General features: G+C 58.9%; 1 protein-coding gene across 6 annotated transcripts; it reads left to right on the top strand.

The window, feature by feature from the left end:
- The first annotated feature begins 52,833 nt into the window (after nt 1–52,833).
- ARHGEF10L (Rho guanine nucleotide exchange factor 10 like) lies at nt 52,834–217,675 on the top strand. Of its 6 annotated transcripts, none has more exons than XM_052636255.1 (28): nt 52,834–52,900; nt 94,769–94,844; nt 102,922–103,107; nt 103,783–103,822; nt 116,917–117,008; nt 118,660–118,743; nt 123,490–123,659; nt 132,144–132,252; nt 134,818–134,924; nt 137,407–137,484; nt 138,430–138,609; nt 138,906–139,022; nt 140,258–140,350; nt 141,117–141,290; nt 146,064–146,209; nt 148,305–148,319; nt 148,542–148,723; nt 152,071–152,186; nt 152,613–152,740; nt 154,196–154,296; nt 161,550–161,671; nt 166,867–166,953; nt 168,353–168,579; nt 170,506–170,660; nt 187,842–187,990; nt 206,388–206,562; nt 214,951–215,073; nt 216,444–217,675. In XM_052636255.1, exons 2-28 carry the CDS (start codon nt 94,811–94,813, stop codon nt 216,980–216,982), a joined length of 3,729 nt encoding a protein of 1,242 aa, XP_052492215.1. In that variant the 5' UTR covers nt 52,834–52,900; nt 94,769–94,810; the 3' UTR covers nt 216,983–217,675. The 6 variants fall into 6 exon arrangements, with proteins under 6 accessions (XP_052492215.1, XP_052492214.1, XP_052492217.1 ...); XM_052636254.1 differs by having other exon boundaries at nt 123,487–123,659; XM_052636257.1 differs by lacking the exon at nt 148,305–148,319.
- Nucleotides 217,676–278,719: the final 61,044 nt, after the last annotated feature.

Below are 278,719 nucleotides of genomic sequence, written 5' to 3'. Positions count from 1 at the left end.
TATGGCAGACATCAAAGAGGAACTAAAGAGCCTCTTGATGAAAGTGAAAGAGGAGAGTGAAAAAGCTGGCTTAAAGCTCAACATTCAGAAAACTAAGATCATGGCATCTGATCCCATCGCTTCATGGCAAATAGATGGGGAAACCGTGGAAACAGTGTCAGACTTTATTTTCTTGTTGTCCAAAATCACAGATGGTGATTACAGCCATGAAATTAAAAGACAACTTACTCCTTGGAAGGAAAGTTATGACCAACCTAGACAGCGTGTTGAAAAGCAGAGACGTTACTTTGCCAACAAAGGTCCGTCTACTCAAGGCTATGGTTTTTCCTGTGGTTATGTATGGATGTGAGAATTGGACTGTAAAGAAAGCTGAGTGCCAAAGAATTAATGCTTTTGAACTGTGGTATTGGAGAAGACTTTTGAGAGTCCCTTGGACTGCAAGGAAATCCAACCAGTCCATCCTAAAGGAGATCAGTCCTGGATGTTCATTGGAAGGACTGATGCTGAAGCTGAAGCTGCAATACTTTGGCCACCTGATGTGAAGAGCTGACTCATTGGAAAAGACCCTGATGCTGGGAGGGATTGGGGGCAGGAGGAGAAGGGGACGACGGAGGATGAGACGGTTGGATGGCATCACCGACTCGATGGATGTGAGTCTCAGTGAACTCCGGGAGTTGGTGATGGACAGAGAGGCCTGGCGTGCTGCAGTCCGTGGGGTTGCAGAGTCGGACAGGACTGAGCGCCTGAACTGAAAGGGTAGACATGTGGCGCTTAGCACTTGCTGTATAAAGGTTTTGCTGCTTCTGCAGAGTTTAACTTGGTTATTTAAGCCTCATAATGGTTCTATGAAGTCGATGGTCTTTTTATCCCGCTTTCCCAGATGAGGAAGCTGAGGCACCGAGGTTGGAGGCTTGACCAGGGAGAACGCCCCTCTGGCGCTTCCAGACGTTTCTGCTGCCCCAGAGGCAGGCCCTCGGGGCTCTGCCTGGGCTCCAGCTGCTCCGTGGCGTTTGGGGAACTGTCCCCGGGAAGAAGGGAAGTGGCGAAGGGCAGGGGCTGCTCTTGTGATTTTCTCTCCCCTTTGTGCTGCCTGTGGTTCAGTCCCGCAGACTGCCGCTGCAGCTGCTCTGCCCAGGCACCTGGCTGCTCAGGACGGGAGGGCGTGCGGGGGCCCGTCCCGCCGCCACAGCCACCGTGGGCTTCACCCCAGGGTGGCGTTTCTTTCCTCAGTTAGAAGTCTTAGACGGTGGCTATACACATACATAAAACATCACACTGACCATTTTAAGCATTCTGTTTTTTTAGAAATGTTTTGTTTCTCTGGGCCTCAACGAGCCGCTTGTGGGATATTGGTTTCCCGACCAGGGATGGAACCCAGGCCCTCCTCGGAAATGAGCGTGGGGAGTGCTAACCGTTAGACAGCTGAGGGGTCCCCGCGTTAACCATTTTGAAGTGTTCAGAGCAGCAGCGTCGAGTTCAGTCACATTGTTGAGTAACCTGCACCACCAGCCATCTCCCCAACTTTCGCGTCTTCCCAGACTGAAACTGCAAACCCGCGAAACAGTAACGCCCGCCTCGGGCCACCTTCCTTCTACATTCTGTCTCCGCGGCTTTGACTGCTCTAGGACACTCACGTAAGTGGACGTGATGGACAAAAAAAAAAAAGTCATTTTGAACTATGGAGAGGACGCAGAGATCACTGAAGCGAAGAGCGGGGAGAAGGACGTGCGATGAGCCGCCCCTCTGTACATGTGTGGCCGCTCACAGCAGCAGTTCCTGGGAGCCATCAGAGCGACCGCTGCGGTGAGTCGACTGCGCTTTAGAAGAAAGCAGCAGCGCTGCTGTGCTTCATGGCAGCGGCTCTAGCACGCTGAGGGCGATGCGAGGTCAAGGGGGCTCCTGTGGCTAAGACTCCGTGCTCCCACTGCAGGCGACTCAGTTTCGACTCCTGGTCGGGGAACTAAGGTCTGGCACGCCAAGCAGTGCAACCAAGAAAAGGTGGGGAATAAAAAGATCACGAACTTGGCACGGCCTGAGACCAGACTCGGTGGACCTAGTTGAAGACGTTTTCCAGACCTGTGAACGGGGAAACTCTTTCCTTCCAGTTTTATGGAGATGTAACTGACCTACATGGGCTCCCCTGAGAGCTCGGTTGGTGAAGAATCCGCCCGCAATGCAGGAGACCTCGGTTCAGTTCCTGAATTGGGAAGATCTGCTGGAGAGGGGAGAGGCTACCCACTCCAGTATTCTTGGGCTTCCCTTGTGACTCAGCTGATAAAGAATCTGCCTGCAATGAGGGAGGCCTGGGTTCGATCCCTGGGTTGAGAAGATCCCCTGGAGAAGGGCTACCCACTCCAGTATTCTGGCCTGGAGAATTCCATGGACTGTATAGTCCACGAAGCCGTAGAGTTGGACATGACTGAGCGACTTTCACTTCATTTCCCGATGGACATACAGCGCTGGGTAAGTTTAGGGTATACAGTATCATGATTTGACTCGCATCTGTGGGACTTACTTTAACCAACCAGCCGCAGACCCAGGGCCTCGCTTGGGCCTCTCCATGGTGGTGCTTTTCCACGGTTCTCCCGCGAAGCACTGCGAACCCCGTTTGTGGCACGGAAAGCCCCTGACTTCAAACTCAGAGACCCACAAGCTGTGTCTCTCCGCCACCCCGCCTCGCCTGCCCGGCCAGCTATTGACTCAGCCAGGCAAAGACATCTGACATCCAGGCCCACCTCTTGGCGGGTGCTGAGCCGATAGACACAACCAAGCCAAAAATCGGGAAGAAGAAGGATTTATTCCTCAGAGCAAATAAGAAGAACCCTGGGGATCTCTCCCAAGGCAGGGTCTCCCCAAACAGCAAATTTGGGGACGTTTTAAGCTAAGGGTAGATGCCGATGTGTGAGAGGGCTAGAGTAGAGAATTCAGCGCAGAATTGGGGCGAAGGTTGACAAGAGTCCGGGCTCAGCTGGTTGAACTCCGCATCGTCCCATCCTCTACCTGGTGGGGGCCTTAGCTCCCGCAGAACGTGCCCGTGTATCCTCACGTGGGGCCTCCCTGATGGTCCAGTGGTTAAGACTGCATCTTCCACTGCAGGGGGCATGCCTTTGATCCCTGGTTTGGGAAATAGCATCTAACAAGCTGCTAGGTAAGGTCAAAAAAAAAAAGACACGTTATTGTGTAAATCCCTTGAGGAACCGGGCCCGCCCCGAGGCTGCCCTACTGCTTCTGGCCGGCTCCTCCTTCATTTCTGCATTTTCTCCCTTAAGAGCTTTAATTACTGGGATGGGCTCCTGGGCTAGCACTGTGGAATTGCTTAGGCCAAGATGGGTTCTCTTGTGTCAAGAAAGCCTTTCCTGGCTCTCTTTGTCCATGGAACTCCGCTACCTTACCTTCTTACAGTAATGTCTTCCCTCTGAAGAGCTTTATTTTTTAAAAACTGAAAGACAGCCATTTTGGCTGGTTTTGTTGTGGTGATGACCTGTGAGAGTACATCAAGGAGCAGCGGCTAAACCTCAAATTCTCGTTGCTCCGGGGCTGGGCCCTCAGAAAGCAATTTAGTTCCTGCCCAGGAGGGACCTAAGTGCCAAACACAGATGGACCAGGGGCCCAGAACAAAGCTGGCAAACAAAGGGCAGCTGTTTTGAGAAATCATCATAATTAAAGCTACCATTTCCTGTGCTTTTTCTAGGAAATGTTGAGTACTTAGCACACATTATTTTATTGCAATAAGGCATTGTTCCTTCCGGGAGACAGAAGCTCAGAGAGGTGAACTGATTAAGGTAAGCTCACGTTTGGTAAAGAGGGATAACAATGGTAATGATGGTAATGATGGTGACTAGTATGGATCGAGCAGTTACTGGGTGCTGGGCTAAGTTTCATGTCCTGTATGTGTGTATGTCTGCGAAGCCCCTCAGTCGTGTCCGACTCTTTGCGACCCTATGGACTGTGGCCCACCAGGCTCCGCTGTCCATGGGATTCTCCAGGCAAGAACACTGGAGTGGGTTGCCATGCCCTCCTCCAGGGGATCTTTCCAACCCAGGGATCGAACCGGGGTCTCCCACTTTGCAGGCGGATTCTTTACCGTCTGAGCCGCCAGGGAAGCTGTATGTAGCATGCGTGTATCCGTTATGGGTATATGCGCGCATGCATGTGCCTGCTCAGTTATGTCTGAGCAATCCCATGGGATATGGCCCACCAGACTCCTCTGTCCCTGGAATTTCCATGCAAGAACACTGGAGTGGGTTGCCGTTTCCTTCTCCTGGAGCAGGGAGGGCCTCTCTCAAAGCAGCATCCGTGATCCTGGGCGGAGCTAGGACTTGACCCTAGGTCCTCCACACCACTGGCAGTTAACCTTTGGCTCACCCTGACCCCTGACCTCTTTGCTGAGTCTAAAGCCTTCCCTCTTCCCAGCCACTCTGTACTTGTATAACACTATCCATTTGTGTGTGTGTGTATATATATATTTAAATCTATCTATTTATTTGGCTGCCTCGGGTCTTAGCTGCTGCACTCAGGATCTCCCTTGCATCTTGCAAGATCTTTCCTTGTGGCCCAAGGACTCCCCAGTTGTGGTGGGCAGGCCTGAGAATGCAGGGGCTTCCGTAGTCGCGGCTGGCAGCTTAGGCTGCTGTGTGAGATCTTCGTTCCCTGACCAGGGATCGAACCCTCATCCCCAGATCGCGAGGGACCACTGAACCAGTGGGTACGTCCCAACACCGGCTGTTCGTTCTGGGCGGACCTGAGTTTGATCTCAGCCTGGAGCTGGGATGGGGGCCTTCGGGATTGGCTCCTCCCCCTGAGAACCGCGGGTCCTCCTGACTCCACCAGGGACGGCCCCTCCTTTCCCCGGGGGGAGAGACGCTCTCTGGACAAAGCCTGAGAGACGGGCCGGCTCCTCGCACGTATTTGTAGGTTTGGCCACAGTCTCCACGCGTTCGGTATGGTGGAAAAAACGGGCCCCATGTGTGGATTTCACACCTGATCCCTCTTTTCAAGAGCAGTTTCAGCATCTTTTGGAAACCGCTTTTTCTACCTTCCAGCTCATTCGTGCCAGCTGGGGGACTAACCCTTTGCTCTCCCATCCCTCTCTTCCTCTAATGGGATCCTTCCCTCCCTCCCTTGCTTTTCTCCTTAAGACTCTCTCCACCAAGGGGACGTTTACATGCAGTGGAACGCATCGGTGCTGAGGCACAGTCTGATCAGTTTAAAAAAATTTTTAATTGGAGGATAATTGCTTTACGGTGTTGTGCTGGCTTCCAGTGTGAACAGCATGAATCACCTATGTGTCGGTCACTGTCGTGTCCGGCTCCTCGTGGCCCATGGACTGTAGCCCACCAGGTTCCTCTGCCCATGAAATTCTCCAGGCAAGAGTACTGGAGTGGGAAGCCGTTCCCTTCTCCAGGGGGACTTCCCGACCCAGGGATCGAACCTGGGTCTCCTGCATGGCAGGTGGATTCTTGACTGAGCCCCCAGGGAGGCCCCCGACGGACCGTAAGTACACATGAATACCCCCTCTCGAGCCTCCCTCCCGCTGCCCGCTACCAGTCCGATCAGTTCTGACAGTTGCATATGACAGGTAGGTCTCACCCTTGTCAAGGCATGGACCGTGCCAGTCACTCCAGAAATTCCCTCTGTCCCTTCTCTCCCTCATGCACCTGGAGGAGGACTCTTGCCAGACGCCTGGCCAAACACCTGGGTGGCTCAGTGCCTGTTCTCCAGGGTCCTGGGGCGAGGGTCCCCCAGCGTTAACCTTCACCGAGCTGCCTGGATTCAGACTGGGGACCCAGGTAAGGGGAGAGAGGCTAACGAGAGATAGAGAAACAGCCCAGCAGAGGGCTTTCCTGCCAAGGGGAAGGTGCCTGGAGGAGGCCCAGAGCCCAACCCATCAGGAGTGCGTGTGCCTGCGTGTGTAAGACCTGGGCACGACGATGCACGCGGCTGAAGAGAAGAGGGACTGCCCCAGACAGGGTTCAAAGCTGTGAGGAGGACGTCCCTGGGGTCCAGTGGCTACGACTCCATGCTCCCAACGCAGGGGCCCAGGTTCCGTCCCCGGTCAGGGAACTAGACCCCAAATGCTGCCACGAGGCTGCTGGAGCAGGCAAAGAAATGAATGTCCGAAACGACGGTGGCGATGGGGAGAGACTATCGCAATATGCAGAGGGAATCCTCGACTCTGAATGCGCCACAGGTGGGGTGGGAGGGGAGGGGAGGTGGTTTCAGGAGTGGGTTTATAGCCAAGGAGCGGAGTGAGGCAGGCCAATCGGTTCTCTTTAACAGTGACCCCTACCAGGACGGGGAGGCTCCCCTGATCACTCAGGACATTTATTTGCGCCAGCCCAGGAGTATCTCCACAAATGGGAGAGCAGGCGGCCCTGTATGTAAACTGTTTGGGGGGCGGGAGTTGGGAGGTAGAGATGGGGGAGGGGACGGTGGAACGCAAAATTAAAACGTAAGCAGTGTTCGGAGTCAAGGCGAATATCTGAGAATTAACTTGATCTGAAGGGGAGCAGAATATCCTACCCCCAAATAGGCCATCTTGGCATATTGATTATTTTGAATGAAACTTACTTGAGAAACAGCCAGCGCAAGAAGGACACTCTGCCTGTCTTGGTTCCCTGAGAAAAGGAAATAAGTCTCCCAGGTGGAGTGTGCTCCCTCAGCGAGGAGGGTCAACGGTGGCATCTTATCACCGGAGGGAATCCAGGGCTGAGAAGGCGGTGTAAGGAAACCTTGTTGGGCTTCCCTGGTGGCTGAGCGGCAAAGAATCTGCCTGCAATGCAGGAGAGGCAGGTTCGATCCCTGGGTTGGGAAGATCCCCTGGAAGAGGGCACGGGGTCCCACCCCAGTGTTCTTGCCTGGAGAATCCCATGGACAGAAGAGCCCGGTGGGCTGCAGTCCACAGGGTCGCACAGACTCGGACACGCCTGAAGCAACTGAGCGCGCGCATAAGTGAACCTTGATGCTTCCTCACTGGTTTATCAGCCCAAGCCCAAGCTTCTGGGTCTTGTCCATCCTTCCCAAGCTGTTTCTTTGTCTAAAGGTATCGAGGCTTCCTGCTTCCGTCGCTGCTTTGAGTCTCATACTTTCCTGAGTTCCTGTACATAGGAAATTAAATTTGTCTTTCTCCTGTTCATCTGTCTTATGTCAATTTAATTATTAGACCAGCCAAAGAACCTAGGGGGGAAGAAAGGAAAAGTTTCCTTCCCTACACGTGCTTTCCTTCCCTACACGTGCTTTCCTTCCCTTCTTCCAAGGTACCACCTGTCGGAAGTATTCCTTTGACCGTTATTTATTGGACCGCGAGCCACGCACTGTTCTGGCACCAAGGATACAGCAGTGGCCGATGCAGAGACAGGCCCTGCCCTCGCGGGCTTCCGTGTGTCGTGGGGAGATGGACGGCGTGCAGGCCTTCCCTGGTGGCTGAGCGGTAAAGAATCTACCTGCAAAAGCCTGCCAATTGCAGGGCACATGGGTTTGATCCCTGGGTCAGGAAGATCCCCCCGGAGAAGGAAATGGCCACCCACCTCAGTATTCTTGCCTGGAAAATCCCATGGACAGAGGAGCCTGGCAGGCTACAGTCCACGGGGTCACAAAGAGTCGGATAAGACTTGATGACTAAACAAGAAGAGACAGTAAACAAGATACTGCCGTGACTTGTGACCTGACTGAGGGAAGGCTGCAGCTAGTGGGAGGGGAGGAAGAGTGCCGTGTGGAAGGTTTATAATTGCAGACGGGGCTGCGCAGGGACGATCTCGCTGGGAAGGAGACGTCCTGGCTATGGAGCTGGCCAGGAAACAGGAGGATGCCTGTGGGAAAACACTGGGAAAAGGGAACAGGAGGCACCAAGGTCCTGAGGTAGGTGCGTGCCTCCTGTGTTGAGCATCCACAGTCAAGAAGGCTGTGTTGTTGCAGGAAGGGGGACCCCCCTTCCAGGGCCCGAGAGGGGGTTCTCCTGCCAGGCTCCTCTGTCCATGCGATTCTCCAGGCAAGAAGACTGGAGTGGGTAGCTGTTCCCTTCTCCAGGGGATCTTCCCGACCCAGGGATCCAACCCGACTTCCTGCATTGCAGGTGGATTCTTACCCGTGTGAGCCTCCAGGGATGCCCGGGAGATGCAGGTAGGTCATCTAGGGCTCCGGCATGTACTCTGAACGGCAGGGCGGCTCCTGGAGAGCACTGAGCCGAAGACGGACATGCTTCTCTTATCTTTCAAGTGGATCCCTTTGCTGTGTTGAGGAAGGGCTGACAAAGGTCCATACAGTCAAAGCTATGGTTTTTCCAGCAGGATGTGAGAGTTGGACTGTGAAGAAAGCTGAGCACCGAAGAACTGATGCTTTTGAACCGTGGTGTTGGAGAAGACTCTTGAGAGGCCCTTGCACTGCAAGGAGATCCACCCAGTCCATCCTAAAGGAAATCAACCCTGACTATTCGTTGGAAGGACTGATGCTGAAGCTCCAATACTTGGCCACCTCTCCGAAGAACCGACTCATTAGAAAAGACCCTGATGCTGGGAAAGATTGAAGGCAGGAGGAGAGGAGGGCAACAGAGGATGAGATGGTTGGATGGCATCATCCATTGACTCAGTGGACATGAATCTGAGCAAACCCTGGGAGACAGTGAAGTGGAGGGAAGCCTGGCGTGCTGCAGTCCATGGGGCACAGAGTCAGAGGCACAAAGGACTACTCAGAGTCGAACACGACTGAGAGACAGAAGGGGGTCGGCAGGGAGATCAGTTAGGAGACCGAGGTGAAATCTAAGGAAGGGCCGCGCACAGGGAAGGTGGTGAGAGAGGGTCGCCTGGAGATGCCGTTGGAAGGTGACGCCATTTGCGCTCATTGACTGCAGGGTGCGGGTGAAGAACAAAAGGATGTCGGTGGAAACACGGAGTCCTTGTCATCAGCGGGGAGGGGAGCCCCGCCCGGTGGCAGCAGGTTGAGCTGGGGGGGTAAGGGGAGCAGATTGGAAGAGGGGCCCTCCTGGGAGCTCAGTTTGGGACCTGCTGGTGTGAGATGCTGTTGGGCACCAAGTGGAGAGTTTGAGCGGGCAGCTGGCTCTCAGAGTCCGGGGTTGGGGAGAGGCTCAGAGGTATAAACATGTGAGTCATAGCTTCGGCGTAGGCACACTATTTAAAGCCTTGAAATTACGTAGGAGCTTCAAAGGAATAAAACCTCGGATAATAGCATTGGAAAGCGTCTCAAAGTTCTGCCCATCTGATGCTCGAGTTTTACAAGGAAACAGTGGAGCCCAGAGAGGGGAGGTCCCTGGCCTCAGGCCACACAGAGAACTGATGGCGAAGCTAGGGATGAGGCCTTGGCTCCTTGATTGCTGAGCAGAGTCTCTTTCCCATACCCATCTGTCACGGCACTTTTTATGATGGAAAAGGTTCCAGGCCTCTAACCCTTTGCCGTTTCACTTCATGGCAGAGCTCAGGAGGTCATCAGAGAGCTGAGATGCTAAGATGACCCCTTACAGCCACCTGGCAGGTGGGGGACCAGGGACTTCCGACCCCTGGTCCAGCGCCCCTTGTTCCCCAGCCCCTTCTGTGCCCCCTCCTGCAGGAAGCCAGCTGTCTCTCGTGCCTGGACCATCCCTGGCTCTTCTCCGTCCTCTGCTCATCTCACCTCACACTGGGCTCCGGGTCTTTGTCCCTTTATGTCTGTTTAGTCTTGACGAAGGTTCTCTCCTTGGCCAAACTCTGCGCGGGTTCCTCTGAGCTGTCCCGTCGCGTGGGCTCTGACTTTGGGCTTGCCTCTGCTCTGTCCTGCTTTCTCAAGAATCCTGCCGAGTTAGTTCAGCCAGGATCTGCCCCTGATGTTTGGTCACCCCTGACATCTGACTGGGTGCCTCTCCTCCACCTCCTCCCGCTGATGTCAGATCGCCCTGACCCGCCTTCAGCAGGAATCCTGCCAGGTCTGTGTCATTCAGTGGTTTATAACAACACATATACATTAGGCTTTTCTCCTGCTCCTGGCACGGAGCTCTAAAACCCTCGTCATTTCTTATAAAAGAGCCATGGGGGCATCTTTTGTTATAATATTTACTTTTGTTACTTAGTTCCTGAAATATTCAATAGCTCCAGAGGAATAAACCCTGGAGAAGGGCATGGGAACCCACTCCAGTATTCCTGCCTGGGGAGTCCCATGGACAGAGGAGCCTGGTGGGCTGCAGTCTACGGGGTCGCAAGCGTCGGACACGGCTGAGTGACTAAACCACCACCAGCTAGATAAAGGAAATGGATATCTTTTGTTGCTCATAACGAGCTCCTTTCAACCCATACCTGACTTGATGTTAATAAGGTGGCTTTAGGAAAGCCCCTAAGGACGGGGGCTGGTTGCCAGGGACACCAACTAAGATTAGAAGGTTGGCACTTTCAACCCCACCTCTCAGCTCCCCTCCTGTGTACCGGAAGGGGAGCGGTTCAGGAGACTGAGTTCACTTCGCAATGGCCAGTGGTGGAATCAGGTATGTGTGTGTCATGACGCCTTCGTAAAAGCCCGAGAGGGTGAGGTTCAGAGCTTCTGGGCTGGTGAACGCAGGACGGTGCTGGGGTCGCAGTGCCCCTCCTCATATCTCGCTTTCTGCATCTCTTCCACTGGGCTATTCCTGATCGGTGTCCTTTTATAATAACTCATCCAGCTCCAGGAGCTGGTGATGGACAGGGAAGCCTGGCGTGCTGCGGTCCATGGGGTCGCAAAGAGTTGGACACGGCTGAGCATCTGAGTAACAACATAATAAATCGGGCGCCTGGTAAGGAACGCATTTCCCTGAGCTCCGTGAGCCATTCTAGCCAATTATAAAACCCAGGGCGGGGCTTGTGGCGATCTCTGATTTATGGTCTGTGGGTCAGAAGCACAGGCAGCAACCTGGACATCAGTTAGTGTCTGAAGTGTGTGTGAGTGGCTTCTTGGGTCTGAGCCCTTAACCGTGGGATCTGATGCAGATTCTAGGTGACCAGTGGCAGGGTGGAGTTGAACTGGCGGGCTTGAAGCTGGTGTGGGAGAATCGCGTGGTTTCGGATCCTGCCTCCCACTCCCAACACACACACCCCACATTTGGTGAGAGTGCAGAAGTGTTCAGAGTATTGTGTGTGTGGTTGGGGGGTGTAAGGGAAAACAACAGTGGGTTTTTTCTTTATAGTCCTGAATCCCCTCAAGCCCTGCTGCCCCCTCTTAGGAATTTTCTATCCTCAGACCCCACCCCCCGCTCCTTGGCTATACGCTCCCACTTCTGGTTGTATTCTGAGTTGAGAGTTGGGGGATTTCTTCCTCTTTTAGTCACTAAGTCGTGTCTAACACTTTCGTGACCCCGTGGACGGTAGCCCACCAGGCTCCTCTGTCCATGAGATTTCCCAGGCAAGAGTACTGGAGTGGGTTGCCATTTCTTTCTCCAGGGGATCTTCCCGGCCCAGGGACTGGGCCCAGATCTCTTGCATCGCCTGCACTGGCAAGCGGATGCTTTACCACTGAGCCACCCGGGAAGGCCTGTCTTGCAGTAGGCCCTGAATAAAATCTGCCCGTCTGTTCTGTAACAGGTGCTGTGCAAATGCTTTCTTTTACAGGAGGCGCCGTCTTGTAGGCAGGGTGTCTGTGACGATCTTGCAGGAATAACCCCCCAGGGGCGGGACCCTGGTGGTTGATCACGTTTGTAAACTGCACGAGGCCTGGCCCAGCACCGGGGATGTGTGAGTGGCCCCGAGAAGATTTGGAAGGTCGACCTGCCCAATCTGGTGGTCCACATTCATGGTTTTGGGCTGACATGTCTGTAGCCACTGGTGAAGGAGGACGTGTCCAGTAGCCTTCTCTGTCCCTCGGGCCAAGGCTTGGGTGTGAGATAGGCATTTGGGGGTATTTTTTTAAATTGGAGTATAACTAACGTATAATGCCGTGTTAGCTTCTAGTGTACAGCAGAGTAACTCAGTCACACATATTCTTCCTCACTGTGGTTCATAGCAGACGATGGACGCGGTTCCCTGTGCTCTGCGGCAGAACCCCTTTGCTTATCTACCGTGTGCGGTACTGTCGTGGGTTAGCAGCGTCTCTGCTTACCCCAAACTGCTCATTTATGCTCCCTCACCCTCCTTCCCCTCTGGCAATCGTAAGCCTGTTTGCTGTTTGTGAGTCTGTTTCTGTCTTGTGAATACATTCATTTCTGTCATGCTTTAGATCCCACACATGGGGAATAGCTCATGCTGTCCGTCTTTGTCTGTTTGACCGGCTTCACTTAGTGTGATAATCTCTAGGTCCATCCATGGGGCTGCAGATGGCATTTATTTCATTCTTCTTTATGTCTGAGTAGTATTCCTCATCTGGAGGAGGGCATGGCAACCCACTGCAGTGTTCCTGCCTGGAGAATACCAGGGACAGAGGAGCCTTGTGGGCTACAGTCCGTGGGGTCACAGAGTCGGACACGACTGAGCAACTAAGGGCATACTATATACACATTATATACTTCAGTTCAGTTCAGTTCAGTCGCTCAGTCGTGTCCGACTCTTTGCGACCCCATGAATCACAGCACGCCAGGCCTCCCTGTCCGTCACCAACTCCCGGAGTTCACTCAGACTTGCGTCCATAGAGTCAGTGATGCCATCCAGCCATCTCATCCTCTGTCGTCCCCTTCTCCTCCTGCCCCCAATCCCTCCCAGCATCAGAGTCTTTTCCAATGAGTCAACTCTTTGCATGAGGTGGCCAAAGTACTGGAGTTTCAGCTTCAGCATCATTCCCTTCAAAGAAATCCCAGGGCTGATCTCCTTCAGAATGGACTGGTTGGATCTCCTTGCAGTCCAAGGGACTCTCAAGAGTCTTCTCCAACACCACAGTTCAAAAGCATCAATTCTTCGGTGCTCAGCCTTCTTCACAGTCCAACTCTCACATCCATACATGACCACAGGGAAAACCATAGCCTTGACTAGACAGACCTTTGTTGGCAAAGTAATGTCTCTGCTTTTCAATACACTATCTAGGTTGGTCATAACTTTCCTTCCAAGGAATAAGTGTCTTTTAATTTCATGGCGGCAATCACCATCTGTAGTGATTTTGGAGCCCCCCAAAAATAAAGTCTAACACTGTTCCCATTGTTTCTCCATCTATTTCCCATGAATTGATGGGACCAGATGCCATGATCTTCGTTTTCTGAATGTTGAGCTTTAAGCCAACTTTTTCACTCTCCTCTTTCACTTTCACCAAAAGGCTTTTCAGTTCTTCTGCACTTTCTGCCATAAGGGTGGTGTCATCTGCATATCTGAGATTATTGATATTTCTCCTGGCAATCTTGATTCCAGCTTGTGCTTCTTCCAGCCCAGTGTTTTTCATGATGTACTCTGCATAGAAGTTAAATAAGCAGGGTGACAATATACAGCCTTGACGTACTCCCTTTCCTGTTTGGAACCAGTCTGTTGTTCCATGTCCAGTTCTGATTGTTGCTTCCTGACCTGCATATAGGTTTCTCAAGAGGCAGGTCAGGTGGTCTGGTATTCCCATCTCTTTCAGAATTTTCCACAGTTTATTGTGATCCACACAGTCAAAGGCTTTGGCATAGTCAATAAAGCAGAAATAGATGTTTTTCTGGAACTCTCTTGCTTTTTCCATGATCCAGCGGATGTTGGCAATTTGATCTCTGGTTCCTCTGCCTTTTCTAAATCCAGCTTGAACATCTGAAATTTCACGGTTCATGTATTGCTGAAGCCTGGCTTGGAGAATTTTGAGCATTACTTTACTAGCGTGTGAGATGAGTGCAATTGTGCGGTAGTTTGAGCATTCTTTGGCATTGCCTTTCTTTGGGATTGGAATGGAAACTGACCTTTTCCAGTCCTGTGGCCACTGCTGAGTTTTCCAACTTTGCTGGCATGTTGAGTGCAGCACTTTCACAGCGTCATCTTTCAGGATTTGAAAGAGCTCAACGGGAATGCCATCACCTCCACTAGCTTTGTTCGTAGTGATCCTAAGGCCCACTTGACTTCACATTCCAGGATGTCTGGCTCTAGGTGAGTGATCACACCATCATGATTATCCTGGTCGTGAAGATCATTTTTGTACAGTTCTTCTGTGTATTCTTCCCACCTCTTCTTAATATCTTCTGCTTCTGTTAGGTCCATACCATTTCTGTCCTTTATGGAGCCCATCTTTGCATGAAATGTTCCCTTGGTATCTCTAATTTCCTTGAAGAGATCTCTAGTCTTTCCCATTCTGTTGTTTTCCTCTTATTTCTTTGCATTGATCGCTGAGGAAGGCTTTCTTATCTCTTCTTCCTATTCTTTGGAATTCTGCATTCAGATGCTTATCTTTCCTTTTCTCCTTTGCTTTTCACCTCTCTTCTTTTCACAGCTATTTGTAAGACCTCCCCAGACAGCCATTTTGCTTTTTTGCATTTCTTTTCCATGGGGATGGTCTTGATCCCTGTCTCCTGTACAATGTCACGAACCTCATTCCATAGTTCATCAGGCACTCTATCTATCAGATCTAGGCCCTTAAATCTATTTCTCACTTCCGCTGTATAATCATAAGGGATTTGATTTAGGTCCTCCCTGAATGGTCTAGCGGTTTTCCCTACTTTCTTCAATTTAAGTCTGAATCTGGCGGTGAGGAGTTCATGATCTGAGCCACAGTCAGCTCACCTCTTCTTCATCTATCAATCAATGGGCATTTAGATTCCACGTCTTGGCTTCTAGCTGCTGTGCACGCTGAAGTCATGTATCTTTTTGAGTGAGAGCTTTTCCAGATACAGAGTGTAGGAACTTTCACCTCTCATTGTGAGTAAGCCCAGATCAGCTTCCCCTCTCAGCGCCTGGCCCTTTGCTAAAGAATTTTCCTCCCCACTTAGCGCCTGTGATTTGTCGTCTTCCTTGGGTCCGTGAGGAGCTCTCCCTCCCGTGCTTGGGCCACTGCGGGCGTTTTGCAGACACCGCGGGCACCTGGGCCGGCAGGGTTTGTCGTGGGGCGGTCCTGAGCATTGCAGGGCACTGAGCAGCGCCTCTGGGCTCGGCCCACTAGACGCCAACCGCACCTGCTCTCAGTTACAACCGCCGAACTCGTCTCCAGACTTCGCCAGCTGTTCCCTGAGAGTAAGATTGCGTCCTCCTCCACTTGAGAACCCCGGAGTCACTGGGAAGAATTGTTTTCAGCTGTGGGAGCAGGAAGGGGGCTGGTGTGGGGCCCCTCCGGGGGAGGTGACCAGAACCAGATGTATCGCTCTGATCGTCACACTGCAGCTCACTTGCTGGCCATGTGTTTTGTGTCTAGAGGGGGCCCCAGAGACTGCTTTCCCATTGTCTTAGAGGTGCTGGCAAATTCTGAGAATGACCAGACTCCTCCGCGCAGTGAAAGGTGATGACACGTGCGGGATGTCTTGATCAGTGAGAAGAAAGGGCCACTTCCTCAAAGGGAAGGGGAAGAAGGGGAGTCTGGGTTCTGATCCTGGCCCAGCTCTAAATGGCTGTGTGCCTTCAGGGCAGTCACTTCACGTCTCGGAGCTGCGAGGGTCAAGTGCACCCAGGGAGGAGAGGTGCCCAGAGGGGTGTATAGTCAGCATTGGTCTGCCCAGGAAAGGCAAATTCCCCGTTTTAACCCTGAACGATGCCTCGCGTGATGGCCGGGCTTCCTAATAGCTTTGTGATGTTGAACTCTGTAAAACCGGAACCAAATGTAAGGATCCTCTACCCAGTGTTAGGTGTGAGGGTAAGCGAACGGTCGGTACTTAACACAGTGCGAGCTGCAGCGGGGGCCAGGACATCGCCTCTTTCCAGGAAGAAGAATCGAAGAGCCGGAAGAGCGCCTGAGAGCGCATTCAGTGACTTCGTGGTTCGTGCTGAACTGACTCAGATGCTCTCGGAAAATTTGATGTTTTCTTAAAAACATCGGGGGAGATGAAGGAAACCCAGATGCACACGGCAGCTTTTAAAGCAAGGCTGGATAGCTAAGTTCCCTGTCCTTTGTTAGCAGCGTCGGCCCAGTGAACCCGCCTGGGCCCCTGCAGACCCCTAGTGAACAGGTCTATGTTACTAGGGTGGAATGGGGTTGGAAATCACACCCAGGTTTGCAGGAGGCACAGTGACCATGGAAAGACTGGAAGTTGCTTTGAACGGGACCAAAGAGAAAATAACAGGTTACTTCTCTCTTAACTTGACTAACAGCGACTGAGAAAAGTGAGCCAGACCCACTGAAGCATTGGTCACCCGGGGAGGCAATGGCAGCCCACTCCAGTGTTCTTGCCTGGAGAATTCCAGGAACAGGGAGCCGGGGGGCTACAGTCCATGGGGTCGCAGAGAGTTGGCCGCGACTGAAGCGACAGCACAGGGCTGATCGGTTTGAGGCTCTTTTCTTTTTGGGCTCGGACTGGACGGGGCAGTATCTGCTTCTGGGGAGTCCCGGATTTGAAGATCTGAAAGAGCCGGATCCTCCCTCCATGGCGTTCTTTCTCCCTCCTCCCCTCTGTCTTTCCTTTCAAATGGAATTTTATTTGTTTATTTGGCTGCTCCGTGTTTTAGCTGAGGCATGCGGGATTTTTAAGTTGTAGCATGTGGGATCCAGTTCCCTGACCAGGGATCGAACCTGGGCCCCCTGCCCTGGGAGTTGGGAGTCTCAGCCACTGGACCAGCAGGGAAATAGAATTAATGTACAATGTTGTGTTGGTTTCAGGTGTACATCAAAGCAATTCAGTTCTATATATGTATTTATATATATGCACTTTTCAGATTATTTTCCATTATAGGTTGCATTACCGGATATTGAATATAGTTCCTTTTGCTGTTCAATAACTCCTTGCTGTGTCTCTACTTTGGGTATGGACGTGTATCTGTCATCCCATACTCCTAGCCCCTCCCTCTTCGCCTCTCTTTTCCCCTTGGCTACCATGAGCTTCTCTTCTATGTCTGTGAGTCTGTTTCTGTTTGGTGCATAAGTTCATTTGTGTTAATTTTTAGATTCTACCTATGTGGTATCATATGGTATCCATCTTTCTCTGTCTGACTTACTTCGGTTAGTATGATAATCTCAGGGTTTATCCACGTTGCTGTAAATGGGAACATTTCATCCTTTTTATCACTAATCTTCTAACATATATATATACACACACACACATATATGTGCATGAGTGCGTGTGTGTGTGCATATATGTGTGTCTTAGTCTCTCAGTCGTGTCTGACTCTTCGCTTCTCTATGGACTGTAGCCCGCCAGGCTCCTCTGTCCACAGGATTCTCCAGGCAAGAATTCTGGAGTAGGTTGCTATGCCCTGCTCCAGGGGATCTTCCCAACCCAGGGATCGAACCGAGGCCTCCCGCCTCGCAGGCGGATCCTTTACCGTCTGCGCCGCAGGGAAGCCGTCACCGCAGCTTCTTAAACCGATCATCTGTAGACGGGCACTCGGTTGTTCCCACTTCTTGACTGCTGCAGAGAGTGCTGCTATGACCACTGGGGTGGGACCCCGCTATTTTAAGGACAGGGAGACCGATGGGAGACGAGGAAGGAGACAGAGGTCAGGGCCGCGGCAGTGGGTGTCGTGATGGAGGCCACGTTCCAGAGTTCCAGACCAGCTGCTGGGCTTGGTCCTTGGGGTGTCGCAGCGGACCCCCGTCCTTCACCTCCCGACACAATCTCCTCACCTTTAGGATGGGCGCGCTGCTGTGGCTGGCGCTTGCTGGAAGCCTGTGGGTGAGCTGCCCTGCCCAGCAATCCTGAGCAGCAAACGTCAGCATATCAGGAGCCCGCAAAACCATGGCACAAAGCCACGTGGCCCTCAAGACTCTGTCCAGACAGTTCCTCCTCTGGGCTCACCTGGTTTTGAAGGGGATAAGAAATGCAGCCAGGGATTGGCCATCCTCAGGGATTGCTCAGAGCAGCGGTTCTCAAATCTCAGCATCACTTGCGGTGGGTGGGGTGAGGGGGGGAAGCTTATTTGGTAATCTGCATTGCTAGCAAGTTTCCAGGTGACAAGGTGCTGCCAGCCCCCCCGGCTCATAGACCAGCACGTTCTCCAGATGGTTAACGGCCTCCTGCAAACTTGTGGCTTCAATTCTACCTGCTCGGCCCAGCTCCTGGCCCCCGCCCCCCACCTACTCTGGCCTGGGGTTCCTCTTCTGTCCTTACGTGTGGTTCTTCTCATCTTTCTGGACTCACTAATACCTTATCATTCTGTAAGGTAACAGCTCAGATAACATTTTCAGCTTTTTAAAAAAAATCATGGGCAGGATGGCCTATGCTAATTGCCCTGGCCAATTAAACCTAAATTGTTTTGGCCTCCTGAATCAGGCTACCCCATTGCTCTATGCAGATCACCTTCTTCAGGAAGCCCTCCAAGACTGCTCAGACCCAGCAGGTGTCTCTTCTGAGCTGTCTGCTTACCACTCTCATAAATGGGCCATTTCCTCTGAGGGGACTGTGGATCATGTCCACACTATCAGGGCAAGGAAGATGCATCCCCAGTCCACTTGGCGTTCTTTTCATTTCAACCAGCAGAGGGCGGCTCAGTACCACAATTCTACCCAGCTGGGTTCAGCCTTGGGGGTGAATAACCCAGACCTTCCTGTCCTCAGAAGGCCTTGAGGCAAAGGGCAGGCGCTGAGACGACCTGGTTATCTCATCTGTGGTTAAGTGCCGGGACCTGGGTCCGGACATTTCTTGGGCTTTCTGACTCACCCACTGACCCTCAGTGTTTCTCTGTAAATCAGCCACAATAATGCCCCATGGAAGTTTCTGAACACTGAATAGATTGGTCACATGACTTGTTTAGCCCAGAGCCTGAGTCAGGCTTAGCACGTGCATGGGTGACCGTGGGCTAGTGATTGCACCTCTCTGAACCTCAGTTTCCTCATCTGTAAAATGGGGATAATTCAAACTACCCCCTTGTGGACTACCGGCCCAGCTCCCTTTATCATTGTTATTGATGATGATGGTGGTCAAGCCTCGGTATTTACCTGTTCCGTTGTTGCTGCTTGTGGCTCCAGATTAAAGGCTGTCCCACCCACTTTCCTGGCTCCTCCTGCTTGCCCGGAGCCGTTTCTCCTGGTGGGGGCAAGATCAGCACCCCAGCTCTTCCTGGGAAGAGTCTACTGAGTTCCTGGTGTGAGCTGGGGCGCCAGTTGGCATCTGGAAACTTGGATTCCCTGAACGTGGCTGCAGCTCAGGGCAGCAGTGCGAGTCCGGGATGATCCAGGGTGCCCCCACACCCACCCCACAGAAACCGAGCCAGCCCTGAGCCCCTGAACAGGCCCTGCTCTCTGTGAGGGGCCGGGGGGCGGGAGCAGGCAGCTGGGGGGCGGTGGCCGGGTCAGCTCTGCAGCCAGCGTGAGAGGCAGGGGGAGCCTGGACCTCCGCTCTCTCTCTCTCCATCCACACGGTGGGGATGATACGTCCTGTCTTCTCCCTTCCTTTCAGGGCAGGCTGGCGGAGCGACATCCTTGTCCAGCTGTGGGGGAAAGCCCAGTCTAGAGCAGCTGACCTGGCTTTGCACCCTGGCGCCAGTGAGCTGTGTGGCGCTGAGCAAGCGGCTCCAACGCCCTGGGTCTGTTTCCTCACAGTGAGGCTGGGGGACTGAAAATGGCATGCATGTGTTGTGTGTGTTTGCTTTGTTCTCGCTGTTGTTATTATGTTAGAAGCCACATGGCCTCCTGTGCAATCTTCAGTTAAAGAGGACGAGGTCATGTTCCCCAGGCCAGCGCCTGGACCTCCAGCGGTGTCCACTGCCCTTCGTTTACAGGATTTCCCTGAATCCTCATAGCAACATCATCGTCCCGGTTTATGGATGAGAAGACTGAGGCTCCAGGAGGCGGAGTGACTTGCTGAAGATCCACATGTGCAGAACCAGCTGACCCCGGGGTGGGGGAGAGGGCCTGGGGCCCAGGCGCAGTTCCTCCCCGGGGGTGGGGGAGAGGGCCCAGTGCCTCCCCGGGGTGGGGGAGAGGGCCCGGGCCCGGGGCCGGGGTGCAGGGCCTCCCCGGGGGTAGGGGAGAGGGCCCAGTGCCTCCCCCGGGGGTGGGGGAGAGGGCCCGGGGCCGGGGTGCAGGGCCTCCCCGGGGGTAGGGGAGAGGGCCCAGTGCCTCCCAGGGGTGGGGGAGAGGGCCCAGTGCCTCCCCGAGGGTGTGGGAGAGGGCCCGGGGCCCGGGCGCAGGGCCTCCCCGGGGTGGGGGAGAGGGCCCGGGGCCCGGGCGCAGGGCCTCCCCGGGGTGGGGGAGAGGGCCCGGGGCCCGGGCGCAGGGCCTCCCCGGGGTGGGGGAGAGGGCCCGGGGCCCGGGCGCAGGGCCTCACGGGACTTGTCCAGCCCTGGATGCAGCCCCATCCTGCCTGTGCTGCTCAGTTCGTGCTCAGCACCCATGGGCGCCGTCCACCGGGCAGACCCCTCTGGTGAAACCTGGCCCCAGGGTTGTCCCTCTGGGCCACAGCAGCGGCCGACCACTGACTTCTGGGAGGAAAGCTCTGTAGCTGGTAATGATCCATAAATGCCCACCCCTGGCCTCTTGGGAACTGGTTCCCCTCAAGCCTTTGGCTTTGGTCCCCCCTCTGACTTGCTTTCTATTTCTGCAACGTCTTGAGTGTGCCCCAGCTGTTTGTGCTGTGAATTTCATTCCCAGGATGGCCTTGAGCTTGATAGAAGAGAGGCGCGGTAGGAATCTAATAAATGCATGGGTGGCCAGGCAAATAGATGTGATTGAGTTGTGCCGCTGAACCTCTTAGGAGGGGTCAGATCCTTAGAATACTGTTCGAGGGCCTGAGCTGGAAAGGGAGGAGGCACGAGTTCAGCACTTGACTTGAGCCGAGGTTAGAGACAAGACGGGCTTCCCTGTGGCTCAGAGGGTGAAGAATCCCCCTGCAACGCAGGAGACCTGGGTTCGATCCCTGGGTCAGGAAGATCCCCTGGAGAAGGGAATGGCAACCCACTCCAGTATTCTTGCCCGGAGAATCCCGTGGACAGAGGAGCCCGGTAGGCTACAAAGAGTCAGACATGGCTGAGAAACATTCAGTTTCACTCAGTTTAAAGACAGGTTGGCATAATGTTGAAGTACCAGGCCTGCATTCAAATCCTGGCCCAAGAGGGCCGCCATGCTTTGATTCCCTGTTGGTGTGGATCAAGTTTGCACTCCTTGTCTTACCCTATGCAGAGGGAGGGCACGTGGCTGCCGAGCCAGGGTCTCAGGGTCTTGCTCCTGCATGTCCTCTCTCTCGGACCTCTGCAATCTCCACCTGAGACCAGCGTGCGCTGGAGGCCGGGGCCGTGGAGAGCAGCCCGAGACAGGCTGCCCTAGACCGGAAGACGGCAGATGCAGGAGCGAGTCGAGTCTAGCTGAGATCAGGCTTGGTGCAGGAGCTCTGCTTCCCTGGCGGTCCAGTGGTTAAGACTCTGCTCCTCCAAAGCAGGGGACACAGGCTTGATTTCCAGTTGGGGAACCAGTATTCCACACGCTGTGCAGCATGGCCAAAAAACGACGACAAAACAAGCCACCTCCAAATCCTAGCAACTGAAAACAAGAAAGCCCGGCTTTTCGCTACTTGTTGATGGCCCATGGGCTGGGCCTTGGCGCATCTTGGCCGTGCAGAGACCTGGGCTGCTGAGGTCCCCGTTCTGAATGGTGCTGAGCCGGGCACGATGCCAGGACTCAGAGTCTCAGCTGGTGACAGAGCGCTCAGCCCAGAAGTGACACGCGGGGCGCCCACAGCTCAGGGGCCCCACCCACCCAGGGGTCAGGAAGTGATCCTTCTTAGCAGGAGAGAGCCGGAAATATTGGCTGAACCAAGGTCGTCAGTGGTAGCTATTGTTTCCTGCTCTTCAAGGCCAGGGAGTGGAAAACGGGAAACAATAGGAGAAGCGGTGCTAATAGCAGCTCTGTTTTCTGAGAGCCCGCTTCACGCCAGGCACTGTGAGAGGCCGAACGCGTGTCATCAAGCCCTCACTTCCACAGTGGAGCACGCGGCTCCAGGAGCCACACGGCCGGCCTGGGGCTCCAGGCTGGTGGCGGAGCCTGAGTCCAGACCCAGGGCTCTGAAGCTCACTGTCTTTCTAGCAGACTGTGTGGCCCCTTTTCAAAGTCCCCAGAGGTTGACCAAGGCGCATTTGAAAGAATGCCCAGAGGTTAGGCAAGGGCCAGACCAGGCTTCCATAAATAAGGCTGGCCAGGCAAGGCTGTCCCTGGGCTCCCACCAGTCGCATCGGAAACCCAGAAAGCCGCCTGTTTGTGCACTTTCATTCCCCTTGCCCCTTCCGGCTTCGCAACACACTGTCTCTCTGAGGAATTCCAGATGAGCCCGGTTCAGGACTTTCTTACCCTATTGGACTGGAGGCAGGCTCCTCCCCTTTGCAGAGCTGTTTTGTAACAACTGTCCTCAGTTACCACACTCCCCTGCTGTTCGCAGGTGGGTGTCAACTGCTTCATGAGAGTTTTCTTACGGAAACCTCTCTGCAGCCCTGTTATCAGCTCCATTTTACATAGGTGGGAACAGAGGCTCAGAGAGGTTAAGTGCCCCTCCGAGGTTGCCCAGCTGGTGAGGACTGCGGGCCCGGCGGCCTGGCCCCACAGCCTGTCTCTTCTCTGTTTTGGGGACTGTGCTGGGCCCTCGCTGCACTGCGTGGGGCTCTCCGGTTGGGCTTGAGGGCTCTGGAGCGTTGGGGTCAGTAGTTGTGGCGTCCTGGCTTAGCGGGCTCCAAGCCACGCGGGATCTCAGTTCCCTGACCGGGGACCACACCCACATCTGCACTAGAAGGCAGATTCTTAACCACTGGACCCCAGGGAAGCCTCCCGACACCCTCACTTTTAACCACTAAGAGGGCTTTAACGTCCCTGAACTCCTCTTCCCCCAAACACACGCAGCCCCCAAACCTTCATGGCAGAATGCAACCGTTTTGTGATGCTTACAGGCTCAGGGACTTGGACAGGTACAACAGGGAGAGCCCGTCTCTGCTCTGTGCTGTCTGGGGCCTCTGCTGAACGGCCTGAAGCCCGGGCTGACTCGAGAGCAGGCTGCTGGAATCGTCTGCTGGCAGCTGATCCCGGCTGAGACCGGGGTTGTTGACTCCCGACCTCGTTGTGCAGCTGGGGCTTCCTCACGTCATGGCAGACCTTTGGTCTCTGTCTCATGGGGTGGCTTCAGGGCTGAGTGGGAGCTAACAGGACGGAGGCACACGCCCTCGTCTGAGCTGGCAGAATCACTTCTGTGGCATTCTGCTGGCTGCACAAGGCTGCCCAGATTCAGGCACAGACCCTGTCTCTCCACGAGGGGAGTCAGAGCACTTGTGGGCATGTTTACAAGCTCCACGTGGAGGGCATCGATGCCTGGCCGTGGAAAGCTGGGACAGTGAGTGTGGAACCCTAATGGGGCAACGCAGACTCGGGTTAGCGCTGACCTCCAGCAGCCCATCACTGCCTCTTGGCCAAACAAAATAAACATTTTCCCCCTATTTATTTATTTAGGCTGTGCGGGATCTCAGTTGCCGCGCACAGGCGTTTCTAGTTGTGGCGCGAGTGCTTAGTTGCAGTATGTGAGGCCTTCGTCCCCTGAACGGGGATTGGACCCTGGCCGCTCCACTGGGAGCCCGGCGTCTCAGGCTGGCGGGGCTCTGGGGCGGCGGTCCGGGAGGACACGCTCCTGGTGGCCAGCAGGGGGCGCCCAGCAGCCCTTGGCGTCCCCAGGTTAGCGGAGGGCAGGAGAGGGCGCCTCTCTGGACGCTCTGTCCCCACTGCCCAGCGAGGAGCTCTGGCGGGACCCCAGCTGTGTCCACACCCCTCCCTACGGACCCCAGATAGGCTGTCGCTGGCGTTCCCTGCTTCTCACCAGCTGCGCCGGCTCCACGGACCCCCTGCGGCCGCAGTCCAGGCGGGGCTCCAGCACCGGCTTTGCAGCCTGGCGGGTCGCGAGCTGGGGCAAACCACACCCCTGGTCTGGACTTCGGGCTTCCCCAGAGGCGAGACCGAGGCGGCTGGGCTCCGTCACCCTCTGGTTTCCAGGTCTCCAAGGAGCACCTGCATTTCTTAGGGGAACGCTCCCCTCCCAAGACCCCTGCAAGCTCCTTGGGGACAGATGGTGTCGTCTTGGCTCTGGGCAAGGCATTATCCCGGGCTTCAGTCTTCTCATCTGGAAAATGGGGATGTCATCTGCCTCAGGGAGTCATCAGGAGGTGGACAGGTTTACAGAAGCCCTGGCACTTAGTAGGTGGTCACTGACAGCTTCCTGCCTCCTTGCATTCCTGCAAGAAGAGCCCAAGGAGGCAGATTCATGAGTCACGAGTCCCCTCGGGTCTCCTGGGGGCTCGGGGAGAGTGCGGATGTTTGAGTGCCGGCCGTCACAGTGGCTAGACACAGAGTTCCAGGAGCAGGCCTCCTGGGACTGCCTTCCAGTGGCTCCAAGGATCTGAGGGAGGTTGCTGAGAATACCTCTTGTTTTTACAAAATGACTTGCCCTCCCAGGCCTGTGCCCACGGCCCCCTGTGTGGCTATCATCTTGGATGGCAGGTGGGCATCAGGCCTAAGGCCCACAGGAGACACTGAGGTCCGGGGAAAAGACTGGGGACTTTCCTGGAAGCAGTAACAGCCAGCCTTCCTGGGAATGGGCACCCACGATACACGGAGAAGCTCATCCTCCAGCCTCGAAGGGCATCGCCGTTCGTGGAGGGTGAGGAAGCCCTCCCTGCCGTCACGGCTCTGCCAGATGGGAGCCTGAGTTGCTGGGGCTCCTGGAAATTCCTACCTGCTCTCCGCCCCCGCACTGCCCACCCCCGGAGGCTGGGCCTCGCTCGTCCTCGTCTCTCCTTCCTGCACCCCCAAGCTCTCCACGTCCCCAGGCAGGGCCGGGGCAGCCCCAAGGGTCTCAGCTTCTCTTCGTTGGCGGCTGACGTTTGCCTGCAGGGTGGAGCTAAGTGTCATGAGACTCTAGCTGAGAACCTCTCTTGGCAACAGAGGTCACTCATCTTTCTCGCCTTCCCTTCCTCCCAGGTTTGGGCTGTGACCCCGAGGCCTGTTTGCAGGTTTGAAGACACAGCGTCAGTTCTTTCTGTTTGGCTGTCCCGGCTCTCAGTTGCAGCGTGCAGGGTCTGGTTCCCTGACCAGGGGTCGCACCGGCCCCCGATGCTGGGAGCGCAGACTTGTAGCCACTGGACCGCCAGGGAAGTCTTGCGGCGTCAGCTTTTGGAAACACAGCCTGTGGCGGCCGTCCAGAACCAGAGTCTTCAGAGGCAGAGGGGAGAGTGAGGCCTTGGGGCGTGGAGTTGCCAGGAGGGGCCACTTTTCAGGGAATCGGCCGTTAAACTTCTCAGGACTTGGGGAGCCTTGCCTTGGGTGCCGCAGGCCTGAGGGCTGAGTGCCGTGTGGCACTGCGGGTGCCAAGTAGGCTGTGATGGCACCTGGGGGCACCCTGGCGGCTCAGCCCTTCCGTGGCCCCCTTGCCTTACCTGTCCGCTGTACCTGGGCAGCCCTTCAGTTTCCCTGCGCTGGGCCTCTTGCCTTGCCTGTCTCCTGCAGTAGAGAGGGGCTGGATCCTCCCTTCTGGGCCCAGACAGTTGAAGAGATGGCTCCAAATGGCAGTGCCACCAGCTTTCTGACCTGGCAGACTGCCCCCACCTGGATGCCACTGTCCAGACCCCAGCCTGGGATGGACCTCTGTTGGGCTGACATTTGCCAAGTCAGGCCCAGACTGAACAAAACAGAAGCTTCAACCCCAACTCTGCCTCATTCTCTCTGTGTGACCGCAGGCGAGACTCAGATCTTTCCGAACCTCAATGTTCTCATCTGCAAAACGGGAAGTACACTAACGATCCTAGACCAGGTCGTGGGGGTGAGCCCGGGTGGCACGGTGCTGGGGGCGGGGCAGGCGCTTACCAATCCAGCTGCTGGGTCCTGGCCCCTGCAGCTGCCTGAAGCTGACGCTTCCCCACTTGTGCCCTACCTGGAGCCTCCCGCCTTCTTGTCAGTTCAGGACAGTCAGTGTTGACGGGGCAGCTGAAAGCCTGAACTCCAAGGGGAGACGTTTAATCCATTATGCGCATTTGTGATGAACTGACCTGAGACTTTCAGTGAGTCTGTTTAACTGACAGGTAAGAATCATCTGGGGCTTCCCAGGTGGCAGAAGTGATGAGAAGCCACCTGCCAATGCAGGAAATGTAAGAAATGCGGGTTCAGTCCCCGGGTCGGGAAGATCCCCTGCAGAAGGGAATGGCCACCCACTCCAGTGTTCTTGCCTGGAGAATCCCATGAAGAGGGGCCTGGCGGGCTACGTCCACGGGGTTGCACAGAGTCGGGTGCGACTGAGCGGCTCACACACACACACACACACACACACACACACACACACACACTCATGCATACTCTTTCATATTCTTTTCTCTTATAGGCTATTACAAAATCTTGAGTATAGTCCCCTTTGGTATATAGTAGGTCCTTTTTGTTTAAATGTTTTATATACAGTAGTGTGTATATCCAGTGTTCTTGCCTGGAGAATCCCAGGGACAGGGGAGCTTGATGGGCTGCCGTGTGAGGTCGCACAGAGTTGGACAAGACTGAAGCGACTTAGCAGCAGCAGCAGCAGCAGCAGTGTGTATACATTAATCTCAAATTCCTAACCTATCCCTCCCTTTCCCTTTGGTAAACCTAAGCCCGTTTTCTGTTTCTGCGAGTCTACTTCCTTGTAAGTTCCTGTGTATCTTTCTTTATTTTAGATTCCATACGTAAGTGATGTACATAAGTGTCTTTTTCAGTCTGGCTTACTTCACTGAGTATGATAATCTCCAAGTCACTTTCTCAGATTTCTCACATTTATTTTTCATTCACTCAGTGTTACTTAAACCCCTGGGATGTGCCAGGCTGTAGGCTAACTGCTGAAGTGAAGTGAAGTCGCTCAGTCGTGTCTGACCCTTTGCGACCCCATGGACTGTAGCCTACCAGGCTTCTCCATCCATGGGGTTTTCCAGGCAAGAGTACTGGAGTGGCTTGCCATTGCCTTCTCCAGGGGATCTTCCTGACCCAGGGATTGAACCCAGGTCTCCCGCACTGCAGGAAGACGCTTTACCTTCTGAGCCACCAGACTGCTGAGGGTACTGGTAAACCAGACAGGTGGGCTCCCACGTTCATGAAGTTTCAGCAGAGTGGAGAGCGCAGACAAAACCTGAGCAAACACAGGGACATTACACGCTGCTGCTGCTGTTGCTGCTAGGTCGCTTCAGTCGTGTCCGACTCTGTGCGGCCCCACAGACGGCAGCCCACCAGGCTCCCCCGTCCCTGGGATTCTCCAGGCAAGAACACTGGGGAGTGGGCTGCCATTTCCTTCTCCAGTGCATGAAAATGAAAAGGGAAAGTGAAGTCCCTCAGTCATGTCTGACTCTTCGCGACCCCATGGACTGCAGCCCACCAGGCTCTCCATCCATGGGATTTTCCAGGCAAGAGCACTGGAGTGGGGTGCCATCGCCTTCTCCGACATTACACACTAATACTTACAAATTGCAAATGCCTTGGACGGAACAAACTCCTTTGCTTACTAAAGCTTAAATAATCCAAAGGTAAGTTTCAGCCTAGCCCATGGAAGGTTTTCCTGGGGCATTACAATAAAAATGGTGATAAGCACGACAGCGTCCATAGACATCAGTGGCTGGCTAAGGTTAAGCACGTCGGTGAGTGCTTTACATAAACGAGCTCACTCACTCCCTATGACGGCCCTCCTGGTCGAGTGTCATTATCCCCATTTTATAGATGAGCACACCGAGGTCGAGGGGTCGAGTGAGTTGCCCAAGGCCACACGGCTTGCTGAGGAAGCTGGATTCCAACTTGGGCTTGTTTGACCCATCGCTGTTGTAATTAGACTCCACCCGTGCGGGCTGGCCGGGCCTCATGCCACACTGTTAGTCTTGCTGGGCCTGCGCAGGGAGCTCTAACGCTGTGTGGCCGGAGGACTCGGAGAGTGACAGGCGAGAACTGACCCTGTCCCCTCCCTCGAGGACGAGCCGGGAGAGGGGACGGCAGGGCAGTGAGACCTGCGGTTGCTAATGTCCAGGCTCGGTCTAGAGACTTGTCTCTCTCTGGTTCTTGGCCCCACTGTGTGGCTTGTGGGATCTCAGTTCCCCGACCCGGGACTGAACACAGAGCGCCTGCATTGCGAGTGCGGAGGTTTGTAATTTTAATTTGAACTGCACTGGGCTTTGCTGCTGGGCGTGGGCATCCTCCAGCTGTGGGCAGAGGCTGCTCTCCAGCTGCAGAGCACAGGCTTCTCCCTGTGGTGGCGTCTCTTGTCGCAGAGCTCAGGGGTCTAGTGCCCGCGGGCTCCGCAGTTGTGGCCCACAGGCTTAGCTGCTCCGTGGCACGTGGGGTCTTCCTAGACCAGAGATGAAACCGTGTCCCTGGCATTTCCAGGCGGATTCTTAACCATGAGATCACCAGGGAAGCCCAGAGTTCAGTCTTAGCCCCTGGGTCACCGGGGACGCCCCAGAGGCTTGTCTCTCAACAAATGGGAGCAAATGACATCCGTTTCCGAGACGCACCATCCTTCCACCTGGAAAAGCCCACCTGGCCTCGAATCTGCTCGCAAAACCTGGGTGGAGACGATGGGGTCGGGAGAGGGAGCCCCGGCGGGGCATCCACGCAGCCCCGACGGCCAGCCTGTCTCGCGGCCTCGACCTTCCACCCTTTCAAGGCTGTGGGCAGGTGGTTTAGGAGGACGGGAAGCCAGTATGGAGGAACCCAGGCTCAGAACCTGGACTCTGCGCTTCTAGTCTGCTCTGCCCTCCACAGCACCAGCCCTCTTCTCCTCATGGATGAGAGCCTGGGCCGTGGAAATGAAAATAAACCTAGACTGAAATTCCAGCACCCGCCCTAGTTGTGTGACTTTCGGCAAGTTGGTTCACTTTTCTGAGCCTCAGTTTCCTCATCTTTCAAATGGGCATAATAAGCTCCGCCTCTCAAGCTGTTTGAGAGATTAAATGAGATGGTGTATGTCAGAGTATTTCACCCAGCTCCTGGTTGGCTATGTAGTCTTAGACAAGAAGCATAAAACTGAATCCTAGTCCGCTGGGAACATGGGGTGTTGGCATGTCCCCAACTGAGGCAAACAGTTAGCAGAACAGAGCACGGTCCACAAATGTTCTTTCTCTGATTTTGTTTTAACTCGTGAGTGCTTCTCAGGCAGCGCTGGTGGTAAAGAACGTGCCTGCCAACGCAGGAGATGTGTGAGTCTGGAGTTTGATCCCTGGATTGGGAAGATCTCCTGGAGCAGGAAATGGCAACCTGCCCCAGTGTTCTTGCCTGGAGAATCCCATGGACAGAGGAGCCTGGTGGGCTACAGTCCATAGGGTCGCAAAAAGTTGGACACGACTGAGCGGCTTAGCACACACGTGAATGCTTACCCCTGCGGGAGATGAGACTATCGTGTCTTCAACTCGGCTGTTGGAAACGTCCCAGAACCTGCGACATCACTTTGGACGTGCTCAGCAGAGGCACATTCATCCTCTGAGGGTGGGTCTGGTGTTTGGAATTAGCAAGGAATCTTTTGGACCCAAGACTGCTGACTTTGGGTGGAGATTTGAACTGGGAAATGCTGACAAGGGAAAACTAGAATTAAAATGCAGGGGGTGGGGGAAGGGGGAGGGTGGAGAAAGAATTTCTATCAGGGAGGGCTGTGGATTTAATTTAAGCAGTTTTAAAATAAATGTGTGGAGGATGGTTCTCTGATGGGTCAGGAAGAGATGCTTGGGTTATGTAGGCCTTTTTGGGGGATGACCTTGAGCAGAGGATGACGCCCCCCCAGAAGTAACTGTCCCCTGATATTTGACCAAGATCCTTTCATTTGCAGGTACAGAGCCCTGCGAGAGTGCACTTAGGCAAAAAAGGAACATATATTCTGAGAATTCAGGGGTGTCTTAGAAACCCAGAGAGCCTGGCCTTATGGGAGCTGCGACCAGGAACTGGACAGGGACTGGGAACCCAGGCAGCATCACCTGTCTCTACTCCTACGGTCTCTCTCTGTTTTGAGTCTGTGGTGAAATATGTGTAACATGGGGCTTCCCAGGAGGCTCAGGGGTGAGGAATCTCCCAGGAGGCTCAGGGGAGAGGAATCTCCCAGGAGGCTCAGGGGTAAGGAATTTGCCTGCTGACGCAGGAGCTGCAGACGACGTGGGTCCAACCCCTGGGTCGGGAAGATTCCCGGAGAAGAACATGGCAACCCACTCCAGTGTTCTTCCTGGGATAATCCCATGGACAGGGGAGCCTGGTGGAGTCCTTGGGTCATAACTGAGCGTGCACTCGAGCATGGGCAACATCAAGCCTGTTTGTGTGACCATTTTGAAGTGCACAATTTAATGGCCTCACCTGCGCTTGCAGCGTTGTGTGGCCGTGGCCACCGTCCATCTGCAGAACGATTTTCATCGCCCTTGATGCAAGCTCGGCACCTGTGAAGAGCAGCTCTCTGCCCTCCCCGTCCCCCGGGGACCGCCGTCCCACCTTCTGTGAATTGTCCTGTTCCCAGTCCTCCACGGAAGCGGCCCCATGATAACACGACCCTTTGTGTCTGGCTTATGTCACTTAGCACAACGCTATTGAAGTTCATCTACTTTGTAGGTGTGGCAGAATTTCACTCCTTTTTAAGGCTGAATAATACGCCAGTCTATGGATGGGCCACATTCTGTTTATTCATCCATCCATCTGTAGACATCTGGTGGTCTCGGCTTTTTGGCTGTTGAGAAAACACCCAGAGCATCGTCTCATCTCTGCTCCCCCTCTGTGTCTGGGACTGGGTTTCTCAGCGTCGCTGGGCGCGTGGCAGTAGAGACCGGGTTCCAAATTTCCGAGGCAGAGACTGTGAGTGTTGGGTGTGCGCGCCGTGGGGTTTCGTGGTGACAATGTGGAATCCATCCTCGGGAGCGGGGAATGGTTCTGAGAAAGGAAATGGGAGTTGTTGGGGGCTGGGCCAGAGCGCACACAGACGGAAATGTCCCCACTTTGATGAACCTATCTGGAATTTAAAAGTCGGAAGACTCAGAAAGATACTGCGGTAATTTCTGCATACGTGTGTGCTTTGTGTCAGCTGGCTTATTGTTTGTGGGGGCTCTCTGTAAGTCACCCTGGACGCTGGTTAGGCTGCCAGCTTCACCTGGCCTGGGGGCCTGCTTGCCTTGGAGGCCAGTTGGCTGCAGGTGTGGGAGGAGGGAGTCTCCCCCAGCTGCTCGGGGGCCGGTGGTCCCTTATCCAGCCCTGACTCCACTTCAGCACCCTCACTCATCCTTCAGCCCCTCGGTAGTGACTTGTACCTTTTCCAACTTCTGTTTTGTGAATAGGAGCCACTGACTAATTGACATGGGGCACATCTCTTAAAGGGTGGCTCAGCAGGAAATAACCCGCCTGCAGTGCAGAAGATGCGGGAGACGCGGGTTCGATCCCTGGGTTGGGAAGATCCCCTGGAGGCGGGCACGGCAACCCGCTCCACTCTTCTTGCCTGGAGAATCCCATGGACAGAGGAGCCTGGTGGGCTGCAGCCCATGGGGTCGCAAAGAGTCGGACACGACTGCAGTGAGTGCGCACACACTCGCACACGTCTCTTGACGTTGAGAAACCTCAGCTTCTTAGTGACACAGTGGCTGATGACCCTGTCTGCTCTCTTTAGCTGTTGCTGCAGGCGTCACGTGAAACTGATGGCCACAGGCAGGGGTGCTCCACCCGGCACTCGGTCCCCCGGGGGCACCTGGTAACATCTGGAGACACTTCTGGCTGACACACCTGGGGGAGTGGGTACCGCTGGCATCAGAGGAGCTGCTAAACGTTCTGCAGAGCGCAGGGCGGCCCCCACCCCAAGAGTTAGCTGGTCCAGCATGTTCGCCTCGCCACGGCTGAGCAACGCTGCTCTAGAGCCGTGAAGACTCATTCATGCAGCAAGCCTTTTAAAATATTTATCTTATTTACCTATTAGGCTGCACTGGGTCTCAGCTGTGGCACTCAGGAACTCTAGCTGTGGCATACACAGTCTTGGGCTTCCCTGGTGCCTGCAGTGCAGGAGACCCAGGATCGATCCCTGGGTCGGGAAGATGCCCTGGAGAAGGGCATGCACCCCACTCCAGTACTCTTGCCTGGAGAATCCCGTGGACAGAGGAGCCTGGCGGGCTACAGTCCATGGGGTTGCACAGAATCTGATACGACTGAGTGGCTAACACTTTCACTTGCATTTTGCAAATGAACACTCTTCATTGCGGCCTGTGGGATCCTGACTGGGGATGGAACCTGGGCCCCCTCGTTGGGAGCACAGAGTCTTAGCCACTGGACCACCAGGCAGTCCCTGCAAGCCTTTCTGAGCATCTTCGGTGCTGGGCTCTGATGGGGGGAGGAGGGAGGTTGGTGAGGCTGTAAGAACGGGAAGGACCCTGCCCCTCCCTACTGTGGGGCAGGGCAGAGGGTCTGGCAGGTAGCGGGCACTCAGATTCTGTTTTTAGCCTCAGTTGGTGGAACGCTTGGCATGGGGCTGTTTAGAGCCTGCACAGATGGCGGCGCAGACTAGGGGTAAAGGGCTCGGAGGGGGCAGGGGGCCTTTGGAACACTGGATCAGCTAATAAATCAGCTGCTGTGGGTGAGCACAGCCCATGTCGGCAAACAGGTGCTTCCAAGTGCGGCCCTGCAGCCTCGCCTAGCAGAGCGTTGCTTAGGCAACCGGTTACCATGTTGATGGCAGAAAGCAAACCTCCCTGAACTTCTTGAGGGACCAACAGTTTGGGAAAAAGAAGTGGAGGTGAATTCATTGAGCGTTTTTCTGGACTCATGGCTTTTCCTCAACTAATATTCAGCCCCTCCTCGGCCACTGGGCCTTGGAGATGGGCTGGGAGAGGAGCTGCCAGAGAGGCAGGGGAGGAAGTTCCAGAAGATGGGTGGCGGCTTGGGCTTTCAGACAGAAACACCCGGAGCAGCCCTGGCCTCTCCCATCCTCTTTCCACGACCCTTGGTGCTGCCACTTCTGGGGGACGAGGCCGCTCTGCTGGTGGTGAAGGCCATGCCCTCTGGGGTGGGGCTCCGGGGGTGAGGACACAGCCTCCTGCTGGGGCAGCCTCTCCCAGGCCAGCCTGAGGGAATGTGCTGGAATGGAGGCAAGGGGTGTGGAGGAGATGGTGCCTCCTGTCTCAAGACACCAGATCCAGAATCAGGCCTTCCCAGCCCCGGCCAGGCCCGCCAGCAGGGAGAGCCCTCCTCTTTTGCACGTCTGCGGCAGAAGGGCCTTAGCTTTGGCTCGCACTTTAAGTCCAATGATAATAAGGAAGCTCTAGCCGTGGAGGCTTCCCGCTGCCCCCAACACTGTCCTGGGGGCTTTCATTCTGCGTTAGTCCCCTTCCCGCCTTACAGCTGGCTCCCGCTGGACTCGAACCCAGGCCGGCTGACTCTGGTCCAGAGGTTGGCAGCCTCCCGGGAATCCAGTGAACCAGGCCTGCTTACCCTCTCCCATGGGGCAGGAGTTTTGATGCTTCTTGGGTTTGCTGAGCCTTTTGTGCCCCAAGCCTCTGTGCTCACCAGAGGCTTCTGCCTCTGTCCACCCATGATTCAAGATGTTCATCTAGGGACTTCCACAGGAAATTATTCATCGAGTGGATGAAACATTTAAGAGCAAAACCCAGGGTTTCTGTTCTCATCCTCTTCATCGTCTAAGGCGGGGATCGGCAGGCTTTCTCTGCAAGGCCAGGGAGCAACTGGTTTTGACTTTGCAGACCCTGCTCTCTCTGTCACCACTCCCAGTTTTGCCTTTGTCTCTCCAAAGCCTGCCCAATGTTTTGATGAGCCAATGTGCATGCCCCTGTTTCGATAAAACTTTATTTACACAAGCAGGTGAAGGGCCGGATTTGGCCCAAGGTAGATTGCCGGCCCCTGATCTAAGACCCTGGAGCCTTGACCGTCAGTGTCCTGCAGCAGAAGGTGGAGAAAGGTCCAGCTCAGGTGTGGAGTGAAGTGCAAGCTGTCCATGAACACATTACGGGCAGGGGCTGGTCTCCTTTGAGACCCCCTTCCTGGAATCTCGGACACGCAGTTGGGGCAGAGTGTTTGTGGTTCGGTGACCTTTCCCTCGATGACCAGATACTCATGCTGTTCATCAGCTCAGCAGACGTTTGACTAAAACCTGGAAAGTGACTGACACGGACAGTGAGAACGCAGCCGGGGCCAGCCTGAGCGTGCCGTCCTGCTTTCCGGAAAATTCATCCCCTGTTGGTCTCCATTTAGTCTATCAGCTTGCAGCCGGGACTCGAGAGCCTCCATTCCTACAGAGTTTCACGTAATTCTCACGGGCATGCTGTCATGTCGGGACTATTACAGCTGTTGCAATTGACCAAGGGCAAACAGGCTCGAGAGACGGGCATGCAGCTGGAGAGGGCAGGGATTCAAACCTGAGTGCTTCGACTTGAGAGTCACGTTCCTGCATGCGCCTGTGGCCTGTGCCCCTCTCCGGGCACGCACGCAACTGCCGGGGCCCGGCCCTTCTGCTCAGGCCCCCTCAGAGGCGGCCTCCGGCCTGCTCACGCCCCGCCTCCCTTCTCATCCTGGCAGCTTCCTGGTGCTCCCAGCTCTGCCCAGCCCTGCCCTGCCCTGCCTGGCCTGACTCAGTCTAGCTCTTCCTTGTGGGCTGCCAGGGGCCGCCTCCCGCCCGCCCGCCCGCCTGCCCGCCCGGCAGGTCTGGCAGGTGAGTGATTCACGCTCCTGGGCCCACTGCACACCCTGCGCGGGGAGCCAGCAGACGTGACCTCCAGGCTCCGGCCAGCCCAGCCAGCCTCTGCGACGGACGAGACCCTTCCCTGCTGCCGGGGACTGCGCCGTCACCTGCGCTCCCTTCTTCCTCGGTCGGAACTGGACTGCACAGAATCCAGGTCAGGCTTTCGGGCTGCAAGCATCTCGGCCTCTCGCTGAGTCGGAGCAGGATGCTCTGGAGGTCACTGGGTGTGTGTTTCGGTCTCTGCTGCTGTTGACACCCCTGGGCTCTAGGCTCGGGGACACCCCGCTCCCTGGCAGGTGGCAGTGGGGCTGGGAATGGCTGGTGCTGGATTCAGGGAGGAGGACTCTGCTGAGGGCCTCAGTGGACATGACTCACGTCCTCAGTGGACAGAGGAGCGCCTGCTCCTCTGTCTGTGCCCTCTCCCGCCTCGTCCCATCCTGGCCGCCTTAGCAGGGAGCAAGGCACTGCGCGTAGTTTCACGGGGGCGATTTCATGAGCTCGCAGTTGGAAGCCTTTTAAAGGTCACCCCGGCAGCCTGGCCCCGAGTCTCTGACAGGTGGCCATTCAGCCCCTGCTCAATGATCTCCGGCTTTGGAGAGCTCACTGTCTTTGGAGGCAGCCTTTCATCTGCGTACGCACTGTCCGCCGAGGGCTGGCATCACACTTGCTGGGTGTTTCCTTTGTGCCAAATGTTTTGCTGAGGGAGTTACATGGATGAGCTCATTTAGTCTTTCCAGCACCCCATGAGGTAAGTCTTATTATCATCATCCCTGTTCATAGCTGAGGAACCAGGCCCAGAGAGGTTAAGTAACTTACTCAAGATTTCCCAGCTTCAACAAAGGGAGCTGAGATTTGAAGCCAGACAAGCCTCGTTCTAGAGGCCAGCTGACTCCTCAGCTCCATTTCTTGGCCGTGGCCAGGCGATGAGGAGGCTTCCCAGGGCGGGAGTCACGCTGAGCAATCATGGGGAGGCTGAGGTTTGGCCTGGGGGCTTCAGACGACTGGGGTCTCTCTGGCTGACCTCTCAGGGGAGGGGTGAGGCTCAGAGTGGCGAGGTGACCTACTTGAAGCCTCAGAGACGGCGGAGAGTCAGACCCTCCCCCCGACTTCAACAGAGTGTACACCTCCCCAAGCCAGCCCAGAAGATCCTGGTATGTCCGGATGCTCAGGGCTGTCTGCGTGAGCCTGCCTCCCTGCGTAGTGGCCCTGAACCAGCGTCTCCTGAGGCTCATTCAGGGACCACCCTCCCTTCCATCCCCCTGAGCACTGAGCTCCCGGGCATCAATGCCACCCGCCCTCCCAGCTGGGTCTCCTCAGTCACTGGGACTGTAGGGGCTTCAGGGGGCGATCGGCCCTGCCCCATTCCTGTCCCCCCACCTGGGAGGTGAGGAGAGCCCCTGGTGCCTCCTTTCAGGGCTGGGACAGTCACACGGGGAAGAGGCCCCCAGGGTAACTCCTTTCTGTCCTCCCGCCTGGCCACAATAAGAATGGCAAGCAGTGCTGACTCCTGGGCCTGCCACCGCGGCTCCGTCTCCACCTATCTGCCACTTACCACGTGCTACGCTCTGGGTCAGGTAGCCCCCATGTCATAGCTTGCTCAGGTCTGAAAACCCCCATTTGACAGATGAGGACGCTGAGGCTCAGGGAGGGGAAGTCACTTGCCCAGGGTCGCACAGCTGACCATTGGCACGGAGATCAACAGCAGAAGGTGGAAAGCTCTCATCCTCCAAAGTTGCGTGCTGCGTTCACCGGGCAGCCAGGGCCAGGGTCCGGCGTGGTCGACTTCAGATTTCAAGCTTCTCCCACGTGGCACCTCTGGGCTGGGCTGTGCTGTGGCGGAGCTCGAGAGCCAAGAGTTCTGGCCGTGTTCTGCTTCTGAATAGTACAGGACCTGGGGCGAGCCACCCAGCCTCTGGGGGCCCGGGTCACCCCTCCCTGGGGACAGGAGCTGGTCACTTCTTTCCTGCAGATTCACTGAGGACTGCGGATTGAAGTCACGGCTGAGAAAGCCTTGCACACCTGGACACAGGGAGCTCCTTGGCGGCCCAGTGGTTAGGATTCGGGGCTTTCCCTGCCCCGGCCCCGGTTCAGTCCCTGCTCAAGGAGCTGAGGTCCCTCAAGCTGCACAGCACAGCCAGAAACAAACAAAAAACGAAGCAAGCAAATCTTGACCCAATACCCATGCAGAGAGTGAGTGTGAGGAGAGGTGACTCCCTCAGCTGCGTCTCCCAGCCCCACTGTGCCTGGGGCAGCCTCACCGCTGAGTTCCCACAGCTGCCTCGGGGTGTGGAGCACAGGCCGGCTCTGCGGCAGGGAAGCCGAGACTCAGGGCCGTAGAGCCGCAGGCCTGGCAGGCGGGGCAGCTGGGCTTTGTCCCCAGAAGCGAGCCCCCATCACTATGAGAGGCAGCTCCTGGGGAGGGGGTCTCCCGGGGTGCCTGGGCCTGCCCTTTGGTCTCAGGAGATCAGACTCGCAGAAGCGGTCCGGGCGCTTAGGGGGTGGGCCTGGGCGGGCAGGCGGGGGGAAGGGGGGCGAGTGAGATGGATCCCTGCTCAGGCCTCTCCCGTTGGGTCGGCCCTTCGGCAGAATGAGGGGGACCGCCCTCCCCCATCCTTCCTGCTCTCAGGGACAGAGGCGGCTCTTGTTCTAAGGGGACAGGAGAGGAGGGAGCTCTCCTGAGCCTTCCAACCTGCCCTGCAGGGAGCCCCAATCCCGCCTCCTGGCCTGGCTCAGCCCCTGCAGGGAGCTGGGAGGGGGCCGTGGGGTTGGGTTGCCTTCAGCCCACTTCCTCCCTCCCCACTTTTCCCATCCTCTGCTTCTCCTGAGCGGTGTCGTCATTACATCTGATAAGCAGCCCTCCGTTCTATCTGATAAGAGGGGTTCCAAGGCCCTGGCCTGTTTCAGACTGCTGGGGGGCGGGGCACCCCAGGCTCGAAGCCAGGAGGTGGCCGCTGCACCCACTCGACTCGTCAGGCCCGGAGCCGCCTTGAGCAAAGCCTTTACCCTCTCTGGGCCTCGGTTTCCCCTTCGGTGAAAGGAGGGGTTTGGCTTGGAACATCCCGCAGGGCCCTGCCAGCCGGAAAGGCTCTCACTTGCTTGAACGGGAGCCCTGAGGGGCCGTCCGAGCTTCCTGCCAGCTCTCCCCAGGACCCGCGTGGTCCAGGGAGCATGTGGACATGGGGACCGTTCGCTTCTGACACAAGGAGGACCCGAGTGCGTGTGTGCGCGCTAAGTCGCTCAGTTGTGTCCGACTCTTCGCGACCCCAGGGACTGCAGCACGCCAGGCCTGCTTGTCCAACACTATCTCCCGGAGCTTGCTCAAACTCATGTCCGTTGCGTCGGTGATGCCGTCCCGCCATCTCATCCTCTGCCGCCCCCTTCTCCTCTTGCCCCCGGTCCCTCCCAGCATCAGGGTCTTTTCCAGTGAGTCGGCTCTTGGCATCGGGTTGGTCATATGTGTACACGCAGCTGGTTCACCTTATGTGCAGCAGAAGCTAACCCGACAGTGTGAAGCTGTTACGTGTGCTGTGCCTCTTTGCTCAGTCGTGTCCGACTCCTTGTGGCCCCGTGGACGGCAGCCCACCAGGCTCCTCTGTCCATGGGATTCTCCAGGCAGGAGTACTGGAGTGGGGTGGCGTTTCCTCCTCCACGGGAGCTTCCTGACCCCGGGATCGAACCTGCATCTCTTGCGTCTCTTGCATTGGCAGGCGGGTTCCTTACCACTACCACCACCTGGGAAGCCCACCGAGGACCAGAGTGCACTCCGTCGAAACCCTCTCCCACTCTGTCCCACTGGACTTCTGGAATAAACCCAGGGTACCAATGTTTGTCTGACCACAGGGGAGGGGCTGCCTGAGGCTCTTTCCATCTTGTTGTTTGTAGAAAAAGTCTGTCCTTTGGGGTGAGAAATTGGGTTCACATCGCAGCGCCGTCCCTCCTGACGGTGTGGCCTGGGGTGAGCTGCACCGTCTCAGCTGTCGCATCTGAAGGGAAAGACGACGACACGGAGCTCACTGAGACCTCACGAGGGCTGTGAGTCCTCCCAGGCGGAGCACTTGACCCGAGGAGAGCAGGTGCTCGCTAAAAGGGCGCACCTGTTCCTGGCACCACAGCCGTCTGGTGCCTTGTGGCTGCAGAATGACAGGATGCCTCGGGGCGCTTCCGGGACCTCGATGCCGCATTCCCTGCAGACGAGCAGGTGTCTCCAGGTATGACAGCATGATGAGGCCCTCCTCCTGGTCTTCCTCTTCCTCCTTTTTTTTTTTTTTGTATTTGTTATTGGAGTAGAATTGTTTTGTGGCCTTTTCATAATGTCCATGGTGTTCTCACGGCAAGAACATTGCAGCGATTTGCCATCTCCACCTCCAGTAGACCGCGTTTTGTCAGAACTCTTCACTATGACCAGTCCGTCCGTGCACAGCATGGCTCGTAGCTTCGTTGAGTTATGCAAGCCCCTTCACTGCAACAGATCTGTGATCCATGAAGGGGTCATGAAAGGTAAGAGAAGCTATGGCAAACCCTGAGAGTGTATTAAAAAGCAGAAACCTCACTTTGCCAACGAAGGTCCGTAGAGTCGAATCTAGTTTTTTCCCAGTAGTCATGTACGGATGTGGGAGTTGGATCATAAAGAAGGCTGAGCACCAAAGAATTGATGCTTTTGAACTGTGGTGTTGACGAAGACTCTTGAGAGTCCCTTGGACTGCAAGGACATCCAACCAGTCCATCCTAAAGGAAGGCAACCCTGAGTGTTCACTGGAAGGACTGATGCTGAAGCTGACGCTCCAATACTTTGGCCACTTGATGTAAAGAGCTGACTCATTGGAAAAGACCCTGATGCTGAGAAAGACTGAAGGCAGGAGGAGAAGGGGACGACAGAGGATGAGATGGCTGGATGGCATCACCGACTCAACAGACATGAGTTTGAGCAAGCTCCAGGAGATGGTGGAGGACAGAGAGCCTGGCGTACTGAATCCAGGGAGTTGCAAAGAGTCTGACACGACTGAGCGACTGAACAACCACATAATTGTTTCTGGTGTTGTGCTTGTTTCTGCTGTGTGACGAAGTGAGTCAGCCACACGCACGCATAGATCCCCTGCCTCCCACCCTCCCCGCTCTAGGTCGTCACAGAGCACCAAGCTGAGCTCCCTGTGCTTACAGCAGCTCCCCACTAGCTGTCTGTTTCACACAGGTCAAGGCCACTTTCCAGTTCATCCCCCTCCCCTTCCCCATCGTGTTCCTCTTCCTCTTTCTTAAAGCTGCTCTGGAAACTACAAAACTGCGTAATAGTGGGGAGGGGGCAGCCTGCTGCACAGCGGCCTCAGCCCACGTGCGGCTGACTCAAAAGACTGATCAGAATTCACACGGTGTGAGGACCTGTGGGTCAGGGTGAGATCTCAGTTAACTAGAGAGCAAGCCACCTACAGCTCAAGGCTTCTGGAGGGGGCTCCTGCCTTCTGAAGGCAGCACCAGGGCAAGGGTTCGGGCCACCTTTGCTCAGATCCCAGGGTCTGGCCCAGCTCTGTTCCTCAGCTCAGCCCTGGAGCCACAGGGCAGGCAGCTTACCTCAGAGGGCACACTGCGTGGCGGTCCCTGATTCAGAGACTCGGGCTTGGGGATGGAGCGGGTGGAATTTCCTGGCCATTGGTGGCTTCTGGGAAAGGGGGAACGTGCCTGGTCAGTTCAGATAGTCGCTCAGTTGTGTCCGACTCTGCAACCCCATGGACTGCAGCAGGCCCGGCTTCCCTGGCTGTCATCTCAAAACTCATTACCGAAAAGATAGTTTTTCCCCCTTCCCCTAACGATCAGCATATTCTTCTCCACTTTCCTGGAATCCTGGCCAGGGGATTTTCCAGTTAGCAGAGAAACCACATCCACCTTCCTCCTGCTTCACGGAGGGGGTGAGCGGCTGGGAGTGGAAGAGTGACTGACCTCCAGCTCTTCTCCTCTGGCTCATCAGCTGCATTCAACCCTCCATCGTCCATCCACCCACCCACCCACCCATCCAAAGGCCGCTTCCTGAGGGTCTCTCTGTGCTGGACACTGCATTCTGGAGAACAGCATCCAGAACAGCACCCCACCCTTCGGGAGAGGATGGCACGGCAGGGGTGACAGGCGGCTTAGAGAATTCAGTGCCTGGGGAGCTATATGGCCTTATCTGTTCATCAGTTTCCCCAGCTGTTGCATGGGATGGCCGTAGTCCCTACCTCCTGGCATTACTGTGGCGCTCTGATGAGATAACACACGCAAAGAGCTGGCCCAGTGCCTGGCATGGAGTAAGATGCTCAGTAAGCGTTAACCGTGAGAACGATGCTCATGAGCGCGATGAAGGCAATGATGACTAAGCTCATGGGAAACAGTGCCTGGCACTCACGTGAGCAACTGTGCACATCCGTGAGCTGTTCTAGGCAGGCTGGCTTTCCTTGGTGGCAGCAGCAGGGAACAGGGGAAGGTAAGCAAGGGCAGGACCCAAGCCAGCTTCTCAGGGTGGGGCAGCCCATGAGTTAGTCATCTCAACAAAGCAGCCATAAACGCTGGCCGTGCCACCCGGTGGCGGGGGCTGGGGGTGAGTCTGAGGGCTTCTCCAGGAGCTGGAGCCAGTGCAATTGCCTGTCCGGTTGGTCCAGTTAGGAGTTGCTTGTGAAGCACCTTAGGCTGAAATCAGCCAGGAGCTGGAGACTGCCTTTGCAGGGCTGGGGCAGACTGTCTGGAAAGCTCCCAGAAGCTGAAAGGGGGCCGGGCAGCCAGGGCAGCAGAGGCGGGGATGAACCCCAGTGCTGCGGGCTCGGGGGGCGGGGTGCTGTGGATGCTGTCCCAGGGAGGGCAGCAGAGACAGGCGGGGATGAACCCCAGCGCTGCGGGCTCGGGGGGCGGGGTGCTGTGGATGCTGTCCCAGGGAGGGCAGCAGAGACAGGCGGGGATGAACCCCAGTGCTGCGGGCCCGGGCGGGGGGGCGGGGTGCTGTGGAAGCTGTCCCAGGGAGGGCAGCAAAGACAGGCGGGGATGAACCCCAGCGCTGCGGGCTCGGGGGGTGGGGTGCTGTGGATGCTGTCCCAGGGAGGGCAGCAGAGACAGGCGGGGATGAACCCCAGTGCTGCGGGCCCGGGCGGGGGGGCGGGGTGCTGTGGATGCTGTCTCAGGGAGGGCAGCAGAGATGGTCAGGAGGTCCTGGGGTTCCCCACGGGGCTGATGGGGGCTGAAGATGGCAGTCTCACTCACTGCTGTACCCCCAGCTCCCGGAACAGAGGCAGGAGGATCTTAGGCACCTAACTGGGGAGCAGAGTCGAATGCACGCTGTATGGTCAGGCCACCCAGGATGGTTGCTGTCTGGCTCTCCGAACATCCCTGGCTTGACCCGTCCCTGCTTCTCCTACCCCTACTCACATGGCTGACTTTCCTCTCACTAACAGAGCCTAATCTGTCCACGCCTACATACTTGTCCCCTGGCCCAGTTAGTGGCTGTCCTAATCTTCAGATCAGAACATCTCCACCATCACTGAACAAAGAAACTGAGGCTCAGAAAGGGGAAATGCCCCTGGCAAAGGGCATGCGGGGCGTGATCCTCTGCTGGTTTCTGGGTCACCGGTGAGCCATCCTGACATCAGTTCCCCACTAACTAGGAACCTTTCCCTCTCAATCCGCGGGGAGCGAGACTGCAGCAGGTACTGCCTGCCGTCAGCCGCACACAGCGGGGCGCTGCTCCAGGATCCTGCTTCAGACGTCTGAGATCGCCCATCTATTAAGCCACTAATGTTTGTCACTGACCCTGGGCTCTTTCTCTGGTCTTGAGGCTGGGCTGGTACAGGGCTTCCCAGCCTGTGGGGTGCAGCCCAACACGCGCCATGACTCTGTTGGATGGTCTGGTTTAACCGCCAAGCGGGTTTGCCCATAGGAAGCAGTGGTCCCGGAATCCACAGAAGTGGGTCAAACCCAAGCACCCTACTTACCAGCTCTGTGGGGCCGTGAACAAGGCATTGCCCTTTCTGAGCCTCAGTTTCTTCATCAGCAAGACAAGAATTGCAGTGTCAGCCTTGAGGGTGGCTAGAAGATGGTGAAGGGATTTAGAAGTGATGGCTGTCGTCCTCTTCCACGCATCTGGGGTGACATCCGGAGCTCTGAGTTAGGACCGTGGGACTGGGCTCGTGGGGATGGAGTGTCTGCCGAACCCCGCATTATGCAGTCTTGGGGAGGTGTGGTAGCTGCACTCGGATGGACCCAGAAGCCATCGCTTGCTTGCTGTGTGACCTTGGGTGGGTTGCCTACCTTGCTGTGCCTAAGTTCCTCGTGAAAAAAAGGGGACCTTGAAAGCAGCTATTCCAGAGCGTTCTTGCAAGAGTAATTGGGGTCATATGTGAAAGGCACAGGGCCTGGCATAGCTCGGTAAAGGGGGATTTCCTGCTCTGTGAAGGGAGCTAGCTTTATCACTGGTGGCGTTGGTGGGGGAGCGGGGTGAAGGGGCTTGGCGAGCGTGAATGTGAGGCACACGAGGGGCTCTGGTCTCCCCTGAGGGAGGGGCTGGGGTCCGCCCCTGCTGTGTCGGGAGTCCCAGCCCGCTGTGTCTCTGCTGGCAGAGCCGTCCTGTGAAGGCTCTGAGGTCCCAGATGTCTGCTTCCAGGCAAAACCCTGAGAAACGCAGTGGACTTCATCCCTTGGGGGACCTTAGCTCGAGCCCACAGGGAATGGGGCAAGGAGCAGATTTTGAATTTAAACCCCAGCTCCTCCACTCTGCCACGCTGCGACCCTGGGCGAGTCACTTAACCTCTCTGGGTCCATGTCCGTATTCACAGAACCGGACAAAGCCATCTTCCTTGCAGGGTTCCCTGGAGGCCGCGCACACCGTGGGTTCTCTGTAAAAGGGAGTGATTTGTGCAGGCTCCACAGAGGGCGAGGGAGTAGCTGCTGATGGACGCTGGGGCTGGTCCAAAAATCCAGTCTATGAGACTCCTGCCTGCAGCTTCTGTTGCGCTGCTAATGGGAGTTTATGTGAAGGACACAGCGGGATAAGGGCCCATTGTTCCGAGTGGGGATGGTTTTATGACTCTTAGAAAGCGTCTTTCATCTGGGAGACCAGGGAGCGTATGGAACCTCCCAGCCCTGGGCGGTGAGACTGGGGGATGCTGAAGGCCCTGGGGCCGGTGCCAGGCCACAGCCACGGTCAGGCCCTCCTGCTGGCACGGGCCGAGGCCTCCCTGGAGTGTCACCGTGCCCTCAGGCTGCCAGCTGCCACGCCTCCCTTTGCCCAGGCCCGGGACCATCTCTCCTGGAGACTTGCTGTCTGGCCCCTAGTCCGCAGCCCGGTCTGCAGAGGCTGGAGGCTCACAGGTCTGCAGGGTTCCCTCTGCTCCCTCCGTCAGCGGCCGGCGCCGCAGCCTCTTCATGCTTATGGCAGCTTCTAGAATAGGCCTTGGACTCTGTCTGCTGTCAGCTGACCGGCAACTCTCCCTGCCTGGGAGGCTCGCCTGGCCCCCAAGCCCTGGGCAGGGGCAGTAACCTGATGCCAGGAAGCAAAGACCTTGTCTCTCTGTCCTTTCCGACTCCTTGGCCAGGGGCCAAGCAGAGAAACCCAGCCTCCCCTTGGCTCAACAGACAGCCCTGCGCTCTGCCTACTTCTACCCTGCGGAGGCTGCAGACAGCACAGCGAGCGGATGACGCTGGCTGCCCAGCTTAGAGCTGCGGGCACACGGGGTCTATGGGGTCTGGACTGATGGGCGGAGGGTCTTTATGTGTTTGTAGGTGCCTTTGATGGCCTGGTCTGGCACTTCCCCCTTTGTCTTTTCCCTTTTGGCGATGAAGAAAGGCTAGAGCAGGATGTTTAGATATGCAGATTGTCCCAGAATCCCAGATCATCCTGCAGCAAGACAGTGGCCATAGGCAGTGGGCACCAGCCTCCTTTTATGACTGGACTAAAAATCCACTCAGGTAAGTGCAAGTGAAGTGTGTCTGTGGGGTCTCTGTAACGACCCCAGTTGCTGGGATGGATGTTGAAGACTAGGACAGAATATCAGTGTGCCTCAGTTTCCTCATCTGTAAACCGGGGATAAAAGTCCCTGCTTTATAGGGTTGCTGTGAGGGTGAAGGGAGTTAACACGTGTTCGCCGATTAAACAGCGGCCAGCAGAGAGTGCTAGGGAAGTCCGCTGTTACTGCTGCCGCTGCTTTTGCTAACGCTAGCTGATCTCTGTCTCCCTGTCTTTTCTCCAACTTCACTCTTTTTTTTTTTTTTTTTTGCCTTTGCTGTGGCGTTTCTGGTCTCCCCGAACCTCAGCTGGAACTTGGCTGAGGTTTGCTGCGGCGTGAACGCGGCCCTGGCTCTGCCCGGCTTTCAGGCTCAGCGCCCTGCGGTCATTGGACTGACTCTCTCTCAGCTCCGCAGTTAGGAATTCCTGGGTGAAGTGAGCTGATTGGCCCCGCTTTGGTCAGCTGTCGACCCTTTGACCCAATCAGGTGCTCCGGGAAGGAGCGGGGCGGGGGGTGGGGGTCGGGGGGAGGGCCTGTCCCCGCACGTGGCTGCGCATGTGTCCTGCCGCATTGAATCCAGCCTCTTCAGAGGCTGAGTTGTAAATTTTTATGTGAGTTGCAGATGTTTGGCAGGAATATCATGAAGTGGTGGTGTGTCTTTTTCACTGAATCACATCAGGAGCCTCATGATGTCCATATGTCCCCAGACTGGTCATGTTAACCCAATCAGACCACTGGGTGAGGAGGTGTCTGCCCAGTTTCTTTGCCGTAAAGTTGCCCTTTCCCTCTTTGCAGTTAATAACTATTTCATGGGAAAGTACTCTGGGTATGCAAATAGCATTCCTAGCTTTCAATTTATTCATTTACTTATTACATCAGTGTGGACTCTTGATTTCCTACTGTGTTTAGTAGAATATGAATCGTTACAATCATTACTTATTTCAATGCTTACATTGCCCTCGGTTTGGCTAGTGGAGGTCTGTCTTGTCAAAGCTATGGTTTTTCCTGTGGTCATGTATGGATGTGAGAGTTGGACTATGAAGAAGGCTGAGCGCCGAAGAATTGATGCTTTTGAACTGTGGTGTTGGAGAAGACTCTTGAGAGTCCCTTGGACTGCAAGGAGATCCAACCAGTCCATCCTAAAGGAGATCAGTCCTTTGGAAGGAATGATGCTAAAGCTGAAACTCCAGTACTTTGGCCACCTCATGCGAAGAGTTGACTCATTGGAAAAGACCCTGATGCTAGGAGGGATTGGGGGCAGGAGGAGAAGGGGATAACAGAGGATGAGATGGCTGGATGGCATCACCAACTCAATGGACATGAGTCTGAGTGAGCTCCGGGAGTTGGTGATGGACAGGGAGGCCTGGCGTGCTGCAGTCCATGGGGTCGCAGAGTCGGACACGACTGGGCGCCTGAACTGAACTGAGCTTGGCTAGTGGAGCCTCTTCTGAGTTGGTTTCTGTGTCCTTTTGCTGTGTTCCCATCACTTGTTGAGCAATTTATTACTTTCTGGCCCAACAATATGCTTCAGGCACAGCTTGTTCTTCCCCTGGAGTCAGTCATCTCTCCAAGGAGCTTTGGTCTCTTTCAGCAGAGAGTGCTATTTGGAATCCATGACCTGGCTGCAAAGTGTGTTCATTGCGACTGGGTATCCCTGCTCCCAGGCTCTTTCAGGGGACAGAGCTCTGATCTCACACCAAAATCTCCAATTCCAGTCTAACACCATAGAATTCATTCTACTTCTCTCCCTTTTCATATTTGTCATTCCTTTAAACAGGGTTTGAAGTTTGAACTCTTGACTACCACTACACTAGGCTGTCTCTCATCTCTCATCAAAAATATGATATATGATAAGTATGCTTATGATACTGTGGTATCAAATAGCATATGTATCTAATTCTGTCAGTGAGATGTTGAAAAATCTGTTAGACTGTGTTAGATCAATCCTTCAAAATCCTACAGGATTCAGTTCAGTTCAGTTCAGTCGTTCAGTCGTGTCCGACTCTTTGCAACTCCATGGACTACAGTATGCCAGGCCTCCCTGTCCTTCACCAACTCCTGGAGCTCACTCAAACTTATGTCCATCAAGTCCGTGATGCCATCCAGCCATCTCATCCTCTGTTGTCCCCTTATCCTCCTGCCCTCAATCTTTCCCAACATCAGGGTCTTTTCCAGTGAGTCAGTTCTTCACACCAGGTAGCCAAAGTATTGGAGTTTCAGCTTCAACATCAGTCCTTCCAATAAAAATTCAGGATTCCTTTAGGATGGACTGGTTGGATCTCCTTGCTATCCAAGGGACTCTCAAGAGTCTTCTCCAACAACGTAGTTCAAAAGCATCAATTCTTCTGTGCTCAGCTTTCTTTATAGCCCAACTCTCACATCCATACATGACCACTGGGAAAACCATAGCCTTGACTAGATGGACATTTGTTGGCAAGGTAATGTCTCTGCTTTCTAATATGCTGTCTAGGTTGGTCATAGCTTTTCTTCCAAGGAGCAAGGGTCTTAATTTCATGGCTGCAGTCACCATCTGCAGTGATTTTGGAGCCCAAGAAAATAAAGTCTGTCACTGTTTCCACTGTTTCCCCATCTATTTCCCATGAAGTGATGGGACCAGATGCCATGATCTTCGTTTTCTGAATGTTGAGCTTTAAGCCAACTTTCTCACTCTCCTCTTTCACTCTCATCAAGAGGCTTTTTAGTTCTTCACTTTCTGCCATAAGGGTGGTGTCATCTGCATAACTGAGGTTATCAATATTTCTCCCGGCAATCTTGATTCCAGCTTGTGCTTCATCCAGCCTGGCATTTTGCATGATGTACTCTGCATAGAAGTTAAATAAGCAGGGTGACAATATACAGCCTTGACATACTCCTTTCCTGATTTGGAACCCATCTGTTGTTCCATGTCCATTTCTAGTTGCTTCTTTACCTGCATACAGATTTTTCAGGAGGCAGGTCAGGTGGTCTGGTAGTCCCATCTCTTTAGGAATCCCCCCCGCCATCTCTTTAAGATAGAAAGGAACAAAAGGATTATTGTGCTTTTACAGGCACTGGGACTGATGGAAGGGGCTGAGGGTCCTATGGAGAGTGGGGGGCAGCACCCCGTGCTGTCTGTGTCCAGCCTTCTGGACGTGGGTGTCCATCACCCCCAGTGGTTGTTTTGGGAGAACTTTGAGACTACCTCCCTAAGAAAAAGAGCTATTCAAACTGTCCTCTTCCTTACACCAAGGGCCATAAAGTGGTAGCTCAGGAAAGTCATTTCCTTCACTACCTGAGCCCTTGGAACCACCTCCAGCTGCGGCTACGCCTTTGACTTCAGCGTGTGTGTGTGCTAAGTCACTTCAGTCATGTCCAACTCTTTGCGACCCCATGACTGTCGCCCACCAGACTCCTCTGTCCTTGGGATTCTCCAGGCAAGAATGCTGGAGTTGGTTGCCATGCCCTCCTCCAGGGGGTCTTCCCCACCCAGGGCACAAACTGGCATCTCTCACGTCTCCTGCACTGGCGCCACCTGGGAAGCCCCACCTCAGGTTCTTTCCCCACAAATGCGGGTCTTGCCTTGCAAGGAAACTAGAAGGCAGTGAGGGGACGGCTCAGTGCATCCCAGCTCCCTTCAAGATGCCTGTCCTACTCAACAGGGACAGCAGTGTTATGGAAAAAGGTTTCATTTTGGTAAGAGACCCCATTGTCCTCATTCATAATCAAAATGTGACCCAGCATCTCTTAGAGAAGAGTCTGTGAGTGGTTTGATGGCATGGGAAATAAGAACTAGCTGCTTCACGCACGCTTTCTCGTTTATACTGCCTGTGCAGGGGTGGCATCTAGGCTTGGGAAGCCCACTTTCCCATCCACCCATTTCTTTCCTGATCTGCTACAAGGCTGGGCTGATGGCACTCGGGCTGGGCTGGGAGGCAGAGGCAGGAGCCCCGGGTTCTCACCCTCGCTGTGTCGTCCGTTTGCTAAGCGACCGTGGCCAGGCCGCTGAGCTTCTCTGGCCAACAGAAGACAGCGCTGTGCCCTGGTCCTCCCCCCTCGCCCGCTTGGCAGTGGAGCCCAGGGAGAAGAGTGCCATCCCACCCAGATGTAGCATTCGTGATTATGCTTACACAATGGATCCTGCACCACCAGAATGCTCGGCGAGTGTGGAATTTTGGTTAATTGAATGTTCTGGGACATGGAAACAGTCCCAGAAATCCTTTTTGTTCCTTTTGTGGCTATTGAAAGCCACTCGCTCATCTATTTAGCAAATATTTGCCTCGTGCTTCCACTCCATCGGGCTCTGTCCCAGGTGCTGGGGACTCCAGCCTGAGAGAGGCAGCAGGGTCCCCGCCCCTGAGGGCTCACACGCCGGGGGGAGGCCATGGGGCAAATCCCGCACGAAACACTGCAGGAGGGCGAGGGGGAGGTGGTAGGGCGCGATGGGAGCCCGGGAGCCCCGTCTCGGGCTCTGGAGAGCAGATCCTTGAGAAGGTGTGGTCTTTTGGAGAGCATCCAAAAGCCAGTGTCTTGCGGGGCAGGGGGCGGGCGGGGGGATGCGGTGAGGAACAGTACCGGCATCCCAGGCAGGAGGAACGAAGGCAAAGGCCCAGGGAGATGCCTGCCCCTTCGCTCGTGCTCAGAGCCCGGTGTGGCAAGTTGGGCAGGTGGGAGAGAAGGGGTGCGCACGTGTCAGGGCGGGACGACGGAGACAGTGAGAGCGCAGAAGGACTGGCCTGTGCCTGCCCGGTGGCTCGGCTGGTAAAGCACCTGCCTGTGGCGCAGACCCGGGCTCGATCCCTGGGTCGGGAAGATCCCCTGGAGAAGGAAACGGCAACCCACTCCAGTGTTCTTGCCTGGAGAATCCCATGGACAGAGGAGCCTGGTGGGCTACAGTCCAGGGGGTCGCAACGAGTTGGGCGCATCTGAGCGACTACTTCTGGGGCCTGGCCTGGCCTAGAAGGGGAGGGCTGCGGGCTCATTTATTCTCGAGTATGTGTCTCCATGCTGTGATTGTCTTCTCATATAAGTAGAACATGGAGAGAAAATGAAATGAAAACACTAATTCACAGAGGGGTCAAGGTCAAAAGGGTGACACAGGGCTGGGAGGGACAGCGACAAGTGGAAAAACGCAGCTCTTTCTAAGGGGCCCCGGCCCTTCGGGGCCTACAGAGTGTGGCCCAGGGGGCCAGGCATCAACAGATCTTCAGATGTGTTAAGAGAAGCCAGCAATCCAGCAACTTATGGGAAACCTCTCAATTGTTAAATATTGGGAGCTGATTAACAACAATAACAGGATCACTGTGGGCAAAACAAAATGCTTCTGTAGGCTGCATCTGTTCTACGAGCTGGTAGATTGCAATGCTGGCTCCAGAGGGTTCTACTGATAAGGGTCTGAGGGTGCTCACTTGGTGTGCTTCTAACCTCTGCGGGGTTTTGGGGACACAATGGGAGACTGAGGTATGGCCTCCACCCCCAAGCTTGAATCATAGCTCCCTCCAAGACAGTTCAACTGCCCCGGAGACAGTTCAAGTCAGTACCTGCCCAGAATCAACTAACAGAAACAAAAGTGCTAGCGGAAGCAACTAACCAGAGGATGAAGTGCTGGAGAGCTCAGCGGGAGAGGTGGTTGGGGAACAGGGGCCATGTGGAGAGGCGTCCTGGAGATGCTGGGCCTTCTGTTAGATCTGGGAAGAGGGTAGGCTTCAGTGCAGCCAGACATGGGACAGCTATTCCAGACCAGAGGCTCAAGAGGGCTCAGGCCCAGGAGGGAAACAAGCCAGCCAGAGAGGGGGTTGGAATAGGTCTGAACGGTTGCGGATGCAGGTCCCGGGGCTTGTACTGGTTCTTTCTGTGCCAGCAGAATCCGAATGTCTAAATTCTGGTCCAGGGCTTAATGTCATGAGCTCTGAGGTCACCTGATAGACACCTGAAGATGTTCTTGCCCCTTTTCTCGCATTCCGGAAGCCTTCCTCTATTGTTTATTTGTCCCAGGAACGGACAATCCAGAAGTGCGGGGGCCTTGCCTGTTTCGCCCCACAATGTCTTCTGTGCACCTAGAAAGATGTCTGGAAACATAATAGTGTTAGTCGCTCAGTCGTGTCCAGCTCTTTGCAACCCTATGGACTGCAGCCTGCCAGGCTCCTCTGTCCATGGGATTCTCCAGGCAAGAATACTGGAGTCGGTAGCCATTCCCTTCTCCAGGGGATCTTACTGACCCAGGCTCTCCTGCATCTCAGGCGGATTCCTTACCATCTGACCTACTGAGGAAACCTGGAACATAGTAAGTGCTCAACAAATATTAACTGGCTACACACTCTGAGCCGTGTTGCCCTGGGCCTGGGGGTTAGGATGACTCTGTGAACAGCTCTTAAGACAAGCTCTATGGGGTTTATGTTCTCGTGTGGAGGCGGACAATAAACAAGAGACCCCAACAATGAGGAAGATGATTTCAGAGAGCGCAGACTGGTGTGGCCTGTCTCGCTTGACTGCAGAGGCCTGTTATCTGTGTCTCCTCCTTGTTGAGGGGGCAGGGCCGCGGTCTCTCTGGTTCCTTGTTTCATTCCTAGCCCCTAAGACTGCTGCTACTGCTACTGCTAAGTCACTTCAGTCATGTCTGACTCTGTGTGACCCCACCAGGCTCCCCCGTCCCTGGGATTCTCCAGGCAAGAACACTGGAGTGGGTTGCCATTTCCTTCTCCAATGCATGGAAGTGAAAAGTGAAAAGGAAGTCACTCAGTCATGTCCGACTCTTCGTGACCCCATAGACTGCAGCCCACCAGGCCCCTAAGACTGGTGCCTGCCAAACAGGGAGTAGTTAAAAGAAAAAAAATAGTGGTGTTTTTTTTTTTTTTTTCTGATTGTTTGAATGAATAAACACAGGCCAACACAGACTCCAGCCTGCATAACACCTGTGCCCTTTGGAGGCTGCAAAACTCATCATTATCAACCCGAGTAATTGCTGATAAGCCTGAGTGTGAATTTCTTTGCAAATAGGGAGGTAGCAGGGCAGTGTTTAACAACAGGAATAATCTTAATTAATGGCCTGATAGCTGTAATTAATTGCATCATATCCGGAGGTGTCTTTGGATTTCTGAGGGGGAGTAACTAGTGTTTGGCAGCTTTGGGAGCTGGAAGGGAGCGGTGTGCTAGGATCTCGGGTCTACCACTTCCTTGCTGGGTGGGCTTTGCCAAGTCACAGCTCCAAGCCGCGGTTTTCGCGTCAGGAAAATGGAGCCACATGGCAGGCTGGATGCTGAGCTCAGAGCCCTCACTGCCTGCCGCTGCCAGTGCTGTGGTCCTGAGGCTGTTACCAGAAACGTGTGCAGGGCTGGTCGGAGCCCGCAGGAGGCCCCTCTGCGGCTGAGACTGGATGGGGGCCGTCGCAGGTCTGCCTTTTCGTCTGGGGCCAGCCCAGGCATCCTCACCCTCGGGGGAGAGCCCGGGGCAGACTCCTGGGAGGAGGAGAAGCAAGAATGGGCGCGAGAGCCCTCCCGGGAGGCCTGGGAGGGCGAGGCGACGCGCGGTGGGCGGTGAGGGAGTGGGGCCCCGTGTGACCCGGGGGGCTCCGCGGGCGGGAGGGGTGCCGGCCGCGCGGCCGCGGGGGCGCTCCGGGCGGCGTGACCTCGCGGCGGCGGCGCGGGGCGGCGGCGGGGGCCGGGCGGGGCCGAGCGCGGGGGGCCGGGGCGGCGGGGGCCGGGGCGGCGGGCGCGGGGCGGCGGGGGGAGCCGGGGCGGCGGGGGCCGGGGCGGCGGGGCCGGGCGGCGGCGGGCGCGGGGCGGCGGCGGGACCTCGCGGCGGGACCTCGCGGCGGCGGCGGGGGGCGGCGGGGGGAGCGGGGCGGCGGGGAGCCGGGGCGGCGGGGGGCCGGGGCGGCGGCGGGGCCGGGGCGGCGGGGGCCGGGGCGGCGGGGGCCGGGCGGCGGCGGGGCCGGGGCGGCGGCGGGGCCGGGGCGGCGGCGGGCGCGGGGCGGGGGGGGGGAGCCGGGGCGGCGGCGGGGCCGGGGCGGCGGGGAGCCGGGGCGGCGGGGCCGGGCGGCGGGGGCCGGGCGGCGGCGGGGCCGGGGCGGCGGCGGGGCCGGGGCGGCGGCGGGGGGAGCGGGGCGGCGGGGAGCCGGGGCGGCGGGGGGCCGGGGCGGCGGCGGGGAGCCGGGGCGGCGGGGCCGGGCGGCGGGGGCCGGGGCGGCGGGCGCGGGGCGGCGGGCGCGGGGCGGCGGCGGGACCTCGCGGCGTGACCTCGCGGCGGCGGCGCGGGGCGGGGCCGGCCCGGCCATGGGCGCCCGCGGCCGCGGGGCAGCTGAGGCGCGGCCGCCGGCGCCGTTGTGAGCGGCGCGGACAACAAAGGCCGAGCGGTGAGTGAGCGCGGCGCGCGGCGGGCCACCCGGGCCTTCCGCCCCGCGTCCCCGGGGAGCCGCCCGCGCGTGGCCGGGCGCGTCCCCGCGCGGCTCCGTGCCTCTGGGGCGGCCCCGGGGGCCGCGGCTTCTGTCTGGGTGTGGGGGCCAGCCCTGGGTCCCGCGGTGCCGGCACCCCCCGAGCGGGCTCCCCCGCGGCCGGCTCTGGGCTCCCCGGGCGTCCGGCCCTCCTCACAGCCCCGGCGTGGCCTTTGTGCACCAGCGTGTGCGTGTGGGTGTGCGTGTGTCTGTGTGAGCGTGTGTCTGTGTGTGAGCGTGTGTGTCTGTGTGCCTGTGTGTTTCTGTGTGTGTTTTTTGTGTGTGTGTCTATGTGTGTGTGTGTGTCTGTGTTTGTGTGAGCATGTGTGTGTCTATGTGCCTGTGTGTTTTATGTGTGTGAGCGTGTCTCTGTGTGTCTGTGTGTGTCTGTGTGTGTCTGTGTGTGTGAGTGTGTGTGTCTATGTGCCTGTGTGTCTCTGTATGTGTCTATGTGTCTGTGTATGTTTTGTGTGTGTGTCTCTGTGTGTGTTTCTGTGTCTTTGTGTGTCTCTGTGTGTGTCTGTGTGAGCATGTGTGTCTGTACCTGTGTATGTCTCTGTATGTGTCTATGTGTCTGTGTATGGTTTTTTTTTTTGTGTGTGTGCATGTGTCTGTGTGTGTGTCTCTGTATGTGTCTGTGTGTCTGTTTTTTTGTGTGTCTCTGTGTGTGTCTCTGTGTGTGTCTCTGTGTCTCTGTGTGTGTCTGTTTGTGTGAGCGTGTCTGTGTACCTGTGTATGTCTCTGTATGTCTATGTGTCTATGTTTTGTGTGTGTGTCTCTGTGTCTCTGTATGTGTGTGTGTCTCTGTGTGTGTATGTGTCTCTGTGTGTGTGTCTCTGTGTGTGTGGCAGGCTCTGTGGGGACAGCTCGGGAATTCTCACTCGCACCCAGCGCTTCCCTCCCTCTGGTTCCCGCGGGCCTTTAGGTCCTGCTGTCCCTGTGGTTGGGCTCCCCGCGCACCGGGGGTCCCGGGATTGGGAGGGGTCAGGGAGCGCTCTTCTTGTTTCTGCTCCGGGCCGGCCTCTCCCACCCTGGAGCCCTGCCTGGAGGCGGAGCAGGGCGGCCTCCTGGAGGAGGAGAGTGTGGGAGGCAGGCGAGGACGTCGGGGCCGTGGGGAGGCCGCGGCCGGAGCGCAGTCAGGCCTGGCCTCCGCTGGAGGCAGAAGACGTGTGTCCGGGGTGGGAAGGCGAAGAGCAGCCTCCTGGGCCCCCGGGCTGGTCCTGACACGGAGGCGCCCCGGACGCAGCGGGGCCAGGGGGCAGTGCTTCCTCCCTGTCCCAGGCGGGGACGCTGGGCAGGGGGTCAGGAAGCCCCCGAGGCAGGGGCCTCGGGCCATGCGGGGCGCGGTGGTGGGGAGGGGTCCCTGGCGCTGAGACTGGCTCAGAGCCCTCGGCCCTGCCGGGGCTTCCGTCGGGGGCATCCCGCCCCTCTCTGGCTGCTGCCCTCCGCTGCTCCCCAGACGCCGGGACAGAGGGCAGGCCGCGCGGCTCGCTGAGCGCTCAGCCCTTCCCTGCGGGCCCTCTGTCTGTCCTCCCAGCACGGTGCCCCAGAGCGTCCGGGCTCTGGGGATGTAAGCCGTGCACGCTGTGACTGGGGTAAAACCTCTCTGAGGGGGCTCCAAACCCTTCCCGGGGCGCGCGAGGCCTCGGCGGGGCGGGGGCGCGTCTTTCTCACTCCGCTGCCCTCCGGCCTTCCCATCAGGGCTCCCGGCTCCTTGCTGTTCCCTCTCTCAGGAAAGCTGGTCCCGTTCTCCCCTCTTCACGTCTCTCTCAGGGTCCTCCTCCTCTCTGGGCAGCAGAATTGCTGTTGGTGGCGCTCGTAGAGCCCGCACTGTGGCCGAGTGGGTTTTTACCTGCCCTCCCCCCGCGGACCTGTAAGCCGGGGAGAGCAGCGTCCAGGTCTGTCCTGATCAGCAGGCCTGCCGCACAGGAGGTGCTCAGTAAACCGGTGCTGATCACAGGGATCACCAGGAACTGATGGTTCCTAAATTGTGCTGTTTCTCAGTTTAGCTTTGAAGGAGTGTGGGGATTCCACTTGGCGGACTTCCTGGGGCCCTGGTACCAGGTTCATTTAAGAGGAAGGCCCACTGGGTTCCCTGGTGGCCCAGAGGGTAAACAATCCGCCTGCAGTTCGGGAGACCGGGGTTTGATCCCTAGGTTGGGAAGATTCCCTGGAGAAGGGAAAGGCTGCCCACTCCAGCATTCTTGCCTGGAGAATCTCCACGGACAGAGGCTACAGTCCGTGGGGTCGCAGAGTCAGACAGGACTGAGCGACTAACACTTACTTAATAAACGGTAAACCGACAGATAAATGAATAGATCTTTATGGAGCCGGGTGTGTGCCAAGTGCTGGGCTAGCTGGTGCGCATGGGTCGTCTTTTAAACAGTGGGAAGGAGCAGAGTGGAAAGAATATAATCTTGGATTGGTTTTGAAAAGATAAAGTGGGTGATACACACCGCGTGTATGCGTATAACAGTAGCTTAGATTTACGTTGCTCTTCCCATGTACTCTCTCTCTCCGTTTCTGCAGCTGCTCCGATAGTTAGGCAGTGAAGCTGCTCACACCCATTTACGGGTGAGAAAGATGAAGCTCAGCGTTTAAGTGACTGCCGAAGGTCACAGTTAGTGAAGGACTCAAGCCGGGGTCTTCCTGACTGCCCAGGCCTTGCTCTCTTCTGCAAGCTTGTCTTTAGTTCCTCTGGATTCCCGTCTGCTGTCTTTGTCCTCAAGACCGGGAAAGACAGTCAGACTCGTAGACAGGGGAGGGGCCCAGAGTTCTCCTGCCGCCCCCATGGGCCGCCCGGGCCCAGCCCAGCTCCTTCCTTGCCTTGTGTCCCCAGAGAGTTCCTTGGTTTCTCTTTGCCTTGATGGAGGGCGTTAGTGTCACTTTCCACTGGAGGCCTAGTCTGATGAGCTCCCAGAGTGGCCTGTCCCCACGCAGCCTGTGCCTGGCCCTGGGTAGTCGTGTGCTGGACTCAGTTTGTACCGAAGTGCTAGAGCCGATAGCTAAATTTTAGCATTTTGTGAGCTGGGCTGTTAACTTGCAAGTTTATAGTATATAGTAAACTGGCTGTAGTGTATAAATTTATACTTAAATAAATTATCCTGAAATCAAGGGTAATAAATACTCAAACTATAGTACTTCCTCATTATTTCAGTTTCTATTATTTGTGTTTGTGGTTATCTGTATCTTTTGTATGTATATATGTTTCTCTCTCTATATATATATAGATATATATAAATATATAGATAGATATGTATCTATGTATATGAATATATATATATAAATATATACCTATGCAAATCTCCCTCAACTTACGATGGGTCCTGATAAACCCATAGTCCGTTGAAAATTGAAGTTGAAGGAATTCCCTGGTGATTCAGTGATTAGGAGTTAGTGCTTTCACTGCCAGGGCCCAGGTTCCATCCCTGGTCGGGGAACTAGGATCCTACAAGCCACATGGCATGGCCAAAAAATAAATAAAACATTAAAAGAGAAGATATCATAAGTCAAAAATGCATTTAATACACCTAACCTACATTATAGCTTCGCCTCACCTACCTTAAACAGGCTCAGAACACTCCCATTAGCCTATAGTTGGGCAAAAGCATCTAACACAAAGGCTGTTTTGTCATAGAGTGTTGACTGTCTCATGCAGTTGATCGAACACTGGACCGGAAGTGAAATGCAGAATGGCTGTCTGGGTGCAGAGTGGTGGTAAGCGTCTGGGCTGTTTACCCTGGAGACCGCAGGTCTGGCCGGGAGCGGGGGCGTGCTGCCCTGCCCCGCATCACGAGAGAGTGTTGTCCTGCACACACCGCCAGCCTGGGAAGAGGCCCAGGCTCAGAATTCCAAGTGCAGTTTCCACTGAACGCGTATTGCTTTCACACCGTCGTAAGACTGAAAAATTGTAAATGGGGCCTTCGTCGGTGGGGGCTGTAACATCTACCCAGCCGCTGCCGCCCGTCTCCTCCCAGCTCTGGGCTCAGTGGTTCGCCTTGTAGCTTGAAACTGGCCACCGTGAGAGAATCGGATGGAGCAGTAAAGAACCCACCGACCGAAGCAAGAGACGCAAGACACCTGGGTTCGATCTCGGGGTGGGCAAGGTCCCCCCGGTAGGGAATGGCAACCCACTCCAGTGCTCCTGCCTGGGGAATGTGGGCGGAGAGTTGGACACGACCGGGCGACGGAGCACGCGAGTGTTTACAGCACAGAAGCTGGGGACACTGGAAATCAAGCCGCCCCTCCTTCCCCCTCTGGAGAACCAGGGGTGAGACATCCACCTGCATGCCGTGCGGCTCTGGCAGGGGCTCCCCGGGCACAGCCCCTCCCTGGAGCTGGCATTCTGGCGTGGCGACACGCCATGGTCCTCACAGGAGCAGAGTGAGCGTGGCAGCTCACCCGGGGGCGGGGTCTGCCGGGATGGCAGGGCTACACTGAATAAGTGGCCCTCAGATGAGCTCTGTACTTCGGACACTGAGCACTTACCTTCCCAGGCACGTGGGATACAGATACGTTTCAGTTAATTGAGAACCTGCTTGGCCACTGATGGGAAAACCACACTCAAGACAGCCCAAGTATCTGGGAGGCCAAGCGGCTGGCGCGCCCGAGAGGCCGTGGCCACGCTGAATAGCTCGGGGCTGGTGAAGGCGTCATGGCTGGGACGCAGGTGGCTGGCGCTGCCTGGGGCTGGCTTTGGCAGCAGTGGGCAGGACGCATCCGTATGGAGTCAGGGGCAGAGCAGAATCAGACTGTCGAATGGGCAGGCTGTAGCTCTTGGGCAGTCTGAGCGCCCTGGCTGGGAGAGGGGTGTGTGCCCAGCTACATACAGGAGGGTGTGCAGAGTGCGGCAGAAGAGTGGGTGGGGAGAGGCAGGGGTCTGGGTGGAGGGAATAGCCAAGGCTGAGAAGCATGAGCTATCGGAAGCTTAGTGAGCTAGGACTCAGTGAGCTAGGAGTCTGCAGGGCTTGCTACAGAGTAGGGCAAGTCCTGAAACTTTCTCAAGTCTGAGCGCCCAGCACCATTGGGGTACCTGCAAAAGAACCCGCCACACCTCCCCTTCCAGGGGTGTCCTGCTCTGTGGGTCACCCGCTCCCCTCAAAGTCTTTAATTTGGAGGTAGTTTCTTGTTATTCCCTAAGCTTGCTGCTACCAAGCATCTGTGGCTGGTGGACTCTTAAAAAAAGATTTCCATTTTAATATCAGGCTAAAAAAAGATAGAATTGGGAAGGTGTGTCTGCTTCCTTGTGTTCACCCCAAAGATAAAAGGAAGGGTATTATTAGGTTATTATTATTATTATTAGTTAGGTTATTCAGTGCCTTTTTTTTCGGTTTCAACTTGTGGCATGAGGGATCTCATTCACTGTTCCCTGACCAGGGATTGAACCCAGGCCCGGGCACTGGGAGAGCAGGGTCTTAGCCGCTGGGCCGCCAGGGAAGGCCTGGCTAGTCAGAGCTTTTGATTACTCTGCTGCTCCTGCCCTTCATTTAGGCAGATAATCAGGAGCTTGGATTTTAAAGGCAACTCAGGCTTATATTTTATGGAAGACATTTTTCATGCATCGATTCATTCAACTCCCACACTGAGCTTGCCGGTGGGTACCATTACCCCATCTTATAGATGAGGGAGTGGGTTAGTTGCTCAATCATGTCCGACTCTTTGCAACCCCATGGACTGTAGCCCGCCAGGCTCCTCTGTCCATGGGGTTTTTCAGGCCAGAATACTGGAGTGGGTTGTCATTCCCTTCTCCAGGGGATCCTCCCAACCCAGGGATCGAATCCTGCATTGCAGGTGGATTCTTTACCATCTGAGGCCCACAGATGAGGAAACTGAGTCTTAGGAAGGTTGAATGACTTTCCCAAGGCCACAGCGTAAGGGGCAGGAGTCAGACCCGGTGGGCCCTGAGCTCTTCCTATAGTCCCGCTCTGTTCCGTCTCCCTTCTCGCTTTGAAGAAGGGAGGCGGCGGAGACTGACACATGTCTGCACTCTCACACACCCTGCCCTTCACTGGAAGGGGATGTGTGTCTTCTCACCCACATAGCTGTGTTCATCGCCCTGCGGTTTAGGGTCAAGGCCTGGAACAGAACTCGGTGCTCAGAGGGACCGCTAGGCCTGGCGTCTGGAAAAAGCAGATAATAACGACTGGTATTTTGGAGAGCGCTGATGGCCGTAGCTCTTACTGACGCGTGGCAGGCTTGGCGGTGGGCACAGGGCTCAGGGAGCTCGTTCCACCCTGACGAGTGGGCTGTGTCATCAGCTCCCCTTGCAGCTCCGGTAGGTTATCTCACCTGCCCAGAGGATTGGACGCAGCCCTGGCTCTCACCCCTGTACCCTGGAGCCATGCCACTCTTTTTGGGGCCTGGTCCAGCTGTGCCCCCAAGGACCCCTGGCAACGGGACGCACACACGGTGGGGACTCGGGGCAGGTGACAGGTCGCTCGACCAGAAGTACAGGTTGTGCCCACCCTGGGTCAGAGTCTGCGCCGAGCCACGGGCTTCACCTTTCCCTGACCTGCTGGCCGTAAGCAGCCCTTCTGCCAAGGGGTTCATCTTGCCACCAGCCTGCTAGGAGGGCGGCTTGGTCCAGGCCTCCCCGCTGCCTTCGTGCAGGGACAGCCCTGGTCCGGGGCAGGGTGGGTGGCTTGGGATGACCCCTGTGCACGGCTGCGCTTGGGGCTTGAGGCGGGATGGTGTTTCTGGGGCTGAGCCCCCTGCTCCCCGAGAGCCTGGCCCCCACAGGACCCCCCTCCAGCGGCTCCTGATCGGGCGCGTCTGCAAGTCCAGCCCTGAGCGGGAGGCAGGAGCCGGCTCCCGTTGCTGACCTCTCTGCACTGTTTGAAGTGGCAGGCTTGGCGTGAGCTTTAAAAATGTGGGCTTTTTATTCAATTTCCCTACGAAAACAATGGTTTAAATTAAGTAGAGGAATAACGGTCTCTGGAAATTGAAGAAGAATATTCCTGAACCCAGACATTACTCAGAACCTTTGAATTTCTTTTAAGTCAGGGTTTATTTTACTTTTAAATCATGCATGTATTATGTGACCATTGACGAAAACTTGGAGAGTTCAGGGAGAAGACGTTTAAAATCGCCCTTTGTTGCGCCACCTGAAGACAACCCCTCTCAGCACCGCGGTGTGCGGCCTTCATTTCTTCAGCGGTTCACCTGCTCAGTCGGCAGGTGCCCCTTCAGAACCCACAAAGGGCTGGGTCTGTGCCGGGCAGCGGTGCCCTGCTCCCCGCCAGGCCTCTTTCTCTGCCGCACCTGTATCGGCCCCTCTGTAGCGGTTTCCTCGTCCGTAAAGTGGGGTCACACAAGCATGCTGCTCAGGACCGTGCCTCGCCCCCACCTGAGCCTGGCAGGGTTGCCTGCCGTCGCCGCAGTGAGAGGACTTGCCCCTGTGCGTCCTCTGTGCTGGCGGAGGAGGCAAAAGCCCGAGAAATCGAACAAGGCAACAGACTGAACGGCGCGTCATGAAACTAGTGCCGCGAAGGGAGCAGTGTGATAGGGCGGGGGCAATGGGGGCGGGGGCAATGGGGGGCGGGGACAATAGGGGGCGGGGGCAATGGGGGCGGGGGTAACGGGGGCGGGGGCAATGGGGGCGGGGACAATAGGGGGCGGGGGCAATGGGGGCGGGGGTAACGGGGGCGGGGGCAATGGGGGGCGGGGACAATAGGGGGCGGGGATAACGGGGGCGGGGGCAATGGGGGCGGGGATAACGGGCGGGGATACTGGGGGGCGTGGATAATGGGGCGGGGATACTGGGGGGCGTGGATAATGGGGCGGGGATACTGGGGGCGTGGATAATGGGGCGGGGATAATGAGGGGCGGGGGTAATGGGGGCGAGGGTAATGGGGGCGGGGATAATGCGGGGTGTGGATAATGGGGCGGGGATACTGGGGGGCGTGGATAATGGGGCGGGGATAATGAGGGGCGGGGGTAATGGGGGCGGGGACAATAGGGGCGGGGATAATGCGGGCGGGGATACTGGGGGGCGGGGATAATGGGGGCGGGGATACTGGGGGCATGGATAATGGAGCGGGGATACTGGGGGGCGTGGATAATGGGGCGGGGATACTGGGGGGCGTGGATAATGGGGCGGGGATAATGGGGGCGGGGATAACGGGGGCGGGGATAATGCGGGGCGTGGATAATGGGGCAGGGATACTGGGGGGCATGGATAATGGGGCGGGGATAATGGGGGCGGGGATAATGGGGGGCGGGGATAATGGAGGCGGGAATAATAGAGGGCGGGGATAATAGGGGGCGGGGATAATGGGGGATGACGGGGGTGGGGATAATGCGGGGCGGGGATAATGGGGCGGGGATAATGGGGCGGGGACAATAGGGGCGGGGGCAATGGGGGCGGGGACAATAGGGGGCGGGGACAATAGGGGGCGGGGTAATGGGGGCGGGGACAATAGGGGGCGGGGTAATGGGGGCGGGGACAATAGGGGGCGGGGGTAATGGGGGCGGGGACAATAGGGGGCGGGGATAATGGGGGCGGGGATAATGGGGGCGGGGACAATAGGGGGCGGGGATAATGGCGGGGGCAATGGGGGCGGGGGTAATGGGGGCGGGGGCAATGGGGGCGGGGACAATAGGGGGCGGGGATAATGGGGCGGGGACAATAGGGGGCGGGGGTAATGCGGGGCGTGGATAATGGGGCGGGGATACTGGGGGGCATGGATAATGGGGCGGGGATAATGGGGGCGGGGACAATAGGGGGCGGGGATAATGGGGGCGGGGGCAATGGGGGCGGGGATACTGGGGGGCATGGATAATGGGGCAGGGATAATGGGGGCGGGGATAATCGGGGCGTGGATAATGGAGGCGGGGATAATGGGGGGCGGGGATAATGGAGGCGGGAATAATAGAGGGCGGGGATAATGGGGGATAACGGGGGCGGGGATAATACGGGGCGTGGATAATGGGGCGGGGATACTGGGGGGCGTGGATAATGGGGCGGGGATAATGAGGGGCGGGGATAATGGGGGCGTGGATAATGGAGGCGGGGATAATGGGGGGCGGGGATAATGGAGGCGGGGATAATAGAGGGCGGGGATAATGGGGGCGGGGATAATGGGGGCGGGGATAATGGGGGATAATGGGGGGCGGGGATAATGAGGGGGCGAGAAGGGGCTGCCTGTGGGACGAGTGGCGCAGAATCTGTCAGCCCGAGGAGGTCAGGGGGCCTCTCTGAGGGGAGGCATTTAAGCTGTCTTTTTAAAAAAATGTTTTATTTTCAAATTTTGGGCCATACCACGTGACAGGTGGGATGCTAGTCCCCGGGTCAGGGATTGAACCGTGCCCCCTGCATTGGGAGTTTGGAGTCTTAACCACTGGACCCCTGGGAAGTCCCCAAGCTGAGTCTTGAATGACAAGGGGACCCTTCCCCCAGCACAGAGCAGAGAGAAGTGTTCCAGGCAGGGGCGCAGCAGATGCAAAGGCCCCGAGGCCAGAATGATCAGGCTGGTTTGCAGCAGGCGAGGGGAGGGAGCAGTGTGAGAGGCCGTGGAGGGCCCTTCTGATCACAGATCATGGCAGGAGGTTGGGATGGTTAATCCAGGTGCAACAGGAAGCCGTTGGCAGTTTGTTTCCCTTTAGTTACCCGTGAATACTTTATTAATGAAATATGATCCCCAAGATTTCAGCTATTAACAGCGCTGGAAAGAATTTTACCTTTTTTCAGATAATTTATTCAGAAATAAACTGAGTGCCTATGACATGGAAGCACTGGGGTGGGTGCTGGGGGGTGAGGGCCTCAGCACGGATGGGAAAGGGGAAGCCCTGCCTGCAGGTGGTGGTGTGCCCCCAGCCGTCCCTCCAGCCCTCCATGGCCCGCTGGAGCCTCGTGGGCTCCGACGTACCTCGGGGAAGGGCCTTCTGGCTGCAGGAGGAGAACCGGCCCAGGGGCCGGGTGGACTCGGGCCCAGGAGAAGCGTGAGCGTGGCCGGGGTGTGAGTGGAGGCCACGGGTCTGGAGAGAAGTCGTTGCATTCAGGTTGCTTACCAGAAAAAGAGTCAGCTGGAATTTCTGGTGGGTTGGTCGTGGGGTGGTCGCCGCTTCCCTGGTGGCTCAGACAGTAAAGCGTCTGCCGCAGTGCGGGAGACCTGGGTTCGATCCCTGAGTCAGGAAGATTTCCTGGAGAAGGAAATGGCAACCCACTCCAGTATTCCTGCCTGGAAAATCCCATGGACGGAGGATCCTGGTAGGCTACAGTCCATGGGGTTGCAAAGAGTTGGACACAACTGAGCGACTTCATTTTCCTTGGTCATGAGGTGAGGGAAAGAGAGAAATCAAGAGGAGTCAAAACTTCTAGAATCTTCTTTTGAATGTCTAGGTGGATGGTGATGTGATTAAAAAAAGGTGGTTCAGAGGAGGCTGGAAGCATAGCTTTGGAGAATCCAAGAATCTAATTGGGTTCAGATTTGAGAAACTGGCTGAAAAGTCCAGGCGCAACGTGGGGGCCCCTTGCTTGGGTGTCAGTAGCATAGAGATGGTGCAGGTGGGACCATGCAGGGGTCAGGGGGATCCTGGAGGCTGGGAGGAGGCAGCTGGGCACTCCGGGAAGGGAGAGTGGGGTGTCCGGGAAGCTGGCATGACGCCTGGGACCTCCGCAGCGCAGAGCTGGTGGTCGCCAGGGCTGCAGGCTGTTGAGAGTGCAAGTCAGACCAGATGGAAGCACAGAGGCGGTGTGGGCCTGTATTGCAAGAGCACCTTGGGAAGACTGATGGGGCTGCAGTCTGAAGTGGGAGTGGCTGAGGGGCCAGGAGGGGACCAAGTGTCGAGATGCTGGCCAAGCAAAGAGGGGTTGGGAAAAGATGTCCCGGGGGAGGGAAGTGGGGAGACCCAAGGGAGTGGTTTGTGCTGGGGGCCAGGCCTGCTTCAAGAGGGGACAAAAACAAAAAAAGTTGTTTTTTAACTTTTTGGCTTCACCGTGAAGCACGTGGGATCTGAGTTCTCTGACCAGGTATCCTGGTCGTGCATTAGAGGTTGCAGGCTTAATCACTGGACTGCCAAGGACGTCCCCAGGAGCCTGTTCTTTAGGCAAATGAGAGAGGGTGGTCCCCGGTGTGACGAAGCAGGGGTGGTGGGCTGAGGCGCTGGGCCCTTGATGGGAGTTCAGTTCAGTCGCTCAGTCGTGTCTGAGTCTTTGCGACCCCGTGAACTGCAGCACGCCACGCCTCCCTGTTCATCACCAACTCCCGGAGTCTACCCAAACTCATGTCCATCGAGTCAGTGATGCCATCCAACCATCTCATCCTCTGTCGTCCCCTTCTCCTCCTTCCCCCAATCTTTCCCAGCATCAGGGTCTTTTCAAATGCGTCAGTTCTTCACATCACGTGGCCAGTGTATTGGAGCTTCAGCTTCAACATCAGTCCTTTCAATGAATATTCAGGACTGATCTCCTTCAGAATGGACTGGTTGGATCTCCTTGCAGTCCAAGTGACTCTCAAGAGTCTTCTCCAACACACAGTTCAAAAGCATCAATTCTTTGGTGCTCAGCTTCCTTTATAGTCCAACTCTCACATCTATACATGACTATTGGAAAAACCATAGTTTTGACTAGACGGACCTTTGTTGGCAAAGTAATGTCTCTGCTTTTCAATATGCTGTCTAGGTTGGTCATAGCTTTTCTTTCAAGGAGCAAGCATCTTTTAATTTCATGGTTGCAGTCACCATCTGCAGTGATTTTGGAGCCCAAGAGAAGAAAGTCTCTCACTGTTTCCATTGTTTCCCCATCTATTTGCCATGAAGTGATGGGACAGGATGCCATTATCTTAGTTTTCTGAATGTTGAGTTTTAAGTCAGCTTTTTCACTCTCCTCTTTCACTTTCATCAAGAGGCTCTTTAGTTCTTTGCTTTCTGCCATAAGGATGGTGTCATCTGCATATCTGAGGCTATTGATATTTCTCCTGGAAATCTTGATTCCAGCTTGTGCTTCCTCCAGCCCAGCGTTTCTCATGATGTCCTCTGCATATAAGTTAAATAAGCAGGGTGACAATATACAGCCTTGACTTACTCCTTTCCGTATTTGGAACCCGTCTGTTGTTCTATGTCCAGTTCTAACTGTTGCTTCCTGACCTGCATACAGATTTCTCAGGAGGCAGGTCAGGTGGTCTGGTATTCCCATCTCTTTCAGAAGTTACACAGTTTTCCATCCCAGCTCCTTGATGGGACAAGGGATGCTTTTAGGAAATGGGAGATGGGGTAGATCTGGATTGTACAGAAGGAAGGTTGGAGACAGTCCCAATGGACAGCCTCACGTTTCTCAATAAAACCTTGAGCGGAGGGTGGTGAGGTCAGGGCCCACCAGGACTGTGAGGGTGAGCATGGGCAGGGTGCGGGCCCCCCGGGAGAGGTCATTCTGTAGCCCATGAAGGAACGGGCAGAGATGCCTCTGACCCCCGTTGTGTGGCGAGAAGGGAGCAGAGAGGTCAGCGGCTGGTCTGAGATGGCTCAATGGGGCTGAGCCCATTCCCTGACTCCACGGGGTCCGTGTTCTCCAGGGCACTGGGCGCTGGGTCGCGGGACACGGGTGGCAGATGAGGGCAGCGTCTGAGCCGGTCGGGAGGGTGGTGTCCAGGCGCTCGGAGGACCCTGCGGCAGAAGCTCAGCGCCCCATCACGCCCCCCTCCCACTTGCCTTCCCCAGAGGTCAAGTGCAAGGAGCCCCCTTTTCCTGCCAGACCAAACTCCGCCCCCCGGGGGGACTGACTCCCCGAGCCCTCACCATGGGTGAGCTGCGGGTGCTGTTCCTGTGCTAACTCTGCAGGGCGGGGGGAGAGGCCCGAGAGGTGAGGTGCCCCGTGGCAGGGGGTGAGGGCACGCGGCCAGCGAGCCGGCCGCCTCCCCCCAGGGCTGCCCAGCTTGCAGCGGAGGACACCGGGCTCAGGGTCAGTTACCTTGTTGTCGTTTGCTTGTCCTCGCGTTCCTCCTGCCTGGCGTGTTTGTGTCCGACACTTACCAGGAGCCGGGTGCTGGGCTCGCAGCTAGAGATAAGCGGGATACGGTGGTCACATGTCTGGGGCGGGTGTGGGGACAGGAAGGTAACTGATGGGGGGGTGCGCCTGACCCTGCAGAGGTGCTCAGGGAACTACCCCGGGGTGGGGGTGACCCTGCAGAGGTGCTCAGGGAACTACCCCGGGGTCGGGGGGGGGGCTGGGCGGAGCAGGGAGTTGGTGAAGGAGAGGAGGTGGCCCCGGTGTGCTCAGGGGCTGGGTGAGCGCACTGTACCTCCCGCCTGGCAGAGGAGGTGTGGCCCAGGGCTCCGCCTGAGAACCCACCGGCTCACTAGGAGCTCACAGTTCAAGAGTTTCAGTCTGGGGAGGGACGTGATCAGTGTGCTCAGAACTTTCTGTCCTGGGTGGAGACTGCCTTGGGAGGGACAGGCGAGGCCAGGGAGGCCTTAGGGCTGTCGCAGGCTCTCTGACTCCTGGGTCATTGTTCGAACTCTGCTGCCTCCTCCGTGCTTCCCAAACTCTGCTCACTTCCCTTGACTAAAGAGGTTCCTGAGACGCAGAGAGGTTAAGCAACTTGCCTGAGGCCACACAGCATGGCAGGGCACCCAGGTACTGGTTCCTCAGCCGGAGTCTCAAGGGTGGAAGCAGGTGGTGAGTAACTTGCAGAGAGGGGCTCGCCGGAGTGCCACGGACCATCATCATCCGCAGGCCCCCTCGTGCCTTTAAGTGTTGCCCTTTGGCGTCTCAGAGGACGGGTGGTGCCCCTGGGGGGCCAGGGGAGGAGCTGGGTCACTGCTGGTAGCTGGGAACCTGCCTTCCCAGTAGCCGGAGCCATGTTTAAGCAGTTTCCTGGGGCATTGGCTTCCTCCCCAGTGAGTGATTGGAAAACTCTCGGGCTGGGCCAGGTCATGTGAGGCCTGCAGGGGCGGGGGCGGTCTCAGGGCGGAGGGGGCTGGGGGCCCCGGCTGTGTATTACTGATGCCAGGAAGAGGCCTCCTCCTGGGGGCGGGGAGACATGGGGAGGAGGTCCCAGGGCCCGGTCACTTGGGGCAGCTGTCTCGGCTCTCTGGAGTCTTGCTTTGCCCCACCTGTGAGGCAGGGATGGTACTAAACATGCTTCCAAGGGAGCGAACACATAAGCAGTGTTTGCTGAATGTGCCAGGCCGCACGCGTTGTCCTCTTTTGGCTCTCTGTGGCAATCTTTTCAGGTTTGTAGGGTTATTATCTCCATTTTACAGATGGGGCAGCTGAAGATCAGACAGGGTAAGTAATTTGCCCAAAGTCACACAGCTCATCAGTGACGGAACGTAAACCTTGGTGTGCCTGGCTCTGGAGCCTCCCCTTGAAGCCCCTCTGGGCCCTATCAGACTTCCTTGGCAAATCGCCTGATGGAGACCCGAGGGGCTTCTGCTTTCTGGCCACCCCACTTTGGGGGCACCCCAAATCTGGTCCAGCCCCTTGAGCTTTATCACAAGGCCTCGGAGCCCAGTGGCCCAAAGCCCCTTGGTTGTCATTTCAGGAGCTTCCCAGGTGGCTCTGCGGTGAAGAATCTGCCTGCCGATGCAGGAGACGCGGGTTCGATCCCTGGGTAGGGAAGATCCCCTGGAGAAGGGAATGACAACCCACTCCAGTATTCTTGCCTGGGATTCCGTGGACAGAGGAGCCTGGCAGGTACAGTCCACGGGGTCACAGAGAGTCGGACACGACTGCAGGACTAAACAGCAGCATCATTTCACAGCCACTTGGGGGCAGCATTTCAGAGAGTCTGACCCTCTGCTCTTTTCACTGCGCAGGGCCTCAGGAAGAGCCCTGGGCTGGGAGCCCAGCACCTGGGTTCTACTCCCACCCCTTCCTCAAACCAGCCAGGAGAGCTTGGGCAACATTTCGCCCTACCCCTGACTTCACCCTCAGCCTCAGTTTTCTCTTCTGCAAAACGGGCAGGTGGAGACTCTAGGGTCTCTTAATTTACAAGTGTGAGGTTTCTGGTTTCCGGGAGTCTGCAACAATCAGGCGTTTGCCACTTTCCTCCTACTTCCCATTCTCTGTCCCTTGAGGGGAAGGGGGGACTGGATTGAGAAAACCTCTCAGGGAGCCGTATAGTTAGATAGCGCTTATGGTGTGAGCACTGACGGGACACCGCTGTGTACCTGGCCCGGAGTGGGCCGCTTTATGTGTAACTGAGCGGCAGGCTCCCTGATACCGCGGAGCTGGGTGTTATTGGCTACGCTGCAGATATGAAAAGTGAGGTCTAAAGTTTGGCTGGCTTTCCCGAGGGCCACTCCATAGTTACCTGCATGCGAGGGCTGGACTTAAACGCCCAGGGGCAGCGGTGGGGGTCTGTGGGGGATCGTCTTGCCTCTTAGCCCATCATATGGAGCTTTGGGCAAAACCTGCCCTCTGGGTCCCACCCTGTCCACCCACCCTAGAGCAGTGGTGATGGGGGCCCGATCTGCAAACACTCGCTGGATGAGTCACAGTGGAGATATTGACGGGACCACGTCCGGGAGAGCAAAACCGTGCTTAGTCCACTGTTGGCCAGAGCTCAGCCTCACGGGCAGCCCGGCCCTGGAGTGCAGGCCGCGACCGTGTACAGAGCCCAGGGAGAGCTGGGGGGCGGTGGGGGCTGAGGGTGGGACAGTGGGGTTTAGGACTGGAAGGGCCTTCTGGGATTATCCAGTCCCCGCTCCTGATTTTACATACGGGACGTCTTAGCCTGGAGAAGGGCTGTGGCCTGCCCCGGGTCCCACAGCCAGTAGCGGCAGACCCAAGAGCCGCAGAGGAGTGGGAAGCTGGATTCGCCGCCGCGCCTCCTGGGCGAGCTCACAGGGGTGACTTCCTCCTCCCACTTCCCGCCCCCTGTCCCCCCATCCCCCGGCCTCCCATCAGAAGCCCTAGAGCAAGAACAATGACAGTAAATGAGGGATCTTTTTTTACTAAGGATTTCTGCTGCAATTTTCTTTTTTAAAATTGGAGTATAATTGCTTGGCAGTGCCGTGTTAGTTCCTGCCGAACGGTGAACCAGCTGTGTGCACACACATCTCCGTCTTCAGCCTGCCTCCCGCCGCCCCGTCCCACCCCCAGGCCACCCCAGGGCTCCGCGCTGAGCTCCCGCGTGGCGCAGCAGCCTCCCGCTGGCTGCCTCCCGCGTGGCAGTGCGCATGCTTCGGTCCCGCCTCCCCGTTCGCCGCCCCCTCCTCTCCCCTCACTGCGTCTGCGGTCTGTCCTCTGTCTTGCTGAGAGGAACCCTATAAGCACGCTGGGTGCCGTGGGGACCCTGGAGGCGGCTGCAGGCTCACCCCCTCACCCCCCAGCCCTGTGACTTTGGGCAAGGACTGTAATCCTCTCGGCCTCCAGCTTGCTTCATCTGTGTCACGATTTAAGCAGACTCTGGAGTCCTAGCGCTTTGATTTCTGCTCTGGTGCTTCGTGGTCTGACCACCGAACACGTTTTTTTTTTTGCAGTAAGACTCTATTAGCGTATTTCAGGACACAGGTGTTCCCCCAGAGCGCTTGTGCAGACGGAGAAACACTGATGTCGGTGGTTTCCCAGGACGGTTTAAACTCAGGCCCTGTGGACTGATGGCTCGGTTTGGGGAGCCTCCCTACTGAGCTTGATAATGAGACCCTCTCCAGTCTCCCTGGGATCCATACCAAACTGTTTCTGCTCCTTCCATTCTCTGAGGCCCCCTCCTCCCTGGAGCGCAAGGCGCTTTATCACCATCCATGGTGGAGACGGCAGGAGTCTTCTGAGTAAAGCCATGCTGTCTTCCAGGGGCCATGGGGCTGGCTGAGGTGCTCTGCTCACCCGGAGCAGACTCGGAGGAGGGGAGGCAGGTGGCCGGGCTGTGGGGAGGCTGGAGTGCGGGCCCCTGGCTGCCGGGCTGGCTCTGCCCCTCACTCGTTGCTGACCGTGGACAAGACGCAGGCCTCAGTCCCCACACCCGTGCGATATGCGGCTGCGTACAGCGCTTTGCTGGTCCCCTGCAGGGCTGATGCTCTGAGCAGTGGGCACACTTGTTGTTTGGTTTTTTTGACCATATGGCACGCAGGATAGCGCCCTGACCAGGGGTCGAAGCTGCGTCCCCTGCAGTGGAAGCACGGATTCTTAACCAGGGAAGTCCGTGGGAGTGGGCACAGTTGGTACCTTCCCTTGCTGGGTTCTTGGAATCATCCAAGATGCCCTGGTTTTCTTTTTTTGACCGCGCCATGTGGCTTGCAGAATCTTGCTTCCTGGATCAGGCATTGAACCTGGGCCCAGAGTCCTAACCACGAGGCCACCAGGGAACTCCTAAGATGAGCAGATGGGAACTTTTCTCTCTCAAGATGTTAGATGTGCCTGAAGGTGCCGGATGCAAGCAGGTGCCCTGAGCACCCTGGGGACCGGGAGTCAGTAATTCTCATACGTTCGTGCCGCCATCGCCCTGACAGCCTGCAAAGAGTGCCCATTCTTGAGCCTCACCCCAGGAGACTGTAAGCTTGTAGGCTGGGGTTGGACCTTAGAATCTACATTTTAAAAAGTCCTGCTTTCATTCAGGTTGTTCTGAAGTCAGTAGTCCAGGGGCCGCACTTTGAAAAGGGCTGTTTAGACTCTCTGAGTCGAAGAAGACAGGAGCCTGACAACCTGCCAGGTGTGGTGCTGGCTCCGTGTGACCCTTCCCTGGTCACAGCCTTCAGTCGCCAGCTACTCTGCTTCCCACTAGCTCGCATTTCCCAAGCCTGGCCGATTATCAGCATCTCCAGGAAGCTTTAGAACAAAATGTGAATTCTTGAGTCTAGCAAGAGAGTTCCAGAAAAACATCTATTTCTGGTTTATTGACTATGCCAAAGCCTTTGACTGTGTGGATCACAATAAACTGTGGAAAATTCTGAAAGAGATGGAACTACCAGACCACCTAACCTGCCTCTTGAGAAATCTGTATGCAGGTCAGGAAGCAACAGTTAGAACTGGACATGGAACAACAGACTGGTTCCAAATAGGAAAAGGAGTATGTCAAGGCTGTATATTGTCACCCTGCTTATATAACTTCTATGCAGAGTACATCATGAGAAATGCTGGACTGGAAGAAACAAGCTGAAATCAAGATTGCCGGGAGAAATATCAATCACCTCAGATATGCAGATGGCACCACCCTTATGGCAGAAAGTGAAGAGGAGCTAAAAAGCCTCTTGATGAAAGTGAAAGAGGAGAGTGGAAAAGTTGGCTTAAAGCTCAACATTCAGAAAACGAAAATCATGGCATCTGGTCCCATCACTTCATAGGAAATAGATGGGGAAACAGTGGAAACAGTGTCAGACTTTATTTTTTTGGGCTCCAAAATCACTGCAGATGGTGACTACAGCCATGAAATTAAAAGAGGCTTACTCCTTGGAAGATAAGTTATGACCAACTTAGATAGCATATTCAAAAGTAGAGACATTACTTTGTCAACAAAGGTCCGTCTAGTCAAGGCTATGGTTTTTCCAGTGGTCATGTATGGATGTGAGAGTTGGACTGTGAAAAAAGCTGAGCGTCGAAGAATTGATGCTTTTGAACTGTGGTGTTGGAGAAGACTCTTGAGAGTCCCTTGGACTGCAAGGAGATCCAACCAGTCCATTCTGAAGGAGATCAACCCTGGGATTTCTTTGGAAGGACTGATGCTAAAGCTGAAACTCCAGTACTTTGGCCACCTCATGCGAAGAGTTGACTCATTGGAAAAGACTCTGATGCTGGGAGGGATTGGGGGCAGGAGGAGAAGGGGATGACCGAGGATGAGATGGCTGGATGGCATCACGGACTCGATGGACGTGAGTCTGAGTGAACTCCAGGAGTTGGTGATGGACAGAGAGGCCTGGCATGCTGCGATTCATGGGGTCGCAAAGAGTCAGAGACGACTGAGCTACGGAACTGAACTGAACTGAACTGAACCCTTAGCGATTCTAACCCAGCAGATCTTGGCTGGGATCAGAGGTCACCGTGTCTAGAAAGCTCTCCAGGTCTTTTTTCCAGGTCTTGTCATTCTCTGATGCAGTGGTCTAGGCCCGGGGAGGCATTCAGGACGTAACTGTTAGGTCAGACGCGGCCTCGGACACCATGTCACGCGTGCCACAGCCTGGTGAAGGGGCAGAGCCATCGCATAGGGATGTTCAGCCAGATGGGAGACGTGTCTAGAAAACGACTGGGTCAGACTAACACCTGGGCAAAGCTGGCTGTTGCTGCTGTCCCGTCGCTCAGTCATGTCCGACTCTTTGTGACCCATGGGCTGCAGCACGCCAGGCTTCCCTGTCCTTCCCTATCTCCCTGAGCTTGTTCAAAGTTATGTCCATTGAGTCGATGATGCCATCCAACTGTCTCTGCCTCTGGCCTCCCTGGTAAATTCCAGATTGAAGCAGAGCCCTGAGACCAGAGGCCTTGGGTCACTACTTGTGGACCCCTATCATTTTTCATTCACTTGTTATTTTATCTACCCATCCATCCATGCATCCATCCATTCATCCATTCTTTACCCATCCACCCATCACTCTTGAATCTCTCCCATGTGCTGAGGGCTGCACTGGGCACCGGAAGGACAGATGTGGAAAGCACTGTGTCTGCCCTCAAGGAGCTCACTGTCTGGTGGGGGAGTCAGAAAACAAAGCAAATGATTCCAGTCTGGAGTGTTAGTCTCTCAGAGGGGTGAGTGGCTGGCTCCCCTAGTGGGCCTCTTGGAAGATTTCCCTGAAGTTGGCTTGTGTTAAGGTTCAGAATGTAGACGGGCAGGTCCGAGGCAGATGACACAGGGCACGGCTTCCAGGCCGAGAAAGGGTTGGGGGGAGGCAGGTCAGTCTCACGTCCGCAGGCGCCTCCCTCGGTCCCGGCCTCCCCTTCACAGGCCCACACTGGTCTCCGGGGCCTTTTGGAAATGGATCATCATCTGAGGGGCTTGGAGTCTTCAGAGCTGGCTGCTGCAGGCAGGGCCTCTCACTCATCTGTAGGGTCATGGGAGGGACCTTCCTTCCCCCACCAGCCTGGGCCTGGGGCCCTGGAGGGACTGGGGTCCATCACCTCTCCTGGCCCAGCTCCCTACCCCTCCCACTTCACGTCCCCACTTGGTTTGAGTTCTCAGGGCTGAGTGATTTGGGCAGGCCTGATGCCCTGGAAGATTTGGGTCATAAGCAGGTGAATATTAACCACGGAGTCTACTCCCAGGGAAAACCTGTTTGGGCTGGCTGCCTGGAGGACCGCCAGGCTCTGCGCCTCCCGCCCAGCTGAGGGGCGGGATGGGCGAGCACCCTCCAGTGGGGGAAAGGGCAGGCGCTCCGTTCCCCATGACCGCGTTCGCCTGGAGCTCCTGTCCCGTGGTCAGCAGCGGCGGTGTCTGGGGAGGAAACCGAGGCACAGCGAAGGCAGGAGGTCTGCCTCGGTCTGAACAGCCGGGGCGGGGGGGGCCTGGAGCTGGGCCGGGAGGGTCTCCCGGCAAAGCCCTGCTTTCCACACTGGGCCCCCAGCGGTTTCTCCACTCCCCCGGGGCCGCGCCACGGTGCTGAGGTTTGCTCTCTGACTCCGCTGAGCTGGGGCCTCAGGGTCTCCTTTTGCCAGGTGGGGGCAGGCTGGCGTGGGCTCCCTGGCAGGCAGGGCCGGGCCCAGGACACCCGGATGCAGTGATTCTGCAGGTAGAATCCCAGGGAGCTCTTCTTTGCAACGTACAGAGTTCTTCTGGGGCCTGGGCATGGCTGTGGGACTGACCGCCTGGCCAATCACCTAAGCCTTCTCTGGGGGGCCCTGTACAAGGGGGACACCCAGGCCCCCCATCCCTGTCCTCTGGGAGCTGACCTGCAAGCAGGAATGAGGACGTAGGGTGGGGGCTTCAGGAGCTGGTCTTGCTAGCTTTGTGAGCACGGGCAGTGCCTTCGTCTGGCTTAGCTTCCACAGCTCCCTCTGAAAGATGGAAACTATACCTCGTGCCTCATCAGGCCATTGTTGGGGTGGGGTGAGACTGTTCCCAAAGCTCCTGGTGTAAAGTCGGTGCTCAGCTGCGCACCCTCCTCAGGCCCTCAGGGGGTAGTCTTCTCAGGCTGAGAGTGACCCGCAGGTCTGAGAGGAGCTTCCTGGTGAGGCCCGCAGCCCCGGCGCGTGAGGTCACCCTGCAGGCATTGGGGATGGGGTGGAAGAGGGTCCGCTCCGCACTGGGACGGGGGGATGTGGGTCAAGCTTTGTCCAGGAGGGAGCAGGAGGCTGCCTTTGGCTTGGCCCTCCCCCACCAGCCCCGTGGGCAGTAGCAGCCCCAGACCCTTGGCCCTTCTCCCAGACCAGACAGTCAGAGCGTGGGAGAGGAAGTGACTTGTCCTGCGCTGGTGGGAGTTGGTGGCAGAGACAGCCCGACCCCTCGCCCAAGGCCTACGGGTCCTGACACTGCTCTGTCAGTTGCTGGGGCCGCGGCCCCCGGGCCTGCCCCAGAGCCGGTGGAGACCCGGATATTCCGGGCCGTGTGACTCACAGGCTGGCCCTGCCTCCGCCAGCATGCTTTGGGTATTCCTTTCTTTGCTTTTCCTTAATAAGGTTTCCCGCGGTGCTCACCCATGCTTTCTTGGGGCCTGGAGGGGCAGTGGCTTCACCCCGGGAAACGTGTTCTGGGGGGGCTGCTGGACGGCCTGGGCTCAAACCTGGGGAAGTTCGGAGGGTGGTGGGCTCTCTGCTCTCCAGCTGCCTGACTTGGGGCAGGTCGCTGTGCTTCTCTGAGCCCCCGCTTTCTGGCTTGGTTCAGTCCCACCCACATTCATTGAGCCGCTGCTGGCTGCTAGGTGTGGCGCTAGGCCTTTCGGGTAGAGCAGCAAGCAGACTCAGCCGCGGGGCTCTGGGAGCCTCGAGAGAGAGCGGCCCGTCCCATGGGGACCGGGCTGGTCCATCCGGAAGCGCGCGTGAAGCCCCGCACCCAGCTCCTGGTTTTACTAGAAGCTCCGCAGCCCAGTGAGTCTGAGTCTGAGTCCGTGCCAGTGAGAGCAGTCGCTGGGCTCCCCTGTCCGTTCCTGCCACTTGGATTTCACACTTGTGAGCAGGAAAGCGCAGGACCTAATTCTGGAGGGACAGCCTTGCTTGTCCCTGCACGTGGGCAGTGTGAGTCAGCGTCCTGGGGGTGAGCTGAACCTGCCGTGTTCCTGCGTGTGCCCTGACCTTGGCGAGGAGGACGTGCGACCCAGGTCACATCGCAGGCTGTTCACCCCCTGGCATGTAGTGGGCACCCAAGAAGTGTTGGCTGAGCTAAAGAGGGGGACCGTGGCAGCCTGGGACACCTCCTAGCAATTGACACTTGGAAGGAGGGTCGGCTTATGAGCGTCCATGCAGCCGGGAGGAGCCTTGTCCTGGGAAACTCCACAGGGCTGAATGAGGGCAGGTTCATCCCTTTCTAACGGGAGACCACCCTGGTGGCTCGGACTGTAAAGAGTCTGCCTGCAACGTGGGAGATCTGGGTTCGATCCCTGGGTTGGGAAGATCCCCCGGAGAAGGAAGTGGCAACCCGCTGCAGTATTCTGGTCTGGAAAATCCCATGGATGAGGAGCCTGCTCTGAGGGGGTCCTGCCTGATGTGTGGTGGTCCTCCCCCCAGCAGAGGGGAGGGTGCTGGCTGGTACCCAGCAGGCACAGTGGGGCCTGAGTCACGGCTGTCCCTGCCTGGGGGCCTGCTCTGGTGCTGGGCTGGGGGCTTAAGGGGTGAGGGTGAACCCCTGGTCTCTCGGGAAGCTGTCTGCCTTCAGCTCCCAGGTGGTTCCTGGCGAGAATGTCACGCAAGACCTACCGTGTTTGTGTCCCGCTGCCTTGGGAGGGGCCCGCTTATTGAGGCTCTGCTGGGGACAGCGTGGCTAGACCCCTCGCCGGGGCCTTGGCGGGAGCACTCTGTCCACTGGTCCCCCAGCTTCTCCTCTTGATGTGCTGCCCGTGGGGGCCCCGTCCCACCAGCGCCCCCCGAGTGGGGTCCTCCCGGTCCCACCCGCTCACCTGAGTGCTTCCCAGACAGCAGGGGAGCCCAGTGCAGGGTGCCTGCTCGAGGCTGAGGGACGAAGGTGTGACTGTCCCAGGGGTTCCAGGCACAGCCCTGCAACCAGGTGGCCTGGGGTCCAAGCCAGGCTCCCCCGTGTGTTGGCTGCGTGACCTTGAGCCCTTTTCTTACCCTCTCTGTGCCTCTGTTTCCCAATCTGTAGAATGGGAGTGCTAAAAGTTCCTCTCTCGAAAGGTTGTTATAAAGATTATCGTGATCACAGGACTGAAGGGCCTGGAGTCGCTCTGGGCCCTTAGCAGGAATGACTGCGTGTCAGGTGCTCCTTCTGGAACTCGCTCCTTGATGGCGCTGGGCCTAGTGCCTGGGCCCTGGATTCCACCCACTCAGCACTGCCTGCAGGGGTGAGCTCCTGGGCCAGGTCGCTGGGGAGAGGCGAGTCAGGGCCGCGGAGGGGCCCCTGACTCCCGCTGGAAGCCCCCTTCCGCCTCCCTCCCTCCCTCCTGCTCCCTGCTCCAGGGCGTGCAGAGATGAACTGTATGTGGTTTCCTTCACTGTTTCAAGGACCATCAACCCCCCGTCTGTGTTCAGGGCCACTCCCAGGAGTCCCCCAGGCCCCCAGGTCTCCCCCGCAGAAGCCCCCGTCTGCTTTCGACCGTGGGTGCCCAGTCGGTTCACCTTCCCCTGCTGGACCACGAGCTTCGAGTCTCGGGGCCGCATCCGTCTTTCTCACCACCGTGCCAGCCCAGCGGGGCTGCACCTGCACCCAGCTCGCTGAAGGTGCTTGATGAGTAAGCCGTGCACCTCAGCGAGGCTGGGGGTCGGGTGGGGGGCCTCGCCCCTGGCCTGGGACAGCGCTCCGTCTGGTGGTTTGTTCATTAAATCAGTGATGGCTGCGAGGTACCAGAAACAGTGCTGGGCGCTGAGCCCGGGAGGGGTAAGCCACGGTCCTCGCTCTGAAGAGGCTGCCCTCTCTCCCCACTTCCTGCCCACTGCCCACATCCTGTGTTCCGGATGCCACGCCAGGTGGTGGAGAAGCAGGCCGTGGTCTCTGCTCCGAGATCCACAAAACGGTGCAGGTCCTTTGCAGACTTGGAGCCTGGTATTATCTGCCATGGAAACTGGTGGTGGAGACTTTGGTCTCTGTGTCCCTGTGACTGATAGCAGTAAGGTGACCCAGAATTAACAGGCCAGGGTCTGCTCCGATCCTCAGAGGACTTGACCAGACGCCCCGTGACCAGGGGTTTCTGCCTTGGCCCCGTGGACGCCGGAGCCGGACGATTCTCTGTTGCGGGGCTGGGCTGTGCAGAGCATCCCTGGCCTCTGCCCTCTGCATGCCACTCGCTTCCCCTGCCCTCCCAGCTGTGCCAACGCAAATGCCTCGAGATGTTGCCACATGTCCCTGGGGGGCAAAGTCATCCCCATGGAGAGGCACTGCCTTAGCTGGATCCGTGAAACTGTAATTGTGTAAGCCAAATGGAATGGAAAATTTGAAATCCAATACTGCCTCCCTCCAAAAAAAGCAAAAGAGGAAAAAAAAAGCGCCCACAACATCCCGTATTCCTTGGGTTTGGCTTAAAATCCAAACATCCGTTGGGAGGTGGGAGGGCCCTTGGAAGCTGGAGCAGCTGTGAGCTTCGCCGCCTCTGGGGAAATGGGCGGGGCCATTGCCAGGGCCGGTCCTCCTGTTCTGAGCAGCTACAATGTAGGGCAGGCCATCCAGTGACCACGTGGAGTTCATGGGACCAGCATCAACCCTTGGAGAGTTGAATTGGAATGTTAGACTATTGCCCTCAGTCTCAGCTCAGTTCAGTTGCTCAGTCGTGTCTGATTCTTTGCGACCCCATGAATCGTAGCACGCCAGGCCTCCCTGTCCATCACCAACTCCTGGAGTTCACTCAGACTCACGTCCATCGAGTCCGTGATGCCATCCAGCCATCTCATCCTCTGTCGTCCCCTTCTCCTTCTGCCCCCAATCCCTCCCAGCATCAGAGTCTTTTCCAATGAGTCAACTCTTCGCATGAGGTAGCCGAAGTATTGGAGTTTCAGCTTTAGCGTCAGTCCTTCCAATGAACACCCAGGACTGGTCTCCTTCAGAATGGACTGGTTGGATTTCCTTGCAGTCCAAGGGACTCTCAAGAGTCTTCTCCAACGCCACAGTTCAAAAGCATCAATTCTTTGGCACTCAGCTTTTTTCACAGTCCAACTCTCACATCCATACATGACCACTGGAAAAACCATAGCCTTGACCAGACAGACTTTTGTTGGCAAAGTAATGTCTCTGCTTTTCAATATGCTATCTAGTTTGGTCATAACTTTCTTCCAAGGAGTAAGCATCTTTTAATTTCATGGCTGTAGTCACCATCTGCAGTGATTTTAGAGCCCCCCAAAATAAAGTCTGACACTGTTTCCACTGTTTCTCCATCTATTTCCTATGAAGTGATGGGACCAGATGCCATGATCTTCGTTTTCTGAAATGTTGAGCTTTAAGCCAACTTTTTCACTCTCCTCTTTCACTTTCATCAAGAGGCTTTTTAGCTCCTCTTCACTTTCTGCCATAAGGGTGGTGTCATCTGCATATCTGAGGTTATTGATATTTCTCCCGGCAGTCTTGATTCCAGCTTGTGCTTCCTCCAGCCCAGCATTTCTCATGATGTACTCTGCATATAAGTTAAATAAGCAGGGTGACAATATACAGCCTTGACATACTCTCTTTCCTATTTGGAACCAGTTTGTTGTTCCATGTCCAGTTCTGACTGTTGCTTCCTGACCTGCATATAGGTTTCTCAAGAGGCAGGTCAGGTGGTCTGGTATTCCCATCTCGTTCAGAATTTTCCACAGTTTATTGTGATCCACACAGTCAAAGGCTTTGGCATAGTCAGTAAAGCAGAAATAGATATTTTTCTGGAATTGTCTTGCTTTTTCGATGATCCAGCAGATGTTGGCAATTTGATTGCTGGTTCCTCTGCCTTTTCTAACGCCAGCTTGAACATCAGGAAGTTCATGGTTCATGTATTGCTGAAGACTGGCTTGGGAATTTTTGAGCATTACTTTCCTAGCATGTGAGATGAGTGCAATTGTGCGGTAGTTTGAGCGTTCTTTGGCATTGCCTTTCTTTGCGATTTGAACGAAAACTGACCTTTTCCAGTCCTGTGGCCACTGCTGAGTTTTCCAAATTTGCTGCATATTGAGTGCAGCACTTTCACAGCATCATCTTTCAGGATTTGAAATAGCTCAACTGGAATTCCATCACCTCCACTAGCTTTGTTCATAGTGATGCTTTCTAAGGCCCACTTGACTTCACTTTCCAAGATGTCTGGCTCTAGGTGAGTGATCACACCATCGTGATTATCTGGGTGGTGAAGATCTTTTTTGTTCAGTTCTTCTGTGTATTCTTGCCACCTCTTCTTAATATCTTCTGCTTCTGTTAGGTCCATACCATTTCTGTCCTTTATCGAGCCCATCTTTGCATGAAATGTTCCCTTGGTATCTCTAATTTTCTTGAAGAGATCTCTAGTCTTTCCCATTCTGTTGTTTTCCTCTATTTCTGTGCATTGATCACTGAGAAAGGTTTTCTTCTCTCTCCTTGCTATTCTTTGGAACTCTGCATTCAAATGGGTATATCTTTCCTTTTCTCCTTTGCTTTTTACTTCTCTTCTTTTCACAGGTATTTGTAAGGCCTCCCCAGACAGCCATTTTGCTTTTTTGCATTTCTTTTCCATGGGGATGGTCTTGATCCCTGTCTCCTGTACAATGTCACGAACCTCATTCCATAGTTCATCAGGCACTCTATCTATCAGATCTAGGCCCTTAAATCTATTTCTCACTTCCACTGTATAATCATAAGGGATTTGATTTAGGTCCTACCTGAATGGTCTAGTGGTTTTCCCTACTTTCTTCAATTTCAGTCTGAATTTGGCAATAAGGAGTTCATGATCTGAGGCACAGTCAGCTCCTGGTCTTGTTTTTGTTGACTGTATAGAGCTTCTCCATCTTTGGCTGCAAAGAATTATCAATCTGATTTCAGTGTTGACCATCTGGTGATGTCCATGTGTAGAGTCTTCTCTTGTGTTGTTGGAAGAGGGTGTTTGCTATGACCAGTGCATTTTCTTGGCAAAACTCTATTAGTCTTTGCCCTGCTTCATTCCGTATTCCAAGGCCAAATTTGCCTGTTACTCCAGTGTGAAAAGGCAAAATGATAGCATACTGAAAGAGGAACTCCCCAGGTTGGTAGGTGCCCAATATGCTACTGGAGATCAGTGGAGAAATAACTCCAGAAAGAATGAAGGGATGGAGACAAAGCAAAAACAATACCCAGCTGTGGATGGGGCTGGTGATAAAAGCAAGGTCTGATGCTGTAAAGAGCAATATTGCATAGGAACCTGGAATGTTAGGTCCATGAATCAAGGCAAATTGGAAGTGGTCAAACAAGAGATGGCAAGGGTGAACGTCGACATTCTAGGAATCAGTGAACTAAAATGGACTGGAATGGGTGAATTTAACTCAGATGACCTTTATATCTACGACTGCGGGCAGGAGTCCCTCAGAAGAAATGGAGTAGCCATCATGGTCAACAAAAGAGTCCGAAATGCAGTACTGGATGCAATCTCAAAAGTGACAGAATGATCTCTGTTCATTTCCAAGGCAAACCATTCAATATCATGGTAATCCAAGTCTATGCCCCAACCAGTAATGCTGAAGAAGCTGAAGTTGAACGGTTCTGTGAAGACCTACAAGACCTTTTAGAACTAACACCCAAAAAAGAAGTCCTTTTCATTACAGGGGCCTGGAGTGTGGTCTCAGTTAAGCCCTGGCGTTCTCCTCCACCCCGCAGCGCACACCCTGGTTTGTAACGACGGATTCATGTGCGTACGTGTCAGTGCGCACACCCTGGTTTGTAATGACGGATTCATGTGCGTACGTGTTGGTCTTTGCGACCCCATGGACTACATCCCGCCCGGCTCCTGTGTCCATGGGCTTTTTCAGGAAGAATACTGGAGTGGTTGCCATTTTCCTTCAGGGGATCTTTTCCACCCAGGGGTTGAACCTGCATCTCTTGGGTCTCCCGCTTTGCAGGCAGGTTCTTTGCTTGCTGCGCCATCAGGGAAGCCCACAGTGATGGATTTATGTGACTGTTAAGCATCTGCCTGCCTGTGGGGTTGTGGACTTCAGGGAGGCAGGAACCGAGTTCCCAGAACCTTCATGGCACCTGGCATGCGGTCGTGCTCGGTCAGTTTTTGTGGAATGATTAGGAGACACTGTTGGGTGGATCCAGGAGATAAAGCCTGGCTTTCCTGGGAATGTCCCTGGTGGTCCAGTGGTTAAGCATCCGCCTCCCAGCTCAGGGGTTGTTAGGGAACTAAGATCCCACCTGCCTCGGGGCAACTAAGTCACAACAAAGACCCAGCTAGGCTGAAAAAAGAAGCCTGGTTTCCAGCCCTGCCCTTGAGCGCTGTTAGGTCCCCAGAGGAGGGCACGGGGCCTGGAGAGAGGTCTCCTGTGTGGGGCACACACGTGGGAGGGGGGCCCTTCATCACTCACTTCCTAGTTTGCCTTCTCATGGGAAAGGAGATGCTGTCTCCGCCCCTGACGGAGACCTTGGCCACAGGACAGACCTCGGGTGAACCTGGCGAGGGGCTCAGCCTTGGCAGGGAGTGCACAGGCGTCTGTGCTGGCATCCACCGTCCATCCCCCAGCCCACCCCAGTGTGGCATTGTGGAGTGCCTGTTCGATCTGCTGGCTGCAAGCAGGGAGGAGAGCGCTGGATCCTGCCTTCCCAGGTCTGTCTCTTCCCACAGGTCAGTTGAGGAAGCTCCTGATATGGTGTCAAGTGACAGGCATGGGCAGCCGTGGCGGGGGGAGTCACTGTGAGCTTGTTGCCTGGAGGGGGCTTGCTCTCCCTGAGTTTAGCATTTGGGTTCAAGCAAGGAAAGCAGCCTGGTATCTGCGTCTCTCTGCAGGCTGGGGGCTTTGCATAAGGCCAGTGTCCAGGTGGCTGGACTGTCTCCCTGACACCGCACACTGGGTTTTGGTGGTCGCCGTGTTTTGCCCCAGCTGAGGAAACTCAGCGTCGCTGCTTCTTCCCTGGCTGCGACCTCTCTTTCTGGAATCTGGACCTTTTCTGTTTGGCTGTGCCTGGTGTTAGTCTCAGCACACAGGGTCTTCGCTGAAACACCCAGGATCTGCACTGCAACGCACAGCATCTAGGTCCCTGACTGGGGATCGAACCCGGGCCCCCCGGCCCTGGGAGCAGAGGCTTTCTTAACCACTGGGGCACCGGGGAAGCCCCTGAAGTCTTGACTTTCAGGGGGCAGGTCGCAGGTGAAACTCCGTGCAGCCGAGTGTTCGCCTCAGGCCGGGCCCAGCAGTCCCCGAGCCCGTCAGTGGGCAGCCCTGGCTCTCAGTGGGGTCACGGCCCAGTCAGACGCTGCGAGAGGGGCTGCCCCCTTCTCATCTGGCTCTCACCGGCCCAGGAAGGCTCCCGATGACAGTGATGGGGAGGGCCCGGGGACCACTCAGCTCTGCCTGGGACCCCTTCCTTGTAGATGGGGCTGCTGGCCAGTTAGAGGGAGGTGCTCATTCATTCACTCAACAAACATTTGTTGAGCACCTACTGAGTTCCAGGCTCTCCTCGAGGCATTTTATGTGAATTATTATCTCAGTTACTGTTAAAGTGTTAGTCGCTCAGTATTGTCCGACTCTGCGACCCCGTGGACTGTAGCCCGCCTGGCTCCTCCGTCCATGGGATTTTCCAGGCAGGAATCCTGCAGTGGGTGAGTGAGTGAGTGAGGTCGCTCAGTCGTGTCTGACTCTTTGCGACCCCGTGGACTGTAGCCCGCCTGGCTCCTCCGTCCATGGGATTTTCCAGGCAAGAATCCTGCAGTGGGTGAGTGAGTGAGTGAGGTCGCTCAGTCGTGTCCGACTCTTTGCGACCCCGTGGACTGTAGCCCGCCAGGCTCCTCTGTCCGTGGGATTTTCCAGGCAAGAATACTGCAGTGGGCTGCCATGCCCTCCTCCAGGGGATCTTCCCGACCCAGGGATGGAACCTGGGTCTCCTGCATTGCAGCGGGGTTCTTTGCTGCCTGAGCCACCAGGGATATCTCGTTCAATCCTTATGAAAGCCCTCTGCAGTGGGGATCTTTAGAGTTTTCCTGTGGGAGAGGAACCAGGGACAGACTGGTGGAGTAGCGTCTCTGTGTCATAGTGAGGAAGTGAAGGGCCGGCCACTGTCCTGCCGGGGACTTGCGGGTGGTTCAGTGGATCAGACTCCCACCGGGCAGTGGGCGGGCTCGGAGCTCGCGGCGCCCGTGGGGGTTCGCCCGTGGGGGTTCCGCGCCAAGGGCTGTGAGGAGGGGCACAGGCGTCCTCTGCGGGGCGGGCTACGGGCTACCGGCGGCGTCTGAGCTGCCCCGCCCCCTAGGGGTCCAGTCACAGGCCTGCTGAGCACCGCACGGCTGTGCTCAAAGCTGAAGACGAGAGGACTGGTGTTTGGGACGGTCCCCCCTGCCCCGGGGTCAGAGTCCGGGCTTTGACTCCCTCCCAGGACAGCAGGCTTCAGGGCCAATCCGTTTCACGGTTGAAACCACCTCCTTTCCCACAGAGCTCCTCCAGCCCAGCCTCCTCTGCTCTCTGCCCTGAGCCCCAGGCAGCCTCTGGGAGGCGAGACGTTCACTGCAGGGGTGTGTGGTGATGGATCCCTTGGTCTGTTGAGGAAGAGGCAGCCGCTACAGGGGACAGACGTGGCTGGACGTCTCCACCTGGGGCTTCATCACGGATCGGCCTCTGATGACCTTCTTGACCGTGGATGGATCTCTTTCCGTTCCTAAGCCTCAGTTTCTTCCTCTGTAAAATGGGCTGATTCCGTCCCTTGTGGGTGCCCTGGCCCCTTTAGAGCTTTTCTGTCCCTCCCTGGCAGGTGCGGAGGACAGGGAGCTCCTGGAACACACTCACGTCTTCCCTGCGGGAGGCTGTGGCACACAGTTAAAGGGGCGGCTTGAATCTCAGTGCTGCGCCTTGGGGCTGAGGCCTCTGGGTCCCCTGGAGCTCCACACGCGGCATTTTAGGAGAGCCCAGATGCTGCCCAGACAGCTTGCCTCGCCTTGCCGCCTTGCCGGGGTGGGCTGAGCTATTTTTTAGCTCCGGGTTCTACACGGGTTATTTCTTCCTGCCCAGAGCTCTCTCTGGGATAAAGTGACAGCCTCTTCGCTGAGGGAGGCAGAGCTTGGGGCAGAAGAGGAGGCTGGAGCCAGGGTGGACCCCTGTGGGCCGCGACCGGGAGGCTCCCTCCACGCGGGCAGACTGCCCGTGGGGGCTGTGTGACCCTTCGCGGGAGAGCCGGGCGTGTGCCAGGGTCCCTCACCTGCCCGCCAGAGCAGCCGAGGGCTGCAGCCATGGCCGCCTCAGGGTCCTGTCCCCTCTCCCAGCCACGTGCTCCGGACTCACCGGAGGAAGAACCTGGTCTTTGGGGAGCGAGTTGGTAACAGTGGTCCCGCCCACCGCACCCCTCCTCTGATCACCGCCTGGGCCTCTTCCCAGGTGGGTTTTGGGGAGCCGCCTCCTGCATGGCTTGGCCCTGAGTCTGTGCAGTTCTCAGGGAGGGGCCGTCCTGGCTGAGGCTGGGTTCCGCCGGGCCTGGCGTGCGGGCCCCTGGGCCTCGGCTGCCTCCTCCCTGCCCCTGAGGGTGGAGGTGGGGCAGGCCTCGGGGCTGGTGTGGACTGGCCTTCCCTCACTCACGAGAAAGTGTGTGTCGAGGTCTGCTGTGTGCCAGGCGCTGCTCCAGGGCTGTGGATGGAGCGGTGGGTGTAAACGATGACGTCCATGTTTTGGTCAGTGCAAGCAGCTGGATGTATAGACACCTGGAGGGTTAAATACCATGAAGACGAGGAGAGCAGAGGCCGAGGACACGGTGTGCTGTGGGCACGCGTGTGCTGTTGGAGAAGCGGGTGCTTGGAGGGCCTCTGACAGCGGCCTTGGAGTAGAGCCCCGACGCGGTGCAGGAGGTGCCCCTGGGTGTGACTGCGGAAGAGTGTTTCGGGCAGAGCAGCCAGCCGGGGCAGGGCTGCTGGTGGTCCAGTGGTTAGGGACCCACCTGCCAATGTAGGAGACACCGGTCTGCTCCCTGGACTGGGAAGATCCCACATGCCACGGAGCAAGGAAGCCTGGGCCCCACGATGATGGGCCTGTGCCCCGGAGCCCGGGACTACAGCTGCTGAGCCCGTACACCCTGGAGCGTGTGCTGCACAAGGGAAGCCTCCCCAGTGGGCAGCCCGCACACTGCAGGGCAGAGACGATCCAGGCAGTAGTGGGGACCCGGCACAGCCAGGAACAAGCAAGCAAAGCCGCCAGTGCAGACACCCTGAGGTAGGGCGCGCGAGAGCCTGCACGTGGCCCTGGTGACTCTGGAGGAGAAGCTGTGGAGAGAAGTAGGGTTTTAAGTCAGGGAGGGCGGGGAGGGACTCATCAGGTGGGGTCTTGTAGGCCAGGGTGAGGAGTCCGGTTTCCACTGTGAATGAAGTAGGCATTTGAGGGTTTGAGCGGAGGAGTGGCTCTGCTGCTGGTTGGGGACAGAGTGCGTCGGGTGAGGGGTGAAGGGGGAGCAGGAGGCCCGTCAGGGGCTGTGCTGATGGCCCTCAAGGTGATGGCACTTTGGAGGGGGTGGTGGAAGGGGGAGTGGCCAGGAGTGGTCAGATTCTGGACGCATCGGGAAGGCAGAGCTGCCGAGGTTGGCGGATGGGAGGCACGCAGGTGTGAGGGGCAGAGGAGCCAGGGCTGGGCCCGAGGGGTTCAGCCCGCGCCCCCGGCAGGCCGGGACTGCCGCCAGCTGAGCTGGGACGCTTGGGAGCAGGGAGGGCAGGTGTCGATCCTGGAACGCACCTGCTGAGCAGGCGCACTTCTGGGCAGAAGTCTGGAGCTCCTGGGGAGGTCAGGCTGGCAGTGTGACCATAGAGGTGGTGTTTAAAACCACAGAAATGGGATGTTCCTGGTGGTCCAGTGGCTAAGGCTCCAAGTGGCCCAGTATCTGGAGGTCCTTGGCGCTTTCTGCAGCTTGGACCGTCCATCCTTCACCACGTCCAGTTCCATTAGATTGGAGTCAGACAGACCCAGACTGGAGGCCTGGAGTCAGTCCCCTCTGCTTCCTGGTCCCACCTCGTGTTTCCTGGGCGACTTCGGGAAAGTTGCTTCCCCAGTCTGAACCTCAGCTTCCCCATCCATGAGAAAGACCTTTTGGTCTTCCCTGGTGGCTCAGCTGGTAAAGAATCCGTCCACAGTGAGGGAGACCTGCGTCTGATCCCTGGGTCCGGAGGATCCCCTGGAGAAGAGAAAGGCTGCCCACTCCAGTGTTCTGGCCTGGAGAATCCCATGGACTGTATAGTCCCTGGGGTCACAAAGACTCAGACACGACTGAGCGACTTTGGCTATTCACTTTTTCCAGCCTGGAAATGCTCTGCTGACGGTAGAGCCACGCTGGTACTACATTGCCCGCGAGGAGGGCTTTGGGTGGGGAAACTGAGGCGCAGAAAGGTGAAAGGGTGGTGCAGAGTCCATGCTTCCACGTGTGTGTGCGCGGGTCCATCGTGTGGGCCGCCCAGGAAGTGACCAGGGACGCAGAACGCTCCGATCGGCAGTTTTTCTCCTGGCCCTTTAGCCTGGGGCCTCCTGCCTGGACTGGCGTGCTGGGGACGAAGGGGTTAATGTGCTGGAGGCAGAGGTGGGGGGTGCCTGGAGGAGGAGGAAGGGGAGAAAGAAGGGGAGAAAGAAGGGGAGGGGCTGTTCTGGGGGCTGTGCTGGCTCTGGTTTCCTAGCAACAGCCCCCACGAGTCCCTGCCGCCAGGGGCCTGGTGCGATCCTCTGCCCGGTGGCCCCCTTTGGGTGGCTGTGGAGGGGAACTGCCCCCCACCGGTCCTGCCTGGGGATCCTGGACCCGGAGCGCGCCCAGGAGGTCAGTGCAGGGAGAGGGGACGCTCACCCGGGGCCAAGACAGGGCCTCCATTGTCCGAGGCTCAGCCACTGGCCAGCCTCACCCCTGCCCGCGGCAGGAAGCCCACTGAGCGGCCTGGCGCCCAGCTGGCAGGGAGCGGAGCTGGCGCTGCTGAGCCTCCAGCACTTGAGGCTCCCGTCCGTCACCCCTGCCCTCAGCCACAGTCCGTCTCCGTGACGCCCAGTCCGCGCTGCTCTCCCGTGACAGCCGCCCTGCGCCTCCCCGCGCGCAGCCCAGGGACTCGGCTCAGAGCATCTGTCTCTCTGCCCCCTTTTCCTCGCCTGTTGTGGGAGCCCAGTTGGGCAGGGAGTCTGGTGCACGGCAGAGCTCAGGAGACACCCCCACGACCACTTCCAAGGCGATCGCTGTTTGATCTCATGGGTGGCGAGGGTCCCGGAGGTCAGGCCGGGCGTTCTTGCGTTTGGGCAGCCTGGCCTCCATGGAGCGATCGGCAGGATGGGGCAGTGGGAGCCCCGGGAAGGGGCCTGAAGTCTGTGAAGGCCCCTCGGGCGCCGTCAGACGTCTCTCCTCCTGGACCGGCGTCTGACGGGCGACGAGAAGCAGAGGGTGAGTGCCTGCCTGGGTCTGGCCGGAAGGGCAAGCCGCAGGTTCAGTGTCTGGAGCTGGTCTCTGCGGCCTCAGCGGAGCGCGGTCCACGCGTCTCATCTCCCTCTGTCCGGGACGTGTCCTTGCTGTCGCCCCACCTGTGTTTTCTTGGCTAAGCCCCTGTCTCTCCAGAGGCCCCGTGAGCCAGCACCCTGCACGGTCTGCAGCTAGGGGAGCTGCGTGCGCCGTCCTCCCAGCCCTGGTCCTTCTGGGCAGAGGACCCCCGGGGGAGCGGAGGTCGCCTGCCGGGCCGTGGCCCTCTCCCGGGGCAGGGGCGCCCCAGCCCCCGGGCTCCTTGGTGAGGTGCCCTGGGTAGATGCAGGTCCTCGGCTCTGTTCAGTGAGTGCGTCTCCACGGTGGCCTGTTTGCAGGCCCCGCTGCAGCCCCTGAGAGGAAAGGAAGTGGCCAGCCTAGGCAGGGAGACAGTTCCGACGGGGCGGCAGGCGTCCCATGGTCACCTGTGCTCCTTGGAAACAGCCTTTCTCTGGCGGCACATGTGAGCTCCCAGTTCAGGACTGTGAGCCGGAGCGCAGGGCTGGGGGCTTTCTGGCCACACCATGTGGCACGTGGGGGCCTGGTTCTCTGACCCTCGGCCCCTGCCTTTGAAGCATGGAGTCTTACCTGCCGGACCACCAGGGCAGTGCCCCCTGCAACAGGCCTTCTCAGTGTCCTTTAGAAAATTACTGTGACCGTGCTGGTCTCCGCTGCCGTGTGCGGGCCTTCTCTGGCGTGGTGGACTGGGGCTCGTCGCGGCGGCCCCCAGGCGTCTCCTTGCCGTGGCTTCTCTTGCCGTGGTGCATGGACTCTGGGGCGTGTGGGCTCAAAAGCTGTGGCTGAGCTGGGCTTCGATGAGTGGGCTCAGGAGTCGTGGTCCAGGGGCAGTTGCCTCGAGGTATGTGGAATTTTCCTGGGCTGGGGATCAAACCCGTGTCTCCTGCCTTGGCAGGCGGACTCAACCCCTGGACCTCCAGGGAAGTACCCTCTCTCCCCGCAACACGCACAGGTATTTTTCTAAACCAAGCTTGGGAACCACTGCATAAGATGAGCCTGCGGAGGCCTTGCAGAGGAGCAGAGTCTGGGTTTTAAAGGTTGAGTAGGAGTTTGCTTGTTGGCTCTGAGAGATCTCACTGGAGGGAATAAACAGACCGAGCAAAGACCCAGAGACACAGAACAAGTGGGCTCAGGGATGAGCCTGAAGCTGGAGGCTCAGGCCAGGCCTGGGAGCTGCTGAGTTGGCGGGGAGTTGGCGGGTGGGGACGCGGTGGGGGGGGTGGTGGTAGGGCGGTGGGGTGGTAGTGGGGTGGGGGCGCGGTGGGGGTGGTGGTGGTGGGGCGGTGGGGTGGTGGGGGGGCGGTGGGGAGGGGGGAGCAGGGGGAGTTGGGTTTCATTTTGAGGCGACAGGGAAGAGCCTGAGGGTGTATATTTCGGGACAGTAACTGTGACGGCAGAGTAGGGGGTGGGCCAAGCTCACAGCTGACAAGGGCTGAAAGCAAGCATGGCCCCCGGAGGGTGTGGCTGCAGCAGGGCCCCCCACCCCTATCCCGGTCTCACCTCTGGTCCAGCACTTTCTTCCTGGCTTCCAGGAGATGGACCCGGTGCCTCTGAGGCCAGAGTTGGCGGGGAGGCCAGGCCAGAGCCTGGCCCTTGTTTGGCTCTGTAGGACGGGCTGGCGTCTCCCCTTCCTCTGGCGAGTCTGCAGCCCACCCTCCCCTCCCCAGCTGCACTCTCCCTCCAGCATCCAGCCTTCCCGGTCATCACCCTCCTGGCCTGATTTGTGGCGATCAGAGAGGCTTGCTTGTATGCTTCTCTCGGCCTCATTCGGGCGAGTGGACTGGAGTGGGAGGTGGGAGATGGTCCAGTGCTACAGGGCCCGCCTGCCGGTGCAGACGTTAGAGACCTGGGTTCTACCCTGGGTCGAGGAGAGCCCCTGGAGGAGTATTCTGGCCTGGAGAATCCCATGGACAGAGGAGCCTGGCGGGCTACAGTCCGTGGGGTCGCAGAGCTGGACACGACTGAGCGACTTAGCACGCATGGCCAGTTTCAAGAGCTAGTGAGCAGGGCCCAGTGCAGGCAGCCCGGAGGATGACTTCCTGCTGGGCCTCTGGGTTGGATGCACCTTGAACTCTAGAGGAAGGGCAGGCTGACAAGGCTTTGCTTAAATTAGGGCCTGGGAGACACCTGCTGTGGCAAGCAGGGCTGTTGAGGGTGGAGGCAAGTGTGAATGCGGCTGCTCTCGGGGTTCCGGTCGCTGAACCTGACCTGTTTGGTGGGCACACCCAGAGCTGGGCTGGCCTTTTGCTTCTCTCTCTGCCTGAATGAGCTTGAGAAGCGCTGCCTGGCAGCTTCTCTGGCGGTCCAACGGCTAAGACTCCAAGTTCCCAATGCAGGGCCCCAGGCTTGATCCCTGGTCAGGGAGCTGGATCCCACGTGCCGAAACTAAAGATCCTGGTGCTGCAACAGAGACCCGGTGCAGCCAATTAAAATATTAACAAACAAAAACAAATATTAACAAAGCACAGCCTGCTTCTGGCCATGCTGTGCGGCGCCGCCAGAAAGCGCCGTGTGCAGGGGGGTCTGCATGCCTGTCCAGTGCTGGCGGCCGTTTTGAGAGAGCGATGACCCCCAAGAGCAGAAAGTCTCCTCTGACCCCCCCACCCACGCGGAGGGCTGTGAACGGCACCATGGCGACGGTGGCCAGGTGCGCCGAGAGCTACACCCGCGCGCGCCGCAGCCCTGGGGTCAGGGGCGCAGGTCTCCGCGGGGCAGGCGGGGGGGAGAGGCTAGATTGTAACGGTGGCGAGTGGCGGAGCTGGGGCGTGACCTCTGATCCACCAACGGGTTCCACCCTTTCCGCGCCGCCTTGAGGCCACTGTCTGCTCCGACCTGTGATGTTATTTAGCCTTTCTGAAAATGAGAATGCTTGGGGCGTCCCTGGCAGCCCAGTGGTTAGCACTTTGGCTTCCACGGCGGGGGCTGGGGGCCTGATCCCTGGTCAGGGAGCTCAGAGCCGAGATGCTCACGGTCAAAACACCAAAACGTGAAAGAGAAGCAATATCGTAACAAATTCAATGGACTTTAAAAATGGTCCACATCAAAAAAATCTTTAAAAAATGAGAACGCTTATCTTCATCTTCCCTGCTTGTAATGCTCGCTGTAGAAGAGCTCCAAACTTCAGAAGAATGGACGGAGAGTGGGGAGGAAGCCTGCGGAGCCCTGCACCCTAGTGAGCACTGCTCACGCCCCTTGGTGCGCTTCCCCCTGCCCTCCCTCCCTGCGCTTTAGGGGAACCCCTGGATGTGGGCCATCCGAGCCGCTCTTGGTTTTCAGTCGACTTCCCTCCCCAGCCAGGCTGCCTCTTCTGCCAGAGACCGGCCGGCAGGAAGGTTCTGGGTTGCTTTTCAGAGAGAGGCTCGTTTTAAGGGCATCACAGCACATTTCTCCTGGCTCAGCCTCCCTCCCTGAAGCTTCCAGGCCACGCGCAGCTCAGGGGAGACCTTTAAGAAACTAAACAAGGGACTAGTCAAGCAACCCCACCTGCTTCTTCCGCACGCTCACACCCATGCCCCGCTCCTGGCCCTGCCAGCCTGTGGCGTCCTCTGGGCGGGGGCTGTCCTGCCCACTTTAACGGAGATGTAGCCCGAAGCCCTGGGGGGCCAAGGGGAGGCCTGAGGTCCCACCGCGCAGATGAGGTGGAACCCCGCCTGGAGATGGGTCTGACTTTGCCCAGGTTCCCGCTGCTTGAAGCCCTCGGGTTCCCCCCAAGCCTCCTCCAGGGTCTCTTGCGCTCCTGGGGTGTGGAATCCAGACACGTGGTCCCAGTCACTGGTTCCGTTTTGGTGGTGACATTAAGAACGGGCATCTTGGCACTGACCGAGCCTGCCAGGGCTCTGAGGCTGAGCTCGGGTGCTGCTGGGAGTCCCGTGGGCGAGGCACCAGGACCCCAACTTTATAGACGAGGACACTGAGGCTCAGCTCACCTGCCAGTGGGGAAGACACTTCCAGCCTGGGTCCCAAGGCAGAGCTTGGTCGTCACAGCCTGTGCCCTGGATGCTAATGACAGCTGAAGAATGGTGGGTCCCAAGGACCCTTCCAAGAGTGTTACCTGTATTTACCCTTAATTTTCTTGAGGACCCCACGAAGTCGGTCCTTTTTAATCCCCATTTTGCAGATGAATAAACTGAGGCCCAGAGGTGGTGTTAAATAGCTCATCCGAGTGTGATAGCCCCTGAGCAGTGGGGCCTAGGCGGTATCAGGTAGCTAGCCTTGAACTCTGTGCTGACTGCTGTGCCAGGAGGGTCTCTCACAGGGCCCCTGGCTGCTCTGAGCCTGCCCTTCTCACTCGCTCGCCCTGAGCTGTGGCACACACGCACAGAACGGTCGCCGTGGGCTCTGGGTGTGCCGGGGGCTTGGTGGCGTGTGTCCTTGCCTGGGGAAGAGAGAAGTGAAAACAGATGTCTGTTTGGCTACTCGAGTTAATCATTGCGCCTTGGGCTGTGTGCTAGGTCGCTTCAGTCGTGTCCGACTGTTTGCGACCTTATAGACGGTAGCCCGCCAGGCTCCTCTGCCCATGGACTTTCCCAGGCAAGAACACTGGAGTGGGTTGCCATTTCCTCCTCCAGGGCATCTTCCCGACCCGGGGATCGAACCCACGTCTCTTAAATCTTCCCCAATCCTTTGCTGAGAGTTTTCAGCGTGGGACTGAAAGACGCAGTCACGCACTTTGTGGAAAGCAGTTGGCTTTTAATCAGAATGGAAAGTGCAATGCTCTGACCCAGCCCATCCCGCCTAGGAGGGTGCCCCACAGGTTCACGCATCCATGGCTCAAGGCCAGGTGTGTGGAGAATGGTTCGTAGCATCAAAGCCTGGAAACAACCTCGGCGTCCGCTCTGGGATTATGTCAGTCGCGGGAGACACCGCCCCCAGCACTCTGCAGGTATTAAGATGCGAGACCGATGCCGATGCGCCTGCTGTTCCAAAGTGACCCTGGAGCTTCTCCAGCAGAAGCAGCGGTTGCTAGGCTTCCCGGGCGACGCATTGGTCGAGTCTGCCGTCCCCCTGCGGCGGTTGCGGGTTCAGTCCCTGGTTGGGGGGCTCCTGATAGGTCCCCACATACTGCACGTGGCCAAAAAGGAGGAGCTGCTGAGGGAAGTAAACCAGACAGGGAAAGACAAGTATGTCATGTCACTCATGTGAAGTCTTAAAAAACTGACACAAATGAATTTTTTAACAAAACAGATGTAGACAGCAAAGTTACAGTTATCAAAGGGGAAAGCGGGGGTGGACGGCTAGATCAGGGGTTTGAGATTGACGCGCTACTGTGTGTAAAAGGGGCTTGCCCGTGGCTCAGGGGCAAAGAGTCCGCCTGCTCGCAGAGGACAATGCAAGAGGCGCCAGTTCGATCCCCGGGTTGGGAAGATCCCCTGGAGGAGAAAATGGCTACCCGCTCCAGTACTCTTGCCTGGAGAATCCCATGGACAGAGGAGCCTGGTGGGTCACAGTCTGTGGATCGCCAAGAGCTGGACCCCACTGAATTGACCTACGTGTACGCACGTGTATTAAATACATAAACAGTCTGTATAGCACAGGGACCCATTCGATATTGTGCAGAAACCTATAATGGAAAGAATCTGGAAGCGAATAGATGTGTGTGTGTGCACACATGTGTGCCTGAGTCACTTTGCTGCACACCGGAGCATCGTGAATAGACCGTGTGTGTGCTAAGCCGCTTCAGTCGTGTCCGACTCTTTGCGACCCCGTGGACGGTAGCCCGCCAGGCTCCTCTGTCCGTGGGATTCTCCAGGCAAGAACACTGGAGTGGGTTGCCATTTCCTCCTCCAGGGCATCTTCCCGACCCGGGGATCGAGCCCACGTCTCTTAAGTCTCCTGCATTAGCAGGCGGGTTCTTTACCCCTAGTGACGCCGGAGAAGCCGTAAATAAACTAAACTTGAGTTTTGAAAAGAGTGGTTGTACCACAGGGAAGGTGCAGCGTGCTTCCTTCTGTATGAAGCAAGGCATCTGCACAGATGGACAGGCTGGTGCACACACGACATAGTTCCGGAAGGATTCACAGAAACGTGTAACGGCGGTCACTCCCAGGGAGTCTGAGAGACTGACTTCCATTGTACAGCCTCAGCCTCTGTGTTGTTTGGACTTTGAGAGACAGTGGACACGGTGGTTATATAATGAGCACACGCGGGGGTCCATGGACCGGATTCATGCCCTGGCTCTGCCGGTCACCAGCTGTGTGATCTTGGGCTGCTTCACTTATCCCCTCTGGGCCTCGTTTTTGTCCTAATTTGGATGAATAGATATTAATATTTGTAAAGCGCTCAGAATAAGGTCTGAGGTATAGTAGGCACTGCATAGATGTTTGCTATTATTAATCAGTTGCTATTTACGTGCATTCTATTTTTATTTAGAAAGCCAGCTATTGTAAACAGAGGCTTTAGGGTTGGAAAGGAAAACAGGCAGGCAGCCAGTCTGCAGCAGGCACTGATTAAAAAGGAGGGTTTGGAGCTTTCCCTCCAGGGTTGAGCCCCTCCTCCTCAGGGACTTCTAGACAAAGTGCCCCCAGCTCAGACTCAGGGGTGCAGAGAGGGAGTGGGGAGAGCTCGGGCGGGGCGCGCCTGGCAAGGTTGCTCCAGGGCCCAGGAAGCCCAGAGGAGGCTCTGGCGGCTCGGTGGCGGGCTCCTCCACTGTCAGGCCTGGAGATACTGCCCCCTGCTCCGAGCGCTTGGGGTCCTCCCCGATCTGGAGCCACCTGCGTCCACGAAGCCCTTTCCTTCCCTCACACCCACGTGCCCACCGGCCAAGCTCGGGGGCGGCGCAGGGGGAGACGAGAGAGAGAGTGGACGGCCTTCGGTGGGGCCCGTGGGGCGGGGGTGGCTCTGGGGCACCCATGGTGACTGGGCAGCCAGGCGCAGGAAGCGTCCGGCCCACGCCTGTGACCCTTCAGGCTGATCCGGTTCTGGAACGCGGGGGCTGAGCACGATCCTGGCATCCGAGGCTGGAGCTCCCCTGCCGGCCAGAGGGGCCACCTGTGAGCCCAGCTTGGCGGCGTGGGCTGGGCACAGGGAGGCCTGGGCCGGGTGGTGGGTGGCCGTCCTGCAGCTGCTGGTCTCTCTGCGGGTTAATGATTCACCGTGCTTGCGCCGTCCTGGGCTCCCGAAGCTGCTGGGAAATGGGCTGAGAGCGGCCGGCTGGCATGCACCCGTCGGTTGCGAGCCGGTGACCCCTCTCTGTGGCTGGAACTTTGGCCTTGAACGCCCTCTAATCAGATTCCTGGCCTTCTTTTCACAGGCGAGCGGCTGGACAGTGCTGGTCTGAGCTGGGCCCCGTCTGATGGCTTCCTCCCGTCCTCCGCAGGCTGCCGCAGGTACGGTCCTCTTGCCCGGCGTCCACCCGGGGCCTCTGACCCTGGGTGTGGATCTGGCCCCACGGGCGGTTAGCTGGATGCCTTGGGCCAGTGGCCTCTGCAACAGGGAAATGATAGGAAGTGGGCTCTGGGCAGGGGCTGGAGCCTCTTCGCCTGTCCACCTGAGGGCCCCTGGGGAGATGAGCAGAACCTGGGGCTGGCGTCGTCGGGGGTGAAACTAAGAACTGAGAGTAGGAGATAGGGCCGGGGGCTCTGCCCATCCACCCCCACCTGCTGAGGTTCCCGAGCCGGGCCGCCTGGCCGTGGTGGGGTGGCCAGAGTCGGCAAAAAAAAGGAAAAACACGCACTTATGCTGAAAAAAAAGTTTCATAGAAATTCAGTTTGATGTCCTGTGTTTTTACGTGGCGATCCTAACACTGGGGGCTTGGATGGTGCTGGTAGATCTGGGCCCCGGAGGAGCTGGGCTCGAGGCCGTCTGTCCCACTGGGCCCAGCCTCCCGTCCTCTCGTTCTTCCTGGGGGATGGCCGACGGCAGAATGGTAACGAGCAAGGGCTGCTTCTCGAGTCCAACCAGCCCAGTGGCTTGGTGTCTCTCTGGCTGTCTCATCGCCCACAAGCGTGGTGTTAATAACGACAGCCTCTCCCGTGATTGCAGGGTTTAGGTACAGGTGGGGCTCCAGCGTGTGCTAATCAATGGCTCACTGCCTGGGAAATGTCATCACTGGGGCATTGGCAGGACCGGCTGCCCGTGCCCCGCTCTGAACCCCGGGGCCGAGCCCAGGAGGAATCTCTTCCCCCTTGAACCTCCGTGTCCTTCTCCGCAGGGTAGGGGACCAGCATGCTGGGCCCGCCTCCTCCATAGCGTGGGCTGGCTTCCTGGGTCCCGGCCCCCTGGACTCACTGGGGGCTCACTGGGGTTGGCTCTGCGGGGAAGGGGAATGTCCAGGAACATCACAGGTGTGTGTGGCTCCGCCCAGTCCTGCCGTCTGTCTGTCTGGGTGGGGAGAGCGCAGTTCAGCTCTCAGTCACCCAGGGATGATGGGCTGTCTGACTTTCCTTCTGATAAGGTGCCACAGCTGGTTGCCTGGGTCTCAGGATCCTGGGAACAGAGTCTGGGGGAAAGGGCATTTCCTGATTCATGGTTCCAGGATGTCCCCACTCCCCGTCATCAGCAGCCTGCACCCTTTCTCCTCCACACCGAGGGGCCAGGCGTGCAAACTGAGAGCAGAATTACCTTATGATGAAATCAACTCAGTTTCATTAAGCAAGCGTTTGGTGGGTGTATCTGATGTTACAGGCTGACATCTGGTTGAAGCAGGCTCTTGGCCACTCTTTCCGATTCTCTGAGTGCTTCACACCATCTTCCCAAATAAATTCACCCCCCCCTTGCAGCCGTGTTCTTACCCCGTCGTCCTCAGTCGCGTCTCCGCTCTGACTGGGCCCCTCACTGTTGCTCTCTGCTCCTGCTGTGGCCCCGGCCGCCCCCCAGCCTGAGCCTTTCAGGCCCTTGCTCACCCTCTCGGGCCCCGTACAGGGGCAGCCTGGTGCCAGAGCTGTGCCCCAGGCCCTGGCGGGCTCAAGCCTCTCCTCTCTTTAGCACTGACTCAGTCTTCGGGGTTTTATGTTTTCCTCTGGTCAGACCTGCCTGCCTCGCCCTGCAGTGAACTCCTTGACATTGCGGGACTGTGTCTCACTTTTGTTTCAATCTTCTGGCCCAGGGGCTCCTGGGAACAGTTCACTGGATACTGTACAATCTATATGGTCTGACCAGTCCATCCTAAAGGAACTCAGTCCTAAATATTCATTGGAAGGACTGATGCTGAAGCTGAAACTCCAATACTTTGGCCATCTGATGCGAAGAACTGACTCACTAGAAAAGACCCTGATACTGGGAAATATTGAAGGCAGGAGGAGAAGGGGACGACAGAGGATGAGATGGCTGGATGGCATCACCGACTCGATGGACGTGAGTCTGAGTGAACTCCGGGAGTTGGTGATGGACAGGGAGGCCTGGCGTGCAGCAGTTCATGGGGTCGCAGAGAGTCGGACACGACTGAGCGGCTGAACTGAACTGAACTGAACTGAATGATTGCTGGGCTGACCGAAGCTATTTGCATTTTTTTTTTAATTTAGTGTTTACTTGGCTGTGTCGGGTCTTGTTGCGGCGCGCAGCCTCTCTGTCGTGCAGGCAGGAGCTTCGGTTGTGACGTGTGGACTCTCTCGTTGTGGCGACTGGCTCGGCCGCGTGGCGCACGGGCTTGGCTGCTCTGCAGCGCGTGGGAGCTTGGCTCCCTGACCGGCTCCCTGCACCTGCTGCATCGCAGTGTGGATCCTTAACCGCTGGGCCACGAGGGAAGTCCTGCTGTTTGTGCTCAGCTGGCTCGGTAAAGAACCCGCCTGCCAATGCAGGAGGCCCAGGAGATGCTGCTTCGACCTCTGCGGGGGGAAGATCCCCTGGAGGAGAACATGGCAACCCACTCCAGTATTCTCGCCCGGAGAATCCCTTGGACAGAGGAGCCTGGGGGGCCACAGTCTGTACGGTCACAAAAAGTCAGACACGACTTAGCAACTCAACCACAACAACAACAAAGAGAGAAAATAGAAAAGTAACCTAAGTCCCTGGACACAGCCTGGGGGCTGGGTCGCCTGGGGCTGGGCCTGGTCTGTGGATAGGGAGGCAGCCTCCATCCCACCTGGGGTCAGGGCCTGGGCTATATGACTCAAAGCAATAATAACAGTCATCACGATGACGACTGGGGCTTCCCCGACGGCTCAGTGAGTAAAGAGGCCGCCTGCAGTGCAGGAGACACAGGAGATGCGGGTTTGATCCCTGGGTTGGGCCGATCCCCTGGAGGAGGCAATGGCAACTCACTCCAGTACTCTTGCCTGGAGAATCCCCCGGCAGGGGAGCGTGGAGGCCTACAGTCCAGAGGGTCGCACAGACTCAGGCGCGACTGAGTGAACACAGCAACAGGGTAACGACGCGACAGTGCTGATGAGCAGAGCCGGGTCGTGAGAGGCGCTCGCGCTCAGCCTGCGAGCCCCGGGCTTCCGGGTCCTGAGAGGCGCTCGCGCTCAGCCTGCGAGCCCCAGGCTTCCGGGATGCCCTAGTGCGGGCCGGTCCATCCCTCCTCCCAGCGCTCTGTCAGGCAGTTACTCTTGCTGTTCGCATTAGACGGACCGGGAAACTGCAGCCTGAGGGTGAGATAACCGGCTCGCACCCAGCAGCCAGTATGTAGGAGAGCTGGGGTCCGAACCCAGGCTAGTCACTGCAGGGATGCAGGCTGCGTGCAAAGGGAATCCTTCCCACCATCCGCCCAGCGGACTCAAGTGGGCAGGACCGTGGGCCCTGAAGCCTCCTTGGTCAGGACAGGTCTGACTCTGGTAGCCCAGAAATAGTCATGGGCAGGGACTTCGTGGTCACTTATTCCAGTATTTTTAAAAATAACTTCCTGTATTTATTTGTTTTCGGCTCTGCTGGATGTTCCTGGCTGTGCGGGCTCTCCTCTAGTTAGTTGAGGCGAGCCGAGGCCTCTCCCAAGTTCTGGCCTGTGGGCTTCTCTCTCTCTCTTTAAAATTCTATTTATTCCGTATTCACGCCTGTGCTGGTCCTCCCGGCTGTGCGGGCTCTCCTCTAGCTGCGGGCACAGGCTCCTCCCCACAGCGGCCTCTCTTCTTGCGGAGCACAGGCCCCGTCGAGCTTCAGCAGCTGTAGGTGCAGAGGCTTCGTTGCCCTCTGGCATCTTCCCAGGCCAGCGGTCGAGCCCCTGGCCCCTGCATCGGCAGGCGGACTCTCAGCCACGGGACCACCTGGGTGTCCAGGCTTCTCGCCGCGGTGGCTTCCCGGGTCGTGGAGCGCCGGCTGCAGGGCGCCCAGCAGCACGTCAGCAGTGGCCGTGCAAGGGCTCAGTGACTGGGGCCCCCGGGCTCCCGAGCACGGGCTCAGTAGCTCCACGGCACGTGGGATCCTCCTGCACCAGAGACTGAACCCGTGTCTCCTGCACTGGCAGGCAGGTTCTTCGTCACTAAGCCACTGGGAAGCCATATTCCAGTATTTTTTAAATCGTTTATAATCGCAGCCCACAGACCTGCTGATAGGAGCGTACGTGTGTGTTCACCAAGTCCTTATTCCGTGCCTGTCTTGTGCTGGGCACAGTACCAGATGCTGGGAGTACACAGTGACTGAAACACCCGGCCTCAGGAGGCGTGCGCTCTGGTAGAGGAGACAGACAGAAAGATGGGGAAAAGAACATGCCACATGCTGATAAGGGCCGCAGAGATAAGGAAAGCAGGCAAGGCGCCTCAGGAGCCCTAGCTGTCACCGTGGGCAGTTCTGGTCCCCCGGAAGCCTCGGTGGGAGGTGACAGGTGGTAAACAGACCTGGAGGCCCCCAAGGGCGGGAGACGCTCCCTGGGGCAAGGGCAGCCTGGACCCCAGGACTGAGGTGCAAAAGCCCCGAGGCAGTAGCAGAGCGGCCGCTGGCGTGGCCCAGCAAGGAGGGCCACACGGCTGCAGGGGAGTGAGCAGGGGTGAGTGCTGGGAGGGTCTGCGCTACAGACTGTATGTATGTGTGTGCTGAGTGCATAAATCCAGAACGGAAGGGTCAACAGCAGCCTCCAAAGTAAAACCACGTGTGAGTTTATTAATAGTGTGGTGGTGGCTGAGCCGTCAGGTCAGGTCTGACTCTTGCTACGCGATGGGCTGCAGCCCACCAGGCTCCTCTGAGTGCAGTCCTCCGGGCAAGAGTCCTGGAGTAGGTTTGTCGTTTCCTTCTGCAGGGATCTTTCCAACCCAGGGATCGGACTCAGGTCTCTTGTGCTCAGGCGGGTCTCCCGCGTCGCAGGCGGATTCTTTACCGACAGCCACTAGGGAATTAGTGTTATAAAAATTTAAAAAAGATCTTCAGTAAGCAGCTCATAAAGCAAAAAGCTTCCTGGGAGCCCCCTAATTGATTTTATGACCCACCAGTGGGTTGAGAACCGTTTGAAGGTCACTAATCTGGCCTCTGGATCTCTTCCTGAATTCAGCATCACGGGGCCAAGAGTGCAGGGGCTCAGGAGAGACTTCCAGGAGGCCACTGGGCTGAGCGGAGGGTGGGAAGCAAGGCAGACCAGGGTTCAAACCTGGCTCCCCACTTTCAGCTGGTGACTGGGTGCTTCGCCTCACCTCGAGAAATCTCTGTGGCCTCGTGTAAAGCGGGGGTGGTTGGGAGGCTTCGGCAAGAGTCCCGTGGGCTCATCGCAGGCCCTGAGTGTCTGCTTGTCCGCCGCTGGGGGAGGAGCTCGTGCCCCTGGCCACGTCACCGCCCAGAGGAGTCCACCCCGACGGCCTGGGCCTTAGGGTCCCCCCAGCTCCCAGGAGCAGGGGCTGCATCCCCGCCTCCTTGGTCTTGTTTCGGTCATCACCCCCGGGAGTCAGGGAGGTGGGGTGAGCCCCGGCTTTCTGCTGTGCTCACACAGTGGAGGAAGGGGCTGCTGCTTTTTCTTCTTTAAGATTTTTTTTGATGTGGACCATTTTTCAAAATGTTTTTATTGAATTTGTCACAATATTGCTCCTACATTTTTATGTCCCCCTCCACCCCCCCGCTTTGGTCACACGGCACGTAGCATATTAGCTCCATGAGCAGGCATTGAGCCCACACCTCCTACATTGGAAGGCAAAGTCTTAGCCACTGGACCGCCAGGGAAGTCCCCGAAGGGGCTTCTTGAATTTCATATACTTGCACCTGAAACATTCTGCTCTGGAAATCCCCCCAGTCACTGTGGATTTTTGGGTTTTTCTGGTCAGAGAGACTCCCAGAATCTGATACGCCCATCTGTCCATCTGCTGGTCTGTCCACTTGCCTCTCTGCTCCATCCACCTCCCCACCCACTTGCTTATCAAGGCATCTATGAACAGCCCTGTCCTCAGGGATCTCGGGCTGGGAGGGGCCAGAAAGTACGATAGGTGTCATTGTGTAACATGGGGGCAGTGTGCCGAGAGCTGGGGCAGTGTGCCAAGAGCCACATATGCTCCAGCGCTTCTCCACTGGGGACAGTTTCGTCCCCCAGGGGACATTTGGCTGGCAGTGTCTGCAGACACTTTTGGTTGTCACAGCTGGAGGGCAGAGGCCAGAAAGGCTGGTACATCTCCTGTAGCGGCCCCAACACAGAGACCTCGCAGCCTGGGCTGAGAAACCCTGACCTACATCTTGGGTCACATTCACGGCAGCTTTATCAGGTAGGTGCCCTTTCATCCTCTGCCTTACAGGGGAAGAGACGAAGGTTCAGAGGGGTGAAAGGCACTCGGACAGGACCCGGCGGGCCCAAACCTCATGCCCTGAACTGTGTGACGGGTTGTGAGCGGGCTGCTCAGGGCAGCCCAGGGGTGATCAGCTTTAGACTTAACCTAGTCGCTCTGTCCTTGGGTTTTAGAGTGTGTTTGGACGAGGTAGCTTGTTCAGTCCCTAAGTCGTGTCTGAGGTTTGCACGAGCCAGGGAGATGGGCTAAATGAACACTTGAGGTTCTGTTTGGCGTCAGATTCCAGGAAAGAAGTCTTCCAGGGAAGAAGACTGGGAGGCCTCGGCCAGATGAAACGGGTGGGAAGGCGAGGGCTTGCGATGCCCTTGAGGATGGAGAGTCCATTTCTTCACCCGTTTAGTGAAAGTTTCTGAGTTATCTCTGTTAGTTGCTCAGTCGTGTCAGACTCTTTGTGACCCCGTGGACTGTGGCCCGCCAGGCTTCTCTGTCCGTGGAGTTGTCCAGGCAGGAATACTGGAGTGAGTTGCCATTTCCTTCTTCCAGGGATCTTCCCGACCCAGGGATCAAACCTGGGCCTCCCACACTGTGGGCAGATTCTTTGCCGTCTGAGCCACCTGGGAAGCCCCAGATTCCACTTGCTGACTAAGAAAAAGTGCACAGCTTAGAAACTGAGGACTGTGCTTTACTCGGAGGGCTTGCTGAGGACTGGGACCCTGCAGGATGCTCTCAGGCAGCTCTGAGGGTCTGCAGAGGGCAGGGAGGAGCCAGGGTGCGTGGCAGTGTCCGCAACGAAGCCCAGGGCGTGAGACCCTCAGAAGAGCACTGTTCAGGAAAACCAGGCCCCTCAGGCCGATGAATTCAGCACTCTTCAGTGTGTGAGAGACGCGAGAGGCTGGGCTCGTCGACATCACCTCTTCGGAGTGCGCTTCAGCTCTCTGCAGCCGCGTCCTGTTCTTTCCCCGGAATCCCCCCAGGGCGCCATCCGGGTGCCGCGCGTCTGATGCCCTGATGGCTGTCATACCCTTTGTTTACCCAGCTGGCTGGTGACGTTCATCTACTCACCCCAGGCCGGGACCTGTCCCCTTCAAGGGGGCAGAACAAATCGTCACACGTGTTACAGGAGCAGATGAACAAACCAGGAGGCAAAGACAGAGAGTGGATGTGGGCAGGGGGCCGTCCCCGCCTGAGTTGAGCTTTGAGGGACGACGAGGCAGACCTGGCCCCGAAGGGTGTCTCCCAGGAGGGAGAAGCAGGCTCTGAGGCCGGGAAGCCCTCCAGGCTGGGAGCGCGGCCCCCAGCCCCGCCGCAGCCGGTCTGTGTCCTGGCACCCCGAACTGGCTGTCTTCAGGCTCCAGACACTTCCAGACAGCTGCTCCCTGCCCTGTGCACGCAAAACACAGCTCAGGGTGCCGAGCAAGCCTGGCTGTGCTCATTTGCACGTATGCAAAATGCACAGATGGAAACACACATGTGAAAACACACCCAAAGGTGTGTGCCCGACCCCCCGCCCCAGGCAGATGCATTTACAAACTCCCGCTTGCTTACAAAATAGGGAAATGGAAAGCAAGAAAGTCAAAGGCTCCCTTGCATTCGAGCCCAGATGCACTCACCTCGGAAGCTTGTCCCTGCCCTCCGCCGACTGCCCGTCTGTTTAGAGTCCCAACCCACCCCCAGGCCGCTCAGGAGACAGGAGAGCCCCTTGCCCTCACGTGGGTTTGATCTCGTCCCTGGGACCTGCCCTCACTCGGACCCCAGCTGCTCCCCACTTGCAGCCGTCTCTCTGGACCAAACACAAACGCGGAGACCCTGCCACGGGCTAACTCCTCCTTCCTTCCAGGAGATCGACTGCTTCCCGGAGGCCCAGGCCCCTCCCCCGAGGCGGAAGAGGACCCTGGCGAGGCCTTTGAGTTTGACGACAGCGAGGATGATGAGGACACCAATGCCGGCCCGGCCGTCCCAGGCGCAGCGCAGGAGACAGAGGCAGACACACCCCTGAGCCACTTGGACTCCGCCCCCGTCGCTGGTAAGGTGCTCTGGGAGCCTGATGTCTTCACGGCTCAGGGTCTGCAGGACTCCAGGGGGCTCAGGGCCGCCTGGAGGCTTCCAGCTCCCCGTGATGCCGCCTCATGCTGTCCCCAGGACGCGGGGACCAAAGAGAGACCGCTGGGCGGAAGCTGCGTCCCGTCGCCTCCCTTGGGCCCTGGAGATTCCTAGCATGCCTGCAGCATCTGGTGCGCTCTCGCATGGCGAAAATGGAAGCGACTGGCCATTGGTCGTGCTTCGGGGACAGTTACTGCCCAGGGCTTGTTTCTCCCAAGCTCCCCCTCCCCGCAGCTCCTTCCAGGGAGTCACCCCAGCCGGAGCAGCCTCTCCCAGAGCCCTGTGGGCGGGAAGGCCCCGATAAGACCCGTGTGAAACCAGCCTCTGTCCTCAGGAGGGACTGGGGACTAAACCAGCAGGAACTTCCTGCAGGCTTGGGGGCAAGGAGCTCCTTGGGGAGCTGAGGGTGGGGGCAGGCAAGAGCTGGCAGGGGGACCAGTTCTGGTAGAATGTGGGCCGTGGCCACAGGGTGGGGTCTGGCAGGACAGGCAGGGGAGCTTAATGACAGTGTGGGGCTGGGGGAGGCCGGGGAGGGGGTGGGGTGTGCTGAGTCCCTTGGGCCGCCGGCCTCATGGATGCTCCTGTTCACCTCCCGCAGACCTAGAGCCCAAGCCAGAGCCCGCACGGCCTCAGACACAGTAAGTGAGCCTCCTTCCTTTGCTTTGGCAGCTGGGAAACGGGGAGAGACTGGGCGGGACGTGTGAGAAGGGGTGGAGCTGGAGCCACGGGGGCTCAGGGCAGTCCTTGGCTAAGGACCTACTGGGCCAGAAAGGAGAGGTCAGTCCTGAAACATGTTACTTTTTCCTTTATTTTCCCCACAAGCCTGTGAAATAGAAAGCAGGTCTTGCTCCACACCCTGGCTTTGTCCTTTGCCAGCTGTGTGGCTGGAAGGAGTCACAGAAACACTCCAAAGTCAGGTTGTGTGCGTCAGTCACTCAATTGTGTCCAGTTCTTTGGGACCCCCGTGGACCGCAGCCCGCCAGCCTCCTCTGTCCTTGGGGATTCTTGAGGCACGAATTCTGGAGTGGGGTGCCATTCCCTTCTCCAGGGGATTTTTCCCGACCCAGGGATTGAACCCGGGTCCCCTGCGCTGCAGGCAGATTCTTTACCATCTGAGACACCAGGGAAGCCCCCAGAGTCACACTGTTGGTAAGCAAGATGGAAGCAGTGAAGTGTCCCTTCCACTGGGCTGTAGCTGGGAATTAACAGGCCCGCTGGCGTGGTCTTTGCTGTCCTGTGTATTCTGCTCCCTTTCCTGTGACTCGTCGGGGACTCTGCCCCTCTCCGCCTGGGAGCCTGCCTGAGGCAGGGCAGCCTGATGGCTAGAAGTCTGGGTGTTACGTCATCCTCTGGGCCCAGCGCTGGCCACAGTCCTGGTGTCAGTCTCAGTCTTCCAGGCCTTGGTTTTCTCATCTGTAAAGTGGGCCATTGCCACCTCCACAGAAGAATGAAGACCTGCTGGGTCAGACAGCCGGAGACACTGCAGGCACCCAGTCGAGGCAGTTTTACCACTGTTTTGCCTGTGATCTGGGCAAGTTGGACGGTGCCTTTGGGGGTTGGGGGCCATGCAGCCCAAGGCCTCTACGAGCTCTGGTCACAGCTGCTCACTACCAGACTTTGGGGGCCTGGGGCTTTAGAGAGTCCTTTCCCCTGGCAGCTCAGATGGTGAAGAATCTGCCTGAAATGCGGGAGACCTGCGTTCAATCCCGGGGTCAGGAAGACTCCCTGGAGAAGGGAATGGCAACCCACTCCAGTATTCTTGCCTGGAGAATCCCATGCACAGAGGAGCCTAGTGGGCTACAATCCATGGGGTCTACAGTCCAGGGGGTCACAAAGTATGGGACATGACTGAGTGGTCATACTTCTAAGGAAAGCCTCAGTGGTTGATGGCCCCGGCATCTGGGACCTTGAGTTTAAATCCTGGTTGCTTGGGTTGGGAGGTAGGCACGATCTGAGCCTCCTTTTGTTTTCTGGGAGTGAGCTGAACCTGGGGAGCTGACCCTCAGGCAGGTGTTGCCAACCTGGAGGTGCAGGCTGTGGCCGGGAGCCCCTGGAGCCGAGGCAGTTCTGGATAAAAATTCAAGCCTAGGGCAGCTCGTTTGTGCTCATCTGCCTGTTGGAGTGGGTGGCCCCGGGAGGGTTTCTGCTGAGCCTGCCCCTACGTGACTAATTACATCCAGAAGTAGGGGCCAGGCGCTCCTCCCTGATTGGAGACCTGAAATGAATCAGTGCTTCTGCACTGGCCTGGCAGTCCCTTCCTGGGTGACCTCCCAGGGGTTGTGTCCCTCCAGGGTGAGCCAGGTATGCAGCCACCTGGAAACTCCATCTGGGCAGGGATACAGACACGCCCAGGTGGGACACAGGAGACGGGGTGCTGATGGGGAGGGGCTGGGGAAGGGAACGTGAATTCACCGGTGGAGAGAGGGAAGGGGTCTGTGTATACAAGGAAGCCACTGAGCGGGCACACGTGTGTGTGTGTGTGTGTGTGTGTGTGTGTGTGAAAGAGAGAGAGAAAAGCGGTGTGGGCAGCCAGCCAGGGCTCCCCTCCCAGGGGGCTGGCTCTTGGCTTTTCTCCGGACACCCTCACTCCCTGGTCTCTGGGTCAGGACACGGCTTTTCTCCGGCCACCCTCATTCCCTGGTCTCTGGGTCAGGACGCGGCAGCCCGGCCCGGCCCTGCCCACCTCCTCAGTGGGTCCTGGAGGCTTGGTGACGGTGGCCAGAGCAGGTGTCTGGCCGGCACTGGCCCCACCCAGGGGCCTGGTTGCAGTGGCCCCGGAGCTGGTGCAGTGCTCTGTCGAGACGGTTCAGCAGGTCACCGGGTTCTGGGCAGGAGCCCAGCCTCCGCTTTACCCACCGCCCGCCCTCCACCTGCTCCTGGAGTCAGCCTAGCCCCCGTGAGCACCAGCTCCCGGAGCTTCCAGTCCTCCCTGAGTGCTTCACCAGCCGGGTGGCTCTGCGCTGCCTGTGAAGGTCTCCGAGCCCCAGTTTCTGCCTCTGAAAGGTGGAAATGGCATCCTGAGGAATAAGAGGCTGGGAGGGGGAAGCACTCAATAGCCACACCGTGTTTGCTCCTGCCCCGCTCCCGACCAGCCTGGATGTTCCCAATGCCATGGGCCGGGGCGCAGAGGCCCTGTGCACCATGCCGCTGACTCCTGGCTGGGCCTGCAGCGCCAACGGCTGTGGTGGGGCCGGTGGTTAGAGACCCCGCCTGCCCGTGCAGGAGATGTAGGAGACACAGGTTCCACCCCCCGGTCGGGAAGACCCCCGGAGGAGGGCATGGCAACCCACTCCAGTGTTCCTGCAGGAGAATCCCATGGACAGGGGCCTGGCAGGCCACAGTCCATCGGGTAACAAAGAGCCAGACACAAGTAAGGGGACTTAGCATGCATGTGAGGAAGCATCGCTTTGAGATCCCTCACTGGGGCAAACACTCACGCCCCCGCGGAATGTTGACGTCACTGGGAGTCCTGAGACTTCCAGTCCAGCCCCTTCTCTGCAGCCCCGGAGACCGAGGGGCGGGCCTGCCCCCAGGCGCCCAGGGAGCCTCCTCCTCCAGAGTCTCTGAGCCGCTCCCAGCTGCCCTCCCCCCTTCCTGGTCTCCGTTCACTCAAGCTCCAGCTCCTTCTCGGGACGGTGAATGTCCACTCTGGTCTCCTCTGGGAGAAGGGCCAGGCCAGAATGCTTTCCTTCTCTTTGTTATCCGAGAGAAAGGGGAAAAAATTCTTGATTTTCTTCCTTTTTTAAAAAAATGTACCCCAACCTAGTCACTAAGCAAACATTGCTTTGAAAAAAACCAAACTCCTGAGCGGAGGACATTTCACCTCTTTTTTGCACTGCGTTTCCTCCACGGTCCCTGCCCCGAGGCTTGGAAATGGCCTTGGGCTCTGCCTGGCTGCCTGCCTGCCCTCTGGAGCCGCGGGGCTGCCTGACTCCTGAGCCCGTTAGAGTCACTGCCCGCATCCGGCCGGGCTGCTGCCTCAAGGTGAGGGAGGGAGGGAGGCAGGGCCACTCCTCACCTTCCGCATCCCAGGCGGGAGCTCCGAGTGTGAAGTGAGGCCTGGAATCCGGGGTTCCAGGGCCCGGGAGCTTGGTTCTGAGCCTCACGGAGCTGGCCTCAAGTCTCACCTGTTACTCGCCAGCTGTGTGTCACTGGGAAAGTTGTTTTCTGAAAGTTCTTTCTTAATCAATGAAACGGGGATGATAAATCAGTAACACGGGGATAATTCTGTGAGGTGTACATAAATCAACGTTTATTCGGTGCTGTATCCTCCTGGCACGTGTTGGCTGCTCCAGACGTATTTGCTGCTTCTGGGTCCTGGTCTGAATGTGATGTTAGGGAAACTCGCGGGGGTCTGCCTCTGAGGAGTCAGCAGCCCTGGGTCTGATCCATCTCCCTGACTGTCCTACAGAGGATCACAGCTGGGCCGGCTGGGCCTGTGTTACGAGGACGCCTGGGGCCGCCGGGGGCGTCCGGTGACCTGGGCAGGGCCGCTGGGTCCATCTCTGGCCTTGAGGCCCGAGGACATCCCGGTCCCTTCACCTGGAGGGGGGGCGTTGCCTGCTGGAGGCGGCCAGGCTGATGGGGAAGCAGAGTTGAGGGCATTGATGCCGCTGTGCTGTGCCAAGGCCCCTGGGGCGATTTCAGGGTGGTCCCCGCCTCAGTCCAGGGGTGAGGTGGCTGACTGCGTCCACCCTTCACAGTGCCCGGCGGGCTGCGGCCGCCTTCTCTCTCCACAGCGGGCCGTGCTGGCAGATGGCAGCAGCAGCAGCAGCTGATGACGATAGTAGTGGCGGTGGTGACGGTGTTCACTGCGTACGCGGCACCAAGCTCAACGCCCAGTCCCGTTTACGTCTCCCCTCTCTCGGAAGTGGCCAGTTTGCCACCCATTCACACGTGGGGAGAGCTGGGCTCTGCCCCCCGGGAGTCAGACAGACCTGGGCTGCAGATTGATTGTGCCTGTCCGTTCACCGGGGCTTCTCTGAGCAGAGGCCAGTGTTTGACCATCACACTGCCCGCAAGGGTGCACTGGCGACTCCGGGTCCTAGCTCAGGACCCCAGACCTTGGTTCTTGCTGGGGGATGTGGCCGGCTCCACATGGACAACCCCCTTCTGTGTGTGTTTACTGGGGGTTAAGAACTCTGCTTCCTGTGAGAGCTGACTTGACCTCTCTGAGCTCTTGGGAGAGTAGTTTTAAGCTGTCACTGGAATGACGCATAGACCCCATCTGGGGAGCCAGGCAGAGTGGCCTCGACTCTGCCTGTGTGCTTCTGTGTGGGGCCCTTCCCTTGAGACGGAAGCAGTTGGGCAGCCCTCCCCTCTGGCCCACACGGGGTCCTGTGGTGGTCACGGGCAGGGTCTCTCCTGCACGGTGGCTTCGAGGTGGGGGTGGGGGTATTTTGCTGGCTGCTTGGTCCTCACGGCTTGGCGCGGAGCCAGTCCAGGGCCGGGGCTGAAGGCATCCCCGGGAATGAACGAAGGTTCCGATGGGCAGAGGGGCAGGTAGGGTCTGCAGGGCGATTCTCAATGTCTGTGAAAAGGAGACCGAACTGCGGAGGCAGAATCTCTGAACCAGCGGGGCGAGGACGGGCCAGCGGGAAGGCAGGCCTCCAGCGGAGGTGCCGGCCTGGCCAGTGCCGTGGTGTCAGCTGCCTCCTGGAGCGCTGAGCTGCATGTCTGCCGTGCGCCATCTCACCTCCCGGTGGCGCAGCCCCAGGCAGTGGGGCCACTCCTTGTGCCCATTTTGCAGATCAGAGCTGAGGCTTAGAGCACGGAAGCAGTTTGCCCGAGATGTCACTGGTCAGTAGCGGGGCTGGAGCCGTCTGACTGCAGAGCCATCCGTAGTGGAGCTTGTGGGGTCGGCCTTTCTGGTGCACTTTGAACCCCGTGAACTCAGGGGTTGCTGGCTTCCTGTTTTCCTGGACGCAGCTGCCTCTCACCCCCGAGCCCTCTGGATTTGTTTGCTTTTCTTGCCGGGTTTCACTGCCATCCCCACGGCCCCCCGTGGCCTTGGCATTTCCTGTTGGCTCCGGCCTGGCTACAGGGACTCTTAGTGGCTCCCAGGGGCCCTATCCTGCCCCTTCCTGGCTTATCCAGACAAGATGGACTGTGTTGCCCATGGGCTGGCATCACCTGGGTGGGCCCAGCGGGATCGCGAGGATTCCCATGCGGGGGGCGGGGCAGGGTCAGAGAGGGATCGAAAGATGCTGCGCCTTGGCTTTGAAGACAAGGAGAGGCCACGAGGCAGGGCTGCTCCAGAGGCCAGAAGGAGACAGGGAGCAGATTCCCCCTAGAAGCCCCCAAGGAGCCGGCCCCGCCAGCACCTTGCTTCTGCCAGTGAAACGCTCTGTGGGCGCCTGACCTCTGCGGCAGCCAGATAATGCATCGGTGTTGTGTGAAGTCGCTAAGTTTGCGGTCATTTGTCACAGCCGCAGTAGGAGACCAGCGCGGCAGCCCTGGGAAGAGGGGCTGATCGTGGGTCCCCTTGTGCAGCCCCAGAGAGGCGCCCGCACGGCTCCGAGGAGCTTGAGCGGCCGGTGGTGGCGTTGGGTTCACAGCCAGGGGGTGGGGGGCGGGCAGGGGCTCTATCTGTTCCTCCTCCGGAGCCCCCTGCCCACCCAAGTCAGCCCTTCAGCTCCGTCCTCCACCCCTCCAGCCTGCCTCTCTGTACTGAGTGCCTGCCGCATGCCAGGCACTGTGGTGACTAAGGCTGCCCCCGGGGGGCTGATGGGCGGTGCCTGGGTGCGTTTATCACCTCTGGAGCCTCGTAATAATGGCCTGCACGTCTTCTGCACGTATTACTCACCAGGCCCTGTTCTAAGAGACTCGCCCCCCTCCATTAATCCTAAAGACACTCTGGTGGGGGCTCTGTCGTCCCCGTTTTATAGGCGCAGAGAACACACATCATCAGCCTGAGGTCACGGAGCCGGGAGGAGGCAGAGCCTGGGTGGCACCCCTTCAGCTTCCAGACCCTTCCAGCGTGGAGCTCTGCGCTCCCGCAGGGATCTGGTTTTGATCCCACCCGCCCTCCACATCCCGGGACCCGGTCATTGTCTGATCTGCCTAAGCTTCCGTGTGGTCCCTGTGAAGCGGAGGCTGGATGAGACGTGAGGACCAGACGCTGTCAGCGAGCTGCTCACCTCACTCAGCGTCTCCGAAGGGTGCGGGTGTGTCCGGGGCGGCTCCAGGCCACCGAGGGACCCTGTGCCGGCCAACATCCAGTGTTCCCTGGGATGTTTGCCTCCTCCCTTTCTTTCTCTTAATTTCTGTTTTTGGTGATAGTCGTGCATATTTATTATAGAAAAGTTGGGAAGTACAGAAAATGGCACACGAAGAGCAACCTTTAATGCTGCCACTGTGTTCCTGCTCAGCTTCTTTGCTTTGTCTATAAAGCGCGCGCACACACACACACACGCGCACACACACACACTCACACACAGTCACACACACGCGCACACACACTCACACACACGCACACACACACACGTTTTATGGGCCCACGGTTTTATTGCGCGTGCTGGTTCCCGGCTCACCTTTTGATCTAATTACAGAGGGTGAGCGTTTTCCCACGGGAAGCTGTCTTCAGCACCCCACAAGGCTCTTGGCTTGCTAGGGGAGCTCTGTCTCTCCAGGGTGTGACCTCAGAGTGGACATCAGGGAGGGTGTGTGGGTGCCCCCTTGGGCAGAGGCTGGGTCTGCGCAGTGGGACCAGGGTCGAGTGTTGAGGAGGTTCCCCGGGGGTCTTGGTGCTCACCCCCAGTGAGGGCTGTCTTATAGACACCACGTCGGGGGCCCCTCCTCCGACTTCCCTGGGGGTTCTGCCCCGCTCTGCTCATTCCATAAGTGGATGTGTGACCATGTGGGGGGGTGGCACGGGACAGGTGGGCCCAGGACCCTTCCGTATGTGAGGGGTGGCCGGGCTGCAGTGTGAAGAGATGAACGCGTGCAGGGACCCCGTGACCGGAGGGGGTGGAGGCGGGGAGGGGAGAGGGAAGTGGTGTCCTGGGTATTTGGGGGCCTTATCCTTGCCAGATCCTCTGCTGAAGTTTTACAGGCCTTCTTCACCTACTTCTTCTTGGAACCCTGAAAGGGAGGTACTGCCGCCCCATTTCACAGATGTGGAAACCGAGGCGCAGACTGGGGCTAACGGCTGGACGTGTATTATCACTCAACCCTCACGGCAGGAAGCAGGGCAGCTGTTCACCGTCTCGCGCGGCAGCTCCAGGACATTAAGCCACTGTCCTGGTCTGCAGCCATGTGGCGGAGCTGCAGTCTTATCCAGGGCTGATGGCTCTGGAACGTGTGTCTCTTCCCCCTTAAGTCTGTAATTCCCCAGTTCTCAACCCTGTCGGCACATCGGAGCAGCAGGGAGCTTTAAATATACGGATCCCTGGGCCCCTCTGGACCAACAGGACAGAATCTCGGAGGCGGGGCCCCGAGTCTGCATCTCAGAGGAGCTTCCCAGGGAACTGCAGTGGGAGCCTTCTGCCCAGGCGATTTCCAGGGGCCTCCTGGCTTTAATGTGCTACGCGGACGAGCAAATGGCCCGGGCTGACATCTGGCAGCAGGCTTCACCCGGGCCAGCTGGGTTTGCTTTTCTTCTGCGTCTCTTGGATTTCGGGACCGTGGGAGTGGTGCTGCTGGAGGGGCGTTTCTCCAGGGGGTGATGCTGGGAGTCGAGTGTCCGGCAAGCCCCGCCGCCCCAGCCCTCCCTGCCGTCTGCTGCAGACTGGGTTTGCTCGAGGCCTTATAAGGCTCATGTTATTCTGGTCCTTTCAATTCCCAAAGGTGGAATTCTTTCCTTTTTCATATTTTTCATACCTTGTCCTGAAAAGGGCTTCCCTGATAGCTCAGTTGGTAAAGAATCTGCCTGCAATGCAGGAGACTGCAGTTTGATGCCTGTGTCGGGAAGATCCCCTGGAGAAGGGAAAGGCTACCCACTCCAGTATTCCTGGGCTTCCCTTGTGGCTCAGCTAGTAAAGAATCTGCCCACAATGTGGGAGACCTGGGTTCGATCCCTGGGTTGGAAAGATCCCCTGGAGAAGGGAAAGGCTCCCCACTCCAGTATTCTGGCCTGGAGAGAAAAAGGCATCAGGAATAGTGTGTGTGTGTGTGTGTGTGTGTGTGTGTGTGTGTGCCCAGCCAGCCAGGATCCTCAGATTGTACTGATCTTGGGGGTCTTCTCCCTGACAACTCACTCTGTGTAGCCTCTGGGAAGGGACCTTGGGAATCTGCTGAGCAACTGGGCCCACCAACAGTGAGGCTGGGGTCACTGCCATTCTCGGAGTGGGGCTTCCTGCCTTTGAAATAGGCTGGGAGGGACTTTCCTGTGGTCCAGTGGGTAAGCCTGGTTAATGCAGGGGGCCTGGGTTCCATCCCTGGTCAGGGAACTAGAGCCCCATGCCACAACTAAAGATCTTCAATGCCCGGTGCCCCAATTAAGACCTGGTGCAGCCAGATAGATTTTAAAAATAATAAATAAATGCATAAAATAGGCTGGGGGCCAGGGGCATCCGTCATCACTGAGTGTCCCCTGAGTGAAGGGGCTGACGGAACGGGGTGGCCAGGACAAAGCAGGTCCCTGCTGTCACAGGACACTCACTCCCCTCGTCCCGGGCTTGTCCCCGGAGAGAGAGGAGGTGGGCTCAGAAGGTGCCTTGAGCTCCGCGGTGTCCTCCTAAGTCTGAACGCTGCCATCAGGGGCCTGGGAGACGGCTCTTACCCGTCCCGCCTCCTCCTTTCTGCCCAGCCCTCCTCCTCGGTTCCTCTCTGTGGACTTGGCTCCTCTCCTTGGCCTGCAGGTGACAGTGGCCTCACCTTGTAAGACGGTGTTGTCTTAGTAGCTGGCCTTTCTGCACCTGCAAGCCGAGAGGCATTAGATGTGCAGGAAGCTCAGATAAGGGCGAGATAATTGGCCTCTTATTGCTTCTTTATGGCTCTTTCATTATCTGAAACCTTTGGGGAGGCCCCAGGAGGAGTGTTTGCCCGCAGGGAGAATTAGATTTTCCTGCCAGGCAGCAGCGGGGAGGGGTGGCCCTGGGTGGGCGCAGGGTGGGTGGGGCATGGCCATGGCAGGCAGCCAGAAGGGCCAGGGCGGGTGGAGGCCCCCAGCCTCATCTCCTACCATGCCCACTTGCTTCCCTCGCCTGGGGGGGGTGTCTTCCCTCCCCCCGCCTGGTGTGGGGGCAGCAGAGCTGGGGTCCAGGACTTTGCAGGTAAATGGCAGCTCTGGCGCATGCTGGTCAGGTGATCTGGGGCAAGCTAACTGCCTATTCTGAACCTCGCTTTTCTCACCTGTAAGACGGTCGCAGTAGGACACGCACTTGTCCTCAGGCATTCTGCAGAGCCCTGGGTGCAGAGGAGATACTCCAGCATGCAGGGCAGGGGGGTGGTCTGTAGCCAAGCCTGGGAAGGCCTGTCCAGCCGCGGGCACCGGCCTCTTCCCTCCTTAGGGGCTCCTGGTCTCTCTGCTTCCCTGGGACAGTCAGGGTGGGCGTGAAGGTGACTGTCAGAGCCGCGCTTCTCCACCCAGGAAGCCAGGACTGGTGGCTTGGCAGCTGCTCAACAGAAGCCCGAGTCCAGACCAGCATCTCCAGTCGAGCCAGTGGCTCAGACCTACGCTGTCCTGTTCAGGGGCTACTAATCACATGTAGCTATTTAAATTACTTAAAATGAAATGAGATGAAAAAATAAGTTCACTGTGTTTGGTAATGTGCAAAACAGGCTCATATTTCCAACCCCACCGTGGCTTTTAGTATGTCATAAAATATTTCCAGATCCATTCTAAAGCCGTCTGCCTTCACCCGGAAATACCCACATCCGTTCTCGACGTCACCTTTCGAAATTACCCAGGGCCTTCTCCCGTGTCCTGTAGTGGAGACGCCTTGGTGCTGGTTGTTACGATTTCTCCGGGACGAAGACTTGAACTTGTGTCTCTGACTCTGTCTACGCTGAGTGCTCTTTCTCTCTTTCCGAAACAATGGGCGGGAGAGTAGTCGAGCAGACTCAGTGGCCTTGTGACAGCGAAGCAGCGCCGTCGGTGAAGGCCTGGTGGGAAGAACGCAGACTGCGGGCGGACAGCCCAGGCTGCAGGTCCCAGCTCCCTCGCATGAGCCGCGTGGAGCCATTAAGACATCAAGAGGCTCAGTTTCCCACCTTAGAGTGAGGACCACGCTGCCTGCCTCACATGCATTCCTGCGAAACGAGAGGCGCGGACATCGGTGACGCACAGCGCCTAGCGTGAGCTTCCAGGTCGCTTGTCGTCATGGTTACCACTCAGCACAAACTGTTTTTAAACTTCTTATTCTGCATCGGGGTAGAGCCCGTTAACAATGCTGCCATAGTTTCGGGTGAGCAGTGAAGGGACCCGCTCACACAGAAGTTCGTTCTCTAAGTCCGTAAGTCTTTCTGTCAAAATAAACTCTCAGGCCAAACTCTCATGTTGGGTTCAGCTGGAATGGTTTGGTTCCGTCTGAGCTTATCCAAGTGGCTGGACGCAGCACTGTGAGGCCGTCTCCAGGTTAAGAGGGTGGTGGTGATTCAGGACGGCTGTTAGGGACCAGGGCTCAGGTGGCTCCCTCCAGACCAGCCCTGGCCCATCTTGACCTTGACTTCCCGCTGACAGAAAGCGTTACCCCAGGGCTGACACGTGCCCCTCACCCCCTGGGGTGACTGCTCACTTCTGGCAGCAAAACTGGAGTTGAGATGCTTCTCCCATAGTGCTGGAGCTTAGGCCCGCGCCGTCCTGCTCGGGGGCCGCTAGCAACATGTGGCCGCTTAAAGTTAAGGAAAGCGAAATAAACGAACAGTTAAGCTCCCTCGTCACACGAGTTCCACAAGCCGCCTTCCGCGTGCTCCGCAGCCACGAGTGGCTCCCCGGCCAGCAGAGACGCGGCATGTCCCATCGTCACAGCCGTCTGCCCTGTCACCTGAGACGCAGTCCTGAGGGCCCAGCTTCGGGACCCAGCAAGCTGGCTCCACCGTCCGGCTCTGCCACTCGGGGGGCCCTGTGCTCCTGGGCAGGCTCCTCTGCCGACCCCTGCAGAGCAGGAAGCATGCCAGGATCTGCTGAGAGTCACTGGGAAGGCGAGGCCAAGGGCGGCCAGCGGGAGGGGTTCCACACCTGCCTCTCCCCTCCCCCTCCTGCCTCTCCCCTCCCCCTCCTGCCTCTCCCCTCCCCCTCCTGCCTCTCCCCCTCCTGCCTCTCCCCCTCCTGCCTCTCCCCCTCCTGCCTCTCCCCCTCCTGCCTCTCCCCCTCCTGCCTCTCCCCCTCCTGCCTCTCCCCCTCCTGCCTCTCCCCCTCCTGCCTCTCCCCCTCCCCCTCCTGCCTCTCCCCCTCCCCCTCCTGCCTCTCCCCCTCCCCTCCCCCTCCTACTCCTACCTTCTGGGTGGCAGATGTGGCTTTTTTTTTTTTTGAGCATGGGCTTTATTTTATTATTATAAAATACTTACTTTATTTACTTTTGGTGGTGTCAGGTCCTAACTGTGGCCCACAGGCTGTTTTTTGTGGCACAGGCCTCTCTCTAGTTGGGGTGGGCGGGCTCGGTGGTGGTGGCCCGTGGGCTTAGTGGCTCCTCGGCGTGAGGGATCTTAGTTCCCCGACCAGGGATCGAACCTGTGTGCCCTGCACTAGACGGTGGGTGCTTAATCCACTGAGCCACCAGGGAAGCCCCCTGAGCTTGGGCTTTTAAACAACCCAGGCAAACCCTGTCCACCTTGGGGTGGTTTCAGGTTTGCGGAGACGCTTCGAAGCAGGCAGAGCTGCAGATACCCCCCTCCCCCGCCTCCCCCATGGCTGACGTCCCCCACGACCACGGGCTACGCGTCAGAATCAAGAAACCAGTGTCAGCTCCTCACCCCTCCCCGGACTTGTGGCTGCACCGGAGCCTCACCCGTCCCTCTGCCTGCGCCGCTTGTCTGTCCCAGGACCCCACCAGGGCTCACATGGCCTTCCGCCGCCGTTCACCCTGCTCTGCTCTGTGACACTTTTTAGTTTTTCACGATCTTGAGAGAGTTGAGGCGTAAGGGGCAGGTGTTTTAGAGATGCCCCCAGCCAGGGTTTGTTTGGTGTTTTTCTCACGATTCACCTGGGGTCATGGGCTGGGGGCCGAGCCCCGCGGGCTGAGCACCCTGTCGTGTCATCTCCGGGGACGCGAGGCCTGTGCGGTGTCCCTGGGGGTGCTCAGCTGACCACTCGCCCACGCTGGACTCCGCTCTTCCTCACTGCGTTCCCTTGGCTTCTTTGCTCCAGGAAGCGCATTTCTGGTCCAGCCCATGCTCAAGCGTGTGTGGGGATGAAGCCCCTCTCTCTGTGTGCAGTCTTTTGAAACTTTGCAGGTCCTTGTCATTCAGATGCATCCCCACCCCCAGTCATAGCCTCCGTTTTGTATGTGGAGACTGGGGACACGGAGATTCCCCCTGGGTCTGCCCTGGATGAGGAGAGTCAGGGCGCCCTGGCCAGGAGCACATCTGATCCTTGTCAGTTATCACTGTGAATACATTTGACCTTTATGCTCTTGTAAAGCAGCAGTCAGCTTTGCAATGCCTTCTAAAGGTGAGGACGCCAGGAGGGGAAGGGGCTTGTCCGTGGCCGACCCAGCCCTGGCCTCCCCAGCCTTTCTGACTCCCGGCCTTGGGGGTGAGTGGCCCTGTCACCTGGTGAGGAGCTGCCCGAGGCTTCGAGGAGCCAGCTGTCCCGCCCTCCTGGCTCACCGCCCTGTTTCTCGGCCCGCAGGAGGCCAGCCGCCGTGAGCAATGGGGACGCCGTGGATGCAGCTTTCTCCGAGGCCCAGCGCTCCAGCTGGAGGCGGAAGAGTTCCCGTCGCAGTAAGTGCCCCTCCCCACCCTGCCCCCTAGGTCTCAGCCCCAGGAAGCTGGTGCCAGGAGAGGCCCCCTTCTCTAGGCCGAGGGAGCTGATGTGGGCTCACGCTCCCTGAGGGGCTGTCCTCGCTACGTGGCCTTGGTGGCAGCTGAGGCAGACGGGCCACTGCCCACCCATGAGACTCGCCCCTTTTGCCACCCTGGAGCCACGGTCCCAGAGTAGATCACACACCCAGCTATCCATCTGTCCCCCTCCCCCACAAGCTCCTGCAGGTCGATCTGGGCAGCGGGTGTTCCCCAGTGCACAAGACGAGGGGGTCCCTCTGACAGCAGTACCAGACACATGGGTGGGCGCTTACTGTGCAGAGGGCAGGTGCCAGGAGGAGGGTGGGAGCTGAGAGAGCCCACGAGGCCTGAGGCAGAGTGCAGAGAAGCAGGCGCCAAGGCCAGAGTGTCCAGGTCGAGGGCAAGGGGAAGCCTGGCACCAGGGAAGCAGTGAGCCATGGTGTGGTGGAGGGGAGAGTCTAGGGGTGAGCAGGGCCCGGTGAGGCTGCCATCTCCCCAGGTCCTCCCAGGGTGCGTGGGGAAGGCCTTGGAGGCCCTGCTTCCTGAAGGCGTCAGGGAGACAGCCACGTGGCCACGTCTGCATTTCAGCCGCATCTCTGATACTCTGGGAGAAGGTAGTGGGCTGGAGGCTGTCCAGGGGAGGCAGGTGACGTCTGGAGCTAGGGCCCTGGAGAGGCGGGCAGGTCTGAGGGCCCCTTGGGAGGCAGCGTCTGTGTTGGTGGGGAGGGGGCGGTGAGGGTCCTACAGGGCTTTGGGGGCCCTGCGACCACAGGAGGCCACGCAGAGGGAGGGACTTCAGAGTCCATCTGGCCCTCTGTCCCTGGAAGGCCTGTGGGGTGAGGACAGGCTCCCCGCAGGGGTGGGGGCTGGTTTTCCAAAGCCTGTCTCTGCAGGGCTGCATGTCCCTAAAGAGGGCAGAGACTGGGCACACAATTTTAGGGGGCAAGACCTCTGTAAATACTCTGTTTCGGGAGCTGCTAACATGGGCAGGGTGTGTGCTCTGCCCTGCTCACAGTCTACCCAGCAAAGTGTTAGCGGAGTATCATGCTCATTTGCTGATTTTTTTTTTAACCAGTCAGGACCCCACTGGCTGAGTTTTGGGGGACTGTCCTTAACCCTACTCTCCAAATCCCATCATCCCCTGCTCCCTGCCATCCCGTGTATTCAGGGTGGCTGCCTTGCCCTCCCCCACCGCTGGGTACCAGGTGACTCCTTTGGGGCAGTCCTGGGGGCCTGGGCGGCTGAAGAGGCTTCCGGGGCCCGGCCCGGGGCTGGGTCCGCTTAAGGCTCTCTGCAGGTGCCATCAGCCAGGTGCGCAGGCCTGCTGAAGCAGGCGGGGCTTCCGCGGCCTCTGGGAGGGCTCCTTGGAGGCCTGGGGGCGGGAAGAGGCAGCTGTCCCAGTCTTCCGAGAGCAGTGGCCGGCGGGGGCTCCCCAGGGGCCGGGCTGCAGGCTGCTGGCCCGTCCGGGCCGCGGGGACGCGGGCAGGCGGAGCGAGCTGCCGGCTGGCGCAGTCCTGATGTCAGTCTGGCGGCCGCCTCCCGCCGGGCGCCACAGCCTCATTCGTGCTCCCTCCCTGTCCTTCTCTCGCAGTCGAGCGGTTTACTTTCCCCGCCCTGGAAGAAGATGTAATTTACGACGACGTCCCCTGCGAGAACCTGGACTCCCAGCAGCCGGGTAAAGCCTCTTCTCTCTGGACAGAGTGGGGGACGGAGGGGGGAGGCGGGGCCTGGAGAGGGTCTCCTCTTGCACTTCCTCCCCGGCCCCACCCGGCGCATGGCCCCTCCTCCCTGTTTTTAAAACCTGCTGCAGTCAAACCGGGAAAGTGGGAGACGGCTGCGGGCTGGCCGGCCTGGGGCGGGGCTAGGGCTGCATGGGGCGGGGTTAGGGCTTCATGGACGGGGTTGGGGCTGCATGGGCGGGGCTAGGGCCTCAGGGGGCGGGGTTATGACTTCAAGGGGGTGGGGTTAGAGCCAAGGGGGCGGGGTTAGGGCTCCATGGGGGCGGTATAGAGCTTCCAGGGTAATATTGGGGCTTCAAGGGGCGGAGTTTGGGCTTCTCTGGCCGGGGGTTGCTGGGCTGTGGATACCCGACTGTGTCCGATTCTTTCCTAAGTCGTGTCCGACTCTTTTGCAACCCTTATAGACTGTAGCCGTCAGGCTCTTTTGTCCAGATTTTCTAGGACAGATTTTCCACTGAAATGGGTTGCCCTTCCTTCTCCGGGGGATTTTCCAGACCCAAGGATCGAACCTGTGGCTCCTGCCATATTTCCAGCATTACAGGCAGATTCTTTGAGCCACTGGGTTCTGTGGATCCCCAGGCAAGTCATTCACTTCTCCGGGCCTCCATTCCTCCTGAATATGGGTTAATAGTTCAGACATCCCAGGTCTATTGGAAATGACAGATTGTTAAAGCTGAATGCAGCAGGGAAGGCCTGGGAAAGCCTGGGTCCTGCTCTGGAGACAGGCCCCTGGTGGGCTGGGAAGGCAGGGAGATTGTGGCCACAGAGGGTGCGCAGGGCAGAGAAGGGTCAGTCCTGCTGGCACAGGCCTGCATGCTCATCCGGCTAGAGGGAGGACTATCCAGGGAGGAGGGGTGTTTAACATCCATTCACCATGAGAGCGTCTTTGCTTGAACACGCCGGCGGCTCTTCATGGTTTATCTCATGTAATTTGGTTTGAAACTTTGACTTAGGCCGTGTGTGTCTGTGTGTGCGTGTGTGCGTGCTTGCATGCTCAGTCAGTCTTTGAGACCTTATGGATTGTAAGCCGCCAGCTCCTCTGTCTGTGAATTTTCCAGCCAAGAATACTGGAGAGAGTTGCTATTTCTTACTCCAGGGGATCTTCCTGACTCAGGGCTCGAACCCACAGCTCTTGCATCTCCTTCACTGGCAGGTGGGTTCTTTGCCACTGCACCGCCTGGCAAGCCCCCTGACTTAGGGCATCACTTCCTATTCTCCAGTGGAGGGAGCGACAGAGGCAGGGCTGGGATTTGAGCCTGGGGCATTCGGACTCCAAGTCCAGTGTCTGTGCCTTCACTCCAGAGGATTTGGATGGCGTTTTATGACAGATGAAGCACAGTTGCTCCCCCTCTTCAATCACCCTGAGAGATTGGTTGGGTAGGGCCTGTGGCTCCAGTTGACAGTCACATCAGAGAGGGTTAAGCCACCAGCCCCAGATCAGAGAGCCAGAATTCGAGTAGACATCTGTTTGGTCCTGCTTTTTCTACGACACGATTCTGCCTGTCTTCAGTGGCTCCCCATCTCAAGCCCCTGCATTCGAGGAGCTCCTAGTCTGACGGGGCAACCGTAACCATGCTGGGGCAGCGTATGGTCCAACAGGAGAGCCACAGAGGCAACAGGACAAGGCCCAGGGTCCCCGGAGGCACACTCCTGACGCCCATCCCAGCACCCGGGAGGCTGGGCCTGTGACCCATGCATCCACTTAGCAAGCTCATCCCTGGAGGAGCCCGGAACCCTTTCCTGCTTGTAGCTGTCTCGGATCTGGAAGAGTGGGAAAGGATGGCTATAGGAAGGTCCCAGAGCCGGGAGAGCTGAGTGGCCTGAGGCCACTATTTGGCCCCTTTGGGCTGTTCTCCCTCCTGAGTCCAATCAAGCCAGCCATTACTTGGTCACGGCCTTTGCTGGGCACCCCTGTGTGGGGATATGGCATGTCCTGCAGTTTACTCTGAGATGGGCAGGAGCAGGTGGCCTAGAGCCAGCTCCAAGCCTGCAAACTCAGGACCGGGGTCCCTGCCCTGGGACACCCGCTCTCCCTCAAGGCTGTGGCCGGTCCTCAGCAGGTGCACCCCCAAGCAATGCTCTTATTGTGGGCGTCACACCTGCCGAGGCCCAGCACTGACCTGTGTGGCCTGTGGGCTCAGTGGGCCCTCCACGGGGAGGGTGTCCACTGGGGTGCAGACCACACAGGCCAGGGGACACACAGCCCTGGGTTCTTACCTGGGTGCTGCCATTGATTCGGGCACAGGGTTCTGTGCTTTGGGCGTCGGCTTCTTCACATGAAATCAGAATATCGTCTTGACCTTGTAGGACTTCGGGAAGGGTGGCACCACAGAACTTCTGCCTAACCTCTTGGGCCCCATTCGATGCATCTGTAAAACTGGGCAGTACTAGCTTCCTCCTGGGGTTGTCGTGAGGATACCACAAGGGGGTTGGTGTGGAGCCCTGAGCGGGTGGCGGTAAGTGCTTTGAAACAGAGGCCGTGATCTTGAGCGTTAGTGAAGCCCGAGGCACCGGCTGGGGCTGGAGGTGGGGAAGCAGACCTCTGTGAGGCCCCTGAAGACTCAGAGATTTGGTGACTGTGTCTCCACTGGAGATAGTGTTTCTCAGTGAGCCTGGGGATAGTGAGCGTGGCCTCTGTGGAAGGCAGCGTGGTGGATGGATGGAGCCCCCTTCCCGCTCACTGCCTGACTTGGGGCTCCATTGATCTCATTTGTCTGATAGAAAGAGGTGGTTGTTCCCGGCCCCAAGGGCCACTGGGAGGACCTGGCATGTAGTTGTAGGTGGCCGGGGCCAGAAGGAGGGCAGGTGGGTGCCTCGTGGTTCCTGCTCCGGGCCGCCCCAGGAACCGAGCTCTGCCCCTTGGCTCCTGGGTCGTGGAGCCTCTGCTGCAGTAACGGGACAGTCACCCCAGGAGAGGCCACAGCTTGGTCTCCAGCCGCTAGACTCCCTGGAGACATTGGGCACTATTATCTTTTGCTGAAAAAATAGCTCTGTGCTCCCTCCTGATCCTGGGACCAGAGTCTCCAGCTAAGCCCGGTGTGTCTGTTCTGCTCTTTGGCTGACAGTCTCTCCAGAGCCCTCACCCCCAGCTGCCCTGTGTGGAGAGGTGGAGGCTTGGGGTCAGTGCGGAGACACTCAAGCCCACCCAGAGCCCCCATGAGTCAGGACCAGCTGCTCTTTGCTGGGTGCCTGCCACGTACCAGGCTCTTTGCTAAGGGCTTTTCATCCCTGTTTTTTATTTCCTTCACCTTTCAGCTTATTATTATCCCCATTTTGCAGAGACAGCTCTGAAAACCAAAGTTCTCAGCTCTTCAGGATGTGCGGTTTCTGAGCAGATTTTTTTCTTTTTTAAATTTTAAACCCATTCCAGTGCTCTTTCTTCTGAGCTGACAGCAAGCATTCTCACCTTCGTGCAGTTTTGGGAGTCTGGTCTCACTTCTGCGTGGCCTGTGGTTTAGCTATTCTCCAGGCAACAGCCCAGGACGTGAACCCCGTCAGTGAAGTGGAGGCTAGGCTGGGACCCTGCGTTCTGGGCCCAGGAAAGTGGATTTCCCTTCTTGGAAGCAGCATCTCAAACCCGAGTTTACAGGGGCCACAGAGGGCCCTGATGGCGCCTGTCCCTCCAGGCCAAAGGACTCTGAGGTCTCTGTCCCCCAGTTTCCCGTGAGTCGGTGGAAGAGGGAACACTCCTGGATGATGGGCCAGGCGCGCCCCCTACTGGACCTTCATGGAGCCTCACCGGAAACTCAGATCTGGGGCGAGGGACCCGAGTCATTCAATGGTCCAGACCATCTTCACTGCCCGTGTCCCTCCCCCCAAGGGTGCTGGGGCCAGAGTTGAGGGCCTGAGTCAGGACTGGGTCCTAGGTCTTCTCTTTTCCACTAAAAAAATGCCAAAGAGGCCCAAAATGAGCACTCAGATCCTGGAAAGGTGATGCCAATAGTGGGAAGAAATTTGTTTTTTTAACTTTCATTTTCTACTGGAGCAGAGCTGATTAACAATGTTGCGTTAGTTTCAGGTGTGAAGCAAAGTGGTTCAGTTACACACGCGTGTGTACCTGTTCTTGACCACTTTCTGTTCCCGTTTAGCTTATTAAAAAGTGTGGAGCAGAGTTGTCTGTGCCATAGCGCTTCCCAGGTGACTCAGTGGTAAAGAATCTGTCTGCAGTACAGGAGACGCGGGTTCCATCGCTGGGTTGGGAAGACCCCTGGAGACGGAAAAGGCTACCCATTCCACTTTTCTTGCCTGGGAAATCCCATGGACAGAGGAGCCTGGCGGGCTACATAGTCCTTGGGGTCTCAAAGAGTCGGACACGACTCAGGGATGGAACGCGGACGTCTCTGCTGTGCAGTAGATCCGTGTTGGTCACCTGTTTTAAATGTAGCCGTGTGTACATGTTCCAGACTCCCAGTCTGTCTCTCCCGCCAGGAGGACTCTGGAGCCTGTTGTGTGCCAGGCGCATTTCTTGTGTTTTTCTGCATTTTTCACGCCCTTCTCACTCTGCGGGATGGATGTTGTGTCCTTGCCCCCGCTTATGGACCAGGAAGCAGAGCTAGAGGTCCACCCTGACTGCCCCTACCCCGCTGCCTGCACGCCCCCCCCCCACCCCCGAGTTCAGAAACTGGGTCTGCTGGACTTGGCCTCAGGACCTCCGCTCACCAGCCTCGTCTTTTGGCCAGCAGAGGCGGAGAGGAACCAGCCCTACGAGGATGTGCACCAGGACAGGGCGCCCCGGGAGCCGGAGGACCTAGGCTGGAGCTCCAGCGAGTTCGAGAGCTACAGCGAGGACTCAGGCGAGGAGGCCAAGCCAGAGGCAGAGCCCACCAAGCACCGAGTGTCCTTCCAGCCCAAGGTGAAGGGACGGGGCATCTGCCACCCCAGCCGCGGGCCCCCGAGGGCCGGGTGGTGAGGGCCGAGGCTGAGACTCGTAGCTGAGCCTCAGTGACTCCCAGGAAGGAGTTGGGGGGAGAGAGCAGTGGCGCGGGCATCCTGCGACAGGAAACGACCCACCCGTATTGCTGGCTGGCCACAGCGGCCGAACTGACAATGGGCGTGGCCAGTGCCTGTGCTGAGAATGGGCGTGGCCAGCGCCTGTGCTGAGAATGGGCGTGGCCAGCGCCTGCGGCAGACCCGGCAACTGATGAGGATGCTCACGAGCTCAGATCCGGCTTCAGAGTCCTCCTCATCGCCGCGCTTGGGCAGCCTGACTGATGGATGAGAGCTGACACGTGTATAGTGGAGAAGAGCCGCCTGCCAGTGCAGGAGACACAAGAGACGCGGGTTCCACCCCTGGGTCGGGAAGATCCCCTGGAGAAGGGCATGGCAACCCACTCCAGTGTTCTTGCCTGGAGAATCCCAGGGACAGAGGAGCCTGGCGGGCTACGGTCCATGGGGTCGCACAGAGTTGGACATGGCTGAAGCGAGTTAGCACGCACTTGGATCAATTCAACTCTGCTTCTCAGATCAGTCCTAGACCCCATAGCCCTCTGCCCTGGGGAGGTGACCAAGCGGGCTAAGACAGCCACCAGAGGACTTCTTTTCCAAAGCCTTTCAAAGTGCCAGCCATGAGCTGGTAGCTTCTGGTGTTTCCTTCTGAAACAGTTCATTCTGCTGACCTCACGGAAGCAGCTGCGCAAGCCAAGAGGGTGGACTGCCTGGCTCCTCCACTCCTGTGACAGCCGTGCCCACCCGATCTGTTCTGTGCTGCTGCTGTGCGGTCCCCAGGCCGTGTCTGACTCTGTGTGACCCCATGGACTGGCTGTAGCCTGCCAGGCTCCTCTGCTCTGTAGGAGCCACTGAAAGGCAGCCTGCATCCATGCTGAGATTTGGGATTTAATGGGAGCCACTTCGCGGAGACAGGCCTGCCTGACCGGAGGTGACTGGGTCCCTTGCAGCTTCCTTTTCGGAAAAGACCGGGGCAGGCAAGTGGGCTGAGGTGTTAGCGAGTCCTGCCCACAGGGAGGGCAGCGACCAAGGCAGGGTCCTCAGGCCTGGGCTGGATTATGAACGGCGTCCAACTCCATGTTCCAGAGGGCCTCCCGCCCCTTTCCCAGTTTGGGGATGCCCTGGGGGAGAGGGGTGCAGGCCAGAGCAGCACCCACACCTAGGAGTCTTCAGACAGACTTTACTCAGATGAAGAGGGCGCCCCAGTCCTCGGGAAGCCAGGGCCTGAGCAGGGGTCCCCTGGGCCCCTGTCTCCTCAGACAGACTTTACTGAGATGAAGAGGGCGCCCCCGTCCTCGGGAAGCCAGGCCTGAGCAGGGGTCCCCTGGGCCTCAGTCTCCTCAGACAGACTTTACTGAGATGAAGAGGGCGCCCCAGTCCTCGGGAAGCCAGGCCTGAGCAGGGGTCCCCTGGGCCGCGGTCTCCTCAGACAGGCTTTACTAAGATGAAGAGGGCGCCCCCGTCCTCGGGAAGCCAGGCCTGAGCAGGGGTCCCCTGGGCCGCGGTCTCCTCAGACAGGCTTTACTAAGGTGAAGAGGGTGCCCCCGTCCTCGGGAAGCCAGGCCTGAGCAGGGGTCCCCTGGGCCCCTGTCTCCTCAGACAGACTTTACTAAGGTGAAGAGGGCGCCCCCGTCCTCGGGAGGCCAGGCCTGAGCAGGGGTCCCCTGGGCCGCGGTCTCCTCAGACAGATTTTACTCAGATGAAGAGGGCGCCCCCGTCCTCGGGAAGCCAGGCCTGAGCAGGGGTCCCCTGGGCCCCTGTCTCCTCAGACAGATTTTACTAAGATGAAGAGGGCGCCCCCGTCCTCGGGAAGCCAGGCCTGAGCAGGGGTCCCCTGGGCCCCTGTCTCCTCAGACAGACTTTACTAAGATGAAGAGGGCGCCCCCGTCCTCGGGAAGCCAGGCCTGAGCAGGGGTCCCCTGGGCCCCTGTCTCCTCAGACAGATTTTACTAAGATGAAGAGGGCGCCCCCGTCCTCGGGAAGCCAGGCCTGAGCAGGGGTCCCCTGGGCCGCGGTCTCCTCAGACAGATTTTACTCAGATGAAGAGGGCGCCCCCGTCCTCGGGAAGCCAGGCCTGAGCAGGGGTCCCCTGGGCCCCTGTCTCCTCAGACAGACTTTACTCAGATGAAGAGGGCGCCCCCGTCCTCGGGAAGCCAGGCCTGAGCAGGGGTCCCCTGGGCTCCGGTCTCCTCAGACAGACTTGACTCAGATGAAGAGGGCGCCCCCGTCCTCGGGAAGCCAGGCCTGAGCAGGGGTCCCCTGGGCTCCGGTCTCCTCTTGGCTGGTCCCCACGGCAGAGCCACAGAAAGCGGCCTTGCCCTCTTGCAAGTTCAACCACCAGAGAAGGCGCCAGAGAAGGCGAGCATCTCTGGCGCCTCTTAGGGTGCGGGTGGGGGCTGGGGGCAGGAAGACCTGACCCAGGCTCCAGGAATCCGTGTGTTCTCGAGGAGATCCAAGTCCAAACGGTTTGTCAAAAATGAAGGAAAACAGGCCTTTTTGTGAACATGAGCCCGCGTTCCTCTGGCTGCCTGCCTGACGCAGGTCGGATTGGACGGGCCTGATCACAGGAGGCTTCCAAGGGAGGCGGCTGGGAGCCGGGGGGCAGGAGCCGGAGGAGAAAGGGGTCCCTGGTGGGAGGAACGGCCCAGGCGAGAGCTGGGGAACGGGCCCCTTCCTGCTTCTGCCCTTGCAAGGTGTGAAGCCACCGCGCCCCCAGGGGAGCCTCCTGAGAGGAGGGTGGGCCCTGTGTGCCCAGTGTGGCTGTGGAGAGTGCAGGCAGGTGGGACTCCAGGCCTGGGCCAGCCCTTGTCCTCAGCCTCTGGCTGTCCCTCCGAGTCCCCCGTGGCCGTGTTCCTGGCCCCCTGCCTTCTTGCTGGGGATCAAGGGGAAGCGTCGGGCCCTCTTCGTGCAGGAGGCTAGGGATGTGGAGTTTGGCCTCTCCCATGGGCATCGGGATCACGGTGGCCGGTGGTTGAACTTGCAGACGCTGGGGCCTCACTCCCAGCTCCAGGGCTGGATGGGGCCTGGCCACCTGCTTTTTAACAGCCCTGGGTCCCCAGAGGTGGCCGGGGCCCACAGAGCGCTCTGAGAAATGCTGGGAGAGCTCTCAGCTTGGCCTGGCCCCAGGTGGGCCCTGGGGGCCTGCCTGTGGACCCTTGTCCCACACACCCTCCAGCTCTTCCTCAGCACAGATGGCAGGGCAGCATTCTTGCAACTTCCCACAGCGAGGCCTTCTTCCCTGGCCTTGGGCCCGGCCCACCTGTTCCCTGAAGAGCAGGTCCCTGCGGATGGTGGAGGGCTTTTCCTCTGACAGCCACCTCTGCCCAAGAGACCCCCGAGCCCCTCCTGAGCTGCGGGGGCGCATCTGCCCCCACACCTCACACGGCAGCCACTGCATGTCTCCAGGGCCCTCTGCTCGCCTGCGTGCTGTGCGCTCTGGGGCCTCGGGCAGCAGAGATGGCCTGTGTTGAGTCCTGCCCTCGGGGCCTGGCGGGCCTGGCACCCTGTGCAGCTGTGAAAGGGCCAGGGCAGCCCCTCCTGCAGGGGTCTGGCCAGGCCAGCCCTCGGCGGGCGGACTGTTGCCGAAGAGAATGACTGAGGGACTGCAGCATGACTCCCAGAAGCCCCTGACCAGACCTAAGCGGAAGCCTGCTCGCGGTTCGCGAGGGCCACGGTCAGCGGGAGGTGCCTTTTCCAGCTGTGAAGTGAGCTGCACTGCACGCTGTTCTGACTGGGACTTCTTCATAATTAAGGTGGCCATGGTCTGGCCGTCAGAAGCCTGGGCAGCAGAGCGTGCTGGGAGCTCAGCTGGTCGACTCCCATCTGGCCGCTGCAATTGACCTAGTCCTTCTGACCCTCGGGGTCAGAGAGGCGGAGGTCTGGGGCCTTCATGACTGTGTCGCGTCAATCTTTTTTGCAGATAAAACAGGACTCCAGTTTTTTTGGAGTCTGAGTAACTCTCAGGACTTTCCCTGTCCCACTACTTCTTTGCATATCAATAGCGAACCTTCGCCCAGTGTGGTACAGCTTACGGAGCAGTTTCATTTATTGTTCCTGAGACCTCAGAGTGGTTGGTATCATTTGCTTTAAGAGTCTCATTAAAAAAAAAAGAGTCTCATTTTGTTAGGATCAGAGAACCTAAGCAACAGAAGCTCAGAGAGGTTAAATGATGTGGTGAAGGCCACGCAGCCCGTAAGTGGTAGAAGTCCAACTCAGCATCACATTGGGTTGGAAAGAAAATACCGTGTCCATTCATTCATCCATCCGTCCATCCGTCCATCCAACTGTCCATCCATTCAACAAATATTGGGCACTTAGTATTTGAAAGACGGTCCAATAATACCAGCTTCCATTCTTTTGAACACTCACTAAGCTCTAGGTTCTGTCTGCTTTGTCCGTTTAACCTTCTTAATGATACTATGAGCTGGTTCCTATGGCTGCTTTACCTGTGAGGAAGCTGTCACTCAGCGAGGCAGAGACTCTGCAGCTGTTAAGCGGGAGCAGATTTGAAAGCAGCCTCCCTGCCTCTCGCTCAAGCTTTGGGTCCCTCTGCTCCTGTGCTTTCCCCTAAGCTCCAGTCTTGCTCTTCTCTGCACTTTGCCAAATGCAACCCTTGCTCCTGCAGTTCACGCATCTGAGTGGCTGTCTGTTCGCGCATCTCTGTCCATCTCCCCAGGTAGTACGAAGCCAGTCAGCCCCCTGTCCTTCCATCCAGTCGCCCGCCCCCCTGCCCCGAGCTGCTCCTCCCTCTGTCCGTCCACCCTTCCTCTAAGTGACCAGCCAGTTCGTCCTAGCCCGTAAGAACCCGGAAACCAAATGTGCACATCCCTTCCCAACCTCACGCCCAGTGACGTCACATCGGCAGCCTGAAACTGTCCATGGCGCGCGTGTTTGCACCATGGAAATACGACCAAGCAGGGCGCTTTTCCTGGAGAACCACTGGTTGACTGTTCACCAGCAAAGCACTGCTTCCGTCCACTCACTAATCCACCCACGTTTTTATTCATTTATGAGTGTCCGTCCGTCCCTCTCCCCGTTTGCCCAGCTGTAGAATCATCCATTCATCTGCCCATCCATTCATCTGTGGGCCTGTCCATCCACCATCTGTCTGTCGCCCACCCAGCCAGCCACCTACCACCCTTCCATCTCAGAAACTCACCAAGAGCTTCCTATGTCAGGAGCCCCACTCTGGGCCCCCCGGATGGGGAGATAATGGAGACACAGCCCCTGTCCTCTGAGCGCTGGGAAGGGGCCTGGGCTGTCCGCCCCCGCCGCCCCCAGCTCCTGAGCCCCAACCCCCAGCTGGCTGGCGTGTCAGGCTGGACGCTGCTGGAGCTGACCCCGGCAGCAGCCCACTGGACCCAGGCTCCCGTCCCGCTGCCGCCAGCTGTCTCTCCGCGGCCTCACCCGAGTCTCCTTTCTCCTGTCGCTGTGCCTGCCCTGCTGCCTGCCCCACCCCTCACCTGCTCCTTCTGCTTGGCCGCCCGGGGCTCCAGCTTTCTCCAGACCTGACTAGGCTAAAGGAGAGATGCGTCAGGACTAAGAGAGACATCCTGGCTCTCAGAGTCGGGGGCAGAGACATGCAGGAGCTGAAGCACAAGTGCGACTGTAAGGTACTGTCTGCCTGTCCCTCCTAGTCCTGGGGCGCCGGGGCCGCAGAGGGTGGGATGCCTCGAGCCCCGGGCCCTGTTGGCGCCTCGCACCCGTTGCCTTGGCTGACACCGCCGGCTGGCTTGCTCCTGTCCACGTCCTCGCCTTTCTTTCTCTCCACCCTTCAGTGACCCCTTATCCATCTATGGGAATTCCTGGGTGGGCTCTCAAACTTCAGCGCCCTCAGAATCCCCTGGGTGCTTTGAAAAACACACATTCCTGAGCTCCACCCATGAAGAGCCTGGTGCTGCCAGTCCAGGCCGAGGCCCGGGAATCTGCAGATGGGATGACTCTGGCTAGGTGGGTCTGGGTTACACCTTGAAAAGTGTGACTGTTGGTGCTGTTTGACATTCCTCTCCCTCTGAGCCATTCAGAGAGCTCCGGGGTTAGGAGGCCAGAGCGAGAAGCCTCCGTGCCGCTTCTCAGCTGGGACTCCTGCCTCAGTGTGAGGGGGCTGCTGCTGACAGCGGTGGACTCTACTCACTGAGCAGCTGCTGTGCGCCGTGGGCCCTGCAGGCCTGGATCTGAGTCCCAGTCCTGCCCGTGGCTCACGGTGCGGTCCCAGGCAGGCCTCTTGAGCTCTCTGAGCTTCGGCTTCCGTGCCAGTGAGATGGTGGCCGTGAGAGAGCCGGCCCCGGGGCGGGGGGGGCTCAGATCTGTCCGCTGCTCGGTGCTGCGCTGGGCGCCGCCCCAGAGCTCAGAGCGTGTTGCCTGAGGGTGCGTGTGTGTCTGACCCTTTCCTCCCCGGGCTCTTGGGAGGCCGCCATCCTACCGCTGCTGTTTAGCGTCAGTGAGGCCGGTGAGTGGCTGGTGGTCACAGCAGCGGTCAGCTGCTGAGCTGGGACTAGAGCCTGGGTCTGTAGGAATCAGAGCCTGCTCGCCCTCCATCCTGTGGCCTAGCCCATTCCTCAGAACGGGAGGCGTCTCTGGAGAAGGGAGAGAGGCGCTTTAAAGTTTGCAGGTCCCTTATTCGGAGCCCCTCTGGGAGCCCGTCCTGGGGGCGGGGGCAGGTGTGACTTCTCAGGGAGCCTCAGCCCAGCGGTGGCAGAGAGCGTGTGGAGGGCAGTGTGCAGGCCAGGGTGCTCTCCCGGCCTGTCCCATCCTCAGCGCCGTGCGATGGTGGAGGGCGGTGTGCAGGCCAGCGTGCTCTCCTGGCCTGTCCCCCGAGTCGGCGCGGGCCGCCCTGTCCTCAGCGCTGTGCGATGGTGGAGGTGGCAGGTTGACCCAGTAGATTGATGCCTCTTGCATGTTTGCCTGTTGCTCTTTTATTTTTGTTTTTTTTTGCCCAGGAAGAGCTTCTGATGGTTCCCCCAAAGACCACTTTGGGGATTCCTAGGGCAGCCCCCGCGATGGCTCTCTGCTGAGACAGGAACTGGGCTCCTGGACCAAGGCCTCCATCTGGGAGTCATGACCCCCCAGAGGAGGATGGGCATCTCTGTGCAGTTTCTGGGGTCAGCGTCTGTCTCTCTCATTAGGTTCTCACAGGCACGTGTGGTACCCCCACCATCTCTCCAAAAGGCCAAGAATCGCTGCTCTAGAGTCAAAACATTTAGGTGCAGGGAGGGGCCCGGGAGCTTCCCTTCCCTCCCCAGCACTACTCCACCCCCGCTGGCTGTTGCTTATTTCCAGAGAGTTGGCTTGTTCTGAAAGCCTGCAGCCTCAGCGCCTACTGGGTGTTCAGCAAGCCTTCCTGGCCCAGACCCTTGAGAAGTGCCAGGGCCCCTACAGTGGGGACCAGGAGATGGTTTGGAGGATGGTGATAGTGAGGGCAGAGAACAGGGCCCCCAGACGAGTGCTTCCCACTTGCAGCAGAGAGCTTCAGGGAGGAGGCGGTTTCCTAGAGCTACGCTGTCCATTATGATGGCCACGTGGCTCTGCATGTTTAAGTTAATTAACGTTAAGTATCACCAGGACTTGAGGTCCTCCATTGCACCGTTCAGCTCTCAGGTGCCCAGTGGTGACGTGTGGCTAGCATCTGCCTTGTTGGGCAGCGGGGTTGCCCTGCAGAAACTTCCGGCACTGGCCACGTGTTGGGGAAGCGGCCTTGCTGGGGGCGAGGTGGCCGGGCTGAGGGGACAAGGCAGTGGGCTAGGGGAGGTGAGGCTGCCACCCCCATCCCTCCCAGGCCTGTGCCCGCCCTGGGAAGCTGTGCCCGGCTCTGTGGCGCCCAGCCTCCCCGGTTCCCAGGCAGAGGCTTAGCAGAAGCGTGGCTGTCTGGGCGGGAGAGGGGGAGGGGGTGCCCCCAGTGGGTGGAGGGAGCCGCTGTGGTCGTCGTCAGCCCTGAAGGGAGCCCGGGCACTTGTGCCGCCCATTACTGTCCGTTCAGTCCTCAGGCCCTGGTGGGTGTTGGGGGAAACTGAGGCTCAGGGAGGTTGAGTGTCTCGTCTAGGGTTGGGTGGCCGGGGGGCGGCGGGGCTGGAACTTGAACCAGGCCTAGGACTCCAGGCCTCGAGGCTTTTCCCCAGTGTTGCACCATGTCCTTAACTGGACCCCCAAGGGAAGAACCTGGGTGAGGAAGTCCTCTTGCCCTAAGAGGGTGATCCCAGGGAGACCCCCCCACGACATGAGCCCCCTCCCAGGAGGCCTCGGGGCGGCCCCGCCCTTGGCCTCAGCTGCCGGCGCCCTGGAAGGGGGTAGGCTCCGGGCTCCCTGTGTATGTAGCCCGGGCCAGTGGCCCTGGGTGGTGGCGGGTGTCCCCAGGCCTCCTCCCACGTCCCTGATGAGCCCCTCTGCCTTTGCCCAGATGACCCAGCTCATGAAAGCGGCCAAGAGCGGGACCAAGGACGGGCTGGAGAAGACGCGGATCGCCGTCATGCGCAAAGTGTCTTTTCTGCACAGGAAGGACGTCCTGGGTAAGGCGCCAGGGCAGGCTGGGCCAGCAGGCACGCGGGGCGAGGTTACCGGGTGTCCGGGCTCCTCTGATGGTGGGGCCAGGGCCTGATCCCCACAGGCGCCGGCTTGCTTTCCAGGCTCCAGCAGACGGGCCCTGTCTCTCCTAGGGACCATGGGCCTCTCCCTTCAGCATCCCTGCCCTCAGCCTCCTGCCTTTCACACTCACCTGGCCTCATCATTGTTTTTTTTTTTTCAATATTTATTATTTGGCTCAGCTGGGCCATCCCTCAGTGGCATGAGGGGTCTTCATTGACTCATGTGAGGTCTTCCTTGCGGCGAGCTGGGTCTTTTTTTGGTTGCAGCTCTGGGAGCTTTAGTTGGGGCTTGCGGGATCTAGTTCCCTGCCCAGGGATCAAACCCTGCTCCCCGGCCTGGGGAGCACAATGTCTTAACTGCTGAGCCAGCGGGGAAGTCCCTCCCGACCTCGTCTTTGAATGTGGCTTTGTCCATTCACCCGTCTCTCCACCAGCCAGCGTTCATGGAAGCCCTGCTAAGTGCCGTGCTCCAGGCTGAGTGCAGGGACACTGTTAGATGAGTTGTCCCCAGGAGCGCCCGGTACAGTGCAGGGGGCAGGCGTGCAACAGGAAGTGGCAGCTGCTCAGTGGGGCACCATGGCGAGAGCGTGGCGAAGTGAGTCTGGAATGTGGGAATGAAAGATCAGGGCTGAGAGCAGAGGCGAAGCAGGCCCAGGTCTCTCGGGCAGAGGCACAGGGTGGGGACGGGCACTTCTGGCCGAGGAGCCAGCGTGGGCGACGCTCCGGAGGTGGGGAGAACGAGACGTTCAAGAAGTCAGCATGTGCAGAGTGTCTGTTGGGGTGCCAGGCACCCTGCTAAGAGCTTTGCGGTTTCTCATTCAACCCTTATAAGCACCAGACCAGTGCAGAGGGCTGTCTTGTTCCCACCTGGACATGAGGGAACAGGCACAGGGTGGGTGAGTGTCTTGCCTGGGGACACACAGGCGTGGAGGGGACGGAAGAGGCTTCCTCTGGCTGGAGTGAGGCTCAGGGCCCCGTGAGCACGGGCGTCCACGCCAGGGAGGATGGTGAGGCTCTGCACCCTCCTGAAATCTGTGCACGTGAGCCTCCTATGCCTCGGTTTCCTCGTCTATACGTTGGGGCTGATCGGGCCTGTATCTCGGGGGACCTCGGGGGGATGACCAAGCGGTGCGTGGGGAGAACCCAGCACAGCTGCTCGCCCCTTGCGGCAGGCCTTCTTCCCGGCGGAGCCCCAGAAAGCAGGCGCTTGGTGCTGGGACAGTGTCTCGGTGACCTGGCTGCCGCCGTGGTGCCACGGCCTCCTGGCCGCGTGATCTTGCCCGGTCCTTCCCCTCATCTGTGAAACGGGCTTAATCCCGCCACGGCATGTGCTCGACTGCAAGCTGTGCGGGGAGCCCCGGCCCCGATCAGGGAGGGAACGCTGGGCTGGGGAGGCCTTCCACATCCGGAGAGGCCTGGAGCTGGGACAGGGCGGGCAGGGTGGCTGGCCGGAACGGTCCCTGGTCACCCTCCCCATCCCCGGGCCCTCCCCACCCCGCCTGCAAGCCCAGAGCCTTTCCTAAAGTGACCCTCCCACCAGAGGCGTTATTAATAGCCACGGCTGGCTCGAATCACCGGCCAAGAATGTTCCCCCGGGGCGCGTGGGGGAAGAGGAAGCCGCGGGCCGGGCGGCCAGGCTGGGTGCGGGGCCGGGCCCAGGGGGCCATGTGGGCCGGGCAGGGGGCCCTCCCCCGCGCCCACCCCCCTGCGGCCGGGCGCGGCCCGTCCTCCTCCTCCTCCGTCTCCTGCTCAGGTAAGGCCCGCCAGCCCATCCCCGCCCCGCCCCGGGCACCTTTCCTCCCGCTTCCCCGGCGCCGCCTCCCGCCGCCCCAGTTGCTGACCCGGCTCCCAGGGCCACAGGCCGCAGGGGCCCGTGTCTCTGGGCCCATGTGTACCGCTCGGGGCCCCGTGTCCCCGGGCCCATGTCTGCCGCTCCTGGGCCCGCGCTCTGCCTGACTCTGCCTCTCCGCCCGAGCCTCTGTCTGCCGGCTCTGCCCTTTGAGAGCCGCCCCCACTCGTGTCTGCGTCCTCTGCTGGACTCCAGCTGAGCTTTTTCCCTTTTGGATCTCTCTTTTGGTGGGGGGGAAGATGAAAACACAGAGCCAAACCGCTTGTTCTCACAGCTTGCTTTCTTCCCTCTTTTCAGCGTCCAGAAGAAAACTATTTTTAGTGCCTGGTGATGGGGACATGGGCTGCCTGGCCTTTGGCAGGCAGAAGCAGGCGGGTCTGAGCAGGGACAGGGACTCGGCAGAGTGGGTCCTGAGAGCTGAGCCCCTGTGGCCTTCTCCCCTCCTTGCTCCACTGTGCCTCACCTCTGTGTCCGGGCAGGCTGTTCCCCAGAGGATGCGAGGAGGGCTGGACCCCCGAGGCGCTCTGAGGAGCTGCTCGTCCCAGGCCCTGGGCTGCGGCGGGGGCGGCTCCGGCTCCTGGAGTCTGAGCAGGTGCGTCCTTCTCGCCCAGCATGTGTCACTAGCCCAGCTCCCTTTGCAGGTGACTCGGAGGAGGAGGACATGGGGCTCCTGGAGGTCAGTGTTCCGGACATCAAACCCCCAGCCCCGGAGCTGGGCCCCATGCCAGCTGGCCTGACCCCGCAGCAGGTCTGTGGGGGTGCGGGTGTCCCCAGGGGGTGGGATGGCGGGTCCCAGCCTGCTGCCCGGGGCCGCACCCGTCTGGGTCTGGAAGGGGAGGTGACGGTCAGTGGCAGAGCCCCGTTGGGCAAGGGGCCTCCTGGGACCCCACTCGACCTGCCACACAGCCTGCCCACACTGGACCCCGTGGGTCAGCGCTGCCATGCCAGGTGGGGCGGGGCTGCCCCTGGCACCCTTGCTGCCCAGCCTCGAGGCAGCCAGCACAGCTCCTGCAAAAAGAACAAAGGTGTTGGAAGAAATGGCTGCAGTCAAGAGAGGGCTGGGCAGCACCGAGCTCACCCAGCTCAGAGGGGACCCTGGGGGCGCCTGGACCCCCGCCTGCCCACCTGTCATCAGCTCAGACCCCAGAGTTGCTGCAGGTTTCCCAGGAGCCTGGCTCTTGGGTGGTGTCTTCTTTCTCCCGGAGGGTCACATCTAGATCGGGGCGCCTGTGCCCTGGGGCCCCGCGTGGCAGAGCCATGACTGAGGTCCTCTCCATGGCTGGTTTTCCCCTCTATGAGGCTGGGAGGCGACCCTGCCTCCCTCTGGTCATGAGGGCTCTGGGCAGGACGCGTTGGGGCAGCAAATGCATCGAGCGATTGGCCAGGTTGGCGTTGGCAGGACATCCTGGTGTTGCACCCCTTTTGAAAATAAGAGATTTGGCCACACTTCTTGTCTCGGGAACCCGTCTGCCTCCTTCCTTCCCTCTTTCTCCTGCTGGGGCCCTGGCAGCATCTGGCCCCCAGCCTCCTCCCTGGTGCAGTGAGTCACCGTCAAGAGTTCAGAGCCAGGCGGGACCCCAACCTGCTCGCCCAGCAGCCGGGCTTCCCCTTTCTGGTGTCGGCCCGGTCGGGAGCCTCTTGCATTTCTTGGAGCAGCGATGTTAGTTGTTCTAGGCCAGTGGCTCTCAGCGGACTTGATTTTGCCCCCAGGGGACATTTTGCCATGTCTGGCGATGCTTTGGTGCTCACAGCTGGGGGTGGGGGCCCCTGGAGTCTACTGGAGAGAGGCCAGGGGCGCTGCTGGCCACCCGCGGTGCATAGGACCGCCCCCCACGTCAGCAGGCAGAGGCTGAGGGTTGCTCTGGGCACCCCTGGGGACTGGGAGTCCTGGACAGAGCGTCCGTTTGCGGGGCGGTGGCCTGGCTTGTCACACAGCCAGGGCGTGGGGGGCACAGTCAGGCCCAGGCCAGGCAGGACGGTGGGGAGACAGGCACAGGGTGCCCCAGCATGGGGAGGGATGGTGGGGGGCACCTGCACCGCCGCACTCAGGATGGCTCGGGGGCGCGCTGGGGGTCCCCTCCCGGCCCTGGGCCAAGGTGGGCAGGCTCCCCCCTCAGACACTGCTCACCTATGACACCTTTCATAGGCCCTGTCCCAGCTTTGCTGCACAATGGGGTCACCAGGGAGGCTTTAAAAAGCCCCGCTAGCCAGGTGGCACCGCAGAGCAATTCAGTGTCCAGGGACCCCCGTGTGCAGCAAAGGCCCCGCCCCCGCCCCCACTGCCGTGTGCTGCCGTGTCCGCTTGAGGGCTTCCTGAGTGGGTGCTGGTTGGGCTGCCCCCGGGGAGGTGCTGATTTGGGCTGAGATGGGCAGAGAGGGGAAGGGAAGGGCTGGGATGCTTAGCCTGAAGCAGAGTCCACTTGAGCGGGTGGGGGGACACGCTCAGGACTGTCTTCTGGGAGAGAGGTTGGTTAAGGATCAGATCTGTAAGTGGCGGGACCTGAGATTTCATTTCCGTCTAAGAAAGAGCTCTGTACAAGGGTGGTCCAGAGACGGAGGAGGCCTCCCGTCCTGTGGGGGAGCATGGTGGTTCCCCATCCCTGGATGGGCGTGCAGAGGCCAGGCAGGACCCGGGAGTCCCCGTGCCCCTGGACCACATGCTGCCATCTGGGGAGCACGGGCACCTGTCTGGGGTTGGGTGGGCAGGGGCTCTGGGAGGTGATGCCAGCTGCCAGGCTCCAGTGGGCCAGGAGTGGCTCTGGGAGGTGGTGCCAGCCTGCCAGGCTCCAGTGGGCCAGGAGTGGCTCTGGGAGGTGGTGCCAGCCTGCCAGGCTCCAGTGGGCCAGGAGTGGCTCTGGGAGGTGGTGCCAGCTGCCAGGCTCCAGTGGGCCAGCCTGCCAGGCTCCAGTGGGCCAGGAGGGGCTCTGGGAGGTGATGCCAGCCTGCCAGGCTCGTGTGCCAGCTGCCAGGCTCCAGTGGGCCAGCCTGCCAGGCTTCAGTGGGCCAGGAGGGGCTCTGGGAGGTGATGCCAGCCTGCCAGGCTCCAGTGTGCCAGCTGCCAGGCTCCAGTGGACCAGGCGTGGCTCTGGGAGAGACAGCTTCCTGCGGCTCCGCTGGCTCTCGTGATCCTCTCCCCATCTCCTGGTGCCCCGCCCACAGCCGGTGCTCGCCCGGGCGCCCTTGGCACCATTGGCACGGGTGCTGACTGACCATGCTCTCTGCCTGACCAGGTGGTCCGGAGGCACATCCTCGGCTCCATCGTGCAGAGCGAGGGCAGCTACGTGGACTCTCTGAAGCGGGTCCTCCAGGTACGACTCCAGGGGCTTCAGGATCCCCGCGAGGGGCGTGTTACAAGGAGTGTTTGGAGGCTGTGAGCATTTTTCAAGGGAAGGAGCCAAAAGCCAGTGTTTCTGTGGGGCCAGCAGGACCTCCGAATGGGGGACACAGAATTTCAGGTGCCTTGGTGCTCACGGGATGACTGGGTTTTCTGAAACGACGTTGGGGTTCAGTGAGATGAGGTCTGTCCCGTGGCGCTCAGTTGCGTCTGACTCTGTGGCCCTGCGGATTGCAGCCTGCCAGGCTCCTCTGTCCACGGGATTTTCCAGGCAAGGATCCTGGCATGGGTGGCCATGCCCTCCTCCAGGGGATCATCCTGCTCCAGAGATCTGACTCTGGTCTCCTGCACTGCAGGCAGGTTCTTTAGCATCTGTGCCCCCAGGCCTGGACCTGCGACTGTGGGCCCTCTGGTGCCTGGGGGAGATCCTGCTTCCTCGTGCCTCTGGGATCCGGGGGAGGGGCCACAGCTCCCCCACCGTCTGGGGGCTCCTGGGGTGGGGTGTCGGCCTCACCCCCTCCCTTGCCATCAGAATGCCCAGGAACTGCTGAGGAGACCCTTGCATGGCCAAGGTGTGCCGGCCTGGTCTATTTAGTGTACGTTCCTGAAACAGTGACTCCGGGGTGTTGTGGGCTGTCTGTAAGGACCCCGGGGAGGGCATTGCTGGGGTGGGAGAATGCTCCGAACACTGCCTTCCCCTGCCGAGTGTGGACCCCCGGTGGAGGGGCCCAGACCCCGGGCAGGTGGAGGCAGGCTGCCCCGTGTTTGTCAAAGCCGGCTGGAGAGCGCGGCTCTCGGTCTCGCCGTGAGGCCGCTCTGCCCTGCGGGCTGGGGCCAGCCGGGTCGCGGGGGGCGGGGTGGGGAGCGCGGGCCGAGGCCCGAGGGCCGCGCCCGCGGCGCTCACCCGCCGCCGCCGCAGGATTACCGCAACCCGCTGATGGAGATGGAGCCCAAGGCGCTGAGCGCGCGCAAGTGCCGCGCCGTGTTCTTCCGCGTCAAGGAGATCCTGCACTGCCACTCCGTGTTCCAGATCGCCCTGTCGTCCCGCGTGGCCGAGTGGGACGCCACCGAGAAGATCGGCGACCTCTTCGTGGCCTCGGTAGGCGTCCCCAGGCCCCCTCCGCGGCCCGGGCGTCTCCCTGCTCCCCGTGCCCACGCCCGCGGGGTCCGAGGGTAGCAGCGCGCCTCCCCGGCGCCGCCGCCTCCCCCCGTGACCTGGTGTCTGCGCCCCTCGCGCCCTGTCCGCTGCCCTCGCTGGGTGACACGTTTCCTGACCTCCGGGGAAGCCGAGACCCCCGGGAGCGGAGGGCTGTGGCTGCGGGAGGGTGGAGGTGCTCCCCGGCCAGCCCCTCGCCTGGATGTGACCCTCCCTGGCGGGGCCCACGCCGGTTTCAGTTCTCCAAGTCCATGGTGCTAGACGTGTATAGTGACTACGTGAACAACTTCACCAACGCCATGTCCATCATCAAGAAGGCCTGTCTCACCAAGCCCGCTTTCCTCGAGTTCCTCAAGGTGGGCCTGAGGGCGGTCTGGGGCTCCTCCCAACAGAGCCCGGCCATGGCGGGGGAGGGGGGGCGTGGAGGGGTGGGGGGGGCAGTGGGGGGCAGGGAGGCCTCTCGGGAGGGGGGCGCTGTCCACCCTTTCTCTGGTCCAGGCGCCCCTTTTCTTTCCTCTGGGGCATCCCCAGTCCCACGGGAGATGAGCCCCTGCTCCCCGCCCCCTAAGGGGGTGGTCGGGAATTAGAGGGTCTGTAAGCCGCAGGCGATCTGAAGCTTTGACAGGAAGAAGGGGGCCATGACATCTTGCTGGTGGGGGCTGGGCTTGGGTGGGTGTTCAGGTGGGACTCAGTGCTGCGGGGTCCTGTGGAGAACAGGCTGTAAAGGACTAAAGGCCTGGGGCAGCCATGGGGTCACGTCCCCACCCCCTCCTTGTTGCACAGTCATGATTCGGACGGAGACCCTGCCCAGCAGAGGACACAGGTGGGCCAGGACCCCCAGCCTCAGAAGACACACCCACAGTCCAGATCCCAGAGGGATGGGGGGCGTTCTCAATGGGGTGCCACCTGTCGCGGGTCCTGGGGGGATGGTGGGGTTGAAACAGGGAGACGGGAGAGTGTCTTCCAGGTACCAGGGCGGTGGGCAAAGGTCAGAGGCAAGTCCAGCTGGATCCTGGGCACGGGGTGCCCAGGAGAGAGGCGCAGAGCCTCTGAGTTCAGTTTGGGTAGATCCGGGCCTCAAGCCCAGGGCCTGGGATGTCATAGTGCACGCAGTGGGGTGCCGCTGAAGCTTTGGGTGGAAGCGGAGGCCGGTGGGGACGTCCCTGGGTTGCAGGGGCTGAGGTGTCAAGGTGGCAGGTGTGTGGGTGGTGTGGTGGAGACAGAAGCGATACCCAGGGCAGTGAGAAGCCCCATGCCCACCCTGCCCTGGGACCGGGCCCGTTCACCTTACGTGGAGGGAAAGGTGGTCTCAGCTCCTTCCAGAGGCCTGGCCTCTGGAATAAACGGCTGAAGGTCCTAGTTATTACGCTTTTGGTCCAGAGACCTTAATGCGCTGCTCCAGGCCCCCGAGGGTGTGGACCCCATGCTGGCAGGGACCCCTGGCTGCGGACCCAGGGGCCTCCCTGGCTCTTCCCTCCGGCCCGAAGCTGACCAGGGTCCTGGGGAGAGGAGCCCGGGTCAGCACAGCCATGCCCCGGGTGCCAGGCTCTCGCCAAGGACGCTCAGTGAGTGACGCCGCCTCCCCCAACAGCGGCGCCAGGTGTGCAGCCCCGACCGCGTCACGCTCTACGGGCTGATGGTGAAGCCCATCCAGAGGTTCCCGCAGTTCATCCTCCTGCTGCAGGTACCGCAGCTGGCTCTGCCGGTACCGCCGCCAGCTCTGCCGCCGCCGCCGCCCCGCAGGGTGCAGCTGGGGCTGGTGCATGCCTGGTGGGGTCGGGTGGGAGGCCTGGCTCTGCCCCAGCACCCAAAGCCCTCACCTGGGCCGTGCAGGGTGGGCGGGGGCTCGGCCCCCGGCCGCGCTTTCCTTGCCCCTGGGGTGGAGCCCATTCAGTGGGACCGCATCCTTTCCCTCCCCTGCTGGGAACCTGGTGACGGGTGCAGACAGTCACCCACGACGGTGGGGGGCACATGGAATCCAGTGCCCTCAGGGCCCCTGGCAGGGCGGAGAGGCCCTGTGAGGGCTTTGGTCTTGGTGCTCCAGGCTTCCCGAGAGAGTGTCAGCCCCCCTCTGGGCCCCAAGAGCTTGGGACAGCCCCCCTGATTGCCGGGGGTCCTCGTTCAGGAGGTGAGCCCCCAAGGGCCCCAGCAGCGTCTTTCCTCTGTCCTCAGAGTGGACAGCTGCAGGAGGGGGTCTCGTCTCCGCACACTCTCCATCAGTGAGTCAGGGCTGGGTCTACCCAGTCACGTGACTTCACGTTCTCACGCGGTGGCTGTTTCTTGAGACCTTGCTCCCTGTCAGGCCCCAGCTCCCCGGGCTCCTCCTGGCTGGGTCCTTGTCAGGCTGGGTCTCCGTGGGGACTGTGGAGGCTGAGGCTGTGGCCCCAAGGCAGCAGAGGGTCTGCTGGGATGGGGGGGTCTCAGTCTTGGCTCCCCCTGGGCCCCCACAGGACATGCTGAAGAACACGCCCAGGGGCCACCCGGACAGGCTGTCACTGCAGCTGGCCCTCACGGAGCTGGAGACGCTGGCCGAGAAGCTCAATGAGCAGAAGCGGCTGGCTGACCAGGTGGCGGAGATCCAGCAGCTGACCAAGAGCGTCAGTGACCGCAGCAGCCTCAACAAGGTGGGTGCCGGCCCCCGCCCGACGCCCGTCACCCGCCTCCCGGCGCCTCCAGGTGGCTGAGAGGGGTGGCTCCTTGCTCCTCTGGGGTCCGCAGACCTTACCTTGAACGTGTGAAAGTGAAAGTGAAGTCGCTCAGTCGTATCCAACTCTTTGTGACCCTGTGGACTGTAGCTTACCAGGCTCCTCTGTCCATGGGATTCTCCAGACAAGAATACTGGAGTGGGTTGCCATTTCCTTCTCTGGGGATCTTCCCGACCCAGGGATTGAACCCGGATCTCCCAAATTGCAGGCAGACACTTTAACCTCTGAGCCACGCTAACCTTGACCATAAGCCTCTCTTTTCCCCCCTGATATTTATTTATTTATTCCGATGGTGCTGGGCTTTGTTGCCCTGTGGACCTTACTTTGACCATAAGCCTCTCTTTTCCCCCCTGATATTTATTTATTTATTCCGATGGTGCTGGGCTTTGTGGCCGTGTGGGCTTTCTCTGGTTGCAGCATGGAGGCATCTCTTGTTTTGGAGCACGGGCTCTCGGGGGCTCAGTTGCCCTGCGGCCTGTGGGATCTTCCCAGACCGGGGGTTGAACCCGTGTCCCGTGCATCGGCAGGCGGCTTCTTAGCGCCTGGACCTCCAGGGAAATCCCGAGGACCAGTCTTAACTAGAAACCCCTGCCGTCCACCCCGACATTAGTTACCACTCAAGCGTTTTTAGGATAAAAGCTGATTTTATTTAGCAGTAGAATTGCCAGTAAAGACGCCTGAAATGATAGCCTAGTAGTATGTTTAAACGACTGGGCCGTGGGGTCAGAGTCTGCCTTTGAATCCTGATTTTGCCACTGATGTTTACTGTGGGGAATCACCCAACTCTCTGAACCTCAGTCGCTTCCTCTGAAACCCTTCTCTGAAATGAGTTTGACAGCACCTGACCCTTAGGGCTTCTGCAAGGCCAAGGAGAACACTGGCAAAGTGGCGGACCCAGAGTCCTTAATGCAAGGTGGCCCTTGTCATTATTAGTGTTATTTTTTAAAAAGAAAGACCAAAAAACAAACAAACAAACAAACAAACCATGCCGTATTTTGAGATTGCAACTTAGAAACATTCTAGCAAAAAAATCTTAACTTTCAGATGAGTCTATTAGAGAAACCTGTTTTTTAAACTTATTGATTAATTTTATTTTTGGCTTTGATGGGTATTCTTTGCTTTTTTGTGGGTTTTTTTTTTTTAAAATTTGCAGTGCTGCTCTTCATTGTGGTGCATGGGGTCTCATTGTGGGGGCTTCTCTTGTGGGGCACAGGCTCTGGGCGCTTGGGCTTCAGTAGCAGCAGCTCACAGGCTCAGCAGATGCGGCTCATGGACCCTGGGATACGAGGCCTCAGGACCTGTGGTTCCAGGGCTCAGCGGTTGCGGCTCGTGGCCCTGGGACACGAGGCCTCAGGACCTGTGGTTCCAGGGCTCAGCGGTTGCGGCTCGTGGCCCTGGGACACGAGGCCTCAGGACCTGTGGTTCCAGGGCTCAGCGGTTGCGGCTCGTGGCTCTAGAATGCGGCACTCAGCAGTTGTGGTGTGTAAGCGTAGGTGCTCCGAGGCACGTGAAGTCTTCCTGGATCAGGGATCGAACCCGTGTCCACTGCACTGGTAGCTGGATTCTTATCCACTGTGCCACTAGGGCGGTCCTTAGAGAACCCTGTGTTTAAAACACAAAGTTGGTACAAGAGACTCAGTCACCTCCCGGAGTCCCCTGTCGGCGATCTTCAGTCCTGTGTCTCCTTGGCGGCTTGTGGCACACACGGCTTGCAGCTGCACCCGCATCCGGGAGGTCCCCAACCCCGGGCTCCACCCCCTTTCACTCAGTAGAGGGTGGGACTTGGCCCTGATGGTGTGCGGGGAGGCGACTACGCCCCAGGACACTTGGCAAGAACAGAGTTGTTCTCTGGGGAAGGGACATCGTGTAGGGTCACAGGAAGGTGTTCAGATCATCCGGGGGAGAAACTGGGAGCCTCCTGGCTCTGTGCCCCCAAAAGCAGAACTAGGGCCAGTGACTGAGGTCAATGGGATTTCAGCCACAAGGGGAGGACTTCCTAGTGTTTGTCGAGCGTCACCACGAGTGCCTCCCCACGTGGCCCGCGCTTTACAGCCTGTGATGCTCTCTGACCTTCACTGTGATCTTTGATCTGTACCACAGGCCCGCGGAGCAGGGCCCGGACAAGATATTTTAAGCTTCGGGGTCCTGCATCTTAAGACGCTCCCACCTCAGGCCAAATTCAGTCTGCACATGTGTGCTCAGGCCCACACAGGACTTCTAAGAAGATGAAACTGGTTGCCAGCATTTAGAAATGGAGAAGCGTCCCACAAAATTTAGACTCGTTCATCTTCTCCAAGGGTTGGAAGAGCTGGCATCCTGGCCCACCTTCCCACGTGGGGCCGGTCAGCTGAGTAGCAGCTGCCCACGCCCCCTCAGTCCCCATCCGCGTCTTTCCCCCGAGGTTACCTGCTGGCAGTTGGGTTTGCTCCACCTGTTCCAGGAGGATAGTGCTGGGAAGAAAGATAGGGCAGGAGAGGGGCCCCCGCCCCAGGGTGCCTTGTCCAGGATTGCCCAGGGTGGGCCTGAGGGGTGGGGGCGTCCCTCCTCGCCACCCCAGGCGGGGCGCCCCCAGCCCTCTAATTCGGAATGCCTCTCAGGAAAGCGACTTTGGCCCAGTCACAGCTGCACGCTGGCGCCTGAGGACCCCGTCACGGCCGCGCGCGGGCGCCTGAGGGCCTTCACGCTCGAGAAGCAGCTCCTCCCGTCCCCTGCCGCCGCTCCTCTTCCGCATCGTGAGCGCTTCTCTCGCTTTGGCTCACGCGCCTGTGAGGTCGCCTGGGAGAGGAAGCCCTTCTTAGACCTGCGCGGGAAGGAGCTGTGCTCCCCTCTGTCCGCCGGGGGGACACCCAGGCCGCAGGAGGTCAGGGAGACCTGTCTGGAGCTGGGAGGGGCACCGAGAGCCCCAAGCCCGAGTTTCCCGCCGTCGGGGCCGTGCTGGGCGCGTGCGGGGTGGTGGCGGGGGCCGCGCAGCGCGCCCTCCCCGGCCAGGGCAGCTGGTCCCCGGCGTGGTCTTGGCCGCTCTGAGCCCAGTGCTGAGGTTTCCCCCTCGCCGCCCGTCCCCCAGAGAGAAGTGGAAACGAAACTGGGTGTGCCCAGAGCGGAACCGTGTCGGCTGTTTCCAAATGTGCCTGCTCAGGACCTGGCTGCAGGGGGCTGCTTGTGCAATATCCGAGCTTTCTTTGGTCTTTTGTTTTATCTGCTTAACTGGCAGGAGGGTGGTTGCCAGAAAGCAGGGGACTTTCCTGTCCCGCGTTCTGGGTCCCGGCACACGTGGCTGTCTTTCTGGGGCCTTCTGTCTTCAGGGTCCCAGCTGTGTTTTCACAAGCCGGTGGTCAGCTGGGTGGTGGAAGTTGTGAGGTGGGGGAGCCCAGCCTTTGCAGTCATGGGGACTCCTGGGGCCCCCCGAGATTTTTGTGTGTTGGGAGCCATGGGCCTTTCCCTGACTCCCCTCACCCCTAGCCTGGAGCTGGAGGGTGTGTGGCCAGCTGCCTCGTGCTGCGGACCGTGCGTGTGGCCCGGCTCCAGCCTGCCCTGCTGCTCAGCCAGCACGGGGTCCTGGCAGGCCGCTTTACGTCGGGAATGTCTGCCCCTTCATCTGAGAATGGGGGGCCTTGGGGCACTGGAGCTGGTGCGAGGAGAGTTGGGCTCTCTCGTGGCGTGTGGAGTAGCTCAGGGTTCCCTGCTGCCCTGAAAGCCACGGTTCTTCAGAGGATGGCAGAGTGTTCTCTCCGGGAGAGGAGTGACCGCCCTTTTCCTTGTGAGGATGGGGAGGAGGGAGTTGGCTGTTACGAGAATGAACTTGTCTGAATACTCTTCTTCCCCTGCAAAACCCCTTCTTAGCAAAGACATGTTTTCCGTGGGTCCCTGGCTTTGTTGGAGGGCCTGTGCTGGCTGGTGTCCAGCCCAGGATGGGCGCACGCCTGCCTGGAGGCGTGAAGGTCTTCAGCCTGGTCAGCGTGGTCCGAGGGCTGCCTCGCTGGCCAGCAGAGCCCTCCCAGCCCCGCACGAGGCCTTCCCTGAGGCCCGTGGCCGAAACGGGTCAACAGGTCAGGGCGAGGAGCGGGACCTGCCTTCAGGCCAGGAGTCTGCCTGCTTGAGGCCGCGAGAGCCATGGGGACAGGGGCCACCTGTGGGGTGTCCCACCGTGGGGCCAGCTCGCTGGACGTCACGCAGGGCAGGCACTTAGAGGGGCCCCGCATTTGGGTTAATGCTCTGCTGTTAATGTCTTGAAGTTCTTAATAATTCTGTGTGAGCCCCGTCCCGGGCTCTGCAGGTCACATAGCCAGAGTCACATGTTTCCTTGGCGATGTGAGCTTTGGTGCCGTCACCCACTTGACAGCCAAGGGGGCCAAGGTGTGGGCAGGCAGCCCAGCACCTGCCAGGGGGCTCCACGGCGTGCCTCGGAGCCAGGGTCGGCGCGTGGTTCTGTGCCCTGGAGCCGTGCTGCCGACAGGGACGGAGCGGGGCTGGCGGGGGCTGGCTCGCCCGAGCAGGGTGCTGGCCGCTGGGGGGCTGGCGGTCAGTGCCTCTGGTCCCCAGGGGTGGAGGGCGTGGTCCTGCCTCACCCTCGCCCCTCCCGGCCGCGGTCCCCTTTGGGCGTGGAGGGACCGCCCTGGGTATTTGGCGCCGTGATGTCTGCGGAGCAGCCCGTGAGCAATGCTGGTGTTGATCTTGCTTTGTCTGCTCCCCCAGCTTCTGACCTCAGGTCAGCGGCAGCTGCTCCTGTGTGAGACACTGACGGAGACCGTGTATGGTGACCGCGGGCAGCTGGTCAAGTCCAAGGAGCGCAGGGTCTTCCTGCTCAACGACATGCTGGTCTGTGCCAACATCAACTTCAAGTAAGCGGGCCTGGCCATCACCCCCCACCCCGGGGATCCCTCCCGTCGCACCGCAGTCTGTCCCAGCCGGGGTCCCGCGTGAGCCTGGCTGAGGTCTCCGACTATCCGACTTCCTCTTCATCTCTCTTTGCCTCTATATCCCTGGTCCCCAGAGCTAGGAAGCACCTGCAGAGGTCACGGGGGGCCAACAGCTGGCCCCTGCACAGGGTGGGCTCTCCTGGAATTCTGTCCTCAGGATGGAACAGCCTGCTGAGTTTTGACCACTTTGAAATCCAAGAGGGTCTTCCCTGTGCCCAGCCCAGGTCCCAAATCCCTGCTGTAGCATTGTTATTTTTATTTTTGGCCATGCCGTGCGGCATGTGGGGTCTTAGTTCCCAGACCAGGGATTGAACCTGTGCTCCCTGCGTTGGGAGCCAGTGGTCTTAACTACTGGACCGCTAGGGAAGACCCCCAAGTCCCTGCCGCTTTAAGTCAAGTAGGTTTTCCTCTGGCTAGATCGCAGTGTTTTTAGCACGAGGCTTTGCCTTTCCCACCAACCCCCCTGCCCCCCCCATGCTGGAGCCTGGTTTCCTGGTTCTGGGTCAGAGGTTGCAGAAATGACTGCGGCCAGGCCGCCGGGCCTGGCTGGAGTTGGGACTGGAGTTAGAGCCCTGTAGTGGGGTGAGGGCCATGCCTGAGGCCTGAGTCTGCAGACTTGTGGCCCGAGGGTTGCAGTAGCCTTCCGGAAATCTTATGTCTGGCTTCTCTGGGGGAATTCACAGAAAGATTGAGACATCCAACTTCTCTTGAAAATGGAATATCCCACGTTCTGGGCCCACACTGCCCGGGGCCACATGGGCCTGCGTCTGGGCTGTGTGAGCCCTTCACTGGGCCTCCCCACTGATCTGGGTCCCTCCCATCTGCTGGTCAGTCCTTTGGGCGTCAGGGATCGTGACCCTTGACCCCGTGAAGGCCAGTGGGACCTTTCCAGCCAGACTCTTAGCCCTGCCAGTGGAGGAGAGCCTCATTCCTTGCTATTTGGCAGCGCTTTCAGAAACCCTGGAAGCAACAGCTGGCAACAACACCCCAGACCCACGAGGAAAGAGTCACCCACACTCAGGTGTTGACCCTGCCGGGCTCTCCTGCTCGCTCAGCCTCCGCCCCCTCGTCTGTCCGTCTGATTGTCCTTCCGGCACTCACTGAGCCCTCACTTGGCGCCTGTCCACAGGTCTGGGCGGACCGGCCCTGGCAGGGGCCTCAGGCCAGGGAGCCTCTGGCCCAGGTCAGTGCGGCTCTGCCAACGACTGACTCTCCATGCACTCATTCAGCCACTCTCTCATGCAAACACTGTAGTTTTCTTATTTTTTATTTTTCTGACTGCACCGTGTGCCATGAGGACTCTTACTTCCCTGACCGGGGATTGAACCCGGAGCCCCCTGCGTGGAGGGCTCAGCATGGAGTCTTAACCACTGGACTGCCAGGGTGTCCCCGAGCTCTTTACTTAAGTCCTGTTTGCATCCTGGGCTCCATGCAGGTGCCAGGGGTCTGACCGACACCCTCTCCGCCCTCCTGTTGCTTGGAGCCTCCAGGGTGTGTACGTGTGATGGGGGTGTTTAAAAGTGACAGCGTTAGTCTCTCAGTCGTGTCCGACTGTTTGTGACCCCACGGACTGTAGCCCGCCAGGCCGCTCTGTCCATGGGATTCTCCAGGCAAGAGTACTGGAGTGGGGAGCCATGCCCTCCTCCATGGGCTCTTCTAGACCCAGGGATCCAACGGGGATCTCCTGCTTTGCAGGTGGATTCTTCACCCTCTGAGCCACCAGGGAAGTGATGAGGGTGTTGGCGGCCCACATTTGGGGGTCATTTTGGGTAACTCGGGGTGAGTCATGTGGCCTGAGTGTCAGTGTCCTTTTCTGAAATAAGGCAGAGGCTTCCTAGCAGGGCCGTGGTGGGAATAGGGGGCGATGGAAGGCTAGCGTCCGGCCTAGGGAGAGAGCTCTCCACGTGGTACCCCTCCGCCCTCACATGGCCCAGCCCGGCGGCCGCCCCCCAGGGGGTCTCAGCACCTGCAGAAATTGCTCAGTAACAATAATGACCCTTCTTGTCTTTCTCCTCAGGCCTGCCAACCACAGGTAGGGGTTCCGAGGCTCGGGGTGGGCGTGCGCCTCTGGGGCTGGCCTGGGTACCCCAATGCTTGCGCCTCCCCCGCTGCCCGCTCCACCTGCTCGGCTTGGCCGAGGGCTGTGCTGGGCTGCGAGGTGCCTGGCTGAGCTGACGTGTGGAGGAGCGGCTCCGGGCTGACCCTGGGGCGGGTGCAGCAGGCTCTCCAGGGCCGTGTCCTCTGTCCCTGGCAGGGGCCAGCTGGAGATCAGCAGCCTGGCGCCCCTGGGGCCCAAGTACGTGGTGAAGTGGAACACAGCGCTGCCGCAGGTGCAGGTGGTGGAGGTGGGCCAGGAGGGCGGCTCCCATGACAAGGACAACGCGCTCATCCAGCACGCTGGTACCAGGAAGGCCTCGGCCTCAGGCCAGGCCCAGAGTGAGTGCCCGACCCCGCCCCGCCCGGCCCGGAGACTTTTCCTGCTGTTTGTAGCTGTGCAGAAGCACGCACCCATGTCCCTACTCAACAGTGCAAATGCAGCCCCCCTGCATTCACCCCTCCACCCCCAAGCCTTGTACACCCTCACACGCATACACACACGTGCACACACGGGTGTGACACGCAGTGACCTTGGATTCGAAAGCACGACCTCTAGGGCCTGCCTGGCCATTGCCTGCCTCCCTGTGGGACCGCAGTTTGCCTGTCTGTTCTGTGAGGGGCCCGGGTGGCCTGTTCCCAAAACCCGCAGAGCTCAGGCTCAGGGTGGCCTGGCTCTCCTGGATCCTCCTTCCCTGCGCTGACCGTCCCCTCAGACTCTGTCCAATGACGGGGACAGTGAGAACTGGGGGTGACCGGCTCCCCGTCCGTCCGCTTCCTCCGTCTCCTGCTGCTGCAGACCTCCTGGCTGCCCTCCCTGTCCTGCGCGCCTCCCTCCCCGGGCCGACTCTTCCAAGTGCACACCAGAGCTGTGCGTCCCCCTGCACCCGAAGTGTGCTGGTGGCTTCCCGCTGCCCTGGGGTGAGGCCCGGCGTCCTCACTGAGGCCCGCACGCCCCTCCCGCCCCCTCCCGCCCCTGCCCACCCCCGCCTGCCCTGGCCTCATTCCTGGGGGCTGAGTGCCCTCCTGCCCCAGAGCCTTCTCCCGGCCTCTACCCTTTTCCGCGTGTTCTGCTGCTCTCTGGATTTTGTCTGGCTGCCCTGACTCATCTTGGCTCAGGTGACACTTCCTCCAAGAAGCCTTCCCGGTTCCTTTGGGCTGGCCAGGGGCCAGCCCTGTGCTCTCAAGGCCCGGCTGTGTTCTCACCTCTACGGCGATGCTCTGGTTGCCGTCTCATCTCGCCCCTTGGCGTGACTGTGGTCCTCTGCCCAGGCGTGTGGTGGATGTTTACACATATTTGTCGAGTGAACGGAGGAGGCAACTGCGGGGCAGCAGGAGGGCCTGACTCTTGGCCCTCCCCACCAGCCCTGTCTCACCCTAACCCTGGGGGTGCCTCTGAGGCAGGGGTCACCACACACTCTTGGCCTCAGGGGGCCGTACTCGCTTTACCCGCTGGGTCTGCCTCCCCAGGCCTGGGAGGCAGGCAGTGGGGGCTGTTCTGCGTTCCTGGCTGGCTGTTCACAGAAGCCCCCCAGGAGGGGCTCCTGGCCCGCCTGCCCCCCCTCAGAGGCACCTCCAGCCCAGGTTCTGCTCCACTTTCCTGGGACCACTTGGCCTTCTGCTCTGGGACCCCTCCTCCAGCCACTGTTTTATCTGTGACCGCATTTCTCAAAGTAGAGGGCTAGGGTGCCAGATCCCCTTCAAAGAGGAGAGAAGAAATCCTTGTTGAGCCCCAGTTGGCCTTGGATGAATTTTTATTATATTGTTATTCAAATACGTGCAGATCTAAGACTAGGTACAATATTAATAAACTTCCTATGCTCACATCCCTTGAACAACCATAACATCTAAACAGAATCACAAGCAGAATAGAAATGAAAGTACAAAACGATAAAATTCAAATTAGCAGCATTAGTGGGACGTGACGGATGAGGTGGTTTTGCTGGAATGAAGTCGCTCTCTTACGGGCCGAGTTCTCTTGAGCTCTCAGCGCCTGTACCCTAAGGGGCCTCGTGGTGGTCCCCGTTCCCCTCCAGCTCGTCCCGCTGGGGTCTCTGCAGAGCCCTCCTCTGCCCTTCATTCGGTGGGAGCCTGTCTCTTAACGCCCACGCCCACCTTGCCCCATGTTCATTGCCTGGTGGCCAGCACACGGTACCAAAGTCCACGTGGCTCCAAAGTCAGGAAGCCCTCACCCCGGGCAGCAGGCCGTGGGTTTCTTCCTTTCTTCTTTTCTGAACACACCATGAGGTTCCTGGGATCTTAGTTTCCTGACCAGGGATAGAAGCCACGCCCCCTGCAGTGGGGGCAGATTCTTAGCCACCGGGCGCCAGGGAAGCCCAGGGTGTGGCTTTGCAGGCCTTGCGTCCAGGTGACTGGGGATGAGCCTGTGAGATGGTCGTCCGGGTGAGAGCCCAGATTGCCTGCCGCCACCCTCCCCTGGGGCTCCATGAGACTGCAGCTTGGCTGACGCGGCGTGGAGAACGCAGCCCGGCTCCCCTAGCCTCGCATTTAGAGACACCCCCCCCCCCCCCCCCCGCCCGTCCAGTCCTGCGGGGCCCCTGGCTCTGTTTCTCGGTCCTCCCCTCAGGGCCTCGACACTGCAGTTGTATCACCCCGAGAGATCTGGGTGCCGTCACCCCCATCCCGCCTCTGTCCCATTGCCCTGATACCTTCCTCCCTAATACCTCCCACCATCTCCTTAACTGACGCCTCTGCCACCCTACTGAGCTTCCCAGGCGGTGCCAGTGGTAAAGAACCCGCCTGCCAGTGCAGGAGATGGAGGAGACACAGGTTCCATCCCTGGGGCAGGAAGATCCCCTGGAGAAGGATATGGCAACCTACTCCAGTATTCTTGCCTGGAGAATCCCAGGGACAGAGAGGAGCCTGGCGGGCTACAGTCCACAGGGCTGCACAGAGTTGGACACGACTGAAGCGACCCAGCACACATGCGACCCCAACCAGGTCGTCAGCTCCACGAGGACAGGGGCCTCGCCTGTCTCGCGCCGCGCTCTCTCCAACACGCACAGGCGAACCCGCCGCAGAGCAGGCTCTTAGAGCAGCTGTGAGCTGCTGGCCGTTCACGGGCTCCCTTGGCATGGCTGCCTCCCTTCACGGTGGCGCTCACCTTCCTCCTGGGCCCACGAGGGCTCCTCGCCACTCCTGGCACCGCTGGCTCTGTCTTCTGATCTTCTGTGACCCTCTGCATAGTCCGAGTGTGGCCCAGACCCCAGGCGCTAGACTCCCCCGACTGGAGTGTCCCCGCTAGTAGAGAGAGCCTGGTAGCGTTTCCTTCCTTATCGCGAGTGCCATATCCCCAGGGCGACAGCTCTTCTTTTCTTTTTGAAGATGTGTTCATTTCATTCACGGCTCTGCTGCCGCCCGCCCGTGGGCTTTCTCTCCTCGTCTGCGCAGGGCTCCTCTCTGGCTGTGGTGTGCGGGCTCACTGCAGCGGTTTCTCTTGCGGAGCGCGGGCTCTGGAGCGGAGGCGCGCAGGCTCGGTTGTCTCGCGGCTTGTGGGATCCCCGCCCCCGCCCCCGGCCCGAGGATCCCCCGGGTCTCCTGCCCTGGCCGGCGGACTCTCGGCCGCTGAGCCCCCAGGGAGGCGCGGCAGCCCTTCGCCGCTGTAGTGAGCGCCTGCTGGGGTTCCTGTTGGTGCCTTCCCCACCCACAGGGTCTCTCTCTCTGCCCAGATAAGGTGTACCTCGGGCCCCCGCGCCTCTTCCAGGAGCTTCAGGACCTGCAGAAGGACCTGGCCGTGGTGGAGCAGATTACCCTCCTCGTCAGCACGCTGCATGGCACCTACCAGGTACCCAGCGCCGGCCTGGGCCAGCTCCCCTCTCTTGGTGCCCGGCGTGCCCTGGCCTCGGGGCCCCCCAGCGGTGCCTGGTGACACCCCTGTGGCTGCTGGGAGTAGTGTGTGGTCTGTGGTCTGGGCGGAAGCCTTGGTTCCGGTTGAGCAGGGCCCGGCTGTGGTCACCTCTTTGTTCCCTGTACAGAGCCTGGTTTGTCCCACAGCGTCTTCCCAAGCCTCACCCCAAGCTGGGAGGGTGTGCCCCTTTCAAAGGAGGGGTGCTGGGGGTGTCAGAGCCCAGGCCTGCTGCCCGGGGAGTGGCCGAGTGCGCGGACCCCTGCTCCTCTCCCCCTGGCGGGCCCCAGCTGCCCTGGAGTCGTGGAGGGTGGCTCTTGGGGACAGCGGGCTGTGTGCTGACGTCCTTGGCTCCCTGCGCCCTAGAACCTCAACATGGCAGTGGCTCAGGACTGGTGCCTGGCCCTGCAGCGGCTCCTGCGGGTGAAGGAGGAGGAGATCCACTCGGCCAACAAGTGCCGCCTGCGGCTCCTGCTTCCTGGAAAGCCCGACAAGTGAGAGGAGGGGCCGAGGAGGGGCGTCGGGTCGTCCTGCTTGGGGCGGGGCGGGGCGGGGCGGGGGCGGGGCGGGGCGGGGCGGGGCGGGGCTGGGCTGGGCTGGGCGGGGGCTGGGCGGGGCGGGGCTGGGCTGGGCTGGGCGGGGGCGGGGCTGGGCGGGGGCGGGGCGGGGCGGGGGCGGGGCGGGGGCGGGGCGGGGCGGGGGCGGGGCGGGGCTGGGCGGGGGCGGGGCGGGGCCCGGCATAGCTGTTCGAGTACAGAGCAGATGCTCATGGCCGCATGGATGAATGAACGAAGGACCCGTTCGTACCCGGGTGAGCCCGCCCTCTGTTGGGCTGCTTGGACGCTGCCAGCGGTCGGTCGACCCTGCCATCCCCTGGGGCCAGGTGCAGCCAGCCTCCCCTAGATGCCTGCCCAGGAGCTGATGCTCCGTAGACCCACACCTGTGCCACAGGCATTAGTGGACTTGACGCAGAGATGGAGAGGGAACAGTGTGGCTCCCCACTCTGCAGGGGGGGAGGCGGGGCTCAGACGTGGGAGGCGGGGCTGGGTTCTCAGGGTCCTCACTGCCAGGCCTACGCCGGGTGGTGAGCGGTCAGAGCCCAGTCTGTGACCCGCTGGGTCTGTTGCACAGAGACAGACACGACTGAGTGCACGCATGTGTGTGTGGCGGGGGCAGGCGGGGAGAGGCTTACAGCCTCCGTAGCTGCAGGGCACGGGGGACTGGAGCCCTGGGTGGGGGCCTGAACCTGCACGTGGCCCTCCCACTGGCTCCTGGCACCCTGCTGAGCCGCCCTGTCCCCCCTACCCCGTGCCTCCTCCTCCCCACGCCCCATGGACGGCTCGGGACCCTGGGCCCACCCGCCTCTCCAGGCTGGGGTGGACCACAGGGGTGAGACAAGCTCAGAAACAGTGAAGGCGCCCTACCGCTCCGAGGTGAGGTGACGAGGACAGCAGGGACCTCTGTCCCCAAAGCCTGCACACACCTCCGCTCACTCCCTCCTTCATGCATTCATGTATCGTTCAGCGGACATTACCGAGCAGTTGTCCTACATCAGGGGCCAGGAACAGGCCCGAGTCACAGGCTCTGGGCCAGGCGTGTGCAGGTGGCTGGCGAGGCCTGCGGATGGCTGACCAGTTGGGCCCGGGGGGGCTGCTTGAGTTGCAGCCTACAGAGGCCCAGACCCCTGTGGCCTTGCTGGGCTCCTGGGCCAGGATGGGAGGCTGTGGCCTGTCGCCCTGGGGACCTACCTGTCCCTGCAGCTGTGGTGGGTAGAACTCTTTCCCCAAGAGACCGAGGCTTTGCCAGGCCACCAGCCCCTCTGGCCATGCTTCAATGCTCTGCACAGACCGCGCTCCGTCTCCAGGGCTGGTGGGGGCGGGAGAGGGGCTGGCGGCCTCCCGGGAAGCCAGGCCCCATTCCAGTACTCATGCCCTGCTCTCTCACTGAAGGTCCGGCCGCCCCATCAGCTTCATGGTGGTCTTCATCACTCCCAACCCCCTGAGCAAGATCTCCTGGGTCAACAGGTTGCACCTGGCCAAGATCGGACTCCGTGAGTAAAGCCCTAGGGTCGGGGTGGACAGCGGGCGGTTTGGGGTGTGTATATGTGTGAGCACGAGGGGAGCGTTCAGTCTCGGGGGCCACGGAGGCTTCAGAGTGAAGGGGGATGCTGTAGTGACCTTGAACATGTCACTCCCCCGCTCGGAGCCTCAGTTTCCCCATCTGTAGAATGGTGGGAGTTGATGGAAAGTTAATTAGTCTGGAAGAGGAGAGACTGGAGAGTCACCACTAAGGGTTTTTTTTGGTGAGAATGATGAAAATGTTCTCAAACTAGAGAGTGGTGATGGTTGCCCAGCTGTGTGACTATACCAGTGAAATGTACTCTTTATTTAAGGGGTGGATTTTTATGGTAGCTGAATTATATCTCAATAAAACTGTTGTAAAAAGAATGGTGCAGGTTAGACTGAACTGATTCTCACCCGGAGGCCTCTTTATCCTTCTTTCCTCCTGTTCTGTGCACCCCTTAGTCGCCCAGTCGTGTCCGACTCTTTGCGGCCCCACTGGCTGTAGCCCGCCCGGCTCCTCTGTCCATGGGATTCTCCAGGCCAGGATACTGGAGTGGGTTGCCATGCCCTCCTTCAGGGGATCCTCCCAACCCAGGGATCGAACCGAGGCCTTCCGCACTGCAGGCGGATTCTTTACTGTCTGAGCCACCAGGGTCTTTTCTCCTATGCATCCCATGAAATAGTGGACATTTCTATTTATAAAGTGTTTCCTGTGTGGCGAGCCTTTTCCTAAGCATTTTACACATCTCTCTTTCATTTCACATTTCACATTCGTAGTAACACCATGAGGCAAGTCTGTTGTGAACGCCTTTGCACGCTTGGAAGTCTGAGGCCGAGAGGCACAGCGGCTTGCCGGAGCTTGCACAGCAGGAAGGGGCTCAGAACCTGGGCAGGCGGCTTTAGAGCCCACTCTTAATTCCTGTCCTTCTCCTTCCTCAAGGTGGTGAGCTTCTGTCTGCCAAACTACATTCATTAAGCTATAAGCACTTTATTTGTGCTTTTTTTGAATTGACAAAAGGCCTGGTTTGTTGCTGATCAGAACCATTACTGTCTGTGGCATGCTGCAATTCCCATATGCTGATTCCAGTCAGCAGCAGCGATTTGGGGGGTTTTATTTTGTCTCGGTTACTAGTATGATCTTTTTCGAGATAAGTATTCAATATATATCTCCAATAGACTTAAAAATGCTGCTGGGAAGGGGTCAGGACCTTTTTCAAAGGCTTTCATCAATTAAAAAAAGTATTGAGGCTCTACAGTTATTTGAGAGGATGAGATGGATGGCATCACCCACCCGATGGACATGAGCTTGAGCAAGCTCCAGGAGTTGGTGATGGACAGGGAGGCCTGGCGTGCTGCAGTCCGTGGGGTCGCAGGGTCGGACCCGACTGAGCGGCTGAACAACAGGGCACGGGGGAGGAGAGCAGCGAGCAAACAGGCCACTCACTCACTGTTCTCAAGGAAGTCGCAGTTCACAAGCGCAGGCGGGGTTACGTGAGGAGCAAACCGACGGGGCGGGGCTGGGTGGAGCTGCGAGGTGGCTGGAGCTGACTTGTGACCGGCACAGGGCCTGGGGTCTGGACTGATCAGGGCCAGCTCTGCGGAGGTAACCTCTGAAGCTGGGCGGAGGTCTCGGTCCAGTGAGCCGGGCTGTACAGCAAGTGCAAAGGTCCTGAGGTGGCCAGAGCTGGTGCGTAGCTGGTGTGAGGGGAGGCCGGTGGGAGTGGGGAGCGGGTTTACTGGAAAGCCAGGGTGAGGTGCACGGAGTTCCTCTGGAAGCCTGGGGGCTTGGTTGCCATGCTGAGAGCCGGAGGGTGGTGCGACCTGATTAATGTTTAAGGGGGTCATCTGGCTGCTGCGCAGAGGGCCGTGGAGGGGGCGGTTGGGGGTGTAGGAGGGGAGTTGGGGATCGCAGAGGGGGTGTTGGGGGTGCAGAGCGGGCGTGGGGGGCACGGAGGGGGCGTGGGAGGTGCAGAGGGAACGTGGGGGGCGCAGAGGAGTCGTTGGGGTGGTAGAGGGGCACGGAGGAGCCGTGGGGGGTCACAGAGGGTGCGTGAGGGGGCATGGAGGGGGCGGTTGGGGATGGAGGGGAGTTGGGGGGCGCAGAGAGGGTGTTGGGCTTGTGGGGGGCACAGACCGGTCGTGCGGGGCACGGAGGGGGCCTGGGGGGGCGCAGAGGAGGCGTGGGGGGTGGAGGGGCACGGAAGGGGCGTGGGGGGTCGCGGAGGGGGCGTTGGGGGGTGGAGGGGGTGTGGGGGGTCGCGAAGGGGGCGTTGGGGGGTGGAGGGGCGTGGAGGGGGCGGTTGGGGGTGGAGGGGAGTTGGGAGCGTGGGGGAGTGGAGGGGCACGCAGTGGGTATGGGGGGTGCGGAGGGGCTGTTTGGGGGTGCAAGGAGGTAGGGGAGGGAACAGGGAGGAGGCCTGGGCTTGGAGGAGCCGGGTTCGGGCCCTCCGGGGTCTGGTGCTGACCCGCGCGGGCCTCCACGGGTTGTTCCTGTGACCAGGAGGCCTGCGGACGGTGGAGGAGGGGTTTTAAGCCAAGGGTGGTGGGGATTCTGGCTAAGGTGCCCCGCCTGCTGGGCGTCGGCCGTTTGCCCCGTTCTCCCCGCCCGTGGGGGCGGTGCCCAGGGCCTGAGCCCCGTGCGTGGGCCTATGCCACCTGCCGTCTGAGGCTCAGATGCCTTGCCGAGAGGCCCGGTACTGGCGGGAGAGGAGCTCGCTCGTGTGAGCAGCCCCCTCCTCCTCGGCCTGTGAGGGCACTCGGCTGACTTATCTCTGCCCGGCCCCGCTGCCGCAAAAGTCTTGATGGAAAGAGTCGTCTGAAACCTTATCTGAGTGCCTGGGTTCCCCTGGGGCTCGAATAATTTGGTTCTTTTATTTTGCCAGTTTGTTTTTTTATCTGCAGTGCCTGGTGCGGGAGCGGGGTGGGGAATGATATGAGCCTATTAGAAATAGAATATGTTAAAAACATTTATTCACAAAGGATGTTATTCCTTTTGTCCCCTGTATCTTCCTCCCTCCCTGAGCCCAGTGTGCCGAGATCGTAATCCACCAAAGACTGAGGGCAGAGGGCTGGGCAGGGGCCGCTGGGGACTGGGATGGGGGTCAGTTCTGCCCTTTGGAAGGGCAGGGATGCTGGGGGGTCTGGGGACCCCATTGACACCCCAGTGTGGCCGCCGCTGTGCCCTGCGGCCTGAGGAAGGCAGGCTCTCTCCCTTAACCCGGCCTAGAGTCCCCTGGGCCTCTTCCCATGCATCTCGGGATCTGAGCACCATGTGAAGTGGACCCAGACTGTGTGGGTTCAGTTCCCAGCTCTGTGGCGTGCCAGCTCCGTGATCTCGGACAGACGATTTCACCCCTGCATGCCTGGGATTCTCCATCAGAAAATGGGGATGTTCCCAGGGTGTCGGCTGGGCTGAGCGTAGGGGAGATGGTGCGCGGAAGGGGCAGCCCCCAGGAAAGGGGTGTCTGCATCTCCCGGGGGGAGTGGCTGTCCTGGGGTCACATTTGGTGCCGAGGGGCCAGGACGCCCTCCCTGTCCCTGCCAGTTAGCCTCTGTTTGTTAAGGCTCAGGAAAAGGTTTGTTGACAGGAGGCCCTGGAGGTGGGGGTGGGGAAAGGACAGGGTGGGGCTTCTGGCCTCCCTTCCTGCGTCCCCCCAGCCCCTGTGGCTCTGAGTGCTGAGCCTCTCCCAACGCGGCCTTCCCTGTCCCCACCCCTGGAGGGCCTGGGCCAGGCAGACCCCAGGCCAATCCCCCCGTCAGAGTCAGAGAAACAGGTCCCCGGTGGGTCTGCATTAACCCTCAGCCATCAGAGGGCGGCGCCAGCACCTGCCCAAGCGCTCGGCGGAAGCAGGAGGGCTGAAGGTGCGGGCCCCTGGAGCCCCTCTTAGGTTTACCCCAGCCGGGTGACCACGGCCACTGCCCGGCCTCCCCAGACCCCAGTCTCTGCAGGGGCGAGGTGCCCAGACAAGACGCGTGTGGGGATGCCCGTGGCCTCGGTCTGCAGCGTCTCCATGGAGTGGGCAGGTGTGACAGGGGCCTTGGGTTTAGCGCGTAGAGCGGGGTAGGCTGGGCTGTCTGCTGGGGCCACCATGAGGGCGAGGGTGCAGGGCCGAGCATGGCGGGAGTGGGAGGCAGGTGGGGCTGGAGATGCTGGGTAGGGCCGGCCAGGGTGGGGACTCGGCCCCGGGGGACGGTGGCGGTCCAACCTCAAGCATAGTAGTGGGCATCCTCTTCACCCTGAGGACAGTGATCGTAGTGGATTCTATTTCTTTTTTAAAGAATATGCTTTAAAGAATTACTTATTTCTTCTGCTGCGCCGGGTCCGGGCTGAGGCAGGCCGCTTCGTTGCAGCGGGCACGCTTCTCTCTAGTTGCGGCGTGTGGAAGTCGGTGGTTGCGGCGGGCGGGCGTCGCTGCCCTGCGGGATGTGGGATCCCAGTTCTCTGACCAAGGTTTGAATCTCCGTCCCCTGCTTTGCGAGGTCGATTCTTCACCACTGGGCCTCCAGGGAAGCCCCTGGGTCCTGTTTCTTGAGTGTCTGGTGCCCACTGGACATCAGCGTATAGTCTTTCCAGGCTCACAGCAACTCCTAATGGGCGGGATTATTTCCCCCATTGTCCAGACGAGGCCACAGGCTCAGAGAGGTGACATGCGCTTCTCTGAGCCACACAGGGCCCTGCTGGAAGAGTCAGCCTCCTGCGGCCGGCGGGCGGTCCCGAGGGCTCTGGGGCACGGGCATGGGCAAGGACCCCAGAGTTGGGTGGGTGCTGGCGGACACAGCTGATGCTAAATAAGGCCCCACTTGATGTCAGCTGGAAGTCGTGGCTTTCCGTGTCCAAGGAGGCAGGCTTCTGATTCGGTCTCAGCCGCCCCAGTTTTGTGATGGAACAATGGCAGCGGCAGATGGGGAACAACAGCCCCATTTTCTGTTAACGATCCCAGTCGCAGGCAGGGAAGGCACCATCTGGAAGGAGAAGGTCAGATCATTAAGGAAGAGATGGGATAAATTGCCAGGACTCGATGGGCTGGGAGTGCGTGGAGGGGAGGGGAGGACGGAGCTCGGGGCGACGGTGATGGGGGAGTGCACGCTTCCACTCATGGAGCTCCGGGCGGACAGGTGGGCTCGGACTGCTCTCCCGGGCCCCAGCCTGCCAAGGCGGGGGTCTGGCACCGTGGGTCCGTGTGACTGTGAGCGCTTGAAAGCAGGGCCAGGCTGCAGCTTCGCCTGTCTTCACTCGCCGCCCGGGGCTTTGTCCAGGGGTGGTGGGCGGTCCTAACGTGAGAGGCTGCGTCCCCAGGGCTGGCGGGCTGTCTCAGCTCCCCCCTGTCTTGCGGGTGCTGTGCAGGCTGCCTCCGGGGGCTAGCTCCTTAGCTCCTGAGCCGTGTCTTTGACCTCCCTCCCCCGGCCCCGTGCAGGTGGGGCGGAGACTCTGAGCTTGCCTGCTGGCTGTGGGAGGGTGTGTGGGCAGCGCCCTGGAAACTGTGAAGTGCGGTGCACACCACCATCCACTTACAGAGATGCGCGTCCTGGCTCAGCTTGTCCTTTCCTAGGTGGCCTCTCCTCCCCAGAGGCGGGAACCAGCGCCAGTGGAGCGCTGGGGGTGCCCCTGGCCCACTCAGGGAGGGAGCTCTTTGCTCAGAGACTCCGTTGCTTGAGGGGGTGGGCAGGCACTGGAGCCTCTGCCGGAGCGGGAGCTGGTTGTTCGCAAATCCCTGCATTTGTGAACATCCTCGCCTTCTCAAAGAGCCTCGGCCCCTGCCGCCTGGATCCAGCACGCAGACATCGCCTTTCTCTAGTGGAGGTGGCAGTCTTAAAGCCCCTCCTGCGGTGTGATTGACATACAAAGAGCCTCGCGCGGTTCGTGTGCACGGCTGGGTGAGTTCAGAGCTGAGCATGCCTCATGAGCTGCACTGCCGCAGTCTACGCCCTAGACAGGTGCGTCCTCTGCGAACTGCCCTGCCGCCCTCTGCCTTGTTATTGGTATTTGCGCGTGTGTGACAAGAACACTTACCATAAGACCTATCCTCTTAGCAAATGTTAAAGCACACGGTGCGTGCTCAGGTGCCTCAGTCGTGTCCGACTCTGCAGCCCCATGGACTGTAGCCCGCCAGGCTCCTCTGTCCGTGGGATTCCCCAGGAGAGACTACTGGACTGGGTTACCATGCCCTCCTCCGGGGGATCTTCCCAACCCAGGGGTTGAACTCGCGTCGCTTACGTCTGCTGCATTGACAGGCGGGTTCTCCACCGCTGGCACCAGCTGGGAAGCCCAAAGCACATCATACAGAACTGTTAACTGCAGGCCAAACAGGTGGCCTCTGGGATTTATTCATCTTGTGAAAACAAAGCTTCGTGCCCTTCCCAGTTGGCCGTCTTTCTCCAGCGCTTGCTCTGTGCTGAGTGGGGCTCAGGGAGGTGACTGCTCTTGGAGGCCATCGTTCTGATTTGACTGATCTGGAAAAAATGGGGCTCGGGGGTTCATGCCACACAAGGCGTGAGAGTCCGCTGTGCGTGCTTGCCCTGTGGAGGATGGCGTGGAGCAGAGGAGGAGGCGTGGGAAGTTTCCGCCTTCATGGAAAACGGGTGTAGTGGGAGGCCGGTGGACACACAAGGACACGAAACACACGTGCACATGCATTCACATGTATACACACGTGTACTTGTGTGCGTATACACACGCACACAGAGGGAAAAAGACGCAAGCCTGTTAATAAAAGAGCCAGAAATTGTGGCTAGGGCCATTGTACACACCCGCAGGGCTGAGACAGAAAGCGATGGAGGTAGGGGAATGTGGTGACCGTCAGTTGAGGCCTTTCCGAGAAGGCGGGGGCTTAGCGTCATCCTCAGTGAGGAGTGGAGCCGGCCCTGGAGAGGGCGGAGGGCAGAGGGCAAAGGGCAGAGGGCCACCCTCCTGCAGGGTCGTCCTGTTTCAGCCGCCGAGGAAAGCCTAGCACAGGCGGGCCTGCTGCCGGGGGTGAGGCTGACGGGGAAGGAGGGTCCTCGCAGCTCTTCCGGAAGAGTCTGGATTTTATTGCAGGTGGACGAGGACCCGGCAGAAGAGGGGAACCGCGGGGTTGGGGAGAGGCTCAGCAGGACGGCACTGGCTGCGTGGGGAGGGCGGGCTGTAGGGGCAGCAGTGAGCGTCCAGCTGGCAGGGTCAGCACGTGGGTGCCGGCTCCCAGGCCTCATGGACCACTTCGTCCCGTCTCTCACGGGCCCTCCCCACCCCTGTCCTTTCGCCCAGGGGAGGAGAACCAGCCGGGCTGGCTGTGTCCGGATGAGGACAAGCAGAGCAGAGCCCCGTTCTGGTGCCCGATCCTGGCCTGCTGCGTCCCCGCCTTCTCCTTCAGGGGCCTCAGCCTGCAGGTGAGTGCACGTGGGGGCGGCTGGAGTGCCCGGGGAGGGTGGGCGGGGGACGGGGAGGGCCAGGGCAGGGGAGGCCCGGCTGCTGCCCCAGCTTCTCCACGTCAGGCAATGGGGTTGCTCTCGGGGTCGGTGTCCCCCCCAGAGGAGGGGGCAGGCGACCTCTGTGGGTCAGGGAACCGACAGTTGCGTCGGTCTGAGCTAACAGACAGCAGCGATGTGTCAGATGATAGCATGACGCCCGCTCAGCAGACAGGCTGGAACGCACCCGGCCGGCTGCGCCCTGCTTGGGAGGCTTCACCTCTCGCGATGTTGCCGGGGCAGCCGGCTTTGGCTCCACAGCCATCACCCCTCTGAGTGTTTTGCCATCACTCACTAGTTTTATTATTTATAAGAACCCCACGAGTAGATGTCTCTAGGTCTCCTTCACAGGTAAAGGCTCAGGTGACATGATTTTTTTTTTAATGTCATGGCCGGTGAGGACGACAGGAGGAATAGTAATCTGGTTCCCTGACGCCTGCGCCCCTGGCCGGAAGCGCAGGCAGCTACCACCACCTCCTAGCCACCCCTCAGCAAACGAGCGGAGAGAAAAGAGAGCTGCGTGGCATAAAGAGAATAAATCAGATACAGTGAAAACAGAGACGGGGACACGCAGTTAGGGGGTCAGAGAGGGCCTCTCAGAGGAGGTGGCGTATAAACTGATCCCCTATTGGTGAGGAAGATCCAACCATGAGAGGGCCCAGGGGGAGAACGTTCAAACCAAACAAACCGACACAGAAGCCTGCAGTCGGAGCCGTCGGGGCAGCTGGCCGTGGCTCCGGGAGCCAGCAGGGGAGGCTGGGCTCTGAGACCCGACAGTGGGTGAGCTGGCTCAGCTGGCCTTGCAGGCTGCATCGGGTTTGGATTTCATCCTCGGAGCAAGGAAACACCAAGCGTGGCTCTAAGCAGGGGACCAGCGGGACCTGGTTTGCCTTTTGAAAGGATCCTCTGACACTTCCGGCCGACGTGTGGGAGGGAACTGCGGACCAGGAGGGGCCAGGACGGGAGGCTGAGAGCCTCGCAGAGCTCGGGGTCCCACTGAGACGGGGCGGCGCTTGGTGCAGGTGGAGGGAGGCCAGGGTGAATGGGGACCAGGGCGGCTGGGGCGAGGCGAGAGGGGCGCTGATCGTTAACGAAAGTGATGTTTTATTGCAGCGCTTAAAGAAAAAGCTCAGACCAGCCCACTGTGGGCTTGGCTTGCCTGCCTTTTTTTTTTTAAGTGAATAAAGAGCCAGGATTAGGGTAAGGCAGCGTCCAGTCCTGTCTTTCTTTCAGTTCTTGGTAATTATTCACCAATGATGTTTTGCGTGTGTGTGGGCTAAATTTTTATTGTAAGAGCTTATGTTGAAACCTTTTCTTGATGTCTGAGTATTGCGGTCCCCCTGACGGGGTGCCCCCGGGGTGAGGTGCTGGTCCTGGCCCTGGTGGAGGCAGTGGGCGGGGGTCCTGGGGACAGGTTTGGGCAGTGCTCTGGGCTTGGACTGGCTGGACTGGTGAGCAGGTGGGGCTGGGGGTGAAGGAGACGGAGGACTTGCCGGGTCTCTGGCTGCCGCTCCTGAAAGCTGGGCTCAGTGGGGCGCTGGTCCCTGTGCCGCAGCCTGATTTAAGGGCTCATGGGTCAGGCTCCTCCCAGTGAGCCTCACGCCTGCCCAGCGCCTGCAGACAGAGGCCCCGGCGCTGTGCTGGGCTCAGTCGCTCGGAGGCAACACTGAGAACGACGAAGACGACAGTGACCTCACTTAAGGCTCTTTAGTCTTGACAACCACACCTCGTGTACGGATGTGAGAGTCGGACTCTAAAGGAAGCTGAGCGCCGAAGAATTGGTGCTTTTGAACTGCGGTGTTGGAGAAACTCTTGAGAGTCCCTTGGACTGCAAGGAGATCCAACCAGTCCATCCTAAAGGAGAGGAGTCCTGGGTGTTCATTGGAAGGACTGATGCTGAAGCAGAAACTCCAGTACTTTGGCCACCTCATATGAAGAGCTGACTCATTTGAAAAGACCCTGATGCTGGGAAAGATTGAAGGCAGGAGGAGAAGGGGAGGACAGAGGATGACATGGCTGGATGGCATCACCGACTCAGTGGACATGGGTTTGAGGAAGCTCCAGAGTTGGTGATGGACAGGGAGGCCTGGTGTGCTGCAGTCCACGGGGTCGCCAAGAGTCGGACATGACAGAGCGACTGACCTGACCTGACCTGAGTCCTGACCACAGGGGGCGGGTCCTTCTGGGACATGTCTGCAGCAGGCTCCACCCTGGGCCTTTCCCGGAGATGGACTCTGTGACCCCCAGCCACCCTGAGTCACTTGCTCATGGCCCTGGGAAGGGGAGTGCCCTGACCCTTGCCCCATCCTGCTCCTCCCCCACTGTCTCCCCGGGCCTCTGTGGGCCTCCAGTCCTGACCCCGTTAGTAAGGAGCTGCCTGTGGGGTCCTGCCAGCTTGTGCCCAGGGGCACAGCCTGTGGGCCGTGGGGCGGATTCCAGTCCCCCTGCCTGCGGCTCTCCTGCCCCCGAGCAGATCCCATGGAGCAGGATGCATCATCTCATCTCCCCCCAGGGCGCTGGGCCTCTGGGGTATTCAGGACTCAGGCCTGCCCTGTCAGGTCACAGCCGGGGTGGAGGCATCCCAGACAGGCTGCTGCCCCAGGGCCTCCCTGAAAGAACGCCCCACACCCCCAAGCGGGGAGTCACCCGCCTCCTGTCACTGAGGGGTCTTCCCTATGCGAAGCCCTTGGGACTGAAAGCACCCTCAACCCCAGTGGTGTCGTGGCTTGGGGGTCTTTCTGATGGCCTAATTGCTGGGGTGGTAGGAGGTTCTTCTTGGACTTGGGCTCCACCTGAGCTGCAGGCCTGTCCCTGGAGGGCAACGGGGGGCGCAAGGGGAAGGCTCAGGGCAAGCCCATTTCCCCCTTTGGGCTGAGGCTCCGTGAGAGACCTGCCAGGGGAGAGGGGCTCGGGGCCTGGGACGGCTGCTGCCTGCTGCAGGCAGCTCGTACACAGGTGTCTCGGAGGCCTGAGGGCTGCAGCCCAGAGCCGCAGGGGCAGGCTTGTGTGGGCCTCAGCGCACCAGCAAGTGGCCTCAGTGCTGGCTGCCACCCCCATCAGCCAGAGTGACCGTCGCTGGGTCCCTGTCCCCTGACCCTGCCTCAGCTGCTGGTCTGGGACAGCCCCTCCCCACAGTGCTGTTCAGCTGACGGAGTGAAGCGCTAACGTGTCCCACCAGAAGCCCTCCTGACCAGTGACCGCTGCCGGGTGTCCAGCCCCTGCCCAGGGCGTTAGGCCCACCATGTCTAGCCAGGGCCCTGCCGAGGTGCCCGGGTCCCCGTGACCACGAGGAGCTGGTGTGTGGGGTCACCAGCTGGCAGCACTTCCCCGGTGGCACCAGTGGTGCAGGAGCCTACGAGGCGTGGCTTGGATCCCTGGGTCGGGAAGATCCCCCTGGAGGGGGACGTGGCAACCCACCCTAGTAATCTCGCCTGAAGAATCCCATGGACAGGGGAGCCTGGCGGGCTCCGCAGGGTCGCAAAGAGTCGGACACGACTGCGGCGGCGCGGCGCGCGCTGGTAGCAGCTGTGCTGGGACTGGGGCCCACTGCCCGCACCCGGAGCCTGCTGTGCTCTGCTCTGCTCCGCGTGGGGCTTCTTGGTTCTCGGAAGTCAGCTTCCCGCCACGGACGGCCCTTTTGGGTCCAGAGCCCGCCCCGTTCAAGGAGCCTTTGAGTCTTTGCCCCCGTCTCGGGCCCAGGCTCTGCCGACTTCCGGCCCTCTAGGGTTGCCATGGAAACACCCAAGCCAGGCTGTGGTTGCCCCAACCCCAAATTCAAGGGGACAGGAGCAGGAAGGGCCAGGCCCTGAGCGGGCTGTGGCCCCCGCAAGAGGCGGGGTGAGGGGGCAGGGCCTGAGGGCGCCTGGGAGCCCGGCCCAGCCCATGCTGTGCCCAGGAGGCCATGGCCTCCAGCGTGCTAACTGAAAAGAGCACCTCAGCCCTGATTCTGCCGTTCCTTGCTGTGTGACCCTGAGCCAGTCACGTCCCCCTGCCCTCCAAGTTCACGTTTGCCAGCCGCTCAGCTCACTTTCACTTTTCACTTTCATGCATTGGAGAAGGAAATGGCAGCCCACTCCAGTGTTCTTGCCTGGAGAATCCCAGGGACGGCGGAGCCTGGTGGCCTGCCGTCTATGGGGTTGCACAGAGTCAGACACAACTGAAGCGACTTAGCAGCAGCAGCAGCAGCACGGGGGCTGCAGGAGGTGACCCCTTTGGGTCCCCTCAGCTGTGGCCCTTAGAGGCTTCCTCGTCAGATCACCCCAGTGGGGCCGGGACAAGCAGGCCGCGGGCACCAGCAGAGGGCAGCACCTGCCTACTCAAAGGCCTGCCCTGCGGTGGCTGCTTCCTCTGGGGGCGGGGGGGCACCTCCACGTTCCCCAGTCAGCCTCCTCCTTTGATCTGGCTGGAGTTTCCAGCAAGGCCCCTGAAAGGGCCAGGCCCTTCCCTCACACTGCCGTCCTGGCCAGAGACATGGACGGCAGATTTAGTTCAGGAACAGGCCTGGGGCCACTGGCCTGGGGTTGGGGGCCACTGATGCCGAGGATTGAGCAGCCGGCGGTCCTCAGTGACAGCCCCACACAGACGGAGCCCCCAGACTGCGGACCAGCCCTCTGGTCCTGGCGGGGTTGGCCGAGGAGGGCTCTGTTGGCCCAGGACCTCGTCCGCCGTGCTGCTCGGGGGACACGGGGGCCGAGGGTGACGGTGGGACCCCCTCCACTGTGCTGCTCGGGGGACACGGGGGCCGAGGGTGATGGTGCGCGCCGCCTGTGTGGCCTCGGGCAGCTGTTTGTCTTCTGTGGACCTCGTCTTCCCCGCGTACGAAATACAAGGGGTGCACTTCGTGGTTTTCAACAAAGCCCAGTTTGGAAAGAGTTTCATTCAGGCTCCAGAAGGTTCCAGGAGGGCAGAGGTCCCCTGTGAGTGCCTGGGGGCTGCCGGGAGGAGCCTGCCTCTCCCTGGCCCCGCCCTCAGGGGCCTGGCTGGGGGCTTGAAGGGGATGCAGGAACCGGCAGGTTTAACAGCCCTTGACAGACGGTCCAGACCCAGGTCTTGCTGTCAGACGTCAGCCTCTCCGGCCCCTCGGTGTTCACCCCTGTGTGTGCCGTCTGTCTCTGCAGCTCGGGGCCCTGGTCCACAGTCCCGTCAGCTGTCCTCTGCTGGGCTTCTCGGCTGTCAGCACCTCCCTCCCACAGGGCTACCTCTGGGTGAGTAACCCCCATGTTCAGCTGGGGCCTGGGGGCATGAGAGGGGGAGGCACCTGGGGGGGTGCTGGAGGAAGCGGCCAGCCCGTGGGCGGCACCTGGGGGGCTGCTGGAGGAAGCGGCCGGCCCGTGGGCGGCACCTGGGGGGCTGCTGGAGGAAGCGGCCGGCCCGTGGGCGGCAGCTGGGGGTTGCTGGAGGAAGCGGCCGGCCTGCAGGCGGCAGCTAGGGGGTTGCTGGAGGAAGCGGCCAGCCTGTGGGCCCTGTTTTGCACACCCTCACCCAACACGGTCTTCTGGGGACTTCCACAGCAGGCTCTGTGCTCAGAGCTGGCACGTGTGACCTCAGCAGGAACAACAGAAAGCCAGGGGACCGATCAGAGAGTCGGATTCTTGCGACTGGCCTTGGTGCCGTGATGGACGTGAACGGAGCAGTGCAGGGTTTCTGGATGGCAGGTCTTCCCCCCGGGCGTCAGGAGGCAGGGCTGCGCTTCTCTCTCAGAGATTCCAGCCACCGTTCTGCACCGGGGTTCTGCAGAGGCTGCCTTGATCTGCATCGGTGCTGTGCTCCCCATGTGGCTCACGGTGCCGACTGTGGCCTCCCATAGGTTTCCTGAGGCTCCAGCCTCACCACCCCTCCAGTCAGTCTCCAGGCATTTAGGCCAAGAAAGTCTGGCTCACCCTTTAGGGTCCAGCCCAACCGTCCCTTCTGAGGGTGATTTCTTCTTCACTGGTCTCCAGTGCCTAGTAGATGCATCATACATCCACTATCCTTCCACCCACCCATCTATCTGTTATCCTCCCATCCATCCATCCAGCCTTATAATCATCTGTTCACCTACCCATCCATCCATCCATTCACTCAGCTAGTCTCTCTCCCTTCATCCATCTGTTGATCCATCCATCCGTCCATCATCCATCAGTCCTTGTAACCATCTGTCCACCCTTCTATCCATCCAGTCACCCAGTCTTCTATCCCGTCCGTCCGTTCTTCTGTCCGTCCGTTCTTGTGATCATCCGTGCATCCAGCCGGGCTATAATGGGTGTCTACCGTGCGCTAAGTGCAGGGGTGACCGAACGAGACAGGGCAGAGTGTGCGCTTGCTCTTTGTTGCTTCAGATTTGCCTTAAAGATAAAAAGGAAATAGAAAGCTGGCTGGGTACCTAGTCCATCTCAGCTCTTTTCCTGATTTTCTTTGGGCCCGAGTCTAACTTCTTGTCGTGGCAGCTGGGAACAAGTGGCCTTCAGTGACAGCAGGATGCCTGTGGGCAGGAGAGGGCATGTTTCTCTTGGTGCCTAAGCCCCGTGACAAACAGATGCTCGGGGTGGGTCAGCGGGGGCAGGGTCTGCGTCTGCGTCCGCCCAGGAGGCGCTCACCTGACGGCCCCTCTGGTCTCTGCCGTAGGTTGGAGGCGGGCAGGAGGGCGCGGGGGGCCAGGTGGAGATTTTCTCCCTGAACCGGCCCTCGCCCCGCACGGTCAAGTCCTTCCCACTGGCGGCCCCCGTGCTCTGCATGGAGTACATTCCAGAGCCAGAGGAGGGCGACGGCAGAGATGGAGACAAGGGCTGCCCCGCCGCTGACACCTCGGCCGGGGTGCACCCCACCATCTGCCTTGGGCTCCAGGACGGCAGGTGAGGGGCCTGGGCCAGAGTGGGCTGGGCACCCTGGGCACTGCCCCTCCAGCTTCGCTCCTCACCCCCAACATGTGGTGCCCCTGGTTGGGAGCAGGAGGTGGGGGCCAGTAGCAGGAGGTGGGGGCCTGGAGTGGGAAGTGGGGGCCAGTAGCAGGAGGTGGGGGCCCGGAGTGGGAAGTGGGGGCCAGGAGCGGGAAGAGGGGGCCCAGAGCGGGAAGAGGGGGCCAGGAGCGGGAAGTGGGGGCCAGGAGCAGGAAGAGGGGGCCAGGAGCGGGAAGTGGGGGCCAGGAGCGGGAAGAGGGGGCCAGGAGCGGGAAGTGGGGGCCAGGAGTGGGAAGAGGGGGCCAGGAATGGGAAGTAGGGGCCAGGAGTGGGAAGTGGGGAGCAAGAGCAGGAAGTGGGGTCCACAATGCCCAGCCAGTGTCAGGAGCTGCTCACACTTTACCCAGGACCCTTCAGGGGCTGCTCTGTGCCGCCCGGCCTCCTCCTGGTAGTGTGGGGCCACGGGCGGCGCGGGCTTCGGTGTCGGGCAGAGCTGGGTTTGGGGCCTGTAGGTCCTTGTGCTCTGTGACCGCTCTGAAGTGGTGTTACCATCCCCCACATGTGGGGCTGCTGTGAGAGCCCACCAGGACGTGGGTCCCGTGAAGACTTCAGGCCCCTTTGCTGTCACTGCCCTCATCTGCCTGTCTGTGGCCTCAGCTGGCCTTGCAGGGCAGGTGACGGTGCGGAGTGTGCCCAGGTTATGAGGCCTGCTGGCAGAGGGGGCTCCCCCCTTGTAAGACCTGCCTGGAGCTGGTGAGTTAGCAAACACTTCCGCGCAGCAGCGGCCACCCCAGCAGAGCAGGCCCAGTCATGTGGACAGAGGGTGAAAATTCTTCCCGTTAACTGGACTGTGAAGGCGGTTGTGGAGAGGACGCTGAGATGGGCCCACACCCTCATGCCTGCCTGCTGCCCGCACCCCCGCACCCTCATGCCTGTGTGCTGCCCGCATCCCCGCACCCTCATGCCTGCCTGCTGCCCGCACCCCCGCACCCTCATGCCTGCGTGCTGCCCGCACCTGCGGCAGCGTCCGGGGGCGTTGTGTATACCTGCCATGCGCTGCTCCTAGGCCAGGAGCGTGAGCCTCGTAGGGGCCCATGTCCCGCAAGAGCAGCCGGGGGAGGAGCTGAAAGCTAGTATACTTAGAACCAGCTTGGAAGCACTAGAGGCTTCATGCTGTCCAGGCCTGGATTCACGGAACCCAGGGGCCTGGTGAACTCGTTTTGCTTTTTATGAGATCAAACTACATAAAGTTATCATTTTAGCCATTAAAAACCGTGCAGTTCAGTGGTTTCCAGGACATTCCTGATGGGTAGCCATCACCACTGCTTAGTTCTGGAACATTCTTGTCATCCTCCAGAGCCTCTGGGTCACCTCATGTTCCCTGCCCCAGCCCCTGGGACCCACTGATCTGTTCCCATCCCCTGGTCTGGATTTATCTCTCCTGCTCATTTCATACAGACGGACTCACCCAGTGTGTGGCCTTTTGTGCCTGGCCTCTCTCATTCTCCTAACATTCTCAAGGTTCATCCAGGCAGTACACACGCTGGGACTTTGTTCCTTGGTATGGCCGTGAGGTAGGCATCACGGCCCCATTTTTCAGAGAGGACTGAGGCTCAGTGGTCCAGGCCAGCCAGCTGGAGGGGGACAGTCAGCTGGGTTTGCCCTTAGATGTGACCCTGAAAACCGTCCTCCCAGCCCCCCGGCTGTGCTGTGTCCAGAGCCCCATTTTCCGTGGCCCTGCCCCATAAAGGCCGCCCATGGAGAAGTCTGAGTGATGGCCTTGTCACGCAGCAGGAGGCAGGCTGAGCTGGTGGAGGTGGGGGCTGGAGCCCTCTCAACAGGAGGGCGGGGGGCTGACTGAGTCACCGCCTCTCCCTGCAGCGTCCTGCTTTACAGCAGCGTGGACACGGGCACCCAGTGCCTGGCGGCCTGCCGGAGCCCAGGCCTGCAGCCCGTGCTCTGCCTGCGACACAGCCCCTTCCACCTGCTGGCCGGCCTGCAGGATGGCACCCTCGCTGCTTACCCTCGGACCAGCGGTAAGGATGCGGTGCTGGGGGTGCTGGGAGCTGCCCTGGGCCCTGACCGAGAGTCAGATACAGGACCAGAGAAGCTGTGGGAGGCAGACCAAGGGGGCAGCTCAGCACAGAGTCCGGGAATCGAGGTGCTGGAGAGACTGGAGGCCCCTGGTCCCCGTTGGGGTCCCCAGAAGGACTGGCCGCTCACTGTCCTACGGACAGCTCAGGGGTCCCCAGAAGGACGGGCCGCTCACTGTCTTACGGACAGCTCAGGGGTCCCCAGAAGGACGGGCCGCTCACTGTCTTACGGACAGCTCAGCCCACTTCCAGGAGACTCTGCTGCACAGGAAGCGAGTCTCTGGGCTCAGAGAGACCTGGCTTCATATCTGGGCTCTGCCCTGATGACAGCAGTGTCCGTGGGCGAGCAGCTGCTCCTCTGTGCCTCTGTTTCCTCATCTGTAAAACGGGGATAATGGTAACACCTGCCGCTCATAGGTGCAGGTGGGGGTAAGCATTTCAGTGAAGGCAAGCATAGCGCCCAGCACAGCCGGTGCCCAGTGGGGTCAGGCGCTTTGGTCTCCACTGTTTGATCAAGCTGTCAGTGGCACAGACGATGTTGTCTGGAGGGAAGGTGGGCAGCATTTGAGCTGCTGTGCTCCAGGACAGGGTGAAGTGGTGCGGTCTTTTAATTCTCACCGCGACCCTCGAGAATGACCTCCTCCTCATGGATACTGATGCGGAGGTGCAGGACGGGATATGGAGTGCTATGGTCCCCGTCCTTCGTGGCTTGTTCAGCTCCCAGTCCAAGGACAAGAGCGGGAGCGGAGGGAAGCAGGTCCAAGACCAGCACCCCCAGAGGCTGCTGTGCCTCAGCCTCAGCCTTCCTGCTCCGCCCCCCTGGCCTCTGATTGCTGTGTCATCGCAGCCTGTTGCAGCTTATAAGCAGATATTTGTACTGAGGGTTTTTTTTTTTGCCACTTGGCACTGTGTTGGTATTTTAAATTAGCTTTTGATAAGGCATTTATAGTTTTTAATTAAAGGGGGTAGAGGGAGGGGAGGCGATCCCTCTCCCCGTCAGACACACCGTGTGTGTGAAAGTCAGTCCAGGCTCAGATCTTCAGCGAGCTACACCAAGACTGCTGGAGAGATGGCCACCCTCTGGCTCCTGTGGGAGTCTGGGAGCCCGGCCCGGCCTGCTCTGCACCCCCTAGTCCCCAGATGGGCTGCCTCGGGCCCTTTCCCTCTTGGCTCCTGACTTCAGTTTGGGAGTGCGGGTTGGGAGGAGGTGGGCAGGGTTTATCTGTGTGCCGGGCCTTCCATGACCGAGCGGCTTCAGCAGCCGAGTTTACTGACTGCCGTTCTGGACACTGAGGTCTGAGAGCACGGTGTCGGCAGGGCCGTGCTCTCCCCGGAAGGCGCTGGGGAAGGGTCTGTTCCAGGCCTCTCTCCCGGTTTCAGGTGGTTCCTTAGCTTGTGGCAGCATAACCCCCATCTTCCTGTGGGGCTCTCTTTGGGGGAGCCTGTGTCCAGAGAACCCCTTGGACTCAGACCCCCACCCTCCTCCAGCGTGACCTCATCCTAATCAGTTCCATCAGCACCCCTACCAGCACACAAGGTCATGTGCTGAGTGCTAGGGGTTGACGCGTGAATGAATGAATTTGGGGGACACAGTTCAAGCCATTGAGGGTTGGGGTCTAACCACTGACTTTCTGCCTGGGGTTGCTCAGATCCAAAAGAGCCACTAGGGACAGTTGGACCCAACACCCTCATTTTCTGGGTGGGAAGGGACTCCCCGGAGTCCCACAGGTGAGCCAAGACCTGAACCTCAGTGTCCTCCCAAGACTGGAGTCCTCTCCAGCTTTCAGGGGGCTTTGGCTGCTCTAGGCAGAGTGGGGTGCCGTCTGGCCTGGAGGAGGGAGTCAAGGTGCTCTGGCAGCCATCCTGCCGTTAGACATCTGTCCCCCAGATGTTTACTGAGCGCCCACTAGGCCCCGTGGATGTGGTGGCCAGCAAACCGGACGTGAGCCCACCCGCACAGCTTACAGAGGAAGACGAGACAGGCTCACGGATGAGCGAGCAGGCAGGAAGCTGATGGCTGTGCGCGGCGCTGATGGTCCTAAGGGGAGGTGCAGGGTGTCGGGGAGGGCCTGGCCCACTGTGCCCAGGGAGGGGCCCCGAAGCTGAGACTGAAGAGGAGCATCCAGCAGCTGCGAGATGACTGAGGACCCCAGGGTCACCGGGCCACCTGGAGCCCTGGGCTGTCAGAGCTGGGGCCTCGGAGTCCAAGCAGTGCGGCGTGGCAGTGTCTGCAGCCCTCAGGGTCTCTGCTTATCTGCGTTCATTCCTTCCTTCCTTCCTTCCCTCACTCAGCAAGTTCGCGTTCATGAGGTGCCAGGTGAGCCATCCCTGTCCATCCTGTGTTTGGGCACAGCTGCCTGGATGACCTCTGTCCATTCCCCCCACTCCTGGTCGGTCTCTGAGCAGAGACAGGGACTTGACCAGGCCTGGTGGGGCTGCAGGACTGTCCCTGGTTAGCCGCTGGGGACGGGGGCCACAGTGCCCTGCCGAGGAGCCAGAAGACAGGGTGCGTGAGGGCTGGACTGAGGGGTCAGGCTGTCGGGATCGGGTCCCACTGCGAGAGACTGGACCTGCTGATGCTTCCACTCTTGGGGCCTCAGTTTCCCCACCTGTAAAGTGGGTGTGAATTCCACCCCTCAGCACCGGGTGGCTGTGAGCGCCAAGGGCAGCCAATCACAGGCACTGGCGTGGAGCTTGGGGACGGACGCCCGCCTCTCCCACCCACCATCGTCATTACAGTCACGATGACTCCTGGGGTGTTGGCTGCCCCTCGGCTCCCCTCGGCCTCAGTGACTGTTGCGACCACTCCCGGGGTGTTGGCTGCCCCTCGGCTCCCCTCAGCCTCAGTGACTGTTGCGACCACGCCCAGGGTGTTGGCTGCCCCTTGGGTCCCCTCGGCCTCAGTGACTGTCGCGACCACTCCCGGGGTGTTGGCTGCCCCTCGGCTCCCCTCGGCCTCAGTGACTGTCGCGACCACTCCCGGGGTGTTGGCTGCCCCTCGGCTCCCCTAGCCCTCAGTGACTGTGGCGACCACGCCCAGGGTATTGGCTGCCCCTCGGCTCCCCTCGCCCTCAGTGACTGTCGCGACCACTCCCGGGGTGTTGGCTGCCCCTCGGCACCCTCGCCCTCAGTGACTGTCGCGACCACTCCCGGGGTGTTGGCTGCCCCTCGGCACCCTCGGCCTCAGTGACTGTCCCGACCACTCCCGGGGTGTTGGCTGCCTCTTGGCTCCCCTCAGCCTCAGTGACTGTGGCGACCACTCCCGGGGTGTTGGCTGCCTCTTGGCTCCCCTCAGCCTCAGTGACTGTCGCGACCACTCCCGGGGTGTTGGCTGCCTCTCGGCTCCCCTCAGCCTCAGTGACTGTGGCGACCACTCCTGGGGTGTTGACTGCTGGCCTCACTGACTGTCACGACCACTCCCGGGGTGTTGGCTTCCCCACGACTCCCCTCGGCCTCAGTGACTGTTGCGACCACTCCCGGGGTGTTGGCTGCCGGCCTCACTGACTGTCGCGACCACTCCCGGGGTGTTGGCTGCCGGCCTCACTGACTGTTGCAACCACGCCCAGGGTGTTGGCTGCCCCTTGGCTCCCCTAGCCCTCAGTGACTGTCGCGACCACGTCCAGGGTGTTGGCTGCCCCTTGGATCCCCTCAGCTCAGTGACTGTCGTGACCACTCCCGGGGTGTTGGCTGCCGGCCTCACTGACTGTTGCAACCACGCCCAGGGTGTTGGCTGCCCCTTGGCTCCCCTCGGCCTCAGTGACTGTCGCGACCACGTCCAGGGTGTTGGCTAACCCTTGGATCCCCTCAGCTCAGTGACTGTCGCGACCACTCCCAGGGTGTTGGCTGCCTCTCGGCTCCCCTCAGCCTCAGTGACTGTGGCGACCACTCCTGGGGTGTTGACTGCTGGCCTCACTGACTGTCACGACCACTCCCGGGGTGTTGGCTTCCCCACGACTCCCCTCGGCCTCAGTGACTGTCGCGACCACTCCCGGGGTGTTGGCTGCCCCTTGGCTCCCCTAGCCCTCAGTGACTGTCGCGACCATGTCCAGGGTGTTGGCTGCCCCTTGGATCCCCTCAGCTCAGTGACTGTCGTGACCACTCCCGGGGTGTTGGCTGCCGGCCTCACTGACTGTCGCGACCACTCCCGGGGTGTTGGCTGCCGACCTCACTGACTGTTGCAACCACGCCCAGGGTGTTGGCTGCCCCTTGGCTCCCCTAGCCCTCAGTGACTGTCGTGACCATGTCCAGGGTGTTGGCTGCCCCTTGGATCCCCTCAGCTCAGTGACTGTCGTGACCACTCCCGGGGTGTTGGCTGCCGGCCTCACTGACTGTCGCGACCACTCCCGGGGTGTTGGCTGCCGGCCTCACTGACTGTTGCGACCACGCCCAGGGTGTTGGCTGCCTCTCGGCTCCCCTCAGCCTCAGTGACTGTTGTGACCACGCCCAGGGTGTTGGCTGCCCCTTGGCTCCCCTAGCCCTCACTTACTGTCACGACCACGTCCAGGGTGTTGGCTGCCCCTTGGATCCCCTCACCCTCAGTGACTGTCGCAACCCCTCCCCAGGTGTTGGCTGCCTCTCGGCTCCCCTCAGCCTCAGTGACTGTCCCGACCACTCCTGAGGTATTCACTGCTGGCGTCACTGACTGTCGCGACCACGTCCAGGGTGTTGGCTGCCCCTCGTCTCCCCTAGCGCTAGGTGACTGTTGTGACGACGCCCGGGGTGTTGGCTGCCTCTCGGCTCCCCTCAGCCTCAGTGACTATCGCAACCACTCCCGGGGTGTTGGCTGCCTCTCGGCTCCCCTCGCCCTCAGTGACTGACGCGGCCACTCCCAGGGTGTTGTCTGCCCATCGGCTCCCCTTGGCCTCAGTGACTGTTGCGACCACTCCTGGGTGTTGGCTGCCCCTCGGTTCCCCTCGGCCTCAGTGACTGTCGCGACCTCGTCCAGGATGTTGGCTGCCCCTTGGATCCCCTCAGCTCAGTAACTGTCGCGACCTCGTCCAGGGTGTTGGCTGCCCCTTGGATCCCCTTACCCTCAGAGACTGTTGCTACCACTCCCAGGGTGTTGGCTGCCTCTCGGCTCCCCTCAGCCTCAGTGACTGTCCCGACCACCCCCGGGGTGTTGGCTGCTGGCCACAGTGACTGTCGTGACCACGCCCAGGCTGTTGGCTGCCGCTCGGCTCCCCTGGCCCTCAGTGACTGTCCCGAGCACCGCCGGGGTGTTGGCTGCTGGCCACAGTGACTGTCGCGACCACTCCCGGGGTGTGGGCTGCCCCTCGGCTCCCCTGGCCCTCAGTGACTGTCCCGAGCACCGCCGGGGTGTTGGCTGCCCCTCGGCTCCCCTCGGCCACAGAGACTGTCGCAACCACCGCCGGGGTGTTGGCTGCCCCTCGGCTCCCCTCGGCCTCAGTGACTGTCCCGACCACCCCCGGGGTGTTGGCTGCCCCTCGGCACCCTCGGCCTCAGTGACTGTCACGACCACTCCCGGGGTGTTGGCTGCCGGCCTCACTGACTGTCACGACCACTTCCGGGGTGTTGGCTGCTGGCCTCACTGACTGTTGCGACCACGCCCAGGGTGTTGGCTGCCCCTTGGCTCCCCTCGGCCTCAGTGACTGTCGCGACCACGTCCAGGGTGTTGGCTAACCCTTGGATCCCCTCAGCTCAGTGACTGTCGCGACCACTCCCAGGGTGTTGGCTGCCTCTCGGCTCCCCTCAGCCTCAGTGACTGTGGCGACCACTCCTGGGGTGTTGACTGCTGGCCTCACTGACTGTCACGACCACTCCCGGGGTGTTGGCTTCCCCACGACTCCCCTCGGCCTCAGTGACTGTCGCGACCACTCCCGGGGTGTTGGCTGCCCCTTGGCTCCCCTAGCCCTCAGTGACTGTCGCGACCATGTCCAGGGTGTTGGCTGCCCCTTGGATCCCCTCAGCTCAGTGACTGTCGTGACCACTCCCGGGGTGTTGGCTGCCGGCCTCACTGACTGTCGCGACCACTCCCGGGGTGTTGGCTGCCGACCTCACTGACTGTTGCAACCACGCCCAGGGTGTTGGCTGCCCCTTGGCTCCCCTAGCCCTCAGTGACTGTCGTGACCATGTCCAGGGTGTTGGCTGCCCCTTGGATCCCCTCAGCTCAGTGACTGTCGTGACCACTCCCGGGGTGTTGGCTGCCGGCCTCACTGACTGTCGCGACCACTCCCGGGGTGTTGGCTGCCGGCCTCACTGACTGTTGCGACCACGCCCAGGGTGTTGGCTGCCTCTCGGCTCCCCTCAGCCTCAGTGACTGTTGTGACCACGCCCAGGGTGTTGGCTGCCCCTTGGCTCCCCTAGCCCTCACTTACTGTCACGACCACGTCCAGGGTGTTGGCTGCCCCTTGGATCCCCTCACCCTCAGTGACTGTCGCAACCCCTCCCCGGGTGTTGGCTGCCTCTCGGCTCCCCTCAGCCTCAGTGACTGTCCCGACCACTCCTGAGGTATTCACTGCTGGCGTCACTGACTGTCGCGACCACGTCCAGGGTGTTGGCTGCCCCTCGTCTCCCCTAGCGCTAGGTGACTGTTGTGACGACGCCCGGGGTGTTGGCTGCCTCTCGGCTCCCCTCAGCCTCAGTGACTATCGCAACCACTCCCGGGGTGTTGGCTGCCTCTCGGCTCCCCTCGCCCTCAGTGACTGACGCGGCCACTCCCAGGGTGTTGTCTGCCCATCGGCTCCCCTTGGCCTCAGTGACTGTTGCGACCACTCCTGGGTGTTGGCTGCCCCTCGGTTCCCCTCGGCCTCAGTGACTGTCGCGACCTCGTCCAGGATGTTGGCTGCCCCTTGGATCCCCTCAGCTCAGTAACTGTCGCGACCTCGTCCAGGGTGTTGGCTGCCCCTTGGATCCCCTTACCCTCAGAGACTGTTGCTACCACTCCCAGGGTGTTGGCTGCCTCTCGGCTCCCCTCAGCCTCAGTGACTGTCCCGACCACCCCCGGGGTGTTGGCTGCTGGCCACAGTGACTGTCGTGACCACGCCCAGGCTGTTGGCTGCCGCTCGGCTCCCCTGGCCCTCAGTGACTGTCCCGAGCACCGCCGGGGTGTTGGCTGCTGGCCACAGTGACTGTCGCGACCACTCCCGGGGTGTGGGCTGCCCCTCGGCTCCCCTGGCCCTCAGTGACTGTCCCGAGCACCGCCGGGGTGTTGGCTGCCCCTCGGCTCCCCTCGGCCACAGAGACTGTCGCAACCACCGCCGGGGTGTTGGCTGCCCCTCGGCTCCCCTCGGCCTCAGTGACTGTCCCGACCACCCCCGGGGTGTTGGCTGCCCCTCGGCACCCTCGGCCTCAGTGACTGTCACGACCACTCCCGGGGTGTTGGCTGCCGGCCTCACTGACTGTCACGACCACTTCCGGGGTGTTGGCTGCTGGCCTCACTGACTGTTGCGACCACGCCCAGGGTGTTGGCTGCCCCTTGGCTCCCCTCGGCCTCAGTGACTGTCGCGACCACGTCCAGGGTGTTGGCTAACCCTTGGATCCCCTCAGCTCAGTGACTGTCGCGACCACTCCCAGGGTGTTGGCTGCCTCTCGGCTCCCCTCAGCCTCAGTGACTGTGGCGACCACTCCTGGGGTGTTGACTGCTGGCCTCACTGACTGTCACGACCACTCCCGGGGTGTTGGCTTCCCCACGACTCCCCTCGGCCTCAGTGACTGTCGCGACCACTCCCGGGGTGTTGGCTGCCCCTTGGCTCCCCTAGCCCTCAGTGACTGTCGCGACCGTGTCCAGGGTGTTGGCTGCCCCTTGGATCCCCTCAGCTCAGTGACTGTCGTGACCACTCCCGGGGTGTTGGCTGCCGGCCTCACTGACTGTCGCGACCACTCCCGGGGTGTTGGCTGCCGACCTCACTGACTGTTGCAACCACGCCCAGGGTGTTGGCTGCCCCTTGGCTCCCCTAGCCCTCAGTGACTGTCGTGACCATGTCCAGGGTGTTGGCTGCCCCTTGGATCCCCTCAGCTCAGTGACTGTCGTGACCACTCCCGGGGTGTTGGCTGCCGGCCTCACTGACTGTCGCGACCACTCCCGGGGTGTTGGCTGCCGGCCTCACTGACTGTTGCGACCACGCCCAGGGTGTTGGCTGCCTCTCGGCTCCCCTCAGCCTCAGTGACTGTTGTGACCACGCCCAGGGTGTTGGCTGCCCCTTGGCTCCCCTAGCCCTCACTTACTGTCACGACCACGTCCAGGGTGTTGGCTGCCCCTTGGATCCCCTCACCCTCAGTGACTGTCGCAACCCCTCCCCGGGTGTTGGCTGCCTCTCGGCTCCCCTCAGCCTCAGTGACTGTCCCGACCACTCCTGAGGTATTCACTGCTGGCGTCACTGACTGTCGCGACCACGTCCAGGGTGTTGGCTGCCCCTCGTCTCCCCTAGCGCTAGGTGACTGTTGTGACGACGCCCGGGGTGTTGGCTGCCTCTCGGCTCCCCTCAGCCTCAGTGACTATCGCAACCACTCCCGGGGTGTTGGCTGCCTCTCGGCTCCCCTCGCCCTCAGTGACTGACGCGGCCACTCCCAGGGTGTTGTCTGCCCATCGGCTCCCCTTGGCCTCAGTGACTGTTGCGACCACTCCTGGGTGTTGGCTGCCCCTCGGTTCCCCTCGGCCTCAGTGACTGTCGCGACCTCGTCCAGGATGTTGGCTGCCCCTTGGATCCCCTCAGCTCAGTAACTGTCGCGACCTCGTCCAGGGTGTTGGCTGCCCCTTGGATCCCCTTACCCTCAGAGACTGTTGCTACCACTCCCAGGGTGTTGGCTGCCTCTCGGCTCCCCTCAGCCTCAGTGACTGTCCCGACCACCCCCGGGGTGTTGGCTGCTGGCCACAGTGACTGTCGTGACCACGCCCAGGCTGTTGGCTGCCGCTCGGCTCCCCTGGCCCTCAGTGACTGTCCCGAGCACCGCCGGGGTGTTGGCTGCTGGCCACAGTGACTGTCGCGACCACTCCCGGGGTGTGGGCTGCCCCTCGGCTCCCCTGGCCCTCAGTGACTGTCCCGAGCACCGCCGGGGTGTTGGCTGCCCCTCGGCTCCCCTCGGCCACAGAGACTGTCGCAACCACCGCCGGGGTGTTGGCTGCCCCTCGGCTCCCCTCGGCCTCAGTGACTGTCCCGACCACCCCCGGGGTGTTGGCTGCCCCTCGGCACCCTCGGCCTCAGTGACTGTCACGACCACTCCCGGGGTGTTGGCTGCCGGCCTCACTGACTGTCACGACCACTTCCGGGGTGTTGGCTGCTGGCCTCACTGACTGTTGCGACCACGCCCAGGGTGTTGGCTGCCCCTTGGCTCCCCTCGGCCTCAGTGACTGTCGCGACCACGTCCAGGGTGTTGGCTAACCCTTGGATCCCCTCAGCTCAGTGACTGTCGCGACCACTCCCAGGGTGTTGGCTGCCTCTCGGCTCCCCTCAGCCTCAGTGACTGTGGCGACCACTCCTGGGGTGTTGACTGCTGGCCTCACTGACTGTCACGACCACTCCCGGGGTGTTGGCTTCCCCACGACTCCCCTCGGCCTCAGTGACTGTCGCGACCACTCCCGGGGTGTTGGCTGCCCCTTGGCTCCCCTAGCCCTCAGTGACTGTCGCGACCATGTCCAGGGTGTTGGCTGCCCCTTGGATCCCCTCAGCTCAGTGACTGTCGTGACCACTCCCGGGGTGTTGGCTGCCGGCCTCACTGACTGTCGCGACCACTCCCGGGGTGTTGGCTGCCGACCTCACTGACTGTTGCAACCACGCCCAGGGTGTTGGCTGCCCCTTGGCTCCCCTAGCCCTCAGTGACTGTCGTGACCATGTCCAGGGTGTTGGCTGCCCCTTGGATCCCCTCAGCTCAGTGACTGTCGTGACCACTCCCGGGGTGTTGGCTGCCGGCCTCACTGACTGTTGCGACCACGCCCAGGGTGTTGGCTGCCTCTCGGCTCCCCTCAGCCTCAGTGACTGTTGTGACCACGCCCAGGGTGTTGGCTGCCCCTTGGCTCCCCTAGCCCTCACTTACTGTCACGACCACGTCCAGGGTGTTGGCTGCCCCTTGGATCCCCTCACCCTCAGTGACTGTCGCAACCCCTCCCCGGGTGTTGGCTGCCTCTCGGCTCCCCTCAGCCTCAGTGACTGTCCCGACCACTCCTGAGGTATTCACTGCTGGCGTCACTGACTGTCGCGACCACGTCCAGGGTGTTGGCTGCCCCTCGTCTCCCCTAGCGCTAGGTGACTGTTGTGACGACGCCCGGGGTGTTGGCTGCCTCTCGGCTCCCCTCAGCCTCAGTGACTATCGCAACCACTCCCGGGGTGTTGGCTGCCTCTCGGCTCCCCTCGCCCTCAGTGACTGTCGCGGCCACTCCCAGGGTGTTGTCTGCCCATCGGCTCCCCTTGGCCTCAGTGACTGTTGCGACCACTCCTGGGTGTTGGCTGCCCCTCGGTTCCCCTCGGCCTCAGTGACTGTCGCGACCTCATCCAGGATGTTGGCTGCCCCTTGGATCCCCTCAGCTCAGTAACTGTCGCGACCTCGTCCAGGGTGTTGGCTGCCCCTTGGATCCCCTTACCCTCAGAGACTGTTGCTACCACTCCCAGGGTGTTGGCTGCCTCTCGGCTCCCCTCAGCCTCAGTGACTGTCCCGACCACCCCCGGGGTGTTGGCTGCTGGCCACAGTGACTGTCGTGACCACGCCCAGGCTGTTGGCTGCCGCTCGGCTCCCCTGGCCCTCAGTGACTGTCCCGAGCACCGCCGGGGTGTTGGCTGCTGGCCACAGTGACTGTCGCGACCACTCCCGGGGTGTGGGCTGCCCCTCGGCTCCCCTGGCCCTCAGTGACTGTCCCGAGCACCGCCGGGGTGTTGGCTGCCCCTCGGCTCCCCTCGGCCACAGAGACTGTCGCAACCACCGCCGGGGTGTTGGCTGCCCCTCGGCTCCCCTCGGCCTCAGTGACTGTCCCGACCACCCCCGGGGTGTTGGCTGCCCCTCGGCACCCTCGGCCTCAGTGACTGTCACGACCACTCCCGGGGTGTTGGCTGCTGGCCTCACTGACTGTTGCGACCACGCCCAGGGTGTTGGCTCCCCCTTGGCTCCCCTCGGCCTCAGTGACTGTCGCGACCACGTCCAGGGTGTTGGCTAACCCTTGGATCCCCTCAGCTCAGTGACTGTCGCGACCACTCCCAGGGTGTTGGCTGCCTCTCGGCTCCCCTCAGCCTCAGTGACTGTGGCGACCACTCCTGGGGTGTTGACTGCTGGCCTCACTGACTGTCACAACCACTCCCGGGGTGTTGGCTTCCCCACGACTCCCCTCGGCCTCAGTGACTGTCGCGACCACTCCCGGGGTGTTGGCTGCCCCTTGGCTCCCCTAGCCCTCAGTGACTGTCGCGACCATGTCCAGGGTGTTGGCTGCCCCTTGGATCCCCTCAGCTCAGTGACTGTCGTGACCACTCCCGGGGTGTTGGCTGCCGGCCTCACTGACTGTCGCGACCACTCCCGGGGTGTTGGCTGCCGACCTCACTGACTGTTGCAACCACGCCCAGAGTGTTGGCTGCCCCTTGGCTCCCCTAGCCCTCAGTGACTGTCGTGACCATGTCCAGGGTGTTGGCTGCCCCTTGGATCCCCTCAGCTCAGTGACTGTCGCAACCCCTCCCCGGGTGTTGGCTGCCTCTCGGCTCCCCTCAGCCTCAGTGACTGTCCCGACCACTCCTGAGGTATTCACTGCTGGCGTCACTGACTGTCGCGACCACGTCCAGGTTGTTGGCTGCCCCTCATCTCCCCTAGCGCTAGGTGACTGTCGTGACGACGCCCGGGGTGTTGGCTGCCTCTCGGCTCCCCTCAGCCTCAGTGACTGTGGCGACCACTCCTGGGGTGTTGACTGCTGGCCTCACTGACTGTCACGACCACTCCCGGGGTATTGGCTTCCCCACGACTCCCCTCAGCCTCAGTGACTGTCGCGACCACTCCCGGGGTGTTGGCTGCCGGCCTCACTGACTGTTGCAACCACGCCCAGGGTGTTGGCTGCCCCTTGGCTCCCCTAGCCCTCAGTGACTGTCGCGACCACGTCCAGGGTGTTGGCTGCCCCTTGGATCCCCTCAGCTCAGTGACTGTTGCGACCACTCCCAGGGTGTTGGCTGCCGGCCTCACTGACTGTTGCGACCACGCCCAGGGTGTTGGCTGCCCCTTGGCTCCCCTAGCCCTCAGTGACTGTCGTGACCACGTCCAGGGTGTTGGCTGCCCCTTGGATCCCCTTACCCTCAGTGACTGTCGTGACCACTCCCGGGGTGTTGGCTGCCTCTCGGCTCCCCTCAGCCTCAGTGACTGTGGCGACCACTCCTGGGGTGTTGACTGCTGGCCTCACTGACTGTCACGACCACTCCCGGGGTGTTGGCTTCCCCACGACTCCCCTCGGCCTCAGTGACTGTTGCGGCCACTCCTGGGGTGTTGGCTGCCGGCCTCACTGACTGTCGCGACCACTCCCGGGGTGTTGGCTGCCGGCCTCACTGACTGTTGCGACCACGCCCAGGGTGTTGGCTGCCCCTTGGCTCCCCTAGCCCTCAGTGACTGTCGTGACCACGTCCAGGGTGTTGGCTGCCCCTTGGATCCCCTTACCCTCAGTGACTGTCGTGACCACTCCCGGGGTGTTGGCTGCCTCTCGGCTCCCCTCAGCCTCAGTGACTGTGGCGACCACTCCTGGGGTGTTGACTGCTGGCCTCACTGACTGTCACGACCACTCCCGGGGTGTTGGCTTCCCCACGACTCCCCTCGGCCTCAGTGACTGTTGCGACCACTCCCGGGGTGTTGGCTGCCGGCCTCACTGACTGTCGCGACCACTCCCGGGGTGTTGGCTGCCGGCCTCACTGACTGTTGCAACCACGCCCAGGGTGTTGGCTGCCCCTTGGCTCCCCTCGGCCTCAGTTACTGTTGCGACCACTCCTGGGTGTTGGCTGCCCCTCGGTTCCCCTCGGCCTCAGTGACTGTCGCGACCTCGTCCAGGGTGTTGGCTGCCCCTTGGATCCCCTCAGCTCAGTGACTGTCGCGACCTCGTCCAGGGTGTTGACTGCCCCTTGGATCCCCTTACCCTCAGGGACTGTTGCTACCACTCCCAGGGTGTTGGCTGCTGCTCGGCTCCCCTCAGCCTCAGTGACTGTCGTGACCACTCCCGGGGTGTTGGCTGCTGGCCACAGTGACTGTCATGACCACACCCAGGCTGTTGGCTGCCGCTCGGCTCCCCTCTGCCTCAGTGACTGTTGCTACCACTCCCGGGGTGTGGGCTGCCCCTCGGCTCCCCTGGCCCTCAGTGACTGTCCCGAGCACCGCCGGGGTGTTGGCTGCCCCTCGGCTCCCCTCGGCTTCAGTGACTGTCGCGACCACTCCCGAGGTGTTGGCTGCCCCTCGGCTCCCCTCGGCCTCAGTGACTGTTGCGACCACGCCCAGGGTGTTGGCTGCCCCTCGCCTCCCGTCAGCCTCCGTGACTGTCGCGACCACTCCCGCGGTGTTGGCTGCCCCTCGGCTCCCCTCCGCCTCAGTGACTCTTTCTTTGTGCCCTCACCTTGGCCTCAGACCCCGAGGACCCCTCTGGGCTTTCTGATCTGACACCCGCGGTGGGGCCCGTCTGCCTCTTCGAGGTGCCTTTGCTGTGACTGGGCCTTGGTCTCCGTTTACCTGGTGTGCGCGCGTCCAGGCACAGACAAACGGGCTGTCATCCTGTGTGGGCGTGACTTTGGAGGTGTGGGTGCCTGTTCTTGAATTGTGAATGGACGGCCGCTGGTGGGCAGGGAGAGCAGGGAGCGATGGACCCCCCCGCCGGCTCGGGGTGGGCAGGGGGCTGGCCCTGCCCAGAGCGCCTGCTGATCCTGACTGAAGTCTTAGACCGGTGGCCTGTGAGGCTGAAAAGAATCTTGGAGGCCGGAACTCCAGGGTGAGAGGTGGTCTGCTTGTGACGTCTGTCACCCAGTTGACCACCAGGGGTGAAAGTGACGGTGAAGGTCGCTCAGTGGTGTCTGACTCTTTGCAACCCCATGGAACTCTCCAGGCCAGAATACTGGAGTGGGTAGCCTTTCCCTTTTCCAGGGGATCTTCCCAACCCAGGGATCAAACCCAGGTCTCCCACATTGCAGGCAGATTCTTTACCAGCTGAGCCACCAGGGACGCTCCAGGGAACTGAGACAAACCCAGGGAGGCACCAGGGTTGATCCAGCAGAATTCCATCCCCTTGGGTTGCAGGTGGGAAAATGGAGTCCCAGCAAGGGAAAGCCTCTGGTTCAGGGTCCTACCATGGGCCCCCGAATCAAGGAATTCCTGTCCTGTGTTCTTTTTGATATAATGATGTTGGTATTATTGAATCTTTTTTCTTTTTAGAAGCATTTTTAATTGAAGGAGTAATTAGTTGGAAGCTTTACAATGTTGTGTTGGTTTCTGCTAGATGACACATGAATCAGCTGTAAATATATGTGTGCCCCCTCCCTCTCGAACCTCCCTGGCATTATTACATTTTATCTGTTAATCATTCTGTCTTGAAGCCAGGTCTCTTAGGAGACACCCAGCAAGTGGAAGGGTGGTCAGGACACGTGTGACCCTCAAGGGTATCAGACACTCCCCCCTACCCCAGGCAGGCGCTGTCCCAGGAGGGCAGAGGGCACGAGGGCTCAGGGGGGCCTTCGCTGCTCCCGGGGAAGGGCTCGTGTGTCAGCTGCCAGGCCTGGTTCCAGCATCCCTGACCGCTGCCTTCCTAACCGGCCCGAGTGGCGGGCGTTCCGGCTTCTGGCAGCTGGGGGGCGCGCAGAGCCCTGCTTTCTGTGGCTCTGGTTCCCTGCGGGGGTGGGGTCCAAGTCTGCTGTGGAGGCCTGGCTGCCTGTGGTCACTCTTCCCTCCTGGACTCCAGTCCTGGGCCTGGAGATCTTTGGAAACTCTTGGAACCTGAGAGAGCAGCCGGGAACGGGGACCAGGGTCAGTTGAGCTCCGGCCCTGGCTGGCCCACACACCCCGGGGGTGGCTGTGCACACGTCCCGGCCTCCCCGGGTCCCTGCCGTCGCGTGAGTCCGGGGAGGTCCGCCTGCTTGCACAGGCGGCCGCCTCGAGGCGAGGGACAGCCAAGGGCCAGAACTGACGCGTGGCCAGTCCTGCCCTGCCGGGTGGTCGGGACTGGTTCTTTCAGCCCCGCGCCTCAGTTTCCTCAGTTGTAAAACAGGGAAAAGAATAGAATCTTCCACCCAGGCTGATGAGAGGTAAGGAGACAGTTCATGGAAAGAGTCCAGCATGCTCACGAATAACAGAATGTGGCGACCGCCGTCCGCGCTTTCCCTGCGCTAAGCGCGCCCGTTTCCTTCCTTTGAGCCCGGCCGCATCTGCGAACGTGGGTGTGCTCATCACGCCTGCTTTACAGCCTAGGAAACTGAGGTTCCCAGTGGCAGTGGCGCCTGTCCAGGTACGTGCAGAGGTTGAGAGGCTGCAGCCAGGACTCCGGCCCAGCCTGCTTCCCGCGTTCACGGCTGGGAAGAACCGGACGTGTGTTGGTTGGGCAGGGGTGATGGGTGTGTGTCTGTGTGTTTCCCAACTCAGTGGAGCTAGGAACCTTCTAAGTTTAAGAGGAGCTGAAGGGGAGAGGAGGACCTGTTTCACGAAAGGGGAGGATGTGGTAGGGGTGGAATCTGCTCTGCCGCCCAGGGGTTCCTCTGCGGACAGTGGTGCCCGTCACACCGCCCAGCAGCTGCCTTGGAGGGACGGCCTGTGCCAGGGCTACCGTGCACCCCTTCTAGGGACCCTGTGGAGGAGGGTTGGGGGGCCAGGCCCTGGCACCCAGCCCAGGCTCCTTACTCCACCACCCGCCCCTCATGGGTGGGCCCCACTTCCTGCTCAACCCTCCTGGCCCACCTGGCACTCTGGCAGGACAGGACAGCCACGGGGCTTCTGTGTGGCATCAGGTGTGACTTCAGAGAAAAACCCATCTCAGTGGACATTGCTTGCACCTCAGGGGAAATCCTTGGTCTGTTCCTGGGTGAGCTGAGCGTCCCTGGGGTGGGCCGGGGAGAGCGTCATTCCATGCTGGGCCAGATCCCTTCATCTGTCCATCTTCAGGGATCATGGGCTGAGGGCCGGTGGCCTCTGAGGACTTCCTCCTCCCACACCTGGGGTGGTGGCATCTCTGGAGGAGGAAGGTCATCGGAGATCTCAGTAGAGGTGACAGAGTGCCTTGGAGTGGGTGAGAAGGTCTGTGAGAAGGCAGGACAGTCTCCATAAGTTACGGTGTCTGAAAAGTCCTCAGAGACAGTCTTGTTGGTGGCGCTCTCCGCATTCTCCAGATGGGGAGACTGAGGCCTTGAGAAGGGGAGAGACATTCTCAAGGTCCATAGTGAGCTGCTAGCAGAAGCAAGGCCAGGACACTTTCCACCACGTCATGCTGCCTTCTTGGCTGGGCTGTCTGGATGCTGCCTCTTTCGGGAAGCCTCCCTGGTTTCTTGGCTGGGCTGTCTGGATGCTGCCTCTTCCAGGAAGCCTCTTTGGTTTCTTGGCTGGGCTGTCTGGATGCTGCTTCTGCTGGGAAGCTTCCCTGGTTTCTTGGCTGGGCTGTCTGGATGCTGCCTCTTCCGGGAAGCCTCCCTGGTTTCTTGGCTGGGCTGTCTGGATGCTGCCTCTTTCGGGAAGCCTCCCTGGTTTCTTGGCTGGGCTGTCTGGATGCTGCCTCTTCCAGAAAGCCTCCCTGGATTTCCCCTGTGCAGAATTGGTTCCCTCCATCTTAACGGTTCTCAAGGTCCTCTGTACATGCCTGACCGCTTGGGCTGGGCACTTTGTGTGGTGGCTGCTGATTAACCTTACGGTCTCGCCGGCCAGTGGGAGTTTTCTTGAGGGCAGGGTGTGTGTCTGATCTGTTTCTTCTTCCGCAGCCCTGAGCACGGGGCCTGGCGTGGAGTTGGTGCGGACTCAGCGTGCGGTGGGGTGAAAGCAGAGGGCAGGGAAGAGGAGGAGAGAGGAGTGGGGAGCACCGCAGATGGGAGCAGGGGCTGGGGGGCAGGGCTGGGGGCCTGGAGGAGCTGGGCCGGGAGGAGCCTGGAGCTGGGCTCGCCTCCCCCTGGGGGCCTGGTTCCCAAGGGCTGGGGGGCCCCGACCTGTCTGCTGCCCCCCACTCCCACCCGCCCCCGCTGACCTGCCGGCTTCCTCTCCCTGCAGGAGGCATCCCCTGGGACCTGGAGAGCCCACCCGTGTGCCTGCCTGTGGGGCCGGGACCTGTCCGCACCCTGCTGAGCCTGGAGGAGGCCGTGTGGGCCAGCTGTGGGCCCCGGGTCACCGTCCTGGACGCCACCAGCTTGCAGACTCAGGTACTGGCCCTGCCTCGCAGCTCGTGGCCCCGGGGGCCGTCTCCAGGCGTCGCCTCCACCGGCCCCTCTCACACCCTGCCCTGGGCTCCCAGGGGTGTCTCAGGGTCGCACGGGGAGGCGGGATCCCCGCGGGCCCCCCCTGCCCCCCAGCACGCTCCCTCAGGGCTGCCGGGAGGGGGAGGGCCCCGCCTGCTGGGCAGTGGGCTCGCTCCTCTGTTGTGTCTGCTGCTTTCCGGGGAGGTAGGGCTGGGCTCCCTGTGCCCCCAGGGATAGCCCGGACCTGGCTGTGCCGAGGGAGCGGCTGGTGCGGATGCTGGCACTCGGGGCCCCGGGCTCTTTAGCCAGTGTGGACCCCATGGGGAAGGGGCGCTCGGCCAGCACTGGGGTCCTGCCTCGTCCCGCCACGAGTGCGGCCAATCCTTGGCCACTGCGATGCAGGCCTCGTCTGGGGGTCCTTCCTGGCTCAGCCTGGACCCTCTCCTGTCACTGACCAACAGCTGTGCCCACCCCCTTCGCCACAGCCCAGGCTCCACCCTGCGTGGTGTTTTGGCAGTGACCCCTGTGGCTCAGAGATTAAAGCGTCTGCCTGGAATGCGGGAGACCGCGGTTCGATCCCTGGGTCGGGAAGATCCCCTGGAGAAGGAAGTGGCAACCCACTCCAGTATTCCTGCCTGGAGAATCCCGTGGAGGGAGGAGCCTGGTGGGCTACAGTCCGTGGGGTCACTAGGAGCCAGACACGACTGAGCTACTTCACTTTCACTTTTCACTTTCATGACCTGGAGAAGGAAGTGGCACCCCACTCCAGCTCTCTTGTCTGGAGAATCCCGTGGAGGGAGGAGCCTGGTGGGCTGCCGTCCACGGGTCACTGAGAGTCGGACTCGACGGAGCGACTTCACTTCCTTGTTGCTTGCTCTCCTTGGGACCCCAGCATGGCCTCCAGGCCCAGGGGCGCCTCAGCCTGGCCCTGCCGCGCACCTTCCTGCCAGGACCGTCTTTCCTCACCCACTCGGTCCTGCCTCAGCTTACTCAGCAGCCAGGCAGTCTGGGCTGGATCCCGGATGACAGGTCCTGGTTTGGCAGGTGGAGACCCTGAACCCAGGGAGCTGAGGGTGAGCCCCGAGACCTGGGGTTGATCCTCAGGGTCCCTGTGTTAACTCACCGTCTCTGCTGAAGCTTGAGGTTCAGCCTTTGCATCTGTGCCTTCCCAGCTCAGCCTCCTGGTCCTGGCCCTCATCTTCTGGGGTCTTGGGGCCCTGGTCTGTGAGCCCAAGTTTTCCTGCCCCTTCACCAGGGTCCCTTCGCCTCTGTGTGAGGTGATGCTTGGGAGCCCCAGTCCTGGCCAGGGAGGTGTTTGGTTAGCGGCCCTTTGGGGTGCTGGAAAGGGAGGTGGGGTGGGTTCTGCCCACAGCACCTTGGACAGCGGCGAGAGGCCACACTGTGGGCGGAGCCAGAGGATTTGGGTGTGGAGCTGCCATCAGGTTTTGAGAAGTGGGTGGTGGCTCACGGTGAAACCTGGCCTCGGCGCCCCCGCCACCCCCACGCCCACCCCCCGCCCCACCTCGCCCCTCCTCCCCCACCCCTGCCCCGCCCCACCCGCTTAGGCTTGCACCGAGGCATCAGGGACCTTTGACCTCATTGCTGGGGCGGGCTCTGGCTCCCCAAGGGGGGGGAGGGGCCCACCGGGAGGACACTGTGTTGGCCCTCCTCTGTGTCTGGATTTCCTGGTCCTCCTTCTCCCTGGCAGATGGGTGGGGACGGGGTGCCCTGACTAGCTGCAGCCCAGACCCCCTTCCCAGCCCTGCCCCGTCACTGCCTTCAGGGGCCTCTCACCTCCTCAGCCTTCTGGGAGAAAGATGACCAGGGGAGGTGGCTCCCCAGGGCACCCGGGGTCACTGACAGGCCTGGATCTCAAGGCATTTGGGAGGAAGAAGGACGAGTGCCCCCTGCATCCCCCTGAGCAGACCCCTGCTGTCCCCTTGCCAGGCCCAGTGTCTTCCCAGGTTTTTCCTGGGCCTGGGGAAATGGCAGCCCACTCCAGTATTCTTGCCCGGAGAATCCCAGGGACGGAGGAGCCTGGTGGGCTGCCGTCTCTGGGGTTGCACAGGGTCGGACACGACTGAAGCGACTCAGCAGCAGCAGCAGCAGGGGCCCTGCTCAGGGCAGTGGGGGATGGGCCCCATTAGTGTTGCGACTGCCTAACTTGCCTCCTCCCTGACGGGTGTGTGGTCTCTTGGGGAAGTCGAGCTGCTCCTTTGGAGTCGCTGGTGTTGGTGGGGTGGACTGCGTGTCCGCATCACGGGTCTGCCATCCCCTCGCTTCACTGGCTGGGAGGCCCCCTTCTGCCGACAGCCGTCCCAGGAGCTTGAGACAGATGGACGAAGGGAAAGACAGGGCCCAGGCGTGACCCTGCCCGCCATCACCCGATCACACCCCTCACCAGCAGCCGCACCGTCCTGCTCAGGCCTGCAGCTCAGCTCTGGCCCCAGGGTGGAGGGGCCACAAGGCTCCAGTGCGAGGCTGCAATGATTTAAGATTAGTTTGGACCACCCACTCTTAAGAAGGGGATCAGTGTGGCCCTTGCCCTGCTCTGCATGTGCGAGGGGGCATCGGGCGGGCCCTGGGTGCGGGGAGGCAGGCCCTGGGTCGGGGCAGGCAGGATGGAAGAAGAGGCGGTGGCTGAGGAGGCCCTGCCGCAGGGTGAGATGGGGCCTGGAAATGGAAAAGTTTGTGCGGGCGCAGGCGGGCGGTTCGCCTTCAGCACACGCCATCCTCTGCACAGTAACGAGGAGACCGCCATGCATATTTTAACAGAGCCTCGCTCCGCGGCTCGGAGAAGAGGAGGCCGGCCCACCTCCGCACCGGGCTCTGGAACGGCCGTCTGGCTGCTGCTAGTGACCACCAGACCCAGCCGGGGGCTCCATGCGCCCGGCCAGGGGACTGGCCTCCGGCTGGGCTGCTGTCCAGGCTGCCCTGCGCGTCCTCACTGCGGGGCATGCCTCCATTTAGAGGGCCATTGTGCCAGGCCCTCCTCCAGGGCCGGGAGCCCCCCTGGGGACTGGAGATCCTCCAGGCCAGGGGGCCCAGGAGGGTCCTGGCAGCCCCAGTTGTGGTCGCCCGGTTCTGGCCCGAATGTGAAGACATGGGGGTTCATTCAGAGACTGTGTCAACACTAAGGTGCTTTCCGCAGTTTCTCCACCACCAGGAAGTAAAATAATAACCAACACACACTGAGTGCTTAGCATGGACCCGGCCTGGGGTTTAGCATTTTACATGTCTTAGCCCAATTAACCCTGTGAGGTGAGTACTTTTATTATTCGTACTTTAACCGATAAGTGAACAGAGGCCCAGAGAGGGTCAGCGATCACCCAAAGTCACTCAGCCAAGAGGAGGCCGAGGTGGGATGGGAGCCCGGGCGTCCGCCTCTGAGTCTGCTCTGAAGCCCCGGGTCGGCCACGGGGGGCAGAGGGGCGATCTTCCTGGGCCGCAGCGTCCGCCAGTCTCTATCGTGTGTGAGTCTCGGGCGGCGTCATCCGTTTAAGTACCGCGTTGCCCAAAAAGTTCGTTTGGGTTTTTCTGTAACCTCTTAACCTCCCTCCACCAGCATGGCTCCTGGGCCAAGGATGTGCCCTGTTCATTTCCTGGTGTCTGGCTCCCGCAATAGGTGCTCTGAGTCAACAGTCTCAGAAGATGGATAGGAGGTGTCCTGACCGGCAGGCCTTAGTGCAGAGAGGGGCGGGCTGGAGAGAGACCTCGTCTCAGCTCTTCAGGAGCTCGGAGCAGGCCTGGGATGGTCAACGCCAGCCCGGGAAGAGGAGGCCCGGGATGGTCAACGCCACCCCAGGGAGGGCAGGCCCGTGGGGGCAGGCCCAGGCCCTGTGAGGGCCCAGGGGAGGAGAGAGGGCTTCCAGACCAGGGAGGAGGGGCGGGAGCAGGGGAGGTCTGGGCGGGGCAGGTGAGCGGGCCTCATGGAGACTTGGGGGTGGGGAGGGGCAGGACGGCTGTGTGGGTGGGGGGCTCCCGGAGCGGCCCTGGGCTGCCGTCCCCATTAGGCCCACTGGCCTTGCAGCCGCCCGGACCCTGCAGAGCCCGTGGCGCGGCGCCCAGCCTATCTCTGCGCTGGCCGCTTGCCCCCAAACTGCTTGTTCAGCCCCTTGATCCCCGCGGAGGCCACGGCAAGGCCTGTTAAATGATAATGTAGCTCACCAGGGCCTGTGTCAACACCGCATCCTCCGTGTTCATTATCTCGATTGCCACCTTCAAAGTCTAATCCAGTCGTCTGGAGTTCATTTTAACTGATCGCTGGAGGGGACTCGGGCTGTGGGATGACTGTTGCATCTTAATTAAAAAAAAAAAAGATTCAGGACAGGAGGCCTGAAGCTTGTGGGGCGTCCTCTGCCCAGCCGACGTGGTCAGGCACCTGGGGAGGGCGGGGGTCTCCCTCACCCGGCTCGGGGGAAGGTGGCAGTCGAGACGGGCGGGGGCGCTGGCAAAGGGGCTGAGCTGCGGGTGGGTTTCCTGCTGGGCCCCTTGTACCAAGGGGAACGCCCATTGGAAGGCAGGGGTCTCTGGCCTCTGCTCCAGGCCCCGCTGGCCCCTCTGCCGCCCTCTGAACGTGCCAGGCTCCTTCCTCCTGCAGGCCTCTGCCTCCACTCTTGCCCTGCCTGGAGCAGGAATGCCGTGCCCGCGGGCTGTCCCTTGGGCGGCTCCTTCCCGTCCCCCCACCTTGGCTCAGCAGCCACCTCCTTGGTGGGCCCTGCCCTACCTCCAGCCCGGCCAGGGTCTGCACTCGCCAGCGGCTTCACTGTCCCCAGAGGACTGGTCACTGTCTGCAGTTGTTACCCAGATGGCTGCTGTCTCTCTGCACCCACCCGGCCGTACGCAGATGAGAACAGGGAGAGGTCTGGTCTTTCTTTTTTTTTTCCTGGCAGGATCTTAGTTTCCTGACCAGGGATTGAGCCCATGCCCGCTGCACTGGGGGTGCAGAGTCCTGGGCACTGGCCCCGGGGAAGGCCTACGGCCTGTCTTGTCCACCAGAGCTTCCCAGGGCCGTGTCCACGCCAGCCTCTCAGTCAGTGCTGCTGAGCATTTGCAAAACCACCCCACAACCCAGGGCGGGTCGGCAGCGCAGCTGCCCGCTGCCTTACATGTTCTTTTGGGGCCAAATGTTGAAAATCTGGTTGGGAGGCAGCTTGGGGCCCTGGGGCTAGCTGGGAAAGCGCCCTGGGAGGAGTTGGGCCTCGGAGGACACGGGTCGGGGAGGGAGGCCGCAGTGGAAGAGGCAGGAAGGGGCCCGGGGAAGGGATGGGGCAGAGGGTCTGGAGGTGGGCGGGGGCAGGTCCCACTCGACAGCGGCCACCAGCGAAGGGCAGAGGGGCTCGGCAGGGGCACAGCTGTGCCCCCGGCCTGCCCTGTGCCGGCCTTTGCCGCTCCCCGTCTTCCCAGTCCCTCCTGGGTGCCACTGCAGCAAAACAGGCCTGGGGTCGAGGCTCCCCCTGCCCTGCCGAGAAAGTGCTGGAACGCAAGGCGTGTTGCGTCCAGTTGGGCCCCGGGCCTGGCTCCCGCCCCACAGGGCCCCCGTGAGAATTGATGGGGGCAGCTGTTTCCCATTAGGCTCCGACCCCACCGCCCCCCAGAAGCCTGTCTGGACCGCCTCCCCCCCACCTTTCGTGGGCACTGGGTCACACCTCGTGACCTGCAGCCACAGAGCAGCAGCAGGCTCCTCTGCTCCACAGCGCCTGACTTTTGGGGGACGGTTAGTGGGAGCTTAACCGATGGAGACCCCGTGGGACAGGACCATGTCTGGTGGGCTCCCACAGCCCCCACCACGTTCCTGGGGCTGGGAGCAGGCTGACGCATGCTCGGTGAAGGGCTATGGAGACAGCACGCATTTCTTTTCCTTTCCTTTTTTAACTTTTTTTGGCCATGCCACGTGGCCTATGGGATCTTCCCCAGCTGGGGTTGAACCTGCGCCTCCTGGATCAGAAGCACAGGGTCTGAGCCACTGGATGCCAGGGAGCCCAGGCAGAGGGCGTCTCTCTTGGGAGGTGGGCTCTGTCTGGGGTGGGTCAGCGGCCAGCCGCAGAGCTCCATTCTGGCCGCGGAAGGCGCCTCCCCACGTGCACGCTGTTGGCACTCCGGCCTCTGGGGGCCCAGAAGCCCAGCGCTGCCTGCCCGTCTGCCTCCCCGGCACCTGGGTGCTGGCTGTTGACACCAAGGCGCGCCAGCAAAGAACTTTCCCTGGCTTCCTGGACACCAGCGCCCGCCAGACCTCCCCCTGCGCATCCCCACACCCACCCGCCTTCCCCACCCTTGGTTTTCACATTTAGTGCCCAAACTTAGTTTGCATGTATTAGCTGTTGTAAATCTATCATAACAGTGTGGTGCGGCATGAATAATGCATCGCTGGGCTGTATTAGTTTTCCGTCTCCTATCTTATTTATGACATGAAACGGGTGGGAATTTGCAAAAGCGAAATGCAGGCGCAGGGCTTTTTGGGTAACCGTATGCAAATCGGCGTGAGGGGCGGGAAGATTCCCTAAGCCCGAGGGCGTCCAGGGGGCCTCCGAGGCCAGACTCCCGGTGTTCAGGCCACTCAGGCTTTTGGGTCAGGGGTCCTGTTGCTCTACAGAGTTGTCTCAGTTCAGCAGGTTTAATTATTATTATTTTTTTACGTGTCTGTCATCGTTTATTGTTGTCATCCTGTTCTTTTTGCTTTAATTAAAAGTTGGCAGGTGAAACTTGAGAAATCGATTTTCTAAAGGTTTTCTAAAGGTTGCACTCCAAAGGAGTGCAAGTGTTTTCTCACAGCATGAAGGACTGAGGTTAGATGCTCAGAGGGACTTCCTTTCAGGACGCGTATGGAGGATGGAGTGTAAGCCTGGGCCTGGGGACTCTGTGGGGGCTTCCTTCCTAGGAGGGCGCTGAGGGGTCGAAAGGGGCTCCTGGCCGTGGTTGTGGCCTCTGCCCTCAAGTCTGGGGCTGTGGGGACCCACCTCGAGGATGCCAGGCAGGGCTCGGGGAGCTTAGGGGCCAGGGTCTAGCTCCCCTTCTTCTCACCAAGATTGCAGGGCTTTCTTCTAACAGTCGGTCTCCCCTTGTCCTGAAAGATGTAGGTTGAGGGAAGGATTTCATGGTTTTAAAAAAAGTAGTTTGATGCTGTTGGCCAAGGGAACAGGTTCTAGGAATCCGTGGAGGGAGAAAAGGGAGCCGGTGGAGGGAAGGTGGGGGGGTGGTGGCAGGGGTGATGGCGGGAGTGCAGCCTGGGGACTGAGGCGGGCAGTCGGGCGGGCGGGCGGGCGAGGGAAGGCGGTGGCTGGAGGGCGGCTCTCTGCCCCCGGGCCCTGTTGCCCTGCGGCGCTGGCTGTCAGAGGCTGTCCCCCTGCACGCAGCTCTCCCGCACCCCCCGCCCCTGAGGTTATTCTCCCCCCTAGCCCTGTCCCCCTGCGGCGCTGGCTGTCAGCGGCTGTTCCCCTGCACGCAGCTCTCCCACACCCCGTGCCCCCCACCCCCAAGGTTCTTCCCACCCCCCCCCCCCCCCCCCCGCCCCGGGCCCTGTCCCCCAGCGGTGCTGGCTGTCAGCGGCTTTCCCCCTGCACTCAGCTCTCCTGCGCACCCCCCTCCCCAGGTTATTCCCCCCGCCCCGCTGCCCCCAGCCCTGCTGCATAATTAGGGGAGGCGACACCATAGGAGCGGGTATCCAATGCCCTGGGATTTGGCAAAGACACAGCGCGCCGTGGATGGACCCATGGGATGCCAGGCCTCGGGCTGGGCCTTAGCACAGTGGAGACTGGACGCCCGGGCAGGAGGGATCACACGGGGAGAGGGTTGGGCTGGTGCCCGGTGTTGAGGGTGAACACGGTTGGTCCTGTGAGGGCCTTAGCAAGCCCGGGTGGGGAGGATCTGCCCAGTGGGAACTTCGAGAGGCGTTGCTTGCTGCCCTGCCGTGGTCTGCGTGGGCTTAGGCGGTGGGTCAGTGCGGGTTCGGGAGCTGGCTGGCTGGTTCCAGTCCCTGGCTCCACTACCAATCGCCTCAGTTTCCCCACCTCTAAAATGGGGAGAAAATTATAGAACCTGCCTCAGGGCTCGGCATCGAGATGCAAATAAAACTCCCAAGTCCTGCCCGGTGAGGAGTCAGCCTTCCTTTTGTGGTGAGTGCAGGACCTCCTCAGGGTCCCAGGGACCCCCAGGAGGTGGTGGGCCATGCCCTCCTCCAGGGGATCTTCCTGACCCGAGGATGGAACCCGTGTCTCCTGCACTTTCCGGCATTGCGGGCGGACTCTCCACCTGCTGAGCCGCCCGGGAAGCCCTGGTCCCCTTGCCCCCCATCCAGCCCCCTCGGGACTGGTCCGGCTTCGCCTCGGTCAGTGTGCACCCTGACCTCTCAGGACCCCTGCGTCCAGGGTGCGGGTCTGCATGTGGTCTGAGGCACGGCCCTTCCCGGAGCCTCACCTGCGGGAGGGCAGGACGCTGCCTGGTAGGGCCCGCTCACCTTCTATTCTGAGCCCAGGGGCCCTGGGGTCCAGGCTGTCCTGAGCACGGGCCCGTGGGTTGAGCGGGTGCCATGGGTGCTGAGTGCGGGCCTGTGAAGGAGGGGTCTGGATTAGCGCCATGTGGACTGGCTTGGGCAGGGCGGGCGGGCGCAATGCCATCCGTCCCTCGGGGCTGGGATCAAAGCCAGGCCTCCATGGTGGACCTTTCTGGAAGGGAGCTTCCTCACGCCTCGCCCTGCCCGAGGCCTGACCACCCGAGCTCCCTCTGCCCTGGCGGCTCCAGCCTCCACACCTGCTCCGGCTCTGGCAGCGGCCCCACCCTCTCGGACCAGCCCCCTGGTGCAGCTGTGGTGAGGAGGTCCCAGGGTGACAGGCAGCCCTCTCCCGCTCCCCGTGGGTTAAGGCTGATGGAGACTCACCCAGAGGCTGGTCCAGGCTCTTAGTGAGGAGGAGCCTGTGGAACCTTTGCAGTGGTCCTCCGATTGAGCCCGCTCAGTCACATCCTGCTCTTTGCCACCCGTGGTCCCCTTACTGCCCCCCTTCTCAGTGTGAGGAGGGGGGAGACAGGCAGGAGACAGTGACGAGACATGCTCTGGCCGCAGACGTCCCAGCAGAGGTGAGTCAGGCGTGTGCTCAGCCCTGCGCTTCCGGGACGTCGCTGCCCCTCTGAGTCCTGGTCTGGCCTCCCCGGCTGACAGCGGCTCCGGGCGCCCGGGCGCAGCAGGGGCCAGTCTTCACCTGGTCCCGGCTCCCTCCTCCACCTCTGCGCTGCGCCGGCATCTACAATTGAAGGAACAAAAGGAAATTAGATAGGACCAACGAGGAGAGTATCTGCAGCTCTTGCTCTGAGACGTTTTCTAGCTTCGCGGGTGGATTTCAGTTTGCGTTAGTGGTTTTCGCTTTGTTGGTTTTTGTCCATTGTTATCGTTTACTTTCACTGTGATTTATCACAGGACGTTGACGTTGAGGTTGAGTTCTGTTTATAAAGACAGAACTTCTAAAGACAGAACGTTGCTTTGGCGGCAGCGGGACAGCCTTCCTGCTGGGGCCGCTTCCTGTGGGTCTCGCTCTGGGTGAGGCCACGGTGGCAAAGGGAGTCTGCACCCACCTCCTTATGTGCTTCGTGATGAAGGCACCTCTGTTGTAGGAACTTTTAACTTTGGAGGGTGAGTGGTTTACAGACTCTTTGGAGATGTTGGCAAAAACTATTGATCATCTTTCTAGAAAAATGTACCATGCACACCAGATTTTTACACAGTCAATTCGAAAATGGCTTGTTAAAGACAGGTTTGGGACTGGCTGTTGGTCTGGGGGCAGGGATGTCGTCCATCACTCTATCCCTTGTAGATTCTGGGGTGGCCCTGAGCCAGGAGACCCCGGCACTTGTTGAAGTCTTGTTAGACAGGAATGGCCTCGTCCCCCCTTTACAGGTGAGTAAACTGAGACCCAGAGGCTTTAACGGACTTGCTGGTAAAAGGCAGAGGTGCAGGCACGCCGTAAGCCTCCCTCCTGGCACAGGATCCCTTGGTCTTGATCAGGTCAGATTCTGGAAGCAGAGTGTCAAGCTTTGGATGAAGCCCCCAAAAGGTGTCTGTCCATGGTGTCTGTCAAGGTGTATGCTGTGGAGTCCTGTAAATGGGTGACCAGCTGTCCCATTTTGTCCAGACAAGGTGTTGGACTCCCAGCGCTACAGCTGGGGCCTGTCTGGGCATACCGGGGTGAGTGTGGCACCCTGAGTTGGAATCCTGGCTTTCCCCCCAAATTTTCCGAATACTGCACCTCTGTGAATGGCACTCAGCCTCTCGATTTGTTTTTTTCCGGCTGTGCACTGTTGGTAAGAGTAAGACGGGTAAGGGAAGAGCATTGTGTGCTAATTGCTTTAAAAGACCACCTCTGGCCGCCCAGTGCAGCAGCTCCGAATGTGACCTCTGGTCTCAGTCCCGGGGTGTCCCCTGGCGGAGTTGATCCCACAGCTTTCTCAGAGCCTCAGACGTGCCTGTTAGGAGAGGGTGGAAGGTGATGCCCTCCTCCTGGGTTGGAAGCGATTTGGGGAGGTGCTGGTCGGTGCTCCGTGGGTGGTCTCTGGGCCCATGACGGGACCTCCCAGGCGTGTGGGGACCAGGAGGCAAGGACCCCTTCAGGCCCACGCCCTGCCCAGCGGATCGCCTGGGCTCACCCTGTCCCGTCCTGGGTTCTTTCCCTCTTCTTCCATGAAGACCTCCGGGGAGATGAAGTGCCCCGCAGGGCACGGACAGTCGCGCTCAGTGGGCAGTAGCCTTGCCTGCCTCCTGCTTTTCCTCCGTAGCTCTCGGCCCCCAGAGCCCCCAGCCCCCTTGCTGGCTTCGTGGCGTGCTCTCAGCCCTAACGACTTGGAGTGCTGAGCTGCTCAGCCTGGGAATTTATGGAAACAGGCCCAGATGCGTCACCTGGAGGCGCACAAATTGTGCAGGAAGCGGCTGGGCTGTGTCAGCCCTGTCTGGGACGGGACTGCTCACCTGAGACCCTCCGAGCAGCGGTCTGCAGCGGACGCAGGGAGAGGGTGACGGGCCCAGCCCCATGGGTGCCCGTGGGACCCCGTCCCCGTCCCTGCTGCCTGCCCGCTCCTGCCCGAAGCCCTGTGTGTGGGGTGCTCACGGCCCGCTGGCTGTGTCCCGTGAACTAGCCGGCACCCTAGGCAGGTTCTCCCAGCTCCATGACGATCGAGAGAGGAGACCCAGTTACCCTGTAGAGACGGGCTGGAGCCGTGAGGCAGCCCCGGGCCCTCCCCTCCGGCTGCCTGCCTTTTTTTTTTTTAATAACTGCCCCCACCCCCACACAACTTTTATTTTTCAGTTTTTATCAGAGGATAATTGCTTTACAATATCATGCTGATTCCTGCCATACAGCAACATGAATCAGCCTCAGCTGTATGCATGCCCCCTCCGTCTGGAAGCTCCCCCCGCCCACCCTGCCTCCCCTGCCATCCCAGGGTCCCAGCGCTGGGCTCAGCCTGCCGGCCGTCTCATTTGCGTATGGGGGTATGTGTGTGTTTCTACGTCTCCATCCGTCTCACCCTCTCCTTTCACCGCTGTGTCCACAAATCCATGCCTATGTCTGCGTCTCCTCTGCTGCCCCGCAAACAGTTCACCAGTAGCATCTTTCTAGATTCCACAGGCAGGCGTTAACACGCGGCATTCGTCTTTCTCTTTCCGCCTTACTTCACTCTGTACCATAGGCTCTGACGCGTGTACCCCACATCATACGTAGACACACACACCGTTTGGGACGAAATCATTAAGAAGCCAGTCGCAGACGTCTTCACCCGTCACCCTAAATACTTCAGCAGGGCCCTCTTCCCTAGCTTCAAGAGCATTATCGCGCCCAGGAACCTCGCATGGATCTACTGCCCAGGGACCCATTTTCCCAGTTTGTCCCCAAAGCACCTTCCACAGCCGCTCCGCGTCACCACCTCCAGCAGCCGGCTGGGAATCCCGTGTTGCATCTGACGGCCGTAGTTCTTTTGTCTCCTTCTGTTTTTTAAATAGCGTTATGTGTTCATTTTCTTTTGGCTGCCCTGGGCCTTCGTTGCCGTGCTGGGCTTTTCTCTAGCTGTGGGAGCGGGGGCTCTGTGGCGGCACGGGCGTCTCTCCGGGGCGGCGGCTCTGCTTGCTGACCACGGGCTCTGGGGCACGTGGGCTCGGTAGTTGAGGCTCTCAGGCTTGGTTGCTCTGAAGCATGTGGGGCCTTCCCGAATCAAGGATCGAACCTGTTCTGCCTCGGCGGGCGCATTCTTCACCCCTGAGCCACCAGGGCAGCCCTCGTCTCCTTTCAATCTAGGGCAGCTCCCCCCCCTTTTCCTGTGTGTGGTCTCCGCGAGAGTGACTTTTTTGAGAAGTCCAAGCCCGTGTCTTGTCCAAGGTGCCACCAGCTGGAGTTGCCCCACGGTTCCGCCCTGATGAGGTGGGAGCGTTTGGCCAGGTTCTCTGCAGGGAAGCAGGGCTTTCCCGTCACATTGCTGGGAGGTGGGGAGGGTGTAGGCTGGTCCCATCCTTGGTCTCTTGGTTGAGGTGGGCTCTGCCAGGTGTCCCTGTCATCAAGGTACCAGCTTCCCTTTGTAATTACTGTGGGTAATTCTGGCAAAAATGGGAGGATACCCTGTTCCTCAGCGAATTTTCCCTGCACACTTCTCTGTAACGAGGATTGTCCTTCACCCCACGTAACTACCCCCCTTGACTACCACTTCAAATGCACAGATTATTTTTAAGGCCGGGTGAGCTTTCATCCAGGGCCACGGTTACTATTTTTGATGCTCAAACGGTCTCAGATTCGGCCACGAGGCGCCCTTGTGCCGGCTCCTGGGCCCTTCGGATGCTCCCCACCACTGTTCGGTCACCCCCTTGCCTTCTGCCTCTGAAGACGCTCTGTGCTTACCTGGCTCTTCCCCTGCCCCAGTCAGCATTTCTCCAGGGCGCCCTGCCTGTTTCCCTTTGGTGTGGGATGGTGTTTAGAACCCAGGAGGGGGTGTGCTCACTGCTGTTGGGGTGTCATTGCTGCCAGACATTGTTAGTGCACAGGGCCAGGGAAAAAAAATTCTCAAGCTCATACTGACACCTCTAATTCAAATCCAAGGTCACAGCTCTCCTGCCGCCTCTCACGCGACGCTTGACTCTTGCTGTTTACCCCCCTCGCCCCCCACCGTGTTGCTTAGTCGAGTCCAACTCTTTGCAGCCCCATGGACTGTACCCGCCAGGCTCCCCTGTCCATGGGATTCTCCAGGCAAGAAGACTGGAGTGGGTTGCCTTTCCTCCTTCAGGGGGTCTTCCCGACCCAGGGATCTAAGCCTCATCTCTTGCGTCTCCTGCGCTGGCAGGCAGACTCTGCCACTGGCGCCAGCTGGGCAGCTCCGCCGCTGGCCCTGGCTCCTGATGACAGAGTGTGCCTCAGCCACACAGTGTGGCTTCAGGATCACTGTTCTGCTCCAGCACCACCACCCAGCCTGCTTAGTAGAGCTCAGGGCTTCTTTGTGGGTTGTCTTGTCCGTAAGGACCGAGGTTGTGTAGGCAGAGGGCAGAGTTCCCAGCCTACTTGAATGGATTCTTTTCTATGTGGGTGTGACCATGTTCCTATAAGACTAGATTCACCAAAACAGGTGTCAGGCTGGTGTAGCCCGAGGGCCACTGTGTGCAGACTTCTGGTCCAGACTCTCACGCTAACGGAGCAGCTCCCGGTGCCAGGGAGGCAGCCGGTAAATAGCCTGGAACGCAGGGCCCATGGGCAGGAAGCACTGGGCCTCCTGGGGCCCAGAGGAGGGGCATGACTGGGCTGGTCGTGCAGGTGGGCCGGGGACCTTCTTCAGGGACAAGGCGGGTAGAGGCCTCTTAGACGGTAAGGTAGCGCCCTACTTCTGGGCCCCCCCAGACTGGCCAGAAATTAGAGGAGGGGTCCAGAGGTGAGAAGGGGAAGCCACGGCCTGGACTCGGGGTGCCAGGTGGGTAGCGTTTCATTCAGCTTTGGTGGATGGCCTGGCTGCCTCCCGGGGAAGGATTTCTGAGCTCCTGTCTCCAAACACAGAATGTTTGGGAAACAAAATGAGGTGTGTGCCTCTCAGCACTGAGCCCCTGCCACCCAGGGGTGCTGCACTCAGTGCCCTCAGCCCCCTGGGGACCCACGGTGCCAGGGTGCCAGCCATCCCTGCCCCCTGTGCCCAGGAGGCCCAGCCAGGGCACCCAGACCCAGCTTCCCCCAGCAGGCTGCTGGTGAGGGCAGGGGTGCTGGGGGGGCGGAGGTGACTGAGGAGTGAGGTGGGGGCTGGGGATGCCGCTGCTCCTGCCCATCCCTGCCCCCCACCCCACCCCTGCCCTGCCTCCCCACTGGACTTGGCAGGTTTGCACAGGCCTCAGGCAAAGCCCTTTGGGCCTGGAGACAGACTTGTTACACCTCTGGAGAAATGAGTCTGAATTTCCGCTGCTGACTTCTCTTTTAATTAGATTCCGACAGCAGCGTGCAGGGCTGACTGGCTGCAAAGTCAGGGGCAGCTTTCCGTGGGCCCAGGTCTCTCTGCGCTTGCAGTGCAGTCTGGCTTTTTCGGAGTCAGGAAACGCTTCTGACCTCCCTTCAGGAGCCAGGCAGTGGTCTCGCAGCACGCGTGTGAGCACACACCCACCTTCCTGTTGGTGTCTGTGTGTTTCTGTATCTGTGTGTGAGTGTGTGCGTGCTGGTTTTCAGAGGAGTCTGCAGACAAAGCCTGCTGGGGGCCCCTTCCATCCAGCTGCCCTGTCCCTTTCCCCGTCTGCCTCTCTAGGTGGCACTGTGGATCTGGCCACAGAGTCTCATCTGCGATGGGGCTCTGGTGCCTCTGCTGGTGGAGGGGTCTCCTGTTGGAACGCTGTGCCCTGCCTGGGTCTGGGCCTTCAGGAACGCTGAGTGCAGGCTGCTCCGGGAAGATAACCTCCCACCCCACCGAAAGGGGTTCTCTCTTTGAAGAAGAGCTCCTCTAGAGAAAGGAGCTTCCGGCCAGCGCTGCCGGGGCTGAGTGAGAGGCCAGAGACGTGGACGTTCCCCTCCTTGCCCCGCACCGCATGGACGGAGCCAGCCTTCTGGAGGCTGTGGGGGGCTGGGCCTCCCCCTCCATCCCTGGGGCTCCCTGGCCGAGCCTCCAGGCCCAGGGCCTTCTCTGGGGCTGGGGAGGGCTGCTGTGGAAGGAGGAGCAGAAAAACGCCCCCACAGAAGGCCCTAGTCTGAGCCCCCAGTCTGAAAAGGGGGGAGGCGCTGCCTGGCCTCTGAGCGTGCCTGGCCTGATAGCAGACCCCTCCTCACCCCCAGGCTGATATGAGACCCCCTCCCTGCCCCCGGCCTGACACGAGACCCTCCCCGGCCCCGCCCCCGGGAACCCCCACTCCGATGGACGATGGACGTGACACATTCCCACCTCAGAGGAGCTGTAGCTTCTGCCCTCAGGCCCCGTCAGGACCCTGGACTTTGACCCCGGCCCGCTGGGCCGCCCCACCTGGCTGCAAAGCCCTGCCATCGGGGCCAGGCTCAGAAAGCGCCATCTCGTCAGCCAGCTCGCGGTCTTGCCCGCCGGGGCCCTGCGTCCTGATCGGGGTGCGCACTGAGCTCGCCAGCCTGGCTCCCCCTGGCTCCCTGGTGGAGACCCCTGGCCCCAGCTTCTCTGTCGCGGCAGGAAACCTCTGGTGGTCTGAGCCGGGATGGACCTGGGGCGGAGCCAGGGTTGGGGTGATAGCGGCATAAGAAACAGGGCCTTACTGCCATTTCTCACGTGCTGAGCCCGGGCGAGGCCCAGCGCCCCTGCCTGCCGCCACATAGCTCTCACCCCCAGCTTCTTCCCCAGGTGAACCTGAGCTGGTCACGGAGCAGGCCCGGCCCGCCCTCACTTAAATCAGCCTAACTCTCCACCAGGGCCCTCAGGGCTGCCTGAGGCCTGGGGTGACACGGCCCTGACCGCCTCTGCCTCCTGTGTCCTGCCGCCGCGCTCCCAACAGACCCAGTAACGCGGCAAGGCCAGTCCTGCCCCAGGCCTTTGGCGCTTGCTGCGTCCTTTGCCCAGAGTGTTCTCTCCCCTACCCCATGTCCCAAGTACGATTCCTCTACGTTTGATAACTGCTCCTTCCTAGGGAGATTTTCCTTGGCCGCCTTGTCTTAAAGGGGTCTTGGTATTTTTCTATGCAGTGGTTAACACTACTGGGAGTAATCTTTATTTGTCGTAACTGGGTGGGCTCCTTGCTTATCTTGGTCACAACTGTATTTCCAGCATCTAGACCCACGCCAGGCATATCATAGGGTCTCCAGAACATCTGGTGGATGAAGGAGGCTGTATGAAGGACTGGGTTTGTGCGAAACCCTCCCTCACCCCAGAAGTCCCTATAACCTTTATGACAGACTCCACCTACAAATGGGGAGGCGGAGGCGCCAGCCTGGGAAGTTACTGAGGAAAGGAGATTTAACAGCAGGTCTGATTCCATGCCCATGTTCTAGCCAACATCTAGAGTCATGGGCTTCCACCCAAGATCTGTTCTTTATAGGAAAAAAAAAAAAAGGAAAAAACAGAAAGGAGGAAAGTCACCATGTTCTGCCCTGGAATAATCCTCACTGTGTAGGCTTCACCTCTCCTGGCCCTCCCCTCCCCACTCCCTCCCCCTCCCCACTCCCTCTCCCTCCCCTCCCCTCCCCTCCCCCTCCCCTCCCCTCCCCCTCCCCTCCCTGCACCCTCCCCGCCCCCTCCCCTGGTTCTGGAGGTGGCCCTTTTTGTTTCTTTTTGTAATAACTGCGGTGCATTCTCACTGTTCTGTGTTCATCACCCATGATGTTGAATAGATGGACGGCCCACTGGGGGACGCGCCAGAGCCACCTGACTGTCCCCAGTGGTCAGGCATCTGTCTAGTCTGCTCTGCTGGGGGTTGTTGATGTTTAAGTAACAACCCGGTATCGTAGTTGGATTTCAAGCATCCATCCATTTGCTCTGTGATCAAATTTCACTGTGTGCTGAGGTCTCTGCCGGGCACGTGGAAGGGCCTGAGGCTCAGTGTCTGTCCTTGGAGTCCATGGACCAGAGTGGAGAGAGCCAAGTGTGGCCAGAGGGGCATAGATGTCACCGGGCTGGAAGATGGCAGGCAGAAGGCCAGTGCAAGGGTGCCTGGGGCGGGCCTCGTGGACGCCGAGTCTTCAGGTGCTGAATCCCAGCAGGGCAGTGGGCGATGCCTGTTGCAGGCAGCCCATCGCGAGAGCGGTGACGGGGCTGCAGCGCGCGTCCTGAGTGTCCTTCGGGCCCGGGCTTTGGTTGGACAGGGAAGGCGGGAGTTGGGGCAGCGCTGGGCCTGAAACGCTGAGTTAGGGAACTTGGATTTTCTCCTGAGGTGGATGGGAAGCTGGGTGTTTATCTTGCTTTGCAAGAGTTATTTTTTTAAGATCAAACTGTTTAAAGGAAACTCAAATCGCATGGAAGGTTTATCTGGAAAGGCCCTTCCTCCCGCCCTCTCCCCCTCTGCAGTCCTGCTTCCTGAAACGCTCTCACCTGTCCTGGGTTTAGACCATCGGGTGCCTCCCTTGTGACTCCTAGCTGTCTGCGCCCGTTTCTGGATCGGTCCCGTCTGGACACACGTCTCGCCTCCCTGTGGTGAAGGTGAGGTTTGGCTCAGGCCGCCCGCCTCCCTCCCAGGAGTTCTGTTCTGTCGGTGCCTTTGTCGTTGTTCAGGCGCACAGTCGTGTCCGCCTCTCTGCGACCCCGTGGGCCGCAGCACGCCAGGCCTCCCTGACCATCACCGACTCCCGGAGCCTGCTCAAACGCATGGCCATTGCATCGGTGATGCCATCCAACCATCTCATCCTCTGTCCTCCCCTTCTCCCCTAATCTTTCAGGGAGATTAGCGTCAGGGTCTTTTCCAGGGATTCGGCTCTTCGCATCAGGTGGCCAAAGTATTGAAGCTTCAGCTTCAGTCTGTCTAACGAATATCGAGGGTTGATTTCCTTTAGGATGGACGGGTTTGATCTCCTTGCTGTCCAAGGGCCTCTCGAGAGTCTTTCTCAGCAGCACAGTTAGAAAGCCTCTTCTTTTTGTGCCTCTGTACCGTTAGATAATGTGTGCAAGCCGCCGCTTCCCCTCCGTAGACCTGCCGCCCTGTCCTTCCCTCGTGTCGCGGTCGAGCCTGGTGTGTGCGTGTCTTTCCCTGTCCCTCCTTCAGTGCTATCCCGTGGGTAGCTTGAGCTGGGCCACTTAGAAGTATCGACTCCCCAGGAATCAATGGACACAACACACCAGGAGTCACCCCGCCTGTTGTTAAGTGTTTACCAGCACACCAGTGTGCGGCTCCTGAGGTCCCCTCCCTCTGACCTCGTTTAGGGGTTGGGTGAGCTTGGCCCCCAGAGGCTCAGCCAGCCGGCCCGTCACAGACAGCGCTCCTTCTGTGCTGCAGCAAAGCTTCGAGGCGCACCAGGACGAAGCCGTGAGCGTCACACACATGGTGAAGGCGGGCAGCGGCGTCTGGATGGCCTTCTCCTCTGGCTCCTCCATCCGCCTCTTCCACACCGAGACGCTGGAGCATTTGCAGGAGATCAACATCGCAACCAGGACCTCCTTCCTGCTCCCAGGTGAGACCCTGCCGTCCCGGGCGGGGGCCTGTGGCCAGGGGAGTGGGCATGGGGGAGGCGGCCTCCAAGCTGGGCCAGCCCATCTCACGAGCCCTCGAGGCAGCCTTTCGTCGGCCTTGAGAACCCGGCCCCCCGGGGGAAGCAGCTGGCTGAGGGTTCCGACCCAGGCCTGCCCTCCGGAAGCCCTTCTGGCTGTCCCCACGGCATGGCAGGCCGGCACCTGCGGAGGCAGGCTCCAAGTTCAGGGACTCCCGCGAGCCAGGTTGCTAACACGCCATGTCGGGCGGGAGGCCGGGCCCACCTATACCGGCCTCTCCTCAAACCCAATTCTGCCTCAAATCCCCTTCAAAATGAGCAAAGGGAAAGAGAGACGCCAAATACGGACCTCTTTCCTTAGAGGTCTCTAAAGAAAGGCAGGGGTCTCTCTGAGTCTGCCCTCAGGGTTTGGGTCAAGAGGAGGGCGAGGGCCCTGATGTCCTCTGCTTGGAGCCGGTGCTTCGTCCTGGGGACTGTTTGTGGGACCCACGGAGAGGGTTACGATCTGGGCGCACCCGGCACCCTGCCCCCCGCCCAGAGTCTGCCGAGGCCTCCGTGGAGTTGGCCACAGGCCTCGCCCTTAGCGCTGATCCCTGTGAGCCGTGCTGGGAGCCAGGACAGATGCGTGCTCAGGGCCCACCGCTGCCCCCAGCCAGAGCAGCCCTCAGGGCCAGCGGGCCTCAGCTTGACTTGCCCTCGAGTTTCCACCAGACAGACTGACCCGGAGCTGGTCTGGGAGGATGCCGGCTGGGCTGGGGGCAGCAGCTGGGAAGGACCCCAGGGCCGGGGATACAGCAGGTGTGGCGGGCTGGCCCGGAGCTGATGGTGACAGGGCCCTGGCAGACGGCCGCCGCAGAGGCTGGGAGTGGCCTGCGCTGAGCCGGGGGCCCGGGTCCTGCCTGGTGGGGCTGGGCAGAGGGCAGTCACGCCAGCCAGTGCCTCGGAGGCTGCAGGGTTCCACCCCAGCGGCCTGGTCCCTGACTCCACACAGGCTGCCCAGCGACCACCCCGGCTCCTGCTCCCCCCAGCCAGTCTCACGGGCCAGTCTTCAAGTCCAGTCGGGTGGCCGCAGCAGGGGATGCTCACCAGCAACATGATCAACGGCAGCCGCGGCAGCACGCAGTGGCTGCACCCCGCCAGGAGCCTACCCTGAGCTGGGTGCCGAGGGTCTCTACGCAGTTGGGACCTCACTGTTCCCATTTTTCAGATGCAGAAACTGACGTTCATTCGGCAGGGTAAAGCGGCTGTCCTGTGGTCGGACCGGGGGTCATGTCAGGTTGGACTCAGTTCAGAGCCTCGCTGCATGTAGCGGGGGAGAGGTGGTTTCAGAGGCGGCCAGGGTCCCGGCTCGGCCACTGTGGGATCACAGCGGGTCTCTCTGCCTTGCGGAGCCTCTGGTCCCTCTGTGGCGTGGGCAGTGGTTCCTCGCTCCAGGTGTATATTGTCAGGAAGATGCCTTGCTTAGGCCTGGGTCGTCCGTGAGGAAAAGAGACGCCTTTCTAACCTGCCCCCCAGGGTGTGGGGTAAGGGCTCGGGGGACCTTTGTCATGGGCCCTCCCTCTCTCCCTCCCTCTTTACTTCCCTCCCTCCCTTCTTTCCTTTTTTAATTTTTTAGCTTCAGTTTCATTGTCTCTCATAGTGTTTAGCCATTATATGAGGTAAATCTATTTTAATTACAGTAAAAATTTCTCAGTATCACAGAGATATTTCCACATCTGTGCTGATAGCTAAATTATTTCACGTTAGTGGAACAATGGGGAAAAAATGGATAACATTATGGGCCTTTTTCATCTTCTCAGTAAAGTCTGGGGGAGGGGAGTGGAGCAAAGTAGAGAGTCGGGTGTGTCCAGCGGCCGGGGGCAGGCTTTGTGGGCTGAGCTGCTGCGGGCGGGAAACCAGCAGCTCCTGCTGCACAGCTGCCACCTCCCGGCGGGTTTAAACGCGTCTTCAAGTCCAGTGACTGACTTGTTCTTAGCAGTTCAGTTCAGTTCAGTCGCTCAGTCGTGTCCAACTCTTTGCGACCCCATGAATTGTAGCACACCAGGCCTCCTTGTCCATCACCAACTCCCGGAGTTCACTCAGACTCACGTCCATCGAGTCAGTGATGCCATCCAGCCATCTCATCCTCGGTCGTCCCCTTCTCCTCCTGCCCCCAATCCCTCCCAGCATCAGAGTCTTTTCCAATGAGTCAGCTCTTCGCATGAGGTGGCCAAGGTACCGGAGTTTGAGCTTTAGCATCATTCCTTCCAAAGAAATCCCAGGATTAATCTCCTTTAGGATGGACTGGTTGGATCTCCTTGCAGTCCAAGGGACTCTCAAGAGTCTTCTCCAACACCACAGTTCAAAAGCATCAATTCTTCGGCACTCAGCCTTCTTCACAGTCCAACTCTCACATCCATACATGACCACAGGAAAAACCATAGCCTTGACTAGATGGACCTTAGTCGGCAAAGTAATGTCTGCTTTTTAATATGGTATCTAGGTTGGTCATAACTTTTCTTCCAAGGAGTAAGCGTCTTTTAATTTCATGGCTGCAATCACCATCTGCAGTGATTTTGGAGCCCCCCCAAAAATAAAGTCTGACACTGTTTCCACTGTTTCCCATCGTGGGAAATAGATGGGGAGCAGCTGCTGCTGCGTCACAGTTAGTTACCCTTAAAAAAGAACTTCCCTGGTGGCTCAGACCATAAAAGATGTGCCTGCAATACAGGAGACCCGGTTTCCATCCCAAGGTTAGGAAGATCCCTTGGAGAAGGGAATGGCAACCCACTCCAGTGTTGTTGCCTGGGAAATCCCATGGACAGAGGAGCCTGACCAGCTACTGTCCATGGGGTCGCAAAGAGGTGGACACGACTGAGTGACTGACATGCACAGAAGAAGGGGCGATCGTCATCGTGAGGGTGACTGCAGACAGGTAGCCGGAGTCCCCAGGGGTTAAACGACCAGCTTCAGGTCACTCTGCTGAGGGGCCCAGAGCCAGGACCTGGGTCACAGCCGTCTCATGGGCTAACCGGGCAGCCTCCCGCTTCTCCAGCTTCTGTTTCCCCATCTGTTCGACGAGGGCCTGAGATCGACGAGGGCCTGAGATCGCAGCTGAGCTCGTGGGGCCAGATAAGAGCCCAGAGTCAGGCCCCGCCAGCTGCGTGACCAGGCGCTCCAGCCCCACCTCTCAGGGCAGGCACGGGTCTTCACCCAAGTGGTGAGGACAGCGCCCCAGGTCCCCAGGTGTTACAGCCCCGGGCCTCCTCCCCACGGGCCTGGCCCTTCCTAACACCGGGAGCCGCAGGTGTTACAGCCCCGGGCCCTGCCGGCCAGGAGGCCCCAAGCCCAAGAGGAGCCAGCCCTGGGTGGAGGGGGCCTTCAAATCCACCCCACACTGTGTCCTGGTGGAAGAGCAGAGCAGGATTCTTAAATTCTTTATTACAGATACTTGTAGAAGGCTTTTAGGTATTTTTTTCCTCCCCCATGCCACCAAATGAAATAATTGCGTAATTGCTAATGAATTTCTTCCTCCTCCTAAGTGTGGTCTTTTTTAAGGGCCTGTTAAAAATTCATCGCGCTTCCTTCCCCCGGACCCTTTTCCTTCACTCGCCTCCCCAACTGGTATTAATGCAGTTTTGAACTTAAACTCCCTCCTCCTCTTAACTAGGCAGGTCATTAATAAAATGTTCTCCGAGAGCCTGTATATCTCCAGATAGAGGGCTTGGGGGAGCTGAGCACGGCCGCATTAAGTCTCTGTGATAAAATATTTATCCACCATTAGACTTTTTTTCCCCTTTCGGAAGGTTTGTGAAGTGCCTTGCTCTTTTCCTCGAGGCAAAGCGGGAGGAGGAAGGGCCGGAAGGAGGTCTGCAGACGAAGTCCTTTCTCCATCCGGCACCTCCTGCGGTTTCTCGCTGCCTTCGTCTCATTTCCTGGTGTCTGTGGTCCGGGGGCGGGCATCAGGAAATGGTCGCTTGCTGGTCCTAAGGTCCCTGGGGCCCTGGAATCGGGGGGAGGCTTGTAGCATGGGGACATCTGCCCCCGCCCCTTCTCTTGGCTTTGATTATTTCGTGGATTTCTGGCTCTGATGGAGCTGATCTTAAAACATTCGGGTCTAGGTCCTTTTAATGATCACATTTTCCTAATAGCCTCCATTTATTGATTGTATATTATGGGCTAAGAGCTGTGCTCAGCTGTGTGTATCTATATTATAGTGTATGGGTATATATGTGTATATTTATATACACACAGTGTGTATTATATACGTACATAAAATTTCTAATAATCATAAAATTGAGCAGGGGATGTGTGTTGAGCGATGGTAGAAAGTGGCTATCGATTCACGCAGCTGATAAGAGCCGTCAGCGCCCGCATCCTTGCTCACTTCTCTGCTTTCATCCATTCTTCCTCTCATTTAATCACAGGTCCTTTTAAAAAGCGTTTATTGAGGTAGAGTTGATCTACACTGTTACAGAAGTTGCAAGTGTGCAATGTAGCACCCTTCTCCAGGGGATCTTCCCGACCCAGGAGTTGAACCCGGGTCTCCCGCATTGCAGGCAGACGCTTTACCATCTGAGCCACAGGGAAGCTTCCTGAAGGGCCGTGCGCCTTCACAGTCGCTGTGAAGTATTGGCTGTATCCCGCGTGCTGTGCAGTGTGCGCTTGCAGCGTATTTATTTGCTGCCAGTAGTGTGTGCCCACTAGCCACCTCTCTCCTGCCCCTCATGCCTTCGCTGTCCCGACTGGTGACCACTGGTCGTTCTCTGGATCTGAGTTCGCAGATCCTCTTCACGTGTCTGCCAGGAGCCAGGGCATTTGATCCACTAGCTGGGGAGTCCGTTTGACACACAGAGAAGCTGCTGCCCTCAGGAAGCTTACATCTGGGGAGGCAAACAGTGCAAGGCACAGAGAACACGAGAATCCCAGAGCTTGAGCAGAGCCTCGAAGAGAAGATGGGAGGGGCTCGCAGCTGGGGCCTCCTGCACTTCCTGAGGCCCAGGGCTGGGCCACCCGCTGCCGGACGTCCCAGTTGCCGGTCCTGGGCGTGGGGGGCCTACACTCCCCGAATTGGTGTAGGGGTGGAGAAGAGTGCCAGCTCCCCCAACCCAGACGCTGGCTGTGAAGTAGCCCGACACGCCGGCTTCTTTCCCCCGCTCTGGTTTGCATTGGCACGTGGAATCAACACCATCAATGTGACCTGTGGAATCTGCATCCTGTCGCTGGACTCACATCCCGCTGCCCGCCGACAGCTCCACTTGGATGTCTAATGTGCGTCTCAGACGACACCGAGTCCTGAACTTGGACGTCCCCCCAGCCTGCTCCTCTCCCATCCCGGGCTGTCTGCAGCGCTGGCTTGCACTCGGCTGCTGGACACGAAAGAGCTGGGACATGTCCTTCCTTCCCTCCCCTCCCCCCAAGTCTGTCCAGCGTGTTGGTTCTCTCCATCTCCCTGTCACCACCGCGCCTCGGACGCCATCATCCCTGCCTTGCTCGTCTCTCTGCTCGCTGCACCCACCCCATCCTCTGTCACGTTGCAACCAAAAGGCTAAAATCAGGGTGCACTGCTCCATTGCTCAGACCCGCCAGCCGTGCCTCGTCGTGCTCACAGTGAACAGTCCCCGCCCTCGCCTCGGCCCGGCCACCCTCCGACCCGTCCTCGGTCATCTTGCGGTGCCTGGTCCCTGTGCCGTGCTGGCTCCATCCTCTGCAGAGCCGCCGGCTCATTCCCATCACCGGGCCTTTGCACGTGCCGTCTCCAGACCTCCCCTCGGGTCTTGGCGTGGCTGCCTCCCCTTGTCATCAGATCTGGTCTCCTGGCTCCTGCCGCCCATCCTCCCAGGAAGCAGAGTGAGGCACGAAACCTGCGACTCCTCCCACCCACTGTCTGCCTCATCACCTCCTTGGAATTTCTGCCTGGGGTCTACACTCCTTGTTTGTGTTTCCACTTCCTCCGTCCCCTCCCAGGGCTGCATTAATATGGGGGTGTGTGTGTGTGTGTGTGTGTGTGTGTCGCTCAGTTGTGTCTGACTCTTTGCGACCTCATGGACTGTAGCCCACCAGGTTCCTCTTGTCCATGGGATTCTCCAGACAAGAATACTGGAGTGGGGAGCCATTCCCTTCTCTAGGGGATCTTCCTGACCCAGGGATGGAACCCAGGTCTCCTCCACTGCAGGCAGATTCTTTACCGTCTAAGCCACCAGGGACGCCCTCATTAATGCGGCAGCTTCCATTAAAGTTGAAGGGAACTGAGATCACAGACTCAGTCCCTCGGTGCCACGAGTCACGTCTCAAGTGTGAGCAGCCACGAGTGACTGATGGTGACCGAACTGGGCAGAGAACGTTTTCACTGTCATAGAAAGTTCCAGAATGTCTGCTCCTTAGGAGCAGAACTTTGTGCGGTTCCCCCTCTGCCTCCAGCACCAAGTGCAGTGTCCCCCACACAGTAGGTCCTGGGGATGTGCTGGGGTGCTGAGTGGGTGGGTGGGCGAAGGTGTCAAGACCAGTGTGTTAGGGAATGCTGTGTGAACCCCAAGTTAGCAGACCCTCCTTCTGGGGTGACTGGGAGCCGAGGGATATGCCGGGGTGCTGAGTGGGTGGGCGGGCGATGGTGTCAGACCAGTGTGTTAGGGAATGCTGTGTGAACCCCAGGTCAGCAGACCCTCCTTCTGGGGTGACTGGGAGCCGCACAGTCCGCTCTGGGACTCTGCAGAGGAAGTCCGTACACATGCAGGTGTGGAACTCAAGCAGTTTGCTCAAGTGTAGAGAGGCAGGGACTTCCCTGGAGGTCAAATTAAGGAGGTTAAGATTCAGAGCTTCCAGCGCAGGGGCCACAGGTTCAATCCCTGGTCAGGGAACCGAGGCCCCACTTGTCATGAGGCATGGCCAAAGAAAGAGCAGAGAGGCAGTGTAAAAGCATTAAGCTGTAATAAGTGCCAGACTTGAGCTCTGCCCCCCCACCCCGCCCCGCACTCACCAGCCGGGTGACCGCTTTGGACCTTAATATCCTCATCTGGAAAACGGGCACAGCATCCAGGTCGCGCTCACTTCTCAGCTGCTGCAAGGCTTGTATCGGGCTAGGGCAGTGTGTGAAGTGCTTTGGAACCTGCAAGGCAGTATTTCTCAGAGTGGCCCAGGGCCAGCAGCCTGGGTGTCCCTGGGAACCTGCTGGAAATGCGGGCTTGCGCCTCCCCTCTGGGGTTGGCCCGTGGGTGTCGGCTCTCCTGCTGGTGCTGACGCAAGCCCAGCCTGAGAACCCCGTTCTGAGCATTACTTCACATGTTGTGGCGTGACTTGGAATTTGAGGAGAGACTAGGTCTGTCAGTGGGCAGAAGGATCCAGGCTGGAGGTGAGACAGCCCTTTGGGAGGGCAGGCCTGGGCCCCCAGCGCCTCCCTCACGCCCCTTCCTGTTGGGTGGAATTGTCAGCAGCAGAGAAGCAGTGATGGTGGCCGGCACCCACCTGCACGTGCCCTGTGCCAGGCTCTGGGTTACGTGATTCCCAGCCACTGGCTCATTTACTCCTCAGGACGAGGTTGTGAAACGCCATCACTGTCGCCTTGCGCAGTGAGGGGACCCAGGCACAGAGGGTCGTTGTTTCCGGCCTGAGGAGGTGGAGCCAGGAGGTGGCCGAGCTGGGGTTTGGACCTGGCGCCTGTGCCTGGAGCCCTGCTCTCAGCTCGGGCTGTGCGGCCCACACTGCGCCTCCTCCCCAGAAGGGCACAGGGGCCCACCTTCCCCCACCACTGCTCCCCATCGTCACCCCCTGGCTAGCTCTGTCACGACAAGAACTGGTCTTCAAGTCTAGACCGGCGTCAGAAACACACTAGTTCCCGGCTTGGGAGCCCATTTGCCACAGGGCCCAGAACTGCATCTGTGCCCCTGCCAGAGGAAGGCCCGGGCGGGCAGGATGTCAAGGCCGGGCTGGAACCCATGGGGCTGCCAGCTCGTCCAGACCGCTCCCCACACATCCCTTCTGCTCTGTCTGCGTCACCCTCAACCTGCACCTCCCCCGGCCTCTCTCTGCTCCCCAGCCGGCCAGTTATGTTTCCGGCATGGGCGGGCCCTCAGCCTGCACCTCGTGGCAGGTGAGCCAGCCACTGCATTGAGAGCTGACGTGGGCCGGCACTGTGGCATTCCCTCAGTGTATCCCCAAGGCAGCCCCGCTTTACACAGGAGGGACCGGAGGCTGGGTGACCGAGGGCCAGACCCCAGCCAGGTCAGCCTCCCAAGCCCCACTCCTAATCCCAGGGCTGTTCAGCTTCTCGCTTGTCTCAGGAGAACAGCCCAAGGGGCCGTGCCCTCAGCTTCGGGGGCCCCACGCATTGCCACCCCCAAGAGGACCTGCTGCTCACGCTGGCTTCTCCCTCCGCAGGCCAGAAGCACCTGTGTGTCACCAGCCTCCTGATCTGCCACGGTCTGCTCTGGGTGGGCACCGACCAGGGCGTCATCGTGCTGCTGCCGGTGCCTCGGCTGGAAGGCATCCCTAAGATCACAGGTGAGAGCCGGGAGTCAGCTGCGCGTGGCCAGGGGAGGGTGGGCCTTGTGCCCAGAGGTGTGCGCTCTCTTCTGATCGGGGCCACCGGTCCGTTCCCCAGTGTCCTCTGTCACTGTTGGTGGCTCCGTGGGATCAGATCGCGGGCCCGCAGTCTCCTTGCAGCTCTCCTATCTGAGGCAGTGGGCACAGGAGGCGCGGGGGCCCGATGGTTTGAGGTTGGCCGAGACCCCCGACAGACAGGAGAGGTTCTGCCGGCCGCCTCCTGCTGTCGCCACAGCAGCTTCCACGTGTCCCGGCCCCAGAGACAGAACTAACTGAGGGCTCGCGGGGACGGAGGTCCATGTGCAGCTCTGTTTGCCTGGGTTAGAGGGGGGGGCTGCCCTGATGTGGTGCTGGGATCTAGGGTCTGGAAGACCCTAGAGCTCTGGGCCCCGTCTCTGCCTCAGCCCTGAGTGATGGATGATGAAGTGGCCTCTTCCAGCTGCTGCAGGAGGGGAGGGCTGAGTGCAGTGGGGGGCAGATGCCCCAAGGGAGACCACCCCCAGGTGGACCGCAAGCCTCTCTGCCCAAGAAGACCCTCTTCCTAAACTGCGGGACTTCCTGCTTTCCTGGTCTCCTCACGAGGTCACTTTTCTCATCCCCGGATCCATCCTGGGGTTGCAGGGCTGTGCTGGGCAGAGACCCTGCCCGCACATACTGACAGCCTGGTCGGGGTGGTGTAGCCAGCGCAGCAGGTGCTATGATGGCAGGCGTCCTGGGGTCGGCGGAGCAGACAGGACTGATCATCTCTCGTGGGTGAAGGCAAGAAGGGAGCCCTGCGGAGGGGCTGAGCTGGGCTTCGAGGCCAAGGTGTTGAGTCAGGCAGGTGCGAAAGGCTCTCTGGGCAGAGGCAGTGGCTTGGGCAAAGGCATGGAGACGTGAGGATGGCCCAGGCAGGGAGCTGCAGGTGCTTCCACACCAAGGTTCCCATGTGGTTTATAAGATTTCTTGTGTTCCCCTTCTCCACTCTTCCAAAGGAAGTAGCCCTGGAGCATGGCAAGCCCTCCTCCAGACCCATGGCCTTCTGGGAAGCTGCAAACGTAGATGGCAGTAACCCAAATAAGCCAAAAATGAAACCCAGGAAGTTCTCCAAGAGACTCAGTTCAGTTCAGTCCAGTCACTCAGTCGTGTCTGACTCTCCGCAACCCCGTGGACTGCAGCACGCCAGGCCTCCCTGTCCATCACCGACTCCCAGAGCTTACTCAGACTCATGTCTGTTGAGTTGGTGATGCCATCCAACCACGTCATCCTCTGTCGTTCCCTTCTCCAGACTCGATGGGTCTTTAGAACTCTGGGCCTTTGTGCCCCTTCTCTCTGTCCTCTTCCTCCAGGGAAAGGCATGGTGTCGCTCAACGGGCACTGTGGGCCTGTGGCTTTCCTGGCTGTGGCCACCAGCATCTTGGCCCCGGATATCCTGCGGAGTGACCAGGAGGAGGCTGAGGGGCAGCAGGCCGAGGAGGACAAGCCAGACGGGCTGGCTCCTGAGCCGGCAACGGTGCCCGCGAGCCACGTGGGCGGGGAGCTGACCCGCAAGAAGGGCATCCTTCTGCAGTACCGCCTGCGCTCCACCTCCCACCTCCCGGGCCCGCTGCTGTCCGTGCGGGAGCCAGAGCCTGCAGACGGCTCGGCCCTGGAGCACGGTGAGGAGGACGGCTCCATCTACGAGATGGTGGACGACCCCGACGTCTGGGTGCGCAACCGGCCCTGTGCCCGTGACGCCCACCGCAAGGAGATCTGCTCTGTGGCCATCATCTCTGGAGGCCGCGGCTACCGCAACTTTGGCAGCGCCGCCGGCAGCCCCGGGAAGCCGGCCCCGTGTGGGGAGACGGACAGCACCCTCCTCATCTGGCAGGCGCCCTTGATACTGTAGCCCCGCCCAGGTCGCTGTAGCCCCGCCCAGGCCACTCGGTAGCCCCGCCCAGGCCACTCGGTAGCCCCGCCCAGGTCGCTGTAGCCCCGCCCAGGCCACTCGGTAGCCCCGCCCAGGTCGCTGTAGCCCCGCCCAGGCCACTCGGTAGCCCCGCCCAGGCCACGCTGCGCCAGGCCTGGCTGCCGCCCTCAGCCTGCAGACTCTCAGCCTGCAGTGGGCCCTTCCGGCGGTCCAGGGTCCCCAGGGAGCACTGGGTGGCCTTGCCCTCAGGGGCCTAAACGGGGCCGTGAGGACGGGCCTGGAACTCTGCCATGTACCTGAGCAGAGCAGAGGGAAGCCTCTTCCTTTTTAAGAAAAAAACAATTTCAGTGTTTAGGGGAGTGGTTTGGGTTTGGGGAAACAGAGGACACCTCCGGAGGAGATGGCCTTCTTTTTAAAAGCAAAAAAAAACAAAACACAAAACCTCACAACTGCCTGGCAAGCCCAGCGCCTCTTGTCTGGGCCCAAGCGGGGCTCATGGGTGGCCACACGCCCCTCCTGGAAGGGTGCGTGCGTGTGAGTGTAAGAGAGCGTGTGGGCTGGTGTGTGAATGTATATAAATACGTATATATGGTGTATATTATATGTGTATAAATGGAGTCTGTACATATTGGAGCTCTGGGAGATGCTGGAATAAAAGGCAAGAATAATGGCGGTGCTTGGGTTGCGGGTTGTTTTTAATTTTGTTTTCTTTGAGATGTGATAACCTAGACAGCACATTAAAAAGCAGAAACATCACTTTTCTGACAAAGGTCCGTCTAGTCAAAGCTATGTTTTTTCCAGTGGTCATGTATGGATGTGAGAGTTGGACAGTAAAGGTTGAGGGCCGACAAATTGATGCTGTAGAGCTGTGGTGCTGGAGAAGACCCTTGAGAGTCCCTGGACAGTAAGGAGATCCAACCAGTCCATCCTAAAGGAGATCAACCCTGAATATTCATTGGAAGGTCCGATGCTGAAGCTGAAGTTCCAATGCTTTGGCCACCTGATGCGAAGAGTCCACTCACTGGAAAAGACCCTGATTCTGGGAAAGATTGAGGGCAAGAGAAGGAGGCAGCAGAGGATGAGATGGTTGGGTGGGATCACTGACTCAGTGACCACGAGTTTGAGCAAACTGGAGACAGGAGAGAGTCCTCTGGAGAAGGACAGAGGAGCCTGGCATGCCGCAGTCCATGGGGTCTCAGAGAACTGGACACGACTCAGTGACTAAACAACGGGGAAAGAGCAGCTGTCACTGTCCAGGTTGTTCTGGAACCAGCGGGAAGGATTGAGGCTAGGCAGGTGAGAACAGGGCCTAGAGCTGTGCTGTTTGGCACAGTCGCCGATGGCCTCGTGTAGCTATTTTTTAATTAATTAAAATGAAATATCGCAGATTTTATTTATTTTTCAGTCCCATTAGCCACATTTCTAGTGTGACTTGAGGTGCCGCACACACGAGGTTTTATGCCAACCGCATTCGACAGCATAGATATGACTTTCCATCACCCCAGAAAGTCCTCTCCTGCTAGAGGGGGGCTCTTGGGAGCTTCTTTTCTGAATGTTTCTGGAAGAAAGGACTGGGCCCTGGCTCTGGAATGGTGTGGAGGCACAGGCCTTGGCCTCTATTAGGAAAGCCTGGGAGGGAAAAAAAGATGAGGGCTTCACCGTGTGGAGAGGCGGGGGCTCTGCGGCTGTTGCTATGGGCAATAGAGCTCTGCGGGGAGGGGCCTGAGACCCCTGGGGGTGAGGGAGGGTGGGGTGAGCTCCAGGGGCTGAGCAGAGCCCACGCTGAGGGTGGGATTGGCAGGTCGGGCCAACCCTTGGCTTTTCTTGGGTTTCTAGAGCTGCCTGCAGGAAAAAAACAAAAACCAAGCCCAGCCCACCACCCAGAAGGGAAGCGTCTCTCCGCCTGTCCGCCCGTCCATCTCTGTTCTCGCCACATGTCTGTCCGACCCCCACCCACGCTCCTGTCCTCCCCTTCATACTTACCGGTGCCAGCACTGGCATGCAGGGAGGAGGGAAGCCGAGGGCGCAGGCAGGCCTCCCGAGGTGGCGTCACACGGCTCAGTGAGTGTCTGTGGGAACCCAGGGCAAGAGCTGCCGAGGAGGGATGTGTCAGCTGGGCCCTGACCAGCTGGTGGGGTCCCGCCCGCTGGAGGAGTCATTCCCTCGTCCGCTCCTCTCACACGCCCCTCGAGCCCTGCGGCTCTCGGGCCCGTGCTGGCCGCTGGAGCCACAGAGGTGAGCAGGCCTACAGCCGTGACGGTCCCCAGGAAAGGCATGCGGAAAGGGAGGGCAGGGGGGTGCCCGTGCGCCAGGGCTGAGGGAGGGCAGGGTGTGCGGAGGAGCGTGGGAGGCCCTCCCGCGGGAGCGGGCTGCCTGGGGGCGGCCTGATTCCTGGAGGGTGAGTGTCCAGTGTGGGTCCCGGGGAGCCTGACCTGGACGCTGACCAGCTGCATCTGGTCCAGACGCACCCACCCTCTCTGGGCCTCAGTTTCCCATTTTCTATCAAAGGGAGGCTAACTACTGTCCTGCCCACCTCTAATGGGAGAGGAGGGGCCTTGCTAAGTACAAGTGGGATAAAGATCAGGTCTTCATCGCATTGCTCAGGTTAATTGAATGCCCTGTCTGGGTGGGGCTCTCGGGGGAGCGGGACAGGACTTTTCCTGGGACAGCAGCTGTAGGTAGAGTTTGCTTGGGACAATGGACAAGCCTGCAGCCTGAGATCTAGCAGGCCTGTGTTCACATCCAGCTCTGCCAAAGCCCCGCTGTGTGTCTTTCAGAGCATCCCTTCACCTCCAGGTCTCAGTTTCCTCATCTCTAAAATGGGGATGCTGAGACCTTTGCAGGAGTGCCAAGCACAAGTGGTATTAATAATACTTGTTTCCGAGAAGTCCATGGGAAGCGCTGGAAAGACCCTCTCCCGGCAGCTCTGTGATGATTCCGTGTGTCGTCCTACTCAGCCTTGCTCCAAACGACTTGAGGCAGACTGTTCGTATTAAGAAGTCCCTCCTGTTGTGCAGGAGTTAGCGTCTGAGAGCTCTGCGGTTCTGTTAGATCCCGGCCCTGCAGCCCACTCAGCAGAAGGGGGCCCGGGAGATGTGGCAGGGCCCGTGAAATCCGTCACCGAGCAATTGACTGACTCCGCTACTGTAGTGAAATTATCATATCAGTCAACAGCTCATCGCAAGCCTCTGACAACAGAGAGAGGGGGAATCGGGGGAGTAGGAAGCAGCTCCCGAGATGCGAGGAGGACGTGCCTCGCATAGGAGAGGAGACCCTGGCTTTAGATACTGATCAGAGTAATAATAACCACAAGCGCTCGGGGTGCCCCAGCTCGTTTCATCCTCACAGCCGCGCCTGGAGAAGCTGCTCTGTTTGCCTCGTTTTGCAGGTAAGGGATCTGAGGCCCCAGGAGGTTAAACAGCTTCCCGGAAAGGGTCAAGGCCAAGGACAGAGGTCTGCTTGCCGCCAGAGCCGGATCTGAGCCACCAGGCGACTCTGCCCAGGAGCAGAACTCGGGAGACAGAGCTCCAACTGTGCTTTCCGCACTCACTAGCTGTGTGACGTCAGGCATGCGCCTTAACCTCTCTGTGTCCCAGCAAGGGGATAGTAAACAGTCCCTGCCTTGGGAACCAAGTGCCTTTCATTCAGTGTTTATTGAAAACCCACTCTTCCCTGACAGCTCAGCTGGTAAAGAATCCGCCTGCAATGCAGGAGACCCCGGTTCAATACCCAGGTTGGGAGGATCCCTTGGAGAAGGGAAAGGCTATCCACTCCAGTATTCTTGGGCTTCCCTGGTGGCTCAGCTGGTAAAGAATCCATCTGCAATGCGGGAGACCTGGGTTCAATCTGTGGGTTGGGAAGATCCCCTGGAGAAGGGAAAGGCTACCCACTCCAGTATCCTGGCCTGGAGAATCCCATGGACCGTACAGTCCACGGGGTCACAAAGAGTCGGACGCGCCTGAGCGACTTCCACTGGTGTGCCAGGGCCTGCGTCGAGGTGGACTGGGTGGGCTGGTGAGCCCGACACTGCTCACGTCTGCCCCCTCCCCATTCTGCGGGGATGCAGATGAACCGACAGTGAGATGCGTCAGATGGCGGCTGTGCTCTGGAGAGAGATGGCGCGGCTGGGGTGGGGGTGGAAAGTCCCAGGGAGGCCGCGGTGGTGTTAACCAGGGCGGCTGGGGAGGCCTCACTGAGCCAGAGCCACAGGAGGAGCACATGCGAGGCCGCAGAACGTTCTGGGTGGAGGGAGCACCACGTGCAAAGGGCAAGGGGCCGCTGGGGGGGAGGGGCGCCTGGGGGGCGGGCAGGTCGTGGGGGCACCTGGCCTTTTCTTGGTGACGGGGAGTCATGGGAGGGTTTTGAGTAAAGAACTGATGGCCTGTCTCTGGCTTTGTAACAACCTCCTGGTTGCTAAATGGAGGAAAATGCGTAGAGGCGGAGGTGGACGTGTGGGGGCCAGGAGACCACCAGGAAGCTGTTGCTGCAATCTAGGTGCAGGATGCTGGTAGCCCGGACCACAGTGGGTGTGCCTGAGGTCAGGGTCGATGGGTTCTGATGCTGGAGGATCCGATGAGCAGACACAGCCTCTAGACAAGCCCCTCATCGAGAGGTAGCTATGAGCTGGACCCTCTCCCAGCTGGGATTCTGTGCAGCTGCTGACCGGGGATCTCGGGCTGCTGGGAGACTGCTCCCCGCTGGGCACCCCAGCCTGTGGTCCCTCCCCATATATCCAAGGACACTCACCCCCTGCGCCCTCGCAGACCTGGGGGCTGAGACCCTCCCCTGCCCTGCAGTCAGCAGCACTCTCCCGCCCTGGTGGGCATGTCAAGGACACAGACCTCTGCCCTCTGCCCACAGCTCTGTCTCCCTTCACCTCCCTGGCTTTCTCCTGCCTGTGCGAGGCCCAGGGTGTGGGTGGGGAGTGCACCCCAGGAACCCAGGTAGCATCCATCCTCAGACTTGTTGCCTCTGATTGGCCTCGTTTCTGACTTGCTGATGGAGATGGGACTTCTGGCCAGGAGAGAGAAGCTCTGGGGCCCGGGGGAGCCTCTGGGCTCAGACAAGGAGCTTTGATCTCGATTAATAAAAAGAAGTGGCCCATCTCGAGTTTCCCCAGAAGCAGATCCTGAGATTAGGATTTTGATTCCAGTTGGGGACACTGAGGGGGCCGTGAGACAGGGACAGAAGTCAGAGTCGGGTGTGTTAGCTGAGCAGGTGACCCATGCTGGGGAGCTTGGGAGACACGCAGGGCTTCAGAGTTGCCCTGGCCACGGGGTGAGGATGCTGGCGTTTATCCCCACCTCTCAGCAATAGTACCCTGGGTGGATGCTGCTCCCAGGGCTATTCATCCCAGCCCTCCAGCCTGCCTCACTGCTCAGCCAGAGAGAAGGTCCTGGGCTAAGCAACCCCCTTTCCCCCAGGAGCATGCATACAGCCCAGTAGAGCTGGCTGTGACTTTTACAACTTTGAAATGGTTTCTTCCTCAGCAGAGGCAGGCTTTCAGGAAGATAATCTTGCTACGGACACAAAAATATCTAGTTAGGACCTCAAAGCTGGTTGTTTCTTCTGGGTTTCATCCCCCTCTGTCTCAGCTTAGGCTGCTATAACAAAAGACCATCTCTGGGTAGCTGAAACAGTTCCTCTGTCCTGGAGCCTGGGAAGTCTCAGATCAAGGTGCTGGAGGATTCAGTGTCTGGGGAGAGCTCTCTTCCTGGCTTGCAGGCTGCCTTCTGGCCGTATCATTATGTGATAGAGAGAGCAACTTCTGGTTTCTCTTCTTCTTATAAGGGCACTAATCCCATTGATGAGGGCCCCACCCTCAGGACCTAATAACCCCAAAGGCTCAAATACAGTACCATCACATTGGGGATCAGGGCCCACCTTCAGCCCATAACACCTTCCCTTTCTTCCCTTGCAACACACACACACACACACACACATGCACACACACATGCACATGCACACGCACACATGCACACACACGCACACACATGCACACACACGCACATGCACACGCTATCTGGCAGGCATGGGGGCAGGCAGGGAGATGTAGACGCACCAAGGTTTATCGGGGATGAAAATAAACCTCAGGCTTATATCTCGGACACATCACTTTGCTACACAACCGGGCACCTTTGGGCTAGAATCACTGGGGATATACGATTGTCCCTTTCCTCATGGAACATGCAGTCCAGCAAGCAGGATGCTGGTGCCAAAGAGATTTAATCGAGGGAGGCTTCCTGAAGGCAGTGAGGTGTCGTGCAGCAGATATGGACGTGGGAGTGATGCAGGTTTGCATCTGAATCTTGGCCCTATCGTGTATTTATTATGTGGCCTTAGACAGGCGACAGTCTTCTGTGCTTCCGGGCCCTCAGCTGCATGGACGGGCCAATAGCGCCTCCCTTGCCGCTGGCTGTGGCGGCTTGGCAGTATCAGGGGGCTTCCGGGCCCTCAGCTGCGTGGACGGGCCAATAGCGCCTCCCTTGCCGCTGGCTGTGCGGCTTGGCAGTGTCAGGTGCTGGTATCACTATCACTTCTGTGTCTTCCAGTCATGCTATCACACCTGCAAGCGTGAGGTCAGCGACTCTTCAGAACTGACCGGGTGGGGGGTGAAGAAGGGAGGCTCAGAGGGTGCAGTAATGTGCGGTGCACACAGCCCGGGGAGGGGGTGAGGATGGTGGGACTGAGGTCTGCCCTCCTGGGGCATCTGGTCCGGGGAAGGGCTAGGGATGGGGTAGGGGCCGGGTCTGGGCTCTGGCCCACGCTCTCCTGGCCTGTTCCCAAAGCCAGGATTCAGCCCTGGAGACCTCAGTTTTCCCTCCCCGAGGTGAGAGCCGTGCCAGGCTCCTTTTCGCCGTGTCAGCGGGGAGCCAGCCCTCCGGACCCCCGCGTGCTTCCCGTGACACTGTGAAAGCCCAGCTGTTGTTTAGTCTAAGTTGCGTCCATGCTTTTGCAGCCCCATGGACCGTAGCCCTCCAGGCTCCTCCGTTCATGGGATTCTCCGGGCAAGAATCCTGGAGTGGGCTGCCGTTTCCTTCTCCAGGGGGTCTTCGCAGAACAAGGATTGAACCCGTGTCTCTTGCATTGGCAGGTGGGTTCGTCAGCACTGAGCCAGCAGGGAAGCCCGTGGGAATGCCCTGTAGTCACACATATAAGCGAGGGGCCTGCCCTCCTGTTCCCCCGGGCTCTCAGAACCTCCGGAGCCTGCTTTCTTTAGGCTGCTGCGCACGTGCATGCATGCTCATGAGGGTGGGGTTCACACAAGGTCAGCTTCCGCCACAGAACATGAGGACGCAAACGACACCCACTCCCCAGTCTGATGGGTGAGACAGAGCCCTCCCAGCAAGTTCCCAGCCTGACGGGGAAGGGATCCTTGTTCGTGGGGAGCGCCCAGTCTGATGGGGGGCTCATAGCCCCTCTCACCTAGCCCTATGCAGCAGCTGCTAGTTCAATGGAGAGACATGGGCCTGCCCTAGGGATCCCCAGATCTGATGGGGGACCCCCAGCCCAGCTCCCGGGGACCTGCCATGTTGACGGGGAAGATCCAATCTCTCCCCAGGAGGAGACCCTAGTCTGAAGCGGGCATCCATTCCCACCCTTGGAGGATGCTCCGGTCGGATGGTGCAGACGCCCAGCCTGAAGTGGGAGCTGATCCCTTGCCCTTGGTGAGCTCCCCGCCTCTGAAGGGGGAGGCAGGACCCTCAACAGTGAAGAGATCTGATGACAAGACCCACAACAGAAACTTTTCCACAACACAGACCTAATTACAGCGCTGCTGACCTGCTCTCAACTCCTCATTTACACTTTCCTGGGGAAACGGCAAATAGCAAGAATGTGTAAATTGAGAAAGATTAATATCATTACCTGAGCTATTTCTTGTCATCTTTTCATATCAACAAAAATCACAAACCTTTCCTGGGGAGAAGCCTGGCCATGATGGACTGTCTCGCCGAGGCAGGCAGCTGGCTTCTTCTCTGCAGGAAGCGGAGTCTTGCAGACGCCCCGTTCTGGAAGCCAGCCCTGACAGATGGCTCAGCTGTGTGGTGGAGAGGGCGCTGGGCCTTGAGTCCGCAGATGTGGACTCGCGTTTGGTCTCTGTCACCACTCTGCGTGTGACTCGGAGGTCCCCACCTCTGTGAGCTCAAGTCCTGCCCAGTACGAATCTAGAGGCACTGATCACAAGTCCAGACACCGTGTTCAGTACATTATAACCTTGATGGCAAGGAATCGGTGCAACCCCTCCCCTCTCAAGGACCTTCTGTTATTATCCCCACTTTACAGATGAGAAGACTGAGGCTCAGAGAGGTGCCGTCACTTGCCCAGTGTCAGACAGCACAGGAGAAGATCCTAGGGCTGTGACTTTAGTACTTGCTTTGTCATTCAGCCACTCAGTAGTGTCGGACTCTGCGACCACGCGGACTGCGGCACGCCAGGCTCCCCTGTCTTCACTGTCTGCCAGCGCTTGCTCAAACTCATGTCTATCGAGTCGGTGATGCCGTCCAACCATCTCACCCTCTGTCGTCCCCTTCTCCTCCCGCCTTCAGTCTTTCCCAGCATCAGGAAAGGAGTTGGATCCTCACATCAGGTGGCCAAAGTATTGGAGTTTCAGCTTCAGCGTCAGTCCTTCCAGTGAACACCCAGGACTGATCTCCTTTAGGATGGGCTGGTTGGATCTCCTTGCAGTCCAAGGGGCTCTCAAGAGTCTCCCCAGCACCACAGTTGGAAAGCCTTGGTACCCACAGCCTGCCACCCCGGCCCCGCCCTCTCCCTGTGCCCCCGGAGGACAGAGGGCTGAGCGCAGGGGCCCAGGTGGCAGTGGGGCCACAGGACGCTCGTGGGCCTTTCGCTTCAGTTTCCTCTTCCAGAACGTGGGGCTAGGAAGAGCACTGACTGCGTCAGCTGATTTGAGGATACCGAGTTAACTCATGCAAAGCACTCTGAGCAGCCCCTTGCCCAGGGTTAGCTGGGTCGTTATCCTCTCGTGCAGGGGCCTTGCCAAGCACCTGTATCTGAGATGCTCCTCTTTAGAGCGTTAAGCGCCCAGGCACGCCATGGGCCCTTTGCGCCTTTCTTGGAGACGCAGAGCTCAGAGGACCCAGCTGTGTGCACAGAAGGTTCTGTTGGTCTCCTGTCTTAGTTCACACGGACCCTGGTACTCGCACCAAACGTTTTGGGAAAACACTGTAACAGCAAAGTGTGGTGAACTCCGTACTGATAGGCATCCCATGGTGAGCCACTTAAGGGGTCCAGAAAGCAGTTTGGGGCTGCAAGGAGATGAAACCAGTCCATCCTAAAGGAAAGCAACCCTGAATATTCACTGGAAGGACTGATGCTGAAGCTCCAATACTTTAGCCACCTGATGCAAAAAGCTGACTCATTGGAAAAGACCCCGATGCTGGGAAAGACTGAGGGCAGGAGGAGAAGAGGGCAGCAGAGGATGAGATGGTTGGATGGCATCACCAACTGAATGGACATGAATTTGAGCAAGCTCCAGGAGATGGTGAAGGACAGGGAAGCCTGGCGTGTTGCAGTCCATGGGGTTGCAAAGAGTCAGACATGACTGAGTGACTGAGTAACAAGTCTGCAGAAAACATATCTGGGTCTAAGCAAGCAGTTCTCAGGAGCTGGCGTTGTTCAGGGCTGGGCACCAGGCTGTGGGCGGGGCTCCAGAGCAGGCAGTCCCTGCCTTCCCAGAGCTGAGCCCCCAGCCTCACGGACAACACAGGTGTGAAATGAGAAGGTCTGTGGAGGCCAGCATGTAGGGAAGGATGCTCCATACCCATGAGACGCCAGCCCAGCAGGAAGGCCTCAGTTTCTCCTGTTGCAAGATGGTGATAACGGTTCCTTTTCCCCGGCTGCTGCCAGGAGTGAAGGAGCTGTTGTGGAAAGTGCTCAGCACAGGGCCTGCTCACTCAGTGGCAGCTTTTCTCTCTTTCTTTATTTTTGGCTGCACTGTGAGGCATGCAGGATCTTAGTTCCCTGATAACCAGGGATCAACCTGTGCCCCCTGCATCGGGAGCCCGGAGATTTAACCACTGGACTGCTAGGGAAGTCCTGGCGGTCCCTCTTTTTAATAGAATGATATTAACAATGGGCCTGGTCAGTACTGAGCATGTAGGTATGTGGGTAGGGAGATGGGACTGGGGGGCATCCCCTTCCGGCGGGGGGAGATCTTGGGAGCCAGCTGCAGGGGAACTGGGCATTACTGTGAAGCTGGATGCTGTTGGTAAGCCCAGGGCTGGGGGCTTCTGGTTCCAAGTGTTGGGGGGTGGTCCGTGGCCCAGGGTGATCAGGGATCCCTCAGCTCCATTCCAGAAGGCCTCCAGGGTTCTTTGAGCCTGAACCTAACTGACTGACAGACATGATCTTTTCCCCCTGTTATTTCTGCTAAATTAGGTGACCAGGCCTTTTTCTCTGGCAAATCCAGGGACACAGAATTGCATGCTATTTTGCATAAATCAGGGACTCATTTGCATCCATTTGCATATTCCTCTGGATATGAGGTTCAAGAGGCCCAAACTCAGTGTGCGTGAAATGAAATCAGTATGTCGAGTTCAGCCTCTTTGAGTTGACCTGAACCCCACAGGCAGGGATGGAGGAGCTCAGAGGGGCCAGGGCTCCCTGGGGTCTGTCAGATCAAGGAAAAGCCCTGGGGCCAGCTCTTTGCAAGGATGCTCAGGACTGAGGCGGGGGGGGGGGGGGGTGGGGGGGGGGTGGGGGTGGGGGTGGGGGGAGGGCTTTGAGCACAAAGCTTCTCTGAGCCCAGAGAAGCTGACTCAGCTGTGGTGAAGCCGCAGGGCAGGGGGCCTGGGGGCGCAGCGCGGGCCTGGGGTGCAGCGCGGGCCTGGGGGCAGGTTGTAGCCCTGCTCATAGGGCCCCCTTGCTGAGCGCCGACTTTGTGCCAGGCGCTGTATTGGCTACTCTACAGGAGTCCCCGTTCTCATTACAGCTGAATGAGGTCAGTTATTATCAACCCCATTTTAGAGATGAGGAGACTGAGGCACAGAGAGCGGAAGGGACCTGATCAAGGCTGCAGGTCCTGGAGACCCTGGACTCTAACACAGGCCAGTTTAGTTCCAGAACCTTTCTTTTCTGATGAGGGAGAATGAGAAACCCGACCACTGGCAGCTCAGAGTGCCCCTTGGAGCCCCCAAGCATCTCTTTCCCAGGGCTAGACCCTCTCCTCTCCTTTCCCCGTGTTTCACTGGACTGCTTTGTGGGGAAAGAACTGCAGGAGCACCTGTGTCTTCAGCACGCTTGGTTTCCATGGCAACAAGGGCACGACAGCCTCCATCCCCCATGGGGAGGGAGTGGCTGGGTAGCTCCCTTGAGGGAAGGAATGCCAGGCCCAGCCCTGGCATTAGGCCTGGCACCGAGCAGGGCCTCTGTGAGTACTTCTGGAGTTAATTCAAGCTGAGTGGACACAGGGGGCATGCCTGCCACCGCTGTTTGCCCACCCCTCCAGGAATGGGTTACCGTCCGGGGATGGGTTCCCCTAGGGGGACGGGTTCCCCTCGGGGGATGGGTTACCCTCTGGGGATGTGCCAGGGTCCAGCCCCAGCAGGATCCAGGGGTTCACTCAGGATGGACGTAGTTGGCAAGAGAGAGAGAGAGATGGGGAGACCAAGCTTAGGTGGAGCAGGTCTGTAACTTTATTTTTTAAAAGAGCTTTTATACCTTGGGTTGTACATAGAGGGGAATGGAAGACGCAGAGTCACGCAGGGTCAGCAGTTCTGACCCTTAACGAAACCAGGCTTTCTTTCTGCATACCTTTCCATATACAAAAGTCTTATGTGATTTACATCATCTTCTGGCCTGGAGGCCTGTTAACATTTTATGACCCTTTTTTCTGATAAAGGTTTGTCAACCAGAAAACTTATTTTCTCTAAAAGTGTTTTTTCTAAAGTCTGGCGCCACTCTCAGAAAGCACTAAATAAAGTTACATTCCTATGCGGCAAAGGTGCAGTGGGTTATAACAAAGAAAAAGCTTACTAAATCAAAGGCCTAATGTTGCTAACACCAAGGCTACTGCTTATTTTCCCTACATACCAACTATATTAACTAATATACTCCCAGGCACACAATGGGTAAGGGATATGGGAACTTGGCAGCAAGCATTGGCTCGACAATGAAATCTCTCACCAGCACTATTCTAATACTTTTTACTCCTCGAAGAGCTCTGTGCCTGTTAAGACTTTAGAATGTTTACGTCCCCTGCCTTTCATGGTTGGGAGGTTGTGAACAGTCACGTGCATTAGTTGTAAAAGTATGGATAGACCTGCCACGCAAGTTAGAATGCTAACAGAGGGGTTTGAATTGAAACATTCCGTTCATGCCCAGGAGACTTATCAACTAGAGCCCTAAGGTGATTTCCTCCAGAGGAAGGTGGTCGGGGATAGCCCCCTGGTAATGCCAGAAGAGTTGGTGGAAGGCATAATATAGTAAACAGTAGACAGACAGATTTTGGTGTCCGGGTAGATGCTCGAGCAGGTCCAGGGAGTCCCTCGAGTCCTGATCCGCCCTGCCTGTCAGGTCTCTCCTCATGACCTTGTCGTGGGTGGGATCTCGTGTGCTGGCTCCCGGCAGGGATGGGTTACCCTCGGGGTATGCGGGTTACCCTCCCGGAATGGGTTCCCCGCCTGGGGACGGGTTACCCTCCGGGGGATGGGTTACCCTCCGGGGCCTGGTTACCCTCAGGGTATGGGTTACCCTCTGGGGACGGGTTCCCCTCTGGAGAAGGGTTCCCCTTGGAGGACGGGTTCCCTCGGGAGATGAGTTCCCCTCAGGGGATGGGTTCCCCTCGGGAGATGGTTTACCTTCTGGGGATGGGTTCCCTGTGGGGGATGGGTTCCCCTCGGCAGATGGGTTCCCCTCTTGGGATGGGTTCCCCTCTGGGGATGGGTTACCCTCCGGGAATGGGTTCCCTGTGGGGGATGGGTTCCCCTCAGCAGATGGGTTCCCCTCTTGGGATGGGTTCCCCTCCGGGAATGGGTTCCCTGTGGGGGACGGGTTCCCCTCTTGGGATGGGTTCCCCTCTGGGGACAGGTTCCCCCCTCAGGGGATGAGTTACCCTCGGGGGATGGGTTCCCCTCCGGGGATGGGTTCCCCTTCAGAGATGGGTTTAGGTGCTGAAGATTCTACATCACTTCTCTCGTGGAGATGCTTCTTTACCTTTCTCTGAAATCTGAGTCTGTCTTTCTGTTCGACAGTGGAGTACGATGGGTGTGACGCTATGCTGGTTCCGGGCCTGATAGCTTCTTCTTTCATGCTTTTGGGAGCCCTGAGCTCCCGTGTGGAAAGTCCAGCTCCCCTGATGGAGGGATGGCTGGGAAGACCCACAGAGTCAGAGAGGTCCTGAGGGGGTCCTGCTGACGGACGCCACGCACACAGGTTACTGTCTTGCACCCGTTTGCCGGGTCAGGTCCCCAGATGACGACAGATCCAGATGTTGTCGTGTCGAGCAGAAGACCCACGGAACTGAGCCCTGTCGACCCACAGAATCATGGCAGATCATCACAGAAGATGTTGTTCTAAGATGTTAAACGTTGGGGCAGTTTGTGTTACGTGACCACATGCCTCCTCCCCTTCTGGTAATAAAGCATCCTTGGGGGATGCCCTTTCACCTGCTCACCCGGGAGGTAGTACCAACCCTATTAACACCTTGTTCCTTCAGTGCCAGGAAGAGCTGGGACCCAGGCCTAGTCTAGATAATATTAAACCACATGGCAATAGTGATTGTCTGGTAGATGGCATGTGACCCTAGATGAACCAATCAGGGCCCTTCCTGGGGCTGATATTAGATGAACCAATCAGGGCCCTTCCTGGGGCTGATATGCTGATGATGGGTGAGAGAAGCTATGTCTTCTGCATTTGCTGAGCTGGGGTGAGGTGAACCCAGAAGCTGTCTGGGGCCCCGTTCCCCACCTGCCTCCGCATGCCAGCTGGACGTGGGTGGATCCCAGCTGTGGTCTGAGAGGAACACAAAGGTGGTACAGTGACATCGCCGGGCCGGCTCTCTCCCTGGACTTTCTAGTTGGATGAGTTACGTGTTCTTTCTCTTTTAAACTGGTTTGAGGAGGTTTCCGTCACTTGAACCGATGGGACACATCACACCGACTCTATTTCTTGGCTTTAAATTGCCGTGTTGTTCTGTCTCGGAGGCTCCATCCTCACGGGAAAGGGAAGAAAAGGTGAGCCTGTTGTGACCAGGGCTCTGGTGCTGGGCGCTCTGCTCTGTTCTGGTGCTGAGCACTCGCTGCTGCCTGCAGGGGAGGTGGCCCCTGGGCATTTGGCAGGGTGGGGGCAGGTCACAGGCCGAGTGGCAGACCCCCCACCCATGGCATCGTGTGGCAGCTCTGCTCGGGTGCAGAGCAAGGCAGAGACCAGGCGGGAAGGAGGGGGCAGGTGAGGGAGTCCCATTAATTTTTCCAGCCTTAAATCAATTTAATGGGAGCCTCCGATGACTCTGATTTCATTTTTCATTTTCACCATTACAATTATCAGCTGATAATACCGGCAGCTCAAGCTTGAAATGGGACAGCAGACTAGAGGCTGTCAGAAAGGGAACAGGACCAGATCACACCAATTATCTAATATTTTGCTAATTAGACACTCAATGCATCTCTCTCATTTACAACAAGGGGGAAAAAAAGACCTCGCGCTATCATTGTTATTCTTCTTTGCTGATCAGCAGTTATCACATACCCTAGCTTGGGGATTTTACATCCCAAAGAGAACCTCCTTTTCCCAGTTCCTTCATCCCCACAAAACTGCGCCCTGTGACATCGGGGAGCTCCTGAAGCCTACCTTTAGTCCTTCTTGTTGCTCTGGGGAGACAGTGCAGGTGGTCCTGGTGTGCTCAGCCCCCGGGGGGTGACGCAGTGTCGGACGCAAGATGCACGGTGAGAGGCTTCAGGCATCTCCAGACCTCAGAGCAGGGGTTCAGAGGCGCGCCCGTGGCAGGAGGTGGACTGGAACGTTGTTCAGTCCGTCTGGTCAAGGCTGCGGTCTCTCCAGCGGTCACGTGTAGATGTGAGAGCTGGACAACATAGGAGGCAGAGCACCGGAGAATTTTTGCTTCTGAGCTGTGGTGCTGGAGAAGACTCTTGAGAGTCCCTTGGGCTGCAAGGAGATCAAACCAGTCTATCCTAAAGGAGATCAACCCTGAATATTTACTGGAAGGACTGATGCTGAAGCTGAAGCTCCAGTACTTTGGCCACCTGATGGAAAGAGCTGACTCATCAGAAAAGACCCTGATGCTGGGAAAGACTGAGGACAGAGGAAAAGAGGGTGACAGAAGATGAGATGGTTGGATGGCATCGCCGACTCAATGGACATGATCTTGGGCAGACTTTGGGAGATGGTGATGGACAGGGAGGCCTGGCGTGCTGCAGTCCATGGGGTTGTGAAGAGTCGGACTTGACTTGGCAACGGAACAACAACCAATTGTTCAGAGTCAGAAACCTTCCTTCCCCTGCACAGAGGGGGTGTGACCCAGCTAAGGAGCCACAGAAGGTTCCAGCAGAGCTGTGCGTGGGCCCTGGCTCTCCTGAGCCCAGTCCACTAGGCTTTCCACTCACTGCATATGTCCAGTGTGAACGCAAGACTGTCAGAGTCTCCTGTGCAGCTGACAGTTGGTTAGAAGGAAAACACGGTCAGTGAGTGTGTTCGTGACAGCCTACCCGTCTGCAGGCCTGCACGTCTACATGGCCACCCCTCTTTAGCACAGAGGGTGGCGGGGAAAGCTTAGATTTAAGGTCAGAGAAACCGGATTTAAATCCTGCATCTACCACTGACCAGCTGTGTGATGTTGACCAGATTCTTCAACCTTTTGAATCCCGAAGGGAGCAGAAAGCCCAGAATGAGAGAGGTCTCTTGAAAATCAGGAGTCTACTGTTTATCCAGCAGGACCATTTTCCAAATGGACACACAGAGTCAGGGACAGGGCTTCACTGTTTCATTTCAGTAATAATAGTATCTGCTACTCTGTACTAAGGACCCACTGTGTACTCTAACGGAAAGGAAAGTGAAGTCACCCAGCGGTGTCTAGCTCTTTGTGACCCCGTGGACTGTAGCCCACCAGGCTCCTCTGTTCATGGGATTTTCCAGGCCAGAGTACTGGAGTGGGTTGCCGTTTCCTTCTTCAGGGGATCTTCCTGACCCAGGGATCAAACCCAGGTCTCCTGCACTGCAGGCAGACGCTTTACCCTCTCAGCCACCAGGGAAGCAGGTCACTCAGTCATGTCTGACTCTTTGTGACCCCATGGACTATATAGTCCATGGAATTCTCCAGGCCAGAGTACTGGAGTGGGTAGCCATTCCCTTCTTCAGAGGATCTTCCCGACCCAGGGATTGAACCCAGCTCTCCCACATTGCAGGCGGATTCTTTACCAGCTGAGCCACAAGGGGAGCCCGAGAATCCTGCAGTGGGGGGCCTTTCCCTTCTCCAGGGGGTCTCCTGACCCAGGGATTGAACTGGGGTCTCCTGCACTGCAGGCGGCTCTCAGGGACGTGCCTGTCCTCTAGGCACTTGTCAAATACTTTGTGTGCATCTCGTTTAACCGGGGCTAGCAAGTGGGATTGCCATGTCTCTTCTACAGTGGGGAAGACCAAGGCTCTCAGCGGTCAGGTGACTTGACTCCTGTGGCACAGGACAAAGCAGGGCTTGTTTCCCAAGCCCATTAGGACAAGAATGTTTCGCCAGGCCCTTCAGCCTGAGGATGAAATGCATGGTGGTGAGGGGCGGGGTGGGGGCCACCGAGGAGGGGACAGCAGGCCCTGGAGGCACCGGCCACAAGCCCTTTGACCTGTGCCTTGATCCTGATCCTTGAGCTCAGGGCAGCGGCTCTCAGAAACACAGTTGGCTCTGCTCTGCTGAACTTCATTGTCTTTATCAAATTAATATATGCGAACCAGTGTGACCACCTAATTAAGACATTTCCCAGGGCCCTGTGCTGGCTGCTTAATGATGTGCAGGCAGCTGGCCTCATGTTCAGAGAGTCCTGGGGTGTCAGGGCCTGACCCGACGGCGGTGGGGCTCCCGCTCCGCCATGGTCCGGGGCTGGGAGGGCCCAGCTCCGTGGTGGCCGCCACTCCTGGCGGGACTCCGGGGCTTCTCGGGAAGTGGGTGAGCTGTGTTCTGCAGGGCCTGAGTCCCTCAGAGCTAATTGGTAAGTCTCTAATTGAGGAGAGACTTTCTTTTGTGCCCACAATGGCTCAGCCCTGCAGCAGAATGCCCCCAGTTTGGTTAATGAACTTCTTTTCTGTTTGGAAATGAGATTTCTAAGATGGGAAAGGAGGGCAGGCAAGGGAGGCCGCGGCAGCGTTCTAGGCGAGTGAGGATTCCGCTCGGAGCGGGGAGGTGAGGTGGCTGAGGGAAGTGCTGGTCCTTAGGAGGTGTGATGGATGGATGGGGTGGGGAGGGGGTCAGGGATGGCATCCTTGTTTCGGGTTTGGGCAAGTGGACAGAGAATGGTCAGTCCTGCCAACACGTTCATTCATTTACCCATTCATTCACTGATTTATCCAACACCCACCCGCACACACACACACACACACACAGTGCTCACCTGTCTGCCAAGTCCTGGGAGCCAGGTCCTGGGAATAACCCTACTGAACAAAGTAGACCGGGCGTGTCTGTCCCCACAGAGGGGGCCACGTAGGACTCAGTCTTGACCTCGAGAGCCATTTAGACTCGCCAAACCTTCAGTCTTGGGTTCACTGAATCTAAAGTCAGACTCTTCACTACAATTCCTTTATGTGAGTGCTAACTTCACGTAACATCTCAATCCTTGCAATGACCCTGAGAGGTGAGTTCTAGCGTTGGTAGCCCCGTTTTACAGATGGTGCCAGTGAGGCTTAGAGTGTTTCACAAGACAGCTGCTAAATGGCTGAAGCCAGAATGGACCGAGGCCTCCCCTCCTCTGCTGTGCCTCATCTTACACGTTGTGGTACCTGCCGACGGGCCTGTCTGAGCATCCCAGAGCATTCTCCTTGCTCCTCGGGGCCCTCTATGGTGTGTCCTGAACGAGGCAGCCTCCCTGGGCTCCACGCTCTTTCTTGTCCTGAACCCCGGCCCCCAGGACCCTCCACCCCAGCTCAGCCCCACCCTCCTCACCCCTGCTCAGCCCCACCCTCCTCACCCCTACTCAGCCCCACCCTCCTCACCCGTGCTTCTCTGTCCCCAGGTGACTGGCTGCTTCTCTTCCTGTCTCAGCCAGGCTCTGGAGCAGGCACCCCCAGCCCCTACTCTTTGCCTTCCCTGTTACTCCCAACCCCCTGGGTCTGCCTACGGTGACTGCAGAGCCCTCTTAGATCACAGGAAGGAAGGAATGATGATGAGAAAGCAGCGGTAATCGCTAGTGCTGTTGGGGGCTTGCTCCATGCCAGGCCCTGCCTCATTTGACTTTCCCAACATTGTTAATCCCCACGGGTAGATGCTGTCGCTACTTCCATCCCGCAGACCAGAAACGAGGCCTAGGGGCGCACAGCTAGTAAGCGGCCGAGCTGGGATCTGAACCCGGGCCTGTGGCTCAGGAGCCCACACGCTTCACCAGTGCTGTGTGGAGACAGGAAGCTGGGTGAGGAATCCCCCCGGGGCGAGGCTGCAGAAGATGAGTCTGACCTGCAAACAGCTGCCTGGTTTTCAGTGAGGGGAGGCAAGGGAAGAGTCTGGGGGCCTGCTGATGGAGCGTGAGAGCGTGTGCTGACTCTGTGTGACCCCCATGGACCAGGCTCCTCTGTCTGTGGGGTTCTCCAGGCAAGAATACTGGAGTGGGTTGCCGAGCCCTCCTCCAGGGGGTCTTCCCGACCCAGGGATTGAACTCATGTCTCTTGTGTCTCCGGCACTGGCTGTTGGGCTCTTTACCACTAGCACCACCCGGGAAGCCTCTCCTTGGCTGTGGTTCTGTCTAAACGTGGGCCTGCGCCCATCTGATCATTTCAGACCCGATGATCACAAACAAACAAACGGCAGCAAGCATCAGTCACGGCCACTTTGCCCCTTCCTTCTGTCCCAGAATGAACACTGCCGAGAGCTGCCTTCTCCGCGCTCAGCGCCAGCCCTGCCCCCAGCCGTGATGTCAGCGTGGCTGCCCCTGGGATCCCCATCTGGTTTGCCTTTAAATTTTACAACCTTGTTTATGAAACTCCAGGCCTGTGCATTAAAGACCGCATGCTCCAGTGAACGTCCGTGGCTGAGATGGCTCGGAGTGGGCAAGGGCGGGGCCGTGTGTGGATGGCGTCGGGGGTCTGCTGCCTCCTGGAATCCCTCCCCCGGCTGACCCACTAAATCTTTCTCTTGGGCATCACTTGGTTCAACCGTTGCCCTGCTCCGACCATGCAGCTGGGGTCTGGGCACTGCGTTAAGAGTCGGGGTAGGGACTTCCCTGGTGGTCTCTATGCTTCCAATCCAGGGGGCACGGGTTTGATCCCTGGGCTGCCCAGGTTTCACTAGTGGTAAAGAATTCAATCTCTGGGTCGGGAAGATTCCCCTGGAAGAGGAAACGGCAACCCACTGCGGTATTCTTGCCTGGGAAATCCCATGGACAGAGGAGCCTGGCGGGCTACAGTCCACGGGGTTGCAAAGAGTCGGACACGACTGCAGTGACAGCAGCTTCAGGTAACTAAGATCCCGCATGGTGTGGTGAGGATTTAGGTGTAAGGAAGGAAGAGGCAGGCTAGGATGGGGATGGCAGGGGGCCCACCAAGCCGATGTGTGTTTTCAGGCAAAGCCTCTTGGAGAGCCGTCTCTACCTGATCCTGTTGCAGGGCAGGGGGCTCTGGGGTCCAAATTACATGTTTGAGTTGGTCTTGGCTGGCAACCTGTCAGTCACCAGCCAAGGGTTAGCCTCCGGCACGCAGAGTCCCGGGCAGCTCCGCGCCTGCAGACCTGAATGAAGCAGCCCGTTCTCTGAGGGAGAGCGGTGGGCACAGGTCCTGGGGGGCAGGGTCGGCGAGCAGGCTCGCGAAGGGGCTCCAGGCGGTCTGTGGGAGTGCCCGACAGCCTTCACGACGGTGTGGATGAGCTCACAAGCGGGGGCAAAGGACAGCCCGGCCAATGAGGCGATACTGGGCGGCACTGTGGCCGCTGATGGAAGCCGCTCATGCCTGTGAGTGCTCGCACCCCAGGCGGCCTGTCTCCTGACCCCTGATGGTCCTCCGGGGCGGACGCTGTTACCATTATCCTCCTTTCACAGGGGAGGCCATGGAGCGCAGAGAGGCTGTGCCCCTTGCCCGGAGGCACACAGCTGGTCAGGGCGGAGGCAGAGCTTGGGCCCCAGAGCCTACGCTTAAAAATGAAAGTGGTTCTGGGCTTCAGGGAAGCTCCTACGAAGAGCCATTAGCGCAGCCTGGTAGAAGGTCAGGGAAGTCTTCCCGGAGGAAGGCGTTCATGCTGCCAGCTTCTTGGACCCCGTTTTTCCCGTTGATTGGCCATTCAGCAGTTATTTGCTTGCTGCTGCAAGCCCCAGAGGGCCCCAGAGGGCAGGACCGGGAGGAATGATCCCCAGGGAAAGGACGCTCCCGACCCTGGGAAGACGAGGGGCAAAGGGGCGGGAAGGGTGTCGCTGGAGCCTCACCTGAGGGGGGCAGGGAGTCGCAGGCCTGCGTGGGGACCGGGCCCACCTGGAGTGCGGGAGGCGGCCTCGGGACAGCCCTGGCGTGTGGCTTTACCACCTTCCGTTTCAGAGGAGACCGAGGCTCAGAGGGGCTGCCGGGCACGGGGCAGGGAGGAGCAGAAAGCGAGGTGGCGTCCAGAGGCGCTGGGGGCTGCAGAGTGCATCTCCGCTGACCCGAGGTGCTTGTAAACTGTCGCCTCTGCCTCCATCAGACTCGGAGGACAGCCTCTGGCCTCCGTGTGTCCTCAACACCTAAGAAGCTCCGGCCCCTCTTGGAGGCACTGAAGTCCTGCAGGGAGGTCCCTGCCGCCTCCTTTTGGCCGTGGAAGCAGAGTCTGGGGTCACCCATGAAGGACCGGGGATGGGGACACGGCCGGCTTCCAACACCTCCATGGCCTCCAGCAGTTGGTGACCCTGCTGTGGTCCTCTGAGAGCCTCAGTGTCCTCATCTGCACAATGGGTGTCCTAAGCCTTTCAGGCCGTGTAGGGGGCCGTGTAGGGGGCCGTGTAGGGGGCCTTGTAGGGGTCAGGGCTTCCTATCTGAGGCTGGAGAGACAGACGTGGGAGCCGAACACCCATCAGTTTGGCGCAGGCAGCCCTGGGCAGGGCCTGTGACGGGGAGGGAAGCGGGCCCTCTGCCTGCCCGTGTCTCTTGGTCCTGACCCTAGGGGGAGGCTCCTGACACTGGGAAGAGCCCGGGCTGCCAGTCTACCGCCTCCCGAGCCCAACTTCAGACCTCTGGTGAGCCGCTGAGCCTCCCTCCCCGAGCCCGGGCTTCTCCAGAGTTCAGGTTCCGTCGCCAGAGCTGTTGCGGTCCTTAATTCCTGTGTCTGAGGGGGAGGGAGTTTCCCTGACCTCCCACTTCTGCTTCCTTTCTGGAACTTTCCAGGTCCTTCCAGGCCTTCTCAGGCTGCCAGCCATTGCCCTCTCCATGCATTCCGTCTGCACAAGGGTAGGGGTTCTGAATGAGCTGCCTTGAGGGCCGGCAGTGAGTGCCCAGGAACGAGGTGCTCACCCTCGAGCCCTCCCCACGAGTCCTCTGGGCCCTTCGCTCTCCCCTAGCCCCATCATTTTTCTTACGCTGCAGCAACTGTCTAGGGTTATATATATATATATATATATGGATATATATATAAATATATGGATACATATGAATATATATATGAATATATATGGATATATAAATCTGTAATAACAGTGCAGCAATACTGATGAATGTTAACACTTGCCTCTAAGTCCAGTTCAGTCTACTCTGGGCTGCCTTCATCTCTTCCCCATCAGGGTGAGTCCCAGGCTCACGGAAGCCTCTCAGCATCACGAACACCAACTCCGAGACTTGCGCCGGGAACACGGCCCTGGTGGTGCGCAGATCTGAGCTCAAATGCTGGTTCCGCTGTGGCCCCGGGCCCCCACCTCCCGCCTATGCCTGCCCCGTCACCATGGGAGCCCACAGATTCCTCCCCTGCCAAAGCAGGGAATATTGACGGCCTCCCGGAGAGTGTGACCCTTAGACACGGCAGGCCTTAGGGCTCGCTTGTGCCTTGAGGACGGGCTCGGGCACACGGCCCTCTTCACCACCCTTGGCGGAGTGCAGATGGGAGTCCTGGCCCCTGCCAGCAGGGAACTTGCCACCAGGCTCCAGTAGGTGAAATGCGACACGCAATAAACCATTCAGTGATGATTCGGGTTGTTGCAGTAGACGCCCAAAGCCGCACGAAGAAGCCCCGCTGCCCAGGAGCTCGCTGTCAAGCCTGGGAGACAGGCATCAACAGTAATAACCATTTCTGAAACAACAGCGCTGTCAGCAAACTACGACCATTGGCTGAGCTGGGCTGAGAACTGTGAAGCGCTTGCACGGGTTTTATCATGCTTCTCACAGGAAGCCCGTGGAGTCTCCCCAGCGAGGTGTAGCCGCCTGCTTTCGCGGCCCACAGCAGCCTCTGCTCGTGGGCTCCGTCCACAGGCCGCGGGCTCCCGAGCGCCCTCTGTGTGTCACACCAGCCAGTGACTCTGCGCTGTTGCTTGAGCTGCCAAGGACAGAACACCTAACTCAAACTCGCTTAGATAATAAAGGGAGTTCAGGGCAGGACTGCTTCAGGCAAGGACCGGCCCAGCTCCCAGACATCCTTTAGTGCGCACAGGACTGCCGACGCGCTTTCCCTGTCTTCATTCCTCGGCTCTGCTTCCTCAGTGTCGCGTCATTTTCAGCAAGTCTGCCCCTCCCGCCCCTAGGATGGTCACCAGCCGATTCCCCCTTCGCATCTGTGAGTAAACAAGGGTCCGAGTCACTCAACAGCTGAATTTGGCCTGTGGTTAGCTAGACGTGGGGTATGTGCCCATTCCTGTACCAGTCACTGCAGCCAGCCAAGCCCTCCTGTGGGCAAACCACAAGGCCAGGAAACTTAGGGCAATTACAGGAAGAAGGAAGAGGACGGCAAACCGTGAATAAACATCCATACGTCTGACCAGAAAGGTATCGCACCCATTTAATGGGCGAGGAAACTGAGGCTCAGAGCCGCCATGCCCTTGGATGGTGCTCTCTGATGGGGGAGGGAGCCTTTCCAGGAGAGGAGAGCCGACTCGCCACTGTGGGTGTCTTACACAGAAAATTCTGTGACACACCCGTGCTTAACAAGGGTTTTGTTTTCCTGACGCTTCCCACTCTCCTAAAACCCACAGTCGCACCTCACTCTAGCAAATGAAGAATGCAAATAGAAACAGCCAGACTCTCATTTTTTGGCTCAACAAATTGGCAAAGGTAGGCAAAATAATGATCCTTGGTGCCGGGGCGCGTGGAGGGAGCAGGCTGTTTATCCCCGGCTGGTCTGAGCTTTCTGGGAAAGAGCGCAGCTAGGCTGTGCTAAGAGCCTCGAGCAGCTGGTAGCCTTTGACTCCCACCGATTTTGCCTCCAGGAATCCATCCTGAAATGTGTGCACCATTCAGTAAAGAAAGATACGTTGTCACTTGTAGCGGGGGACCCTAGCAACACTGTTCTCAGTTGCTTGTCTACTGACTGCAATGTGCAAAAAAAAAGAACACACAGCAGCCGTCTTTGTTGCTCTAAACCTGAGCTTAATTTCTATTTCAACATTCCATTCTGACCGGGGACAGAACCTAATCTCTGTGGCTCAGGCTCCCTACCCCGCCGCCTCTTTCCCTCCTTGGGATCCTCTCCATCTGTGTGAGTGTTCCTTCCTGATGCCGCCAGTCACGGCCTGTCCCCCGGGTTCCTCTCCCTGCCTGTGTAGGGGGACATTCTCCTTCTGGACATGAGGACCTAGCAGACGGCCAGCCCAGAGCCTCTGCTGGACCCGCAGGTAGACATCTCCTCTGCGCTGCTTCTGTGTAGATGCAGGGACTTGGGCAGTGGCAGGTGGGTCCTCCTTGCCTTAGGCTCCCGAACCTTCATAGAGTTTCCGGCGGACTCCAGCGTCTCCTTGCTCTCTCAGACACCCTTGTCCTCAGCCCAGGGATTCCTGAGCTGGTCTGGGGTGGGGTCCTTGCTCCCAGACCTTTCTGCTTTCTTCCCCATCTTCTGCCTTATGTCAGAAGCCAAGACAGCACCTAGACAAGGTGTGGGTGCTGCAGAGATGCTGGTACACGAAGGAGGATTCTGGGGTAATCTCGGCTGGAACCCCAAATAAGAACAGCTAACATTGGGAACTCTCTTGTGGTTCAGCAGTTAACACCCTGTGGTTTTGATGCTAAGCGGCTGAATTTGATCTCTGGCTGGGAAGCTGAGATCCACAAGCTGTGGGGCAGCCAAACAAAGCCAAACAAACAAAAAAACAGCTAATATTTATTGATTACTTACTATGCGCCAGACCCTATTCCAGCTGACTTACATGTATTCCTTATTGTGTGGGCTCAGCCGCTCAGTCGTGTCTGACCCTTTGCAACCCCATGGACTGCAGCCCGCCAGGCCCCTCTGTCCGTGGTGTTTCCCGGGCAAGAATCTGGGGTGGGCTGCCACGCCCTCCTCCAGGTGGATTGAACCCGCCCCCTCTTCCGTCTGTCTCCTGCGTTGGCAGGCAGGTTCTTAACCGCCAGCACCACCTGTGAAGTCACATTAGCTCGTTAATCTGTCTTAAAACCAACTTTGGTTGTTGAAGAAACTGAGGTTCAGGCTATGGATATTTTCTACCCAAGATCACATAACTGGAAATAGAACAGGGCTTTGTACCCAGGCAGTTCAATTTCAAACTTCCTGCTCCCCGTCATTCCTTCCGTGACCGGCAGGGACTGGGAGGGGCTGTTGGTGCAGAAAGCGGGGCTGAGGTGGTTTGGGAGCTCAGGGCCGGTTAAGGAGGGTAAGGAGGCTCAGGGTCAGGCCCTCTCCGCCGCCTCCTGCTGGTACGAGCAGCCCTTCCCCGGGCAGGGCTGAGCTCTCCGGTGGCAGGCACGCGAGCCCGTGTCCTCTGTGGCGACCAAGCCTCGGGCTCCCCAGCCTTGACCTCAGCTCTGTCAGGGGAGTCCCTGGATGCCCGCCTCTCGAGGCTTCCAGCAGTGAATGCATTTCGCACAAGAGCCTTGGAGGCTGGACCCTTCTGTGGTGGGCCTGGGAGACCCAGCCTCCTCTGACCCCACATTCAGTCCTGCCCAAGCCGGGAGTGGAGTTCTGAGCACCTACTGTGTACTCTCTCTGTGTATTTATACGCTGTCTCAGTGGACCTCACGTTAGCCCTGTGTTACAAGTCACCTTTCACGGCTGTGGGCACTGAGGCTCAGAGAGGTGGAGTTGCTTACCTTGGGTCACACAGCCAGCTAGGGGCAGCTTGGGGTTGAACCCCAACTGGCGTAAGCTCATTCCACTCCATCAGGGATGTGAATAGGAGGGATGGCCCCTGCCCTAGGGTTCTAGACCCTACCAGGCCCTCGAGGGACAGAGCCAGGGTTGGGGATACTATGGGGCTAAGGACCACTGGGCGGAAGCGCGGGCTCCGTGAGTGCCATGCTGAGGAACCTGTGTGCCGTCATCTGAGGCATCCCGACGGCTCAGCTGTCGTCGGAACTTCCTGAGGGGGTTCTTTCAAAGGGACCGCGTGAGCGAGAAGGGACAGTGGCAGGGATAAATCCGCTTCGGCTGTCAGCTGATGGGCTCTGTAACCACACAGAGTCCAGCTGAAACCGCAGCTCTGCCTGCCAGCAGCTGCGTGTTTTGGGACAAATCCCTTGTGCACTCCGAGTCTAGGACTCACATTTAGAAAAGGGCTATGACGGCGCCTTCCCCGACTGTTGAGATAAAAATGTACGAAGTCCGCACACAACCTTGGCCAAAGCCCGTGAGTGTTTCCCACGCACTTGGCACCACCCTGACCCTTCACACCCTTGACTCCATTTGGCCCTCACTGCAACCCAGTGGAGATGTGGCTCCAAAATCACTGTGGGCAGTGATCGCAGTCACGGACGAGAAGCCGCTTGCTCCTTAGACGGAAAGCCGTGACAAACCTCGATAGCTTATTACAAGCAGAGACATCACTTTGCCGACTAAGGTCCGTCTAGTCAAGGCTATGGTTTTTCCAGTGGTCACGTATGGATGTGAGAGTTGGACTATAAAGAAAGCTGAGCGCCGAAAAATTGATGCTTTTGAACTGTGGTGTTGGAGAAGACTCTTGAGAGCCCCTTGGACTGCAAGGAGATCCAACCAGTCCATCCTAAAGGAGAGCAGTCCTGGGTGTTCATTGGAAGGAGTGATGCTGAGGCTGAAACTCCAGTCCTTTGGCCACCTGATGATGCTGGGAAGGACTGAGAGCAGGAGGAGAGGGGACGACAGCGGATGAGACGTCTGGATGGCATCACCGACGCGATGGGCGTGAGTCTTAGTGAACTCCGGGAGATGGTGAAGGACAGGGAGGCCTGGCGTGCTGCAGTCCATGGGGCTGCGGAGTCAGACACGACTGAGTGCCTGAACACCAACAGCACCGCCGGGCGGGGGGTGGGGGGGCTCAGAGAGGTGGGCCCCTGCCTGAAGCCACGCAGCACAGCCTGGGGCTCGACTGGCCTGCCTGCCTTGAGTGCCCACGGCTCTCCCGCCTTCTCTGTCCCGGCCCCTTTCATGCTAGGCCTCGGGCCCTGGTACTTCTGATGCTGTGATGCCTCCTGCGGAAGTTGACCCAGGGTTTTGCAGGAATCCTCCATGAGCTTCCTCGTACTCCTGGTGAGTATGGGCCGCTGGGGGTGAGGGCGTGGGTCCTCTTGTCTCCTCCTGAGCCCTAACGACTGCTTAGGGCTCCAACCTTTCTTCCCTCCCTCCTCCTCCAGGCCTGTGAAGTCTTGCCCACAGGGGCGGTGACCCTCCCCAGGAACATCGCTGGGGGAGGACACTCTGCTGGGGCTCCCAGCTCAGCTCCCCACCTCCTGCAGGCGCGAGGTGGCTAGTGGTGGGCCCTGGGGTCACCCCAACAGACTCCCCAAAAGCCTTCCAAACAGCACCCACGGGCTCATCACTGCAGAGTCTCGTCTCCTGGAGCGTCTGTCTCAGCTTGGACCCCCTCCCGGCAATCAGGCTCTGAGAGAGGCTGAGTGAGGCAGTTTGTTTGGGGTCCAATCCCAGGGACCAGGGAGGCAGTGTACAGACGGAGCTGAGTGCCACCCAGGTTGGATTCTGGCACCCTGGGGGCCGGGTTCTGCTGCTGGAACCTTCTGGGGGGACATGGGAAACGCTTCTCTGGGGACAGAGGCAAACACCCCCCACTGGCTCCCGTCCCCAGGGGTTTAGGCTCCCCTGCATGGCTGGTCGTGTGTGTGGGTCCTGCTGCAGCTTCAGAAGAGGGGCCAGAGGTGGGAGGCTGGCACCCTGGGTGCCGTGAAGTGCCGCTGGGTGAGGCTGCTGGAGTGGTGCCGGAGAAGGGCTGGGGCTTGGGATGGGGGAGTGGGCCCGTGGAGCTCCGCGCGGGGTCTGCAGCACCAGTATCTCACCTGCTCCTTCCAGGCCCCTCCCCAAGCCCACGGGCCTTGGGCGCCCCCCGCTCTGACCACGGTCTGCAGGTAACAAACTCAGCTAGGCTTCTGTTGCTCTGGGTCTTCCTGAACGCCCACCTGTTCCGTCCCGGGCCCCGTTAAGCAGTGTGCAGACGACCTGAACCTCACAGTTCTATGTGGGAGGCGTATACTCTTCCCCCCACAGCGGGGAGGAGATGGAGGCTCTGCGGGGTGAAGTCAGGTGCCCCGGGTCACACTGGATGGAGCGGGGCTGGGCCGGGCAGTCAGAGACCCTGCTCCTGCTGCTGGCTTGCCCGCCCTGCTCTCCTGCCTTGCCTGCGTTCTCCGTCACTGGGGCCAGACCACTTATTGGGAGGCAGCCATAGACTGTTCAGGGGGTTAAGTGGAGGGGACGGAGGCCCTGGTGGGAGGAGGTGAGAAAGGGGGGACGGGGAAGTCGGCAGGTGGGGCCGTGTCTGCTCTCAGCCCTGACACCCCTCCTCCATCAGGCAGCCCCCATCCCCTCTCCCCACCCTCAGCCCCCGAGACTCCCAGAAGGGCCTTCGTGACGCCCTAGTCCAGGCTTTCAAGGTTCCTTGAAAGGAGTGAAGTCCTTTGTTGGAACGACATCTTCCATGACGTACAGCACATCAAGGAGATGAGAGGAGTCTGGTCTAGGGGCGGCTGGAGGTCGGCCAGTGCAGGAGACGTAAGAGACGCGGGTTCCATCCCTGGGTCGGGAAGATCCCCTGGGGGAGGGCATGGCAACCCGCTCCAGTGTTCTTGCCTGGAGAATCCCATGGACTGAGGAAACCGGCGGGCTACAGCCCATGGGGTCCCAAAAGGTCGGACACGACTGAAGTGACTTAGCATGCACCTTTGAAATGCCTCTGAGACCATTCCATGGGTCCCAAGAAATTCCCTCTGAAAGCCCCTACTTTTATCCACAACCTCCTAGAGGAGATGGGGAGGAGGCCCAGGGAGGCCCCCTGACAGGCTCAAGGTCACCCGGGGGTCGGGGCAGAGGCAAGTCCATGGAGGCGTGGCCATAAGCTACCAGGTCAGTTTGCCATGGAGACGACGGAGGCAGGCTGTACCATCCAGGGGAGCGTGTCCCCGTGTCCTCTGCGCTGCTGGTGGCTCCACGTTGCCAAGTTCCCCTTGCAAACGCCATGTGTGCCCCTGGGGCTGCGTTTGCTCACCGCTGCGGAGGCTGGTGCTTCGAAACTCTTATCATCAGAGCGGGGCTCTACTCCTGGCCTCCCCCGCCCCGCTCTCCAGGCTGAGATAAGGGGCGTTATCTGCCTCGGCGAGCCGGGCTCCTGGAGCAGCGGATGTAATGAATGGTGTTTGCCGATGAGCCCGTGTTCCCTGAATCTCCTTGAAGAAAAGACGCGGAAATAGCTCAGCAGGCTCCGAATGCCCCGAGGCCTGACTGCCCTGGGGATGTGAAGCCCCTGCCACGTGAGGCTCGGGAGGACGTCCCCTTTCCTGGGCCCTGTTCTCAGGGGGAGCCCACAGGGAGCCCCCGAAAGTGACGCAGGGGAGAGCTGGGTCATCGCCAGGCAGGAGCAGTGCCTGGGGTCCCGCTGGCCTCCGTCTCGCTGTGCGTCCCTAAGTCTCTGAGCCTCAGTTTCCCACTCTGCACCGGAAGCCGGGGCCTAGATCCCCTCTAGCGCCTCAGTAGCCAGGCAGCCTTTGTCTCCAAAACATGTGCTGCCCTGGGCCCCCGGGGCAGGTAGAGCCCGTGGGCTCCCGGCCCCGGTCTGCGTGCCCAGTACCAGCTGCACTCTGCAGCCCCCCGCCGTCCGCCGTGGCTCCCACCGGCTCCCCGCCTGGAGGACCAGCTCCAAAGGAGGTCCGTCCTTTGTCAGCAGAGCTGCCTCGCCCGGCAAAGGGCTTTCATCTCTGTGAGCAGAACTCGCCGCCACATCAGCAGAAACTTCTGGCTGGGAAGAAACGGTCTCCTAACTCCAGAGGGAACCTTCAGAGAGCCCAGCCTCTGGCCCTTGGGACTGTGAGGGCTGGAGTGGCGGCAGGACGCTGGGTGTGCGGATGTGGTTCAGGCATTAAGGGTGAAACAGACCCGGCCGTGAATTCTGACTCTGCCACGTACTTTCTGTATGACCCGAGACTCAGTTTCCCTAACTGGATTATGGGGGTTAATAATATTGATGGTACCTAATTCAGCGACAGGAAAGGTCCAAGAAACAGACAGCAAGTGTTCAAGGTGCGGCACACTGCTTGGCACGCGGTAAAGACTCTACTGAGACAAACTGACTGCGTTACCAACTCCTTGTACCTCTGTCCTTTGCAGTAAGATCCTGCAGCTGATCTTACTCAGCAGGCAGAGTCCAGCTCCCCACCCCTAGCGCCTGGTCTAGCCCTGTGACCCCTGGGACCAGGGGGATGCGGCTTGAGCCACGCCGCACCAGTTCCCAGGCGGGGTCTTGTACATTTCCGCTTGTTCGCCTTTGCACTTTTGCTTTGTCATGAGGACACACCCAGGCTAGCCTCATAGAGGGTGATAGACATGTGAAGAGGAGCTGAGTTGCCCCGGTTGATTAACCACCAGCCAACTAAACCCCAGAGGCAGGAGCCCAGTCCAAACCAGAGCCTCTCAACTGACCCACAGACTCATGAGCTAAATACATCCTTGCTTTAAGCCACTGAGTTTTTATGGCTGTTACACAGCTTTGCTATGACCTAGATGACTGGTGTTGGAAAAGACTCTTGAGAGTCCCTTGGACTGCAAGGAGATCCAACCAGTCCATCCTAAAGGAAATCAGTCCTGAATGTTCACTGGAAGGACTGATACTGAAGCTGAAACTCCAGTACTTTGGCCTCCTGATGCAAAGAACTGACTCACTGGAAAAGACCCTGATGCTGGGAAAGATTGAAGGTGGGAGAAGGGGATGACAGAGGGTGAGATGGTTGGATGGCATCACTGACTCAATGGACATGAGTTTGAGTAGGCTCTGGGAGTTGATGATGGACAGGGAGGCCTGGCGTGCTGCAGTCCACGAGGTTGCAAAGATTCGGACATGACTGAGCGACTGAACTGACTGAGATGACAGATACAGACATTTATATTGTTAAACTTTGGGTATCAGAGGATGCAGCCTTAGCACGAACTTGCTGTGTGGCCTTGGAGAAGTCACACCTGTCTCAGCTATCCTCCTATTTGCTAAATGGCGGTAATAGCACGCAGGGCTTTTGTGATGACAACTGTGGCTAAGCTGCTGGAGTTAGACTGAGGTTTGAACACCAGCTCTGCCGCTCTCTGAATGGCTAACCTTGAAGTATCCCTTGATATGTCTGAGCCTCGTGTTCTTCACTTATTGGGTAATAAAACTGTCTCAGAAGGACTGTGTGAAGACTATCGCTTATACTGAAGGCCAGCTCTGGTGCTTGGCACATGTTTCGTTATCCACTGGCTACATGACGAAACACTCTTAAACTTGGAGGTTTAGAACAAACATTGCTTGCTGCTTCTTTTGACTCTGAGTTGATGGGTTAGTTTGCTGCTCCATCTGCTTTTGGTAAGGTGTCTAGGGGTGGGAGAGGGGGCATGTTAATGGGAGGTGAGACTTTTCTCTGCTAAAACCAGAGTGAGTGAAAGTCACTCAGTGTAGTGTCCGACTCTTTGCGAACCCATGAACTATACCGTCCACGGGATTCTCCAGGCCAGAATACTGGAGTGGGTAGCCTTTCCCTTCTCAAGGGGATCTCCCCGACCCAGGGATCAAACCCAGGTCTCCCGCGTTGCGGGCGGATTCTTTACCAGCTGAACCACAGGGAAGCCCAAGAATACTGGAGTGGGTAGCCTATCCCTTCTCCAGCAGATCTTCCCAACCAAGGAATCGAACCGGGGTCTCCTGCATTGCAGGCGGATTCTTTACCAACTGAGCTGTGAAGAAGCCCCTAAAACTGGAGAGTCCCAGAGAAACACTGAGACCGTCACTGCTTTTGCCTGGGTCACACGTGTGGTGATGGGCTAGCCTGCGCTGGGCTGTCCAGGGTGGCATCACTCGTGTGGTTGGTCGGCGGCTGGTGCTGGCTGTGGGCTGGCAGGCAGGGCTGCAGAGAGGCGCCAGTGCACTGGTCTGCTCCCGGCTTCTTAGGTGGTTTGGGTTTTGCTGTGATTCTTATTGATATAATGAAAGACCTGGATTGATGATCTCCCAGGTCCCTCCCTCCCAGCTTCTGTGCTCTGCGATCCAGGAGGATAAATGACTCACCCAGGGCCACCCAGGGAGGTAGGGGCAGAAGCAGACACGTCCCGGGCCTCACACAAGCAGCGCTATTGATGAAGCAATCAGTAACAGAAATGACAGGCATGGAACGTACCTCTGAGCATCGGTTCAGAGCTTTGAGCGCGGCAGGGCCATCCCAGGGGGCAGGCTGTCCTCTGCCTGGATTATTGTGGACAGTGAAGTGCTGGGAGAAGAGTTAGAGGGGCCTGGGGGCGGTGTGGGTGATGGCCACATGGACCCTAGACCCCCGTCCCACGGCTTGCAGAGGCCCTGCTGGAGGGGCCGTGTTTTCAAACTAAGGCTGAGGGTATGTTTCAAACCGAGGCTCAGAGAAGTCAAGGCACTTGCCCAAAGCCACACAGTTAGCACACAGCCGAGCAGGGCTGGAAACCAGGACGGGCTGCTCGCAAAGCCCAGTGTCCAGGCTGCCTTCAGACTTCCTCGTGGAGCTTTCCTCTTTGGAGGTGGGCTCAGGAAAGGTGGCTGGTGGGCAGATGGGCAGCAGCCTCCTGCTTCTGCTCTGCAGGAAGGGTAAGGCCATACTGAAATGAAATAGGGTCACTGGGGATCATAGCCAGTGGGTCTACAGGTCAGGAAATCTCATTTCCTCTACTTTCTGACCCCAGAGCCCTTCTGACAGGCAGCCTGGTAGATGGTTAAGGTCTGACTTTGGAATGGGTTGAGATGGACTTTGAGGCTCAGCCAAGTCCCTGAATGCCTGTAGGGCTTCAGGCAAGACCCATACGGTCCCTGGGCCTCGGTTTCCCCAGAGAAAACCTGAGCCCTGTGCCCAGCGCCCAGATCCCAGAATCCCTCCGTGGTGTTCTCTGGCATCCTGCCCTGAAATCCCGCCATCCTGCCCGAAAGTGGCCAAAGGGACAGGATGACAGATGACCTCTTAAGGCATCTTTCTGACAAGGTTCTCCCCGCAAAGCCCAGCAAAGCAGGTGCTGACATGCCTGCTTCCCCACCCCTCCAACCCCGGGCACCAGGGCACAATCCAAAAGGAAACGCGAGCCAAACAGATCGGCCAGCCGGGGGCGCCAGTTGCTGATTTATTCCTGGAAGGGCCCAGCGTCCCCCGAAACGGTGATCTCTATTAATGTTGACGTGTTCAAAAGCTGCAAATTGGGATGCAGCGTGCCTCTCCGGTCCCTTTAAAGAACCTACTGTTAAGTTTCAAAGACCCTGGCGGAGCGTGAGGAGTGTCTGGGAATGCAATTCCTCCAGGAGGAATATTCCATCAAACGCCCGCGTGATAAATGGGTACCCGAGTCACGGCAGACACTCACCTCGGACGAGCTGCCCAGCGTGGAGACTTCACTTGCAGGGATGAAAGGAGATTCATTCCAAACGGAATGCCTGAACAAACAGCCAGCGCCTGTGTGCCTCTCTGCCGCTCTGTCCTTGCTGCAGACCCAGTTCCTCCAGCCCCACCAGAGCCAGTCTGGGCTGGAGGAAGGCCAGCTCCTTGCCAGGAAGCCACACGGACAACCACCCCCACAGAGGTAGGAAGAAGCCTCCGTGTGCCCAGGGCATGCTGGGTGCTGTGCATAAGCGGTCTTATTTGCGCCCATTTGTGGCTGGGGGGTTATTAACTCAATCCTGCATAAGAAAATGAAGCCTGGAGAGTTTGGGACACTTGCCTAAGGTGTCACGGTCCAGGAGCCAGGACTCTGACTTGGAAATGGTTCTCTTTGTACTGTTTAGCTCTGGATGAACCCTGAAAGGGGGCTTCCCAGGTGGCGCTAGTGGTTAAGAACTCATCTGTCAATGCAGGAAAACTAAGGGACGTGGGTTCGATCCCTGGGATGGGAAGATCCCTGGAGGAGGAAGTGGCAACCCACTCCAGTACTCTTGCCAGGTGAATCTCACGGACAGAGGAGCCTGGCAGGGTACAGTCCATGGGGTCGCAAAGAGCTGGACACGACTGAAGCGACTTAGCATGCACACACACGAATCCTTAAAGTCAAGAGGTCCCGACAATGGCGTTTTATAGCACGAGGTCCTGAGTGGGGGCGTGGCCAGCCCAAGGTCACCTGGCCAATTTAGTAGCGAGGAGTTTTCGAGTGATGAAAGGAAGTGCGGGTCTTGAGGATCTCAGAGAATCAGCACCTCCCAGAATCCCTTGACCCCTCCCCCTGGCCTCCCGCGGGATGGTTTCTTCCCACCCACACACCCGGCTCTTTCCTGCCTCTAAATGCCGTTGGCATTTACTAGATTTAAGTCAGTTTCCTTCTTTCTCCTTTTCCCACCCGGACCAAGGGAAAGGCTGGGGCTGGGGGTAGCTGCAGTGATGAGAGCTGAATCCTCAGTGCGCTGGAGTGAGTGCCCAGGTCACGCAGCCAGCCTGGGTAGGCGGGGGCTGCACTGAGTCTCCATTTCACGCACACGATTCCCTTCCACTCCAGCCTCAGGCCTGTGGCTGGAGAATCGGCTGCAGGAGGGTGGCCTTCAGCCCTGTGGGTTCCCGCTGGGCTCACGCAGCTTCCGGAGGATCTGCACCCCCGAGAATCCAGGGTTGCGCAGAGCCTTCCAGGAGCCCAGGACGACAGCTTCCTCCTCTGGGTGCCTGCTCCCCACTCATACCCACCACGGAGAGAAGGACCAGAACCAACTCCAAACGCTTTCGGTGCTTTCCCCTCCCTACTGCTCAAGGGATAACGCCTGGCCCCTCCCCCTGGCCTCCTGCGGGATAGTTTCTGCCGGTCCACATGCCCCTGACGCTTTCTCATGCTGTGCCCCTGGCCACAAACCTTTCCCCTCTCTCCCTAACACTCACCTCTAGGGCTCAGCAGAGGGCTGGCCTCCCCCCTGCCTACCAGCCTGGGCGAGCGCCCTCCTTGGGGCTCCTGCAGCTCCTGGGCTCTCGAGTCTGCATCGCCAGAGCACGGATTCCCTCCTGCAGATCTGTTTCCGAGACTGGGCCCTGAACCCTCGAGAGGGCAGGGCTGTCACTCACGTTCCTGGCTCCAGGGCCCGGCACGCGGTGGGTACTCGGTAAACAGCAGTGCAACTGAACGGAGTCTGAGAGCTGCCATCCACCCCCTACTCGCAGTTGTCCCTGGGATGTGGGCACTACTCAGAGTGTGTGTGTGTGGGTGCACGGGCTTTAGCTCCCAGCTGCTCCTTTGGAAAAAGGCCCCGGAGCCACGGCTCAGGCCTGAGGGTCCTGTGGGTGCCCCCCCTGAGCCCCACTGCAGGGAGTAGCCTGTGGGGCCCGACTGGGGTCAGGGCCTGGTCCCCACGGCCTCCACTCATCACACCTCCCAGGTCCCCATCAATCCCGCTCCTAACGTGCCCAAGGATTGATCTTCTTCCTTGGCCTGGCCAAGGGCTGGATCGATTTCTATCTTAAAGGCACCAGCCTCCCTTCAGAGCCATCAGATGAGCATTTTGTGGAGGCAGTTATTTAAAAAACAGCGCTATCATGCTGTTCTTGACTCAGAAGTACTGCAGACTTAACTTCACTGACCCTGGGCACGAGGCGGGCTTACCTTCACTGACCCAGGGCACGAGGAGGGCTTACCTTTACTGACCCAGGGCACGAGGAGGGCTTACCTTCACTGACCCAGGGCACGAGGCGGGCTTACCTTCACTGACCCAGGGCACAAGGCGGGCTTACCTTCACTGACCCAGGGCACGAGGAGGGCTTACCTTTACTGACCCAGGGCACGAGGCGGGCTTACCTTCACTGACCCAGGGCACGAGGCGGGCTTACCTTCACTGACCCAGGGCACGAGGCAGGGCTGTGTCCCCTGCTTGCGTGCAAGCTCGCTCTCTCAGTCGTGTCTGGCTCTTGGCAACCCCACGGCAGACTGTAGCCCAACAGGCTTCTCCGTCCATGGAATTTCCCAGGCAAGAATGCTGGAGTGGGTTTCTATGTCCTTCTCCAGGGGACCTTCCCAACCCAGGGATCAAACCCGCGTCTCCTGCGTTGGCAGGCGGACTCTTCACCACCACGACCCCGGGCAGTCCCGCTGCTCCGTAGCGATTGCCTCATTTGATCTCTCGATAACTGTTTGAGGCGGATTACTATGATCCCTGTTCGGATGAAGACAAGGAGGCGCAGGCTGGTGGGGGAGCTTGCCCGGGGGGCAGGGCTGGGACGGGAGCCCCCTTCATCTACACGCGCTGGGTTCCTATGCATAATGGGGACCTAACCCAGCTGGGGCGGCCCCCACCCCGGGCAGCCTCCTGCCACGCCCAAGGGCCGGGGTGTCCCTGAGATGCCCTGCTGCCTCCTGCGTCCCCGCTGCTCAGCTCCAGGCCCCTCCCATCCTTGCCACAGCCTCCAGCCCGCTTGATTGCAATTAAGGACGGAACAACCGAATAGGGCTGGACTGGGGAATTAATAACCTTATCTCGCCCCAGCCGACTCTGGGGCTGCCGCACACCTCTGGCCAGGGGCGGGGGACACTTTCTTTGTCTATCTGCAGGCAGGACTCAGATTTCCCTTCTTAGACTGTGATCTCGCCTGCTGGTGGCTTCCGGTCCCCGTCCCCAGCTGTGGCTGCGGGTGCCTGACCACTGCCCGAGATTTCCCCAAAGCCCAGGGCTTCTCTGCAGAACTGCTCCCCTGCGTGTCTGGTTTGAAGTCTCAGGGCTGGGACACAGCCCTGCCTCGTGCCCTGGGTCAGTGAAGGGCTCCAGGGGCGACTGGGTGCGTTCCTCTGTCGCCATGCTGGCGGTGGCTGCGTTCCGCTGGGAGGGCTGGCTCTCCATCCAGGTTTGTTGGGGTGGAGGTTGTGAGTCTGTGCAAGGGCCACCGGCAGGCTGCGAGCTCGCACCTGCAGAGATGGGAGCCTGCGCCGGGCCTGGCGCTGGACACAGGAGCGCATGGGAAGGTCGCCGCCCGGGACCCTCCTGGCTGCTGGCCCAGCGCCCTCCCAGCTGTGATGGAAGGGAAGGTCTCAGGCACCAGTGGAGCTGCCAGCGCTCTTGTCTCACAGGTTGCAGAGAAGTGAGGCTGGTGTTCCCCATCCACCCCCCCGCCCCCCGCCAAGAAGTTTCTCCTGCTCAGCTGACTTTGGCTGGTTCACTTGCCACAGAGGGGAGACCCTTGTCAATTGTGAAGAAAATCAAGTGATGCAAATGATGCCAGAGGGAGAGAAACAGCGAAACCACATGTAACATGGGTCCAGCCCCGAGTGCTTTTCCGGGTGGCTCGATGCATGGATCTGGCGGAACCCCGACTCTGCCACTAGGAAGTCAGTGTCTTTGGATGAAGGAATTTGATTTTGCTGAGCCCACTTCCCCTCTGTGAACTCTGAACGATGGCAGCAGTATGTGGCTCATGGTCTGTATGGTCCAACCTTGCAGTTTTCCCAGCAGTCATGTACAAACGTGAGAGCTGGGCCATGAGGAAGATTAAGTGCTGAGGGAGTGATGCTTTCAGACTGTGGGCCTGGAGAGGACTCGTGAGAGTCCCTGGACACCAAGGAGATCAAGGAGCCAGTCCATCCTGAAGGAAATCAGCCTGAATATTCATTGGCAGGACTGATGCTGAAGATGAAGCTCCAATACTTTGGCCACCTGATGTGAAGAGCCCACTCACTGGAAAAGACTCTGATGCTGGGAAAGATTGAAGGCAGGAGGAGGGAGCGATGGAGGATGAGATGGTTAGATGGCATCATCAACTCAATGGATATGAGTTTGAGCAAATGCCAGGAGATAGTGAGGGACAGGGGAGCCCGGCGTGTTCCAGCCCCTGGGATTGCAAAGAGTCAGACACGACTTAGCAGCTGAACACCACGGCAAGACACAAACGAATCCATCTGTGTAAATGCCTAGCATGGGACCTGGCCCAAAGTTAGGGTTGTAAACATGTTTATGGTCACTATTTTTCAGACTCCTCTGAGAAGTCCTCAGAAAACTGAGGGTCAAAGAAGGGAAGTTGCTTGTCCAGGGGAGAGCTCAGATTTAAACCTCAAAAGCCTCCCACCCCAGAGGAGACTGTCCTTTTTTAGAGGGCAAGGGCCAGGGCTGGCTCTCCCCTTTGTCCTTGACTCCTCACGTGACCTTGGGCAAGTCACGTCACCTCTTTGAGCCTCAATTGTTCCATCTTTAAGATGGTCATATTACTTTTGCTGAATGAAGGCCGACAGCTGGACTGGACGGATTGGATTAGACTGGAAGCCTGGAAGGGGCCTCTGAAACGATCCAGGCTCATTCTGTCCTTTGAAAGATGTGGTCACTGAACCCTGGAGAAGAGAAGAGCTTCCAGGGTCATGCAGCACTTAGGATGCAGGGCCAGAGGTTTCCAGCCTCTAGGGCCAGCACTCAGGGGGTGACCCCGGGGGCCCTCTCTCCCGCTGAAACCTCTGGCTCCTCCCCAGTGGGCAGGGGGTAACCCATCTCCAGGCCGCAGGCTCTGCTTCTTGCCTGTCCATCTTCTGCCTCTTTTGATGGGTCTAGCCAGGTACAAACCTTGCCCTGCAGAGCTACGGTTCCAGAATCTGAGGCTTCACCTTCCCTGTCCCCGCCCAGAGCTAGAATGGGCATGCCTCAGAGAAACCGGCATTCTGATCGGAGGGTTGTTGAGAGCTGGCCCGAGGAGGAGTCTTGCAGTTTCACCAGGCAGCCACTCAACCCCACTCCATCCCATTAGGAGCCCGTCAACAACTTGGGGGACAAAGGAGGAAGCATTTTTTGGAACCTGCAGAATCCCCATTGCCCTCTCCGTCAAGTCTCTGGGGTTGGAGGAAAAAGCAAGGGAACAAGCCCGTGTGGCAAATGGGGTGGGAAGGAAGGGCCTCCCGCAGGACCCAGAGAGAAACAGCCTGGAAATAAATGGGCACTGCCAGACCGCCTACTCAGGGGGATTGGAATTCCATCTCAGGAGATGGATGCTCCCTCCTGCTGGTCTCCAACTCTTGATATTGGATTGCTGATACCCCAGAAAGTTAATGCCCCAGGAGCACTGATGTTTAAGGATCACTGGAGCCACAATCTCAGGGAATTGTGATTGCAGGAGTGTTAATCACCGAAGAAGGCAGTTACTCAGGACGTCCTGGACGACCGTCCCGGGAAATCAATCCTCCCAGGGCATCGATTCCTGGAGCTGTAGGTGCCCCAGAAACACTCCGTCCTTGTCCTCAGGCCCCTGGCCACCTGGCTTTCCCAGGAGATCCAGGCTTGATGGAGACACTGTGAGGGATTTTTCTCCCCAGAGGAGTTTTGCAGAAACGCCTCTGGACTCCAAGCAGCGGTTCCCCCCTTTCTGGCACCAGGGACTGGTTTTGTGGAAGACAATTTTTCCATGCGTGGTGGGGGGTGGTTTCGGGATGACTCAGCTCATTGCGTTTATTGTGCACGTAATTTCTGTTATTTCTGTTGCCTCAGCTCCACCGCCGAGCGTCAGGCACTGATCCTGGAGGTTGAGACCCCTGTTCTAGAGCACGGCTCTCTCATTTGCGTCACCTGGAGGGCTTCTTGGAGCACACGCTGCTGGGCCCCCTTCAAAGCTGCAGATTGGGGATGTCTGGGGTGAGAGTGTTTACATTTCCAACAAGTTCCCGATGAACTGATGTTGCTGGTCCCAGGGACCACACTGTGAAAGCTTCTGTTCTAGAACTTAGATACTAAGTTTTCAACTCTTACATTCTGCATTTACATTTAAAGTCACCCAGTCTTGTCCGACTCTTACAACCTTATGGACTATACAGTCCATGGGATTCTCCAGGCCAGAATACTGGAGTGGGTAGCCTTTCCCTTCTCCAGGGGATCTTCCCAACCCAGGGATCGAACCGGGGTCTCCTGCATTACAGAGGGTTCCTTTACCAGCTGAGCCACCAGGGAAGCAAAAAACCTGACTTGTAGTCTGTTTCTTCCCGTCGCTTAAGAGATAAAAGTTGTCTGACACTTGCAGCCTATTTTCCCCATTTGGAGACCCCTAGCCTTCCTACCCGGAGAAGGCAATGGCACCCCACTCCAGTGCTCTTGCCTGGAAACTCCCATGGACGGAGGACCCTGGTGGGCTGCAGTCCATGAGGTCGCACAGAGTCGGACACGACTGAGCGACTTCACTTTCACTTTTCACTTTCATGCATTGGAGAAGGAAATGGCAACCCACTCCAGTGTTCTTGCCTGGAGAATCCCAGGGACAGGGATGGTGCCGTCTATGGGGTCAGAGTTGGACATGACTGAAGTGACTTAGCAGCAGTAGCCTTCCTACCTGTTACCCTCTCGTTCCCTCCTTTCCTTTTAGGAGGATTATGTTGCCTAGGGAAAGGGTCATCGTCCCTAAATTGGCAACATATTCTCCTAACCCTCATATTGATTTATTTATTATTAAAAATTTCTTTTTTGCTGAAGTACAGCTTTTCTTGGAAAGAAGGTTATGACCAACCTAGACAGCATATTAAAAAGCAGAGACATTATTATGTCACCAAAGGTCCGTCTAGTCAAAGCTATGGTTCTTCCAGTGGTCATGTATGGATGTGAGAATTGGACTGTGAAGAAAGCTGAGCGCTGAAGAATTGATGCTTTTGAACTGTGGTATTGGAGAAGACTCTTGAGAGTCCCTTGGACTGCAAGGAGATCCAACCTGCCCATCCTAAAGGAGATCAGTCCTTGGTGTTCACTGGAAGGACTGATGCTGAAGCTGAAACTCCAATACTTTGGCCACCTGATGAGAAGGGCTGACTCATTGGAAAAGACCCTGATGCTGGGAAAGATTGGGGGCAGGAGGAGAAGGGGATGACAGAGGATGAGATGGCTGGATGGCGTCACCGACTTGATGGACATGGGTTTGGGTGGTCTCTGGGAGTTGGTGATGGACAGGGAGGCCTGGCGTGCTGCGGTTCATGGGGTCGCAAAGAGTCGGACACGACTGAGCGACTGAACTGAACTGAACAGCTTTTCTTAGGCTTCAAAGGACTTTAATTTTCTTTAAACTGAAGTATAGTGGATTTACAATGTTGTGTTAATTTCTGCTATACAGGAAAGCGACTCAGTTATGCACGTATCTACACACACGTATTTGCACACACTCTTTTTCATGTTCTTTCCCGCTATCGTTTACCATGAGATGTTGAACACAGTTTCCTGAGCTGTACCGTAGGGCCTTGCCATTTATCCACGTTATATGTCACGGTTTGCATCTGCTGATCCCTGCCTCCCACTGCATCTGTCTCCCAAGGCCTACACTTGGCAACCACAAGCCTGTCTGCAAGCCTGTCTCGTAGATAGGTTCATTTCAGGTTCGTATTTCAGGTTCCACCTAGAGCGGTATCGTGCGGCGTCTGTCTTGCTCTTACTTCACTTGGCCCGATAATCTCCAGTTGCACCCACGTAGCTGCAGCAGCATCATCCCGTTCATTCCCACGGCTGAGCAGGACTCCATTGCTATGTCCCACATCTTCACCCGTTCCTCTGTCAGTGGACATTTGGGCTGTCCTCGTGTCTCAGCCACTGTGAATAGTGCTGCTATGAACATAGGGGTACCTGTATCTTTCTGATTCACAGTTTTGTCTGGATATGTGTCTGGCTGCATTTTGGAATCAATCACTGGTGGAGATTTTAAACTGTCGTCCTACTCTGAGAAATTGATTTAATTTATCTTGGATGGAGCTAATAATTCAAAAAGTTCTCTAGGTGATTCCAGGGTGTGGTCAGGAGCGGAGGCCCACTGGGCTCAGCAGGCTCGGGGGTGGGGATGAGAAACTAGCAGTTGCGTCCGTTAGAGCTTCTGAGATGGGAGAGGCGGAGACAGGCACTGGGGCTTTGGGGGAGAACCTTGGGCTGAGCTTCCAGAAGGAGTACCCCAGACTCAAGGCCCAGGCAGCCCGGGACCCTCTTCTTAGAGCTACTGAGATGGCTTCTCCTGGCTCTGGTGCGTGAGGGGGGGTCTGTTCGTTCACTCACCCATACTCAGTAGACGTGTATTTGGCACCTACCGTGAGCACTGTTATAGACCCTGGGGTGTACAGCTGTGAGCGAAATAGACGAACATCCCTGCCCTCATGAAGCTCAAGTCTGAGTTCATAGCACTGATGCCACCAGAAGTGGTCCAGAGGCTCCCTGGCATCCGAGCATCCCCTTGCTCATACTCATGGCTGGCCAAATGATGGTGCCTGGAGCCTGGGGCAGGCAGTGAGGTCAGGGCTGGTTACGGGGCGATGGAGGAAGCGCTCAGTGCACCCTCGGGGTAGATTCTTCCAAACCTGGCCGAGAAGGGAGCCGAACAACCTTCTGGGCTCTATTTGCTGTTGGCAGACCTCGGTTCAGCTGTCAGGTGACGGACATCTTGACACAGTCCAGCCCACGCCCCTGCCCCCAGGGAAGGCGACGGCAGGTCTTCCCCTGGGGCGTGTCCTGCGCGGGTGGGTCTGAAGCCCTCTCTCTCACGTCTTTGGCCTCTTCTCTTCCTTCTTCGGTTCTGTCCCCCTCTCTTCTTCTCTCCCTGTCTCAATCTTCTGTTTTCGTCCGCTTCTCTCTGCTTCTCTCTCTCCATTTCCCCTTTGTTGGCCCATTTCCATCCTTCCAGGCACACTCAGACCCCTGACCACCCTGCAGCTTCTGGAAGCATCTCTCGTGATTAGATCCCTCTTCTCTGGCCACATCCGTTTCCTCTTGATGCACGTGTTCTAAGCCCGAAGCTCCACGAGTCCCCTGGGGAAGCCTGACTGGTTTCCCTTTCTCTGCCGACGGATGCAAATTCCTTCCCTGGCCGGGCCCGCAGTGCAGACTCCAGCATCCTGCCTCTCTCCCTCCTCACGGACCTGGAGCAGCTGGGGGTTACTCAACGGTCAGAGTCCCCGTCGAGGGGCTTCCGATCTTGGTTGGGTCAGGAAGCCCAGCCCTCAAGATTAGTTAGGGAAGCGGCCCTGACTCATTCTCTGAGACGTGAATTCAATGAACATTTATGGGCCGCCTGTGATGTTTCAGGCACTGAGACAGAGTGAGAAATAAATCGCAGTCTTTACCCTAAGGAGTCAAGTGAGTGATGCTGAAAGTGCCATTCGTGGACCCTTCCACTCTTTCCTTGTTCACTTGTCCATTCATCCATCCGCTCCCCCATTCAACAAATAGTGACCACCTCCTACGTCACAGACACACGGGGATACAGAGGGGACACATAAATTAATGTGAGGCGTCTCTGCTGTCAAAATCACCCCCTAGTGGGGAAGACAGACAGTTCAGGGGCTCTGAGCTCTGAGCTCTGATCAGATCCCCAGTCTGGACGGCGGATCTCCTCTTCAGCCCGTCTGCTGGGTGCTGGGCGGCCTGGGCTGGGACTGCCACCGCAGGCCTGGCTCAGGAACGGGGTAGGGTTGCCCTGAGGCTGCTCCGAAGGCCTCTGTGGTCCTGATGTGTGGCTAGGTCTGCCTGAGCTGGGTTAGGGGTTGCAGCCCAGAGCCTGCTGTCAAGTGTGCCCCTTAATACCTTGATGGCGCCAGGCATAACAGTGAAAACCGTCTGCCACGGGGAAGTGGAGGAAATAATTTCCCAGCGAGGAAATTACTGAATATTTAGGACCAGGAGCAGATCGTTTAGAGGGGGAAATGAATTTATCCGGCTCCCTCTGGCCGAGATAAATCAGCCCAGATGCTCCCGTACTTTCATTTACCCCTGTGGGACGAGTCTGGATGGGTGTTTATGCGATGCGAAGGTAATCGTTCTTCCAGAAGTAACAATTGCTTTCAAAGCCATCAGTTCCCTCCTGATGCTGGTGTGGCTGGCCCTATCGGTCAGCCTCTGCCTGTGTACGCTGCCAGGTCCTGGAGGCCAGGAAGCGCAAGTGGGGTGATGCCATCTTCCCTTCTCGTGGTTGAGATCTTGTTTTTTGGTGGGGCACTGAGGAGTATCCAAGCCTTGGTCAGGAAAAAGGGGAGACCCAACAAAGTGATGGGGTGGGGCCAAGGGTCTGAGCCCCAAGGCAGGACTGGGGGAGCTGGACTTTAGTTAGACTTAAGGAAGGACTTCCCCTGTCAGAGCGCAGCTGTGGCATTGCTCTCCTTGGGTGATGGGTCAGAGCAGAGGAGACCCTCATCTACGGGGGACGGACACGGGGGATGGGCTGGGTGGCTTCTGAATCCCAAATGACACAGGGTTCTGTAACACCCAGGTCACCCAGCCCCTGAGTGCTGGTAATCTTGCCTTGACGCTGGGCACAGACCGACCTTTTCTTCACAAAGTTCTGTCCTTCTAGACCAGAGTTTGGTCAACTTTTTCTCTAAGGGCAAAATAGTAAATGCTTTCCTTTTGGCGGGCCACACAATTTCTGTGAAGATTACTCAACTCTATGGCTGTAGGGCTAAAGCGGCCGTGTTGTTGTTGAGGCGCTCAGTCGTGCCCGACTCTCTGCGACCCCATGAATCGCCGCACGCCAGGCCTCCCTGTCCATCACCAACTCCCGGAGTTCACTCAGACTCACGTCCATCGAGTCGGTGATGCCATCCAGCCAGCTCATCCTCGGTCGTCCCCTTCTCCTCCCGCCCCCAACCCCTCCAAGCATCAGGGTCTTTTCCAATGAGTCAACTCTTCACATGAGGTGGCCAAAGGGCCTGTAGACAATATGTAAATTAATAGGTGTGGCTGTGTTCCAATAAAACTTTATTTATAAAAACATGTGGCAGCGTGGATTGGCCCCCTGCCTTAGTTTACTGACCCCTGTTCTAGATTTGATTGTCAAACTAAGACTGAACCAGGAGTCTCTGGCTTGTGTTTTTGAGACTGCTTTATTTCATTTTCCTGATTAGAAAAGTAATGTTTGCTTATAGTAAAAAATTAATATAGAAGGTGAAAGTCAATGATAACTCTCCCCCTTCTCAAAGACACCGGCTGTTCACAGTTTAATGTCTGTATATATTTTTGTCCTAACACCATATTCCTTTTAAAGGTCATCTTGTACAGACCATATTTACAGAGGCTGTTATATTTCGAATCCCAAGTTGACTCTAGCTGAAAAGAAAATGGGAAATGGTGGCTGGGAACTGAAGCTCAGGGTGATAGGAAATGAACCAGGTGGCCTTTCCTTCCTGGGAACCTCCCTCCCAGGGAGCGGCCTGGTGCCCCTGGGATGCCCCTGCGTGCCAGCTGAGGGGGAAAGGGGAGGGAGCTGGGCCCCCGGGAGCCTGGTGTCCTTGGGAAGAACATGTTGAACCCAGGAGTGGGGTGGGTACCCTGGCACACTGCTGTTGGCTGATGGGGGAGTTCTTGGCAGCAGGAAGGGGAGCCCTGAGTCACACGGGGCTTGGCTGCCCTGAGGGGCTCTCCCAGCTTGGGGCACTGGGAAGGGCTGGCCTGCTCACTGCCAGACGAGCAGGAATGCCCTTTTCAGCAAGCCCCAGGAACCTGGGGGGCTGGGCGCATCTTACCCCCACCTACCCTTTGCCTTGAGCAAAAATGCACTGAATCAATGGGAAGGGGGACAAAGCGGCAGAGAGAAATCCAGTCTCGGAAGAAAGCTCCCACTGCCCCCGGGCTCCCAGGCTCCCTGGGGATGGGGGGTGGGGAGCTTGACGCCCCTCGTGGGTTCTTAATGCCGTTTGTGCCTGAAACGGGAGCCGAAGGTCCCAGACATCGGCTTTCCTGCAGTCTCGGGTTCCGTGGAGGAGAAAGTGTCTTTCCCCATCAGTGACAGGACGGAGAAGAAGGGAGGAGGAGAGGCTGCCCCCGGGCCAGGTTGGGGCCGGGCAAGGTGGGGCACCGCTCCATCGTGGGCTCATGCCCACCGCCCCCCTTGGTGTCCCCACATCTCGGCCCTTGACCACTCATTTCCAGCCACAGGCGTTCTGGGGTCACGCGGGTCTGATCTGGGAGCATGGGGGTGTGCCGTGGTTTTCTGGGAGAGGCAGAGCACCCTGGTAGTTATAAGAACAGGGTCACTGAGACCTGGATTGAGGGCCCGCCTTTGTCACCTCCTCACTGGGAGCAAGCCTCCTGTGCTTCCTGCCTCTCTGCACCTCAGTTTTCCATCTGTGAAATGGGTGTGCTGGTAACACCCTAACAATCACATAAGATGATCTGTGTCAAGTGCCTGCCCCGGTGAAGGCTACAGGAGCCATCTTTCATTCTTTTGATAAAATGTAATCAAGGACATCAGTATAATCTTGTACTGAATCTCAAGCTGATAGAAGGTCTGGAGAAAGCAACTAGAAGCGCCCAGTTGCTTATCTTTTTTTCCCTCTAGAGTCTAAGAGTCTTGATGACTAAGTTGGACTGCAGACTCCTAAGCCAAGAACCCCTAGTTCACAGCAGTGTCTCTGATGCCCAGCCAGGGCCTGGGGCCTAGTGGGTGCTGATGAGCAGTTGTGGGAAGATGCCTATGTGCCCAGGAAAGGGGAGTGGCGGAGGCAGAGGAGCTGAGAGGTGAGCCCCTAGGACCCTGCGTCCCCTCTGGCCTCTGGCCCGAGACCCGGCTTCTTGCCTCCTTTCCCCGGCAGCCCGAGAGCGGATGGCCCAGTTTTCCCCATCACCGTGTTATGCCACAAATGAATTTCAGGTTGGTTGGATCCAATTTGGCTCCTGAGCTACAAAAAATAAAAGAAGTATAATTAAAAACAATAACAACAACGGAACAGAAGCTCAGCTATCAGAGTCGATTTTTCTCGGAGGCTGATGATGGGGAAACTAGTGGTCCTGGAGGCTGCAGCAGGCGGGGAGCAGGCGGGGTGGGTCCCACTCCAGAGCACGGGCGGTTCCGGGGGGTGGTCTGAGGCTGGGTCCTCTGCTCCCTTCCAGGCATCTGCACCTCTGACCGGTCTCGCCTCCCTTGCGACCGGGCTGCCCTCCGTCCCTCTTTGTCTTCTGCAACGTCACCTCACCAGTCGGCCTTCTGCGGCCCTGACCTGTGCCTCTCCTGCACTCACTGCAGGCCGCTGCCTCCGACTCCTGCTCCTGCAGCAGGCTCCCCACCTGCTCTGTGGCATCCTTGGGGAGCGCAGACCAGCAGCGCGGAGCTGGAAGGGCCCCGAGGAACACGGGCTCCCGCCCCGCGGGGCGGCCGATGATCACAGTTGGGTTACTGCATGCTTACCATGTGCCCCCGTCGCCTTCTTCTCTGCATGGCTCTGCAGAGCAGGTCCTGTCATGGCCCGTTTTTACAGATGGAGAAACTGAGGCTTGGAGAGGTGAAGCACCTTCCCAAGGCTTGCAGCCAGGAGAAGCGTGTGGTAGACGCTGTGCTGCATAACAGCTGGAAACACGCAAGGAGGGCAAAGCCTGCGGCTCCAAGATGCTCACAACTGGGGCAAGCCTCGAACAGGGCTGACCGGCTGGCAGAGTGGACGGATGGGCAGCTGGACGGATGGGGGGAGAGATGCACGGATGGACGGAGAGATGGGTGAATGGACGGGCGGACAGACAGATGAATGGGCAGAAAGGCAGATGTGGGGACACAGGGAACAGGCAATGAAGAGAGCTGCACAGGGCTCTCTGGGCTGGATGTGACGGGCACCCAGTGGGCAGCCCTCGTTGACCCCGACGTTACCCCGCTGTGCGCCCTCAGTGATGCGCAGCCTCATTTGTGAAACGAGGGCTTCGTCGCCATAGTCTCTAAGTTCCCACTGGACTCCAGCGTTCTCTGTTTTTTAAGTCTGTCATCTCCAGAGTTGTGAGATTCACGCTCGTGCTGGGAAGCAGAGGTAATTGTGTGGGCGGGGGCAGTGGATGAAATTTGAATTCTGCCTTGTTGAGAGTCTCAAGGAACAGCAAGTAGAAGCTGGCAGCTGAGAGTTAGACACAGGTTTCTTTTGTTCTGTCCATAGATACTGTTTTTTTTTAATTAACAACCAGCATTTACAAATCAGGCAATTTTTCAATTTCCCTTGGAAAAATGAATGGTAGGGCAACACAGGCTCCTACTCCTAGAGTAAGGAGTTCAAGTCCCAGTGCTGACCTTTTCTAGCTGCGAGTCTTTGGGCGAAGTTACTTACACTCTGTGCCTCAGTTTCCTTATCTGTAAAATGGGAATGATGATAGCACTTACCCCAAGCTTTGCCCTGAGTCAAAAGGAGTTCAAATCCCACTGCCAACCTTTTCTAGCTGTGAATCTTTGGGGGAAGTTACTCAAACTCAGGGCCTCAGTTTTCTTATCTGTAAAATGGGGATGGTGATAGCACTTACTTTATAGGGTCATTGTGAGGATTAGGTAAGTTAGTGTATGTCGAGATTTAGAATAGTGCCTGGAACTCAGTGAGGGCTGTGTCAATATTGCCTTTTCTTATTGTGATTTTTTTCCCCCAGGGGTATTAGCCTGCTTAGGGCTGCCAAAACCAAATTCCATGGACTGGGTGGCTTACACAACCCGTTTTCTCACAGTTCTGGAGGCTGGAAGTCCCAGGTCAGGGCGCTGGCAGGGCTGGTTTCTCTTGCAGACGGCTCGCTCCCTGCTGTTTCCTCACGTGGCCTTTCCTCTGTACACGGGCATCTCTGGTGCCTCCTTCTTGCAATCACACCAGTGCAGTAGGGTTAGGACACACACTGAAGACTTCGTTCAGTCTAAGCTACCTCCTTAAAGGCCCTGTTTCCAAACATAGTCACACTAGGGGTCAGTGCTTCAACGCAGGGGACACAGTTCAGTCCAAACGACCGTGGTGGAGCATCAGCCCAGGGTGGACAGCAGTTGCCTCCTCAGACAGGATTGTCTTTTCCTACTTACAACAGCCCCAACTGAGTGACTGCGCTTTGTGGCCGGGGTTCCTAGCTGGAGTGGTAAGGGTTAGGAGATGTGGGTTTGATCCCTGGGTTGGGAAGATCCCCTGGAGGAGGAAATGGCAGCCCACTCCAGTACTCTTGCCTGGAGAATCCCATGGACAGAGGAGCCTGGTGGGCTACAGTCCATGGGGTCACAAACATTCAGACACAACTTGTGACTAAACAGCGACAGCAATCCTTTGTGATTTGCTTAGGACTGAGGGGGTTCCTGGGACACGAGCCTTTCAGTTTTAAAACGAGGCAAAACCCAGGATGAGCTGGACACTCAAGTCCTAATCACAGCCCACTTCCTTCATTTATTCACCTGCCTGGCCTTTGAATGTTGACCTTGCCTTGGAGGGACACCTGGTCCTAGGAAGGCTGGTGAGAGGCGAGAAAAGAAGAGCGCGCTGGGCTTCAAGGCACAGGTGAGTTTCTTGGCCAAGGTGGGGAGAGGATGGAGCGCCAGGCTTTCCGGGAGTCCGGGCTGGCAAGGGTTAAACCTGCCCTGGGAAAGAACACCCCGCGAACACCAAGGGAAGGAACCAGCAAAAGCATTATCATGATTAATGTTATTTCAAAGACTTAATCCCCCTCCTCTTTCAGAAACGTTGGCGTGTTGTGCTGAGTGCTCTTTCTAGATTCTGAACGTCCTTCCCCCGGAGTAATTTGGAACAAGGTCACTGTTTAGCAGGCGGGCCTCCTCGCCTCTCGTCTACCTGCTGGCGGCCCTGCCAGGTGGAGGGGCTCGGAGCCGGCAAGAGGCAGAGTGATGGAGGAGGTGCCGGGGCCGGTCCTGAGGCTTTCGGGGCTGGGCCTCCTCTGGCTGGAACCTAACCTCAGCTCGCCCAGGGCAGACACAGTTCTGGTCCCAGGGTCGAAGTGGCAGAGGTCTGGGGTGAGGATCAAGACCGGTATTCTGGCTCTACCCTTTGTTGGGCTTCCCTGGCGGCTCAGATGGTAAAGAATCCGCCCACAATGTGGGAGACCCGGGTTCTATCCCTCGGTCGGGAAGATCCCCTGGAGGAGGGCATGGCAACCCACTCCAGTAATCTTGCCTGGAGAATCTCCACGGACAGAGGAGCCTGGCGGGCTGCAGTCCATGGGCTGCAAAGAATTGGATACGACTGAGTGACTAACCACCCCTTGCTGGCTGGGAGATTTTCCATGTCTCAGCTTTCTTCCTGCAAAGCAGGGATGAGCGTGGTATGTCCCCTTCTGGATGGTTGTGTCAGCTCTTAATTCTGAGAAGTTCAAGCACTCCTCAACTTCGGCCGTGCACACTGACCCCCTGGAGCGGGCGAGCGAGGCAACCTCTGAATTTCTAGTAAGCGTTCAAGTGGTGCTCATGCTGCTGGCCCATGGGCAGCGTTTGAACGACAAAGGTTGTCAAGATGAAATGAAATGTAAGTTCCTAGCATCGTAGGGAGTGCTCGAGGTGTGTACTGCTTATCACCCTCATATCATCACAACCGTCACCATCACTGCTGCCTCCTCATCGCCTTCATGGCCAGCGTCAGCGTCGTCCTTGTCGCCACCGTCATCATCGACTTTGCGGGTTGGCGCCGTTACTGGAGCTTGTTGTCTGTGCCTTCTCTTGCTCCCATTCTCCAGAGGACGTAAGTGAGACCCGGAGCCGGTTTGAGACTGCTACCAGCCAATTTTACACAGAAGGGAAGCTCCCTGGGGTTGAGCGCTGTTATACTGAAGTAGTCAAGAGCCTGATGGTTAGAAATCAGGAGACTGAGGTTCAGGCCTCACTCTGTTCCTTTGAACTTTCACAGCAGGCGGGTCATGACCTTAGAGACTGTCCAGTTTAGCGTCTTCCGCTACTGTCTCTGATGTGTGGGGACACTGAGGTCGGATAGAGGAGAAGATACACAGTTAAGGGTATAGACTTTAGAGGCGGACAGTCTCGCATTCAAATCTCTACTTCGTCACATGCTGGTTGTATTACCTTGGGCAAGTCACTTAATCTCTCCAAGTCTCAGTTTTTCCATCTGCAAAATGGGGTGTGATAGCCAGGTTCCACGATGGCCTCCAATGAACCCCACCTTCTGCTGTTTATACCCTTTAGCAGTATCCTTCCACATTGTACCAGGTTTGGTCTGTGTGACCAACAGAACATGCCAAAAGGGATGGTATCCACTTCCAAGGTTAGGAGACTAGGTTGTTAAAGATGCTGAGACTCTATCTTGAGTTTCTGTCTCTCCCTCCCACTCGCTCTAGGGGAAGCCAACTGCCTTGTCCTGAGACCACTCAGGCAGCATATGAAGTGGCCCATGTGGTGAGGGGCTGAGACCTCCCAATGGCCGTGTGGATGAGCCTGGAAGTGGATTCCCTGACCCCCGCTGGACTTTGTGATGGGACAGCAGCCCTGGCTGACAGCCTGCCTGCAGCCTCATGGGAGACCCAGGGCCATCCAGCTCAGCCACTCAGATTCCTGACCCTCTGGAGATGCAGGAGATCGTCAGTGTTTGTCATTTTAAACTGCAAAGTTGTGGAGTAACTTGGTACACAGCAGTGGGTAAATAACATGTGGGGATAATGCTATGTGCCTTGCAGGTTGGTTGTGAGGATGAAATGCAGGTGAGCACTTTGCATGGTACCTAATGCGTGCTGGAGGCTGTGTGAAACGTAAATCAGCGAGAGCGTAAAGCACATAGATTGACGACTCCGAGGTCACACAGCAAGGGGGTGACAGGGTTGGCGATCCTGCGGCTCCCAGATGCCCAGTGTTCACCATTGGTGTCCCCTGAGGCTTCATGACCTTGGTGAGCACTGAAGGCTTTGGCAGAAAGGAAATGGAGGGACTAGGGGGTGTGGGGGGCGAGCGGAAGATGTGATGGTGGTGGCAGCGGTCCCTGGGCCTCTGGGAGGGAGAGCAGCCGGGGTATGTGCAGGGGTGTGTAGGGCTGAGCACAGGAATAGGGCCTGGGTGCATGTGTGTGCGCACATGTATACATGCGTGTGCATATGTGTAATGGCATATGTGGATGTGCACAGGCGCAAACACATGCAAGCACGCATGTGCATGTACACACATGCACACGTGTATGCACGCACACATGTGCATCTGTGTGCACGCACGCGTGCATGTGTGCATGTGCGCGCACGCGCGTCTGTGTATGTGCATATATGTGTGCATGTGTGTGCATGTGTGTGCACATGTCTCTCTGTGTATGTGCATCTGTGTGCATGTCTGTGTGCATCTGTGTGCGTGTGTTGACGCGTCTGTGTGTGTGTGTGCACGCCTGTGCGTGTGTGCGCCTGTGCGTGTGTGCGTGTGTGCGTGTGTGTGTGCGCGTCTGTGTGTGTGTATGTGTGTGCCTGTGCGTGTGTGTGCGTGTGTGCATGTGTGTGTGCGCATGTCTGTGTGTGTATGTGCATCTGTGTGTGTGTCTGTGTGCATCTGTGTGTGCGTGTGTGTGTGCACGCGTCTGTGTGTGTATGTGTGCCTGTGTGTGTGTGCGTGTGTGTGCGTGCATGTCTGTGTGTGTATGTGCATCTGTGTGCGTGTCTGTGTGCATCTGTGTGCGTGTGTGTGCGCACGTCTGTGTGTGTGTATGTGCGTCTGTGTGCGTGTGCATGTGTGTCTGTGTGCGTGTGCATGTGCATCTGTGTGCGTGTGCATGTGTGTGTGTGTGTGTGTGTGTGTGTGTGTGTAGGTCACCTCTGTAGACCCTTCAGCCCACGAGCGGCTGATGACCCGGCTCACTGCTTGTTTCTGGGCCTGCTGTCTGTGGAAGGCTCAGGAAAACCATGGCAACAGAGACGATTAACGAGCAGGAATGGAGGAGGCCGGGAACTAGGGCATCTCTGAGGTGACAGAGAAAGAAGCCCAGGAGGAAGGCCCACTGGGGTTTGTTTCCCTGGCCCTCATGAGGCTTCTTGGTAGAGAGATATCAAAGAGGGTCTGAGTGGGAGGTAAGCCCCTGGGCCTCCAGTTCCAACATTCCAGGGAGCCCAGGGTTCTCAGTACCCACCAGATGGCTCCCATGGGCCGTTGCTCCCAGGTCCTGGACCACTGCAGTTAGATGCATCGTCCTTGGGAGGCTGTCCATGGCTTCCCTCAGCTTCTGAGATGGGGCTGTAGCCTGAACCATGGAAATTCCTAGATATTACTCAGTGTAGAGAAAAGCGTGATGGAGGCACAGAGAGGTTAAGGAGGCTGCCTCAGGTCACACAGCAGGCTGTGCCAGACTCAGGCCTGGAGTCCAGGCCTCCTTGCTGAGCACTCTCACAGGGTGGAGCCTCTGGTGGGTGCCCTGGGACGCCCTGGTCCAGAGGCCTCCTGTGTGCATAGCCCCGTGGGCTGGTCGACCTATTTCCAGGAGAGCTGACCCACCTTTGCCCCCTGCCTGGGCCGGATGGGCCACCTTCTCACCCCCGGCTTATCTGCCTTTGCATTTCCACAGGGAATAACTGGAGAAGACGGTTCTGGGGGAACACACAGTCTTCCAGGTTTGAGTCTGGCATTAACATGGGCAGCTGGGTATCAGGTAGGCTGGAAATAGAATTAGTAGAAAGGGTCCCTGGGGGACTGCTGGGATCAGCTTGGCAACTGTCTCTCCTGGCTTCTGCCAGACCGTCCACCTCAGGGATGTCTCCTCCTAGCCAGATCCTGCCTGCCATGGACCAGGAACATCTGAGAGAGAGTGTTCTGGAAGGTTCTAGAATGTAGAAATGGGTCACAAGGGTCTCAGTTATGTACTCGATCACAAAGAAAGGGAACTGGTGCACATCAGGAGAGCCCGCTGGCACAAGGCACTGAGTGAGACCCTTGCACACCCTCAGCTTCCCTTCTCGCTGCCCCTGGGGTATGAGGCCCCATGTTACAGATGCGGAAGCTGAGACTTGGAAACTCTGGATCACTCTGCCAAGGTCACCCATCTTCTAAGTCGCAGAGCTGAGATTTGAATCTAGATCTGTTTAACTCCAAACCTGGCCTTTTCCCACCTCCGATATCTCTCTGAATACCCTCTATACCCACTATGTCCAAGTACTAGTTTGGATGCTGGAGATACAGAGGTAATTGGACTATAGGCCTTGCCCTCAGAGCACTCACAGTTTAGAGGGTGTCTTAGCTATTGCGGCTGTGTTGATGCTGCGTAACAGATAGTGCCCCAAATCTCAGTGGCTTACAACTCTAAGCAGCCACCCCTCCTGCTCACAGTGGTTGGGGCGGCTGGAATGGCTCTGCTTCAGGCTGCAGGTTGGGTCCAGTACGGGCTCCCTCGTCTCCATCTCCTTCTAACAGTGGCTACTTAGTTCTGCTTCCATGACTGGGCAGAAACATACAATATCCTCTAAGGCTTCATGCTGAAACTGGCGCACTGACCTGCTGCTCAAATTCTAGGGCAAGTTCCTTGGCCAAACACTGCATTGATGGGGTGGGGAAATTTTCCTTTTCTACTTAGTGGGAGGCACTGCAAAGTCACAGGACAAAGGCATAGATGTCTAACTTTCTAACAGGGAAGCAAGAAGAATAGGGAGCAATAATCTAATCATCTTCTGGGGGAAGACAGACAGGCCTGTGACGATCACACTGTACTGCCTTTCATCAAATCTAAGAAACCGTCAACTGTAAGATACACCATTAATTTATGTACGACCAAGAAAGAAAAGTGACTGCCAACTGAAGGATGACATGACGCTTTCTCGGCTCACTGTATTTTTTTTATCCCTAGGGAAAGAGCTGTTTGGTCCCTACGTAGACGTGGAAGTGACCGCGGCATGAACGGCTCTGATTGGGTTTCCTCCTGCGCAGGCTGTGACGACCGTGTCACCACAGCATTGCTCGAGGAGACTGTGGGGCTCGAGGAGACTGTGGGAGGCCACGGACTGCAAGACAGCCTGCTTTTAGATGTGTGAAAGCATGTGGGTCTTAGAATCGATGAAATGGACGGTTTCTTCCTGGTGAACACGTGTCCACAAATGGACACTGCGCTAGGTGGTCTATGTGGATAAACCACTTGCACCTATGACAACCCAAGGGGCAAAGATCATCCCCGCTTCAGAGAAGAGAAGGATAAGGCTCAGAGTAATCAGCTGTCTTGCCCACGACTCACAGGTGGCAAGTGGGGGGAGCTGGGATATGAACTTCCGACAGTCTGACTCAAGACAAAGTGGTTAAGAGTGAGGACAAACTGTACCTCAGTTTTCTCATCCGTAAGATGGGGTTGCTGGGAGGAGCGACTGCACAGGCTGTGAGGCCTCTGTTGGAAACAGAGAAGCGCAGAGCGCTCGCAGCATGCTCGTCCCTCTGAGAGTCCATCTTGCCCTTCTGCAGTAAAGATCAGTACAATACAAGCTAGGCCTGAGCTAAGAGCTAGGGATATGGGAGCCCAGAAAGGCAGACCAGTAGCTTAATCATTTGGGGGGATTGTCAGATTAGATATGAGAACAGAAAAAAAGATCCGTGCTGCTGCTACGTCGCTTCAGTCGTGCCCAACTCTGTGTGACCCCATAGACGGCAGCCCACCAGGCTCCTCTGTCCCTGGGATTCTCCAGGCAAGAGCACTGGAGTGCACATTTATTTACGCAAACACATTTGTTTACCTACAGAGTGCAGGCAGTACACAGTGGCTGAATTTGAAGCCAAAGACTCGGGGCGGGGGGGCACTCGCAAAGAGTTGGACACGACTGAGCGACTGAACTGAACCGAATTTTTAAAATTTGAGTTGTATTTACCTTCAGTTGTATCACAGATATTGACTGTTCCATTTGAAGGTTTTTCACAAATGTCGATGGCTGTGTTACCACTGCCCCAGTCACAACAGAGAATATTTTCATTACCCTAGAAAGTTCCACTGTATCCCTTTTCAGTAAGATGTCTCTCTCTATCCTGTTTTTCAAATTTCTGTCATTGTAGATTAGCTTGCCTGTATTTGAACTTGATATAAACAGGAGCTTACATAATCTTCCGTTTTCTATCTGGCTTCCTTCACCCCACATGATACCCAGAAGATTAAACCCTGTGTTAGTAGTTCCGTCTTTTTCATTGCTGGGTGGTATTTCACTGCTTGCTGGCTATTCACCATTGCCCTGTAGTTCTAAACTCACCCTTCTTGCCTGCGGACTGAAAGGGAAGCTGGGCCCTTTAAATCTCCCACAACCCCGGCCACACAGCAAGCTCAGCCTCAGCTGGTAGGGGGCGCCAGAGAGGCACAGGCCGCTCGCCCCGCCCCCTGGCTCGCCCCGCCCCGCCATGGCTGGCCCCGCCCCAGCCTCACCCCGCCCCTGGCTGGCCCCCGCCCCAGTCTCACTCTGCCCTTTGGCTTCACGCGCGCGCGGGCCCCTGAGCACGTGCGGTGTCTCCCGTGCGCGTGCGGGGTGTCTCCCGCCGGGTCTTCGCGGCCGTGGTGTAGCAGCTGGCACCCCACACCCTTTTAAGGGCGGTTTTGTAGTGGGGTGATTCTGGTGAGACGCCTCATGTGACCATCCCGTGTGCCATTCCTCAGGGGTGGGCTTCTGGTGAGTCCCCCAGGCTGGATTTCTAGCAAGTTCCGTGGGTGTGCGGCACGGACCAGCTTCTCTGCCCGAGCCACAGGCGTGCCCCTTGGTGAGGTCCGGGTGCCCGTGCTGGGCGGTGTGTGTGGGCACTGCTTTGGGGGGCTCTGCCCAGGGACTTTTTCTGGGGGTTTTACTTCATGTTTAGGAGGGGGCTGTTACTTGGGGGCCTTAGGAGGGGGCTCTTATTGGGGGCCTTAGGAGGGGGCTGTTACTTGGGGGCCTTAGGAGGGGGCTGTTACTTGGGGGCCTTAGGAGGGGGCTGTTACTTGGGGGCCTTAGGAGGGGGCTCTTATTGGGGGCCTTAGGAGGGGGCTCTTGTTGGGGACCTTAGGAGGGGGCTGTTACTTGGGGGCCTTAGGAGGGGGCTGTTACTTGGGGGCCTTAGGAGGGGGCTCTTATTGGGGGCCTTAGGAGGGGGCTCTTGTTGGGGACCTTAGGAGGGGGCTGTTACTTGGGGGCTTTGGGAGGGGGCTCTTATTGGGGGCCTTAGGAGGGGGCTGTTACTTGGGGGCCTTAGGAGGGGGCTCTTATTGGGGGCCTTAGGAGGGGGCTGTTACTTGGGGGTCTTTAGGAGGGGGCTCTTATTGGGGGCCTTAGGAGGGGGCTCTTATTGGGGGCCTTAGGAGGGGGCTGTTACTTGGGGGCTTTAGGAGGGGGCTCTTATTGGGGGCCTTAGGAGGGGGCTCTTATTGGGGGCCTTAGGAGGGGGCTCTTATTGGGGGCCTTAGGAGGGGGCTGTTACTTGGGGGCCTTAGGAGGGGGCTCTTATTGGGGGCCTTAGGAGGGGGCTGTTACTTGGGGGCCTTAGGAGGGGGCTGTTACTTGGGGGCCTTAGGAGGGGGCTCTTATTGGGGGCCTTAGGAGGGGGCTGTTACTTGGGGGCCTTAGGAGGGGGCTGTTACTTGGGGGCCTTAGGAGGGGGCTCTTATTGGGGGCCTTAGGAGGGGGCTGTTACTTGGGGGCCTTAGGAGGGGGCTGTTACTTGGGGGCCTTAGGAGGGGGCTCTTATTGGGGGCCTTAGGAGGGGGCTGTTACTTGGGGGCCTTAGGAGGGGGCTGTTACTTGGGGGCCTTAGGAGGGGGCTCTTATTTGGGGGCCTTAGGAGGGGGCTGTTACTTGGGGGCCTTAGGAGGGGGCTCTTATTGGGGGCCTTAGGAGGGGGCTGTTACTTGGGGGCCTTAGGAGGGGGCTCTTATTGGGGGCCTTAGGAGGGGGCTGTTACTTGGGGGCCTTAGGAGGGGGCTGTTACTTGGGGGCCTTAGGAGGGGGCTCTTATTGGGGGCCTTAGGAGGGGGCTGTTACTTGGGGGCCTTAGGAGGGGGCTGTTACTTGGGGGCCTTAGGAGGGGGCTCTTATTGGGGGCCTTAGGAGGGGGCTGTTACTTGGGGGCCTTAGGAGGGGGCTCTTATTGGGGGCCTTAGGAGGGGGCTGTTACTTGGGGGGCCTTAGGAGGGGGCTCTTATTGGGGGCCTTAGGAGGGGGCTCTTACATGGGGTCTTTAGGAGGGGGCTCTTACTTGGGGGCTGTTTCTCAGCTCTGGGTGGGAGGTCTTCTTTAGGCTGGGGCTCTCTCACCGTTAGGGTTCTGTCTCAGCCCGGTGGGAGTTGGTTTTCTGGGGGACTTTCTGCTCCATGTTAGCCCCGAGGTCAGGGTGCTCCCCGGGGCTCTGCATCGGCCCTGGTTTTGGGGGGCTGTTTCTCTAGTCTCTACCTCAGTCCTGGGGGCTCTCTCTGGCCTTTTGCCAAGGCCCTGAGAGGCTCTTCCTTGGGGACTGTAGCTTAGTGGTGGGTGGTGGACGCTCTGAGGCTTAATCTCAGCTCTGTGGGTTGTGCCACTTCATAGCTGCCGTTCTTACATGAACTATAGTTCTTTCTATTAGCCATTGTTTGTTGGTTCAGTCCCCTGTTACAACTGAATAATTCTTCATTTGAAATGTTCCCTGTTAAAATTACTGTGTGATTTCTTTTTCTCAGTTGGACCCAAACCAATATAGAATTGGTTTCAGGAGAGATAACAGGAGATTGACCTGTAAATATGAGATTTATGGATGAGTTTCCTCGTGTCTTTGGGCTTGAGCATGAGCCCTTGCTAATAGGAAGTGGAATGCTGGTAACCCAAGGCGTGTAGTGGCCATACAATTAATGGAGATATTACGCACAGTGGATTGAGATAAAGCGCCACTCAGGCACATCCCTTGGGAGCCTGAGTGATACTGCCCTTGACTGTTAGGGCGGTAATGATGGCTATAAGGACTGTGGGGTGGAGTGGATTCTTTGGAGGGCTCTTGAGTACTTACACAGAGAAAACAACAAGCTCAGGTCCATTAACTCCCTCTTCTCATGTGGTGTGAGAACCAGAGAGCTTCCATGATAGCCCCTTACAGAAGCTCTTATTTCTCGCAGCCCCAGGGCTGATATTACTGAAAATAAAATACAAAATTTAATTGTGCTGGTTGCTGAATTATAACCACAGTTGAATTCACATCTTGACAGATTGCTCACGTGGAAATTAGGGCATTAATTGGGAAAGAAGGGGGTCCTGAAACGTGGGATGGGGACATCTGTGGGACCCAGATGAAACTGATGGTCTGAAACTCCCACGTGGCTGTGAGCATCCCATATGGGTGGTGGGAGTTTTCCTTCCAGTGTCTGAGGAGGCTGTTCTTCCCCTGCTTAAACACCAGGTAATAACCTCAGTGGAGGCAGATACCCTGAAAGGGGATGCCTGTTTTCCTTAAGATTCACCATAAGCACCCTTTCTTGCCACTAAGACTTTAAGGGTCAAATCTCAGCCCATTCCTTGGTGACTGGGACTCAATAGGACCTATGAGGGAAAATGCAAAAGAATTGCCACGCTTTGCTAATATATATCAGCAGAGACGTGGGAAACGTGTGTGGGGGTTTATTGTAAGAGTTTTCGACCCAAGAGGGCAGAGTATCACACTGGGTTGGGCTGAATTCATTGCTGTGGATGCCCTGACTAGAGATTCTGGGTTTGAGTTTTAGCGTGTGCAGTGGAGGGTGGCTCTGACAGCTTACCTGGTTGATTCACTGGAATCTGGACTCAGTAGTACAGTTAGTGGGGTTGTGATGTGGAAGAGGGAATTGAAGGGCTTGGGGAGACAGGCCCGTTGGGCTGGATGTGTTACATGAAACCTGCAGATTCCAGATCCACATTGGTGCGCAGGCCCAGAAGCCCTCTGGAAGCCAGGTCCTGTGGAAGGAGGAGCCTGCATCATTGTTGCAAGTACTTGCTGTAACTGTTCCTCCGAATCTTCCCCACAGGGACTGGCAGCCATTTGCCAGGGTGGCTGTGCACTGGGGCACAGGAAATGCCCACACGGTTCTCAAATTACTAGGCACAGGCTCTGAATTCACACTAACTCTCAGGGACCTGCAGTGCCACGGTGGCCTGTACGTCAGAGTGGGGGCTTATGATGGGTAATAGAAAGAGTCTTGGCTCCCGTCTGACTCACAGTGAACCTGTTTGGTCCGTGGACCTCACCCCGAGGTTATTTTTACAGTTTCTGAGTGAGTACATGAAATAAGCGCACTTTGCAACTGTTTTGTTTTCTCCCCTTTCCAGTTTTATTTCACATGCAAGTTTTTGGAAGCTAGCTTTAAAGTATAGTCTTTAGGCAACAATATTCTGTGGAACTGTGACTGAATTTGAGGGGTGATAAATACAGTCTTATGACTGCGGGGCTGTTGGTGTCATTTTATGGAGAGGGTGAGAACTTTGCTTGCAAGAAGGATAGCTGTGTCTTCTTAGGTAGAAATACAGAGTTGTGTTGTCGTACAGGGGTTTGGTTCCACGTGAGAAGGTCTCACGTGGAAGCTGAGTCATCAAAGAAATGGGTATGCTGGATAAACTCACCCTTCTTGCCTGCGGACTGAAAGTGAAGCTGGGCCCTTTAAATTCGTCCCCCGCCACCTCCGGCCGCAAGGCAAGCTCAGCCTTAGCCTGTAGAGGGCGCCGGAGAGCCGCTCGCCCCGCCCCGGCTCTTCCCGCCCCCTCCCGGCTCTTCCCGCCCCCTCCCCCGGCTCTTCCCGCCCCCCCCCCCCCCCCCCGGCTCTTCCCGCCCCCGGCTCTTCCCGCCCCCGGCTCGCCCCCCCCCCCCCCCCGGCTCTTCCCGCCCCCCCCCCCCCCCCCGGCTCTTCCCGCCCCCCCCCCCCCCCCCCGGCTCTTCCCGCCCCCGGCTCGCCCCGCCCCTCCCCCGGCTCTTCCCGCCCCCGGCTCGCCCCGCCCCCCCCGGCTCTTCCCGCCCCCGGCTCGCCCCGCCCCCGGCTCTTCCCCGCCCCCGGCTCTTCCCGCCCCCCCCCCCGCACGCCCCGCCCCCGGCTCGCCCCGCCCCCGGCTCTTCCCGCCCCCGGCTCGCCCCGCCCCCAGCTCTTCCCGCCCCCGGCTCGCCCCGCCCCCAGCTCTTCCCGCCCCTGGCTTGTCCCGCCCCTGGCTCTTCCCGCCCCCAACCCCTGGCTCTTCCCGCCCCCAACCCCTGGCTCTTCCCGCCCCCGGCTCTTCCCGCCCCCGGCTCTTCCCGCCCCCGGCTCTTCCCGCCCCGCCCCCGGCTCTTCCCGCCCCCGGCTCTTCCCCGCCCCGCCCCCGGCTCTTCCCGCCCCTCCCCCCCGGCACGCCCCGCCCCCAGCTCGCCCCGCCCCCGGCTCTTCCCGCCCCCGGCTCGCCCCGCCCCCGGCTCTTCCCGCCCCCAACCCCCGGCTCGCCCCGCCCCCGGCTCGCCCCGCCCCCGGCTCGCCCCGCCCCCGGCTCGCCCCGCCCCCGGCTGGCCCCGCCCCCGGCTGGCCCCGCCCCCGGCTGGCCCCGCCCCCGGCTCCGCGCGTGCGTGTCCTCCTGAGCACGTGCGGCGTCTCCAGTGCGCGTGCGCAGCGTGTCCCGCCGTGTCGCCGCAGCCGTGGTGTAGCAGCCGGCGCACCCCGCATCCCTTTAAGGGCGCTTTTGTCGCGGGGTGATTCTGGTGAGACGCCTCGTGTGAGCAGCCCGTGCGTCGTTCCTCAGGGCAGACTTCCGGTTAGCCCCCCAGGCTGGATTTCTAGCAAGTTCCGCGAGTGTGCGGTGCCTTCCGCCCGAGCCGCAGGCGTGCTCCTCAGTGAGGTCCGGGTGCCCGTGCTGGGGGGGAGTGTGTGGGCATTCTTCCCTAGGGGTTCTCCTGCAGTCTTGGGGAGCTCCTCTTTGGGCACGCTCTCATCCTGGGGGAGGGGGTGCTCTCGGGGGCCGTGTTTGATCCACGTCGTGGTGGTGGAGGCTGTTATCAGGGTCTCTATGTTAGCCCTTGGGGGCTTTTCCTTCGTACCATTCTCTAAAGTTCTCTTTACTTCTCTTTAGCTGCTGCTGCTAAGTCGCTTCGGTCGTGTCCGACTCTGTGCGACCCCATAGACGGCAGCTCACCAGGCTCCCCTGTCCCTGGGATTCTCCAGGCAAGAACACTGGAGTGGGCTGCCATTTCCTTCTGCAGTGCATGAAAGTGAAAAGGGAAAGAAGTCGCTCGGTCGTGTCCGACTCTTTGCGACCTCATGGACTGCAGCCTTCCAGGCTCCTCTGTCCATGGGATTTTCCAGGCAATAGTACAGCTAGGCCTTGTTAATGTAGTCTCCTATTACAGTTGATAATTGTTGATATGGAACTTGCTTTGTTCAGATTGCAGTGTGCTTTCTCCCTCCTGTCGGTTGGAAAGCGATCTACATTGTACATATAGATCATAAGTTTGTTTATCCATTTCATGTTGATATTTCCAATTTAGGGCTGTTAT

This window comes from Budorcas taxicolor, chromosome 2 (genome assembly GCF_023091745.1).
Source record: "Budorcas taxicolor isolate Tak-1 chromosome 2, Takin1.1, whole genome shotgun sequence".
Classification (NCBI taxonomy): domain Eukaryota; kingdom Metazoa; phylum Chordata; class Mammalia; order Artiodactyla; family Bovidae; genus Budorcas; species Budorcas taxicolor.
The sequence above is the reverse complement of the archived record's forward strand: the minus strand, read 5'-3'. Positions and strand labels throughout refer to the sequence as shown.

Coding starts and splice junctions, on each gene's coding strand:
- ARHGEF10L (XM_052636254.1), top strand. CDS start 94,811: ATGGCTTCCTCCCGTCCTCCGCAGGCTGCCGCAG. Junction 103,823..116,916: donor CCCGCACGGCCTCAGACACA/GTAAGTGAGCCT, acceptor CTCGGCCCGCAG/GAGGCCAGCCGCCGTGAGCA. Junction 168,580..170,505: donor CTTGGGCTCCAGGACGGCAG/GTGAGGGGCCTG, acceptor CTCTCCCTGCAG/CGTCCTGCTTTACAGCAGCG.